General features: G+C 32.7%; 2 protein-coding genes and 1 non-coding gene across 3 annotated transcripts; all 3 read right to left on the reverse strand.

Moving 5' to 3' along the window:
• Nucleotides 1–838: 838 nt before the first annotated feature.
• Nucleotides 839–954, reverse strand: LOC148274984 (U5 spliceosomal RNA). Its single transcript, XR_015824138.1, has one exon. It is a non-coding gene; the product is annotated as a U5 spliceosomal RNA (small nuclear RNA).
• Nucleotides 955–66,636: 65,682 nt separating this feature from the next.
• Nucleotides 66,637–227,556, reverse strand: Lim1 (LIM homeobox 1). Its single transcript, XM_088236345.1, has 7 exons — nucleotides 227,033–227,556; nucleotides 201,137–201,335; nucleotides 199,464–199,678; nucleotides 135,050–135,210; nucleotides 132,887–133,105; nucleotides 73,490–73,775; nucleotides 66,637–66,863 (listed from the first exon to the last, which is right to left on the reverse strand). The coding sequence occupies exons 2-7, from the start codon at nucleotides 201,301–201,303 to the stop codon at nucleotides 66,637–66,639; spliced, it is 1,275 nt and encodes a 424-aa protein (XP_088092471.1). The 5' UTR covers nucleotides 201,304–201,335; nucleotides 227,033–227,556.
• Nucleotides 227,557–243,846: 16,290 nt separating this feature from the next.
• Kdm2 (Lysine demethylase 2) lies at nucleotides 243,847–271,071 on the reverse strand. Its single transcript, XM_088236340.1, has 19 exons — nucleotides 270,908–271,071; nucleotides 264,484–264,713; nucleotides 264,244–264,355; nucleotides 263,345–263,509; nucleotides 262,472–262,607; nucleotides 261,252–261,379; nucleotides 260,365–260,514; nucleotides 258,942–259,130; nucleotides 258,079–258,238; nucleotides 256,901–257,057; nucleotides 255,443–255,566; nucleotides 254,314–254,562; nucleotides 253,303–253,417; nucleotides 252,453–252,640; nucleotides 251,102–251,272; nucleotides 250,176–250,312; nucleotides 248,794–249,057; nucleotides 247,592–247,774; nucleotides 243,847–245,756 (listed from the first exon to the last, which is right to left on the reverse strand). The coding sequence occupies exons 1-19, from the start codon at nucleotides 270,953–270,955 to the stop codon at nucleotides 245,636–245,638; spliced, it is 3,027 nt and encodes a 1,008-aa protein (XP_088092466.1). The 5' UTR covers nucleotides 270,956–271,071; the 3' UTR covers nucleotides 243,847–245,635.
• Between the last annotated feature and the right edge of the window lie 17,287 nt (nucleotides 271,072–288,358).

The raw sequence follows: 288,358 nt of genomic DNA on the forward strand, positions 1-288,358 counted from the left end.
TTTGGATTGAGGTTAGCTAAAGATAAAGGTTTCTTTTTTGATTAGTGGCGCTTTCGATGTTCCTATATGCGAAACTAAAAAGACAACCCTCGTGTCGTTTACGAGTACATGTGGACAATTGTCCCAACTCCGTGAACATCCTGGACGCAAAACGAAAATTCGGCAGCAGTTCACACGCGAGCGTTGCAAAAATGAAGACGCCGCCAAATAGTTGAACGGTTAGGCTCTTCATTAAATGTCGGCATTTAACTGAATGGCTAGGCCGTTCGCTGAACGAATCAAAATAACTCGTTATTCATGTTGGCAGATTGAAAGCTAGGCCTTTGGAAACCGCCGAAAGTATTCCGTTCTTTTGTCGTAACTAATATTACGAAGTCCAATAAATGAGCAATGTTAATTCGGTATTTTCACAAGTCGGGAATAACGTTAAAATATAAGATATATTTATAGCGGATATTTATGATTCTAATGACATAACTATCAATGTATTCAAAACAATTTTTCGTTTATGATATTCAGGTTTAAAAATGAGCACATACAAAACGGCCCGCAGTTAACATCACGTCATTTTGACGTCACGCGTTATGACTGCCGACTGCGCTTCTAATAAACATTGCGTACAAGTTTTGCGCCTTACGTGCGTTTGTCCTTCAGGGCGCGAAACTTCTCGTTTTTAGGGTAATTATAAAAAATTCAAAATATGCATATTTTAAACCTTCCTAAAAAAAATATCCGACGTCGCGTCGCACGAAACAAATATTTATTCCGTCGTTGTCATCGAAATTTGCTTTGCTTATTAAAAAGTCATGAATTGACTTATTATTTGATTTTCCTTAGGCCCCGCATTCAAGCGGGGGACAAAAATTAGTTATAGACTCATTTGAGTGTTCCCCTCCACGGAAATCTTTAGTAAAAGGCGAAAGATTTATTCGTATTGAAAGGAAACCAGAGTACCGCCATCAGAGTTTCACGGTACTATATGCAAAATAAAATGCATTTCGCAAGCGCCGTGCGAACTATTGTGCTGTCATCTTTCGGTTGATTTTTAAACTACCCAAACAATACAAATAAGGTACTAATGGCATAGCGTGCCCTGCTTTTGCTTTGTATGGATTAAAATTAAATATGTATTTCAAAACTAATATTACGCAGTTGCTTATCTTTAGTAATATTATAAATGCGAAAGTGTGTTTGTTTGTTTGTGTTTCCTTTACGTCTCGACGGAGCGACCGCTTGACATATTTTTTTGTAACAGTCGGACAGGCGCGAAGTAAAATAGGATACGTATTTTTCAATCCAAATTTTAAAAAAACAATGAAAAAAACATACACTGTGTCAACAATGTGAAAAATTATTTGAAAATAAATAGACGGCAGGGGCGAACCGTGTATAGAAGCGATTATGCGCAGCTTACCATTATTTTTTACTATCCATAATAATGTTTTACGGTAACTTTATTTATCGAAAAACAAACAAACAATTACTGTTTTTTATAAATCATTGCCACCATTTGTATTTTTCTCCAAATAAAAATAGAATTATTATCAAAGCGCGCCCAGCGCCAGCAACGAACGAGCTAAGGAACTAGCCGATTACTTCAGCTTATTTTTTCATTCAAATAAGTGGACTATATTTTGAACATGTTAAACCCAGTGGCGGGATTTTTCTCCTAGAGTAAACTTTCAGATTGCACAAATTCTTTGAAGATTCTCGATTTGCAAAACAGTTGTTCAAACATTATTTCTTAGGGACTATTTTTCTTTGAAATGATACTTTTGATATATGACTCGCAACATATGTGACGCTCGACGAGGCCGTTTTTGGCATTATTCATATCTAGAACAAATCGGCTAGTTGACATTTCAATCGTAATAAGAATACCTAATACTAACTGAATTCATCGTGCTATTTTTTATAAACTTTTAAATTAGTTATATATTAATCAATCGATAATATAGCTACACAATATAATATATCACGAAGTTACGTTGTTCGAGTTGATTTTATAGATGAAAGTTGTTGTATCACACAGAACCACAGAAAAAATAGCAATTTATAGTAGGTACCTATAAATAACTTACTATGCTGGTACAAATAAATGATTTTTTTTATAGCTTACCTGTTAATAAAATCGCCGTTCGTCACAAGTAGACGGAAAGGGGGATGTCAAAAATTATAATTTTAAAATCAGTTCTAAAAAATTCTCTAATTTCTTCAATTCTTTCATCTTTAAAGATGGTGAACTGTAATTTACATATGTAAAGCTTTAGTTATGTACCCATACTATATTTTTAAAATTTGGAGTGCTTTCTCTTACTTTTTTTCTAGTTTGTGTATATTTTAGTGAACATATATTATATGTTTTTTGGATTCTTAATTTTAACTTTAAAAAAAAAAAACGTTTTTTCTCTTAAACTAAGATTTTGTAATTTTGTATTTTTTGTTCAATGTAATTATGATTAAAAATTAACTTACCTGTTCTTTTCTTTAAAAATAACTTCAAAAACATTTTTCGTACATTTTAATTTTATATTCCTTTTAATGATTTTTTTTAATTCCTAATATTTATATTTTTTTTTACACAATATCTTGGCGTGTTAATTGAATGAAACCATTGTGATGTAATATGTACATATAAACTTTTCATGCTTTTTTTTCATCTTTTATCTAATGTATTAAAGTGTTTATTTCTACACAATATATATTTTTGTAAAGTAAAAGGCATTACGTGCCGTGTATATTTAATAAATAAATAAATAATCTGTTGATTTTAGTGAAGTTTACCAAAGATGTTAAAAATATTATCATTAACAATAGAATATAGCAGTTATTTAGTTTGTCTATTTAGTTTTTCTACTTGGTTTTTCGTATTTTTTATTTTATCTCTATCTATCCTTGTCTCTGTTGTAAACACCATGATTTGGTCTGACACACGTTTTGTATATCCGAATTATGTTTCCAATAATCATGTGTTCATTGTGCTATACGACATTTCTTAGGCACCCAGATGTTTACTAACTGAGATGGATATGTTCTCATCATCACTATGACAGCATTATCTGCATGGCATGTGATGTTAATGACCTTATCTCCCTTAGTAGATTCACTCCTTTTTTTTATTCTTAAAAACGTTTTTTTATAAACATTTATTCTGCTTGTGTAAGAAAAGGTTTTAGGCGTATATATTGTTGTTGTATATAAGGTTACAAAGGTGCTAAACTTGCTTTGTTTCTTTGTTGTTCTCAATATGTGTTATTTTCTAAATGTTATATTATTTATGTCCCGAATTGAGTTGTTGTAACTCCTGGGAATGTAATTCAATGTATTATACATATATTGTTGTTGTATATTTAGTTATAAAGGTGCTAAACTTGCTTTGTTTCTTTGTTGTTCTCAATATGTGTTATTTTCTAAATGTTATATTATTTATGTCCCGAATTGAGTTGTTGTAACTCCTGAGAATGTAATTCAATGTATTATACTTGTAAAATACTTTGTGTTATATGATTTATAAATAATAAAAAAAATATTTCGTGAAATGAATGTAATCTGTTAGGATTTATAAATTAATTTCAAATAATAAAAAATATATTTATGGGTTTTTTACGTAACAGTACAATGCACTTATTCGTATACTAAGAAACCGCCATTCGTAGATAAAAAAATAAGAAAGTGGGATTGTTACAATGGCTTGTCATATTTCGTCTTCCAACACACGCACACATATGATTAGTGTATAATCCCCTGTTAATTAAGGTGGTCAGGTTCTAAGGAGAGGGGGATTAATAGTTCCCATGGCCACTACTTCTGGGCGGAGTTCTAAGGACAATAACTCATTCGGTCCTGGTAGTCGGCCGAGCGGCTCTGAGATGCGAGCAATGGCGTTCGCAACTGATATAAAGAGTATTAATAATTAATATTTTTAATAATCATTATTTGATAGATGTGAGTATCTACAGAGCAATCTGTCCGCCTCGTAGTTGGTAAATTATATTTTGATAAAGGATCCTAATGTGTCTGGGTACGAACTGAACAAATATTTTTTGCTGTCCTATCAAAGGAAAGTAGTGTTGCCATTAGCGTTGAAATTGTCATATTTAGTACTAACCTTTCACAATTATTTCACTGGAACTTTACTAAATTGAATTACCCATTTAAAATAAGCCGTGCAAATTGCTTTAACCTTTTAGTGACTTGTAAGAAGGGTTTCGGAATTAAGTAATTTAAAAAAAGATGATTATATTTTTAAAGTATAATACCTACAAATGTAAATTTTTATATTTGAACCACTAACTCTTTGTTTATTCACTATAACAAAATAAATAAAAAAAACAGCCATGTTTTTAACCACTATTTTTTTTCTTCTTTAGACCGGTTTCAAAGCTATACAAGCTTATAGTTTTATCAAGGTATAATTGACTAATGAATTCTATCCTATTTTATTTAATCAATGTTTACTAAATATTATGCTGCTATGGAGCTAATAAACCAAGTATTTTTGTCTTGTAAGGATGGGAAGCGTAATGTGAGATGGATGCGATCCTGAAAACTAGACAAGAGTGGACTGATAGAAAAATTGCTTTTTTTTCTTATGATGAATAGCTTTTGTTATTTCAAAAATTTCAAAGTTGTCTATTTTTAATATTTAATTTTCAACATTAAGAACTTTTAATCCAGTGTCTTTCTTCATTTCAGATTACGCTTCCCATCCTTACAAGACAAAAGTACTTGATTTATTAGCTCCATACGCAGCATAATATTTAGTAAACATTGAATTAATAAAATAGGATAGAATTTATTAGTTAATTATACCTTGATAAAGAATCGTGTCTAGCTTTGAAACTTGTCGGTAGAAAAAAAGTAGTAAAACAATTTTGCTTTCATTTATTTTATAATAAATACAAATTAATTACATTCCCAGGAGTTCTTATTCTTCTTTTTCAACCTTGAATGAGGAAGTTCAGTGGTTTTTTTTGAATTTTTTATTTGTTAAAAGACTGTTAAACTAAGTCAAAAATTTAAAAAAAAAAATTTAATATATCGTATTATCGGCGCTACGATTTTTCAAAGTTTTGTATTTCTGAAATAACTCCGCGTGTAACGTCAGAGGTTCATTTCCGCTTATTCTCATTCAGCTCTTCCCATTGGTCCAGAAGCGACAAGCAGACCGGAAATCTTCCATACCTCTTAGATCATAGGTTGATTCACATGAACCAGTGACGTCATTTAAAGTAGTGCGTTTTTATCAAAATATTTATTATTATTTTTTCTGTACATTTTCAAGAAACTTTGCCGTACAATTTAATGATCTAATTTTTACCCCGCGTAAGAAAACATTTTTTGTATCCAATTTCCCGTAGGGCTGAAGTTCCTCATTCTCCACTGCTTGATAAAGGCCTCTTCCAAACGTCTCCATTCCTTCCTATCACCCGCTTTCATTATCAATGTTTTACCGGCTATCGAGGAAATGTCATTGAGCCATCTTTTCTGTGGCCTTCCAACAATTCTTTTGTTTGCCCATGGTCTCCACTTTATTTTTCAGGTACATGCCATAATTTTGTACTGCCTTCATGATATCTACGACTTCATTTATTTCTTCATCTCTTATTCTCTCTTAGACATACACCGAACATATGTCTTTGCATAGATCGTTGCGTTCATTTTTGTTTCTGGCTACTTTTCTGTGTCGCAAACATGGTTTCTAGTCTGTATGGCGTATGTCGTCTTGTCTTTTTAAGCATCCCAGATGAAAACTTAAATATAAAAAAAACGTATATTCAGAACAACAAGAAAACAAAGCAAGTTTGACATCTTTATAACTAAATATACCACAGCAATACATAAACCAAAAAACTTTTGTTCCACAAACAAAATAAATGAATCAAAAAAAATCAAAAAATTGTTGTTTTTTTTACAATATACATACATAAAGCAGAGTATTAACACTTTGTATCCCGGAGCCGCGTAAACACGTTATTATAGAACCACGCGTTGAGTCCCGGTCCCGTGTTTTCACGTAATTTACCAGCTGTCCAAAAAAGTGTATTTTATTGACTTTTATTAGTACTTTTTCGATGTTGGTAAACTACCTTGAGGTGATTTTTACAAAAAATGGCGTTTTATATAAATTATCCAACCATAACAACACGTGCAAACACGGGCCTGGGACACAACGCGTGGTTATTAAAATCACATGTTTACACAGCTCCAGGATACAAAGCACAAAAAAGGAGTGGGACCCTGTATATGTGCTAACATTGCAATGTGGCTCTCCATAAAGGCCAATGTTGGCAAAACTATCGTACAAAAATGACTTATTGAATTGTTTTAAATAAATATGAGAAGTTTCAATTGATTAAATTCAGTATTTTCATAATTATGACACTTTTAAGAAACCCTTCTCAAAGCATGAAAATTCACAAAAATGGGCCGGGCACGGGGTAAATTCTATGTGTATTTGGCCGGTGCTCAAAGTGTTAAAAAAATAATGGATAATTACGTAGCATTGACATACATATTAACAGTAAAAATAGTAAACAAAAAATCCAACAAAGGCATGGCCTAAAAAAACGCTCTCAATAATGGGGAAAGTGGTAAATCTAAGACTAAGGGAGATAAAGTCGTTAACATCACATGTTAGGCAGATGATGAATCCATATTTGCAGAATCAGAAGATTATTTCCAACGCATGTTACACAATGTTCATCTGGCACCTAAATTAATGTTTTTAAATTTATATGAAATGACACAATGGAAATGGAAATTTTGTAACTGGATTATAAAACAAATAAATTAACACAATTTGCAATACCATTTGTTGAATTAGGAAATGGTCACGAGGAAAAATGACAATTTTCCACAGAGGGTCGAATACAAACTCTGTTGGCTTATGTATAAGTCACTGCACAACTCTGCTCCGGAATATCTAAGGGAACTATGCATTCCAGATGAATAGCCGACAGGCGTCTCACGCTTAGATCAGCTACGTCTACGGCGAGAGGAAAAGTTATTATACCTCTACGCAAACAGCGCACTAAATTTAGTGAACGCGCATTTGCGGTCGCAGGCCCTATGGCATGGAATGCTCTCCCAACAGAGGTGCGAGGCTGTGAAAGTGAAAGCTTAAAACCCACTTGTTCTCTAAATCATTTGAATAAATCCGTAGCATGTGTCAACAAAATAAATTGTTTTAATTAAATTACAAATTTAAAAGCTTCAATAATTTATCTTTTTAAACTATAGAATCACCATGTAAAGCGCCCTTGCGGTATTATATTACGAAAATGGCGCTATTTAAGTTATCCATAATAATAATAATTATAATCAAAAAATCAATGTTCGACCTCTGTCACTATTATTGCTCCGATGCGGTATGTCGTAATGCAAAGTTGAAATTTTACAATTCTTTAAATCTCTTTTTGGGATTAATATCTTGCGTCCATTGGGTTTTAATATTTTCTTGGATCTCAAGTTGAGGATACCTTCCAGCATATGGCTATCACATTATCCGGCGATCAGGTCCGGAACGCCCCCTCGAGGAATGCTTCCAACAGAACCCGACCCAGCCCAGTGAAGAGCCTCGGCAGCCGGGTACCGAATACCAGCCAGCAGTAGTCTATAATTATGAAGGAGGATCCGAACGTGATTTTTTCCAGAGTTTTTTCTGCGCGATCACAATAGAAAACTCGGACGTATGGTAATTTATCATTTTCGTCTCGATTTTTGGTGGGTTTTGTTTTGACTCGACAGGTTTTATCAACAACACACTGAGAGAAATATTGATATCGTTAATTAACTTTTTTAAAACACCGATCGTTCAGTTTGAAACATAATTATTTTTGATGAGATGCCTAAAATTATGAAAAATGAAAGAAAACTTATTGCACAGTGTTTAGACTATTTAAAAATGTTTGTAGACAGGCTGGATTTCCTCACTAAGGTAATTTAGATCTAAATGTGTTGTAACAGAGGGACAACATTTTGAGAGGGGATTCTAGAAAGGCTACGTAAATTTATTTATTTTATTCATACAAATACATACATATTACAAAAAAATACAATAATAACGTATCCCAAACTTTATTTTATTTTTATTTATTTTATTTTATTTATTTGGATAACCAACAGCTATAATTATCTTATATATATATAACAAAACAAATAACAAATAAGCCAATTACAGGTTTTCACAAGTAGCATCACAGTAAGTTAAAAAAGATTCTCGAACATAAAATGAATAGTAATTAAATGTAAATTCAAAAGAAAAGAAAAAATACTACAAATTATTTCGAAAGCAAACGCCGTACGTCATTAAGATTATTTGCAGATAAATCTATGTTAAATGATTTATTTATTACATTACAATTATTAAAAGTTCGCCATAAATATGAATTTTGCCTATAATTAGATGAAACAAGAGGAATGTGAAGAAGAGGGTTATTTCTTAAAACTTTGGAAGGAACATTGATAGAAAGTTTGCATAGTAGTTCAGGACAGTCAATTGAACCAGAGGCAATTTGAAGTTAATAAATTATAGCCGCTATTTCACGACGTTTTTGCAGAGGCAATAGGTGATGTTTAATATGAGGCCAAGGGCCCAGTGTTGAGTTGGAATACAACATAATGGAAAGTGGAAGCACGTACATAATTAAATAATAGCAAAAATAACAATTAAATATTATTACTCTAGCACTAACTATGCCCAACACTCTTTTCTCTATCGTTCTTGCACTAACTATAATGTATTTTTTTCGTCTATTGATATATTTTACATGCCCCTTAATTTATTTTAAAATAAATTAAGACATATTATTTCTGGCTGCGATACGATCCCACTTACTATTTAATGATGCACACTCCTGAACATTTACTCCCACACTAATACACATAAACACACATCTACACTTACTCTCATACAAATACACATAAACACATCCTTTTGTTGTTACACAATTTAATAATATGTATGATTTTTATTTAGAAACTTTGCTAGTCTGTCTTTAAACTGTATTTTAAAAAAGTGTTATCAATGTCGACTGTTTGTTTCTTTAAAATGAATAAGTTACATGAATATACATATATTTCAATAAGCATCTGGACTACACGCTTTATAGTATATAAATCTATGCAATATCTCGCCGCAGTCTCCTGCAATGGTCTCTTCCCTTAGACAAAATCCAGACTTGTACACTCCTTCTTCTATTATAAATCCATTTTCCTCTATTATAAATCCATTTTCCTAGGTATCGTATGCTATGCAGCTGGCTGTTGGGCACACCGATGTGAGTTGCAATATTTCAGGCGAATTATTTTAAGCGGACAAAGGCAACCTCTTCTGGCTCTTTCTAGAGCATATAGGACATGCTCAACGGATGCACTCCCGGTTCTAACGGGCTTGTTTCCTTTAGATCTGGAGGTTCAGCGACGATCTGCAAATTTCCACCTAAAAAGAAGGCGTTCCTCTGTTATTGGTGGCGTCCGTCTACTCCCAACTCCCAACTGAAGGAATGTCTCAATCAAATATTAAAAAAATGACTTTAAATGCTCTTCTTAATGCTTGGCAATCGCGATGGGAATCTTCCTCTTCAGGGAGGGTTACCTTTCTTTTTTTTCCTTCGATCCGTCAGCGCCTAGAATCGTCTTGGGTTATCCCCGATCACTGGACTACGCAGTTTTTATCAGGTCATGGTAAATTTAATCAAAAATTATTTGTTTTTAATATTGTTGACTCTCCTTCGTGCTGCTGCGGATATCCTAACCAATCTTCTGAACACATCCTGTGGTCTTGTCCCTTTCCCCTTCTCTATGATTACCGAATGGAGCTTCTCGCTACTATCCGTGGCCCTGTTATAGGTCCTGTCGGATATACAGATCTGGTGGCTTCTAAAAAGAATTTCAAGGCTTTTAAAAAGTTTTGTAATCATTTCGGCGAATTGATCATGTCCAATCAATTTAATCCCAGTCAGTGAAGAATTCACTTCCCTCTCTTCTCAATCCAATGAAGTACATATTATGTACTTCTGGATTACTTTCTTTCAGCACAAAGATGCTAAGGCTACCAGATTTCAGAGAGCTCCTTCGGGCAGCTTTTCTCGTTTGACAACGAGCAAATTTTCCGTGTATGTGGGCACCGCCAAGGAGACTTATGTCCTCAGATGCGGTGTGCGGTATGTGGTGGGTAAGCTGTACACTCCTTCTGAAAACGGCTTTCGTTTTGGAGAACTTAATATCTTCATCCAAGACATTGGTCCCTAGGAAGTAAATCCAGTCTGTCTACAATTTATTTATTTATACTTTTACATTGTTTGTATTCTTTTTATACAGAATAATGTTCCCTCACTAGGGTGTCCCGTGCCGAGGGAAACATTTTACAAAATGTGAAACATGCCCAAGATTAGCTATTTAACAAGGTTAACATAATAATAACAAAAAAAAAACGTAATTAATTTAATTAACCTAATTATCATTAACATAATAAACAATAAAAAACGAAAATAATCATAAAAAACATAACCAATTTATATAGACCAATAGAACAAATTTCATAAACAGTACACACATTTTACCTATTTGGCTTGATCCACTCATCGATCCGTGCGCAATTATTTCGACATATTAAAAATATCAAAATGAATTATCTAACTCGTATAAAGGACGCAAAATATAAATCAAATTTTTAAACAGAAATAAGTGCATATGTAAATAGTGTAGTGAGAGATTGAAAAATATATGTAGATTACGAAACGATTACTTTATGTATTATTATTTATTTTTTTAATGTATGTTGTTATTATACTCATCTTTTTATTTTTATACCAACTATACTTCTTAACACTGATCCGATCTTTAATTTTTTTGTATTGTATTTTTTCAAATTTATGTTGTTTATATACTCATCTTCTTTTTTATCCCAACTTTACTTCTAAACACTGTTCTATCTTTTATTGCTTTATATTATATTTAAAAAAAAATTATGTTGTTTATAAACCTCATGTTTCATATAACTTCTATGTATCTAAAGGCTTTAAGGGCGCGAAAAAAATAAATAAATATATATATAATTGGTGTACATATTATTTATATTATTATGTATAACATTGCTTTTTAATTGTTTTTTATTATATATTTTACTATTTTATTTATGTTTAAGTAACATTTAACATTTTAGCACATATGTATACTTGATATTTATATAATAATTATTATTAAGTTCTTACGTTTTATTAGCTATGCATTTATAATTAGGTAGTTTTAGTTTTTTTTCTTTCTGTTATTGTTACATTAGTATAGAAGTACTTGTACTTTAAAATATTTTTTTAAATCTCCATCTTAGAACACGCTGAGCCATGTTAGATGAAAACTATCCCAACCAGAGGACGCTCCGTATTCATTTTGTCATTCAGTACTTTTATATAAATTCCCTGGTATTAAATATTTACTTATTGTTATTATTATTACTTATGGAACTCGGTATTTCAGAAAGCAAACCGTGGTATAAACATTGTTAAACAATAGCTAGATGATAGTTTTCTTACACTTAATATCGATAAAACGAAATATCTGTCATTTTTTGTAAATAATAGTTCACTACCAAGCAATATGCTTAATCTAGGAATTTACAGTGATAAAGCATACAAATTTCTGCAACGGGTAGATTCCATAAAATACCTTGGTGCTATCATTGATAGGAATTTGCGATGGGAGGCTCAGGTCCTGTCACTAAACTCTAGGTTGAGAAAGCTGTGCCATCTATTCTGCTCTCTTAGACATTCTGGATATTGGCACTCTCAAAAGTGTGTACTTTGCTCTGTTTCAATCCACTGCAACCTATGGAATAGCTGGCTGGGGGGGTTGTGCCGCATCCATTTTAAAGCCTCTCATTTCACAGAAATTATTATTGAGAATAACATTCCGGCGCCCTCCAACATACCCGTCAGAACAGTTATTCCGATACGCGAAGACGCTGGATATGAGACAACTGTACCTAAAAGAAGCACTTACATACTTCTGGTTGAACAATAAGGTGAGGTCTCAGCAAAATGTCCGTTAGAGGTTTTCCCAGAGCACGAAATATGTCATACCCAAAACCCGTACGACTTATGCTCAAAGATATCTCTCATTTATCGCACTGAGAGTGTTTAATATTTTGGAAGAGCGTATTAAGCTCTCAAGGACAAAAACTATTTTCAAGAAAGGAGTTAAGGACTGGAGGGATTTGAGTAGGAAACTTCTTGATGATTTTCCGAATGTTTAAATTTACTTTTTATCATATTGATGTGCCATATAAATGTTTTTTTTTTAAAATTACTTTTTATGTTTCTGATCCTATATTTGTGATGATATACTCATGTGTCTGTGTCGCATAATTAATTGCTCATCCCATCTCAAACAGGACTTTTAGTCCCATGGAGTTGGGACTTATGTCTCAAATAATGTACAATAAACTTATGTATGTAAATAAATAAATAAAATTAATGCAATAAATTTATAAATAATAATAAAAAATAAAAACCTCGTCCAAAGACGAAAGAAAAAACAAAAGAATTGGGACACGGCAATGGTTAATATCTATTGTGCGCAAAAAAATCACAGCTCTAATGCCACAACCCATGGAGAAAATAAGCAAATACGCGTGTATGCATAAAAGTGACAACGCGTTTCCTCTTAAGATTGATAAATATTCTAACAAATAAGTCATTCAAAAATAATTATACTGATTAAACCGAATATTTTTATTGACCAATTATTTATCAATTCAATCCTTCCAATCGCAATAGTCTTCAATTAATAAACACCAATGTTAAAAACCAACAAACCCCCTTTTAATAACCCAGCTTAATTAAATACCACTCTACACAGCTATAATTTAGACTCGAATAACACTAATGACGTGTTATTTTGAAAAGATCGGTCAATTCGGTCTAAAATTACAGTATTCATGACAAAACACTTGGGGGCTTTTAAAATCACTAGTATTTAGCAGTGGGAGGATTTGGCTACCGGTCATCGCAGGGTTTGTATGGGAGTTACTAGCCCTTGGCGCGGGCGGAGACTTTACTGATAATTCCTTAACCTCAAACACGCCGAGGAAGTTATTTTTGACCATGCAAAAAATATTGAAAATAGCGAAATTTTAATGAATGGTAGATTGACCTTGAATCAAATTATTTTGATGGACTAATTACGACGGTTAATTTATTGCGTTGATGTTTATTTATTACATGGCGAATAAATAATGAATTATGTCGGGCGAGTGTTACGGCGCTAAGAAGTTGAAGTAATTGCACTTGAACAACATGCTGGAGCTGAGTGAACTGGACTGACTGCCATTAACTGGTCGACTGAACTTTTTGGGTTAACTAACTGACGTTGCCACGCCTTGTAGTCTCTTTATAGGCGACGTTCCTTTGTAGTTCATTTCATCATGGTAGGGACGATGTGAATGTACTGCAGAACGATGATCCCGATTTGCAACAACAAAAACTACATCACACCGTTTCCCCGTAAGGGTAGGCAGAGAGGATAGAACGCCATAGCACTCCATCTTTGCATACAGATCTCGCTTTCTCTACATTCATACATATTCTCATGCACGCGCGCCGATTATTCCGACTTTTGACATGTCCATCTTCAAGTATCTGTTGGATTTGGTCATGCCATGTCTTTTTCGGTCTTCCTATATTTCTGCATCCACCAACTTTCGCATTGTAAATATTCATAGCCGTTCTTTCGTTGTCCATTCGTTCTACATGTCCGAACCAGCGCAGAGCTCCTTTCTCGATTTTGTCGATAATGCTTGTATCAGCCTTACATAATGTACGAATCTCAAAATTTGTGCATCTTTCGTACATAGTTTTACCACACATTTGCCTGAGAGATCGCATTTCGACAGCATTCAGCCTATTTTCATCCCTGTTTTTCCAAGTCCATCTTCGCTTCCACACATCAGGGACGGGACCAGGACTCCGTTGTGAACTGACAATTTTGCCTCTTGTGACAAACATTTATTTGCCAAGGTCAATTTAAGTGCGCCGTTCACTCTGTTCCCGGCACTCACCCTCCTTTCAATAACTTTCTTAGTCATTCCATCCCTAGTAAACATACTTCCCAGATACACAAATTCCTCTTCTTGTTTTAGTATAACTCCATTCACAGTGATTTCACATTTAGTCATACTTTCATTTGTTGATCCCGATTTAAGATGCATTAAATGTGATATTGGATTCTTTAGAAAATGACGACATTGCTTTCTTCGGACATCACACTATTTCAGATGAAATGTTTGAGCTCGCGTGGGTCATCGATTATGGACTTTGAACCCCACATACAAATAAAAATGCTGGCAATATTCTTTCGAAAAGCATGAAAAATTGCGATAGAGACAAGAGCAAAATTTATAATTGTTATTTCAATTTATTGCAACAAAGAGGAAAAACCTTTTTGTGAAAGGAATATGGAAATCTAGGCATTTACAGGGCTCATGACCTGTCATTGGGTGGTTTATGGCGGCGTATGATTACGGATCAATTATTTATTTATAATTTGCTAAATAATCGGATTGATTGTGCCGATTTGCTGTCTGAAATAAACTTTAATACTCCTATTCGTCGCACTCGACTTACTGTATTACTGAGCTACAACAAATGCAACACCAGAGCAGCTCAAAATTCGCTCTTAGGAAGAGCAGTTAGTAACTTTTCTAAAATTGAAAAGATGTACGATTTAGACATCTTTAACGACTCAGCTCTCTGCTACAAACGGAAGCTGAGTCTAATAGATTTTAATGTTTAGTATTACTAATGTTATTATTGTTATTATTGGAGCACATAGGGGAATTTGCTTATGTGTGCCCTTTTTCAAAGTTTAAAGTTACTGTAATATTAGTATCATTTAGCCTCTTTGAAAATAAACAGAAACAATTAATACTAAACTAGGTACTACCAGAATACACACTACATAAACACCACATCTTATACACATCACTCCATACACCTCACTCCACGCACTACATTTCATACTCACAACAATAAAAACACAATCACTAGTAAATTCACACAAAGCACAAATTTTTCTAACATCTTGTTGTACTGTTAGATAGTTGTTTCATATATTGTGTTGTGTACGTAATTGGTGCTGTGTTAGGTTTATTTTTTGTTCGTAATATTGTCTAGATTTATATTAACATAGCACTGTGTGCACAACATTAAATTTAAACAAATTAAATGGCCACTTTACACACCGTGTAGACTTCCATATTCCCTTCTCAAAAAAACGGAGAAAATGCAGCCAATCTACAAGTATTTGGCCATACTCAAAGCGTTGTTGATAAACTAACTGATGTAAGAAGAAATATAAAAATTTAAAAATTGTTTTCAGGCGTTGCCTAGTAGATGAAATGGTTCAGCCAGATGAGTTTCATCTACATGATAAAGGCTTCAGTTCTTTTACTTCACAAAAGTTGGAAGAGTTGAAAAACAGATGGAAGAGTTGAGGAAATGTGGATGTTTAAACATAGGCAGAATGCTGAATGTTACACTTTGTGTAATGTGGCCACTGAAATCAGCCAATGACAGGTCATATGCGTTGTAAATGCCTAGACTTCCACATTCTCTTCTCAAAAATGTTATCTCTTTTCCAGCGGAATTCCAGCCTGTCTTAGACATACTCAAACATTCTTTACAATTATTAGTTTTCTGTTTTTTTGTTTCAATATTTTTAGTATTTTTTCTTCCTCGCATTACTTTTCTATTCTCTCTTCCTTCCATATTTTCTCATCCCATTTCCTTTTACTCCTGGTGAACTGGGTGTTGTGTTTTGTATTATTGTTCCTATTTGAAATTCGTAGCGAGATGGAGCGGGGTGTTTAGTGAATTGTTAAAATTATCGCTGACAAATGCCTACAGAAGAGCACAAGACCGTTCCGGATGGAGGGAAATTATCCACAGATGAGCTTTGTCTGGAGTCAGGCGTGATCACCATCCTCAGACATGAGGCACGGATTGAAGAAAGAGATGTTCGAATAGAGCAATACCTTAATCTGTCTTCGATGGACCTTATACGTATTCTCAAAATAATTGAAGCTTTAAATAATGTCTCATCTCTGCGTCATCGATTTTTTTTTAAATTCCCACCCGTGTGGCCAGAAGTAAAATTTGCTGATTTTCAAATCTTCTAACATAAATTTTTGTTTTTATGCCCCTATGTCCAGAATCTGTTGACAAGTAAATTTATTGTAGAACTTGTTTTTTTTTGGGATATATTATCTTCTCGTTTTTTGTACATTTCTTCGCCATCAACGTAGTATGGGATAAAAAAGAGTTGGCATGGCAATAGCTTGAATTCAGACACATATTATCTTGATTGTTTTTTTTTATACTGCGTACTTTTTACCCAGGTTTGTGGAGGTTAACGCGATCCCTCGCCCAGGGCTACGGGTGAAGACCTCAACGGCTGTGATGGCGGAGATGAAGTGCATTAGTACGGCGGAACAGGAGGAAGGGGAACAGATCTTCTCTCAGGCCACCCGGATAAACTTCGGGCTGTGGGCTGTTGGGAGACAGTGGCGTCGGGCAGGACGTCATGTTGAGGACGGCAGCGGAGGAACAATAGTCGACGGTGGCATCCTAAGCCCCAGTTTGCAAGAGGGGTTACTGCCTCGGCGTCAGGTGGCAACCGGCCGTAAAACAGAAACCAAACAACAAATCTCCTAATCCGACGTGTAGACTGAGGACTCGCAGGGCTGACCCCAAGTAAATACGACATTGCAGCCTGGAGGAAGACTGCATACTTTTTTATTTGTCCTTTTTTGTCTTTGCTACATGTTTTTATGTTTTGTTTATTTATCTCGTTGTATTTTTCTTAATTTTAATGTTGTAATTGAACGTAGTTATGCAGAAAACAGCCAGCCATAGAAAAGTGAAACTGAGACAATAGCACTTTTTTGAAAAGAGTAAATAATAAAATCTTCACAATAGCTGGAATGTTTTTTGATAAATATTTGTTATAATATAAATTTGGCGGCCTCTGTGGTGTATTGGTCAAGACGCTTGACTCGCGCACGGAAGGTTCCGGGTTCGATTCCCGGTGAGAACACAAAAATTAAAGTGTGATTTTTCTCAAGCCTGGGTGTTCTGTGATGTAATTCACCACTGTAATTGGGCCTCCTGGCCTGTTGTGGTGCAAAAAAATTTCGTTGGTATACAGAAGCCCTTAGGGCCGATTAAATGAGGCTCAAAGTGCCAATTTTTTTAGAATTTTGACGTTTCCTAGCGGCAGCCGACTGATACCTGATAATAATCTTGTATTTTCATAACTAGTTGAGAATAATATACTATTATTTTTTACAATTGATCGCTAGTCGCTAATACGAAAGAGCGCAAAATTTTATCGGTAGCCATAAATTTAACTTTCAAATAAATATGATGATACCAGACCTCAAAATCTACACAAAAAACAACGGACGCGAGCTTGCCCGCGTTTTTACAAACCAAAATGACCTACAAGGAAATAAATTACAGAACACGCGGCCAGATTATCAAATAGATTTATCAAATTTAGTGTTAGTTTCGTATTGTTTTCAACCTTTGAATTGGAAATTTTAATTTGTCAAAAAAATCAGAATGGGTTGCGGTATTTAGTGACTGAATCTATATAAAAATATGTATTAAAACTGTTTAAACGTTCATATTATTCACAAAAATATTTTGCAGTGGTTATTTACTGTATGTCGTAAATTACACTATGAGATAATAGAAATTGAGTTGTTGTAAAGTGAATTTCGAAAGTCAGACCTCCGGTCCATGAGTCTGCGTCCAAAACGCGTGTAATCATTAGAAAAAAAAAATACAAATCTCTTTGAGTGTCTCATTTGTCAATATTATTTTTCATTCAGGGGTCCGTCCGGCATTTCAGTTTCACACGAATAATGCAAAAGATAAATTTTTCGTATGTTTTCTTCCAGTATTATCTTTTATTTGATGACCGGGGCTAGGTGATTTGCCCCCCGTTATTGCAAACATGATTAAAGAATAGTGAAATAAAGGTTTAGGTCAAAATGTCAAAACGTGAATTGAAATATTCAAAAGGTACGTTGGCTTTTTTTACTTACTACACATTGTTTGCACGTGTCCACGATGCGACGTTCAGTGATAATAATGCATTGGGTTGTGGTCCCGTAGCTAGTGTTGCGGACTCATGGATCAGAGGTCCGGGGCTTGAACACCTACCCTAACTTGATTTCGATTTTTATTTCCAGTGAGTTATTTACAACTCGTTAAAAAAGGCCACCAAAATTGAAATATTATAAAAACCATATCTTTTTATTTTTATTCGCATTTTCTTAAAAATTTCGTAAATTTTTTAATTTTTATTAAAAATTTTTTAGCATCATTTAATGAAAAAACATATGCAACAAAAAAGGACGGGTCTAAAAACAGAAAATTCCTAGCCTGAAACAAAAAACCTCTATACTCTGTAACGAAGTACCCATGTATTTTTTTAAATTTTTAATTTTTACCTCGAATAATGTTTATATAATCTCTTAAAAAAAAAATCTATGGAGGAAAAATATTTTATTGACGTATAATTTGTTTTTAATATTATTTTACTTTTCTGTGGATCTAGTTTGAAAAACGTGGACCGAATATTCATTTCAAGTTAAGAATGAAACCTGAATAAATTATAAAAATATGAAATAATTATTAAAAGGGTTTTATGAGGATAACACTTTGATGGGCCGTTCTTAGAAAAATACATAGTTAATTTAGATCAACCTAGCCCCCTGAAGTTGCAGAGACTAGATAGATTGATTTGTGTAAAAATATTTTTTAAATAAATTACAAAAACATCTTATAAAATTTTATTATAAGATTTTATTTTACACGGTAATTTAACAAAGACGCATACCAAAAACAAATACATTAAATACTTTATACAACACTTTTGTACGCAGTAATTTGGAGTTTGCATCCGTTGTGTGGAGCCCACAATACATAACAAACGTGGAAAGGATTGAAAATGTTCAACGAAAATTTTTAAAATACCTAGAATATAAAAACAATAAAACGCTTTGTACTTACAGCCAATCTGCCAAACGAAATACATTTTATTTATTTTTTACACTTGAAAATAGACGCACTGTATCTGAATTATGCTATTTATATAAATTATTAAATAATAAAGTAGACTATTTTAACCTACTCTCCAAAATTAATCTAAATGTCCCCTTTCGCGTGACAAGAAATAAGTATTTATTCCATCTGCCAGTCTGTAGCACTAACTATGAACAACACTCTTTCCTCTTCGTTCTTGCTCTAACTATAATGTTTTTTTTTCATCTATTGATATATTTTACATACCCCTAAATTTATTTAAAAATAAAACATCGTATGTTAAAAATGCTTTATTTCGTAGGACTTTTTCAATGTACAATACAAAATTTAAAAATATAGATTATACAAACATCACTTTGTCAGATTTAAAATTTACACTAAAAATGTATTATGTAACTTAGTAGACATTATAATAATAAATATGTACATCTCCCCCCCCCCCCCCCCTCCTTATCCTCTCTTCAAGCATTTTTGTCCTTATCCCGCCCAATTTACAGTAACTTAATGTTCTTAAAATTAATATTTAAAAAATCTTTGATTATTGAGTACTTGAAAATAACATTTTTATATGTATAAATTGTATGTATTTATTTGATATGTAATATATATTTTCTTTACTAACTTTGTATACTATGTGGAAATCTGTTATTAGTTCTGAGTTTATACACTATATCTGTTTGTTTACTAAAAATATGTATGTAGAACTGTTGATTTCCTTAATAAAATAAAATAAATAAATAAATAAAAATAAATTAAGACATATTATTTCTGGCTGCGATACGATCCCACTTACTATTTAATGATGCACCCTCCTGATCACTTACTCCCACACTAATACACATAAACACACATCTACACTTATAAATACACATATAAACATTTTTTGTTGTAACACAATTTAATAGTATGTATGATTTTTATTTAGAGCATTTGCTGGTCTGTCTTTAAACTGTATTTTTTTTAATGTTATTATATCACTGTCGAGTGTTTGTTCCTTTAAAATAAATAAATAAATGATTTTTTTTTTTTAAATTAGTCTACAATATTTCAATTCCGATATAATTACACAAAATAGATGGAATTAGGATTCGAACTGCCAGTAGGGTCGCAGTGAGTCACATCTTGCTGGAGGGTGTGATTCTATAAAATGCTGCGAACGCCCAGTGGCATTCCATCAGCAACACTACTGACTAGTCCAACTCGTTATCGTCTACGTCCCGAACCCTGAGCAATGGGATCATACTCATAACGGTGTGATCACAGCAGATAACGAGAGGATGAAAGGCGAGTTTCTAGCGCCTCCAAACCAGAACCGACCAGTTAGGTGAAGGTAACCCCAACAGAAAATCCACCAGAGAAGGCAATGGGAAACCACTCTGGTCATCTTTCTGGCCACTGCATTGGTACACCAATCACAGCGTATTTTGATAATTTTTGTTACATGAAGGTAAGATGATCAGTCTTATGCTTCAGGTGCCAGACCAGGGACAATGAAATATTCTGGTGTAAAAACACCCTTTCAAATAAATATTTTATTTCCTTTTGAGAAGAACGAGGCTGATTTTTCTACCATAGCCTTTTAAAAAATATATGTTTCAAACTCTTTTTTTTTGCACCACAACACGCCATGAGGCCCAATTACACTGTTGAATTACAGCATAGCAGTGGCGAACGGTGATTATATTTACGGGTAAGCTATAAAAAAATATATAAATATTATTTTTACCTACAGAGTAGGTACATAATATGATGTAAGTGATGTATACTAAAAATTGCTATTTTTTCTCTATTTCTTTGAGTTACAAAAACTCTCATCTAAGAATTGAGCTCAAACGACGGAACTTCGTGATATATTTTATTGCGTAGCTATATTATCCATTAATTTAACACTTAACTTATACAAAAGTTTACAAAAAATAGCACAATGAATTCAGCCAGTATTAGGTTTTTTTTATTTCGATTGAAATGTCAACTGGCCGATTTGTTCTAGAAATGAATACTGCCAAAAACGGCCGCGTCGAGCGCCACGTGTGTTGCGAGTCATATGTCAAAAGTATCATCTCAATGAAAAATAGTCATTAAGACAAAATGTTTTAAATACTGTTTTCCAAATCATGTAAGAATTTATGTAATCAACTCTAGAAGAAAAATCTCGTCACTGGGGTTAAAGATATTCAAAATATAGTACACTTATTTGGATGACGAAATAAGCTGGAGTAATAGGTTAGTCTCTTGGCTCATTGCTGGCGCTGGGCGCGCTTTATTCATATTTTTATTTATATTTGAGAAAAATTCAAATGGTGGCAATGATTTATAAAAAAAGTAATTATTTGTTTGTTTTTCTGTAAATAAAGTTACCGTGAAACAGTATTGAGGATAGTCAAAAATAATGGTAAGCTGCACATAATCGCTTCTATACACGGTTCGCTCCTGCAGCACAGATCACCCAGACTCAAGAAAAATCACATTCAATTTTTGTGTTCTCACCGGCAATCAAACTCAGAACCTTCCGTGCGTGAGTCAAGCGTCTTCACCGCTACACCACGGAGGCCGCCAAGAGTTAAGAACTTTTTGAAAATAGATTCTATCGAATTTACTGACGCTGAATCAAAAAACAATATCAAAATGCTTTCAAATATAGAATCGTTTCTAGCTTCTTTCTTCCTTTGTCAAGAAATTCAAATTAAATAATGAATAAAAATAAAAAACACTATTTTGTATTTAGGTATGCAATTGGCTCGCGGACACGTTATGTGAGTATTTCTCCATTCGTCACACTTCGCCCGAGCCGATAGTAACCGAAGTCATTTATAACAAAACCGCCCGAGGCGGCTCGTCATGACGTTGCGTTGTTGTTGTTTAAAAAAAATGCAACAAACACGATGTATGCACGCGAAGTAAATATAATATGTAAATTCACGTTTAAAATAAATAAATAAATATGTGCATCAAAAGATTTGCAGGTTGCTACAAGTTTTAATTGATTATTTATTTTTTTGTTATCTCCTAAATTGGTGGTTATTCTCAAAGCACCTCTCTTGAGGGGATACGCAGAGCCAGACAATTTTGATAAATAAGTATTTGAACGTGTTATGCAGAAAGCAGCCAGTCCTTAATTTGGAAAAGAAAAATTGGTGTTATAAGGTGCAGTAAGGTCAATATTTTGAATTAAGAATAGTCCAGAAGGGGCGTAGAATCATATTGGAATACATCGGACTGTGCCCAAAAAACCCCCACTTTGCCCCACTTTCACCGCGAGCATGCGTGAAGTCACCGCACAATGTTGCCAGATCGCGAAAACTATAATCATAACACAAATGTGAAATAGTTATATTTTTAAAATAGCAATTTGTTAACTTCTCTAGAATTTTATTATACACGCGGAAACATTGATTGACACAACGGAGTAGATAAGTAAAGGGTCATGTAATAAGAGTAATTGAATTAATAAACTTTGAACTTCAAAAATAAAACAAATTTTATTTTACATAAAAGGAATATTTTTATGTCATTTTAAATAATATTTGATGTTTTAAAGACAATGTCGGTCAAATGGCCACCACGGCATTGTTTAATCAGAGATGTCTAATTTTCGTTGGTTCTCTCATTAGATTAGCAAAGTAGCGTAAAAAAAATACTACCCTGGCAACACTACCAAAATGTCCATTTACAGATGAAAAAAAAAAATTTTTTTATGTAATGCATTTGCTACTTACACGTGTATTTGCTACTTACACGTGAAATGTGATCTTATCCTGTTATTTTTTTATCCCAGCAGTATTTCTACACTTTAAAACGACACAACACGGCATAGTTGAATTTAAATCGGGAGTTGCGTACTGAGCGACGTCCACAAAGAAACTAATTTCTACGATATATAAACTACAAACTAAACATTCCAATACAAAATGTGAATTATGACTATTTATTAACACTGCTTAACCTAACAACACTTTCTGAAAGAAGAACTATTAATGATCTCATTGTGCTGTATAAAATTGTAAACTCTCTTTTTGACGCACCAAAAATACTTGAATTGATTAATTTTACAGTACCTGCTGTCAACACTAGGAGTACTTTATTGTTTCATTGCTCCAGTACTTCTTCCAACCAACAAAACAATTCATTGATACCGAGACTGCATAGGTTAGGTTACACTTATGGAACGGCTGCAGACATTCTGTCCAATTCTTTACCATCTTATCAGTTCACAACATCAAGTTTATTTGTAGCTGCTCGTCGTACTATTATTGACAATTCAATTTCATAAATTTAAAAAAAATACTTACTTGTTTATTTTTATTACCTTATACCTGTTTTTTTATTTTTTACTATTATATCAAATTGCATCGTAGTATTGGCAAATACGCATTTCATAGATACATATTTTTATTTCTTATTTTTTCGTGATAATATATGCTTGCTTGTTTATTAATTTAACTTAAAAATGTCTTTCTTGCTTACCGTAACACTTTATTTATTGTTTGCCCCACAGAATTTATTTCATAAGCTTATATCTTTGCATTTTTTGTTTATATGCTTACTGTTTTTTCTTGCATACCTTTGTTATTATTGTTTTTTTTTTTACTTAGTAAAACTTTTTATCATATCCTTTTTAACTAATTTCACAATTTTTTTCTGTATATTCTGTTTATTATTTAGTATGTTAGCATGTATTTCACTTTTATTTTTTTGTAAATGCCTTTTGGGCGGTTATGAACAAAATAAATAAATAAATAATGATCAAAACGTAAAACTACTCCTTAAGGAGTAGTTAGTCGCTTTCTGTTTGATGCGCGTATGCGGTTTCTGGACCATTCTAATTCTATGGGTCAATACTTTGTTCTGCTAAAAACATCCAAGCCGCAGGCTTCTGAAAATGGTGTTGATCGCAAAAAAATTCAAAAAACACCTATGGCTCTGTTATTCTTATGGTATAGATGCTGATAGGAAGATTAATGCCTCTAGAAATCTAGTTTTTTTTTAATACATTCAAGTGGATAAGAAAATACATATTTCAATTTTGTAAATTTGTTAATTTAAAAATATTTAATAAATACTTAAAGCACATTTTTTACTTCCTCGTTCCTTATTATAGGATAACCTGTTGCACCCCGGCTATCATTTATCATAGAAAGTCATTTTTCACGGTTGGCCTTTCTGCAAAGGATCTGTCTCGGTGGACGGGCCCAAAGGGTTTATTTAAATCTCCATCAACCGGCTTATAATTATTTTTCTCAAAACAAAAACTGTTGTTATTGTTTGATTGTTTTTGTTTTATTTTTATTTTGTTACATGAAATTATTTATTTATTTAATTATTATTTATACGGCCCAACCCAACTACAACCGTTATATAAAGACGCAAATGTAGTAGAAACTGAATAATATAACATAAAAGTATTCATCTGATCAGGGGCAATAAAATCATGGTATGTGATATTTTTATAAATACGATAAACATATAAGACTTCGGGTTAACCCATGACAATCCATCGTCATCCCACACTGATCAAGAGACTACGAAAGGCCGGAATTCCAAATAATTATAAGTTGTGTGACGAATTGAAAACGAGTATGACCGTAAAGGCATGGCATGACCAAATCCAACAAATACTTGATGGTGGATATGGCAAAAGTCGGAATAATCGACGCGCGTGCATGAGAAGATCTATGAATGTAGAGAAAGCGAGATCTGAATACAAAGATAGAGTGATGTGGCATTTTATCCTCTCTCCATACCTTTACGGGGAAATGGCGTACTAGTTTGTTATTGTTGTTATTTAAAAAAAAACATTCTCTAATGCCATAATTCAGAGAGAAAATACGTGAATCCGTTTGTATGAAGAAAAGTCGGACCGCGTTTCCTCATAAGGTTAAACATAATTAAGCATACTTTCAAAACTTTACTAAAAAATCTTGAGTAAAAACCGTTCGGATAACCGTAAAAAAGATTTGGTAACTTTTTATTGGTAAGTAGGTACCTACATAGGTACTTGCTTATGATTGAATTCCAAATAAAAAAATAATAGATTTTCAAATATTGCATTTAAGTAGGTACCTTAGTACTTGTTTATGTTTGAAATCCAAAACATAAAATAATGAATTATTTTCAAATAAAGAATTCTTTTAGCAAATGTCAAACTCTGCTCAGGTGCATTTTAGTCAGGAATGCGATTTTCAAAAACGTATCGAAGGTAAGTTGATATTATTTTAGTAAAACATAAAATCTAATAAAAAGAAATAAATATGTAGAAATTATAAGGAATTTAATGAAATAATCTGACTGGGATCCATAAAAAACGAATTTTGTTTGTAAACATTAAAAAACCAGCTCTTTTTATACACAAAAAAATAACCTCCGTCAATTTTTTTTGTACTTAAAAAATTGAAGATTTTATGAGCTATAAACCTTCTCGCGGTAAAGATGTACATTTATCTGAAAACCGCACGTAAATCGGTCTGGTAGTTATTCAGTCCACCGAGGAGAACCATTCGAACATTGCCTTTTATATAAAGGACTAAGGTGTCGAAACAGTGTGTCGAATACAATTATTCACCAAAAAATATGACATTTTTACTTTTTTTGTGAACATTATCAAACGAATTATTTTTTTAGTCGATTAAATTACATTGATCAATTTGTCCATCTCTAACGTTTTAGCAAAATGATGTAACCTTGTAAGAACGTCGTTAATAATTATGTGTCAAGCATTTTATTAAAAAAATAAACTAACACACCAGATACGAATGATTTTTCGTGTGTCAATATAAATCACTCCTTAGACGTTACTACAAAGTTATGTCGTCACTTTTTCTGACAACTGTTATTCTTATCATGCTATATTTTAAGGACTATAAATACAATGTCAAAAAAAGAAGAAAAAAGCGTACCTTAAAAAGCCACCCCGCATCATTCCACATGTAAAAAATAAATAAAATATTACAATAATAATGAAACAATAAAATAATAAATGAAAAAGTTTTTTGTTTACTTGGACTTAAAAACCCTTTCACCGGCGGATCCACACGGAGTAATCCCAGATCAGCCCTCCCCCATTCTTCTTTTAAACAAATTAATTAGTTACCATATATTAAAGAATACAAAAATAAAATATTACGTAGGTACAGTTAGATTAAATTATTATTATTTGAATGGACGACAATCAAATAACTCTAATTCTTCTTATTTTCCACCCGAGTACAGCCGAACGTAATCCGACACATCCCGACCAATTTTTTTACTAACTAGTTTTATTGGCCGAAGCCTAAAAATCGGTCGGTCACAAATACGTACCTAAAACCATTGTGTAATTTTTGTTTAAAAAATTCCTTCCATATTGATTTTAAACTAAGCCACGTGGAGCCGAAATGTTATTTTCTTTGTATCATTACGGAATAGCCACCGTTCTTACCCCAAGAGCTCGGCACGCGAATGTCAACACGTCAGAGATCGAACCCGCAGCACGCGAGTTTGCAAGCAATCACGCGCGCCACTAGACCACCGAGAAACACAGCTATTATCCTGTCAGGAAAGGGGAAGTCGATCGTATCGTGACTAGAGGGATGGATTCAGAAAAGAAGCCTAGACGTAAGGGTAGAAAAAAGGGAATGAAAGTTGTATTTTTAAAAAAATATTTTATTAATCAGAATTCATTAAGTCATTTAAAAAATAATAAAAAAATGTTTATTTGGTGCATAAAAATGTCAAGTTAAACTTATTAATAAACTACATTTGTAAATAGTAATTGCTAAATATTCACATTTAAGAGCTGGACGCTTACCCAAGTGGTAATTGTTGACAGATAAGCTGGTCACAGCCGCCAGATAACGACACCGCTTCTCTAATAAATGCAGATAGTGAACGCCAATCGGAAGCTCTTTCCTCGTTCGTAAAGCTGGCGCGTTCGCAAAACTCACTATTGTCCCAGCGTTCTGTCCGTCGCGGTCAAGGCTATTCACGTAGCAGGGACAAGACAATATTGTCATATCTGTTGTATTTTCCATATTTAAACGATACACAGCTTCATGTTTTTCCAAGTTATCCGGCAAACACGGCAACTTCATATCAATTGGTTAGTTTTTAGATAACTTCCCGTGCAAAGTAAAATGAGCAATACCTAAAGACCTATATTGTATGAGATATATCCCTAATCGTAGGCGACCAATTTTACCATTCGCGCATTAAAGGGATAAAAACATATTTAAATTTATTTTAACAGAGAGGAAAAACATTTTAGAGAAGGGAATATGGAAGTCTAGGCTTATGACTTGTCATTGGCTGGTTTAAGTGGCCACTTTACACACTGTGTAACATTCACCATTCTGCCCATGTTTGAACATCCATATTTCCTCAACTCTTCCATATGTTGACTTTTGTGAAGTAAAAGAGCTGAAACCTTATCACGTGGGTGAGATTCATCGGCTGATCCAAATTACCTACTAGGCAACGCGTGAAAACAATTTTCCAATTTTGATACTTCTTCTTTTACCAGGTAGTTAATTCAACAATGTTTGAGTATGTCCAAATGCTTGCGGACTGGCTGGATTTCCTCCCTAAGTGTTTTCCCTCTCTGTTGAAATATATTTAAATATGAAAAACTCCCTAGGGAGGAAATCCAGCCAGTCTGCAAGCATTTGAACATACTCAAACATTGTTGGATGTAGGCGCGATGCAGAGGCCTGGGTGAAGATCTATGCGACATCCCATCGGTGATGGGTAATAAAGAACTCACACGAGAGGTAGTATCATACATGATAAATATAGCGCAGGAGATTGGTAAAATAAACCAAAGTAGGGAACAAAATGCCGAACACTCCTCTAGTGGAACGGAAGGCCCGTTGACTGCTGCCAACAGGCCGGCTTCTCCTGAAGAGTTTTAAGTGGTTTCCTCTCCACGTGAGCAAAGCTGAGAAGTTCCTGATTAGCCCACATTAATATATCCCTCCTGATCCCAATAGTTTAGATAAATTTTAAGATATTTAATTGCAGAAAAATCCACTTTTTGAAATATAAACCTTGTATATTATAAGCAAGGTAAATAATAAAGCAACTCCCATATAAAAAAAAATATTAAAAAAACATTGTTGGATAAAAACATAATGATATTCCCAGTATCCAGTAACATGGTTCAGGTTTGTTGCCAGATGTTAAAAACTTAAATAAATAATAACAAATATACATATAAATCAAAAGCTGTTCCTCCCAATGCATGTTTTATTTTGATTGGAAGCAGGTCTTACCTTCCTGTTAAGAACACCTTTATCAACCGCTAGCTTACCTGTTATATTGTGATATGAGAGAAGATAGCATGCTTATAAAAGAACTAGTTAATAGATATTATGAATTTAATAAATTTTTTGGATCAATTAGGAAAAAAACTCGTAATTTTTTTGGATTTTACTTACCTGCACTTAAATAATACACACTGCACTTCCAAATATTTTGCCTAAAACGGTTACAAATTTAAAAAAACATGTTTTTGTATTGCCTACCTACTTTTATGTAATATTTCCTTCTTTCTTTGTGTAAATCTATAAAGCATAATGTAATTTTGTGTAAAGTGGCCACTTAAACCAGCCAATGACAGGTCATAAGCCCTGTGGATGCCTAGACTTCTATATTCCCTTCTCGAAAATGTTCTTCATCTCTTGTATCATTATTATAACATTATTATTATAATTATAGTATAGTTGGTTAGACGGCCGACTGTGAAACTGGCGTCGCGGGTTCGATTCCCGCCAGTTGCAAGAAAAAAATCCAAGAAAGATTTTTTTCCTCAATTGGTCTGGGTGTTGTGGTGTATTTTTCATTACTTCCTTCCAAATCCTCTATCCCACCTGCTGACAAGCCGCAAAATAGAGGCTTAGCGGGTTATTCCTTTAAAAAATTAAAAAAACAGTTCCCTAGGGGTTTGAATCCAGTCCGTGTCTACAAAAATTTGGACAAGCCTAAAACTTTGATGTTAGATTAATTAATTTACATGGAAAAGGTAAAGATGATATTTAAGACGAAAAATAGTAAAATAAAGACAAATATCAAATTAAAATTGAACTTCAAAGCACATTGCTTTATACTGTTTTTTATTATATATTATACTATATTATTTATGTTTAAGTGACATGTATTCTTGGCACATATATATGCTTTATATTTGTATAATAACGATTTTTAATTTCTAACATTTGATTAGCTAGGCATTTATAATTAAGCAGTTTTAGTTTTTCTTTTTTATGTGATTGTTTTATTCGTATAGGACTACTTATGCTCTAAAGATAAAATATCTCCATCTTAGAACAGGCTGAGCCATGTTAGATGGAGACTATCATAAACAGAGAATACTCCGTTTTCATTTTACATGAATTAGTTTTATAAAGATTCCCTGTTATTAAGCATGTATACTAATTTTTTTGCAATAAATTTATAAAATAAAATAAAAAATAAACAAAAAATTAAAGAAATACAAGAAAATCAAAAAATTTAACTTACAAACAACCTAGGACTAACAGAAAAAGAAACAGGTTGTTGTATACAGCAATAAAGTTCTACAATTCCCTTTTTTTATGATTCAAAAGATATTCAAAACATCTACGCAATTAAAAAACATATTTAAAAAACTGTTCTTTCAGCCCATACGACGAGTAAAATGTGATATTATTTTACCAAATTTTATTATTGTCATTAAATTATATTAAATCCCCTCACACCAGTACTTTTGCTGGTTAGGAATATTTTGTACAAATAAAATATGTGATGCAATGTAATAATATGTAATTTGATATGTAAAGTAAAGTAAAATACATTTTTCATTTGTCTAATAAAGTTATCAGCGATTGAAAGAAACTGGTCCCGAAATGGAAATATTTGAGGTAATCAGTCCAGAGACTATGCTGTTCACTGCATTTCTTATATCAATCAAAATAAATATTGTACGTCAACCTTGTTTACAATCGAACTGAGGACCCAGGCACAGTAGGCAAAAACTCTTACCACCCCCGAGGCGGATTATACTCAACTCGATTTGAATTTTTAAAATTTGTAACTGAGATTAAATATCTTGGAAAAGGAATAGCAGTCGAAGGTTTCGGTTCTATTTCACACCCAAAACTGTATTTTTTATTCCACCTGGACGCGGGATCATTAAAATGAATTAGTTTAAAGTATTTAATAACTGCATTTTTGTTATTTCAAGTTATCATACTTTGTATTTCAATAAACACGATAGGATGATAATTTTGACTGACATGATCGGTAACAGGGAATGAAAAATGGCCAATTAACATCGCGTGTTTGCGTTTTATAAAACTATACACCCTTACAATTAAAATAAAAATAACATCCCTAGTATTGGTGATAGTTACGTAAGTTTGTTTTTTCTCATATCCGCGTTTCAATTTGTTTAAGTACTTTATAATTCAATCAAATTGTCATTAAAATGGTCGAAAAGATGCGTTAATTAGCCTTGATTACATTTTTTGTATTTTCATGGTTTAAAACTTGAAGTTTTATATGTTTATCGTGTTTATGAATACAGGAGTTGTATACCATTATTTTATTGCCTTTGTTTGTCTTTATTAATAATAACAATAATAATGATTATCATAGTTTATTAACAAATATCACAATTACTTTATCTACTTCATACTCACTTAGGTAATAGATTTCTCTGGATCATGTCTAGTTTGCCTAACTAGGTACAACCTGTTTTAAGGTAGACATTTTTATGAAAAAAATAACAGTTACATTACTACCTACAAGTTAATTTACTATACAGTTATACAATATTAATTTATACAATTTATTATTGAAAAATGTATTTTGAGTAATTTTTTTAATTTTTTTCGACCTAAACCCACTAACCAATTTTTACAAATTGATTAAATTTAATCCGGGTCAGGGTTTTGCAATGTTTGGATAACATGTGAAATATTTTAGGGCCCAGAAACCTGAAATTTCTTTGGCCAAATTCAGAGTTTGTGGTGGACCCCATGACCCATCCTCTAGTTTGACTTCTGGTAGTGTGGGAGTGTTCCTTTTGGTATTTGGTAGAATAATTTGCTTTCACAAACACTATTATTCTAAAAATATATAATTGCCTTATATCTAAGATCTCAAATTCCTATGCTACATAGTTTTATGTTATTTTTGTTCAGTTTCTTGTACATATTATGTTTCTCCATATAACTGTTGTAATTGGCATAGGGCGTATATACAGCGGTCGGCACTCGAAGTGTCACCAATTAAAAATTATGTAATTTTGTCAATTTTTAATTTAAAAACTTCAGTACAGCGTAAAAACGATTCAATTTAAAAAAAAATATTGTTCTATGTAGCCACCTTTACAGCAAATAGAGGATCTGTACGCACAAGCCGATATGATAACGCACATCAGTATCAGTACATTCATAACCGTCATAACTCCAGAAACCGATCACGTCAGGGTCACCATTTGTATAGATGGGTGCGCGTGAATTGATTTGAGGTTAAATGAAAAAGATTAAAAATGAAATTATTTATTGAGTAGATACACACGAGTTACATCCTTACAATTTTGTACAGAAGGAATTTACAATAGCGAACACTGGCGAGAAGCTGGTGGACGAGCGATACGAAATGCCAGGATAAAATGTGCATAATCTTTCGCTGCACGGCGTTTAATTACTTGTCCGAGATGACGTTGCGTCGGGTTACGCGTTGCGGGCCAGAACGTTGTGCGGCCCTGCCAACTTTACGGCTTGATGGTGATGACCTCCACAATGCGGATAAAAGCATCGAGTCTGTCCAAGAAGGCTTCACACGCAGCACGAATGTGGGCTGATTGTATTTCGTCCCATTCTCGGCGAAGATCAATCTTTAAGACGCCGACCGCCTCATATTTTTTAGCTGATACTTTGGCTTCTAGAATGGACCAAGTCCATTGGGTGTACGTACGGAAAATATGGAGGCCACTGTTGTGATGAAATGAGACTGGGAACTTTTTCTTGTAAAAAACATTGGGTTTCACGGGCTTTATGGGAGTCTTGTTGAAACGTCCAATGGTTTCTCCTTTTCACAGTAGATTTGCTGATTTACCTCTACGCCCTGTTGAATGAAAACGAGTGGTGAGCGTCCAGTGGCAGTTACCGCAGCCCAAACCATCACTGATGCAGGCGCTTGCTTTCGCAGAGCGATTCGCTGGTCTAAATTGGCTTTTAATTTGCACTGTAACCTCACACGATCGTTTTGTTTGTTTAGTGTGTAAAGTGGCCACTTAAACCAGCCAAAGACAGATCATAAGCCCTGTAAATGCCTAGTCTTCCACATTCCCCTCTCTAAAACGTTTTCAATCCATGCTGTATTTTGTTTATTATTTATATTGTTGATATAGTAAGCGGTAAGGTACTATAATTGACCGGCTTTATCTATGGTTAGTTTTATTTGCTATTTGTTTTGTTTTTTTAGTAAAATTTTCGATTTGTAAACAAAACAACGATGCTCCGTATGCTAACGGATCTTTGTATTTTTTCATTGCGATAATTAAAGGATCGGTATTCGACACAGGATACTTTCTGTCCGGAAAAAAATATATTACACCATCAAGAAAATTGTTGTTGCCAAACGACAAAACTAATTTCTCGCTAATACCACGTGAACGAAGCCGCAGGTAAATACTAGTACAAAAGAAATAAAAAAAGAATCATATAAAATAAATGTGAATATTATAATGCGATGTTGGAATGTAATAAATAATTACAAAAGGTCGTCGAAGCTTATCTATGATCTTCGACCCTCCCTAGAGTGGTTTCTATAATTGGTAGACACAACACCCCAAATTAAATTAAAGAAAATGGGGTTGTCAAAGAATAATGTGCGGTTCTGTGGTCATTGTACTTACCCAGCGGTGGGAATTATAACACATTTCGGATCATTTCAATGGAATAAATGACGCTTCTGGACCAGAATTATTTTTTTTTTCTTTTATTTATTAAATTAAATGTTACATAAAATCGTTTCTCTATAATGTATGAGTGTAATTTGTAATCCTGGAGAGCGAATCGGCGATGAACGCAAGTAAGTCAAAAGTGATATTATTTTAAAGAGGAAGTGAGGTGACTGACTGCATAATAAATGTAAACAACAAATGTCTTTAATGTCGAGAAGAGTTTGTGTGGAAGAATCGAGGAAGCAAGTTTTCAAGAGATAGAAGAGTAGAAAAATATGTTGAAAAGACGTAGGTACTAAGCCCAGTAATTGCTAATAAAAATATGCCAATCGAAGCTAAACTGGCAGTACACAACGGAGTTTTAGTCCCAATACTTATTTGTGGAAGTAAAACATGGAACTGACAGAGGGAGGATGAAAGCCGAGTGAACGCGGTTGAAATGTAATCTCTTAGACGAATGTGTGGGAAATCAATGTATGACAGGGTTACAAATGATGAAATCAGGCGAGTGTGAATTTAAAATAAAATAGTCAAGTATTACCGACAAGATTAAGAAAGGGTTTTTTAGATGGTTTGGTCATGTAGAGCGAATAGACTACGAAATAATGGTAAAACAAGTATATATAGTGAAAATGAGCGGTAACGTGAGACGAGGACGACCAAGGAAGACGTGGCATGATCAGATAAATCAAAATCTTAAGTCTGGTCATGTCAAAAGCAGACAGAATCGAAGGTCATGTATGACAAGATGTATTAATGTGGAAAAAGCTAGGAATGTGTGCCGGGATAGACGTGTGTGGCGGTCCATTCTCTCTGCCTACCCCTACGGGGAAATGGCGTGATGGTAGTAGAAGTAGTAGTAGTGGTAAAATCAAAAACATTTTGAGTAGTTTTAATGCTTGTAGACTGGCTGGATGTGACTCTCCAGGGAGTCAATTTATTGCAACGGAGAGTACAAACATTGAAGTGTTTTCAGGCGAATAAATAATTCAGCCATATGAATCTTACCCACATCGAAAAAGGTTTCAGCAAGTTTCAGGTTTAACATCACAAAAGTCAACGATTAGAAGAGTTGAGGAAACGTGGACGTTTAAACATAGGCAGAATGGTGAATGTTACACACTTTTGACCAGAGACGTTTCTCCTTTATCGCTCAGAGTGTGTTTCACAGTTTCTTTTTTCAGATTTAGAAGTAGTGCAGTGAATTTTACTTCAGTTAGCGCATGAATCCGTAGGCGAAAGATTGTGTGTGCCTTGTTGCAACTTTTAAGAAGTTATTTATCAATAAACATTGAACCCATCTCTGCATAGGTGTTTATTTACTAATAGGCTGTTTGACACAGACACATGAGTATATCATCACAAATATTTTATTGGATCAGAAACACAACAATAATAATAACGATAAAACAAATACATGGCACATCAATATGATAAATAGTTAACTAAAACATTTGGAAAATCATCAAGGAGTTTCCTACTTAAATCCCTCCCACTAAGGAAAATCCAGTCCTTAACTCCTCTCTTGAAAATTGTTTTGTCCTTGAGAGCTTAATGCGCTCTTCTAAAATATTGATCACTCTCGGTGCGATAGAGGAGAGATTTCGAGAAATATTGACGTATGGTTCGAATAAAAAATTCGACAAAAAACCAACATCTCATTCTTTGAAAAATAAAGCAATCGACTCCGGGTCCGACCAATCAGCGAATCAATAAAATATGTTGCGCAAATTAATTATAACGAATTACATTTTAATTATATTTTTCTGTTTGGCAACGAAAAATAGAAATGAGAGATGTCAAAGGAAACAATGCTTGTGGTGGCTTCAAGTAGAAGGCAGGATCAAACTTTGTAAAAAAGGGCCCATTTCACAAGCAATTCAGTGGTTTTATTTTTGTCAATAGACTATAAAACTGAGCCAAAAAAATTAATATTTTTATGTATCGTATTATCATCGCTATGATCTTTTTATGGTTTTGTTTTTTTTTTTTTAATACTCCGCTTGTGACGTCACAAGTTCCCTTCGGTGAGTTCTGCCAATTGGTGATTTAGTTTTCCGTAAACCGGAAATCTATCACAACACTCTAGCATTGGTTGATTCGTAAGAACTAGTGAAGTCATTCGTTTCCATTAAAATCATTTTTAACATTTTTTTCATGCATTTTCAAGAAACTTCGTCTGACAATTTGATTCTCCAATTTTTACCGCGCGTAAGAAAACATTTTTTCAATCCAATTTCCAGTAGCACTGAACTTCCTCATAAAAACCAATGATGCAGAAAAAATAGACAAAATATTCATATACTGATCCATATAGCATATATTACGATGTCCAGCAAAAATAAATTTTGCATTTGAGTATGTCCAAATGTTTGTTGACAGGCTGGATTTCACACAATCTAAATGTTTGAACGTAGGCAGAATGGTGAATATTACACAGTGTGAATAGTCACCACTTAAGTCAACCAATGACGGGTCATAAGCCCTGTAAATGCCTTGTCTTCCATATTCCTTTCTCAAAAATGTTTTCCCTCTTTGTAATAAATTTTAGATCTTAATAAATCCATAGAGAGTGAAATTCAGCCTGTCTACAAATATTTGCAAAAACTCGCTTTCCGCAATTCAAAAAATACCTACAAATAAACCTGTATGAACTAAAAAAAATACGTATTTTAGAATGTTTAAGGTTCACTGCCGCAAGCCGTGTGTCAAAACTCGAATATTAATTTCTATGGAAACGGCGACCGTAGCGTTTTGAAATTCGAAAGTTTAAATTGCAGAGAAAATTTAATTACTTTGGAAGTGGTTTGAATGCATTTCAAGTATTATTAAAAGCAACAATATTTGGAGTATTTCCAAATGCTTGCAGACTGGCTGCATTTCCTCCCAAGGGAGTTATTCACATGGTCAATGACAGGTCATAAGCCCTGTAAATGCCTAGACTTTCATATTGAAAAAAATAATAATTTTCTAAAAGGTAAAACATAAATTCAAACATACATATTTTATGAAATTCAAAGAAACGATGAGAAGAATCTTTAAATGAAATATAAGACAATAAATTTAAGTCAATTTAAAAAACATTTTCGAAATTAATGACACATTATATTAAGATCAGCAATATATTGATTTAATGCAACAACAAACCATCACGCCGTTTCCCCGTAGGGACAGGCAGAGAGGATAGAACGCCATAACACTCTATCTTGGCATACAGACCTCGCTTCCTCTACATTCATACATCTTCTTATGCACGCACGCCGATTATTCCTACTTTTGGCATGTCCATCTTCAAGTGTTTGATGGACTTGATCGTGCCATGTCTTTCTCGGTCTTCCTCGTTTTCTGCATCCATCAACATTTGCATCGTAGATCCTTTTAGCCGTTCTTTCGCTGTCCATTCGCTCTACATGTCCAAACCAACGCAGCACCCCTTTCTTAATTCTGTCAATAATGCATGTCTCAGCCTTACACACTTCACGGATCTCGACATTTGTGCACCTATCATACATCGTTTTACCACACATTCGCCTGAGGGATCGCATTTCGACAGCATTCAACCTACTTGCATCATTATTTTTCCAATTCCATACTTCGCTCCCATACATTAGAGTTGGAACTAGAACTCCGTTGTGAACTGCTAGATTTAATATACATACATAATATAAGTAATTATGTTTTGATTGTATTTTTAAAAAGTATAGTTAGTGTCAAAACCTTATCCTGAATAAAGCGTTTTAATTAAAAATTTAATTGATGCATATTGAATGAATAACGAGTCTTATATAACACGGCAGGTAATCACAAGATGCAGTGCAGAAATTGGCTCTGTTGGAATAATGTGATGTAACTTTTCTAATATCTGACCCTTAAAAACATGATAACAGTCTTTAATACTTTAAGTCCCCAGATTGGCACCTGAAGCAATGTATTGATCTTACCTTTATTTGCAACATTCTAAATAGCCTTAATCCTGCCCTGTCTCTGTTTATATAAGGGTTGGTCAGAAGCGGGAGTGCTCAGAACACCTGCGCTTTCCCAAGATCTGTCAACGTGACAGCTCCTACCACGTGGGACTTGACACGTGCACGCCCTTGTCCCCAGGAAGCCTAATAAAAACTCATTCCTTGAGAAACAAAAACGAAGATTGAATTTAAGGCGTTTTTACAGTATTCTAGAACTCACTTCGTTCTTATGACAATTTTGATTTATTGAATATTGGGACACATTTTATTAGTATATAATTAACACAGATCATCACCATTACTGATGTCAACAATTATGTCTTAGGTCTATAAGGGACAATGTTGGATTTAACTTTTTTCACGCAAACATTTTTGGGGGTTGATGCCGATATATTTTTTTTTAATCCATTTTATGAATCTAAAGAAAACAAAAGCCATTATGAACAAAAAAATAAAATTCAATTAATCATTCATTCAAAATTAAACTTGTTTAAATATTAATGAACTTATTTAGGCTTTTTAGGCTTTGCCCGTGTCAAGCCATATTAATTTACAATAAAAATAAATAGTTAAATTAATTCAATGAAATTATAATGACATGTGATGCAATAGAATAATAATCCATAAAAAATGATATAAACAATAAATAATTCAATTCCAAAGAAGAATAGTGAAATAAAATAATCACATATAAATATTACAAAATAAATTGTACAATTTGAGATTCATACATAATCAAATTTACAAAATAATATAAAGTATCATTGAAATCGATAGAAAACAAATACAAAAACATGATTGAAATGTTAATTATTTATTTGTACATTTTATCATAAATACAATTTTATTCTCACTTTGCCCAGCTAACAAGGGTTCAAACCCCGTTCCAAGCTGGGCAATTACATTTTAATACATAATAATAGTTTACAAGGTAATTGAAAGCACAGACTAATAAAATATAAACTTACTCGTGTACACATTTCGATACATACACACATACACATACGTATATATAAATATATATAAACATATATACATACATATATTCATGTACACACACATGTACATACACCCATACATACTTACTAAAAATATAGACAATTTATTTCATATAATGCGAAACTTCATGATTGCCCTTTACGTATTTAAAAAAAAATGTTCTTTATAAGATATGGTTTCTAAAAAACTCACTCTATAGTAAGAAATGAGAGTAATAAATAATGTGTCAAATAACATTAAGTACTAAATTAAATAAACCAAAATTAATAAAAAGGCAATAATTATAGTTTTCTATGTATATTATAACTATATACAATACTAAACGATAAGAAAAAAAGCGTACCCGTTTAGAGCCGTTTTAAGCGTTTTAGGCCACTTTAAGCCACAAAAAAAAATAATATTACAATAATGATGAAGAAAAACAGTTTACTGGTTCTTAAAAAAATTTCACCAGCTGATCCACTCGGAGGAACCCCAGATCAGCCTTTTGTCGTTTCTTCTTTCAAACAAGAGAAAATAACCATAATATGAAATACTGTCGAGAAAAAAAAATCCCACCTATTAGTAGCATAAAAAAAAAAAAAATAATTCCCGCAAAAACGGTCATTGCATAGGCCACGCCACTAATACGTCACGATTCATGTCAATTTTTAACTTTGTTCCCAACCGTTATTTTTTTTATAGAACGTCGTCACGAATCTTGACAACACAATTATCAATGCCAAACATGTCGCGTTTTTATAAAGACATATTTTTTAACAATTTCGTTTTAAAATTTATGTATGAATCCAAAATATCCATATTGATTTTGAAAATGCAATGAATTATTCTGAATTCATTTTATACATTTTTATCAGTTTTCGTAATACCTAGATACGTGATATTTCCCTATTATTATCGTGCGTAAGAATACATTTTTCATATCCAATATCCCGAAGGGCTGCACATTTTTATTACAGCGCAGAACACACACGCTCGGCAAAAATTAACATCATATTTTCATTTTTGTGTTTCGCCGGAAATCAAACCCGGCACCATCCGCGTGTGAGTCAAACGTCTTAGCCAGGGAGAATATTTTAGTTTTACAACAGGCCCTTACCTCATCGCGTCCATACTGCACGCTGCACACTGCACACCCCTCCGAAGTAGAACTACTGGACACTGGACACCCGTGGAGAATAGTGATTGATCGGTATTCGTCAGCTTCGCCGACGGCCTACAAACACGCCCGTTGACGTATAGACTTTAGGCACGTTACTTCCTTACTGAAAGCATGTCAGTTTTAGCAAATATTGATAAAAATAGCAACATACATACATGCAAATACATGGATTGGGTTGTGGTCCCGTAGCTAGTGTTATGCACTCACAGATCAGAGGTCCGAGGTTCAAACCCTACTCTACCTACCCCAAATTAATATTGAGCAGCTTGAAGCTGATATGCTTAAATCTATTTTAACGAAAGTTTGTTGTTGGCGCACTTTGACTTTTCCGAAACAAATCTAGTCCATTTTTGAACCCATTGAAACTATACATTGAGATCAGCTCTTGTTGCAGCTTATTCCTACTTCCACCCACAATTACCATCGCGATTTTATCCACAATTTTCCCCTCTCTGTAGGGATTTTTTTATCCTGCTTACCGTCTTTTGCAAAACGTGTGTCTCCTTGGATATTTCCTGTTGAGTTTATGCACTTTTATTAACTTTCAACTTTCTTTGAAGAAATGTCACTTTTCCGACTAATATGCAAAATATCACTAAATAATATCTTTAAAATGATTCAAGCAACTTAGGCCTATAATATCTAACAAAAATTGGCCGTCTATAACATAAAGTGCTCACAATATAAACGCGTATATTTATTGCTACTTATAAATGACCCGCAAATGACATTTTGAGCTGTCAGTCTAAAAATAAATCACATCAGAGTGTTGCCACTACATAAAATGTGTTTTAACCATATAAGTATGAAAACTACATTTTTTGACATCAAAATACAAAAGCCATTTAAAGAAACATCAGCCAGCAGTAGAGAAAGAGAAAAAGATCTTCAGTTTATTTATTTATTATTATTTCACGTTTTACATAATACTTTTTTTTAAATATGAATACTCACTGGGCAACCCGTGTCGAGGCATTCATTTACATGATTTAATATGTTAAACTTATAGTGTCTAAAAAATACATTTTAAATGCATATAAAATATTACATATTCACATTTAAATCCACACAGATATATATACATATATAATAGTAAGAGAGAAAAAAAAAATAAAAAAGAAAGAAAAAGAAAACAACATTATATTATTAGTACAGCTCACACATTTAACTACTGTGCAGACATTAGGTCAAGTAACAAGCTATTGTCAGCTCCCGGTGGCCCAACATCCGCACAAATGCCAAATATACGATTATATGACAAATATTCATAGATACACTGTATGGATACAAATACAAAACACGTTAGTCTAATAATTTGAAATAATTCTTTTCACTTCACGGGAGGGGACATTTACCGAACGAAAGAAACCAAGCATAGTTATTAGAGTTAAATAATCATTTGCTCGGGGATACATATGATGCATATCACGTCGGGGTCACCACTGTAGGATTTGGGTTGTTGAGTGTTTGGTTGGAGTTCCTACCCCAGTTAGAGATTGACAGAGAAGACACGAGGTTGATGTTTAATGCATATTTATTACATGGCGAATAAGATACAGCACTTGGTTGTGTAGCACGAGCGTAGCGGCGATGATGGGTTGAAGTAACTGCACTTGAACTACATGCTGGAGCTGAGCAAACTGCACTGATATTGTTGGGCTGACTGAACGAGCCGACTGACGTTGGCTGCGTCCTCTGGTCTCTTTATGGACGACGTTCCTTTGTAGCTCATTTATTCATGGTAGGGACGATGTGAATGTACTGTAGAACGATGCCCTCCGATTTCATGTGAAATACTCAGAGTTGCATTTTACGAATGTATTGGATTCGATTGAAAATGATGACATTGCATCGTCGGTCATTAGTCTACTTCAGGTGAACTAATTTAACACCTGTGTGTCATCGACTATGGACTATAGACCCTACACATGCTACTAATTATATTTATATTGATTTCTTCCATTACAGTTACATTTTAAGCGATTTTGTCGGTAATGAGAATATTATTTAACGCTTCTATTAAATACCTTACATAGGTTGCGCTTGGCGATCTACATATATATAGAAAATATTTTAGTCGAGTTGTACAAGTCGATTTTCAGGCAGTTTGATCTAACGATACAACTTTCATTCATGGAACAAATTATATATTTTTTTATGAATATTACAATTCCATCATTTTGTGAGTTGTTCTTTTGCGTGTGGTATTGGGTATATTTATTTCCTTGTTTCAGTACTTAGTAATCTTTAATCCAAAACTCATACATAATTATGACATCAAAATCAAAATCTAACACTGAAAGCAAGTACCATTTGTTCGTCGAAATTCTTATTAATACTTTTTATGTTTTCAAGGAAACTTCCTGCTCTAATTAAGCTTTGATTTCATCATTCGTTTTTATTGAGAAAAGAAAATTATCTAATACACCAATTAAACCATTCATAAAATGCTTTTTTTTTTCAGAATACGGTTTTGAAATTTAACATACTTTTAAAAAAAAAAAAATACAATTTATATCATTTCGTCATTTGAATTTTCACAAAAAGGTTTCTAACTTTTTACTAAGCTCTTTATTGTACAATTTTTAATACAATTCACAAGTTTTAAACAATAAATTTTTTCATACTTACGCACCCACACACACGCACCCTCTCCCTCATTCATTCCCACACGCACATGTATCCTCTCCCTCATTCATTCACGCATACACACATTCACATACACATGAATACAAACGTTACACAAATACAATTACTAAACTTCTTTTCTTATATATTATGTGTCATTATATTTACAGTGGATTTTTTTAATTGGCTTTAGTATTGTTAAGATTTTTCTAATCATTTTCTTTATGTAATAGCTGTAAAATTCCCAAATAAAATGAAATAAAATAACGAAATGATAAAATCAAAGTCGTGGTAGTAGTCTTTGGTAAAATGGATCAAATGAACGGATCACATCAAATAAAATAGAAAATAAAAAACTTGCCATGTTTTCACGAAAATGACATTTTAAAATAATTACGCGGTAGAATGGCCCAATAATAATAAAATAGTATAATATTGAAAAAACGATCAGGAATTCCAAATAAATAGCGTTATAAAAGAATATCGTAAAAACATGCGAGAATAATACGATAATAATACATTAAAAGACAAAGAATATGTTTTAGCCTAATAATAACATAGTAAAATGATTCAGCATAAATGTAGCTTATATATGGCGCAATAAAATGATTCAATGCAAAAACAAGAAATCAATAATAAAGTAGCATGAAAAAAAAATAGCTTAAAAGTATTTCACTAGTCTGAGGTTGAAACGTAGTATATTTACAAATATAAATATTTACAAATCAGCAGCATAGTAATATAATTTAATTCAGAGAAACATCGTTCGTTATCCATATTATAATTTTAATGTAATAAATTCGATTTATAAGGAGGTATATAAATAATAAGAAAACATTTTTAAAACATCGTAGGAAGATCGAATTACGTATACATACTTAATTAAAAATAATTATATTTTTTTTTCCGATTTTCTAGCGTAGAATTCAACAACGGAAATTAATTATACAGCACGAGAAAAAATAGAAAAAATGATATATTATTGAATAATGAATACAATAAATCTATGGTTGGAAATAATTTGTTTCTGAATTTCTATGAATTTACATTTAGTTCTATGGACATAATATTTGACAACAATACTATTTCTGTGTGCATTGCTTCGGTTGAATTTAAACTGATGCAATAATGTTATATTATTATTGAATAAAAACAATCTCTCAGACCTCTTTGAGGTTGTGGGTCTCGTGAATTTAAAATGCTGGACTGAAAATACTTTCAATACTAAATGGCACCAGTAAATTGCTCAATTTTATCAGAAATACTACAACGTCTCATGGAAATCACGTCAAGCTCAATAATTAACGGATGTATATGTTCCAAGATCAAAGGTATACTATTTTTAAATTTTGCATAACAATTGGATAGAATAGAAAATGTTTTTGATAATGTACAATGTTTTATAAGACGGAGAATAGTTAATCATATAAAAATTTGGTTAGGTTAGGTTAAATAAAATTGATATAAAATACTTTTATTGGATTTGATTCTACTTTTATTTTTTTATGATTGAATATATGACGCGTCTGGTCTTGTTAAGACATTATCAAACTAACTTAAATATTTATTTAATTTTACAATACGCCCAAGGGGCATTTACAAAAATATACAGGTAAGTACAATTATAGTAAGTAATAATTTTAAAAATTAACCAACGCTTTTTTGTATACATGTAGAAACAATAAAAAGCATACTGCCATGCAAAATAAAAAGTGAAACTTTGCATAGTAAAAAAGAAAAAAAAATGGATATAAAAAGCAAATTGTAAATAACTTGTAAAGAATTTAAACAAATATATATACATATACATATATTAATACGTTTAAAAAAATGGTATTAACAAATTATTGTTAAAAACAAATAATAAAAATTAGTTTACAGTAAGTATATAAAGAATAAAAACATAATATCTGGTACACAAAAATATTTGATACAATAATTTCAGAAAAAGATAATAATAAATAATAATACACGTCAAAAACAGAGAAAAAATTGTATGAAAAAGAAAGTTTCATTACGACATTAATAATTAGTTTTAAACAGTGTATTTAATAACGTTTTAAAATGGATAATTGTCGTGATAAAAATGTCTGTATCACAAGTAAATTTGTTGCTGAGGAGAGTGTCGTGCATAGTTAGTGCCTACGTATGTACTCGTAGTTGCAAACAACTCCGTACTTCTAGTGACTCGATTAGGTATTTTGAAGTTCGTGAGATTCAGGAGTTCACAACAATCGAGCTCCGAATTCAAAATGTTAAATGAAAAAGAAGGTCATTTATTTTTCTACGATCTTCTTATAAAATTAAATTTAAAGTGTCTAATATATACGTGTTATTTATGTTATCTAAGGGAATACCTAATTTAAAATTTACGAATCTCAAATACTTTTTTTGAATTCTCTCTATGTTCCTAATGTGTAATTTATACTGAGGAGACTAAACAATGGAATTTTATTCTAACTGACTACGAACTAGTGCTACATACAAAATATTTATTACTTTAAGTGAATTAAAGTCTTTGACAATGCGAATATTGACATAGTTTCCTTATAAACTGTACCTTAATATTATAGCAATATTTGTCATGTCACGCTCATAAGCGCGTCTGAGCGCGATACAGAGATTTTTTTTATAATGCGTATGCCGTGCGATGTCATACCACGGGCTTATTCATAGATACTATACAATGCAGTTGTGTAAGTATTGCGAACGCGCCAGCTTTAAAAAATCCACCATTAACAAATTTCACTATTTACAAAGGTACTAGATGTAGGTAGGGAGGCGGGAGGAGAGTACTTATCGAAACAGCAAAAGCCCGGGGTGCCCGTAGTCTATTAGACGAGTGATTAGTGATCTAGGGTTAAAAAAGTTTTTGTTAATAGACCATCAAACTAACAAAAAAAAATGTATCGTATTATCATCGCTAGTTTCCAATTTATTTTTTACTTCACGCGAGGCTTCGCTAGTTCTCTTCGGTGACTTTTCCTGATTGGTGGACTGGTTTCCCGGAAATCTAAAATCTATCACAACACTCATCATTAGTTGATATAAAAGAACTTGTTAGTTTCCTAAAATCATTTTTATTATTTTTCATACATTTTAGCGAAACTTCGCGGTACAATTAAATGACTTTATTTTTACCACACGGAAGAAAAATTTATTTTATCAAATTTCTCTTAGCACTATACTTCTTCATTGATGTTAGTTGGCTTTATTGAGGCAGTCAAGGGATCTTTATATTATTGTTATTATTTCACGTAAATCAAATTATATAATTATATTATTCCTAAATTTATTTTCATAATGTATTGACGAACACGTGAAAATTATTAAACTTAAATGTATTTTAAATTTAACTTTTATTGATGCAACTGGCTCTTAATGTCTTTCATGACAAATGGTTTTATGAAACCTTCTCAGACATTATTTACTCCTGGGAGCAACTTTCCAATAAATTTTGGAGCAGACCAATAAAATGGGTCATTATTGAAGGAAAAAACATAGATGACCATTCATAATGATGGTGTCATGGGGTCACAAATAAAAACACCATAAACTGTATTGAATTTCACACCCCATGGTTGCGACATTTACTACTATAAAAATACCGTTAATTTACGATACGATTTTTTTTTCATTCCCTTTCCGCAACTAATGGTGGCAGCGTATCTTATTATTTTTTTGTTACTTAATTTTTTTCCTTTCTTTCCAGAATTTAATCCACAAATTTGGAATATCCAGCGACCGGTTTCATCGCTTTCACGACATCTTTGAGACTGGTATCTTTATTAAGAAATTCAAGGTTTATATTCAAAATAGAGGTAAGGATAGAGAATTCAAAATTATACAAGAATAAATTAAATTAAATTAAATTATATATGTCTTAAGGATAATTAACAAAGCATTTAGAGTTAACTAATGAGTTGATACAATGCTATTTTAATGAGTTTAAGTTTATTATTTTTATTTTTAGTGTCCCATTCTTCGTGAGTTTGATTGATGTCAATTATTATTTCTGAAAAACATAGGGCAAAAAGTCATTTTTACAATGGGTATAGTAATGGGGAATATACGTGTGTTACCTGTTCATTACGTAATTCTACGCCGGGTTTATTTTTTAATTTCCTGTTTGTCAAGTTTATGGCCTTTAGGTGCAATATTATTTACAATCCTTAGCCAACAAATTTACTTGTGATATAGACATTTTTAATACGACAATTATCAATTTTAAAACGTTCTTAAATGCACTGTTTGAAACTAATTATTAATGTAATAAAACTTTCTTTTTCATACAATTTTATTCTCTGTTTTTGATGTGTATTATTATTTATTATTATCCTTTTCTGAAATTAATGTATCAAATATTTTTGTGTACCAGATATTATATTATTATCCTTTATATACTTACTGTAAACTAATTTTTATTATTTGTTTTTAACAATAATTTGTTAATACCATTTTTTTTATACGTATAAGTATATGTAAAAATATATATATTATTGTTTAAATTCTTTACAAGTTATTTACAATTTGCTTTTTAATTCAATTACTTTTCTTATATCCATATTTTTTTTTTCTTTTCTACTATGTAAAGTTACACATCTTATTTTGCATAGCAGTATGCTTTTTATTGTTTCTACATGTATGTATATAAAAAAGCATTGTTTTTCTTTTAAATTTTTTACTTACTATATTTTTTCTGACATGTATATTTTTTGTAAATGCCTCTTGGGTGTATTGTAAAATTAAATAAATAAATAAATATGTTTTTTTTAACATTATTTTTTTAAATCAAAGGAATGTTTATGGACTGGCAAAATTAGAATTATCTTTACTATTAGACTATGATTGTATTCGCTCTTTTATGCGTGTTTTAAATGCTCCACCCGTTTGGGGTCTGTTTAGTATAAATACATTGAATTTCTTAATCAAGATACCAGTCTCAAAGATGTCGCGATAGCGATGAAACCGGTCACTGGATATTCCAAATTTGTGGATAAAAGTGTCACTCGTATTTTATTTCTATACTAAATTACAATAAACTTCCATAAAGAATTACCACTTACAAACTTAAATGTTTAAGACAAAAAAAAAATGAAGCATTAAATAATTAAATTGCTTACATTAATTTATAGTCTATACTATGTTTCTATAAACATTTTTTCATGAGAAACACTTTTAACACTTCTACAAATTTTTTAATGCAATTTTCTGTTTTTCTTTTGCTTATTACAAAGTTTCACTGTCATACATATAGGCCCTCTTTGTATAAATGATTGTTTCGCCAATGGAATTTTAAATTTTTTTTATTCCTGGTGTTATGAAGTTTCCTTTTTTCTTATGTACTAGAATATTCAGGTCTTGATTTAAAAACTAAACAAAGTTCGATTATATAAATACCCGTCACTATTAATAGATTTAATCTAATAAAAATTTACCTGAATGGACCACTCCGTTGCAATAAATTCAGTTAACATATTATATTACTTTTACGAAGAGTACAAGTTTTTAAAATCAGTACCAAATGATCAGTAGCCGCTTGCGGTACCTTCTTACCTCAATAACAGCATCAATTATTTAAATATCAAGCAATTCCTTTTTATACGTTTTTCGCTTTCCCGCCCAAACCGCAAATGTCAGCATATTTCTGCGCCCCTTCGCCGCACTAACAATAATTCTACCCCTTGCATTCAAACTACCCTTACAAATTAGAAATACTACAATTAAGGGCCAGAGTCATCAATTTCCATAATTTATTAGTGGAAAGCATTATTGGCCGCGGTTGTTGGTACAAAAAATAGTGAGTAAGTGAGATTCACAATAGAGGGCCAATTTTACACTTGCAACAGTACATTTATTGAATGGCTATAACTATGTTCGAGCTATTTTTCCTGTAAGGGGTGTTATAATACGAAAGGGGAAAATAGGGTTTGAAAGGATAAAAAGATTGCACTTGTTTTGATGTTTTAGAGCGTAAATAATTTTTAATCTTCACATTATAAACATGAAAACCTCCAATAGGAATATTTTTTAATATGTTAAATTAGACACGCGATGCTTTGAAGTACACAATTTATTCGATGAAATAAAGTCGCTATGAACATCATCATATGATTTGATCAGTTTTATATGTACATTTTTGTATGAACATTTTTATATGTATATTTTCTTATCTTTTTATGAATATTTAATCGGGTTGTGGTCCTGCTGCTAATGTCTCGGACTGACGGACTAAAGATCTGTGGTTCGAATCCCGCTCTACCCCAACTTGATTCCATTTTCTAATAGTGAGTTATTTACAACTCGTTGAAAATTCCCCTCAAAATTAAATATTTGAGTAAATCATAAGAACGCAAATATTTATTTAAAAAAAAAAATTATTTAAAAAATATATAATAACAGCGGACCCGCCAAACCTTGTCCAGCCCGAACGTTGGCTTGCCTGCTATTAGCTGATTCCGCAAACGTTTTTTCGATATTCGAATTTTCCACCTACCGGGTCCAATTGTGAATAAACCATCCAAGGACCCACTCAAACACACAAAAAATTTCATCAAAATTGGTAAAAACATTTTTTTTACCTAGAACCAGATTAAGAAAGAAATAAGAACACAAGTTATTTATTTTTGCCTATTTGAGCTATTTATATATTCGTAATAGGGGCTAGTTTTTAGTTTTATCTCCCCGCGTGATTGGCTAAGAGCTTTCACCGTGCTCACATTAAAGCCGTACAAAAATTACTGCTCTAGTGCCATAATCAGTGGAGAAAATACGGGAATACGTGTAAATGAAGAAAAGAAGAAAAACCAGACCGCGTTTTACCCTGAGCCCTCAAAAATTATGACGCTCAACTCATGCCCAACGTGAATTTAGTCAGTCTTTAACCGCCAGCCGAGTTTTGCGTGAGCTTGACATTTAATTCGAAACTAAAAGAAATGAAAAGAAAAATTAATGATTGTGTCGTGAAAGCTATAACGTATAAAGCGTTAAATGGTGTTGATAACACCGTTTTCCTAGGAAACCACACTCAAGTTACCGTTACGACGGCTGTCCACTGCATCACCGTTCACTACGGCCGTTAAAATACGGGCACCGCTGTCCTAGGAAACCCTAGCTTTACAGATTACACACGCGTTGACTTATGACTGCGATAACTTAAGAGTGTTCATTATTGTTCATTGTGATCGCTGAAATGCTTAGCATGTTTTTCAGCAAGTCGATAGTTATTTGTGAAGGAGCCACAGTTAGTTTAATGAGCAATGTTTTTCAGCAAACACATTTGTCCCTACAGGAAGGCAAGAACTCAAGAAGTAAGCGGTGTTATCACTCATTGAAGATGACACACTTGCCATATCTTCGTAGATCATGCTATTACCCCATACTTCTTAAATTTTCCATAATTTTCGAGATTGTAAGTTCAGACAATATATATTGATATTTAAAGCCAATTCATAATCACCATGCATTGACTATTGGCGTGTCTATCGTATTGCTTTTTTAATCAATGTTTTTTTGTTTTTTGCACCACAATAGGCCAGGAGACCCAATTACAGTAGTAAATTACATCACAGAACACCCAGGCTTGAAAAACATCACATTTTAATTTTAGTGTTCTCACCGAGAATCGAACTCGGAACCTTTCGTGCGTGAGTCAAGCGTCTTGACCACTGCACCACGGGGGCTGCCGGAGAGAATAAGTTTTTAAAATTAATACGGGCAAGTCTTACTTGCCAAATAAAACATTGTGTTATTTTATTTATTTTTTAATTTTTTAAATTTTTTATACATACATAAATTTTTGTTGGCCTCGTGATGTAATGGTCAGCGCGTTAGCCTGCCATGCAAGAGATCTTGGGTTCGATTGCCGACATGGTTGGTTTGAAATATTTATTTAAAAGGGTGTTTTCACACTACAATATTTCATAGTCCCTGGACTGGTACCTGAAGCGTAAGACTGATCGTCTTACCCTTATGTAACATAAATGACTAAGATACGCTGCTATTGGTGTACCAATGCAGTGCCCTATGCTCCATTAGGTGCGGAAAGGGAACGATGACGATGATAAATTTTTGTTTTTTAGTAGGTACAAATTTTTGACCAACTCTTCTTTTGACCAGTTTGTTTTTTGGTTGGCTGGAAGATATTGCTTTCAGTAATTAGTCCATCGAAATATTTATTCTTTGCACTTGAAGTTTTAAAATAAAATAAATAAATAAATACAATCAACAGATTTATTCCAGTTGAAGAACACGGCGCTACATATCACGCTTATTATCATTAATAATCCTACCAAATGTGTTGAAAATCGGAAGTGTTATTAACAATAGCAAAGTGTACAAAATTTGTCACCTATCGGACGAGACAATGGCCCTGTAGGGGAGGGGGTGCGACCCTTTCCAAGGCAACTTTTACGCTCTGTAGAATTTCATATTTATGACGCTTTTCAGAAGCCATATTCGGCGGCCACCTGTCACTAGAAACACATGACTATTTCCGTAATTTCTCTGAATTATTGTGTAATAATTGCCTTAAATTAATTAGAATTAGTACAAATATATAGTTAATGGTGGCTTATTACAACAGATATGAAGGACATTTTAGATTTATTATTGGTTATTTAGAAGTCAAGGCATCTACAGGGCTTATGTCATTGGCTGGTTTAAGTGGCCACTTACACACTGTGTAACATTCACTATTCCACCCACATTTATACACCTATATTCCTTCATTTCTTTCATCTGTTGATGTGGTTTCGGGACACGGGGAGTTTAGAGACAAGCTTCATAAACTTGGACTTGCCCCTGTCTCGAGCTGTGCTTGCGGAGATAACCATCAATCGGCCGGACACATCCTGTGGCACTGTGTGCTATTAGATGACGCCAGAGATGAGATGCTGAATGGTCTGACAGGGGTCATGCGACCAGCGTGGAATGTGGATCTGATGGCCAACAGTACGAATTTTGCACTCTTCCGTCAGTTTGTCCGGACTTGGGTATCGCGTTGGGAGCTCCTCAGATGCGCGGACGCCTAGGTGGGTAAAATATGGTGGGACAGGCTACTGTTCCTGTGGGATGCTCATTCAGTTGGGTCTGTGCTTCCTTCCGAGCGGAACGTACACGTTCTTTTGTTTTGTCCTCCCCTTACGGGGGTGGTATTCGGATCCTCTGCCTCTGACCACCCAGGGAGTCCTTCTTTATCTAAAGTCGTTCTCATAATGTAAATATCCGTGTTTTTACTTATGTTTTGTGTAAGTTATGTTTGTTATGTTACTATAGTTTTAAGAAAATGTTTTTGTATATTTGGATACATTTATTTATGTAAATTGTTTGTTAACATATTTTTTTGAATAAAAAAAAAACAAAGCCATTGAGGGGATCCTGAGGGGTGGGGACGACGTGTTAGCCTCTGTCCATACGTCCTCCTCCCCCCTCCTTAATCTGCATAGAGTTTGTATTCCTTAGGAATATTTATAATAACTTTCCTATATGCGCAGCAGACAGAGAGTCCCTCGGGACTCTATAACAGCTGCGGGTGGATGGTGGGCTTAAGGGTCTCCCCTCAATGTTGATGTAGTAGACTAGACCTCTGTGTTGGAAACGCCCCTCTATTTTAATTTAAGTCAAAATTTACATGTTACTATCTAAATACTTAAGTTGTTCCTTTATCCATTTTCTTCCCATCCCCTCTCCTCTGCTTATAGTATGGTGATATTTTTTTATATTTTTTAGTTAAATTTTGCTTTTTAATTTGGAATAAAATTATAAGATTCAATATGTAGTGTAGTGTCTAGAGTCGATTATTGTAATGGTATCCACGCAGGTCTACCAATGAATAAAATGACTCGCTTACAGTCTATATTGAATACCGCAGCGATACTTATTTTTGTAATCTCTAAGTTCAGTCATATCACTCCACTACTTCGGGAATTACACTGGCGACGTTTCCCACAGAGGGTGGAATACAAACTCTGTTGGCTTAAGTATAAGTCACTGCGCCCAAACAGCGTACTAAATTTGGCGAACGCGCATTTGCAGTCGCAGGCCCTACGGCATGGAATGCTCTCCCAGCAGAGGTCCGAAACTGCGACAGAGGTCGAAAATTGATTTTTTGATTATTATTATTATTATTATTATGGAAAACTTAAATAGCGCCATTTTCGTAATATAATACCGCAAGGGCGCTTTACAGCTTTTAAATTTGTTATTTAATTTAAACAATTTATTTGGTTGACACATGCTACGTATTTATTCAAATGATTTAGAGGACAAGTGGGTTTTAAGTTTTTTCCGAAACATCACTTCACTTTCACAGTCTGTCTCGCACCTCTGCTGGGAGAGCATTCCATGTCATAAGGACTGCGACCGCAAATGCGCGTTCACTAAATTTAGTGCGCTGTTTGCGTAGAGGTATAATAACTTTTCCTCTCGCCGTAGACGTAGCTGATCTAAGCGTGAGACGCCTGTCAGCTAGTTCATCTGGAATGCATAGTTCCCTTAGATATTCCGGAGCAGATTTGTGCAGTGACTTATACATACGCCAACAGAGTTTGCATTCGACCCTCTGTGGAAAACGTAGCCAGTGTAGTTCCCGAAGTAGTGGAGTGATATGACTGAACTTAGAAATTCCGAAAATAAGTCTCGCTGCGGCATTCAATACAGATTATAGGTGAGTCATTTTGTTCATTAGTAGACCTGCATAGATACCATTACAATAATCGACTCTAGACACTACAAACGCATTTATTAATTGACGGGTGGCATCAACCGGCAAATTTTTGGGTATGCATTTAATTTGTATCAGCTGGTAGAAGCATGAACTTATTGTTCTACGAATTTGAGCATTAAGAGATAGGTCAGAATTGAGTAAAACTCCCAGTAGTTTAACGGTGGGTAAAGCGGTACTCCCTACATTGGGTAGAGCCGTATCGTGGATCAAATTCTGTCGTTTGGCTGAAGCCACCCACAGTTGTTCAGTTTTTGATGGGTTTAATGTTAGTCTGTTTTCAGCCATCCAGTTTCCTATTTTCTTGATGCATCCATCAATTAAGTTGACAAGCACACTTCTCTCGCCTGGTTTGCAATAAAAATAAATCTGCGTATCATCTGCATAGCAGTGAGACCACTAGTAAAAGACGGAATATTCTAAAGTTCCGACATTTGAAAAAAAAAAAACAAAATTTATGCGAACAAATATATAATTTAGCCCTATTATAGAAAAATAAATTAAAAATCAAAAATACGCCGCTCATGTTACGCGCGTGCGTCTCCCATCACTGTCATAAACCGACTGAAGACTGAATCTGTTTTAGACAACACCCGCCGCAGAACAGCGTATCTGTCTTCCTTGTTATGACTTTTATCTTCGTGCTCTCTCTTGTATAAGGTATGAATGTGTCGCTGAATTAGCGGACATTCATTCTTCGCGCAGCAAAGAAAAATATTTTTTGTATTAACATTTAGCAGAGTCATACAAATTTTACTTTCCAAATCGGATGTGAAAATGTCCTTTTGAAGATTATAAAAAATACGAATTCATCATTTAAAAAAACAAGAGAGATATATCAAGTCTTGTGTCCTAATTCAAATAGTGTGACATCACAGCCACACAAGAGTTAAAACGCCGTTCTTTCCAAACCAACCCAATGAACTACTTTTACCTTACCTTCACCCCTTCTAGAAACCTAACCTAACCTAACAGATTAGCATTATTGATTATAAATTATATAAAAACACTTAATCCAAACAATCTTAGTCTATTTAAATTTACATATCTAGGCAGACATGGCAAGTGTATTATCGCAAGTCAGGAGTGACAACACCGCTTGCTTCTTGAATGCTTTCCTTTGCTGTTGGAACACATCGACAGTACCGTTTTATGATATTTTTTTCACTGTTCGGAGGATTCTTGGCAGAGGAGAAAAGAATCCGATGTTGGTTTTATAATTTCCCACAACAAAGACAGCATTAGTACGCATGTTACGGCGAGGTACATTAAGGTTAATCTGAGCAACAATATCATGGGCATCTATCAGGGGCGAACCGTATATAGAAGCGATTATGCGCAGCTTACCATTATATTTGACTAACCATAATAATAATTTATTGTAACTTTATTTAAAGAAAAACAGATAAATAATTAACATTTATTTTTAATCGTTTCCACCGTTTGTATTTTTATCTTAATATAAAAATAAATTTTAATAAATCGCGCCCAGCGCCTGCAGTGAGTCAAGAAACTAGCCGATTATTCCAGCTTATTTTTCATACAAATAAGTATACTATATTTTGAATGTATTAACCCCAGTTCTAGTTTTATCTCCTAGATTAAACTTGCAGTTTACACAAATTGTTTGAAGATTCTTGATTTGGAAAACAGTATTTCAAATATTGTTGCTTAAGGACTGTTTTTCTTTGAGATGGTACTTTTGACATTAGACCATAATTACTTTCATGCGTCATATTGCAGGACATATAGCGCTCCACGCGGCCGTTTTTAACACTATTAATTACTAGAACAATGCGGCCAGTTGACATTTCAATTAAATACCTAATATCAACTGAATTCATAGTGGTATTTATTATTTAATGAATTTTATATTAAAATAATGGATAATATATCTATATAATATAATATATCCCGAAGTTACATCGTTTGAGTTGATTTCATGGATGAGAGTTGTTGTATCACACAGAACCACATAAAAATATCAATTTATAGTATATATTACTTACATTATATTATGAACGTCCTATGTAGGTACAAATATATGATATTTTTTTATAGCTTGCCTGTAAATAAAATCACCATTTGCCACTGGCATCTATCCAGTTAGATATTAAATTGTGCAAGAATATCAAACCAGCCAAAATCCTTCTGAATTACAAACTGAAGATATGAAAGTACTCTAGACGATCATAATAGTTCATTATGAAAGTATTTGATGCAATTCTAAATATGAACGATTTAAAAAATTCACGTTGCACCGATTCAATCCTTGTTATACGAATATTATCATTAGGAGACCATATTTTAGAATTTAACTCAAACAAGCTACTAACAAATAATGTATACAATGTTTCTGCAATTTTCGGGCTTTTGAATGGCTTAGATATTCGCAAAATAAATCCACAGATTTTGGACGCTTTCTTGGAAATGTGATCAATGTGATTATTGAATTTGAGTTTGTTATCAAAAAGTATCCCAAGATCTCGAATCGTCTCGACGTTCATTAAATTGTGTTGGCATATAACAGATGCTCGATATACGCAGTATTTTGTGTAACAATTCAGTGTCCTATGCACACAGCGTCCGAATAGGGACTGATTCTGACGAGGAAGGGGAAAAATGAATAAAAGGGCATTTAAAAAACATGATTAAAACAACGGTTTAATATATGGAAATATGTTTTTAATATTTCGTATCAATAAATGTACAGAAAAGTTTCATGTTGTATATATCATCTAATAAATACTTATCAATTTCCTTATCATAAATCTCAGAGATACCCAGGATTATTTCAATTAATATACTCAAACGTTAATATTTCTATGATTTTGAAACATATGTTACATTAATGGAATTGAAATTTGATTACTCGGTGTTTACAAAAATCTACGAACACAGAAGCTGATTGCACATGCTATTTGCATTGGATAAAAACTTTTAATTATTAATTGTTCATAAATTTAATAGGATATTTTATTTTTTCTATGCATTTTTAAATATGATAAACGGTACAGGATAAAGATGAACGTCATAAATTGAATTTTTAAAAACATTTTTAAGTTTTCAAAATCTCTTGGACATTTAAATAAACTTGTAAATATAAAAGAACTCGCTTAGTGTAAATAGCCGATACTCTTTTATATCATCGAAAATGGCAATCATTCATATTAAATTATCGCTTTATTTCCAGTATTTAATTGAGGCACATCCTTTATCCCCTGTTTGCATTTTTTTCTTGTTCGCGTATCTTGAAAAGTAGAGCCTCAATGTCAAATTTTATTCAACAAAAATTTAGATCATGTGAACTGCCGTCATATGCCAGTATTAATTTATAACACATAAAAATGGACAATTATCCATATCCTGTACCATTTATATGCTGTAGTGATTTCTTTTTTTATAATCTGGCTGTAATATTTAAAAAAAAAAAAATATTTGTGTACAATTCATGTAAAAAAAATATTTTTTAAAGAACTATTTGGATAATCTCCCAACGGATCACATCCTGACAGTTCTATCGTACCAACTCATTACATATAACTCATTTTGTATTTTTTTACGAAAACACAACGCCTATTATTTAACTTTAAACTTGTTAAAATATTTTTTTTTTCATTGAATAATTATAAACTTGGAGTCTTACAATTTGATATTAATTCAGTTACTCAAATTATTCACGGTAGCAAATATTTAACAAATAAACCTTTAGACAATGTTTGATTATGTCCAAATGCTTGCAGACTGGCTGGATTTCCTCCCTGGGGAGTTGTTCGTATTTAAATTTATTCCAACAGAGAGGGAAAAAGCTTTTGAGAAGGGAATATGGAACAAAAGTCAACAGATGGAAGAGTTGAGGAAATGTGGATGTTCAAACATGGGCAGAATGGTGAATGTTACACAGTGTGTAAAGTGGCCACTTAAACCAGCCGATGACAGGTCATAAGCCCTGTAAATGCCTACACTTCCATATTCCCTTCTCAAAAGTTTTTTCCCTCTCTGTTGAAATAAATTTAAATATACCTTTATTTGAAGCACTAACTTTGTGGTTATTAATTATAAAAACACAAATATAAAACAATTTTTTTTAACCACTTACTTTTTATTTTTTCTACCGACCGGTTTCAAAGCTACACAAGCTTCTTTATGAAGGTACAATTAACTAATGAATCTTATCCTATTTTGTTTCGATTACTAAATATTACATCGAATTTGAATTTGAGTTTGTTCAAGACCAACATGACAAAAAGACTTGACTTACTAGATCCATATGTGACCTTGACAAAGAAGCTTGTGTAGCTTTGAAACCTGTCGATAGAAAAGAACGTAAAAAATTAGTAAAGTTATTTTATTAAAAAAACCGTAACATGTAAAGATATTTTGTTGCATTTTTTTTACACTTATGACCGTGTTTATTTTAAGAAAATACTTATAGACGTTTTCGATAGATTGAAATAAAGAGAAGAAAGTAGTATCACCTTCCTAATCTTTGGAGTTATATTAATTGAGAACCCTAGTATCAAAGTCGGACAATCGCCATTTTCTCAAACTGGGTTTTTTATTGGATATGAGAGAGAAAAAGATTATCTTTTATTTAGAAACAATATTTTGAGTTTTGAAAGTTTTGTAGACAAGGACTGGATTCAACTCCCTGGGGAGCTGTTTATATTAATATATTACAACAGAGATGAAGAACATTTAAGAGAAGGTAATATAGAAGTCTAGGCATCTACAGGGCTTATGACCTGTCAATGGCATATTTAAGTGGCCACTTTACACACTGTGTAACATTCACCATTCTGCCTATATTTGAACATCTATATTTTTTAAATTCTTTTATCTGTTGATGTTTGTGAAGTTAAAGAGCTGAAACCTTCTCACCCGCATAAATAAAGATTTCACAATTAACATTCACCATTCTGCCTATATTTGAACATCTATATTTTTTCAATTCTTTCATCTGTTGATGTTTGTGAAGTTAAAGAGCTGAAACCTTCTCACCCGCATAAATAAAGGTTTCAGCTCTTTAACTTCACAAACATCGACCGATGAAAGAATTGAAGGAATATAGATGTTCAAATATAGGCAGAATGGTGAATGTTACACAGTGTGTAAAGTGGCCACTTAAACCAGCCATTGACAGGTCATAAGCCCTGTAGATGCCTAGACTTCTATTATACCTTTTCTTAAATGTTCTTCATCTCTGTTGTAATATATTTTTATTTAGAAATTTAATGTGTATGTACTAACGAAATATATAATTTATCCACTATATTTCCATCAAATGTGGACATTTCATATATTTTGGGCCCTCAAATGTAACGGCGGCCATTTTTTGCTATCTTTTGACATGTCAAAATCAACCACCTAAGTGGATGTCTTTGTGATTTTAGAGAGAGCATTACTAGTAAAAGTATAATGTAAAAATGTGTTTTTATACACTGAACATAAACTCTTCTTTTATCATTGTTTTTAAACATCCTTTCAAAAACGAACATTTGCAGTTCCTGGGTTTCAGAAACAGACAATAGTGCAATATCACGTAGGTACTACGGATACCGGTAAAAATATCTGAAATGGATCTAGAATCATTAATTGTATTTTCAAAATCAATATAAATATTGTGGAGAAACGTTACAAAAAGTTTTAAAAAGGCCACATGTTTGGCATTGATAGTTGTGACGTCAAGATTCATGACGATGTTCCATAAACATTTGAATGGTTTGGAACAAAGTTGAAAACGAACATGAATCGTGACGTATTAGGGGCGTGGCCAATGCAATGATCGTTTTCGCTCTATGAAAAATTACAAATTGAAATATATTTTTTATGCTAGTAATAAGTATCAGTATTTTTTTACCGGACAGTATTTCATAGACCCTTATTGCTTTTTAAATGTTTTAAAAAAGTGATATTTTCATATGTATTGGATTTAAAAATGGTCAAAGACATTTTCAAATTGCGTTTTTTTATTGAAATAATACTTATCTTAGATATTTAGTGCACAAAATGAATTTCTGCACATTTATTTTATGAAGGTGTAAAAATATTTTTAATATGAATTGGTTTCTTGTACCTATATACAAAACAGAAAATCATCTCTAATTTTTTAAAAAAACGGCTATTATCCCACTTTGATACTAAGGTCCTCAATCGTCAAATGTAGTACTTACAAACTGTTTACTGTGACTTTATTAGATTAAAAGCACTTATCAACTTTGAAAATATACTTAGACATTGAAAGGCGTCAAAATTAATGATGTTAAATAATATATATTACACACCACGGTTGTAATGGACTTTTGAAACAGGATAAAAAGGATTAAACACGAATTTTGCAATTTTTCTTATAGTCATGAGGAGAGAATGACAGTGTCCATCTTACCTTCCATAAAAATTGCCAAAATCACCGTGAAAGGCGCAATTAAATCAGTGGATAAAATAGAATTAACTTAAAATCACGGTTTATGAAATAGCCCTTTTAAAAGTAATGTAAAAAAATGTATTAAGCATGAGCAAAACCGATATGAAGAAGCTCGATCTTTAAAACGGCAATAGGTACGTGGAGGGAGTGCTTTTTTCACTGAAATCTCTTGAAATCATGTATAAATATACAAAATGTTACATTTATTATATTTTTTCCTGATGTATTTTCCCATGTAGGATATAATGCAATAATATAGAAAATTATTTGAATACGCACTTAAACACTTAAATTCATCAATTAAATATATATCTTTTATAATTTACATCTAATAGGACACATCTCAATATTAATTTGTTAAGAATTCACATTTTTAAATATATTACAAGTTCTTAATTATAAATAACGTCTTAAAACTAAACAATTTGAGACACTTATGCAAGTCAAATAAATACAATTACGACACACATATTTTTTACAGTTACTTTTTAAAAATTATTTATAAATGTTGGGTTTTGAGACAAATCTTAACAAAAACAGAAATCTCCATTTCTGTAAGAATATCAACATGTGAACATTCTTGATAATAAAACAAGATATTTATTTGTTTTCTTTTTACGATTATTTTATTTATATTACTTTAATAAATAACTTATAAACCGCATTTTTTATAATACAGTACCTCAAGGGCGCTTTACAAAGTTAATATAAAAATCGGCTTCCGTAGTGTAGTGGTTTTGACGCTTAACCTTAACGCGGAAGGTTCCGGGCTCGATTCCCGGTGAGAACACAAAAATTAAATGTGATTTTTCTCAAGCCTGGGGTTCCGTGCTGTAATTCACCACTGTAATTGGGCCTCTTGTGGAACAAAAAAAAAATGGTAATTAACATTTTTTTAAGTAGTTAATAACTGTGCTAGAAAATCGGAATCAAGAACCCCGGGAATATATTCTAAATACATAGTTTTAAGAAATGAAGATCCTGTTTTTGAAATTATAAGTTTCATTGATTTGAGTAGGCACAGCCTTAAATATCAGAAAACGTTTTCAATTTTAATATTTTTGATATTTTCACATGACAAATTTATGCATTTTTTACTTTCCTAAGAAAAACACATAAAATTACACATTAATGATAAAAACAATAATTAAAAGTATTTTAGTTATGTACAAAGTAATTAATTCCTATAATCAATATTAGTTCAATTTATTCACAGTTAATTTTATCATTTTTAATTTAACACCAGAAAAAACATATTTGCTTCTTTAAAACATTGCACCAGTAAAATTGATATTAAAAATCAAAGTCCAAAAAATAATCGAAGTAAAAATTCAATTAACACTTCCACAAAAAAAGTCCACGACGTAATAAAATAAACGTCAAACAATAACACAAAATGTCGATCGAATCATAATCAAACATAACCTAAAACAAATTGTCACTTTTTCAAATTAATATGGCGGGGATCCGATCAAAATTATCATGAAATCGAAAACATCGTTCTAATGATTATATAAACAATAAAAAAAATAAAACCAATTTCAATTGGATCACTATTAATAATTAAATATTTTTTACACTCTTAATCAAATATTTTTTTTAACTATAGATTGTTTTGAGATTATACTATATAACACATTTATATAACGCTGATATATTTTTATTTATTATTAAACGATTCACCTGGAATATTTGGCGTGCCTATATATATATATTTGCAGTTTTTTTTTAATTACATATGATATTTAGTTATTTACTACGTTTTTAAGATTGATTGAGGAAGTTCAGTGTTAGGGGAAATTGGATTAAAAAAATGTTATCTTATGCGCGGTAAAAATTAGAGCATTTAAGGGGACTAGAAAGCTTTGAAGTTTCGAAAAAATCGTTATATGTTTTTTTTACATAATATTAATACAATCTTTTGAAAAAAATTTGGCGCAAAAAAACTTTGAACGATATTAGCAAAATTGAGTTCAAGAGAGCCAAAAATGATAGGGCGTGCACGGCCGGCACAGTGCCCGTAATCCTGTTCCAAAACTCAAACTGTGTTTTTCTTAAACATCATTTTCCGCTCGTTTTGCTGCGATTTTTTTTGTAAATTTTAGATAAAGATGTATCGCATAAACTAAACTAATGTCTGCATATAAAAAAAATGTTAAGACTGTTTTAACCACAAAAAACTTGAATTTTTCGTCGTTTTTTATTTCTTGGCCGCCATTGCTCTAATTTTGAAGATTTTTTATAGAATTTAGGTTCATTCTTTAGCGGAATATCTCACCAACAAAATTACACTAAAAAAAACTCTAACTCGGAATCGTGGCATGAATAAAGGTTCGCGAGTTGCGCGTTCGTCTTTAGATATGAATATACCTCCCAATTATTAATGTTTTTGGAAGTTTCAAAGCTTGTTTTGTTTATTAAGAATGCATAAAAAACTTACGAAAAAAAACTATGTGTGTTCATTTGTTCGTCCACACCCGTCATTTGAATCTCACCTAGTTTTTGGCCGTTGAAACCTTTATGGTCCCTTTAATTGTATGACAAAGTTCATCGAAAATGAATGAAGATTTTTAGATAATTATTAATAAGTAACCGTTTTATGTTTTTAATGCAAGAAGTAGCTTTATAAAAAACCGCGATAAATAAAGTTTCATTCTACGGTAAATAATTCTTGTGTGGCTGTGGTGTAACGTGTAACACGAGAATACATGGTATACAAGACATGATATATCTCTCTTATTTGTTAAAATGATAAAGGTGCATTTTTCTAATCTTTTTGTGATGACATTTTCACACCAGATTTGGAAAGTAAAAATTTGTACAAAATATGCTGGATTTTAATTAAAAAATATTTACCCTTGCTATGCGATAAATAATTATACGAATGAAAGTGATGCTAATATCATAATTGTTCTGTTTTACTGCATAAAAAGGAGCGCGAGAATAGAACTTATGACAAAGATGACAGAGACGCTGTTATGTGGCCGGTGTATGTGTGAAAGAGACAAAAACGATAGAAGAAATTCGTTGAATCAGTCGGTTATTGGCAGTGAGTGGGAGTGCACGCTAGTCAAATGATTTTTTTATTTATTTTGCTTGTGCTTGTACTTCTGATTATTCTGTCTTTTGCCTAAGGTAACACGATGTTTTATCACCGTATGTAAAGGAATTCTTTAGCACAGCCTTTCACGAGTTAAAAAAAAAGGGGTATTCTGGACACAGATATCGTTTTAATTTGAATTTTACAAAAAAAGTATAACACTCTCACCTCATCAGACCTAATAGATATTTCATAATTATCTTTCCCTTTCCGCACCTAATGGTGCATAGGGCACTGGATTGGTCCACCAATCGCAGAGTATCTCGATCATTTTTTTGTGACATGAAGATAAGATGATCAGTCTTACGCTTTAGGTAACAGCCGAGGGACTATGAAATATTCTGGTGAGAAAACACCCTTAATAAATATTTCATATCAACCATGTAGGGAATCGAACCCGAGACCTCTTGCTTGGTAGGCAAACGCGCTGACGATGCTAATTACACCACGAGGCCGTGCGTTGGCTATTGGCGTATCTCTATCGTTTTGTTGTTATGTTAAATTGTTTATTATGGGAACTAGAACCATCTAAAAATCATTCAAAGCGCCCAGTTTTATCTGCCGTCTTCGAACGAACGGAACACGCCGGCATGCCAGTTTAGCTTTGATTACAATAATAAATAAATAAAATAAAATACTGTTTTATGCATATTCAGTGTTACTAAGTACAGCGTGGAACAAAATATGTATCGTAATACTTCACCGACGTGAGAAAGTATTAAAAGTTTATGATTTACCACAAAGTATTCAAAGCTGGTACCGATTGTTACACTCCCCATCCAATTTTTAATAACCACTGATTGGTTGGAAAAAACGCATCACGAATATCACCGCTGAAACAATATATTATTTCTGCTATTTTATTTACTAACTTATCCATAGGTTGTTTATTACACATTATTTGAGGCATAATACTCGTATGCAGAGACAAACCTTAAGGTGAGGAAAGTACATTCTATTGTCTTCACCTTCGGGTTATTCCCGGCATTTGAAATTAGAATGTACTTTCTTCACCTTAAGTTTTGTCTCTGTATACGGGTATAAGTCTTCAACTCCGTGGGACTAAAAGTCCTGTGTTGAGTTGTAACGAGCAGTTAGTTGACACAGACACATGAGTATTTCATTTCATCACGAATATTATCTAGGATCAGAAACAAAACAGTAATTTAAAAAAAATAAACATACAGCGCATCAATCGAATCATGTTGTGGTCCTGTGGCTAGTGTCTCGGACTCACGGACCGAAGGTCCGTGGTTCGAATCCTACTCTACCCCAACTTGATTCCCATTTTCTAATAGTTAGTTATTTACAACTCGTTGAAAATGGCCCTCAAAATTAAATATTTCGGGAAATCATAAAAACGCAAATATTTATTTTTAATTAAAAAATAACCAACAATAAAAATAAGTTGATAACCAACATTTTACTAGGTGTGAGATATTAAAAAATTAAATCTAAAGACTGAAAAAAAATAAAACTGCGGGTTTTTTCACTTTCTTTTTTGTATTTATAAAATACAAAACTCTTTCATTTACCTTTTAAGCAAAAATTATTTGATTCCGTTTATGAAGACATCTAATTTTTCGAAAACTTTTAGTTACTAATATGTGCCAGAAACTCAACAAAATTATGTATTAAAGTAACGCTTTGATTTTCATAAAAAAAAATCTAAGAAATTTTCAGAATTAAGAAAAAATCTTTTATGGTTATTGGCTCTTTTAAAAAAAATACCACGTGCTAAAAATATTGAATTACTGAAGTAAAAACAACTAAGTGTTTAAACGTGGGTTCTTAAGCACACAGTTCTCAAGTATTATAACAATCAGTTGATGAAATAAATCATGTCGTGGTCCCGCGGGTAGTGTTGCGGACTCACGGATCAGAGGTCCGAGGTTCGAATCCCACTCTACCCAAATTTGTTTCCCATTTTCTAATAGTGAGTTATTTACAACTCGTTGAAAATGACCCCAAAACTGAAATTTTTAGATAAATTTTTAAGACACAAATATTTTTTTGAAAAAAAAACCCAGCAGGGCATAGCAGCGACGCACAACTTTTTTTTGTCTCATTTGCCAGACCAAATTCGGCTCCCCAGAATTGACACGAATGAACGTTTCACGTATAAGTGTGACGGATTATTATACTCAAAACTCATTTTCTATTCATCAGAAAGTGTGTACGCACTGCCCATATACATTTTCCCCTCAAAAATCGTAAATGTGAAATTATTTTTTCAAGTGGTTACAATAATTTGGTTAGATACTGCCCGATAGTGAAGGTAAATTTGTACGTACGGTGAACTAAAATTACGAAACTCCATAAAATCCAAACAACTTGGCCCCATTATTTTGATTTCGAATTTTGCACACAAGTGTATTATGTATTTATAAACATAATTGCGTTGCAAATGAGTGTCTTATTACTCACACAATATGGTCGATTATGTAAAATGAGTTTACATCAAAATATGGTAGTGCTATTCAATGAAAAACTGTATTTTTAATAGAAATTCTTTAAACTTTACTTTATTGAATAAACCTGAGTTAAGGGTCTTTTCGCGAATTACGACGGGAGCGGTATTAACAAATTTTTTTTGTGTGATGTCGGATAAATTTTCTATAGGTTTAAAATATGCGTATTCTGGATTTCCCGAAAACGAGTCGTTTCGCGCCCTGTGGGACAATCGGATCTTTAGACGTTTTCGCGCCAAGCTCGTCTCAACGATCATTAGAAGTGCAGTCGGCGGGCATGACGTGTGACGTCGAAATGACGTGACGCCGACTGCGACCCGTTTTGAATGCGCTCATTATTAAACCCAAAAAATATAAATGAAAACTTGTTTTGAATACGTTGATAGTTATATCATTAGAATCGTCAAAATCCGCTATAAGTACATATTATATTTAAAACGGTATTTCCGACTTGTTAAAATACGCTTTTGTATAAAAAAAAACAATAAAACCTCTGAGAATTTATTTTTTTACACATTTGATGGTTAAAAGGGCTTCAGAATTCCAAACAATTTTTTTTTCTTTTAAGCAAAGTTTAAAAAAAATAATCAATGAATATACTCATATGTTTGTTTCCCTCATAAAATTAATTAGATCAAGTATGTAATTTATGATTTTTCTTTTAAACTCATTAATTTTAAAGTTGATTTATTTATTTACTTTTAAACATGACTTAAAATATAATATTCTATAGGAAACATGGGCCATAGCAAAAATGATGCTTTTTAATCGTTTTTTCTAATCAATTTTCGTTTTAATATCTAAAAAAATTAGGCAACACGCATTATTAACCGGATTTCAAAACTGTATCAATATTTAAATTAAATTTATTTAAGTTAATTAATTTTAAATGTTAACACTTTTAAAAATATAGGCACGCCAAATATGTTCCAATAATCGATATTTTTCGTTATTTTTATTTACACGTCTTCATAGAGTTTTCTTGGTAAAATCTTGTTGTAAATTTCATTTGATGGTCTAATGTTCTACCGTTTCATCATCTCATTTAAGTAGTTTGTTGTACTTAACCGCAGACCTTGATCAAGTCGTGGATATACGGGCAGGTAAATTGGTGAATCTCGAATTGGTGTTATTATCAACACGATTTGTGATTGATAAATCATGCAGTCGATTACATAAATACATCTCTCGATAGTGGATAAGACATTTGTTAGACGCTTTGAAGAGCCACAAAAACCATCTTAATTTCTGGTTAAGCGTCAAAGTAACAACTTCTGGGTAGATAAATGTTGGAGACAACAAAACCAGAAATGGTTTGACTGATTACAAAATCTTTCCAGAGTCTTATATGGGGAATTTCAAGTAATCTGATTTTTTATTCCGTCTGGAATTGTGTTTGATTTTTGTTACATATTTGCATTTAAAACCATTTTTTATTGTTTTTATTTAACAATTTCATGGTTTCACCTGATTATGCATTATACATGTTTATTTACTCTGCCAGTAATATATGAGTAGTTGAGGGTTGAAAATTCCTTGCATAGGCATGTCTTTGGTTTTAGAAGTGTTTTCAGCTTTTTCAGAATTAGATTTCTTTGTACTGACATGTTTTTGCAAATGGTCAGTTTCTATTCCAACGAAATCAGATGTTTTTAGGAAAAAAATTGCGGTGTCCATGTTTTTTAGGGCTTGTGATAAATTATTGCTTTAAGCTGATATCTTCAAAGATACTGGTAAAAATCTTCTCGAAACACTTGAACGCTTGAAGATATTATTTCAATTTCAACCCATTTTGAAAAGATTTATTAAGCACTTTAGATGTACGTAAACAAAAAAATATTGATGTTAGATTCTGTGTCAGAATTCGAATAGATTTATTATTGTCCAGCTCGACCTTTAGCAACAAAAAAAATACAGTTTTACTGTCGCTGTTTTTTGTCTGTTTGTTTGAGTTGGTTTTTTGGTGGTTTAGTTGCGATCAAGGTCTGTCGACGTAATGGGTCATAGCGGAGTGTTAAGTGATCCAAGCAGAGTTATTCTTGCGTGTGGGTTAGCGCGGGGGGCCGGTTAAGGCTTCGCCCCCCAGCCGAGGGCAGCATCATCACTCTATGCAGTCCCGCGGCTCGGCCTTCAGCTACCAGACCAGCCCCTCGCTGCCGTGCATGCCCGGGGGGCCCTCCGGGAAGCCGCCTTGCTGCTGCTGCTGCGGCAGGAAGTCGGGGGACGGGCCTCCGCGGCCCAGGGGCCCGCCCAGGAGGTGGTGGTGGTCCTGCTGCGGGCCCTGGCCGAGGAACCCGCCCTCCAGGGGACCCGGCTCGAAGGGGCCCATGGGGCCCATGCCTCCTCCGTGGCCGTCCATTCCTGGAACAAACAAAACTGTCCAAGAACGTGGTACAATTCGGGAGTAAGATTTCACCAGATTTAATACGTTCACAGTGGTATTTCGACACAGCTCTTAAGTAAAAGCGACCAATTTTAGAATGAGTCATACTAAAAATCTTTAATTTACCTACTCTAGGTTTTGCACAAGGTTTATTATCTAATTTTGTATGAATATTAGTAATAAATCTAAATATTATGCTATCCCATTGAATCATATATAAATTTATTGTATTTTCGCATGTGCATATATATTGTGTATGAATGTGTGTATATATATGTATATGTATGTATATGTGTGTATATATGTATGTATGTGTATATGTATGTACGAAGTATGTATGCTTTATATTTATGTATTTAATTGTATTTTTACATTTAATGTAAACTTTTTTTTTTCTTTTCTTCTCTTTTGGGCTATAACTGTTTTTTTTTATTTCTTCAATATTGTTTTTTATTTATAGGAAAAATATTCGTAAACCATATTTGCCGCAACAAATCGGTTTCTTAGAACAGGCATTTGCCCATATAGGAACCGATTGCAACATTAGGCGTATTAATATTTCTGGCTTGCCGACCCTTCATATACTGAGCCTACTCCTAGTACTAGCAGAATTTGCCAGAGTGTTTTTTGTGCCATTTTGTAACATTGTATGTATAAACTAATAAATGAATAAATGAAAATGAATGAAAAAAATGAAAATATTTCTGTAACAAAAATGAATATTTAGAAGATGCAATTAAATAAATTAAAATTAAAATATTGTAAGCAATAGACACCGTAAGTTATATACACTGTTTGTGTTTTTCTTAACTTTTTATTAATTATTTTTTATTAAAAAAAATAAAAAATTATTGTTATGTTTTTTATTTGTTTCTGTAAGACTGAAAATCTAGTGACAATAAATCCGTCACTTAACCGTGTACACCTTTTTAAAATTTTGTTTGTGAACTACTGAGCACAATAAAATTAAATATCCCAAATAGAAACATCAGACAAAGCTTAGTCTTTCATGCCGCTAACCATAAGACATAGAACTAACTATGGTTTTCATTCTCCTATGTCCAGAATTCTTAGGTCTGCTAACAAACATGCCAGTCTTGATTTCTTTAATAACAAGTCTTCTTATTTCACACGTTCACTGAATCAAATTCAATTATAAACACGTCTCTTCCGCTTCCACTCCCACCAAGTCTACTATAAACCATTGTGTCTTTCTACTTTCTTTTATAATAACTTTCTATGTATAAATATGTCCTTGAAAATGGCCATTGGGCGTATTTATAAATAAATAAATATCACCATTGACACCTTTGCTCTGAACGAAACAAACTCATCAAACCAACGCCGATGAACAATAAGCACCATGGCTGAAACATTTGTTTATAATATACATAAATTCTTAAATATCTACATTTACAGTACTGGTATTATGTAAGTATGGCAAGATCAGCCCACTTCAAATATTACATGTTGAAATGTTTAACTCGGAGAATATTCTGTTTCTGTTCTGTCAAGCCTTCAAAGTCAAGTTGTAAATGAGAAAGACGCCCTGTAAAAGGGCAGTGGAGGAAACAGGCGGAATGTAATGGAATAATGTTCGTTCAGCGAGCATACATTGCAAAATAAGACTTGTTGGTTTAACAGAAATCAGGAGCGTGCGGTGATTTTTCGAAAAGGTGGGCTGTGGAACATGCGGTCAGTCCATATATTTGTACCCTACGATGGCGTAAGAGAACTGCCCGCCAGGAAGTTTAAACTCGACAACTTTCGCTCAGTATTTCAGGCTGAAATATACGCTACTAAAGAATCTATAGTTAACGTTTTAAAAAACCGCCTGGTAGATGGAAACATTTAACGATTTGACAGACTGTAAATCATGTATTTGCGCGATTGCGGATCGTAATTAGGTGAACCTAATTGACATGAGTATACGAACTGATATCCAGATATTAAAAAATCGATCACAAAATGTGTACATTGGCTGGATACGAGGACACTTTTAGTCTACAGGAAATGCAACTGGAGGCGCGATGCAGAAGTCTAAATGAGGATTTACACGATGTGCATGTAGTAATTTGTCATAAGGACTTGTCAAGAGAGGTAACATTATACATGATAGATATGGTAAAGGCAATAAAAGGTATCAATAAAAGCAGTTTTAAAGATAACGTCGGTCAAATGTCCACCACGGCATTGTTTAATCCGAGAGGTCCAATTTTCATTAGTTCTCTTATTAGATGAGCAAAGTAGCGTAAAAAAATTTACTGCCCTGACATCACTAAGAAAATCTTAATTTTGTTTTCTTTGACAATCTTACAGATGGAAAAATAATTAAATTTTTAAGTAGTGCATTTGCTATTCACACATGCATTTCCTACTTACACATGAAATGTGATCCCATTCTGTTTCTATTTGATCCCAGCAGTATTTTTACACTTTAAAACGACACAACTCGCCATAGTTGAATTCACATCGGGAGTTGCTTACTGAGCGACGTCTACAAAGAAACTAATGGTCAAAACGTAAAACTACTCCTTTGAAAGTAGTTTAGTCGCCTTCTGTTCGATGCGCGTATGCGGTTTCTGGACGATCCTTAATTTTATGAATGACACACAGTAAGCTATAGATGCGTTGCATTTGTTGTTTTTAATAATGATTGTGTTTTATTTGAATTAAGGCTTTATTGGTTTTTATTTCTGAAGATGGATATTATTTCCGAAAAACGCACTAAAATTGTGACTTTAAATGAACACACATCAATGACTCGAAGAGATATTGCCAATGAGTGTGGTGTGAGTTAAGATGCTGTCAACAAGATTTTACAGCGAACAGGATTGAAGTTAACAGAAAAGGTAAAAGAGGAAGGAAAAAAAGCCAACTGCAAGGGACGAAGTATTTTTTACTTATGGAAAGTTAATTAAACCCTAGGAAAAGCAGCCAGACGTAGCACACGCTGGAGTTATTGTTCATGACTCCACCGTATGAAAACGACTTATTGAAGGGGGAAGAAAAACAAGCAGACCTAAAAAACACTTATTGACTGCTGCCATGATAAAAAAACGATTGGGCAAAAAAATATGCGAGCTGGACTTGCTTTTTTCAAATTATCATTTGTGTTCACATTAATTCGAACAATACTGTATATACAGTTTTATATATTTTTATAAATATATGTTTGGATAATTTATACAGCGCCATTTTTTGTGAAAATCACCTCAAGGGCGATGTACAATAAATAAATATGTACGCACGTCTTGCAGCTACAGAGCGCATGGACGGTTGGGATTGTAGTTCCTTGTCTCCAATTATAATATATAGGAGCTAGATTACAGCACGTCTTGCAGCTACAGAGCGCATAAATAGTAAGAAATCTAGCCCCTGTATACATTTTTTTAATTTTTTTATTTGACAATGAAGTTTAGAGCTTAAATGATTTTTAAAAAACGAAATAAAAAATAAATTTGTAGGTAATTGTTCCATAATACAATAAAATGAAATGAATAAATATTAAATAAATAAATATTGAATCCATAAACTGTAAAATGTTTAATAAAAATGGGTAAACGAGTTGATTCGGTTTTTCAAATTTTTGTACAAATTCCTAAAAGGTATAAAAAGACAAACATCAGTAATTACCCAAATAAATAATGCTTACTAAAACCACTGAAGCGTATTAAATCTGATGATTTGTAGTTCTCTAATAACTAAAAAAACTTAGGTAAACAATGCAAAAAACTACATAAAGAAATTGTTAGGTAAACATTTTTTGAAGCCAGATCTAGTAACCGATTATTCAAGTATGAACCGTATTGATTCGGCTTTGGTATCCATGCAAAAACGTAAGCATGGTTTTTTTAACAGTTATTCACATAATCATCATTAATAATTTGTCTTAAATATTGCCGGGAATCGAAACCCAAATCTCTTGTGTAGTAGGTAAATGAAAACCGCACAAAAGACTGAATGAATTTCTATTCGATTTTGTTTTTTGGTAATTTAACCTGAATGTAGCCATGTAGCCAAACTCTGAATTCGGGCAAAGAAATTTCAGGTTTCTGGGCCCCAAAATATTCAATATGTTACCCGAACATTACAAACCATGACCCGGATTCAATTTAATGAATTTTTGAAAAATTGGTTACTGGGTTTAGGTCGAGTAAAATCGGAAAATTTACTCAAAAACATCTTACATAATAAATGGTATAAATTAATATTTTATAACTGAATAGTTAATTAACTAGTAGGTAGTTATATTATTGATTATTTTGCATTAAGATGTCTGGGTTAAAACAGGTTGTACCTAGTTAGGCAGACTAGACATGATCCAGAGAAATCTATTACCTAAGTGTGTATGTAGTAGATAAAGTAATTGTTATTTTTGTTAAAAAACCATGATTATTTATGTATCCAGGCGGATCAAAAATACAGTTCTGTGTGTGAAATAAAACTAGAATACAAGTGCTTTTAGCTCGACGACTGCTCTCAGAAAAAATCCTGTTTACTTCAATATATTATTTACATAGAGTTCATTGAATTACTCAAAAACGTCAACAAGTTACAACTGTATTATACAATTCAACAATTAGTAAATTAAACTCAATAAACGAATAAATTCAAATCAACAACATAATTTAAATCAACAAACAAAAATCTATAAACGCGAATCTAATGCCAAGCTGTTTTGTCCAGCAAATATTCTTCGACTCTATAGTATATCTTTGCAAACAGGCTGTGCTTGACAAAATCTAAAAAAAGGTTTGTTGGCAAAACCTGAATTTCAAGAGGTACATTGTTGTAGAATCGTATGCAGTTTGAGGCAAAATAATTTTTAATTTGTATTAATTCCTGAGTAAGGAAATCGAGTGGAGATAACTCCGCCTCGTTTTGAAATAGTTGACGCGTTCGTCTACCATTTTTGAGGTCCGTGATTCGATTGCTTGATCCAGATGGACGTGAAATATTGATTCAAAATGTTTTTTAAACTGTAGTTGAAGCGTATAATTGATCGTTTTACCTTCACTGTTACGTAACAAATGATCAAACAACGCTGCATTCGGTTTATCAATGCAGTGATTTCCATACACCACGGTGCGGAATGAGGTATAATGAGCCACCCAGTCGGAAACATTCGCTCAGGATTCTGGTTCTATTTCACACACATAATTCGCACCCCTAGAAGTAGATTGTGGTATATCTTAATCGGTCATTTTGCAAGAGAGCAAAAACTAACTTCAAAAAAAAAATGCTAGTGCTAATGTATTAAAGGCTCCACAGCAATAATGATGAATCTCTTCAATGCATTTTTCAGATAATTGCTTTTGAAGGTTGGATTAAACGGCTCAAGCAAAACTTTGGTTTATCTTTAAATAAAGAGCTAAACTGACAGAAATTAACAATGTGGTGGTCGTTTTTGTCTATCGACATTCATAATCATTGTCAATTATTGCTGTGAATGTTAGCGACGCTAAGCATTCTAGTCGTGCAGCCGTCTTTAAAATAAAAAAAATATCACGAAACTGACTACACTTTTACCAAGTTTTTAAATGCTTAAAGTTACTAGGGGGGTACTATAGTAATTGGACACTAAAAATTTAATGGTCAAATGAAGTTAACGTAAGAATTTATCTCCTCAATAAATTGGCACTTGTTTGTGTGTTTTTAAAATAAACGCGTTATACACGTTTTTTCAGGGCAGACTGCAAAACTCCAGTGCAACATTCCTCAAAGTAAGCTTAAAAAAAAAAACAAAAAATCATTTAAAAAAATATATATTTAATCTCAAAATGGAGTAAATCTTTAATTTCTCGGACAAGCATCCCTCCCGCAAGCCTCTACCCCTCCCATACAAAAAAATGAGATAAAAACATATTTGACCAACGAAGCGATACGCACCAGACGCGGAGAAGGGGAGCGGCTGGGTGGGAGATAGGTAGGGGTTTGTGGAGAGACTGCTTGTCCGAGAAATTAAGGATTTACCACATTTTGAGATTATATATATATATATATATATATATTTTTTAGTGACTTTTTGGAAAAATTTCATGAGGATTTTTTTTAGAGCTTACTGTGAGATATGTTCCTCTGAAGTTTCGCGGTCTGGCTCTAAAAAATCGTGTATTTATTTATTTTTGACCATCAGATTCAGAATGTACAATTACTGTAGCACGTCCATTTACTATAGCGCCCATATTGGTTGAATAAAGCAATTAAATTGCGTGGTTAGCTTAAATTTGGAATCTTTTGGATATTTATCATAATTGCAATGCACCCTTCGTATATTGTCATTATAATGCCTAGAATTTTTTTATGGCATTTGCTCAGATGACTGTAAAAATATGAGAAGAAAAGTGTCACATCATAATTGCTGCATTGTTCCTCCCGACATTTCAATCAATTGATTTCTAAGAATAATGAAGTTTGTGGTAAAGCGCGCTCAAAGAAATCGTAGAGATACGTCAGTGTTCTCCTTGAAAGAGAATTAACTGCATTGAAAACTAAAAATAGCAAAATTTAGACTTCTAGGGATGCGAATCGTACTCCGCGTGTTGCCCAGACACGAAAATATAATTATAATAAACATTTATGGTTAAAATTAACTAATTACCTTGTTGTCCAAAAGGCATGGGTCCTGGCCCGTGGTGCGGGAAGAAGGGGCCGTCGTGAGCGTGGAAAGGCGGTCCTCCATATCCGAACTCGAACTTCCCATCAGCCGTGGCGAAGTATGGGAACCCTGCGGCGGCGGCCGCTGCCGCAGCCTCGTCCAGCCCCCCGGGAGACAGGTTCATGGGAAACCCTCGCATCTTGCGCGAGGAGCCGAAGAATGGACCTCGGCCCATCGAAGTCAACTGCTTCAATCGGCGCTCTTTGGAGCGCTTATTTTGAAACCAGACCTGCAGGCAAAGAAAACGGATATATGGATTTTTGTTCAGGTAATTTTATTCAATTAATATTGAGACACATTAGAAAATCAAATAATAAACAGAGAATGCTAACACGGGTTTAAGACGACCCTGAAAGACTTAGATGGGATTAACTTAACCCTTAAAAGAATATGCTAAAACATCCCCCTGTAAGCGGTGCTCAAACATTGTGTTACATTAAGCTAAATGCGAGATAATATTATACAGGTATTTTTTTTATTTTTTTATTTGAAAATTTATTTATAAACCCTTACGGATTATTACATTCATATTACATAAAATAATATATACATTTTTCATTTATACTCTGTTGTTCAAGATAATATTTTTTACGTCTTTTGAAAAGTTTGTCTGAGTCTTTTGTTTAGTTTTGTCTGGTAGTTTATTATATAATTTCAGTCCCTGGTTCATTAGTCTTGATTGTCCTTGTTTTGTTTTAGAAAGTTGTATATGGTATTTGTCTGATATTCTCGTATTATGTCCATGTTGACTACATTTTTTTACTAGTTTTAGTTCTTCGTCTACAATTGCATTAGTGGCTAATTTATGGATAAATTTTAATGATTCTAGTTGAAAGAGTTCAGTTATATTTAATTGCTTAGTTTGATTAAAAAGTTCTCTAGTTGCAGTTAAATAGGGAAGGTCATACACTAACTTTAATATTTTATTTTGTTGTCTTTGTAGTCTGTTTATGTCATTTTGATATCCTGCTCCCCATAATAGTTGCGTATAACATATTTTAGTTTTTACATAGGCTTCATACATTAGAATTTTTTCCGTTTTTGGAATAAAATTTTTGATTTTTAAAAAAAGACTCGATAATGTCGCCACTTTGCTAATTAAATTGTTGATATGAATTGTCCATGTTAGTTGTCTGTCTATTGTTAGTCCTAAGTATTTAACATGTTCAATTTCAGTAAGTCGTTCATTATTTATGTAAGCATCTACTTTATGACATTTTTTTCTAGTTTCAAAATGGATAATATTGCCTTTTTTTTCATTAAGTGTAAGTAAGTTTGTGTTTGTCCATTTAGTCAACATAGTTAGGTCTTTGTTTATGTCATTGTTTGTTAATACGTCTGTTTGATTTTTATAGAATAGTCCAATGTCGTCGGCATACATAATAATTTTTCCCTTGAAATTGTACAGTGACAAATCATTAATGTATAAAATATATAATATTGGACCCAAAATGGATCCTTTAAAAACAAAATATTTACATTTATTATATTTTTTTTTGTTTTTGAATTTTTAAATAGGGCACACACAAACATATTCTTTTGTGTGCTCTAATAATAACTAGGTACATATATTTAATTTGTAAGTTATTATAAACATATTTTTTAACCTTCTGCTTGATTTTGATAAAAAATTTTCTTCATAAATGTTTTTTCCCGTTTCATAAAAAAAAATACAGCCTTGTATAAAATGGAATTTTGTGAATTCGCCTTTTTTCTAAATGGGAGTCTGATTTTTACCTTTTCTCTGGTATTGTGATCATGTTCATGTTATCTTGGATCATTTTTTTTCCAAAATTCTGTGTTATGTATAAAAATAAAATAATACTATACCTACACAAACAACAGTACTTTTAATTAATTTAAGATCAAATTTACACTTGTGTATCGGGTTTTTTTCTAAATGATTATTAAAAGTTTTTTGTAGTATGGTTAGGTTGTTTAAATTTTCTTGGTTTGATAAAAATAATATGCTGCTACAGTAATTAATGTGTGGTTTAATAATTAAGCATGAATATGTTTCCCATAATTTATAAAAATTAATATATAATAGGGAAATATCAGGTTTTTTTAAAATATTTTTAAAGTAATAAAGGTCTATGAAGTATTGTCCAGAAAAAAATAAAATTTGCTAATTATAATGAGTATAAAAAATAATTTAAATTTGCAATTTTGGATTCCCGCATAAAACGGTAATTCCATTGCCCACGCCCCTAATACGTCACGATTAATGTTTATTTGTTCCTGACCATCCGAATTTGTTTAGAACATAGTCACGAATCTTGACGTCACAACTATCAAGACCAAACATGTCGCGTTTTCCTAGCGACGTATTAAAAAAAAAAATATATATATATACGAAAACATTTCACCTTTTTAAAGTAATAAAGGTCTATAAAGTATTGTCCAGAAAAAAATAAAATTTGCTAATTATAATGAGTATAAAAAATAATTTAAATTTGTAATTTTGGATTCCCGCACAAAACGGTAATTCCATTGGCCACGCCCCTAATACGTCACGATTAATGTTTATTTGTTCCTGACAATTCGAATTTGTTTAGAACATAGTCATGAATCTTGGCGTCACAACTATCAAGGCCAAACATGTCGCGTTTTCCTAGCGACGTAATTAAAAAAAAAAAATATATATACGAAAACATTTCACCACAAAATCCATATTGATTTCGCAAATACAATCAATTATTCTAAATCCATTTATTATATTTTTATCGGAATTCGAAGTATGTGATATTTACATATTCCGACTCCTTACATGTCCGGCATCAAGAACTTGTTACACTACTTGATTGTACCATACCGTTTTTGGTCATTTTTGTCTTCTGCATTCATCCTTATATTATTTTCAGTGGGTATATTATCAATTACAAACTTAATATACCCACTGAAAATATTGATTATGATAATTTATTATCTACACTAAATATGTCAGCTCTATGTAAAAGAAGAATTATAAATGATTTATTAAATTTATATAAAATAGCAAATGGCGTATTGGACGTCCCGGAATTAACTAGTGTTATCAGCTTGAAAGTACCTCTTCGAAATACTCAGCAGCTAACGTTATTTTTTTAATCCCCCGGCAGTCACAATTATTATTACAATTCACCAATACCTAGACTACACCGGCTAGGTAACGATTATGGTGAAGTTGATATATTTTGTCTGTCTTTATATAAATATAGGTTAAGTATTCAAAAGGTTATAAATTAATTTGTGTAAAATTTCTTCATATTTTTCTTTATTTACTATTTTTTTTTCTCATGTATCTCTATAATAATGTATAAACTTATATGTATGTATATGTATGCGTGTATGTTTTCATATGTAAATTTTATCAATATTTTTCTATGTACCATATGTCTATGTTGGTACATTTCCTGATTTTTACTTATTATTGTATCTTTTAGCTTTTCTTATGTTATCTTTAATTTTAAGTAAATTTACATACTCATGTTTCACTGCTGCACCTTAATGTAATTTCTAAAATATGTAAAAGCCCACTGAGCGTGTAAATCAATAAATAAATAAATAAATATTTTGCCCTCAACAATTCTCAGCTTCTAAATAATGTTTTTTTTTTTTTTTTTGTAGTTGCAAATTATTTGTACCTTGCTTTTGTTATGTGCAAGGTTTTATCGAATACATTTATCTTTAAATTATATTCCGTTGACTTCAACATTTTTCACCGTAGACTTACAATAATAAAAATAAAGCAGAATCAGAATAAACAAAATAATTCTAGAAATATTACATTAACAAATAATAAAAAATAAAAAATCGTAAAAGTTGGACACAAAAAAAACAAAAGGAGCTAGATACCACCATTGAATAACTTAGCCTGCTTGATCGTCCCTGTAATGAATCGAACGGTCTCTCTTCGTGTATCATTACAGTTCAGGAGCTCAGCTAGGTTATTAGTCGCAGCAATCCGAGTGTTTATTTTGCATTCAAGCTCCCACCTCGGCCTATCAAACATTGGACAGTATACAAGAAGATGTTCCACAGTCTGCTCAGTGATGCCATCACATGGACAGCAACTATCGTCTCGCAGCCCAAAGCGATGCAGATATTCCCTCATGCATCCATGTCCCGAGAGAGCCTGAGTTAATTCATATGTAGGCGTTTCATGCTTCCAAAATGTTTTGGCCTCGTCTGTGCTTCTCAAAAGTTGCTTGATCCACTTATAAATAATGGTTACCTATTCATTTAAATAGCACCTTAGCTTCCATAGACGTAAAATACAAAACAAATTAACCAAAACAAATTCCACTAGAAGTACAGTTATTAAATTGAGGTCCATTACTTCTGACTTCTAAGAACTACTTGGAAAACCATATAAAACAAGCAAAAACTGACAAAAACATTAGAAAAAATAAAACTATGAGACTTTAATGACTACCATGAAGACGATTAGTTTTAGAGGCCCAGAAACCTTCCGACCGGAGATTAATTATAAAAGAAAAATATTTGAAATTTAAAATCATTTGTAGACGAGCATGGCGCAGATTTAAACAAATGGGCCAAATTAATCTAAAGATTGCGTGAAGGCAAAACAAAGTCGACCGAACAAGATGGAGTTATTACCACATCTCAGAATTCTACCTGATATTTGACGAAACAAAGCGTTGGGCCGAATGAATAATTAGCCAGATCCATGTTAAACGTCGGACGAATTTCGCAACCAAACACTGGGCTCTAATTCTGTGTATGCAAATTCATAACTTGTTAATTAAATTCCTTCATTCTAAGTTGTGACACACGTCTGAGTTGCATCAGTTCATCTGCACAAGAGCGCACAAAAGTAATGCTTTTACCCAGAGGCGGTTCCTTAGTATGTGCATAAATGCAGTGCACTGCCAAGTTAAAATTTGTGTAAATAAATTAGTAATTTTATTGGTAGTAAAAATATGTTATAAGTAGGTAGAAAGAAATAGGGATTCGTTGCAATATTATACACGTAAACATTATAATATTCAATACTAGCGCCAAAAGATCTAGCGAAATCGACTCGAGCGGACGATTTTCTTATCTTGTCAACGCATGCGCAATCGTCCCCGTGCATATTCTGTTTTGCACAATCTTTTACTCTGAATTTGTAAGAAATATGTCATATCTCCTAAAATCGTCATTTGAGCGAGACAGACAACGCTTCATACCTATAAATTGTGCGTTAAAGGGAGAAGATAACATACTTATTCCGGGCATTGCCAACGCACGCGCAGTTTTGAATTTTGAAGTTCGTTTGTAATGTCACTTTGAACATGCGTAATGACATGATATTAGTACGAATTTAGTTATCTATAACGTGCGTATTATGTTGGGCGCTTTTTGCGTTTCTGGTTCCGATGCGCGGGCTATCATACTATTGCTCGTTTATCGCGTCAGACCTTTCATGGTATTATAATATTATAAAACTTAATATATATATGTTGAAAAAATGTTAAGAAATGCACTCCCAATGTTTTCAGGTCATAAGGTCATAAGCCCTGTAGATGCCTAGACTTCTATATTACCTTCTCTTAAATGTTCTTCATCTCTGTTGTTATATGTTAATATAAACAGCTCCCCAGGGAGTCGAATCCAGTCCTTGTCTACAAAAATTTGGACAAACTCAAAATATTGTCGATAAATCCACCTGGTCCATGAAGAAGTATATAAATTGAAAAAATAACATTATCAGGCGTTGCCTAGTATGTAGGTGAAATAATTCAATTAGCTGAATCTCACCCGCATAAATAAAGATTTCAGCTCTTTAACTTCACAAACATCAACAGATGAAAGAATTGAAGGGCTATAGATGTTCAAATATAGGCAGAATGGTGAATGTTACACAGTGTGCACACACTATAATAGGCTTGTGTAAACACATTATAATAGGCTTGTTTTTGCATTTTTTATATCAATTTTCGGAAACAGAGTTTCATGATTGCATGAAATAACTGATAAAATCGATTTGATCAGTGATCAGTAATTTCCCATCACTAATAAAATTAGTTTGACAGCTGTCATTCTAATCAAGCTATATTATAAGGATTATAGTAGCACAATTTGATACTAGTCATTCATCAATCAGTCAGCCAAAAACTAGTAAGTCGACTTCTGGCGTTCCACCGACGAGGCCTATTTTGATTTTTCTGTGACTAAAAATTATATTAGCAAGAAAATAACCCAACACATAACTATATTATGTATTTAAAGAAATATTTCACTTCCAATTGGATTGCAGTTGATCGTTTGAAGTAAATCTTATTTGGATATTCAGTCTTGCCGCTACAGAGCGCATGGAGGTTTGAGAATTCTAGTTCCTCGTCTCCAATTATGATATATTTATTTATTTGACACTTTATTTATTTATTTTGTTCATTAACGCCCAAAAGGCATTTACAAAAAATAAAAATGAAATACATGCTAGCATACTAAATAATAAACAGAATATACAGAAAAAAATTGTGAAATTAGTTAAAAAGGATATGATAAAAAGATTTACAAAGTAAAAAAAAATACAATAATAACAAAGGTATGGAAGAAAAAATAGTAAGCATATAAACAAAAAATGCAAAGATATAGGCTTATGAAATAAATTATGTAAAGCAAACAATAAATAAAGTGTTCCGGTAAGCAAGAAAGACATTTTTAAGTTAAATTAATAAACAAGCAAGCATATATTATCACGAAAAAATAAGAAATAAAAATATGTATCTATGAAATGCGTATTTGCCAATACTACAGTGCAATTTGATATAATAGTAAAAAATAAAAAAACAAGTATAAGGTAATAAAAATAAACAAGTAAGTATTTTTTTTTTAAGTTATGAAATTGAATTGTCAATAATAGTTCGACGAGCAGCTACAAATAAACTTGATATTGTGGATTTATAAGATGGTAAAGAATTGGACAGAATGTCTGCAGCCGTTCCATAAGTGTTACCTAACCTATGCAGTCTCGGTATCAATGAATTGTTTTGTTGGTTGGAAGAAGTACTGGAGCAATGAAACAATAAAGTACTCCTAGTGTTGACAGCGGGTACTCTAAAATTAATCAATTCAAGTATTTTTAGTGCGTCAAAAAGAGAGTTTACAATTTTATACTGTACAATGAGATCATTAATAGTTCTTCTTTCTGAAAGTGTTGTTATATACAAATACATTCTATATACATATAAGGGCGGGCAAATTGCTCAAGGCAATATCTTCCTACCTACCCAAACCATTCAGTTTGATAAAATTACAAGTACATGGACATATTGAATCTTACAATTTTATACAAAAATTTAAAAAAAGATTAACAAAATGTTTTTTTTTTTTTAATTAACACTATACTATGAATATAAAAAAATAACACTATACTATGAAGAGTGGAGAGAGGATGGGAGGGAAAGAAGAAGGAAAAAGGAACAATTAAAAATTTTAGATAGTGACATTTCAATCTTGACTTAAATGCATTAGTGGTCAGATTATTCTACAATCGAGCAGCTACTACTATGAAAGAGGAGGCAAGAAAATCAGAGCGATGAAAGGATATTCAAAGGGTTCTTTCGTTACTAGAACGAAGAGATAGTAAAATTATGGCATATAGGAGCCAGATTACAGCCCGTCTTGCAGCTACATAGCGCATGGACAATAAGAAATCTAGCCCTTATTTACATTTTTTTAATTTTTTTTTATTTGACAATGAAGTTTAAAGTTTAATTGACATTTAGATAGATCTAAATTTGTTGCAACAGAGAGGGAAAATATTTTTGAGTAGGGAATATGGAAGTCTAGGCATTTACAGAGCTTATGATTTGTCATTGGCTGGTTTAAGTGGCCAATTTACACACTGAGTAATTTTTATAATTCTGCCGCCCGTTATAATCATTCCAATGGAACAATCAGGTAACAATTCCGCGGAGATATTCTGTCCGTCTATCTCGGTGACAATGTCTTAGAACAATTGAACGTAGTTATGCAGAAAGCAGCCAGTCCACAATTTAAAAAAAAAAGAGATATTGGTGTTATCGGGTGCGATGAGGTCAATTCTATGTTGTGCTAAAAACAGTCATACCGCTTTCATACAAAAATCTGTAAAAATCACCTTCTGAAAATATTGCCAATCACAAAAACGGAATTTCTTAATTCACAGAAAACACCCACAGGACTAGAAAAGTCTTACGGTACTTTAAAATTCGTTTACACTGTTTAAATACATAATAAGATTTGTGTTTATAATACCAAAAAACTAATGTATTCATTGTTTATCATTTGTCAGAGTCAAAAACATTCGAACTGTTGTGCAGATTTGATAATTCACTCTTCTCACAAAGGTGCTATTATCTCAGTTTCACTTTTCTATGGCTGGCTGCTTTCTGCATAGCTACGTTCAATTGTTTGTCCTTTAAATTGCCGTTTACACGTGGACAATGGTCAACTCCTGGCACAGAACAATATTGTATTGTCCATGTGTAAACGGCCTTTAAATCTGATACCCTTCGGGGGAGAAAGTGTTAAATTATGCCGTCACTTCTTATGTAGCTACGCTTCAAAAAAACTTATATCATTACGATCTACTTAGAAACCCGTGAACCGCCTGCAATCTGTCGACTAAGTTGCCATTTTAAACCGCTCATCATCGTAAAGATGTTTGTTTATTAAATTTTTTGCTCCATTGTTCCGACGTCTGCCATTTGCGGGACTTTTTTCCCCGCTGATGTTTCAATTAGTCGAAGATGCTTTTTGTAATCTACGTGAGTCGAAATCACCCAGAATTGAAATATTGAGTTTTTGTGCTAAGTTTCAAACGAATCGAGTGTAAAATGCCAGACTCGGTATTTATTCTCGTCAGTTATGCAATCCGCGAACCGTCAAATATGACGACGAGCGAAAGGCATCGTACTGGAGCAAATGACAAAATGTGTCAAGGCTGTAGCCATTAACATTAGCGAATAAAACGGCGTTTCTCGGGATCTTTTCCACCTTTGTCTTTCCCGACACACCTTTGTTCTGGCATTTCTAGGCAGCGGGAGACCGCAAAAAATACAAAACCCCTGCAATTTTTTTTAAGTTGCCGCTATTTTCTGTGCAAGATTCGATATGGTGCCGGGCACATGTAAAACATCCTTCTCGGGCGGTGTCCAGAAGTATTTAACACTTATTTTTGAATTATGTTATTCAATTTTTTATACAAAATTACACGTCATTCTCTTACATATCATTCAAGAAAAGTCGCTTTGGAGATCTTCCATGTTCCCTTCCGCAAAGAGTTTTCACCAACCGACTCAGTCTTTAACAAAGCACTCTCAGATTCTCCAGGCAAAATAATAAATGAAAGATTTCCAAATGGTTATTACAGAGTTTATTACAAGATAAAATATACGTATCAATACAACACTAGCGGACACGACAGACGTTGTCCTGCCCGAACGTTGGCAAAAGACTATTCATTGATAAGTAGGTACCCAGGTTCTTGTTTGTGATTAAATTCCAAAACTAAAAATTGTAAATATTTAAATATTGAATTTCAGTAGGTACCTAGGTACTTGTTTATGGTTGTATTCCAAAACATAAAGTAAATATTTTTTCAAATATGGCATTCTTTTTGCAAACGTCAAACTCCGGTCCTTCAACCAACAGAGGGGTGTACTTGTTTAGGAATACGATTTTTTTAAATGTATTGAATTTATTATTATTTTAGTGTTACCAAAAATCCAATAAAAGAAATGAATGGGTAGAAATTATAAGGAATTTAAGGAAAGAATCTGATTGAGATCCACAAAAACAAATGCTGTTTGTAAACATTCAAAAACAAACTTTTTTATTCACAAAAAACTAACTTATTTCCATTTTTTTGTAAATGCATTCTCCTCGAATGCAACCTTGGTAGATCGATGAATAAAACATGTATGCTCCGTACTTCTTTATTACATATTCGATTGTTGATTTTAATATCTACGAACACGCACAGCGCAAAGATATATATTTCTCTGAAAACCGCACGTAAATCGGTTAAGCCGTTTGGGAAGAGTACGGTGACACCACACGTACAGAGGAATTATGTATGTAAAGATAAGGCTCTAATTTAAATATACTATAAACGATGTGCTATAATTTCTCTTCTTCTTTACGTATCATGTCGGGTCCCCCCGACGTTGACGATCACTTGGGAGAAAGCTTCCCTATCCTGAGCTGGGCGAAACAGCTCCTCCACAGTTCTAATCCTGGTCCATGCTCGGATGTTTCGAAGCCAGGAAAGCTGTTTTCTTTCGACGCCTCTACGTTCCTCGATCTTCCCCTTCGTGACAAGCTGAAGTATGGCATATTTATCACCTCTCAACACATGGCCAAAATATGAAATCTTACGGAGCTTAACAGTGGTGAATAGTTCTCTATTAGTATTGGCTCTACGTAATACTACATTGTTGGTTATCATATCGGTCCAAGATATTCTTAACATTCTACGGTGGATCCACATTTTATGCTTCAAGGCGGTTTATAATATTACCTTTTAAAGTCCACGCCTCTACACCGTACAGTCAGACAGACCATTTATAACATTTGACCATTCGTTGTCTCAGCTTAAGGTTTATACGAGTATTATAGTCACAATGAAGATTTTTCATTTTTTCTAGAGAGTACTCGCTGAATTTGTATAATGTTACTTAATTTTTTAAATTTTAATTAATTAACCGGGCGTTTTTATCTATATTTTTACCAAAATCATTATTTAAATTCAGCCACTATCGAGTTTTTTTTTAAAAAAGGAAAAACTTAAATATTATAAAATTTAAAGAGGCACAAACGAATCTTATAAATGTCAATTCGCCCTAATTTTACCGTGCCGTTTAGATAAAGATGATATACAGGATGTTCTTTAAACCCTGTCACATCCAAAACCACGATGATCAGTATGGGCAAGAAGACATATAAGCATATTTAAAAAAATATATAGAAAAAAGAAAATTTTTTAAAAATAAATATTTAAAAAACAAATAACTGCTTACTTCTGCAGGGGAGAAGTGAGGGGAGCGTGGCGCAGTGTCAGACTCTCCCCTTCCTTCTCCTCGTTTCACCTCTGCAGAAGTAAGCAACCATTTGCTTTTTTTGATATTTTATTTTTTTAAATTTTATTCGTTCCTAAAAAATATTTTAATGTGCCAATATGTCTTCTTGCTTATACTGATCATCGTGGTTTCGGATGTGACAGGGTTTAAAGAACACCCTGTTTGTAAAATAGACTATTTTCCGTCCGATATTAGGCAACTGGATTGTTTGTTTGGAAATTCTTTTAATAATGAATAGACTGCGGAACTTTTCAAAGCCGACGATTTTAATTTTTAATTCTAGATGTGAAAAAGACTTGTCGATTGATAACGCCTGCCGTTGGTAGTGGCGATTCAGGTAAGGTACACAGAAAAGGTATACAGTTAGTTACCCAAGGAGTCGGTGGCAGACAGACTAACAGATATGGAACCATGCTGAGCCGACTGCGGTGCGTTAGCACTCAGCTCCCCAGACACGAATATTAGTAGGCAATTGTACTGGGAACAGCATCTCTGATAAACCGTAATCGAAATTGCATTAAGAGGCTGTGCGGTCGGCGAATAGTCATTTGAATATAGTTGTAGAATTTATGGTGGTGATGCGGGGGTTGGAGCTCCTACCCCAGTTGAAGATAGGCAGCATAAATATTATAAGAGTCTTTATTCAATAAAATACAAATACTAAATACATGTAATTACAATATTTATACATTACATTATGTTTTTATATATACATTCTTTTTCTGTTGATTTCAATGATACTATTTTTATTTATTTTTTAATACTACTATACTATTTAAATGTTATTTTGTTGATTTTATTGATACCATTTTTTTGTATATTTGATTATGTGTGATTCTTAATTTGAATAATTAATATTTTAAAAATTATTTCTGATTATTTTTTTACATTGTATTCTTTGGAATTTTATTATTTTTAACATTTACCTTTTTTTCTAGATTGTTATTCTATGTCATTATAAGTTGATCTAACTAATTTTACTATATATATTTTTATTGTTATTTATTGTGACTTGACACGGGCATAGCCTAAAAAGCCTTAATAAGTTCATAATTAATTAATATTTAAACTAGTGTAGTTTTGAATGAATAAATAAATAAATAAACATTGTCGGAATAAAAACATAAACTGTTAAAACATCTTTGTCCCGATAAACTATTAAATAATATTAACAAATTAAAACAGGGATGGGGGACATTTAAGGGAAGGGAATATGTAAGTCTAGGCATTTACAGGGCTTATGACCTGTCATTGGCTAGTTTAAGTGGCCACTTTACACACTGTGTAACATTCATAATTTTTTCCTATGTTTGAACATCCGTGTTTCTTAAATTCTTCCATTTCCTCTTCCAACTCTTCCGTCTGTTGACTTTTATCGAGAAAAAAAAGTGGCCTTTTAAAACCAGCTGATGCCAGGTCATAAGCCATGTACATGCCTAGACTTCCATATTCCTTGTCAAAAATTATTTTTCTCTCTGTTGTAACATTTTTTTTTTAATGTAAAAAATATTAGCGTTCTTATAATTTATCTAAATATTTCAATTTGTTGGCCATTTTCAACGAGTTGTAAATAACTCGGTATTAGAAAATGGAAATCAAGTTAGGGTAGAGTGGGGTTCGAACCTCGGACCTCTGATCCGTGAGTCCGCAACACTAGCCACGGGACAACTCGATTCAATTCATATAATGTAACATACTAGAAATTTGTCTTGTCTTTTCTTAAACAAGTAGAAGAATTTGTGTATCTGGGAAGCATGTTTTCAAGAGATAGAAGAGTAGAAAAAGATGTTGAAAGAAGAGTGAATGCGGGCAACAAAATGAACGGCGCACTAAGCACAGTAATTGCTAATAAAAATATGTCAATCTATATATAAAGCTAAACTGGCAGTGCACAACAGAGTTTTAGTCTTATGCATAGAAGTGAAACATGGAACTGGCAGAGGAAGGATGAAAGCCGAGTGAACGCGGTTGAAATGCGATCTCTTAGACGAATGTGTGGGAATGCAATGTATGACAGGGTTACGAATGATGAAATCAGGCGAGAGTGTAAATCTAAGTCAAGTATAATTGATAAGATTAAGAAAGGGTCTCTGAAATGGTTTGGTCACGTAGAACGAATGGACGACGAAAGAATGGTAAAACAAGTATATATGGCGAAAATGAACGGTAACGTGAGACGAAGACGAACAAGGAAGACGTGGTGGATCAGATACATCAAAATCTTAAGTCTGTTCATGTCAAAAGCAGGCAGAACCAAAGGGCATGTATGACAAGATTTATGAATGTAGAAGAAGCTAGAAATATATGTCAGGATAGACGTGGTGGCGGTCCATTCTCTCTGCCTACCCCTACGGGGAAAGGGCGTGATGGTAGTAGTACATGAAATGTTTCTATTATCTAAATCGTCTATGGATCTTTGATGAACTAATCGTTAGCTCAGAAGCACTTTGGATTAGATTCAAGTTAATTCGAGATGGCTCTTACATTGTGTTTTTTTCTTGATCTATGCATACGTTTTTTAATGTGTTTGTCTACAATTTCTCAGCCCTAACGCCCCGAAACCGGTGCCCATAGAAAGACAGAACGTTGACTTGTTATTTACTGCCGTTCCTAGCGCGGCACAAAGACCCAAAACAATGATGAATTGTACGAAGCACACTGGGGTATCTCGTATAAAAAATCCGGCGATGAGAATTAATAATTGGAGGATTCAGAGTTGTAGCGGCAAAGGAATATTGAACTGTGCATTTATTACAGTCATTTCGAGTAACATTGGACTACTTCAACAAGTTTTTTCTAATATTTTTTTATTGGATTGAGCCAGCTGCAAATTTATGAATTATTTGGTGTTCTGAATGCTCCATATAACTAAATTTCACCACAAAATTTATAAAATTACATTAAAACATAACGTTAGTGATGTTTTTATGGTTGGTCCAATGTTGTGTTGATATTTGGGTAACTTTAGACTTAAGTATTTTCGTTGAACGAATTTCTTGATTTTTTACTAAAAAAATCTCTCCGAGTAACATTGAACTATATTTTTTTGATATAAAATACTCTTCTGATTCAAAGCATTTTTTAAAAAACATGAATTTGTGTCCATTACCCCAAACATACTTATTCTTGGGCTCGAGCGGTGGTACCACACAAATAAAAAAATACATTTTGATAAAGCTTTTTTTATTATTTTAGAAAGTAATCAGTCATATACAAGTCAGGTTTTTGTCCAAATATCGTGTTAATTTGTGTTAATATCGGCCTCGTAGTGTAATGGTCAGCGCGTTTGCCTATCGTGCAAGAGGTCTCGGGTTCGATAGTGTTAATTTTGTAAAAATATATTTATTTATTTTTGTTAATCTTTGCTTTTAATTTTTGTATAAAATTGTAAGATTCAATATGTCCATGTATTTATAATTCTCTCAAACTGAACGGTTTGGGTAGGTAGGAAGTAATTGCCTTAAGGCAATATGCCCGCACTCGGCACGGGACACCCCAGTGAGGGAACATTATTCTTTATAAAAAAAAGAATACAAACAATGTAAAAGTATAAATAATAAATATATATTGCATATGTATATAAAGTGTCAAATAAATATGGAAAATAATATATATATATAGATTATTATTTTTTTGGTGTTTTTTTTTGTTCTTGTGACTTGCATCACTGGCGGCCTGGGCTGCCCATACACGGAAACCTCATGCGTTCAGCCGTTTTTAAAAAAATGGTCTAATGTTGATCAATTGCATACGGACAGACTGACGGTACAGATATTTCATATTTTAGGACAAGGCGTTCATAAATCAAATGCTCTCGACTTGGACCACTTGCGATACACTTTTCGAAATTTATGGAGAATATTATATGTTTGCGAAATTTGACAGCGTTCGTACTAATGCCTAGTCTTCCATATTTCCTTCTCTCAAACGTTCTCCGTCTATGTTGTAATATGTTAATTTTAAAAACTCCCTAGCGGGTCGAATCCAATGTTTTGTCCACAAACATTTGGACAAACTCAAAATATTGTAACTAAATGAACTGGTCTAAAAAGAAGTATAAAAATTGGAAAATTGTTTTCAGGCGTTGTCTAGCAGGGGCGATCCGTGTGTAGAAGCGATTATGCGTAGCTTACCATTATATTTGACCAACCATAATAATGTTTTATTGTAACTTTATTTACAGAAAAACAAATAAATAATTCATATTTATTTTAAATCATTTTCACCGTTTGTATTTTTATCCTAGTATAAATATAAATTTTAATAAAGCGCGCCCAGCGCCTGCAGTGATCCAAGAAAATAGCCAATTATTCCAGCTTATTTTTTCAAACAAATAAGTATACTTTATTTTGAATGCATTAACCCCAGTGCGGGTTTTTCTTCTAGATTAAACTTGCAGATTACACAAATTATTTGAAGATTCTTGATTTAGAAAACAGTATTTCAAACATTTTTTCTTGAGGACTATTTTTCGTTGAGATGGTACTTTTGACATAAGACCATAATTACTTTCATGCGTCATATTGCAGGACATACAGCGTTAAACGTGGCCGTTTTTAGCAATATTAATTACTAAAACTATTAGGCCAGTTGACATTTCAATTGAATACCTAATATCGACTGAAATCATAGTGGTATTTTTTATTTATTTTTTAATGAATTATGTATTAAAGTAATGGATAATATATTTATATAATATGAACATCGTTTGAGTTGATTTCATGGATTAGAGTTGTTGTATCACACAGAACCACAGAAAAATATCAAATTATAGTATATATTACTTACATTATATTATGTACCTTCTACTCGTATCTAGGTACAAATATATGATATTTTTTTATAGCTTACCCATAAATAAATTCGCCACTGTTGTCTAGTATGTGAAATAATTTAATCGGATGAATCTCTTCACCAATGTCAAAATGTCTTCACAGATGTCTTTAACGTGAGTCTTGTAAATTTTAAAAATCAATGTGTATGTTCCATATCAAATAAAATTCTGTTTATATTGTTTTGTAATATTATGTACCTACCTAGCTGCTTTAAACCTTTTAACTGTATTTGTACTTTGTTTGTTTTTCATTTGTTTATCTGTTTTTTTATATTTAATATCTATCATCCATAGCATCTTTTTTATGAAAAAAAATTAACTATTCTTCTAAACAATGTTCCTTCTTTGTATTGTATTTTTTAAATGTATGTTATTATATGGTCATCTTTATTTTTTATACCACAATATTTCAATATCATTGATGTATAAATCTGTTAATGAATTATCCGTTAGGGCTCTACTTTGGTACAAATTAATTTGTCAGCATGCGTCGCACTCCGAGTCTAAACACAAGTTAAAATATGGCAAAAGGACACTGCAATACAGTATACCTAAAATATTTAACATGTTACCAAACAATATAAAAAATACTGAGTTAAACACAGGAGCGGGACGTTTGCTCAAATTATGGTTAATAGAAAAAAGTTTTTTGTATTAGTGATTTTTGATAATATATGTTTTTCAAGTAAAATTATTATTAATGTAGGTTAAGTGTTCATCGATGCAATTTATAAGTACCTGCTGACGAGTTGTATGTGTGCAACTCCTCAAGACTTTAATTTCGTACTATTTTGTAAATTACAATATTTGAGTTTGTCCAAATGTTCGTAGACAAAAGACTGGATTTCATCCCCTCGGGGGACATTAAGATTAACAAATTACAACAGGGATGGAGAATACCTTAAATAAGGGAATATGGAAGTCAAGGCATTTACAGGGCTTATGACCTGTCATTGGGTGGTTTAAGTGGCCACTTTACACACTGTGTAACATTCACCATTTTGCCTATGTTTGACCATCCATATTTCTTCAATTCTTCTATTTGTTGATTTTAGTAAAGTTGAAGAGCTGTTTGAAATTATACGTTGCGAAACGAAAATATTTTGATATTTAATATTAGGTGTTCACGGATGTTGCATTGTGATCGCGAATACGATAAACAACCATTGTGAGAAATTATTATCACGTCGCTTATTAGCATGTAGATAGTTATTTGTGATTGAGCTACAGGACACTGCTGTGAGACATTGCATTGATTTATATTGTATAATCGGTTGGGGTGGTGCGAGTGACACAGTTTTAAATAGTGTATTTGTTGCACAAAAATCCATCATTAAAATAATACTCAGAGTCCCGATACAGACATCTACTGAAGAAATATTCCATAAATCACAACTTATGACACCAAAACAATTATACGCTAAAACAATACTCACTTATAGATTCAAAATCTACTCTTACTCAAATGAAAGACATAACCCCCACAATCCATTACATACAAATAATATAATCACTAGATCCTCAACACATAGACAACTTAAACAAATACAAACTAATACCACTTTCGGACAAAGGGATTTTGAGTATTATTCAATTAAAATCTATAACCTACTTCCACTATCTATTAAAGCAATTAGTAGTGAGAAAATGTTTAGAAAGACTATTTAAAAAATGGATAGTGGAGCTAGGTAGAAGTAAAATGGATTGTCTCATTCGCCCATACCAATACTGAATCTACTGCTCCACAAGTGTATAGCTTTTGTAAGGTTTTTGTTATTTTCATTGTGTGTTTTGTAATATATAAATAATATAGATGTACATAAATACCTGGTTTTTAAAACTGTCTGAATATTTGTTAATTATGTTTGTTTTTTAAGCTAGTCTTCTTTGTTTATTCTCAAATGTAATTTCAAAAAACTAAATTGTTATGTGTCCTCGACACGGGAAACCCCAGTGAGGTCACATTATTTTTATTATTAATTATAGTTTGTAAGCGAAAAATATGAATAAATAAATAAATAGTACTATTAGGCGTGTTGTCCTGATGTTTTGTGAAATTTAGGTTTATGTATTGTAGTATTCTTTAATAATATACAAGCTTCCACTTTCTATTTTGCTTTAAGTCATTATTGTTTTTGTAATATGTATCTTTATTTAAAAAAATATTTTAAAAACCACGTCTAAATTCGCTTGATAAGATTTGATAAATTTATATTGAATATGCGAAACAGAAAAAAGACACAAGGCTTTATAAACAGTTTCTGGACAGAGGTGGACGCTTTCATTGTATTCCTAATTTCACAGACAGTATTTACAAGTTCCCATAATATTCTAAATGATTTTATTACGCTAGGAGTCGATTTTTGACCCTGGTTTCGCAAATCGCTACCATGCTCGTCATTTACTGCATTTCAAAATGGCAGTAAACTTTTGTCAATTTTACGACAACCTTTGCCGAACACCGATCCGCGCCCAAAAAACGCCACACCAAACATAAAACCACCTGAGCGAAAGACGCAAGCCGCAACAACCTTGCTGAAATATAAATTAAAATGATGCTCGGCCTTTTTGAACAAATGCTTATATTATTTAGAGCAATTTAAGCGATAGAGACCAGGTGAATTTGACAGGGTTTCTTAAAACTACCACAGAAAGAACCGTACCAAATTTGAAAAAGGAGGCGTTCAAAAAGGTTTTTGTTCATCGCGAAAAAAAAGGACCTAATTTAAAACGGTGTGTGAACTTTTTGAACATGTTTTTATAAATTCTAAAATAATTCATGTTTTTTTTTTTTATCGTCATTATAATCATTTTCTCCGCATAACAGTGCAAAGGGCACTTCATTAGTCGAAAATTAGCAGCGCATACTGATCATTTCCCTTGGTTCATATTTATTTATGTGTGTTGTTCACCTCGCGGTCTAATGGTCAGGGCGTTTGCCTACCATGCAAGAGGTCCGGGGTCCGACTCCCGACACGTTCAACATGAAAATTTTATTTTCAAAGGTATTTTTACATTGGAATATTTCATTGTTTCTGCACTGGCACCTGAAGCGTACGACTGATCATCTTACCTCTACCTAATAAAAAATATTAAGATTAAGATAAGAACAAAGATAATGAACGTGTTATGCCACTCGCCGGCAGCCATTTATGTACTTAAAATTATGATAAATGCACTTGAAAAATAACTAATTATCTACGTATTTCATAAATTTGTTAGTATTTTCGAATAAAACAATATATCTATGCTATTTTTAACATTTAACAGTGTATCTAATTAAGGCGTTTTTTATAGCATGACTGAGACACGCACTACCGACAAAATCAAGAAAGGGGTGCTGCGTTCGTTTGGACATGTAGAGCAAATGGACAGCGAGAGAACGGCTAAAAGAATTTGCGATGCGAATGCTGGTGGATGCAGAAAACGAGGAAGAACGAAAAAAGAACAGCATGACAAAATTCTTAAAGGTGGACATGAAAAACTCAGAATAATCGGCGTACGAGTATGAGAAGCTGTAAGAATTATTTATATTATTATTATTTATTAAAGGCAGGTAGACTTAGCTGATGCGCCTATATCTCGTGTACTGCTTTTTGTTAAGTTCCTTTTCCTTCAAAAAAGCGTCCATCCAAATGGTTTTTGAACTGGATGGCCGAAATGGAAACTAGGCTTTGCAATGTTTTCCAGTTTGAAACCACCCTCCTGAAAAGGAAGTTTTTCTTGGGGTTGAGGTGGAGTTGGGGGCGATAGAGCTTCCAGTTATGACACCGTAAATTTGTGTTGAGGTTTAATTGATACATCTCGTGCAGGGAGCAGTCATAATAATCATTTGGTATCTTCTAAGTTCCTATCAAGTCCCCTCTCTTCCGTCGTTCTTCCAATGATGTAAGTCCTAGTCCTTTGAATCTACCGTGGCTGAGCATGGGAACAGGGAATAAGGAGAAAAGCAGAAAGGAGAAGAGATTCAGGAAGAGAAAGCAGATGTTTCTTCAGATGTGATTTAAACAGAGATACTGTAGTAAAATCTCTGATAGTGGATAGGAGATGATTCCACAGTGGAGCCGCGTGGACACTTTACGAGTTAGAGAAGAAAGAGGAATTGTGGATGGGTATTAAGACAGTGCTTTTAGAATTAGAACGAAGAGGTAAATCATGAAGCGATTAGTTAAATTTTTCACGAAGGTATATAGGAGCGTTAGAACTATGAAGTAAAGTAAACAGAAGTGAGAGGGAGTGATAGTCTCTCCGCTGTCTAATTTTGAGCCATTTCAGTTGCCTACGATAATCAGAAATGTGGTCATATTTCCCAAGATCAAAAATATACCTTATGCATGTATTCTGAAGTCGTTTAAGTTTATCGAGTTGCTCGCAGCTTAAATCAGTTATGGAAACAGCGTAATCTAGAATGGGTAGTAGTAATGCGTGTACCAGTGAGCATTAGTATTAATGGGTAAGATATTTTGCAACCTTCTAAGTGAGTGTAGACTGAAAAATATTTTTTAATTCATTAGTATGAGCTCGCCAGCACAGATGTTCAGTACTCCTAGATTTTTTTATAGATTTCCCGTATTGGATATTGGTACCATTGATATTAAGAGAAGATACGTCTAACTTACTTAGCAATGTTTGACTACCCGCAAACATAATTTGTTTTTTGAAAGCAAGATGACACCTTTCGAACGCCGCGTTCTTTTGAAAAATTTAAATGCATGGGGTCTTTTTATTGGCTGTGATGTCATATCTCGTGTCACCGCAACAAGTCATTATTGGTCAATTTATTGGTACAAGATACGACACGTACAATGATACTCTACTGTCGGCACTTTGGGCCTCGATTGACCGTCCCGTGTTCGATTAAGCGTTGCTCGAACCCAACTTTTGTTGAAATCGATCTTATTACAACAGAGATGAAGAACACTTTTGAGAAGGGAATGTGAAAGTCGAGACATTTACACCACCTAAGACTAAGAAATAAAGACATTTTTTTTTAAATCTGATTATCTATCATTTTATCAGCGCCATGATTTTTCAAGATTTTGGAATTTTTTAAACTACTCCGCCTAAGACGTATCGTGACATGTCTAGAAAAAACTAGAAAAACGCGACATATTTGCCCATGATGATTGCGACGCCAAGAATCGTAACGATGTTCTATAAAGATTTAAATGGTTAAGAACAAAGTTGAAAACTAACATAAATTGTGACGTTTTAGGAACGCGGCCAATGCAATGACCATTTCCGCGGGAATCAATTTTTTATATTTGATTTTTTTTCTTTATAAACCCTTACGGATTCATCATCATTTTTCCGCGTCTAATGGTACATAGGGCACTGCATTGGTACACCAATTGCAGCGTATCTTGATCATTTTTGTTACATGAAGGTAAGATGATCAGTCTTACGCTTCAGGTACCAGTCCAGGGACTCTGAAATATTCTAGTGTGAAAACACATTTTCAAAAAATATTTCATGTCAACCGTGCCGGGAATCGAACCCGGGTTCATGCAAATATACTCATACACAAATATCTGTTTATATTTACAAACAGTCTAAGATAATTCTGTTAACTTCTCATTGTATTCGGGGCCCTGGGCCATCTTTTGTAAAGGTTGTCTCAATTTTTTTTTTTTAGTTTTGTCAGGTAGTTTATTGTTTAATTTCTGTGTCTGGTTTATCAGTCTCGACTATCAATTAAAATTTTTTTTTTATGGTACTATTAAGTACTGGAAAATATTTTTTTTTACGCGACAGTATTTCATAGACCCTTATAGTTTTAAAATTGGAAAAAAGTTATGTTTACCTCATAGAATTAAGAATTATAATAATAATAGTCCAGAAACCGCATTCGCGCATAAAACAGAAGGCGACTAAACTACACATAAATGAATAGTTTTACGTTTTGACCCATTAGATTCTTTTTAGACATCGCTCAGTACGCAACTCCCGATTTGAATTCAACTATGTCGTGTTGTGTGGTTTTAAAGTGTAAAAATACTGCTGAGATCTCAAATAAACAGGTTGAGATCACACTTTATGTGTAATTAGCAAATGCATGTGTGAGTAGTAAATGCATGTGTGAGTAGTAAATGCATTACTTAAAAATTGAATTATTTTTCCATCTGTCAGATTGTCAAAGAAAACAAAATGGACATTTAGTTAGTGTTGCCAGGGTAGCATATTTGTTTACGCAACTTTCCTCATCTTATGAGAGAACTAATGAAAATTGGACCTCGGATTAAACAACGCCGTGGTGGACATTTGACCGACATTATCTTTAAAACATAAAATATTATTCAACATCATCCGTTTTATGTAAAATAAAATTTGTTTTATATTTTAAGTTCTAAGTTAATCAATTCAATTACTCTTATTAAATGACCCTTTACTTATCTACTCTCTTGTGTCAATCAATGTTTCCGCGTGCACAATAAAATTTTAGAGATATTAGCAAATTGCTTTTTTTTTTACCTTACATTTGTGTTATGATTATATTTTTTCCCACCGTGCAGCATTACGCGGTGACTGCGAGAATGCGCGCGGTGAAAGTGGGGCATAGTAGGGGGATTTTTTAACACAATTCGATTTATTAAAATATGATTCTATGCTCCTTCTGGACTATTCTTAATTCTATGGTTTACCTATTAAGATGTCTTGGTAAAAAAAAAAACAGAACTTAAAATAAGTATAGCGTTTATTATTATTAATATTTATGGATAACTTATATAGCGCCATTTTCGTAATAAAATACATAGTGATTCTATTGTTAAATTAATTTAATTGAAGCTTTTAAATTTGTAATTTAATTAAAACAATTTATTTTGTTGTCACATGCTATGGATTTATTCAAATGATTTAGAGAACAAGTGGGTTTTAAGTTTTTTCCGAAACATCACTTCACTTTCAGAGAGCATTCCATGCCGATAATACTATACATAAAAGGCTTATTTAATAGTATGTATATTATTAACGATTTGAAACATTAAAAAAACCCACTGATCTTCCTCATTAGTCCCTTTCTACCAATTCTCGGTATGTCGGCAAAACTAGGCAGGAATCCCTCAGGGAATCGAAAGGTGGCCCTTAACTCCGGGGGTCCCAGGGCCCCTTTTTGCCACTCACCCACTGTGTAGAACAAAAAATACCCTAGTTTAGCATTATTACCTATTGTCGGAAAAAACATTTGAGGGCGAAATTTCATTTGATAACAAAAACTATTTATATGCTGACAACATCGTAAAAATATCGATAAAAGGTGTCAGTGAGATTGACTACTTTTCAATTCAATAGTATTTTGAATAAGATGTGTATGTATATGCCAGAAAAGGTGTATACATACACATAATACAAGGCTAGCACAACGTGAAGGCTTGTCAGTACCGAGGTTTGTTAACGAGTATGGCCAAAGAACACTTCATTATACAATTACTAAAATTTTCAGAGCCACTTTACACTTTACACACTGTGTAACATTCACCAAAGGCAGAATGGTGAATGTTACACAGTGTGTAAAGTGGCCACTTAAACCAGCCATTGACAGGTCATAAGCCCTGTAGATGCCTAGACTTCTAAATTACCCTCTCTTAAATGTTGTAATATCATCTCTGTTGTAATATGTATTATTTTATTGGTTAGTTGGAATAAATTGCCATTTGGCAATAAGCCCGCCAATTTATAAATAACATTATGTACAAAAAGTTAAAAAAAAAAAATTTTTATAAAATATGTACCATTCTGTCACTTTATTAATTAGTAAAAACTATACATACATTTTTATGCAGCGCCGCATTTTATAAGACGCGATTTTACATTTTTGTTGCTTTCATCTCTTTTTTTATTCCCCGCAATTATTACAACATAAAACAGCGGTGGCCCCAACACAAAAAGGCCGACCTTTATCGTGCGTAGTCCGAAATGCGTTAATTTACAGATAGAAGAATAGGCAACAAAACAAAAAATACGTAATGTAACAATAATACCAATTTATTAGGGCCTGTCTATAATTCGGCTGCTTTGAACTCGCGGGGTGCATTATTTTTGTTTTAATGTTGGGAACTTGACACAAAGTTAAATTTATGGCCTTTTACGATTTTATATGGTATTTTTATAGTTGTCTAAAACGGCAAAATTATTGTAAAAAGAAGCGTCTTATGATACGATGCTTATACTTTGTAAATTTTGAAGCCTTTATGATATTTTTATTTTAACTTTGACACGTTAGCGACAGTAAATTATTTTCGATTATTGTAGTGTCAATCTTCAAGAATTAAATTAGCATAAAACGTTAAAGAATTTATTAACTTTGGACATCGAGTCTATACCAATGCCATAATAAATATACTTCTCAGGTCAATAAAACGGTAAGTGCTGGTTTCTTCCATCTCCACAGATCAAATCCGTGCGGAGAAATATTCCTATGGATGCAACTAAAGCTCTTGTAAATGCTCGTCGTTTCGCGTCTAGATTACTGTAATGGAATATACGCAAATATCCCAAAATATCAAAAAAATAAACTTCAATCTCTTTTCAATGCAGCAGCGAGGCTTATTACGGGAGCAAAAAAATATTCTCACATCTCACAACATCTTCGAGATTTGCACTGGTTAGCCCAGAGATAATAAAATACAAGCTTTGCTGGACAGTATTCAAATCCCTTCATGAAATGGCTTCAAAATAACTATCGGACCTTTGTATTAGGGAAAATACATGTCACAAAGAAAATCTACTCTTAGGTCAGCATTTGATTCAGGAAGCTCGGCGCTCCTCAAACACTAGATTTAGAGATCGTGCTGTTGCCGCCGCCGGCCCCTCTGCCTCGAACCAATTGCCTTCAAATTTACGAATCATCGACAGTCCCAGGCAGTTCAGTTTCCAACTAAAATCCCACTTCTTTAGACTATCATACCCTCAATTTTAAATCTGGAAATGTAATACTCGTATATCACTTTAGTTTAGTTAGAATATAAGTATAGGTATACAATTGTAAAGCGCCCTTGAGGTGATTTTTTACAAAAATGGCGCTACATAAATCAGCCAAATATTATTATTAAAATACTATTATTATGAAAAATAACTAAAAAATTAAATATTATAATCACTTACTTTCCATAAATTGGATTGTATTTACAAAAACAATATATAAGCTTAAATCAGTTTCAGTGCTAATTAAAGCATTTCCTAATTTTAATAATTATTTATTTATTCATTTTTTTCATTGTAAACAATGATTAATATTAAAAATTATGTGACCTCTCTGGGGTGCAGAGGACACTCAACAATATCCCTTTTGTATATATTTTTACATGTGAGAATATACAAATACGTTAATATAAAAATATAAAAATCAGACACTGATTCGAGTCTAATGAACGCTTTATTTTATTTTTAATAATTATATTTTATTTATACTTAAGTTGTAATAATTGTCAAATATTTTTTTTGTTTTTTATATTGTAAAAATAAGATGAAGCGTTCAGTAGACTCAAATCAAACCGCAACAATTTAGTCCGCGTTCCTTACGTCATCAACATTTAAAATAGTTCTCATTTATATTTTAAATAGGCTTCTGATATAAAAAGTGTTCACTTCAAAGCGATTATAAACTTTAATGAGTCGTACAAGCAAAAAATGCTCGCTTAAACATGATTTTTACAAAACTTTTGACAATTATCAAGACAGTATGCTTAACGATCGTCTGTCTTTATCTACCGAGCGATTACAAAGCCGGATCCTTTAACTTATTGATACGTACACTCCGGAAGATAGTAAAACGGGCGGAAAAAATATAATAACTAATTATTTTTTTATAGTGGCAACTTTCTTATGCTTATATACTCTTATATGTTAAAGGGGCACAATCTAGCGACATTATTTTTTGCATCTAGCCACTCGTTTTGGAAACTGACAGTAATGTGGAAATTCAATTCGACTTCAAAATTTACTTATTTTTCTCTAAAGTGCCAACCTCAAAACGATTAAAAATTTAAGTAAATCGTAATTAAAGGAAATATTGCTCGGTGGAACAATTTTTTTGTTCTAGATCCGTCGATACAAACCGATGTACTTACATCAAAACTTGATGGTGGGGGATCGGTAGCGTATCTTAGTAATCGGTCGGGAGAGATTTATCTTCAACTATGACGTCATACTGAAGTCATGTCATTTTAGTGCGTAGATATGTGTACTGTGACGTACGTTTCCCCTTGTTTTATATCGATGTGCCTACCTACGCAAAACTTGAAGGTTAGGGGTCGGTGGTGTATGTTTGTAATCGCTAGAGAGAATTTATCTTTTATTTCAATTCATTTATTTAAAAAATAACATATACATTAAAAACATATATTCAATACGTACATATTATTCAACAGTTTAGAGACTAGAAGGAATGTGTATTTGACCACACATTTTTATCGATTGTTGCGCGGTATGATCGATAATTCTGAAATTATGATGAGCATTGGTTTGTATGTTCCTGATAATTACCTAAGACAGCGTCAGCATAGATTGTTTCATATTCCGATATTCAGGACCAACCTGCCTATGGTTATGCCTGTTGGAAGAGCTACCGCTATGTTGAACAACATCGCTCTGGATATTGATCTGTTCCATGTATCCGAAGGGGTTTTCCGGAGCAGGATTCTTCGACTCCTTTGACATGAGTCTCTTTCGTGTATTTTTTTTCCTTTTTTATAATATGTACGTATTGAATATATTTTTGTAATGTATATGTTATATTTAAAATAAATAAATTGAATTGAATTGAATTATAAAAAAGAAAAAAAATACATGAAAGAGACTTATGTCAAAGTAGTAGGAGAATCCTGCTCCGGAAAACCCCTTCGGATACATGGAACAGATCAATATCCAGAGCGATGTTGTTCAGCATAGCGGTAGCCCTTCCAACAGGCATAGCCATCAATTGGTTGGTCCTTTACATCGGAATATGAAACAATCTATGCTGACGCTGTCTTAGGTAATTATCAGGAACATACAAACCAATGCCCATCATAATCTCAGAATCATGTAGATATATCTATACCTATACCGTCAAGGTGAAGGTATGACGTCTTTATCTTCCCATCATAATCGAGGCCCTGACGTGGAAAAATAAGAAGAAGATACATTTCGACTATTTAAAGCATGTAAGAAATCCACCACATCATTTAACTTATGTACCTTTACGCTTCGGAGTCGGTACGATAATCCAACGTTTATTGTTCATGAACTCGGCGCACGGAGATAAAAGAACTCTCAGCCGATATTTGCGGGATCGAACCCGTAACCGCAGGTCGGCGAAGGTGCAAACACCGCGCAATGATGTCTGCGGTCTGCGAGAGAAAGAGACGAGGCTTTCATTACCCATCCATGTCCTCGTCTTCGATAATAAACAGCCTTGTACTACCAAAGTGAGGGCGGTGTTCTTTGTAATGAAAAACATTGCGTTGCGGTGCGAATAACCCGTTATCCGATAATCGAATCATTTGTAATCTGTTGCGATAACATAGTTTCACTATGAGGCGAGTTCATCTTCACTCGATTTCATTTTCTGGATTTTTATCTGACGGTAGTCGAAAATGCTAGTGGAAGATGGTTGTTTTTTTTTTTTTTAAAAACTTTTACCCAAATTATCAAAACGCTCCGATTTTAAACTATTTTTTTTATTTGAATTTTTTGTTTTTTTTACAATACACATAAGAGGTAAATCAGAGAATTTAAAAAAAAGGATAATTATATAGCAATGGAATACATATTAAAAGTAAAATAGCAAACCAAAAATCCCTAAAGGAATGACCTGTTCGTGGGTATACAAAAAATATTTATGAATTTTTGCTCCTATAATAAATAGAAAGTTATAATATTTTTGTGTAACTAAGAAAGATAAAAGAAAATATTACAATGAAAAGTTACATAGTTATCTACGATAGGGATATATCACATTTTTTTTACATGTTTAAAGTAATATAGGTCTATGAAATACTATTTATTAAAAAAATGTTATTTATTAGAACACACAAAAAAAAAAAATTCTTTAGTATTTCCGCTAAAACCGTCATTTCATTGGCCACCCCCCTAATACGTAACGATTCATGTTTTTTTGTTCCTGGCCATTCAAATTTGTTTCGAACATTGTTAAGAATCTTGATGCCACAACTATCAAGGCCAAACATGTCGCGTTTTTTTATTGACGTCTTTAAAAAAAAAAAAAAAAATATGAAAATATTTCTCCACATTGATTTTGAAAATACAATTTATTATTCTTAATCCATTTCATATATTTTTATCGGTATTCGTAGTATGTGACATTTTCCTATTTGAAGACAAGAGTGGATGAAAGTGATATGTGACAAAAACAAATAGCAGAGATATCTGGGTTCAAAGTTTTCAACATCAGTAGAATTATTGATAAAATACCATCTTTACTCGCTCTCAAAATCGTTTTTCTGCTACTTTTTATGGTGGAGTTAGGTTTATGTGAAAGGCCAGTACATGAAATCTTCTTTTTTGTGAACTGGCAATAGAATATAACATTCGAATATCAGAAAAGATTCTCATCTTTTCTCCACACAAGATCGCGGCATAGTATTTTTGAATGCGGTTTCTTGAGAAGAAATTGCCATGGGTTATCTGTCCAGAGTGAATTTTTACATCAGATCTGTCTGCTCTTCCTCCAGTGAAGTATTTTTAACTTTTCCATCACCGATTTTAATGGCATTTTTGTGGTCACAAAGTAACTTAACCAAAATGCCGGCAGTCAAAATTACTGGTAGCAGATTTTGATTTTTGATTTTACTTTTTGTATAATAATAATTGCACATTGGCAGGCGTATTGCATTTAAATTTCTTCCAACGAACGAATAGAAAATAGCGTTATTTATGTCTATAAAGTAGAACTAGTAATACGTATGCGTTTATGTAAATCAATTGATATCGATACTAGTCTTTCTTACTTCATAGATTTAAGAAATTATTACACTAAATGTTATTAGATATTTGTAAATAACCACTTACCGACTTTTCTACGTCTACCGGTTTCGAGACGTACCCGTCTCTTCGTCAGGACACCAATTAAACCAACACGCAAACCACCATGCAAAACCTACAATACACCTCCACCATAGTTGTAGCACAAAAATATAAAACCAACACGCCATACATTTTAATAACTTTTTCGCGCATTTCAAGCATTTATTCACATTAGGAAAGCTTTAAAAAATAATGTTCCTTTGATCAATAATCAAAAAACCTTTCAATATAGTCCTTTATACTATGTTCCACTGTAATGTTCACCTAAGCCTATTAAGCTCACCCCCTCCCTCCATCCCCTCTAACTTCTTTCAACTATTTCTCAAACAAAAACTATTTTTTTCATAATTTAATCAGTGCATGTTTGTCCTAAAAAGAGCATGTGCTTATTAAAATGCATGCCGTGTTGGTTTTATATTTTTATGCAACAACGATGGTATAGTGGGTTTTGCATGTTGGTTTGCATGTTGGTTGAATTGGTGTCCTGACGAAAAGACGGGTACGTCTCAAAACCGGTAGACATAGAAAAGTCGGTGAGTGGTTTTATACAAATATTTAATAACATTAAGTAAAATGATTGACCACAAAGTTAATGCTTAAGATATTAATAATAAATTATCGTACCTTACATATGAAATATTTTTGACCACGTCGGGGAGATGAAAAATACAGTTCTATGTGTGAAATAAAACCAAATCGTGGACGAGCATTTTTGACTTGATGATAGATACTCTCAGGTAAAAATCCTATGAAGAGAAATCGAGTAGACACAAGTCAGCATCGTGATCTAGTTATTAGCGGGTTTGATTATTATGCTAAAAGTCCCAGGTTTGATTCTTAGCAAAACCGATGAGAAGCATTAGTTTAAAATGTGGTTTTACAATACAATATTTCAATATCCACGTACTAGCACCTGCGCGCTGCGCCGCGATTATGAACGCTATCTTCATCTGTACATATCGAGACGGTATAATCTTACATCGACATGAGTGAAAATGAGTATATTTGCAAGAAAATTCTATGTATCTTCGTCGGTAATCGGTAATTAAACATGTTTAGAAAAAAAGTCTTAAACATAATATGTTCTTCATACTGAAAACTTAATTTTACTTTGTAGATAAAATTGAAGATACATTTTAACTTCCCATAGAATACAGACCCTGGGCCCCGATTACAATGGGAAGTTAACATTTATCTACAAATTCAAATTAAGTTTTCTGTTTGAAAAGCAGAATATGCATACATTTTTTTCTTTTAAACATGTTCAATTATAGGTTACCGATGAAGATACTTTAAATGTGCATGCAAGTATACTCATTTTCGTACACAAAAGTCGATTTTTCTTTTTAGACAGTCGAAGATAACTTTGTTATCAAGTTATCTTCGACTGTCTGTAAAGAAAAATCGATATTCGTAAACGAAAATGATAATAAAGTTTATATTTGAATCAATAAATTTGTAGTTTTTCATTATAACAAAATAAATCAAAGAACTTTGAATTAATAACCAAATAAACAATATTTTTTTTAGTCCTCTCCTGTCTAGTTTAGAAAATATTGATATCAAATTACCACCCTTGTTAGGAAAAAAAGACTTGATTTATTGAGTCCACGTGTAGTATTTAGTTAACATGATAAAAATAAAATAGGATTTTTTTTTTTAAATAAAAACCTTTATTAGCATAAATAAACAATACTTTCATTTAAAAAATGGAACACTTAAGGTTGAACTTGCCAAAAAAGAGTCGGGCTCTTGTGTTTGGCAAGTTTACAAAATAACATAAAAAAGAAACAAAAAATTAAAAACAAAATAATAAAATAAATATAAAAAAACATTTTTAAAAATAAAGAAAATATTACACTAAAAAATATTAAATAAAAACACAAAATTTATAAATTTATAAACACAGGCACATATTAAACATATTTACATCTCTATTTTCAAAATACAGTTAATGTTAATTATGTCAAGAAGCTTTTCTTTAATTTATCCTTAAATTAATGCACTAGTTACGTAAACCTTGACGAAGAAGCTTGTTTGCTTTAAAACCGGTCGGTGGAAAAAAAATAGTGGTTAAAAACAAAGTTGTATTATTTATTTTATTAAAATGAGTATATTTGCATGAACATTTAAAGTATCTTCACCGGTAACCTATAATTGAACACCTATTTATCAAAATTCCTTAATTTTTTACTTTAGTTATTAAAGTTGGAAGGTAAGTACTAAAAAATAATGTAACCCCCCTTAAGCTGAATTTAAAAAGCTTTATATAACCGATTAATATTATTACAGATATTATTATAAATTTTGACCCTTTGATTTGGTGGCCATCATCAAGGACCGTGAAGGTGTTAATAACAGGCCTGCATAGAGGTTATTATAGCTACCATAAAACGTGGATTACATACACAATAAACCGAACCGATACCATAGGGACGTTTTCGGTTTCATATTCTGCGAGAAAATAGTTTTAAAAAACGTCATAATTTATTTCATCATTTCCTCCATATTCACAAGTGGTGTACAGGGCACCACTTCGGCACTTCAATTGCAACGTTACTACCGTACATTCACGGAGACTGGACCGCTGCGCACGCGCAAACCACGAGCCCACTGCTCGGTATTGCATGATTGGCCAATTTCACACCACGGCTAAAATCTACACGGCATGATAAAACACAATACTGATATTCATTGTTTTACAATTATTTACTTATTTAATGTCTGGCAAACGCAATAACCAGTACAACATGAGACAGACTAATCTCCAGTCGATTTCCTTTTGCAGGATTTTTACCCGAGTACTCGCTAAATTTAAATTATGATTTTGACAAAATTATCATTGAAATCTCTTTTAAGTTTTACTATATTATTTGAATCGGTTGTGGTCCCGTGGCTAATGTTGCGGACTCACGGATCAGAGGTCCGAAGTTCGAACCCCACTCTGACCCAACTTGACTTCCATTTTCTAATAGTGAGTTATTTACAACTCGTTGAAAATGATTACCAAAATGTTAATATTTAGGTGAATTATTAGAACGCTTTTTTTTTTAAAATTAACCGAGGCGTTTTTATTGGATCATTCACTGTGAAGTTTTATTTAAAAAAATTAAAAATACAAATATTATCAAATTTAAATAGGAACTAACGAATTAAATAAATGTTAATCCACCGTAATTTTACGGTGCCGTTTAGATTAATATGGTATGTGTGAAATAGGTTATTCTCCGTCGGGTATCACGCGGCTGGTTTGCTTATTTGGAAATTCTTGTAATAATGAACAGACTTTAGATTATTTTTGTTCCATGGAATGTAAAGTCACAACAATTTACAAATTTTTATGCTTCTTATTTTACCAGTGAGTTAATTCAACAATGTTTTGCATTATAATGTATCTCAAAACATTTTAATGTGGCAATTTTTATACATTAAATAATGAGGAGATAAATTTAAAAAAATATATAATCAAATTTAACCAAAAATGTCGTACATATGAAACTAGGGATAAAAAAAATGATAAGATTACCAATAAGGAGAAAAACAGAGTCTCAAAACTCATTGTATAACTCATTGCGTAAAAGAAAGCATTGAAATGTTTTAAATTAATTTGAAAAAATGTGTTTTTGAGAAATTTTGAGATGAAATCGTAATGTTATTAACCATTTATATTAATTTTTAAGATGTTATGTTCTACACTACATCATTCTTTTATGTCAACCTCCAACGGGGTAGGAAAGCTCCCAATGCATCCGGAAGCATTTAAATCCTACAATTTTAATGGGGGTGAAATCCAGTCAATCAAATCAAAATTTGGACAAACTCAAATTGTTGTAAATTCAAATAACGTTTATTTTATACTTTTCTCTGTGGGTTGATAAGTACGAGCTAACATAGGTATCGAAAGTAAAAAAAACATTATGAACCGGGGCGAAGCCGTTTAGTGTCTGTAGAAATATTAATCCTACGATTAATATTATAATAAAGCCATCAATAAAAAGCGAATGCACTTTGTTGTCAGTATCCACAATAAGAAAGGACAAATAACGACCACCAGCCCCATAAAAATACCGTAAAGTATGCTCAAAAACGTGTTAATAAATATTTACATATACGCATAAAATAGCTTCTCATGTTAATGTGTGCTTTTATTTCCAAAGCTTTCGCGATTATCACCTGGAGAAAGTATTGAGAGTTAAAATAGGAGACTAAAATATTAAATAAACATTTTGTTTAAATGTTGCGACAGAGACGGTAAACATTTTTGAGATGGAAGTCTAGACATTATAGCGCGTATGACCTGTCATTGGCTGGTTTTAGTGGCCACTTTACACAATGCCATGTTTAAACATCCACATTTCCTCAACTATTTCATCTGTTGACTTTCGTGAACAGATGGAAGATCTAATCATTCTCATATTTTTTTCTGACCCTATATTTGTGATGATATACTCATGTGTCTGTGTTAACTAATTGCTCGTCCCATATCAACACAGGACTTTTAGTCCCATGGAGTTGGGACTTATGTCTCAAATTATGTGCAATAAACAAATAAAATAGTTAAGTAAATAAAATAGCTGAAACCTTTATCATGCGGGTGAGATTCATCCAGCTAAACCAACGAGGAACTTCAGCCCTACGGGAAATTGGATGTAAAAAATGTTTTTACGCGCGGTAAAAATTAAGGCATTAAATTGTACGGCAAAGTTTCTTGAAAATGTACAAAAAAAATATTTGAAAATATTTTAATAAAAAATGAACTACTTTGAACAACGTCACTAGTTTATGAATCAACCAAAAAAAGTTGTGGAAGATATCCGGTTTACTTACCGTCAACGGACCAATCGGCAGAACTGACCGAGAAAAAGCGGAAGAGAACTTGATACGTCACAAGCGGAATAATTTCAGCTACACAAAACTTTTTAAAATCCTAGCGCTGATAATACGATACATATTTTTTTTAAATTTGGCTTAGTTTAATAGTCTATTTACAAATAAATAAAATATTTAAAAATCACTGAACTTGTACTAGGCGAGTGAAAATAATTTTTTGATTTTCATACTTTTTATACCAGTTAGTTTAATCAACAATATATTGAATATGTCCACATGCTTATAGACAGCCTGGATTTTTTCCCAAGGGAGTTATTTAGATCTAAATTTGTTGCAACAGAAAGAGAAAACATTTTTGAGAACGGAATATGGAAGTTTAGACATTTACAGGGCTTATGACCTGTCACTGGCTGAGCCTTATAAATGTCTAGACTTCCGGCCGGTCTACAAAAAATCGCGCCACTCGTACTAACACTTTATTTGCTGTGAGAAATTACAGAATCAACACTGGCATCAGCTCGGTCGATGTATTCCTACAGCAAAGAGAAGATGAAACTTACCGACCGGGCAATAGAGTCTCGTCTCTTGTCTCTCTGAGATGATTAATATAACCTGGTATATTTTTCTTATATTACGCTGTTTGCAACATAAAACTAATGTTGTTTTGATCATACTTTATATATCTTTATTCAATGAACTCATATATGTTATAAACTGTCTGTAAGGGTTTATTTAGTATCTAAATCATAAAGGAGTCAAGCAGGGATGTGTGATGTCACAATGGCTGTTCAATGTGTATATCGATAACTGCATGAAAAAACTGAAGCGCTTAAGAATGGGAGCAAAAGCGGGTGATTCAAATGTCAATTGTCTTTTGTATGCTGATGATGCCGTGTTTCTTACTAACACCAAAGAGAAACTGCAATTCTTGGTAACAAAAGTCTACAATGCATGCGAGGGAAGCGATTTGCTGATGAATGTCGATAAATCGAATGTGAAGGTTTTTGAAAGAAATGAAAGTATAACTAAATGTAAAATCTTTGTGAATGGAGTTATACTAAAACAAGTCGAGGAATTTGTGTATCTGAGAAGTATGTTTACTAGGGATGGGACGACTGAGAAAGATATTGAAAGGAGGGTGAGTGCCAGGAACAAAGTGAACGGTGCACTTAAATCAACCTTGACAAATAAATGTTTGTCGGAGGCAAAATTAGCAGTCGGAGGCAAAATTAGCCGTTCACAATGGAGCCCTGGTCCCGACCCTGATGTATGGGAGCAAAGTATGGACTTGGAAAAACAAGGATGAAAGTAGGCTGAATGCTGTTGAAATGCGATCTCTCAGGCGAATCTGTGATAAAACTATGTACGATAGATGCACGAATGTTGAGATCCTAACATTTTGTTAGGCTGAGATAAGCATTATCGACAAAATCAAGAAAGGAGCTCTGCGCTGGTTTGGACATGTAGAGCGAATGGACAGCAAAAAAACGGCTAAGAATATTTACAGTAAGAATGTTGATGGATGCAGAAATAGAGGAAGACCGAGAAAGACATGACATGACCGAATCCAACAAATGCTTGAAGGTGGACATGTCAAAAGTCGGAATAATCGGCGCGCGTGCATGAGAAGATGGAGTGAAATGGCGTTCTATCCTTTCTGCCTTCCCTTATGGGGCAGCGGCATGATGATTTGTTATTCTTGTTGTTGTCTAAATACGCGCTATAGGACACATTAGTATACCTGTACGCAACCAACGCACTGAATTCGTAATTGATACTTTTCGACTTCACTCTTTGGGTACTTTAAAAATAATTTTTATGGTTTTCAGTTATTTATTGTCTTTACGAACCCTTAGAAATTTTCATAGTTGTTCACGGTACGTACAGAAAAGTCGCGTAACTTCGACTTGACGACAGTTTTTATTTTGTCGCCCGCCTACCTGAAAGTGGCGACAAAGGACGCCGCGTCGTCGGACATAAGTCGACAATAATCGGCGACAATAATTATTATTTACAGACACTTAGAAGGTCGAAGGCAGCAAAGAGAGGGCGCGACGGACTGGTGAACCATTAAACATATATTTTTTTAAACATTTAGGTACCGGGGGGAGCTATGAGAAAACGTTTTAAAAAATACGCATACCAAAGAAAAAATATATATATTACATTACAAATTATACATGATTATATATAATTATACATATTTCAAGGCATACATAATGTGAGAAAAATTAACAATGGAATTTGAATGTAAAAAATGTTAAAATAAACATAGCCATCTATTTTTTTATTTATTTTTTTTTATTTGTTTTTGTAAAATATACATAAGAGGTAAAATAGAGTATTCAAAAAAAATATAGTAAAATTACATAGCAATGAAATACATATTAATAGTAAAAATAGTAAACAAAAAATCCCACAAAGGCCTGTTCGTGGGTATACAAGAAATATTTATTAATTTTTGCTCTTATTTATTTATCTATTTATATATACGCCCAATGGGCATTTTTATGGACACATTTATACATAGAAAATTATTATAACAAAATTAGAAAGACTCAATGGCTTATAGTAGACTTTGTGGGAGTGGAAGCGGGAGAGAGGTGTTTATAATTGAATTTGATTCAGTGATCGTTTGAAAGAAGACAACTTGTTATCAAGGAAATCAAGACTGGTATGTTTGTTGGCAGACCTAAGAATTCTGGCCATAGGGGAATGAAAACCATAGTTAGTTCTATGGTTATCGGTATGAAAGAGTAAGTTTTGTCTGAGGTTTCTAGTTGGGATATTTAATTTTACAAAGCTCAGTAGTTCAGGCGCATCTAAGAGTGAGTTGAGAATTTTAAATAGGACTATGAGGTCGGATTTATTTCGACGGTCTTGAAGAGAAGATATATTCAAAGTTGTTTCTAACTCATTATACGTATATAGGTCTCTGGATAAGCCGAACCTCCAGCCTATCTTTCTTAAAAATCGATGTTGAACTGATTCAATATTCTTGACGTGAACATCATAATATGGAGACCAGATAACGGAGGAATACTCTAGGTGCGGGCGAACTAGAGAACAGAAGAGAGTTTTAAGGGTTTTGATATTTTTGAAGTCAGCTGTGCTTCTTTTAATAAACCCAAGAAGTTTTAAGGATTTATTGATAACACTCTTATAATAAATGAACAAGTGTAATTTAAGAAAGAGAAAAGAAAATATTTTGTAAAATATTCTAAGGTACTTTTTTATTTGGTAGTAATTAAAAAAGGAAATAAAAAATATAAAAAAACATGAAAACATTTCTTATTATTAAAGGCCTACAATATATATTATAGAAAAAAAGAGTTCATATCTTTAGTTTGAATCCAGGATAGTGCTTGTTTTTTAAAAGCCGGTAAATTTTGAAAGTTCGGGATCAACGAAATATTATTAGTAAAAATAGAATTGAAAATTTTTTGGCCTATAAAATATGCATGTCTTCTTTTACACACGATTCCTTCTTTGACTTGATCTATTTGAATTACTCGTAAATACATTTTGGTTCTTAAATATATATTTAAACTCTTTATTTGCATGTTCAGATTACGTACATTTGCATAAGGGAGGGCATATTTCTTCCTACCTACCCAAACCGTTCAATTTGAGAAAATCAGTGGTAACTCGAGAGTAATTGAGTCGCACATACAGAGGAAAACAATTATATGATTATTGATCACGAACTTAGCTACAGATTACAGCAATGCCAGGAATTGAAGCCGAGACCTCTTGCGTGGTAAGCAAACGCGCTACCACGGGGCTGATTAAATTAAACTAAACTAAATTGTCGATTTCAGTAGGGCATGATCAGTCCGACGTGCAGTTGTCTTTTTTCCACAGTATCGTCGAGACATTAGCGAGAAAGTGACAGAAAAACAATGTTCAGATACCTATTCATCCAAATTCTTACCCACCGCGTTTTCTATTAAGCCGCCGGTGTCTAAGTTAGTAATTTAATTTCTTGAACATGTAATAAATTTGTACACTGGCGAGCTTATTGCCAAAAAGCGATTTCTTCTAACCAGCTAAAATGTTGTGATATTTTAAATTTAAAAAATTAACAAACGTAATATAACATTAGTCTTGAGAAGTCAGAGAGGTTAATGGGTCCCTACAAATAATTAATAATCAAATAAACTTTAAAAATTGCCTATGCTACATTATCAGCGGCCTCCGTGATATAGTGGTCAAGACGCTTGACTCACGCACGGAAGGTTCCGGGTTCGAGAAGGTTCCCGGTGAGAACACAAAAATTAAAAATGTGATTTTTCTCAAGCCTGGTTGTTCTGTAATGTAATGTTTCACCACTGTAATTGGGCCTCCTGGCCTGTTGTGGTGCCAAAAAAAAATTTAAATGAAAAAAAATAAAAATATTTTGAATCCTTTACATATGAAGCAAAGTGTAAACGCATGCAAAAAATCGTAATTAATAACTTTTTGGGGGTAGAGAAGATTCAGAATACTCCAAGGTTCTGGTTCTATTTCACATACAGAATGGTATTCTTCATCCGCTTGGACAAAAGAGATCAACCTGGTGCGATGTATAAATAAATAAATTTATGATAAAAAAACACATGTTGTTTATTGGAGGAAAACAGCAGAAGTTTATTTTTAAAAGGAAATATAAAAGTTAAAGCACAGACAGGGCGTATGACCTCTTATTGTTTAAAATTGATACTTTTGATTATTTTGTATCGCGATGTTCATAATTTTAAAATGCAAAATTTACGAAGTACGCTGTAAATCTAAATACCTCATTAACTAAGACTCGGCGCCGTAAAATGCGGTAAAATAATATCATTTCTTCGAGAATTTTCCAATAATTACTTCTAAGAAATACACTTTAATGAGTTGAGTTGTAAAATAGATTTGAAACTAAGCATTGGGTGTGCCATAAGTCAACGACTGAAAGGCATGATGGACCTACCCCTGACTAGCTAGAACTATAAAAATCGATCTCAGTAAAAGTCTTCTTTACTTCAGTCTATTAACAAATAAAATAAATGAAATAAAATATCAAAGCCAACATGAACATGATCATAATACCAGAGAAAATACAAAAATCAGACTCCCATTTAAAAAAAAGTGGAAGCCAAAAAATTCAAGGCAGTAAAAAATATTATAAAAAGGGGAAAAAATATTTATGAAGAAAAAAATCTAAATTCAAACAGAAGGTTAAGAAATATGGGTTAAGCAACTTACAAATTAATACCTATAGGGGAGGGTGGGGCATGATGGGGTAGTGGGGCAAGATGGGGCCCTGCGATAAAAGCCGAAATCTGCCGAGTAGCTCCGAGCACATTACGCCATTTGATGCTCTTCTTAGACCCCCCACCAATGATGCATTTGCAACGGACATGTGTGCACGCTCCGATACGCAACGATACTAAACGTGTTTTTCGCAAATTTTATGTTATTTTATCGAGTTTTGCTGCTTGTGACATAAAAGGAAGCATATCGTGATTTTAATTGGCTGATGGTCGCTTTACAAGCTCAAAGTATTGTCATTTACAGCAAGTTCATCGATTATTTCCAGAGAAATTGTATTTCGTAAACAATAAGCGTTGTTAACAAGCATAATAAAAGGGGCAAGACAGGGTATCGGTACCCCATCTTACCTCATTGCTTGAACACAATGTAGTAACAGTTTTTACTGGGCACACTGTTCATGCGCTGGAGTAGACGAAAAAAAACAAGACACCAACCTTGTCTGTCCTAGTTGCGAACCGCAGTAGGCGGTACCCCATCTTTCCCCACTAGTGGGGCAAGACGGAATAATTACGACTGTTTTGAATTGATTTATTTCACTAGTTTTTTAATCATATTTTTATTTTTTTTAACACGTTTGTTAGATTAAAGATCAAAGTTTATAGAAATATATTTTTTTAAAGGATTTATAAAAAAAAACGCGTTTTATCGACGTATTACCTTAAAGGCCCCATCATGCCCCACCCTCCCCTACCTCAAAGGCAGACGGAAACAAATCCAGAATTTGGTGAAATGACATTTCGATTTTCGTATCCAGTTTATGATCATATCCCTTGATTTTGAAAAAATGTAAGTCTCATAACGAAAGAACCAATGTATTAAGATACTGAAAATAAAAATTAATGCCATTAATTATTTAGAAATCACTTAGAGAAAGTAGATTCTTTAGACTCTTGTTTAACGTCTGCCTCTGAGGTACAAATATGTACATTCGTACATTGTTATTATTCGAGCACACGTAAGTTTATGTTTATGTCTGCCCTATTTCAAGATTCAAAATAAATTAAATAAATAAATAAAAAAACACTGAACCTCATTGGTTATCTTATTTCTAGATTAGTTATTTATTTGGCTTTTAGTAAAACGCATGTAAAAAGATGAAATAAAATTAAATATAACTATTGCGATTTTCTTATTAGTCTACAATAAGAAAGAGAAAATAAAAGGGAAGAATAAATGGTAAATGTATTTTCAGACGTGATTTAAACAGATAATTTAACTAACAGCATTTTGTTTAATAAACCGGATTCCATCCCCTATCACAACAAATATGGCTAAAGTTTTTGAGAATTAAAAATTTTGTATCGTTGACTTACAAGACACCCTTTATTTTAGGGTTTTTCCTTTGAATATGTGTAAACATTTAACGTTTTTAACAATATCTGTAATAAATTAATACTCTCGCAGATTTTGTACAAACCACAGACAACAAACTCGTGTAATAAACTTCTATTTATGCGCATTCAGAATGTTTTAAAACAGATAAATTAAAATGCGGCATCGCTCAGGGAAAATACTCAGTACACAATATTTAAAAATAGAACAAAGATACCATAAAACATAGTAATTTTATTTTATATTATTATTTATTTATTTTGTTTTTATTCCATTTTTGTTTATTCGATATAATACGAATTGGATAGAAAAAAAGTTTTCTTACACGCCGTAATTCAATTGTAATGACAAAATTGTAATTTAATTGTACCGCTAAGTTTCTCGAAAATTTATGATAAAATTGATATAAATGAACTACAACACGTGTTTAGAATAATCAATAAATCAAATATGATTGATTTCCGGCTTCCGGGTAGCCATGTTTAGCGAGCTTTGAAAGGGTACGGGGTTCACTTTTTAAAGGTCAGGAAATCTCACCGACTTGAACTCGTGACGTCACGGGGCGGTGTAATTTCAAAACTACAAAAATTTAAAAAATCATAGCCATGATTATTGATTATACTATGCATAAAATGTGTTGATAAAAATCTTTATTTAGTGGTCATTTGCGATTTTCCACTTGTAACGTCACTGCGTTTGTCCGTTTACGCGGTAATATTTTTTTCATTCGAATTGCGATGGCGTCTTGTTAGCAAATGGCTTTATACGTTACAGGACTATTTTTTGTTTTCTGTCGGCGCGGCGTAAGAATAAAATGCAAAGTATATTGCATTTCGAGCCAATATCGCCAAAACATTGTTACCGACGCGACAGAAGAAATATTTTACGGGAGAATATATTTTCTTTTTAATTATTAAGGAATATGTAATACCTTGAGGACCAAGTTTTGCTTCGAATAATTATTTTATTGATGCCAATAAAGTGTTTTCCTTGTGAATTGAGAGGAAAAAATCCTTTCCAGTAAAATACTGTTTTTGTAGGTTACGATGTTTTGGTGATCACGCTTAGATTTAATGGTCGGCAGATAGTAAAAAAATAAATAAATTAGCATGCATGGAATAATTTTACGCTTTTGACTGTGAGAAAGGCGGCAAATCAAATGACTAATATTTCGCGTTCCATTGATTTTGAAATTCCATAGATATAAAATTGATTTACATATCTATTCCATCATCTTTCTCCTTTCCAGTCTCAGTAGTGCATAGGGCTGTAGTGGAAGTATTTTTGTGTAAATAATGATTATATGGAAAACCCAAAAGTTTTGTCGTATGAGAATAAGCGTGTATAAATTAAAGATTTTACAAGGGTACATACTCGGATTTATGTGGATATTATTAAAACTAAATTGGCTTTGACAAAAGAAAAATACAATAAAATGGATGCTGACTAAACTGTTTGAACCTAACCGTGATATATGAATTTAATTTACGTAAAATATCGAAAGTCGTTTACAAAGTCGTGTCAAAACAACCGAAATCAGCGCCGCGCGAAGAGAGTCTGAATTTTGATTTTTAGTTGTTGGTGCCGTGTTGCGTTGCTGCGTTGACAGGCCTGCCACCTGGTGTTGCAAATGTCAAGTGTTGCAAACGCCCATATTTGTTAAATTGAGGTACGATGATCCGTCTTACGCTTCGGGTGTCAGTCAAAGAACAATGAAATACTGCAGTTTAAAAAATATTTTAAATCAATACTTCACATCCACCCTACCAAGAATCAGAACCCAGGACTTTAAGAATGGTAGGCGAACACGTCAACCCTTAAACCAGGTAGACTTATCTCCACTCAATTTGCCTTTGCCGGGATTTTTAGTTGAGAGCAGCCATTGAGTCGAAAGCACTCGTTCAGGGGACTGGTTCTATTATACACACATGACTGTGGGTATTCTTTATTCACCTGGATACAGAGTACATACATATACCTATACGTATTTTTATTAATTTACATGCTTTTTTTATTAAAATATGTATTTCCGTTTTGATCTGTGAGTCCACAACACCAGCTACAAAACCATAACCCGGTCGCAATATTTTTTTATAACTTGATAATATCATGTTTCATGACTATTTTTATACAAATATCTCATCTAACAATAAAATATTATGCACCCAAATAACATTTAGTGCATTTAATTTTGAAATCATTTTTATACATATTAGTTTATTATTATAAGTGTTTCTAAAACAAATTGAATTTTTTGCGTTATATGAATGTACCAACATATTTTATAAATATGTAGGTGGCACGTTTATTTATTCAACATGTGTACAATTTTCAACTGTAAAAACTTAAACATAATAAAAATGTGCTTGATTGATTTGCAATAGCCGCAAATGACCGAAATAAATCGAAACGAAATATAAGACAAAATAATCGACCCATAAAACAACGCAATGTTTGAAATAGACAAATAAACCTATGATGGACGATGAAGCTATAGTAGAGACTGATGAAATTGGAATTTTTCGGCACATTAAATTGTTTTCGGTTACCGAATCAGTACGTGAGAGACGTAGCGACAAATTACCAACCTTAACTCCAGCATCACGTTGAAGATTTTGATTCAAATAACATGAAAGTTGCTAACGCAGAGAAAACGAAGCAATTAGAGACGTTTTTGTAATTTGGGCGGACGCTAAGCAAATAAAATAAAATATGCACAATAAATCATAATTTAGATGCAACCATCTGTAAGTTAAAAGAAATTAACTAATGATTTTTAAAAATGCAAAATAATTATAAAACGGTTAATAATGTATATTTTTTAGAAAATTATTTAAGAAGGGTGTTGGACTTAGTCCTTGGGGAACACCGTATATTCTTAAGGTTTTTACATAATTTTTGATATTAAACATGTTATATTAAACGCTTTAACAAGGTGATCTAAAGAACAAACACATAATACCTAAATATCAACTGTTGGTTTATAAAATTATAAAAAAATTCGTTCGTCTGGCATGAGCGAATGTTTATGAATATATTACTAAGAACGACAAACCCAACAAATATTTGACGACGCACATGTCGAAAAGCGGAAAGCTGCCATTTTCCATAACATTTTCGGGTATTTGAAACTCTCGACCCTTTCGATGACTTGGTTTGACAGAGTCAGGGGATTTTAGGCATCAAAATCAATCTCCATAATATCCATGTCGATTTTGAAATTACAATTAATTATTCTAAATCCTTTTCATACATTTTTATCTGTATTCGTAGTATGTGATATTTCTTATTATAAGCTTTAGAAAAGTAAATGCAGTTTTCCTTGGAGTTGCTGTGTTCCTTCCAAATAAATAAGTCACAAATTAAAATCTAGGTATCGTTTTCATTTTGTTGAATCTCGCATAAGTGTCTATAAGCTATGCCTTTTTACCCTAAGCAGCTGAGACGACAGATTACGAAAATACCGAGATAAAAACACGTCTGCTTATATCCGTAACTTCAATATGAAGTCGTGCGTACAATTTTACAGTCCAGTAATGAAATATCCGCTTCGCGCGATTGTCTCCTTGTCATCTCTAGTTTTTCATTGTTTTTCAAACTCTTTTTACAGCGCACGCGCCGGTCCGGAAGAGCAGAAAAAACAATAGAAAATGCCGTGTGATGCCACGCTGCGATTAAAATGCCTTTATTTTATTACGTAACTCAATAAAAATCATTCTGAATTGGGTTAGAAAGAGAGAGTATAAAAATCACATCAGCGAAGACTGAAGTTGTTCATAATTCATAGTTGTTTTTTTTTTAATACCTAGATTTTTAAAACAATAAAACGCTTTGCACTTACAGCCAATCTGCTAAACCAAATGGATTTTTTACCCTTGAAAATATACGCGCTAGATCTGAACTACACTATTTATATAAATTATTAAATAATAAAGTAGACTCTTTTAACCTACTAATGTCCCCTTTCGCGAGACAAGAAATAAGTATTTATTCCATCTGCCAGTCTGTAGCACTAAATATGCACAACACTCTTTCCTCTATCGTTCTTGCTCTAACTATAATGCTTTTTTTTCTATTATTGATATATTTTACATGCTCCTTAATTTATTTAAAAATAAATTAAGAGTCCTTATTTCCGGCTGCGATACGATCCCACTTACTATTTAATGATGCTCACACTTACACACACCTGAACACTTACTCCTACACTAATACACATAAACACACATCTACACTTACTTTCATGCAAATACACATAAACCCACCCTTTTGTTGTAACACAATTTAATAATATGTATGATTCTTATTTAGAAACTTTGCTGGTCTGTTTTAAACTGTATTTTTTTATGTTACTATTTCATTGTCGACTTTTTGTTTCTTTAAAATAAATAAATAAATAAAAAAGGCTCGAGGATATTCCTAACATACCCGGCTGTGACAGAGTAAGGTTGAAATAATAAAAAATATACTACCTACAAATCTTTGAATGTAGATAAAATTGTCAATTTACACCGTATGCAAAGTGAAAGCGTTCACTAGCCAATCTCTATTTATATGTATATTTAAATAATTAAAAATAGGTCACACATCCACCAACCGCAAGAAAATTTACGTTTAAAATAAACAGGTAATTTTATTTATTGTTCGAGTTTTTCTCCATCTGTCAACTGTCGAAATAAAAATTCAAGGCATAACTTCTTATAATTACTGTGTTAATTGAGTGCATTTATCTTAATCAGATACAAACATAACAGATGATACTTGATTTTAGACTGTTGTGACGTTTCTGGCGATCTTTTCCTTCCAGCAGAAGAAAAAAACAAAAGAACGGAGCCGTGACAAATGGCGGCCACCGAAGCGGGAGCCGCGCCATTTGCACGTAACGGTCAAGTTGGCGCTGATTGCCATCACGGCCGGGAATGTCTTACATCGGTAGGTACTATAATTATTATTTTGTTTTGTTCCAATCTCAACTTTGGCGGGAGCGCCGCCGTTTTCGCGCCTTATCGCACCATAGAAAATTCGATAGATAGTATCAGAGACAAAACAGCGCCGTCATACATTTTTTTTAAATTGGTTTGTAATTTTCAAACAAAAATATGCGTTCACTTTTTTTATTGGTAAATTAATATTTTATTTTATGATTTTGATACAATAGATAAGCACAATCCGGCTCTAAACTAACTTTTTAAGGTACCTAGGTATACATACTCTCAAAAACTATATCGTTGTTATACAAGTAAAAGTGACCATTTGCAAAAATGACGAAATTGAGATTATTTACTTTTTGACATCGTATTAGCATGATGCTTGACTGATAAAAATGTCAAGTCGATCCGACACTCCAGAAAGAATTTAGTTTTTAAAATATGTGACCATTTGTTAGAAGTTAACTGATTTTTGACAAGTAAAACTGACCAACACACATAGTCACTTTTATTAGTAAATTTAAGATCCAAGAATTGACCAAGTAGTAAGTCAATTTTATTTGTAGGTGATGTCACCAGTGAAGAGTTAGTTAGAGTTAATGGTCAGTAGTTAGTAAGTTATAATACGTTTTGTATTTGACAGATACGGTTTTTTTTAATCAAAAGATAATTAATAAAATTTATTTTGTAAATTATTATGTAAAACTTCATAATTATTTGTTCTCTTCAATTTATTTTGTATTTCTGTCTCTTAAATCTATAAAAATATTTATAAAATGAATTAATGAAATAAACTATTCCAAAAACTTCATTTATAGTTATCAATGAACGAAACAAACTGATATCTGCAAAATTTCATTTCATATCGACAAATTTTACAGGTAAAATTGACTAAGTTCTTAATTTTTTAAATTTTTATAAAAGTGATAATGTTTTTTAAAAACATTTATACTTTACAATAAAGTTGAAAGTACCGTACATAAAATGTAAAATTACCAACCACCTACTTGAAAAAATCTGATCTTTGAGAAGCAATTGAACTCTAGAAAAACACTAAAATGGCTCCCCTGAACATTATTGATTTTGTCTCTGGGTCAATTTCTCTTGTCTGCCTACGATATAAGCAATGCAATTCAGCAACTTTGAAATTAGCATCAACAAAAAAAATCACATCAGAACATCATCATTATTTAACCCTTATCCACGCCGCTGGTGCATATGCTGTGTATCGCGATCTTCTGTCACCGAAGGTAAGGTGATCAGTCTTAAGCTTCAGGTGTGAATCCATGGACAGTAAAATATTTCAGTAAAAAACCACCGCTCAAACGAATATTTAATGTCGACCTCCTACGAATCGAACCCAGGACCTCAAGCACACGCTCCAAACAATACCCTACGAGGTGGACTTTTCTCCACTCGATTCCTTAAATCAAAGTTTTACTTGAGAGCAGCCATCGTGTCAAAAACACTTGTCTTGGGTTCTGATTCTACTTCACAGGCAGAATTGTATTCTTTATTGAAAACAGACACTACCCACACAGTAAATTATTAAAAATAAATCAAGCATATCTGTGCTCTCTTTTTTATTTTATTGACTTGATTATAAAAACAAATAAAGGAACGTATTTTTTTTTACTCCGGACCGGTCGCAATTATGTAGTTTAGCCAATCCAAAAAACTTATTAAATAATGTATATTATAGGATCTACGTACACGTTTTATAACCTTTATTAGGTTATTATGATGATAAGCTCAGCAGCAAAAATACGATTTAAAAAAATGATAAGTAATATACTGGGAACCTACCCCGTAATATATTATTTATATGGCTACATAAAAACGTATTCGATTCACTGTCTGCCATCTAAAAAGAGCGGCAAATTTGACACTTGAGATTGCTTTCCGCGGCGGAGCTGTCAAACGAGAGCGCCTTGCCGCCAAAACATAATTTCCAAACTTCATTTCTCCTCGCATACCTCGGGACACAAAGTCCTACGCCGTGATGTCTTCATTTCGTTATTGTGAGTTTGTGACTTGTGACAGAGATCCCGCCATATTGCTACGCGGCGTAAATCAATGCGAGGAATGCGAGAAATATTCTGAAATGCAAACTCGAATGACGGCTGAGAACCAAGATGGCTTCGCCCGGCGGAATCCGGTTTAACATACTTGTCACTTGAAAAGCGCAACAATTCACAACATATCGAGATATTTTTTTTATGGTTTTTCCCTTGGTAACTTTAGTCATCTTTTGGAGATTTATTTTAATTGTTTAGTTTTATTTCCTATTACCACCGCCAACCGCAATACCACGAAGGGGAGAAAGTGTAAAAAAAAATATAAATAAAAAAAATAAAGAATCAGGAGTACCCGTGCTGAGTTGGTTTTATCAAAACAGTATGTACGTTTAATTTTCACTTGGTAATCATCACCTTCTTCACCTTCTTTTCCACATCCGCTCCTAAGTGGAGCATGTGGACATCACCGGTTGCCTCCAGAAGACCCTATCGTCAGCCAGCACTCTCGCCTCCTCCCACGTCAATCCAGCGCCCCTTAGTTCCGCCGAATTAAGTCGAAAGATCGTCATCGACGGCCTTTCAGGACGGCGCGAGCCCGCTGGTTTAAAGAAGAGGCAACTTGGGTTTTGGCTCTCCTGAGACATGCACAGCACGTGACTAAGCCAGATCCATCGCCGCATCTTCAAAACGCTCGTTATAGAAGCCTGCTGCGTCCGTTCTCGGACTTCAATGTTAGTTATAAAATCAAATCACCTTATACCTAATATTCTCCTCAAGCACTTACTCTCAAATATACAAGGGTTTAATAATCGGCATTTTGTTTTGACCGAATATATACTAGAGTTCCAAACAACAAGCATCATGTTAAAAGTTGCTCCAGCAATTCCTATCCGGGTTGCGAGTTCTTTGTGCATGCTTCCATCCTCAGTTATGTGAACTCCCAAGTATTAAAACTGTCAGCTTTCTAGATATTTGTAATTGTGCCTACTGCTTAATTGCCTACCTACACTTTATCTATGAAAGAGATGCATCTATTTAAAATAAATTTTGATCATGTGAGTCTGACAGAACGTTTTCAAATAAAATGCACCAACACGTTTACAAAGGCTTATTAAACGTTCGAACGCACTGTACGTTACTGTCAAAGTCACCTTTCAAAATGTGTGCACGAATATAATTATATCATTAGTACGAAAGTGCCTACCGAGGAAATAAAAAAAAATCTTGCCAGAGGAAACAAAAACACAGATATATGGCAGCCCTAAAATGACATTTGTACCAATTTGAATTTGGAGCGTGGAATGTCTATTTGTCGCGAGCATAGATGCCGCTCAAATACCTAATTGAAGAAATATTTGAAATTCTAAAAATGATGTGTTGGGATAATAAGACGCGACATATAATCAAAAGACAAGTTATTCCCTTACTTGCCGTATCTCATATTAAGCATTTATTTTATTGCATTGCCATCAACAATTTAAAATGAAACATGACGTATAGTCGTGTTTTTTTACAAAGTAAACTTGTGAAACACAAATAAAAGTAACAAAAAAAATATTTTATGATTATTTAGATTCTATTTATTTGGGTCACAACCGATAAAAAATTATATTAAAAACATTAATATTATAGGTATGTAAAAACTAATGATACAAACTTTTTTATTGAAAAAACAACAATCAATAAATAAAATAATCAGTTAAAATTGTTATAAATCTTATATATGCTTCACTCGTCTGTTATTACAATTTTAATTGATATCAAGGAACTAAAATCACAACCATCCATGTGCTTTGTGGCTGCAAGACGCGTTGAAATATTTACTGCACAGCCCCCTTAAAGTGATTTTTACAAAAAAACGGCTTAAGATAAATGATTTCAAATGATAATATTAATGATAGGGTAAATTGTGACAATACACATTTATCAACGGTCAAAATGACCGTTTAAAAAATTGTGTTACAAAAACTATAATCACAGTTGTGGATTACAATGTAGGACGATGACATAATATGAAATGTGATATTTTAAAGAATAATTAATGTAAAAAAGGTCTACTTGAACTTTAAAATTCAAGTTTCGAACTTTTCGACTTGAACCTTTATTTTAGTATCCTTCCTAACATTGTAAATTTACAACTGGCAAATCACTATGTAAGTAAGAGGCCCAAATCACGAAAAGCTAATATTGGAAGGTAGGTACTAAAATAAATCATGGATACAAAAAAAAAATATTTTACATTATTTGTGTGAAACAGAAAAACCAGACGGGCCGGGCCTTTGATTTGAAAAATAATTATACTTGTAATTAAATAAAAAAGAGTGTATTTGAATGCAACAGTAAAAATATGCGCTTTTGAAATCAGTCTTGCGCTTTAAAAATATCTATGATTTCGCCGAGTGAAACCCGCCTTAATTTTGTCAAATATACTTTAAATGTTGAAAATACATGCAGAAGTGTAATTATCAATTCCTGGCAACACAGACCACGTGTTAATAGGTAATTCCTTTCCCGCCAAATGTCCCGTAACGTCGCGTCGTTGTGGTGATGAGCCGAACTAACTAATATTCGTTTTGTGATTTAAGTGTGGGGACCCATTTATATTTTCCGAGGTAATTTATTTAATTCCTGTTCAGACAGCGACAACCTAAGTATGGGGGACTAGTTAATTAGATTAAAGCAGTGGCGTGCCAGTTGCCTTATCCTGTAACTAATTAGTTTCGTTAATTCATTCGTATCGCATGGGAGGGAACGAGAGTCAAATATAGTTTTGATTGCGTTAGAATGAGATGAATATATGGCGAACGAACGAACTTACGAAACGAAATTGAGACAAAATAAGCCTGCAGGAAAAACGATATGCCACTATTCTTATTTTTTCTTTGTGTAACTTATGCAGCACCATTTTCATAATATTATACCCCAAGGGCGCTTATATTATACCCCAAAGTGATTGCATAAATATTGATTTAAATTTAACTGAATATTTATAATTTAAGCAAAACAAGTTGTTTTGTCATCACATGCTATGGATTTATTCAAATAATTTAGGGAACATGTGGGTTTTAAGTTTTTTCCAAAATATCGCTTTACTTCCGCAACTTCGCACCACGGAGAGCATTTCATGCCTGAGGGCCTGCGACCGCAAATGTGCATTCACCGAATTTAGTGCGCTGGTTGCGTACAAGTATAACCTTTGCTACCACTGTATATGTAGCTGATCAAAACGTAAGATTTACTTTTTTATGATTTTTACCTGAGAGTAACCATCCAGTCGAAAACACTTGTCCAGCGTCTCGGGGACACAGAGAAGATATAGCATTTAAATAAATCAAGGACAAGTCATTATTATTGTTATAACTATGGATATCGTCATTTTCGTAATACAGTGTTTCGGGAGCGCTTTGTAAAGTGATTTTTAATATAATAGGTATATTAATTTTAATTTAACTTGAAATTAAAGTTAAACTTTTCGTACTTCATTTCCGATCTATTTCACACACAGAATTGTACTCTGCATCCGCTCCGACACGTAGAAAATATGTACAAAGTTTCGGCTTAATTAAATAGTGAGTAATCAATAAATTTAAAAATATGCTTCCAGTATCAAACTTCGTTAAAACTATTTTTAAAATACAAAGTATATTTTCTTTGCGTGCCACCACTGACGCGGGTTCCAAATTTGACTTCCGCGCTACCATAGACTATAGATGACAACGCTCGACACACGGCTACATCCACAAAGAGTTTTGACAGTAAATATGTATGTTGAAATATTTGTCAACACTTTGGACGCGAGAAGATTAATGTGTCCCGAGTCGGTAGGCGACAAACGACGGATGAATCCAATTTCCCATAGACACGAATACCACAGACAATATTTAATAACATTGTCATGCTTGGGTGCCTGTTTTTAGAGACATTTTAATATTCATTTATGTCAACTTTCCAGCAGCTAATATTACAGCTATGCAATTTCGTTGTAGACTTTTTATAAAAATAAATATTTGCTTTCTTATTATTTAACATAATATTTTAATTTTGAAGCAATTTTCAATTATTCGTTCATAACTGTGGTACAAACAGGACCCAAGTGGTGGTGGAGTCAGGTTGCAACTTTCGATCTCAGGCCATGTTTTGACATTACCTTTTTCTCAAATATATTCAGAAGAAACAAATAATACGTCGCAGATCTTCAAACAAACAAACAAACGATCACGCCGTTTCCCCATAAGGGTAAGCAGAGAGGATAGAACGCCACATCACTCTATCTTTGCATACAGATCTCGCTTCCTCTACATTCAATCATCATGCACGCGCGCCAATTATTCCGACTTTTGACATGTCCATATTCAAGTATTTGCTGGATTTGGTCATGCCATGTCTTTCTCGGTCTTCCCCTAATTCTGCATCCATCAACATTCGCACTGTAAATATTCTTAGCCGTTCTTTCGCTGTCCATTCGTTCTATTGTATTGTTCCTATAGAACAAACCTTTTGAACTTTTTCAAAGATGGTGAATGGTAATTATATTTATTTATTCATGCATTACATATACAATTTTTTGTTCACTTTGCCTAGCTGTGTGAAACAGTACTAATGATTTACTTGTTGTTTTACTGTAGAACGTTTTATTACTTAAACTTTCTACTGAAGATGCTGTGTAATTTTTTAAAACATAAATCTTGTATAATTTTTATGTTATTTTTTTAAATATAAATCTTGTATAATTTTTGGTGTGATTTTTTTTTTGAATCTTGTTTTTAATATTCAAGTTTTTGAAAAAAAAAATATACTAAGCCAAATATGTTAATATTATAAATATTTGTAAAAGGCAGATTTGCCGTTTTGTTAATAAAATAAAATAAATAAAAATATAGTATACTTATTTGTATGCAAAAATAAGCTGGAATAATCGGCTAGTTTCTTGGCTCACCGCGGGCGCTGGGCGCGCTTTATTAAAATTTATATTTATATTAGGATAAAAATACAAACGGTGGAAATGATTTATAATAAATGCTAATTATTTATTTGTTTTTCTGTAAATAAAGTTAAAATAAAACATTAAAGTGGATAGTCAAATATAATGGTAAGCTGCGCATAATCGCTTCTATACACGGTTCGCCTCTGGTAACCACACATCACCGGGAAGGGAGAGTTAATACAGTCTCCTAATATTTTTATAGTCCTGACGACGTGGCGCCATGTGCATCAAGTATTCATTACCCGCTGTTCCTCGTAACGAGAAACGCCAAAAACCACCAAACGGGGATTCACAAATAATATTATAATTAGACGAATGTGCCACGGTTTGGTGGTTACCAGGCTCGGTCTTCCATCATGGCTCTCTTCTTCCGACATCTTGGCTAATTTGTTTCTGCTCACGACGGGGATTTGTCATGTTTATGGGGCGTGGTGACGGCCATGTGAAACGAGAAACCGCACAACCGTAAACAGTTACAGGTGTTCAAACAGATATTTTTTTTTTTTAAATATGTATTACAATCTTGGAGTAATAGCGTGCGCCCGCTCATAGAAATGCCATTTATCCCTTAAATAAACGAAGTGGCCAAGGGTTCACTATTTATTTATTGTGTATGCAGACAATTGGTAGAATTCCATATTAAATTTGGTAATGTATCAAAATAAAACACGTTTATTGAATTTTAATTCTACTTAACACTTTGAGCACCGGCCGAATACACATAGAATTTACCCTGTGCCCGGTCCATTTTTGTGAAATTTTATGCTTTGTGAAGGGTTTGTTAAACGTGTCATAATTATGAAAATACTACATTAAATCAATTCTCACTTCTCATATTTATTTTAAACTATTTAATAAGTCATTTTTGTATGACTGTTTTGCCAACATTGGCCTTTATGGAGAGCCACATTGCAATGTTCGCACATATACCTCCAGCGTCTCTCTCTTTTTTTGTGCTTTGTATCCCGGAGCCGTGAAAACACGTGATTATAATAACCTCGCGTTGTGTCCCGGTCCCGTGTTTTCACGTAGTTTACCAGCAGCGAAAAAGTACTAATAAAAGTCACTAGATGTTTTTTGAACAGCTGGTAAATCACGTGAAAAATTATATAATCGGTTATATAATCACGTGTTTACACGGCTCCGAGATACAAAGTGTTATTTTTTAAATATACGAGGGGTATATTGTGTCGCGTTTCGTCTTATTAGGACATTTTCGAACTAATCTAAATATTTACAAAGTTTTCTCATTTACTAAAATTAATTGCTGTTTAATAATTTAATAATAATAGAGGATTTCTATACACGCCAATATAAGTAAAGTAATTTAAAATCATCGTCATCATTCCCTTTCCACACCTAATGGTGCATAGGGCACTGCATTGGTACACCAATTGCGGCGTATCTTGATCATTTTTGTTACATGAATGTAAGGGGATCAGTCTTACGCTTCAGGTACCAGTTCAGGGACCATGAAATATTATTTTGTGAAAACACCCTTTTAAATAAATATTTCACATCAACCATGTCGGGAATCGAACCCGAGACCTCTGGCATGGTAGGCAAATGCGCTGACCATTACATCACGAGGCCGGCAAAAAAAAAATAATTAGGGTATATTGAGCATATTTTATAGTTTTCATTATGGGTATATTGGGGAAAGCCTTCAGGGTAGGTTCATTTTTTCTTTAAAAGACGGTATTGAAATACATTTTAATGTTTCATTTTAACAATTCGTAATTTGCATAATTTGTACTAAAAACTGAAAATATGCATAATTTTCAAGTTCTGTACAGTTCTCTGAAGAAACGTCCACAATAAAGGAATTTACGGTTAAAAAAATCAGGTGTTAAAACAGATATTTTATTTATTTGTTTATTTAAAAAACATATATTACAATCTCGGAATAAAAACGTGCTGTCCGCTTATAGAGATGCCATTTGTACCTTATATTACGAATTGACAAAGGGTTCACCTTTCATTTAAAAATCGTCTATGAAATACATTTAAATGTTTTACTTTATTAATTCGTAATAAAATTTGCATAGTTTGTACTAAAAACAGAAAATATGTATAAATTTTAGAGTTCTAAATAGTTCTCCGAAGAAACGTCTACAATACAGGGTGTTCTTTAAACCCTGTCACATCCGAAGCCACGATGATCAGTATAAGCAAGAAGACATATTGGCACATTAAAATATTTTTTTAGAACGACTAAAATCATAATAAATAAAATATAGAAAAAAAAACAAATGATTGCTCACTTCTGCACCGGAGAAACGTTTAGGAGGGGGGGGAGGGGGGAGTCTGAACTACACGGCCGCGCCCCCCTCGCTTCTCCCCTGCAGAAGTATTCAACCATTTGTTTTTTTCCTATATTTTATTTTTTAAGATTTTAGTCGTTCTAAAAAAATATTTTAATGTGCCAATATGTATTTTTTCTCATACTGATCATCGTGGTTTCGGATGTGACAGGGTTTAAAGAACATCCTGTATAAGTATTTGATAAAATTTTATAAAATATAATTCTATAATTGACCGGTTTTGAGATAACTACTTCATTATCAAGATGATGAGGTTGTTAATTTTTGTTTGCACAATAAATGATAATTTTAGTAATTATTGTAGGAATAACCCAAAACCGTAATAAATTCCTCGTTCATTAACAGGAAGTTGGTTTGCATTTTTTGTGCATCCCATATCCCGGGTGCATTGCATTTTTTGCATGCCGCAATCATCAAATGCCCCGCAGACGCCGCGTCACGCTTAATCTACCAGCAGAGTCATAAATCAGACTGGGTATTACAAATTAGCTCCTATAAAGAAAAGGTCCTAATGCAGATCCCTGTGGCACTCCTTTATCCATTACACCAAAAGTACGGGGTTAAAGAGATACCAAGCCATAAACCGTGACCGAACTCAATGATTGCTCATTATAAAAGTATGCTTGTATTGTTCGTTCAGAAGACAGAAGTCTTCAGCTAAGAAGAGTGCAAAGGCTTGTAAGTTTTTGATAAAAAGTTATAAAGAATTGCACTGTCCGAATAAAGAATTTTTACTTTACAGGCGCATGCAAAAATATTATTAATATTATTATTAGATATTTTTTTATGATGCATTTTTGCATATGTTAATTTTCATTATTATTTTATTGTTGTAAGTCAATGCTCATTTATTACTGCTACCATCACGCCATTTATCCATAGGGGTAGGCAGAGAGGGTCAACCGTCACACACGTCTATCCTGACGTGCATCCCTATTTTTTCTTTTAAATCTTCTGATACATGCCCTTCAGATGTGTCTGCTTTTGGCATGACTAGACTTAAGATTTTGGTTTATCTAATCATGCCATATATATCTATTTTACCATTACTTCGTCATCCATTTGTTCTGCATGACCAAACCATCGCAGTGACCCTTTCTTAACCTTATCAATTATATCATTCTTAGATTTGCACTCTCCTCTGATTTCATCATTCGTAACCCTGTCATACATTGATTATTCAGTACATTATGGATTGGGTTAGAGCAAAGTAAATTTATTTTAATTTTTTGACGGTTAATATTATATTTCTTTATCCCATAAATACAATGTGTGAATAGTGGTTATCATCTCGAAATCTTAATCACCGATCAGTTATTTTATTAGTCGTATTTTAAATTAAACTTTGCAGCCACACAGTATTCCACTGTCCATTGCTTGTTTAGTCGCGATATAATAAATGGAGACCAATTTCACGATAAATCGTAAATTACAACGCTATTTGTACTGCTAATCCACCATCAAAGTTCCGTTCCACAAATGACAGTTTTTTGGCAGATGGTCGGAGAGAAATATGTTGAACTCACGTGGTCCTCGACACTGCTTCGCGCATGCGTGGCGAATCGCCGAAGTTCTAAGATCTCTGAGGCGGTGAATTGAAGAAATTTGTTAGAAATCCAAAACCGTGACAGCTAAAATCAATGCAGCTGTATAATCCAGCAGGATTAGAACATTCCAGCCAGCGGTCTATCTCAAACCTCCTACCGAAGGGGTAAGTTTGGAATCCGAATCAGATGGAGTACTATTATAGTATAAATGTTGATTTGTTGCGGTCTAACCAAAAAAGCTTGTACCGTTCTGAAAAAACACTTGCTGTAAATAGATTGACAATAATTGCAAGAACACTTAATAAATCTTCGCTTCAGCTGTGACAATCTTAAATTTACAAGGTGATTGGAAAATTGTATTGTAATTTCTATTGTATAGGAAGTTTAGTGTTTTTTTTTTTTTTTTTTAATTTCGTGTATCGTATTATCAGCGCTGATTTTTTAAAGTTTTTTGTTTCTGAAATTACTCCGCGTGTGAAGTATATCTGATAAAAAATAAAATGCCCTTCATTTTACTGTAGGTATTAAGTATTAACTTTATTATTTTAACCTCTAGGTATGTACACAATGTCACATAAAATATATCCTTTTTAAAACATAATGAAGTCATATTTTACTATAACAGGTCTAAATTATATGATAATTTTTACAAAATATATTATTAAACAGCATATTTCAATTATATTAAATATATATATATATATATGTTAAGTTTTTGTTTTTAAATACCTCTATTTCAAAATATATCTTGGTTGCCGACTTCTAAGGGGATTTTTAAAGTATTTTAAGAGCTAAGCAAATTATGCCATTTGCATAGACTAGTATTTTTTTTGTAAAAACACTTTCTTAAAGCTTTGGTAATGCGTAATATTTATTGATTTTTAAAAAAATGTTTGACCATGCTAAGAAATCAATTGATTTAAAAAGTCTGTATGATGCATACGTCTTTTGAAACATACAATTTTGTATACCATAACTTCTGGATATTTGAAATAGCTTTTTACTAGATTAATCGTGTTCAAAAGTTTTTTTTATACATAATTTGATGGTGTGTCACCTTGAAAGTGTTTTGCCGGTGTTAAAAAGTTACGAATTTAGAAAAACGTATGTAATAACGACAAAAACTTTACAGTTTAAATTCTATATATCGAAATCTGTATAAATAATTATTTATGAGTAATTAATTGCACTGTTGTTACAATGAGCCAATTTCCCACAATAGTTTCATTAACAATCCAGTTAGCGACCATCGTGTTTGCTTTTACAAGGACATATCTGATTATTGATAACAATTATTGTTGACACCCTTCTGTGATTATAATTAAGAAAATCTATTATATTTTATATCGTACGTAGAAGGCTAAATAAAGCCCCTTCCCGGGAGACTTAATTACGAAACCCGTTGTGCGAATTGCACGCTAGGTTAGCTCAGTAGTCAAATAACACATTATATACTTGTCAATATTTACGAGATTGCGTGTAATGATTATAATAGTGTTGTTAATGTAAATATCTAATAATAAAGCAGTCCAATTATATCGCAGACTTCATCAAAAACGCGTTGTAACTGCGAGATTCAAACGACTTCATTTGTGACTGAACGAAAGCCTGTTTTACTAAGAAAATTGGTTGGAAAATAATGTAACAATATGCTGTAGTCTATTTTAAATTAGCATTTAATAAGAGATTCAGCAAGTGTTTCCGTCATATTCACAATTATTTCAATATCTTCATGACTAGCTTTCCATAGTAATCACTTTGCAGATAATTTTTCAAATGTCTGGAAACTATTATGTTTTAAAACAAAATTTGACTTCACCTTTTGATTTCAAAGAGATACCAATACTTTCAATAGGTAATGTATATATTTTTTAAAGGCGTGTTAATTTATTTACTTAAAAAAACCATTTTGTTGAAATGCGTTTCAGTTTAGGATAATTGCAGCCTCATTAGTACTAATTGTATATTACCGAGAACTTTTTCAAAAAATATTTAAATTTTGACTTTTCCTACAACTTGTAAAATAGTTAAGTATTTGCAAATATTTCGAGGGTTCTAAAAATATTTATCATTGTTACAAAAGAAGTCAGGGTACGTTATAAAAAAACTCATGTGACGTAAAAATTTCTTTGGAAACGAAGGGGTATCCAGCAGTGGCGAATAGTGATTTTATTTACAGTTAAACTATAAATAAAAAAAACATTTTTGTACCTACATAGGAGGTACTTAATATAATGAAAGTAATATATACTAAAAATTGATATTTTTCTGCTGGGGTTCTGTGTGATACAACAGCTCTCATCCATGAAATCAACTCAAACGATGTAACTTCGTGATATATCATATTATATAGATATATTATCCATTGCTTTAATATATAATTCATTAAAAAATAAATAAAAAATTCCACTATGAATTCAGTCGATATTAGGTATTCAATTTAAATGTCAACTGGCCGCATTGTTCTAGTAATTAATAGTGCTAAAAACGGCCGCGTGGAGCGCTTTACGTCCTGCAATATTACGCATGAAAGTAATTATGGTCTTATGTCATAAGTACCATCTCAAAGAAAAATAGTCTTTAAGTAACAATGTTCGAAATACTGTTTTCCAAATCAAGAATCTTCGAATAATTTGAGTAATCTGCATGTTTAATCTAGGAAAAAAACCCGCACTGGGGTTAATACATTCAAAATATAGTACACTTATTTGTATGAAAAAATAATCTGGAATAATCGGCTAGTTTCTTGGCTCACCGCAGGCGCTGGGCGCGCTTTATTAAAATTTATATTTATATTAGGATAAAAATACAAACTGTGAAAATGATTTAAAATAAATGGTAATTATTTATTTGTTTTTCTGTATTCTATTATGGTAAGTCAAATATAATGGTAAGCTGCGCATAATCGCTTCTATACACGGTTCGCCCCTGGTATCCAGATATTTGAACATCGTTGTTCAATAAAAGCGTCCGCTCCTTTGCCGAAACATTAAAAAAAACTGGTGTCTTTCTTTAGTATTTAAAAACTCCAATTTGAATCGTTCATAATATTATATGTATTTATTGGTACAACTTTTTATTGTAGGGCCCCTTAAACAGGAATTTATTTGCTCATTTGGAACTTTACCATTATTTAAATGTAAAAATAATATCAATCAAATGTAATCCTACCTGAATGACTCTCATTGGAAGTCCAGTTTCTTTCGCCAGTTGCTCCCTGATATGTCGTGTCGGTTTGGGAGTTTGCGAGAAAGCCGTCTTCAGGATTTCAAGTTGCTTGGCCTTGATGGTGGTGCGAGGTCCTCGTCTTTTGGAGCCTCCGTTTCCATCATCGGGGGACTTGTTTTCGGCTTGCGAGTCGCGGGTCTCAGGGTCCCCGTCCAGCGAGCCCTAAAAATAATACAAAGAAATTTTGTATTTTTCCGTTACAGTTTAAATTATTCTAGACGTCGTTTATTCCATTGTGGCACACTCATACTGAAGAAAATATATTTTGTGGCCGAAATATAATAAACGCATCTATATTGACTTAAAAACAGGAATGAGAATAGTGAATGAGAACTATCAGGGTTGGTAAAATACACGGTTTTTTAGGGCCAGACCGCAAAACTTCAGAGCAACATTCCTCATGGTAAGCTTTAAAAAATCCTTGTAATTTTTTTCCAAAAAGTCTCCCACTCAGCCGCTTCCCTTGTCGTTGGTAAAGTACGTTTTTATCGCATTTTTTTGTCCGGGAAGAGTTGGGGTTTGTTGGGTTTAGTTTGCTAGTCCGAGAAATTAAAGATTTACTCCATTTTGAGATCATATTTTTTTTTTTAAATGACATTTTGGAAAAAAAATATTAGGATTTTTTTTAAAGCTTACCACGACGAATATTTCGCGATCTGGCTCTGAAAAACCGTGTACAAGAACTCCCCCACCCCGAACACCCGTTCTCGAAAACCGCTATGAAAGTTTTGTTATTAAAACTATTATTGACAATTCAATCCCATAAATTAAAAAAACACTTACTTGCTTATTTTTATTACCTTATACTTGTTTTTTATTTTTTACTATTTTATCAAATTACATTGTAGTATTGGCAAATACGCATTTCATATATACATATTTTTATTTCTTCCTTTTGCGTGATAATATATGCTTGCTTAAATTTGTCTTTCTTGCTAACCGTAACACTTTATTTACTGTGTTTGCTTTACAGAATTTATTTCATAAGCTTTGCATTTTTTGTTTATATGCTTACTGTTTTTTTTTGCATACCTTTGTTATTATTGTTTTTTTTTTACTTTGTAAAACTTTTTATTATATCCTTTCTAACTAATTTCACATCTTTTTTCTGTATATTCTGTGTTTATTATTTAGTATGTTGGCATGTATTTTATTTTTGTTTTTTGTTAATGCCTTTTGGTCGTTAATGAACAAAATAAATAAATTAATTATAATACGTTTACTTTAAGTATAAGTGTTAACAAAGGTTATGTTTGGTTTTGTTTCCAAATACAGATAACAAGAGTCAACAAATTAGTCAATAATATGTTCTTCTTATTTGTTTTCTCCTTTATTCCCTCGATTGAACGCGAATAAAAGGAGGTGTCGAAAATGTTTACTTTTGCCTACTTGATATTCCATTTTTAAGGCTTGCAGTCGAATAAAAATAATATATGTAACGTGAAAGCTAAAAAAAAATATTATTTCGAGTGATGGTTGAGCCGATAATTTGTTTCAATGCATCGCATGTAAGTAGATACTGGCTCATTTTGATTTGTGAGGTTGCCACGCCTGACTGGACATTTTGTCGGTTGGCAACACTGCTCGTCTTCCGCGCCACTCTTCGCTTTTTCAACGAGTTATGTTCGCACGCTTTTCTAATTATTGAAAAGTATTTTTTGCTTTTTTCGCCGTAAAAGTTAATATGACGCCGCAAACGTTTTATCATCCATCGCCATTGATCATCATCCGCCGCGCCGCCTCCAGACTCCAGGCAGTTTTCCTGATCACCAGTTTCCCCGTTAGCGCGTGAGCTGATCGCCGACAAGGAAGAAGACTCAACACCAGGTTAGTCAGTGTTTTTACATATTGATATTCTCTGGTTCGGGTATATTTTAATAGATTGTTGGCTGCATAATCCACTAGGCCACATTGGCAGTTTTGGAGAAAATAATTTGACTGTCCGCTATAAAAATATATTTAAATCGCAAAAGGAGAATTCTATTTACACGTATTCTTCAAATGACATACCTATAACCTTTACCATTTTCTTTATGTGTAATTATAAATTTGGAAAAAAACTAACTCAACTTATGTCAACTCCTAATACATTATTTTCCGACTAACCTGATCTTCTGAGTCATCTTGCCCCGTTTTGGAGTCGCTGTTGAGGGACAAGTCTGCCGCGTGATGAGGGAGAGCGCCAGGGCTGTGCCCCGCGCCAGGCCCCTTGGGGGCTCCGCTGTCGTCGTCGTCTTCGTCCTCGTCATCGGTCCCCAAAACTGAATCTGCTGAGAAAATGGAAAAAAACGGTTAAAATTCGTGCCATTTAAACATGAGGTTGGGAAATTCAGCTTACATGTTTATCAATACCAATTATAATACCCCTTTTTTTCATACTTATTTTTATTTTTATTTTATTTTTGCACCACAACAGGCCAGCGGGCCCAGTTACAGGGCTGAATTACATCACAGAACACCCAGGCTTGAGAAAAAACACATTTTAATGTTTGTGTTCTCACCGGGAATCGAACCCGGAACATTCCGTGCGTGAGTCAAGCGTTTTGACCACTACACCACGGAGGCCGCCAATGCAAAACAAATTATGCCAAGAATTCGCTAATTAACCGAACAATTAATTATTTCACTGAAAATGAGCAAAGCTTAGATTTTGATACATATATTTATAAGAGAATGCAGTACAAAAAAAAATAGGTTTTTTTGTAATGGTTGGCTAGAAGCTATTGCTTTTAGCAATAAACCCGCCAAGTTCACTTATTTTTGTACTTAAAGTTTTAAATAATTAAACATTAAAAAATGTAAACAGTGTACGTTGGTGTTACTCAAAGCGTGTGTCCTATCAGCACGCTGATTACTTATTTTTGTGCAAGTAGGTAGATACTATGGCTAGTTTTATTAATGTCCTGACGAAGAGACGGGTACGTCTCAAAACCGGTAGACATAGAAAAGTAGGTTAGTGGTTACATTAGTGGGTACACCAATCGCAGCGTATCTTGATCATTTTTGTTACACGAAGGTAAGATAATTAGTCTTACGCTCAAAGTACCAGGACTATGAAATATTCAAGCGTAAAATCACCCTTTTAAATAAATATTTCAAATCAACCATGTCAGGAATCGAACCCGATACCTCTTACATGGTAGGCAAACGCGAGCTCGACGCAGAAGCATTTTGTGAAAATCACATCAAGGGCGCCGTACAATAAATAAATATCAGAGCACGTCTTGCTGGTTATACGCAATTATTTACTATCTAACATTTTATAAAATATTTTACCACAAAGTTAATGTTTTAAACATTTGTAATCTTACAAAGTCTCGTCACAAATATAAAATGGGTCATCATTTTAATAATAACTAATTTGTCGTAGATAGTAAATATCGTAGAGTTTGTCCATTTTTTTCATTAAGGATAATATTATATATTATGGTATTACTCGGTAGTTTTATTGCGCTCCCCTTTTGCGGCATATTTCTCCTCAACAGGCTTCTGAAAAAACGCTGGCAACACTCCTTCGCTACCCGCTGACGGCAGAACCAATCAGCGACGCGCACGACCCGCGGCCTATCTGCGCACGCACCGAGAGATCACCTGTCACAATCCATTGTCTATGGCTGACGGTCCGAATTCGAAAATCCAAACATCGAACACTCGGAAATTAAAGATGGCGGCAGCGGGCTGTCATGTCGGTTCGTATTTCGTATTGTTACAGTTTTTTGTGATCTTAGCATTGAATATAAATTTTTAAAACATTTGTGGGTATATTTTCTAAATCCGTAATCAACAAACGACTATCTGAAATTGAATATATAAAATACTCAGGACTGACAAAAGACAAACAATGAAATTCAGTGGCGGTTTTTAATTTTTATTATTTGATATTACATATTAAATATTATTCATAGAATTAAAAATTGTCCCGAAGGAAAGTAGAATCACATTTGAAAACAACGGATTGTGTCCAAAAATCCATCTACCTTGCCCTTACTTTCACCGCGTGCATGCGTGAAGTTGCCGCGTAATATTGCCAGACCGCGAAAAATAAAATCATAACACAAATGTAAGATATACCAAGAAAAGGCGATTTGCTAATTTCTCTAAAATTTTATTGTATACGCTTAAACATTGATTAACACAACGGAGTAGATAAGTAAAGGTCATTTAATAAGAGTAATTTAATAAATGAACTTTGAACTTAAAAAATAAAACACATTTTATTTTTTGTAAAATGGATATTTTAATGTCATGTTGAATAATATTTGATGTTTTAAAGATAATGTCGGTCAAATGTCCACCACGGCATTGTTTAATCCAAGAGGTCCGATTTTCATTAGTTCTCTCATTAGATGAGCAAAGTAGCGTAAAAACATTGGCAGAAAAAATGACCCTTTGCTTATCCATTCTGCTGTGTCAATCGATGTTCCCGCGGGTACAATAAAATTTTAGGGAAATTAACAAATTGCTTTTATTTAAAAATATGATTATCTTACATTTCTTATGATTATATTTTTCGCGATCTGGTAACATTACGCGGCGACTTCACGCATGAAGGTCGGGTAAGGTGGGGGTTTTTTCGGACACAGTCCGATGTATTCAAATGTGATTCTACGCTCCTTCTGGACTTTTTATAATTCTATGGGCGCAACGTATATATTTAAATTCAACGTAAAGGGCATTAAAAGTGAGTTCTTTTTACTCTACTACGCGTTTTGCACGGCAATGCTGTTCATTAATTTTTAGAACACGATTTCAAATTCACGTTATATGTAGCGTCATCATCGTACTCTCGTGCAAATCATTTGAAAAGAGAGGGTCTAAAAAGGAATTCTGTTTAGTTCTGGAGCGAATAATCACTAGTGCTGGGGTTGAATCTATTATTTTATGTTTTACATTACACGCCAATCAACGCGCACAATGCGAATGTCAAAAACACTGCCTCATTGTGCATTGTGTCAAATTATACAGCAAAATAAAAGCATTTTCCTTACCATAAGGGTTCTACAGTAATTGTTCAGTTCTACCTATAGTGAGGTGATTCAATTATTGTTTATCGACGATTCGACGTAAAGTTTATTATGCTACGAAACAATATTTTTATGGGCGATATGGATTTATTATTGCGCGGTTACCAAGGCGACATTTAAAGTATGTATTGGGTAGAGCTACCTACCTGACTATAAATATTATCGACTCTTTTATTACTTTTAAGAACCCACATATTCATGTGCATATTTCATTTTTATTTATTTGGTTTACAAACAATAAAAAACAATGTTAACAAACAGAATGATGAACTTCAGCTCTACGGGAAATCGGATAGAATAAATCTGTGCGCAATCGATGAAATCAGGGAAAAAATGAGTCATAGAGAGGGTGTTAAAATACATGGAGAAAAGATGACATCGCCCTGATTTCTAAATGTGAAGAAGAACTCACTGAGGCTCTGACCTCCATGGAGAATGTATTAAATAACAAATATAACATGAAAATAAACAGGAGCAAAACCAAAGTAATGGCTGTGGCCCGTAATGAGCAACGAATGAATATAGTAATGTCAGGAGAAACTCTGAAAAACGCGAAATAGTTTGTGTACCTTAGAGGCAGGATCACCTGGGATGGGAGAACAAAAAGAAAAGTCGACTGCCGCATACACCAAGCGAGGCTTGCGTTCAACAAAAAATCAAAGATTTTTGAATCAAATAATATCAATCTTAAACTCCGCAAGCAACCGCCAAGACATATGTATGGAGCATATTGATGTACGGTTGTGAGACATGGCGCCTTACCGAAAGAGATAAAAAGACTAGAGGCCTTCGAGATGTGGTGCTACAGAAAAATATCGGGAATTTGCTGGAGAGACCACATAACTAATGACGAGGTTCTCAACAGAATCGAAGAAGGTAGGCACCTAATCAAAACCATCTCAGAGAGGCGAGCCCGATGGATCGGCCACATTATGCGCCATACGGGTCTCCTGCATGACATCATAGAGGGAATGGCTGAGGGGACAAATTATAGAGGGCGCCCCCGACGGGAATATTTGGAGCAAGTGTGCGAAAACTGCGCCTCATATGTCGAGCTGAAGAGGGCTGCAGAAAATAGAGACCAATGGAGGACGAGATGCAGGACTTTGTCGCCAACCAATCCCCAGGATTGAGACTGCAAAGAAGAAATTTGTACCTCAGAGACACTTGGATGCAAATCCAGAATTCGATGAAATGACCTATCCAGTTTATTTTATTTTTATTTTATTAGGTAAACAAACAGTATGTACAAAAATATTGCCAATTTCTTTGTATATTTATGTAAGACACTCATGCACACACAAAAAAATAGTGTACACTTAATACAATCATTTAAATTATGTTCAATATAGTAAATGTAAAAGAAACGAAATGAAAACATATGTATTTAATAATAATAATAAAGTTAAATATCTGCTTCTCTAAAATTTTCTATAATTTTTGACCTAAATTCACAAAAAATATCAGCCTCGGTAAATATATTGTTATATTGGTCGCATATTCTGGGTATTGTAGATTGTTTAAAATAGTTTGTTGACGCGTTTTCTGTGTTATACAGAATATTAAGTAAGTAATGATGTAAGTCTTATAATGAAAGCGATGCATTAAGATACTGAAAATACAAATGAATGCTATTAATGATTAGAAATCACTGAGGGAAAGTAGATTCTTTAGGGTTTTGTTGAACATTTGACGTTTGGATTTGCATCCGTCTGCCTCTGCGGTACAAAAATATTTCTTGAGCGCGGTAAAAATCGGAGCATTAAATTGTTAATCTAAGTTTCCCGAAAACGTACAAAAAACATAATAAAAAATATTTTGATAAAAACGAACTACTTTGAACGACGTCACTGGTATGAATCAACCAATGATAAGAGATTTATGGAAGATTTCCGGTTTGCTTCCCGTTGAACGAATAGTCGAACTGATCAAGAATAAGCGGAAGAGAACCTCTTACGTCACACGCGGAGTTATTTCAGAAACAAATTTTTTTTTTAAATCATCGCTCTGATAATACGATGTATAAAAAGTGTAATAAAAAAAAATGGTTTAGTTTAATAGTTTATTAACGAACGTTTTTCTAAACTTAAATAAACAGTTTGACATGTGTCGAATAAACAAACTAATAATATAAGTGATTAAAATAAAATTATTGTTAACATTACTATATTTGATTCTTGACTTATATTTCTTAAACCTTAACATCGAAAAAATTGTGGTCTCAATACATTATTATTGAAAGAATCTATGTAAAATGTTTATGTATTCCTAAACAATATAATATATGCATAAAATCCCATAAGTGTCCCAACTCAAAACTGGACTTAGGTTCCATGGAGTTGGGATTTGTGTCTCGATAAATGTTTCATAAATATATGAGTGTTGTAAATCAAATAAATATCAAAATACAAAAATACCAAGTAACGAAAATGTTTTTCAAAATACGCAATTCCGTTATTCAAAAATGTTTTAAGTATGTCCAAATGCTTGAAGACATGCTGGATTTCCTCCCCAGGGAGTCATTAAAATCTAAATTTGTTGCAACAGAGAGGGAAGACATTTTTGAGAAGGGAATATGGAAGTCTAGGCATTTACAGGTCTTATCACCTGCCTTTGGCCGGTTTAAGTGGCTTAAATGATAATTCAACTAGATAAATCTCGTCTACATCAATAATGGTTTCAGCTCTAAGTCAACAGTACATTCCTCCACATACCCGAAAGCTTTTTAAAGTCCGTGGGTTTTCTAATGGGATTCACTCGTACAAAAAAGCTGTTTTTTTTTCGTCAATAAACGAGTTTTTGTTTTAAAATGTTTAATTTTATATATGGCGATTTTAATTTAATTTAAATGCTTTTTTTACTCCCTCTTTCACAGACGTCAACAGATGGAAGGTTGAGATAATGTGGATCAGAATGGTGGAAGTTACACAAAGTGTAAAGTGGCTACCAAAACCAGCCAATGACAGATCATAAGCCCTGTAAATGCCTAGACTTCCATACTCCCTTCTCAAAAATGTTTTACCTCTCAGTTGCAACAATGTTCATACCATAATTGTTTTAAATGAATAAATGTTCCGCCAACAAATACTCATGTCACAAGATAAATAGACGATTTTCAAACGCCCTTTCAGTCATCATAGACCTCAGCGGGGTGTAAAATAAAAAGCCCATTACATTGCTCGAGAAACCAACCCCCAACCCCTCACGAACATGATAATAGTTTAATCCTGCCGACAAACACTCGCCGAGTGTATTTGACAAACACTTCAAAACCAGAAGCGTTTCGCTTGTACCCCAGGCGAAACGTCCATCTCGCGAGGGTTCAACGTACATACTCGTATACCTATACAAGTCTCGTACATACTGTGGATGAGGCGCATCCCTTAAAAAAAGAGAAATGTAAAATATTATTCAAATTAAACAAACGAATCATCACATTGTTTCTCACTGGGCGTAAGCAGAAAGGACAAAACGCCACATCGCTCTTTCTTTAGACACGACAATGACTTAGAAAAATAGACACGTTATTCCGTATACAATCTACATCTCAGATATAGCAAAAAAATGCGTTTTCCTCATCAATTTGAAAGAAAGGGGGATAGCTAATCACAATACATGTAATCATTCAAGAAAAAAGCATATTTATTTAGTTGATATATTTCTTTAATGGGCGGACATAAAGAAAAACTGCAAAAGAGTAACTTTTCAGAAGGGCGAAAAAATGTTATTAAGAACCTTATTATTACCACAACGTAATACAAATGAATAGTAATCAGTTGACTATCGTGTATTATAGAGATGTGCGAACCGCAATATTTGAATTATTCACAATCGATTTTTGATGCAATCAAAATTTAATGTAGTTATGCAGAACGCAGCAAGGCATAGAAAAGTGAAACTGAAATAATAGCACTTTTCTGAAAGGAGTTAAAATCAAATCTACACAACAGTTTGTATGTTTTTTTACTTTGAAAAATGATAAATAATGCATACATTCGTTTTTCCTGTAATACAACAAAGAATTTAATTACGTATTTCACCAGTTTTTGTGATTTTTACAGACTGGCTTACCACCCAACCAAAAATATGCATTTTTCAGAAAACCGCCAGCGCTGCTTTTCCAAACGCTCTCGCGCCCGTAGACCCTTTTATCTCGCGTATTTTGTATGCAAACACGAGAGCTAAAAGCTTTTTCTACGGCCGCTAGACCGTTTGGAGTAGCAGCCCTGATCTGTAGCTCAATCACAAATAACTATCGACCTGCGTAAAGATGCTAAGCATTTGAGCGATCACAATGAACAATAATGAACATTCTTAAGTTATCGCAGTCATAAGTCAACGCGTGTGTATTCTAAAAGTCAATGCTCGTGTCGGTTTGTTTTTTAAATAAATACAGTTCATTGGAGAAAAATTGGCGTTTACTATAAAAAGAAATACAATATATTGCATTTGCAAAATAGTCAGGAGTATCTAATCCAAAAAGGCCAAATTAAATTACAATTACTATGGCGACTGCTTTTCTTGACACTTGGCTTGCCAACCGCCACCACCGGCTAAATGCAACGAATAGCATGATTAATTATTAATTAATTAAAATAGCAGTTTTGGAATATTTTCCATATTTACACCGGTGAAATTCAAATGTGTGATTGCGCAGCAGGATTATACGTCACGAAACGTAAATATGTTGACATTTTATATTAGGTGTTTTAATATACGATAAACAACCATGATGAGAAATTATTACTGATATTGAAAGATACCTCATTCAATCTTTGAATGTAGGTGACATTCTGTATTAAAACAAATACAGAGTGCTGGTAATTTGTGACAGGTATTTTCAAATGAATGACTCCATCCATTTTAAATACTCATGTAGGTTCTATCCACTTTATTATATTTATCTATATAGGTTTAAATTAAGGAATGATGACTATTGTCCACGCGATGATAATTCTTCACAGAACGAACGAACATCCGTTATTTCAGTGCCCATTTTTCAGTTTGAAACGCCATAATCTTGAAGCAGATGCAGGAAAGATGGAATATCCTTAACAGATATCCACTCTGTAGTTAAAAGTAGTTATCACTCGCCATTGTTCTCGAACTTTGCAACAATAGTGATGGACTCATAAAGGTAGTAAACCAAAATCAGTGATCGAACAACCCATTTCCAAGACAAACAAAAACGATTTTTTCCGAGTACCTTAGTCTTGTACATGACACGTAAGGCTACTAAATACAGGGGTCCAAATATATATTTAAAACATATATATATATATATTTATGAGAACTAGATTTCTGGAGGCATTTCTGTTCCAATCAGCATCTATACCGTAAAAAAATTCTAGTGGTGTGGGTGTTTTCTGCAAATTGAGAAATGTCGTTTTTGTGATCAACACTATTTTCAGAAGGTGATTATTTCAATTTTTGGACGAAAGGTTTAGGCTGTTTTTAACAGAACATAAAATTGACCTAAATGCACCCATTAACACCAATACCTCATTTTTTCAAAATTGTCTGCTGCCTGCTTTCTGCGTTAAATTCATTTAATTTATTTCTGCGTTCAATTCATCGCAATTATTTGTCCCAAATATTTTGCTATCAACGTTTCATATGAATATTTTTATTTTTATTGCGTGCAGTAAAAATCTCAAATTTATGTGTTTTTTATTATGTTAACACGTTATAGCATAATCATGAAAGTAATTAAAAGCGCTACAAAATTATTTTTTATATAAATGCACAGTTTTTAACAATAGAAAAACATTTAAATTAATTATGTATCAACAATTTTTTGAGTTTGTCCAAATTTTGTAGACAAGGACTGGATTCAACTCCCTGGGGAGCTGTTAATAATAATAAATAATATTTTCAGGCGTTGCCTAGTATGTAGGTGAAATAATTCAATTGGATGAATCTCACCCGCATAAATAAAGGTTTCAGCTCTTTAACTTCACAAACATCAACAGATGAAAGAATTAAAGGAATATAGGTGTTCAAATTAAGGCAGAATGGTAAATGTTACACAGTGTGTAAAGTGGCCACATAAACCAGCCATTGACAGGTCATAAGCCCTGTAGATGCATAGACTTCTATATTACCTTCTCTTAAATGTTCTTCATCTCTGTTATAATATGTTAATTATGTGTGTTATTAGTTAATTTTATTTACGTATTTTTTTTTATTTTATTCAGAAAACACACAGCCATACATAATAAGTATTAAAAATAACAATTTTTTAACATTAAAATATCAATTAAATTTTCATAAATTATGCGAAAGATATAAACATTGAATGTGACAAAAAAATCTAAATAAATAAGAAATTCAAGTGAGAAAATAATAATAGTTAACATTTGCGTTTTCAATGGAGGTTATCGTTGGTAATAAATTATAATAATTAAAAATACCGAATGCACACTCCGAGCCATCCACGCACACACACATGCACACACACATATAAAACATACACAAACATATACAGTACATGCGGCACATATACATAGCATACACCACACAAGATGCACATTCAACTACTATCCCAAATAATCTACCCCATATGGCACATAGGGCACTGAATTGGCGCACTGCCCGCATTGTATCTTGATCAATTTTATTACATAAAGGTAAGATGATCAGTCGTACACTTCACGTGCCAGTCCTGGAACTATAAAATATTTTCGTTTGAAACCATCATTTTAGTATGATATTTCAAGTCTACCGTATCGGAAATTGAACCTGAGACCTCTTTCATAAATCCTTTAAATTTTAAGTGCTAGTTTCATCGAAGAATATTTTTTTATTTGATACTAACCAGATAATTATATGGGATAACACCATAATATGGAAAAAATAAGTCTCTTGATTAATTTTAAAAACAAATAAATATGGGTATTGAGTTTTCCTACTGACATTTCTTGGTGGAACTGCATTTTAATTATAATAACAAAAATACTTTATAGTTTTATTCCACTTTTCCACACGTCAGACTGGTCTGACATCGTCAGACCAGTCTGACGATGTCGGTCACGACGAAACCCGGTCACTGGTAAAAAAACAAAAAAATAATTATAAATAAAAGAGGAATAAAACTATATGGTATTTTTATTATCATAACTATAGGTATCTCTAAAGATCTAATAAATTATGATTAAATGCTTAACACTCTAAAATTACCTAAATTTCTAGGACGTAGAACATCAACCGATATAATGACTGTGTAAAAGTTTGCAGTCTACCTTTGTTGTGTTTTGTAAATTCTCCAATCGTCAGACTACACCGATTAGGAAACAAGTTTGGAAAAAATACGTTTTCGAATATCAGTTTTAAGAGCGAAAATTCTTACGGCGATTTAATCAAAATAATGTTCATTATTTAAAAGCTGTATGAATTTCTCAGATTTTTAACGTTTTGCTTATCTACGCTTAAATAATACAGATTGTAAACTTTTTTTCTTCTTATTAATGTGTTATATAGTATTTTTCAACAATAAACGCCGTATTTCGGCTCTGAATCTAAACATTTAATTATATGAAGACACTTTATAAAAATGTATTTCAAATTAAAAAATTCTGGTCAGGCGACTACGGAAGGAGGTCCCTACAGAATGCCCACACGAGGTTTTCGCGTAACCTAAGCTACTTAATACCGAGAACACGTACGATGTTTGCTCGGAGACACTTTTCATATAGCTCTAAGAATGTTCAACGTCTTGGATGAACATATTAAGTTCTACAAAACAACGTCTATATTTAAGATGAAGATCCATAATTGGATTTTATCGAAGAGTAGAGACTACTGTATAAGATTGCTTTGGAAATAAATATATAATATCGATGCTGTTTTTATTATTATTCATATACGTATATATTTTATTTTATTTTATTTGGGAAATGAACAGTTCTACATACATATTTATAGTAAACAAACAGATATAGTGTATAAACTCAGAACTAATAACAGATTTCCACAAAGTATACAAAGTTAGTAAAGAAAATATATTACATATTAAATAAATACATGTAAGTTTATACATATAAAAATGCTATTTTCATGTAATCGTAAATATTTTTCAATAATTAAAGTTTTTTTTTTAAGAACAGTAAGTTATTGTAAATTGGGCGGGATTAGGACAAGGATGCTTGAAGAGAGGATAAGGAGGGGAAGGGAGATGTACATATTTATTATCATAATGTCTACTAAGCTACATAATGCATTTTAAGTGTAAATTTTAAATCTGACAGAGTGATGTTTGTGTAATCTATATCTTTAAATTTTGTATTGTACACTGAAAAAGTCCTACGAAAAAAAGCATTTTTAACTTACGATGTTTTACTTATTGGTACATGAAACAGGTGGTACCGTCTACAAATCCTGGCTGGCACATGTATTGTTATTAAACTAAGTAGTTCTGTACAGTCAACTATTCCTGTCATAGTTTTGTAAAGCAGTAGTTGGTTCGCACACACTGTGCGGTATTGTAGAGAAGTGATTCCATGGTAAGTGGAGGCAGTGAGAGTTATTTCATAAGAAATAGCGATTTTGTATTTTAGGTACTTTATAAATTTGTTTTGAATATTTTCTATTCTTGTTATAAATATGGCATACTGGGGATGTATGTATGTATGCATATGTATATCATCTCTGAATAAACTTAAAAGTGATGCTTAATAATTTGTGTATATATATTAACTGTTGCTAATCAAATCATAACATTATTTATTATTTTGTTTATTAAATTACATATTCTACCATATAAATGTGTTATTATTATTACTTTATTGAATTATTTTTTATATATTTTAATTATCAATTAATTACAGAATTGAATTATAAAATTACTATAAATTATTAATTAAATATTGCCATGTATTATGAAATAACTTTTCTGCATTCCATTTCTTGACATGTATAAATTTTTATTATTATTTTGTATATTGTTTTGATTATTTTGTATATTGTTTAATATGTTTTTGATTTATATATAGAAGAGACTCGACTTAACACGGATTTTTTTAACAAGTTGGGACATAAAAAAATATGATTGTGCTATGATAAAATTGTGTATTGTGTGCATTAAATAAATAAATATTTATATTCATAATAAATGTAATACATTTATTTTTCATATCGATAAAATACTCAATCTTATCACATTGCGAAACGTGAAGGAATTAGTGCATAAATTATGGAAATATATTTGCGTGAAGAAACGCACGAAAATAAAACACGATTCGGAAGTTTATGAATTTTTTATATCGGCATTTTATTTATAGCATAGAACCGTTAAAACGATAATTTAATGAAAATCACATTCCTATGTACATTAAAGCAAACAAAACAATATAAATATTATTTCCTGCAAAAAATATTCACACCGACTAGAGTTTAATGAGGAAGTTACGTGGTTTTTAAAATTTGTTATTTTATTAATTTTACAGAAACAAACAGTCAACAATGATAATAAAATAACGTCAAAAAGATACGGTTTAAAGGCAGACCAGCAAAGTTTTTAAATAAAAATCATACATATTATTAAATTGTGTTACAACAAAAGGGCTGTTAGTGTGTATTTGTATGAGAGTAAGTATAGAGGTGTGTTTGTGTGTATTTGTGTGGGAGTAGGTGTTCAGGTGTGTAAGCGAGAGCATCATTAAATATCATGTGAGAGCGTATCGCAGCCAGGAATAATGAGTCTTAATGTATTTTTAAATAGATGAAGGGGCAAGTTAAATGCATCAATAAATGAAAAAAATTGCATTATAGTTTGAGCAAGAACCATAGAGGAAAGAGTGTTGTGCATAGTTAGTGGTACACACTGGCAGATGGAAAAAATATTTATTTCTTGTCACGCGAAAGGGGACATTCAGATTAATTTTGGAGAGTAGGTTCAAAGAGTCTACCTTATTATTTAATAATTTATATAAATGGCATAATGAGGAATTTCATTGTTTTTTTTTTCTTTTTTTATTTGTTAATAGAATATTAAACTAAACCAGTATTTATTTTTTAAATTTTATATATCGTATTGTCAGCGCTATAATTTATTAAAGTTTTGTATTTCTGAAATAACTCCGCGTGTGACGTCAGAGGTTATTCTATGACAGTTCTTCCGATTGGTTCGTTTACTGTAACCAAATCGGATATCCTTCAAAGCTCTCATATCATTGGATGGTTCTTATGAACCAGTGACTTTATTCAATATTGTGCGTTTTTATTTATTTTTTAATATTTTTTTCGTACATATTTAAGAAATTTTACCGTACAATTTAATGCTCTAATTTTTAGCACACAAGAAAACATTTTTTGAATCCAATTTCCTGTAGGGCTGAAGTTCCTCATTCAGATATAGTGCGTATATTTTCAAGGGAAAAAAATAAATTTTGTTTGGCAGATTGGCTGTAAGTGCAAACCGTTTTATTGTTTGTTAATGGACTATAAAACCAAGCCAAGAACTTTTCTTTTAAAGTTTGATGTATCGCATTATGAGCGCTATTATTTTTTTATTTTTGAAATAACTACGTGTGACGTTTCAAGTTATCTTCCACTTCTTATCGGTCAGTTCTGCCGATTGGTCCGTAGATTTACCGCACACCGGTTCAAACCTTTCACAACTCTCTTATTGTCATTTCATTCATATGAACTAGTGACGACGTTCAAAGTATTTCGATTTGATTAAAATCGGTTTTTTTCGTACATTTCAAGAAACTTTGCCGTACAATTTAATGCTTTAATTTTTACCGCGATTAGAAAAACATTTTTTATATACAATTTCCCGTGGGGCTGAACTTCATTATTGTAATAAAATTATGCAAAATATTAAGTTGCTGCCATAACCAATATTGACTCGATGGGGAACTTGCTTTAGATTGTAATAGGAATCGCAATTTATCGGGCTTTTCGCCACTGGGTATGTATAGGCAAATCGAGATGATCACGAAAGGGATTGTAACTTTGAAAGGATATTTAAAATTTAGTATACAACTTAATACTAAATAATAATAAAACATTGCTTTCTAATTACTGGCGGCTCCTGTCCAAAAACCTTGGCAGTGGATTTCATTACATGTTTTCAACTTGTGTATTTTATTTTTATTTTTTTATTAATAAATTTCATAAAAGGTAAAATGTTATCACTGTAACTCTCCAAAAAAAGAGACTAACTCTTGTGCTTGGAGAGTGACTTACACTATTGTAGTTGTTTATTTATAAGAGTTAATATAATTTTAAATACGAGCACATGAGGAGAAAAAAACACAGGATATATAAAGAAAAAACATAAAACAATAATACATTCATACTAATTAAAATTCAATGTAGTTTTTACACGTGCTCAAAAATTTTCTTTATATTTAGCAACAGTATTTCTACAATTTGAAACGACACAACACGGTATAGTTGAATTCAAATCGGGAGTTGCGTACTGAGCGACGTCTACAAAGAAACTAATGGGTCAAAACGTAAAACTACTCGTTTACGAGTAATTAATTCGTCTTATGTTTGATGCGCGTATGCGGATTCTGGACTTTTCTTAATTCTATGTATTCAATATATAATGTTGTACCAGTATCTTTATTATATATATATACATAATTCCTCTGTACGTGTGATGTCACCGTACTCCTCCTAAACGGCTTAACTGATTTACGTGCGGTTTTCAGAGAAATATAGATCTTTGCGCTGTGCGTGTACGTAGATATTAAAATCTTCAATCGAATATGTAAAAAAGAAGTAAGGAGCATAAATGTTTTATTCGTCAATTTACCAGGGTTACATTCGAGGAGAATGCATTTGCAAAAAAATTGAGAAAAGTTGTTTTTTGTGTATAAAAAAGTTTGTTTTTGAATGTTTACACGCAGCATTTTTTTTTGTGGATCTCAATCAGATTCTTTCCTTAAATTCCTTATAATTTCTACCCATTTATTTCTTTTTATTGGATTTTTGTCAACACTAAAATAATATTAAATTCAATACATTTTTAAAAATCGTATTCCTACATAAGTACACCACTTTGTTGGTGAGACGACCGGAGTTTGACGTTTTCAAAAAGAATTTGAAAAAATATTTATTTTATGTTTTGAAATTCAACCATAAACAAGTACCTACTTATATGCAATATTTTTTGAATATCAACAATTTTTAGTTTTGGAATTTAATCACAAACAAGTACCTAGATGAAAAGTATTTTTACAAGATGATAGCAGGCAAGCCAACGTTCGGGCAGGACAACGTCTGTCGGGTCCGCTAGTTGAATATATAATGTTGCAATCAATTACTAATTTATTTGCACATATGGTTACTTGGCAGTGCACTGCATTTATGCGCATATTGGAACCGCCTCCGATTCGAATACTTGATTCTTAGTGTCGTGAACTATTGATACAAGAACAGTGCGGAAACATTTCAAATAAAGTTAACCGATTAATTTAACAGCTAAGCGCATCAAAGTCTTCCATCTTGCGCAAAAGACGCTTGTTTCTTCTTTTGGTTACCGTCTATTCGTTACTTTCTAGGATTTCGCAACCGTGGCTATAAAATGCAAGAGGTTTATATTCCAATAAGCATAAATCCTTTACGATCGCCTTCGCGGATGGAGTTCGGCCATTTTATGGGGGAATTAAACGCCACGACTGCTGGTAAATGGAAGACCAAAACTGGAAATGAAGCATAGTTTCCGTAGAGTTTTTTATATTGTGCTTAGCAAAATAACAAATGCTTTCTGTGAAGAAAATGTGAAGACGCGTGCTGTGTGCCAGTGAAATCAGTTGTGAAGAAGATACTGTAATTAATTCATACGAAATAGATATTTTTTTACTGCAAGCTATTTTGGAAGAAACGGTTCAGGATACGAACCGCAGAAGACTCTCCACATAACAAATTCAAATAAAGCTAATTCGACCACATAACCGAATTTCGCACGCAACTACACTGGCTCAGTATCAGGCATAGAAGAAACATTCACATTCCATCACTTCTTCACAATATTTTAAATAATATCACTTCGCTTGTTTATCTGAGAGAGTTCTTCCAACCTCTATCACAACACGGACTATCTCTTCGTTCTAGTAATGAGAGAACCTTAAAAGAGTATGTGACTACAAATTGATTGTAGATCACTTTGTTAATCCGGAATATAAAAAAAGAGTTCCCTACACTCACAATTCTAGATTAAAAACTAAGGGCTCCCTGTTTACTCCCCGAATTACAAATTACTTCGGAGAGCGAACATTAAATTGCGTTGTTCCAAGATTGTTCAATGATCTCCCACAAACCATCATTAACATGAAAAATCTTCAAATGAAAAAAAAAGAACTGAATAAATATCTTCTAGATACTTTATAGTGCCTGTTTATAAATAAATCTGTAAAATATAAATAAAATAAATGTAATATAAAGCTGTCATAAAAAAAAATGTGTCCCACCGAAAAGTCTTTAGACTTAGTGGGTAACAAATTCTTTTATGTATTTTTTAATTATAAAATAAACGCTGCTCTGCAGCACTGAAACTGAATACCCTTTCATCGCTCTAATTTTCTCGCCTCTTCTTTCACAGTAGTAGCTGCTCAATTGTGGAATAATCTACCCACTAATGTTTACATTTAAGTCAAGATTGAAATGTCACTATCTAAATATTTAAGTTGTTTCTTTATCCTTCTTCTTTTCTTCCCATCCCCTTTCCTCTATTCATAGTATAGTGTAAATTTTTTGAGTATTTTTATTTTCCTCACCTTAGTTTTTATTTTTTGTATAAAACTGTAAGATTCAATATGTCCATGTACTTGTAATTTTCTCAAACATGAACGGTTTGGGTAGGTAGTAAGAAATTGCCTTAAGGCAATATGCCCGCCGTTATATGTATATAAACTGTATATGTGTAAAAAGTGTTAAATAACGATAATAAATAATAATAAGACTATATTGCCGTGATTAAATTAAAAAATTGAATGAGGTACTTTAGCCTTACTAAAAATTGGATATAAAAATTGGAAAAAAAAAAGGATATTTTTTTCTTACGCGCGGTAAAAATTAGAGCATTTTAGCATACGGCAAACTTGCTTGGAAATGTAGGGAAAAATATTAACGAAGTCACTTTGAACGACGTCACTAATTCATATGAATCAACCAACGATAAGAGAGTTGTGGAAGATTTCCGATTTGCTTACCATCAACGGACCAATTGGCAAAACTGACCGAGAAGCGGAAGAGAAATTAAGAAGTCACACGCGCAGTAGTTTCAGAAATCCGAAACTTTAAAAAATCATAGCCCTGATTATACGATCCATAAAAATAAAATTAAAATAATTTTGGCTTAGTTTAATGTCTATTAACAAAAAAAACTATTTTATTCATCAAATAACTAGTTTAAAAGTGCCACTGAGAATCGAAATAAATTCGTCACCCATCTTGCAAAACGCGCATTTCGTTTTTTGTCGAAATTAAGTTATGAATATTCTAATAAAAATTAATTTATTTTTATGGAATAAATGGGCATCATACATCTTAAAATATTTTTAAAAAACGACAGCAAAATTCCGTAAAATCATTATTTTATTATTTTTAAAGGCTAAAATTTTCCAAACAAATTCGAGATGCGCCTTTTTGAAAGATGGACGACGAATTATGAAAAAGATGCAAATATAAGCAGCAAACTTAGATTGCCAGGGGTGATATTCCAAACGCTCTCGCGGCCGTAGAAAACACTTTTATCTTTACATACTTTTTATTTACATGCAAAATGGGTGAAATCCAGTCTTTTGTCTACAAACATTTGGACAAAGTCAAATATTGTGATGAAACCAACTGGTTCAAGAAGAAGTTTAAAAATTGTTTTCATGCGTTGCCTAGTATGTGAAATAATTCAGTCTGATGAATCTCTTCACAGCAACAAAGGTTTCAGCTCTTTAACTTCACTAAAATCAACAGATGGAAGAATTGAAGAAATATGGATGTTTAAACATAGGCAAAATGGTGAATGTTACACAGTGTGTTCAATGGTCACTTAAACCAGTCAATGACAGGTCATAAGCCCTGTAAATGCCTAGACTTCCATATTCCCTTCCATATTCCTTTATTCTCCATCCTTGTTGTGATTTGTTAATGCAAAATAAGTGTTTTCTACGGCAACGTTCAGAATAGCACCGCAGATGTGTTATGATGAATCTTCTCTCGGATGTAGAGAAGGAATAAACTTTGATTTCGATTTTCTGGATAAATCGAACAAGAAGCGTACTTTCCCATCCCTAATCCACCTGTCAAACGACAAATAGACGTGGGACATTTTATCTAAAATCGCATTATTTGAATGTCCAGGTACCCATTTACTTTAATGATAAAATCAATTTCTTTCGGCACGATCATAACTCATCTCTCTAGTTTACCAAATCTTTGATTAATGGACGCTTTTTTATGTGGGAGACAAAATTGATCGATTTTTTCAAAACAAACATGCATAATTAATTTTCTTGGCAAACCGTCTCGTGTGGTTAGTCCGCAGTACCGAAAATGTTAGTGACATTGCTGTCAAATTGACGGATGATTGGCAGTTGGGTAATTGAAAAGTCCACATACTTCGTGAATAGACTGTACACTGTAGTACATTATATTATCTACATACACCTACATACATATATACCTATTTTAAATTAATTCAGTGGACAACATAGAAAATAATCACAGGTTATCCATAGTACCAGCTTCGTGGTTTTCCATTTTGAATCATTTATGTTTGATCAACAATTTTCCTTTCAATAGGCCAATAGCCTGATACAATGATAATTAAAAAAATACAAATAAGAGGGAACACATTCTGACTTTTCTTTATACGAACGATAAACGTGTTCCTGTATTTTCTCCTGGATTACAGTGCTAGAGGAGTTATTTTTTTTACGACATACAGATATTTACAACAACAAAAAACACTAAAATGTATTTGGATGTACCTACCTATAAAATTTATGATTTACTTAAAGAAGAAACTTTTTGATGCTTGTATTCTCCCTGTACTGACATATGGCTGTGAAACTTTTGTGTTCACGAAAAAAATTTTACACAAATTATCAGTGACACAGAGAGCCATGGAAAGGAGAATGCTGGGTATTTCGTTGAGAGACAGAAAAACCAATACATGGATTAGAGCGAGAACAAAGATCACTGATGTGGTCCATAGGGCTGCCAACCAGAAATGGAGCTGGGCTGGTCATATAGCCAGAATCACAGACTCTAGATGGACCAAAAAAGTCCTGGAATGGCGACCCAGAACGGGTAGAAGAAGTGTTGGCAGGCCTCAGACAAGGTGGTCTGATGACATAAGACGAGTTGCAGGAAGTGGTTGGATGCGGTTGGCTCAGGATAGGGAAATATGGAGACTAAAGGGGGAGGCCTATGTTCAACATTGGACAAGAGACGGCTGATGATGATGATGATGATGACCTATTAAATAATTACTAACACAAACAATATAGGTACTTATTTTATTCAAGAATGTTTTAGTATGTCCAAATGTTTGCAGACAGGCTGGATTTACTCCCTAAGGAGTTATTCCGATCTAAATTTGTTGCTACAGAGAGAGAAAAAAATTGAGAATGGAATATGAAGATCCAGGCATTAACAAGACTCATGACCTGTCGTTGGCTGGTTTAAGTGCCCACTTTACAAACTGTGTAACATTCACAATTTGCCCATGTTTATACATCCACAGTTCCTCAACTCTTCCATCTGTTGACTTTTGTGAAGGAAAGGAGCTGAAACTTTGAATCGAGTTGTGGTCCCGTGGCTAGTGTTGCGGACTCACGGATCAGAGGTCCGAGGTTCAAACTTTGAACCCCACTCTACCCCAACTTGATTTCCATTTTCTAATTGTGAGTTATTTACAACTCGTTGAAAATGGTCTCCAAAATTAAAATATTTGGGTGAATTAAAAGAACGCTAATATTTCTTTTAATTTTAATTTTTTTTAAATCCTTTATCACGTGGGTGAGATTCGTCCAGCTGAACCAAATCGCCTACTAGGCAACGCCTGAAAACGATTTTCCAATTATATACTTCTTCTTTTACCAGTTAGTAGATTCAACAGTCTTTTGAGTTTGTCCAAATGTGTGCAGACAAGCTGGATTTCTTCCCTAGGAAGTTACTCCGATCTAAATTTATTTCCTACTTTAGACCCCCATGTTTCCTTCTCAAAAATGTTTTCCCTCTCTTTTGCAACAAATTTCAAACAAAAAAAACAAAACAAACCATCACGCCGTTTCCCCGTAAGGGTAGGCAGAGAGGATAGAACGCCACAACACTCTATCTTTGCATACAGATCTCGCTTCCTCTACATTCATACATCTTCTCATGCACGCGCGCCGATTATTCCGACTTTTGACATGTCCATCTTTAAGTATTTGTTGGATTTGGTCATGCCATGTCTTTCTCGGTCTTCCTCTATTTCTGCATCCATCAACATTCGCATTGTAAATATTCTTAGCCGTTCTCTCGCTGTCCATTCGTTCTACATGTCCAACAAATTTCCTTATTTTATTATTGCACTATAATCTCGGGAGGCAATCTCCGTGAACCGCTCAGTGACAAAAGATAGTTATTTATTTTTTTATTCAAACCACCGATCCAAAAAAACACGTGAGTGTCGAAATATCCAGCGCTCCCATTGGCCCAAAAACGGCGAATCATGGTCTTTGGTTACGACATACCGCCACCGGGTACCCACACAAAAAATATAATAGATAATAGTATCTACCTTCATATAAATATATCCATGTATCTTATATACACACAAAAGGGTTTTAAATTATATACTTCGCAACGGTAATAAGCATTGTTGAAAATGAAAACAACATTTTCGACGGTACATGACTATTTTCAAAATAATATTAATCGGTTTTTACGATTAAATTTCAAGCCATGATTTTAACTCGTGTGTGGCTATATGTCTTAGGAAATCCATATTGAATACAAGACTTGATATTTCATTCTAATTAGGGGAACCAGGGTTATCCGAACTTCAATCAGCCAGATTGCCAAACAGCCATACCTTCACGTTGACGGTATAGTTGAAGATAAATTCCCTCTAGCGATTGTCAAGATACACTACCGACCCCCCCCCCCCCCCCCCCTTCAAGTTTTGGGTAGGTACATCGATATGAAACAAGGGGAAGCGTACGTCACGGTACACATATCTACGCTCTAAAATGACATAGCTTCAGTATGACGTCATAGTTGAAGATTAAAGTCTACCGACCGACTATAAAGGTACGCTACCGATACCCCAATATATCAAGTTTTGATGTAAGCACATCGGTTTATACCGACGTGTCTAGAACCCCTCGATACGTTTATCTACGCATTAAAAGTGCCAAAAATTTTGTTCCACCGAGCAATTTTTCCTTTAATTATGATTTATCAAAATTTTTAATCGTTTTGAGGTTGGCACTTTTTTTCATAAAAGCCTATTAAAAATATGAGAGAAATAGGTAAGTTTTGAAGTCGAATTAAATTCCGACATAACTGTCAATTTGATAAAACGAACACTTTGATGTGAAAATAATGTCGCTAGATTCTGTCCTATTAACAAATAAGAGTACCTAGGCGTTTGAAAGTTACCACTCTAAAAAAAATATTTGGTTATTTTATTTTTTCCATCTGTTTAGTAAAACTAGTAGATAGTAATCTTTCCAAGTGTATGTATCGAGACGTTAAAGGAGCTGGCTTCGTAGTCGATCGGTAGATACGTACGTATACTTTTTGATGTGCGTCTTATTTTTTTAAATTTAATTTATTTCAAATACACAGATGTACCGGTTAAATAATTACAAATAAAAACTATAAAAATTGTATCCATATTAGGGCCGGCCATCAAATAATTATACTACAGTAAAGCGACGACGGTTTAAACCAGTGATTCCCAAAGTGGTCTATATCGACCCCCAGGGGTCTATGACAACCTGCAAGGGGTCTACGTCAACGGAACGGAAAAAAAAATGGGGGTCGATGAAATGATAATGGGGGTCCACGATAGTGGATCTCAACATACACTGATAGTACTTCTGTACTTCTGGCTGCAAAAAAACATACCCGTTACTTATCCTGTATTATGGAATATAGCGAGGCAATTTTTAATTTCTTTTCCATCGTCATACCTAGTGGGGAGGGGGTTCAGCGCTGTTACCAATCTCCTAACGAAAAAAAGAAACAGACTGGACATCATTGGCTGAGGAGATTTAAGATTAAACCTGACAAAATTGACGCCAAATGTTCATAATTTATTATTAAAGTATCAGGTTCATCCTTCCCACTAAAAACATTTATTTATTGCTTAGTTTATTTTATGTAACGTTTATTGTATTTAACAGATACAAAATTTTATTTTGAGTAGTTTTAATTTAAATGTGTAAAACTTAACATTTGTTTTAACTTTAAGTTTTTAACACTAAATGTCACTACAGCTAGAAATTTATGAAAAATCAATATTAGGTAAGTAGGGGGTCTACCAAAAACCGAAAAACATGGCAAGGGGTCTACGACACAAAAAAGTTTGGGAACCTCTGGTTTAAACTATATAAAGAATAAATATACTATCTATTAAAATAAAATATGGACAAAACGAGGAGATAATATTAAGGAAAAAAAGGAAATTGATAAGGAGTGGTGAAGGATGAATGAAGGAAAGTGGGAGTGGAAAATTGGATTTGATTTAATGATTAAGAGAAAGAAAAGAGACAAAACATTTAATCTCTGTCCAATCCAGCCAGTCTGCAAGCATTTGGACATACTTAAAAATTGTTGAATTAACTACCTGTTAAAAGAAGAAGTATAATAATTGGAAAATTGATATCAGGCGTTGCCTAGTAGGTGATTTGGTTCAGCCGGATGAATCTCACCCACGTGATAATGGTTTTAGCTCCTTTACTTCACAAAAGTCAACAGATGGAAGAGTTGAGGAAATGTGGATGTTCAAACATGGGCAGAATGGTGAATACCAGCCAATTACAGGTCATAAGCCCTGTAAATGCCTAGACTTCCATATTCCCTTCTCGAAAATGTTTTCCCTCTCTGTTGAAATAAATTGAAATGTGAACAACTCCCTAGGAAGTAAATCCAGCCAGTCTGCAAGCATTTGGACATACTCAAACATTGTTGACTTAAAAAATGAATAAAATCAAAGAAAATTGTGAGTGGAAAAAATCAGTTGAAAGAATAAAAAAGCTTTAAATGCGATTATCTCGAAACTTTTTTAGTGACTTAATGCGTTTTAAAGAAAAGTCAGTAAAGCCTCGAAATACAATGGTAAACGACACTAAAAAAATCGGTCAGTTTGTTACCTCTAACCTACAGGGAATTTAACCCGCGACTTTTTGCATTGTATACAACATTTTTAGCGCTCCTCTAAACTACTATCAAAGCTTCCTATATTTCTTATGTGGGTATCATTGAAATTGGGAGCAGTTTTATTTTCAAATCTCCAACGAACAAAAAATAGGCATTTTAAATGGATAGCTTTGGTAGGATCTACTACCATATAATTACATCTTATGGTTATACCTTTATATATTTCTTGTGAATTTATATAGTGTAGGTACGCCCGTGTACATCCATGAATACAAGCCTCGATATTGCTTCTTTTCATCTATTATAATTATTACATACACAAAGCAGAGGAGCCCACATCTGAAAACAAAATACAGTGGCGGATTGAGTCTTTCGTAATGACGAGAACAATCGGTTGCAATGCTTTTTTGTAATTTATAATATTCGAGTTCTACACAGAGAACTGGTTATTCTAAATTTGAGGATTGAATTGTCACTGTCGGGCTCGATTCCCGACGTGGTTGACGTCAAATATATATTTATTATCAGAGGCACTCCTTGCATGTTGGTCCAAGATCCTTCAATCTTCTAACTTAGGAATTACAACACATTAAATCACTGGCACAGTTTAGAGTAGGTTTGAGGTCTATGATTAGCATGGAAGGAACAGATAGACATCTTCTTTAAAAAAAATTAATTAAAATTAAAAATAAAATGCATAGTGCAAATAATTTATGTTTTCGTAGTATCAGTATATGTTAATTTTCTTTTCTTTTTCTTTTCTTTTTCTTTTCTTTTTCTTTTCTTTTTCTTTTCTTTTTCTTTTCTTTTTCTTTTCTTTTTCTTTTCTTTTTCTTTTCTTTTTCTTTTCTTTTTCTTTTCTTTTTCTTTTCTTTTTCTTTTCTTTTTCTTTTCTTTTTCTTTTCTTTTTCTTTTCTTTTTCTTTTCTTTTTCTTTTCTTTTTCTTTTCTTTTTCTTTTTCTTTTCTTTTCCTTTCATGGTCATGTCATACCATATTTGTATGCTATAAACTTATTAATAATTTAAAAAGTAATGGCTTACGCTCAGACGATGAAGTTTTTGTGGGCATTACTTCCAATTTATGTTAAAGCTTAATTTTAAGATGTATTTTTCTGAAGTGTATTTTTGTAATTATATTTCTATGTAAATATATGTATGGAAAAAAAACAAATATTTAAAAAGATGTTTTTACAGTAGAGTATTTCATAGTGCCTGGACTGGGACCCAAAGCGAAAGACTGATCACCTTACCTTCGTGTATCAGATTATCGAGATATACAGCAGTTTTTTATTTTTTGAAAAAAAAATCTTAACAAAATAAGTACAAAATTACATGATGTTTTGTACATATTTAATTAATAATAACGTTTCTATCTCTAATAGAGTGAGAACTCGTGTTTAGAGAGGGAGTTCATTTTACATTTATTTTTGTAAATAAATATATTTATTTATAATTTATTTATTTTTTCTCTTACAAACTATAATTAATAATAAAAATCATATGACCTCACTGTGGTTACCCGTGCCGAGGACACTTAACAATATATATTTTTTAAAATATTTTTACATTTGAGAATAAACAAAGAAGACTAACTTAATAAACAGAGATAATTAATAAAATGTTCAGACAGTTTTAAACACCGCGTATTTATATTTATATTTATAATTAATTTATGTACGTCTATATTATTTATATTACAAAACACACAATTAAAGAACAAAAACCTAACATAAGCTATACACTTGTGGAGCAGTTGATAGCAGTTGATGTCAATATTGGTTTGGGCGAATGAGGCAATCCATTTTACTTCTACCCAGCTACACTCTCCATTTTTTAAAGCCTTTTTGAACATTTTCTCTTTAGTAATTGTTTTAATAGATAGTGGAAGTAGGTTTTAGATTTTAATTAGAAAATACACCAAATCCCTTTGTACAAAGCGGTATTCGTTTGTATTTGTTTAAGTTGTCTTTGTGTTGAGGATCTAGTGATTGTATTATTTGTATGTGATGTATTGTAGGGGTTATGTTTTTCATTTGAGTAAGAGTAGTTTTTGAATCTTTAAGTGAGTATTGTTTTAGCGTATAATTGTTTAAATTGTGATTTGTGGAATATTTCTTCGTCTGTATCGGGACTCTGAGTATTATTTTGATTATGGATTTTTGTGCAACAAATACACTATTTAAAACTCTGTTACTCGCACTACCTCATCCGATTATAGTAAACGTATATGTATTATATTTTATTTACATTTCATTTTTACTATCTAGAACAGATTCCTTAAAATTAGATATTATATCCAATCCACTTATATTAAATTTTGCTTTAACAATGCAATGCCCTAATCACCGTGAGATTTGAAGATTGATTCAAAATCGAAGATAAATAAATAAATGTTTTAACCAATTCCGGACGAAAAAATAATATTCAAATAAATAAAATAATTAAGAATACTAAATTCAGTACTGGCGACGTGGGTAGCTGCGCCCAAGACCGACGTAAAAAAATAAAAACAAGACAAGAGAACCTTTCATCAGATCAACCATTTGGTAGGCCGCCGCGCCGCTCAGGCGTCTACTTCCACAAAGTGTCGAGTCATGGATTCAACATTAGTGATAGATAATTAGCATTAGCATTGTGAATTCATAAGTTTAAAAGGCGTTAAAAAATGCTAAATATATTCATATATTTTACAAATACAAGAAATATAAAATAAAATAACCACCGACACTCATTTCATATGCTAATCAAATAAATTTCGCATGCTAATGAAATTAATTAATAATAGCTTAGATTTCCACCGCTATTCACCATGATGCTGATGGACCGTACACTGTAGCTATCTATTATATGGCGCGGACTGCCACTCGGCTGACAATAGGCGATGATGCTACTCTACGTTTTCGTCGTGTTTTTTTTGTCACCGCTTTCCCGCGTAAACACGGGCCAGACTTTTTCGAAAAACGAACAAAATAACAACAACAACAATAAACCATCACGCCGTCTCCGCTCAGAGGATAGAACGCTATATCACTCTATCTCTACATACTGACCTCGCTTCCACTACGTTCATATATATTAAATTCACCAATTATTCGCATGCAGCTACTTTCAAATAAATACAGTAATAATTTAGATTTATTTTATATCACGCCGCTGATGATAAAGTCCTGTGTTTTAAAAATTATTTAATATTTGACAATTCAAATAATGATAATTTATTTACTCTTGTATTTTTAATTATTTTTTTCGTTCCGTTGTAATGGTCGCCTTATACCCATTAAACTCACGCCCCTCTCTTCATCCTTTTCTTATTTTTTCAACTATTTCTCCCATAACATAAAATATTATCATGACCGAATAAATGCATGTTTGTCCTAATCAGTGCATGTGCTTATTAAAATGCATGTCGTGTTGGTTTTATATTTTTGTGCAACTATGGTGAGGGTTAGGCATGTTAGTTTAATCGGTGTCCTGACGAAGAGACAGGTACGTATCGAAACCGGTAGACATATAAAAGTCGGTAAGTGGTTATATACAAATATTTAATAACATTTAGTAAAATGTTATAAATATTATTAATATAAAGTTTTTTGTTGGTTTTGAGTATGTCCAAATGCTTGCAGACTGGCTGGATTTCCTCCCTGGGGAGTTATACATATTTAAATTAGTTGCAATAGAAGGAGAAAACTTTTTGAGAAGGGATATGCAAGTCTAGGCATTTACAGGGCTGTCATTGACTGGTTTAAGTGGTTAACTACCTGGTAAAAGAAAAAGTATAAAAATTGTTAAATTGTTTTCGATGAATCTCTTCACAGCAATAGGGGTTTCAACTCTTTAACTTCAATAAAATCAACAGATTGAAGAATTGAAAAAATATGGATGTTCAAACATAGGAAAATGGTGACTGTCGCAGTGTGTAAAGTGGCCACTTAAACCAGCCAATGACAGGTCATAAGCTCTGTAAATGCCTAGACGTCCATACTCCTTCTCTAAAATGTTCTCTATCTCTGTTGAAACTAATTTAAACATTTTGTTTGTTTTTTGTCATGTACACTTATTAATGGGAGTTAGTCAAGTCAATTAGTCCTATTGAATCTAAATAGTAGCCATTAATAATTAATCGGTTTTTTATTTTTATAAATAAAGTGATATATTATGTAATAAAAAATGTAACAAATGTAAACAAAAAAATTGTAGGCAGTAAATAAATTTAGAAAATGCGTTTTTTAATTTTATTTTTTGTTCGTTTCAAATGTCAACCAAAGTGGAACTATCGAGAAGAAAGACTTTGATTTGGCCATCAAGGTATACTATTTTCAATATGATTTGTTTTAAAAGTACTTTTCTTGCAACTGGATCTAAGTTGCACCAAGGCAGAGAGGATAGAAAGCCATATCACTCGCTCCTTGCATACATACCACGCTTCTTTTACACTCATCCCACATATTTTAAAGCACGCGCGGCGATTATTCCGACTTTTGAGATGTCCATCATCAAGTATTCATCGGATAATCATGCCATGTATTCCTCGTTTCGTGCATCGATCAACATTCGCATAGTTAATATTTTTAGTCGCTCTTCCACCGTCCATTCACTCTACATGTCCAAACCATCCATTTTTTATTATCATACTGTTTTAATTTTTACGTCAAGACGAATGTCGTTGATAACATTGACTCCGTATTTATGTTTGATTTACTAAATGGATTAATGTATGTACCATCGTTACTGAAACAAGTGGCAAGCAATGTTCCGATCCGCCGGTTGCGAAATAATAATGTGCTGTTCCTTGATCAGCACAGCTCAAACTATGGCTTGCATGCACCAATGTCCCGATTGTGTCGCATTGTAAACTCGAGAAGTCTTTATAGATTTTAAAAATCACTAAGACAGACCGGATCTTGTCTTGAAGTAGTAATTTTATTTTTTTCTGTCCTAGATTTTTTATCTAGTTGTATTTTATTTTATTAGCACCTTTATTTATTATAAGTCATTGTATTTACCATCGTTAGAATGGACTGCATAAGTCGGTCAAATTAATAAATAAATATCCGCCACTTTTCAACCGGACTTTTTTGGTGTTAGACTTTCTAGATTAAAACCGTCACTAAGATAGACCAGATCTTGTCTTGGGGTAGTAATTACCTATTTTTTTTTCCTAGCTTTAATTTTCTTCAGTTGTATTTTATTTGAATTTTACCTGTATGTGTTATAAGGAAATCTTTTTGCCATTGTTGAATGGACTGAATAAGTCCGTAGGTAAATAAATTAATAAATTAGTACGAAATGTATTTTTTTGGTCTAATTACAAATAAGTATGTATGCATAAATTGTGTGCGTATTAAATTCCTCAATTATCACATTAGGAGACGTAAATCAAAAGTAAACTCGTATTTTATTAATTACAACTTGTAACGGATAATCACCTAATTTAAATACTTAATTATATAATTGTCTGTATAAATTCCACAGTAAGGTACGTACGCAATGCGTCAAAAATAACAAACAAATATATTACGAACGTAACCACAGAAGGCCGTCTTTTATTTATGTTATTATTTTTAAATAAGCCAAAAATTACGATATTAGGTGTTATAATTTTTTTATTACAAGAATTGGCGGTGGCTGAGGATTTCGATTGCACGTCAGACTAATTATGCCTATCAGACATTAAATCTTTTAACCGATGGTGTAAAGTCAATAAATTAGAACTAAATATTAAAAAATGCAAAATAATGTCATTTCATAGAACGAAACAACCAATTTCCTTCGAGTACCTATTAGAAAACTCCAAAATTTATGTAGTTAAGTCTATCAGAGATTTTGGAGTTGTTTTGGACTATAAACTGACATACAACGAGCATATAGATAATACAGTAAATAAATCACTGAAATTACTTGGCTTGATTAACAGAATATCCTCTGATTTTACTAATGTCCGTACAATCAAAACTCTTTATTGCTCAACTGTTCGCACTCTTCTAGAATATGCCTCCGTGGTCTGGTCTCCATTCTATGTCAATTGCATAAATCTCATTGAATCAGTCCAACATCGCTGCTTCGAAAAATAGCGTGGATGCTTGGACTAGAGAGAGATAATTATTCTTATGCTGAAATAGAGTTAATGTTAAATATTTCTAGTCTACAAAAACGTAGAACTAATATTGACTCCATATATATGTTCGGCATACTAAATGGTATAATCGATGTTCCATCATTACTGGGACAAGTAAAATTTAATATTCCGACTCGTAGATTAAGAAACAATTAAGTACTGTTCATCGATCAGCATAGAACAAACTATGGCCCTTATTCTCCAATGACCCGTCTTTGTCGTATTGTTAACTCAAGACAAGATCTGGACTTTTTTGGTTTAAGTTTACAACGATTTAAACGAGCACTAAATAAATAGTCCAGATCTTGTCTCGATATCCCTTATGTTTGTCAATGCTTCTTTACTTATTTTTAATGTTTTAAACTATTCTTTTATTGTAATATTTAAACCCTATAAATTGTATACATGGACAATGTCCGTTAATAAATAAATAAGTAACTGAAATTGACTAAATCGACATTTTTCTGACCTGTTTTCCGCAACACAAAACTGAACAGATTTGGTTGATTTTTTAACAAAGTATTCAGAAATTTTCTGTGTTATTCAGGAATAGTTTTATATATCTATTGTACGTCCGTAGAAAAAACTGGACGCTTTAAAGAGTTTTTGAATGGTCCTAGTTTCCATAATAAACCATTTATCAATAAACAAAACAACAGAGACAAGCCATTGGTAAATATCTAGTTTGTGTAAAAAAAAACACTGCTTTGGTGCCATAATCTTGGGAGATAATACGGTACTACGTTTGTATGAAGAAAGGCAAGACCCCGTTTCATATAAAGGGTGAAGGATATTTTTAATACCGGGAACAGAGTGAACAGGGCACTTATTTTGACCTTGAGAAAAAAATGTTTGTCACAAGAGACAAAATTAGCAGTTCACAATGGAGTCCTGTAGCCAACACCCATGTAGGTATGAGAGCGAAGTATGGAATTGGAAAAATAAGAATGAAAATAAGCTGAATGCTGTCGAAATGCGATCTCTTAAGCGAATGTTTGGTAAAACTATATACGATAGGTGCACAAGTGTAAGTAAAGGTGCACATCTTTACATTATGTAAGGTTGAGATAAGCATTATTGTCAAAATCAAGAGAGGAGTTCCGCGTTGGTTTGGACTGTAGAGCGAATGGATAGTAAAAGAAGTTGGTGGATGCAGAAATAGACGAAGACCGAGGATGACATGGCATGACCAAATCCAACAAATACCTGAAGTTGGACATGTCATTAGTCGAAGCGCTTCCAAAGATCTGAATTTGCGCATGCGCGGACATTGAATTCAGTACTAAGCGCCCGCCTCAAAGGAATCAACAGACTTATGCAGTTCCATATTCCAGAATTAGACGGAGCGCAGCGATTTTTACTTCAGTCTCCAGTTCACGCGCAGGCAAAAGCTTTCTCGTGGGGTTTGTTACAATTTTTCAGAAGTAATTCCATGAATGAACATTGAACCCACCTTAGATCGCTATGATTAACAACAAACTTATTAAAAAATATTTGTTGTAGTTGCTGAAAAGATTAATTATTTTATGGCTGATTTTATTAATGTACGAATATCGTAGTCAAATTTTAAGGAAAGCATTGGTTCTATCTAATCTAGAACGAACTGCGCATCGTAAAATGATATTAAATAAAAAAATAAGCTCTTGCATCAAACGACAAATGAAAAGTAGTTTTTTATTGTTTCGGCGAAGCGCCGCACCGTATCTTATGCCGAATCCTAAACAATTGAAGGTCGAGCAACGTTCGTTCGTCCAACCTCTGAGGAACATACAATATGGTAGTAAAAAACAATACGCTATTTCTGTCGTATCATGGCTGTCATGCCGCCTATCAGTTTTAATATCCCGCAGGATCTGATGATCATTAAATCAAAACTGTGATGGCGTTGTTTTGCGTTCGTCGTATAACGCCTTCAGACATAGGAGGTTCTAGATGATTCGACAGTTTAAAAGCGAACAGTGGTCTGGTATGTCCTCAAACTGTGGCCCTTTATAATATTTTAATATTAACATATTGCTGCGGAGATGGTATATTTAAGAGAAGGGAATATAGAAGTCTAACTATTAACAGGCCTGTTATTGGCTGGTTAAGTTTATTTATAATGATAATTAGTTTGGCGCCATAGAGATTTTGTTTACTTTGTACATCAATTTCATGAATATCAATTCATCATAATATAAAATAGCTCACAATTTTCGCACTTATTTTTAGACCAGTTCCAAGGACTAGATTTCATCCTCGCTTATTAGATAACATAACATATTTAACGTCAGTGACGAAATTCTCGCATTGATGTTTTCTGATAAACTAAATCTTAAGATGAACAAACCTGACCTTCTATCATAAAATGTTCTCTGAAATTTAGCACCCATATTTAAAAGAATATTATATAGAGAGAATTAGAATCACATTTTTACAATATAACGCAACTCGTCACAATAAACGGATTTCATGCTCAACCTGTAAATGTAACACTAGGTGTACCACAAGGATCCATTCTCGGCCCTCCACTGTTTTTTATTTTCATAAATGACCTTGGAAACTATTCAAAAGCATTTTTTAATGTATGCTGACAATTTCAAAATCTTTGAGGAAGTTACAAGTAGATATTGAGGATTACTTGTCGCTAAAGTCGGATCTTGATCGTCTAAAAACTTGGTGTGAAAACAAAAAGATGCAGCCAAATGTGAAAAAATGTATTTATGTAGTATCAAGAGAAATATTCTGTTTAATTAGCAAATTTCTAATAATATTTATCGAAGGTTGGCAATAGAAAAGGGGTGAGTACTCTCACATCCTCAGGTTTGACCAATGGTCCACCGATGACGCGAGTTCTTTTGTGATATGAAGAATCACATTCACATAACATGTGCAAAGTTGTTTCATCATATGCACTGCAGAAACTACATCTAGAAGTTTCAGATGTATTTTAGCTACGTGTTTATTCAATCTGCAGTACCCTGTAAGGGCTTTAGTGATAACCCGAATTACCACATACACATATTTAAATTTTACAGGATACATATTACTGCTTTAATTTTTTTTTAAATGCCAATTTTTAAATGTCGGGCGCGATGAAATTAATTATTGATCTATTAAACATTAAAGTTTTTATTTTATAAATCAGAAAGGTTATCTATTGTAAAATATTTTATTTCGGAAAATATTAGAAACAGTTTGAGGAACACCACGCAACTTATTTATAGAACAAGTGATCTTTATTTTTCACATTTGTAAAGTAAGGTTATGTTAGGCGGAGTATTGTAATGTTAGGTTATGTACAAACCCTCTCTACGGGGTATTTTAGTCGGTAAAGAAAATCACCTGTACCCAGTATGGGGGTTGATAGCGTTTTTATAGGTATCTCATAAGGCTTTATTATTTTACGTATCAACAGGTGTTAGGAACATACATTTTATAATAGTGCCGACAAATCGGCGTTTATTTGTTTGTATTAATATAACAATTTTGCAAAAACCATATTGTAGAAATGAACATGTTATTTAAAAAAAAAATAAGCAGCCTTAAAAATATTTTTAAAAAGCTGTGTTTTGGAGTACAGTATAATTAAAATTTGAAATCACTGTGCTTAACTTTCATAACTAAAACGCTATTTATAACCGCATACAAACGCATAATGGCACTCTTACATGATATTATTTTTATTAATAGTCAAGACACGTTTGAGGAGCAAACATTTAAAATTTTGAACAAAATTTTATAGTTTGTATCTTAACCTATAGAAAAAACACACTATCAATTAAAAACACGTTTATAAAATATTTAAAACATTGAGGTATAAGATAAGCATGGGCGCTCGAAATATGGTCTGTCAACCTGCTGCCAATCCTATTTCCATGTATTTAGTTTTTCCAACATTAAGTTTCAGATTGTTAATTTTAAGCTATTTCAATAATGCAATTTTGTAATTTTTTTTATTGCATTTATGGCTTTATTGATGTAAATATGTGGATCCATTTTAGAGAAGTTGGGTACTTCTGACTCTTTCTTCTTGCCAACTTTCTACTTTTGAGTAATTTCTATGGAATGGCCGAGCGTCACCAGTCTGTTTAGACGTCAATATCTATGACTAACACTGCTGTCAAAAGTTTGTAAAATCGCGTTTTTCGCACTTCTATTGTTGATTAATAGTTAAACTTATTATTTTATCACGTCAATCACATTTTTCATGGCAAATTTGTATGTGAACACACCGTATTAACTTAATTGTAAATTTTCACTTTTGCTGTCGTGTTTATTATTCGGTAGTTATTTGTGATGTCATTACTATTTGAAATGTGCTCCTCAGTTGTTAAGTGTCGAAATTAACAATTAATAATATTTTTCAATAAACAATTGTAGTCATTGAATAAAAATTACAGTATATTGAGTACATTGTTATCTACTGATCTGCGGTCAAAACTTGCGAATGTCAAAATCTACAAAGTAGTTTTTCTCCGTTCGACCTATTTAGAATATATATTGTGGCACTCACAGGATGGTGCGAAAATTCGAGTTGCATGCGTTCTGTAAGGCTACGAGTTACGACAAACATTATTGACAAAATCAGAAAAGGTGTACTGCGTTGGTTTGGACACGTAGAGCGAATGGACAACTAAAGATTCACGATGCGAAAGTTGCTGGATGCAGAAAACGAGTCCAAGATGGACATCTCAAAAGTATAAATAATCGGCGCGCGGGCTCTTATTTAAATATTGAGGTGCGTCTGAGGCACAACTATTTTCCAAAGTGCTAAAGAAGCTGTAACCTTAAATAAATCAAAATAGCATAAATAAGAATACTTTACGACTCGGGCTCGTGACCTCTGGAGCTTTGGGCCATTACTTAACCTCAAGTATCACGAGACGAAGCTGATCTCTAAGCAGAAGAAAACTGAGGTGAATCGATTACTCCGTTGGCTAATCTTGCTTCGGATTAACCAGGTAGGTGCAGGTACCTTTTTATACCGAGAGAGGTCAAGGGCTTATTTTAAATTGGTTTAGCGTTTACGATTAGCCAAACTCGTGGTTTAAAAATTAAAGCGTTTGGCTACCATGCCTAAGGTTTCGGATCGATTTCTAACAAGAACATAAAATACAGTTTTTTTAGAAGAATAAATAAAATCACTTTGTTTTTTGAACCGCTTATTTATTATCACAACTGACTAGTTTCGACAACTCACGTTGCCATCTTCAGGGTTATATAATGACTAAATATACATACACACTTAAAAGAAACAGTGAACAGTGGGTTTCTTTTAAGTATGTATATTTAGTCATTATATAACCCTGAAGAGGGCAAAGTGAGGTGCCGAAACTAGTCGGTTGTGATAATAAATAAGTGGTTCAAAAAACAAAGTGCTTTTATTTATTATTTTGAAATATAACAATGAACCACAAAGTTAGTGCACAAACATTCAAAATATAAAATAAAGATTTTATAAGTATGTTTTCATGTCGTTATATATTAGGTGTTAACATAAATTATGTCCTTTTTTTCCAAATAAGGAAGAGAGGACACAACATTTTTTTCACAACAAATGTATACACCCTACACTTCCAAATCGCGAGCAGTTTTATTCCCCCGATCGAACGCGAACAGAAGGTGTCAAAAATTCTCACTTTCGTGTACTTGACATTCCATTTTGAAGGCTTGTAATCAAATAAAATAATACATTTAACGTGAAAACAAACAGAATATCTTATAGAGCAAAACAATTTCTTTCGAATGACGTATATAACGCTTACCACTTTTTAAATATTTTTAGTGTTAATTTTTAATTTGGAAAACAACGGGCACAATGAGGAAGTTCTGTGGTTTTTAATTTTTTAAATTTGTATTTTAATAGACCCACTATTTAACTAAGCCAAAAATTATTATATCGATTTTTTATATCTCGTATTATCAGCACTCGCGTGTGGCGTCTAAAGATCTCATCCGCTTCTTTTCGGTCAGTTCTGCCGATTGATCCGTTGACTTACCGTAAACCGGAAATCTTTCGGAAACTCTCTTATCATTGGTTAATTCTTATGAACTAGTGACGTCGTTCAAAGTAGTAGTTTTTATAAAAATATATTTATTTCTTATACATTTTCAAAAAACTTTGACGTACAATTTAATGCTCTAATTGTTACTGCGCGTTGGCAAACGATTTTTATATCCAACGAGCTGAACCCGGCAATGCTTTGCTATCGCTAGATTTGAGTACATACTCTTAAATAGATTAATTTTACTCTTATATAGATTAATCTATTATTGTATTTAGCGTACTTGTTGTACCTAAGAATTCCAGAACTTAAAATAATTTATTTTTTAATATTGATAGGTACCTAGGTACTTTTTTACGTTTCATTTCCAAAACATAAAATAATGAATTTTCAAATATAGAATTCTTTTTATAAATGTCGAACTCCGATCTTCCAACCAACAGGGGAGCACTGTATGTGGGAATGCGATTTTCAAAAATGTATTTAATGTCAGTCAATATTATTTTATCTTTACTGAAAATCCAGTAAAAATAAATAAATAGGTAGAAGTCATAAGGAAATTAAGGATATAATCTTACTGTGATCAATAAAAAACGAATGTTCTTTGTAAACATTCAAAAACGTTTGTTTTTATACACAAAAAAATAACATCTTTTTTTTTAATGCATTCTCGGCGAATGCAGCCTTAGTGAACGATGAAAAAAACATTAACGCTCCTAACTTTATTTCTACTTAATGAATTGAAGATTTTAAGAGTCATAAATATGCTAGTTGCAAAGATCTACCTTTCGCTGAAAACCGCACGGAAATCGGTCTAGTAGTTATTCAGTCTATCGAGGACACACATTTCCCTTAGGACTAAATTCTTTATAGTGTTAACACTCAATACTTTGTGGTTAAAGATCAAATCAATGAAAAGCTAGAAAACAGGTGTTCTCAGTGGAGCACGATACCAAATTTCTACGCCACAAAATTTGAAACGATTTCACGTAGCGGGTTTTTTTGTATCGATCCAAAATGAATTGAGCCATTTCAAACAGCATGTGAAAAAGCTTCCAAATTTTATGTAATGTTAATTAGGATGCAATATAAGAACGAATCGTTTTACATGGCTGATTGGAGTTGTTGCGCCTTTGTTTCCTGGTTTTTTCTGCGATTTTCAGGGGTTTTTTGTTCAAACATCTGTTCCGGATATGGTCGTAAAAGTGTCACCTTCCAACTGAACTAACGCTACAATTGCACGGATTGAAAAGTCTCGATAGACAGATCGTTTAATCGCTCGTTTAGGAGAGAGGTGTTACGAAATACACGTTAGTAGATGTACTTAATATTATAAATGCGAAAGGGTGTTTATTTGTTTGTTTGTGTTTCTACCTACTACTAGATACCTCAGAAATTTCTTCTGAACCATCTCCAGCATAAGAGAGTACTTCAATTCGTAGGGCGCCCAGACCAGAGATCCACACTCAAGTCTGCTTCGCCCCAATGAGTTATAAAGAAGCCTTTTGAGTATTCAAGAACACCTTAGCTGTTCGGAGAACAAATCCCAACATTTTGCGCGCATTGTCACAGACAGTGCCTATGTGAGATGATGTGATGATGATGATGATGATGACGATTATGAAGATGATGATGTTGATGTTGATGTTGATGTTGATGTTGATGTTGATGCTGATGCTGATGCTGATGCTGATGTTGATGTTGATGTTGATGTTGATGTTGATGTTGATGTTGATGTTGATGTTGATGTTGATGTTGATGTTGATGTTGATGTTGATGTTGATGTTGATGTTGATGTTGATGTTGATGTTGATGTTGATGTTGATGTTGATGTTGATGTTGATGTTGATGTTGATGTTGATGTTGATGTTGATGTTGATGTTGATGTTGATGTTGATGTTGATGTTGATGCTGATGCTGATGCTGATGTTGATATAAATGTCGATGTTGATGTTTTTTTTTTTTTTTTAGGAAAAAATGAATATTTGCGTTCTTATGATTTTCCCAAATATTTAATTTTGAGGGCCATTTTCAACGAGTTGTAAATAACTTACTATTAAAAAATGGGAATCAAGTTGGGGTAGAGTAGGATCCGAACCACGGACCTTTGGTCCGTGAGTCCGAGACACTAGCCACAGGACCACAACCCGATTAAATGTTGATGATGATGATAATGTACTTAGCAGTGCACTGCACTTAGTATGCACATAGGTACTGAGATACCGCCTTTAGTTGGGAGCAAACTTTTTATCGAATATCTCAGTTCCTGGTAGCGTCAGACGGCCGAACGTCGAGTCTAATATCGTAACCTTAGAAGCCTTTGGCGCGGGTGACAGTGCACGGTCCGATGGTTACCGGTTCGATTTCGGTCACGGTCTGCGCGCCTCGCCGGCTGTACTGGCGAAGAAAATCTCGCCACTGTGCCACTCGGCCTTTTGAGCGGTCATGATTTCATGCAGACAATACGTTACACCATTTAAAGGAGCGCGAGCTTGCGGCGAGGTTTTCGATATTTTCGATTGTATTAATATAGCATTATTTGGTAGACGTAAAAAAATTATATAAGTCTACGATTCAGAATTTTAAAATAACTATCAAGCGGTTTTATGCCATAATTTTAGCACAAGAGTTTAATTTTAATTCTTTATTTCAAAATACCTAATATTGTGCCAATCGACTTTAGTACTTAATTTGCCGAAAAACAGTCTAAAATAAACATGGATTGGTTTGATCGAACTGCTTCCTAAGAGCTTCCAAAGATCTAAATTTATAGCTATTCCTTATAAAGCATCTATAACTATTCCTTCCGTCTGTTGATATTTATGACTTTTATTGAATTATTTACTTTTACTTTGTCGTATTGTTAACTCAAGACAGGATCTGGACTTTTTTGGTTTAAGTTTACAACGATTTAAACGAGCACTAAATAAATAGTCCAGATCTTGTCTCGATGTCCCTTATGTTTGTCAATGCTTCTTTCTTTTTTCTTTAAATGTTTTAAACTACTCTTTTATTGTAATATTTAAACCTTATAAATTGTAAACATGGACAATGTCCGTTAATAAATAAATAAATAAATAAATAAACTTTAAGATCTGCTTTCCGAAAAGTGCTTAAAATATGCTACATTAACTCTTATATCCGCATATGATTTTATTTTATATTTTACTAGCTTTACGGCAGGAAAGAGCCTTCGATACGTTTATACCCTCTGTGAGTCGTATTTTTTTTTTTAATTTTAAGCAACAAAAGCCTTCAATGATGTATGATATAGCTTATTAATAATATAACTTAACCTAAATAATAATAATAATCTTAGACACTATTTAAAAGTACAGAAGGTATGGTCATGGCATGATCCAGGTCTCCGGAAGTCAACGGAGTTATCTTCGACCGTCTATAAAGAAAAACCGATATTTGTGTACGAAAATGAGTATATTTGCAAGAAAATTTAAAGTATTTTCGTCGGTAACCTATAATTGAACATGTTAAGAAGAAACTATTTTATGCATATTCTGCTTTTCATACTGAAAACTTAATTTGATTTTGTAGATAAAATTGAACATAAATGTTAACTTCCCATTGTAATCGGAGCCCGGGCAGATATAGAAATATGTTAGATTTAAGCCAGGAGTGATAACACCGCTTGCTTATTAAATAATTAGAAAAAACGTAAAAAATCTCACCAAAAAGCTTATGACATGTCATCTCAATGCCTTAATGTACATTTCAATATTAAAAAAAAAAACACAGAACAGGCCAAGAAAGCGACTTTTTAAACTGGGTCTGTAAGTTCCACATCGTCACTTGTGTTGTTTTTTGGCCATCGGGCTTTACGTGTTAAATTATTAACTTTGCTGTAGAAACAAATTGACATTACTATTTAGTGAGATTTTGTTAACTGTTCTGAGGATCTTTATAGAGGATAAAAGAGTCCAATTTTACTTTCCTAGACGCACCAAATCCGTACAAGCCCTGATAGTTTTTCGGTCGTTATTGAAATCTCTATCTAAAGTTAGTCGTTTTATTGACGCGCGCCATCTACATCCATCAGTGCGCAATTAACACACATTTGAAGCAGATAACAAACGACCCGCGGTTCCGGCCGCGAGTCGAACCCGGACACCTCCGCCGCCAACACGTCGTGTCACCAGTAGACCACCGGGGGTCCGATCCCGCCAACCTTTTACTGCCTATTATTGTGTCCGAACAAAATATCCCCGCCGCGGCCCTTCTCGGCCGCTGGGAACCGAAAAGGAAAAGCCTGAGCGAGGAGTCATGTGGCGCAGTTTTGCTCCGCGGCCTAAGAACAAATTCATACCCGGAGTTGTTTTACAACTGTCGGAGGCAGCAACTCTCAAACGGTTCGCTCGTTGGTGCCACCCGCAAAAAAAACGTGATTATCAGATGTCGAGACACATTTTTGCTACGTTTTTTTTTACTACATTTTTTACTATGTTTTTACTACATTTTTACTATGTTTTTACTACAATTTTACTATGTTTTTACTACAATTTTACTAGGTTTTTACTACAATTTTACTATGTTTTTACTACATTTTTTACCATGTTTTTACTCCATTTTTTACTTTGTTTTTCATTTTGTCCTGTATCTTTATAATTGTTTCTATAAATTGATTACTGCTTTTTTATATTTTTTTGACTGTTTTAGAACGGGGTAAATAGCCCTAGTTAGACAGTCAAAGCAACTTTACATAAATTATAATTTTGTGTATGTAATATAATGATAATAAATAAATAAATTTGTATGGCAATAAACGTGACGAAAGTTTCAAAAAGGCAAGATGCGGTATTTATTTATTTATTTTATTTTATGTGTTGTCTGCCTCGCGGTGGTCAGCGCGTTTGCATGCCATGCAAGAGGTCTCGGGTTCGATTCCCGACATGGTTGAATTGTAATATTAATTTTAAAGGGTGTCTTTACGCTAGAATATTTCATAGTCCCTAACCCGGTACCTGAAGCGTAAGACTGATCACCTTTTTTTTTTAGTATGTATTTGGACCCCTGTATTTAGTAGCCTTACGTATGATGTACAAGGCTAAGGTATTCGGAAAAATTCGTTTTTGTTTGTCTTGGAAATGGGATGTTCGATCACTGATTTTGGTTTATTGCCCTTATGAGCCCAACCACCATTGTTGCAAAGTCCAAGAACAATGGCGCGTGATAACTACTTTTAACGACAGTGTGGATATCTGTTAAGAATATTCCATCTTTCCTGAATTCTCCTTCAAGATTAAGGCGTTGTAAACTAAAAAATGGGCACTGAAATAACAGACGTTCGATACTCTGAAGAAATATCATCGCATGGACAATAGTCATCGTTCCTTCATTTAAACCTATACAGGTAATATCTCATAGCTTTGTGTCCGGTAAAAATTTGGGTCATTTCGAAAGTACTTTGGTGATGACGACGGAAGTTTGCTGCATCGGCCAGCATTGGGTTTAGTGATTTTACCTGTAGAAGAAGCGCGGTAATGATCCTCCCAACGCTGCTGCGTATTTTGTTTTATACAGTATTTAGCAAAGCTAAGGGGAAATTCTGAGAAGAAAGGTGCCGTTCTTTTACAAGTTGCGGCTCTTGCTCGTTCACCCGCTCTCTCATATCCTACGATACCTGCATGTCCTCTTATCCAGCATATTCGAATAATCACCATTCGAGAATGAGCATAATAGGTATATCACCTTTTTTACATTTCTGGGTAATACTGTCGAGTTAAAAAAAAAAAATTGCTCACTATTAGTAGCATAAAAAATATTTTCGAATTTGTAATTTTGAATTCCCGCAAAAACGGTCATTCCATTGGCCACGCCCCTAATACGTTTCGATTCATGTTTATTTGCTCCCGGTCATTTGAATTTGTTGAGAACATTATCGCGAATCTTGACGTCACAACAACCAAGGCCAAACACGTCGCGTTTTTCTGGCAACGAATTTTTATGAAAATTATTATTTTCATTTATGTATGAAAACATTTCTCCACAAATCCATATTAATTTTGAAAATACAATTGATTATTCTTAATCCATTTTATTTTTTTTTTTATCAGTATTCATCGTATGTGATATTTTCCTATTCAGAAACTGAAAATGATTTGATCAATCATGGGTACGAATGCGATAGAAGATTAAAGAACCAAACATGTAAAAAAATATATTTATTTATTTATAGTCAAAATACTCTTAATATGTTTAACCCAATAGAAAAGTCCAGGCCTTCGGGAAATTTGATATAAAAATGTTTTCTTACGCACGGTACAAATTACAGTATTAAATTGTACGGCGAAGTTTATTGAAAATGTGTGAAAAAATATTCTAACTAAAACGAACTACTTTGATCGACGTCACTAGTTCTTCCAAATCAATCAATGACAATAGGATTGTGATAGATTTCCGGTTTACGATAAGTCAACTGATTAATCAGCAAAACTCACCGAGAAGGGGAAGAGAGCTTGAGACGTCACAGCGGAGCAATTTCAAAAATACAAAACATTAAAAAATCGTCGCGCTCATAATTCAATACATAAAAATGTTGGCTTAGTTCTATAGACTATTTACATACAAAAAAATCATTAAAATTTCTAATCGAATTTACACTGTAATTATATTAAAGTTTACGCTGACTCCATACAAAGTTATATTGTAAGATTGTAAGGACATAAAATAGCTAGCGTTTTGTGCCTGCTAATTTGCGTACTGAGTCTAACCATTACTTTTAAAAACTATCTTGTTTATTGTATTTTCCCGATGTTTTTAGTCGTTATCGTATCAAATTAATTTCACGGTCGGATAAAAATTGTAAAATTAACGAGCTCCATTTGACAAGCGCGTCTCGCTAGAACCGGAATGGACTGCTCGGATGACTTATGGTTTGAGTGGTCGCGAGTTCGGTCCTTACGGCGGGGGTCTAGCAAATGATGAATACATTAAAGTTTAAAATATCGGAGTGAGTGTGGATGGTGAAAAATGACCAAAGATCAGCGGGTTAACGAGACTACCCGATGCGTCTGCATTGTCTATGGCGAGGTAGAGTTAGTTCTGGCACTTGCATGTTCTTTGTGTTAAATCTAGTCTATGGACATACATACTAAACCTTGCGTAAATCTAGTAGGTATATTGCGCGCTTTTGACGTGTCTGCGTCAAATGAAGAATACAGTGTCTATGTCAAAGAAAAAAATTGTTCCTGGGTCCCGGATTACAATGGAAAGTTACAAAGATGAAGTTTTCTGTATGAAAAGCAGAATATGCGTACATTTTTTTTCTTCTAAACATGTTAAATTATAGGTTACTGAAGAAGATACTTTAAATGTTCATGCAAATATACTCATTTTCGTACACAAATATCATATAGACAGTCGAAGATAACTCTGTTAATTTCACATTGTGATCGGGGCCCTGTTTAGACTGCCCTTTATTCACAAGTTCTTTAGAATATCTTGAACCCAACAGAACAAGACTCCATACTACATTTAATTTGCCAGTACCTAGGACTAACTTAAGGAAAAACGACTTTTTCTTTAGAGCATGTCATTATTATAATACTGTTCTCTCCGGTCACGCATACATTTTTCATCTCTCCAATATAAAATGTCGGCCTCGTGGTGTAATGGTCAGCGCGTTAGCCTGCCATGCAAGAGGTCTCGGGTTCGATTCCCTACATGGTTGATATTAAATATTTATTAAGGGTGTCTTCTCACCAGAATATTTCATAGTCCCTCGGCTGTTACCTAAAGCGTAAGACTGATCATCTTACCTCCATGAAACAAAAATGATCAAGATACGCTACGATTGGTGTACCAATGCAGTGCCTTATGCACCATTTGGTGTGGAAAGGGAATGATGATGATGATATAAAATATAGAAGATTCCTTATAGACAGTACGCTTGTTTAGTTATACAATGTCAGTAATTATGTACTAGGTATCTTTATTATTATTACATTTTTTACCCTTTTCATTATTTTTATGTAACTGTATTTTTTTCTAATTCTTTTAATTTAATTTTTTAATTTTTATTTATTTTATTTCTATTTACTTTATTTTTATAACTATACTTATACGTACATATATGTATTATTTTTTTTGCAACTTTTAAGTGAAAAAATATATTCTAATTGTTAATTTTTAAAAATAACAACGGTAAATATTATTACAAATATTGAGATAAAATTATTATTTCGTTCGAATATTACATTTTAACGGGCAAAATTGACCCTGATTTAGCGTTGATACTTCTATAATAAGGCTCAAATTCCCGTGCGCAAGTTTTAGGGACAGACGCAATCAATCAATTCCAGAGTATTTATATTATAGATTAAAATATCATTTTCCGGCATAAAAAATAAATAAAAAAATCTAATTAACAAAAGTTGAATTGTCAAAAATAAAAAATGACCATCAAGTTCGATTGGGACCACTAAATTTTGACTCATACTTCTGACGTGTGCCTAAGATGATTAAGTAAGCATCAAACTGTCATTATTGCCGCAACATAAAAGTCGATGATTAATGACATCAAAGATGTACAGTAGAAATCTTTCAATGCATGTTTTTAGATGATAAAGAAATACTGTTCAATCAACAATATTTTAAGGATGTCAAAACGTTCGTAGACAAGATTAAATTTATTGCGACAGATAGGGAAAACATTTATGAGAAGGGAACATGGAAGTCCAGGCATTAACAAGGCTTATGACTTGTCATTGGTTAGTATAACTGGTCGCTTTACAAACGGCGTACCGATCACTATTCAGTAAATCTTAAGCAGAGTAAAAGTCGCGACGTACAGCTTTGAATTCACAGTAAACTGGCATAGTCAGTACGCGTTTTGCACGGAAATATTAACGCGACAACGCATTTTTCAAAACATTATTTCAAACTGTCATTCTATGAAGCATCATCTTTATTTAATTGTACCTCAGTGATTGAAACCCACAATTTTTGCTTACTAGACAAAATAACAAAACAGAATCAAAACGTTAATGAACTTTTTCAACAATAATCTTTTAAATTTATTCATAAGTTAGCCACTCATTTCATTGTAGACAAAGAATTAAAACTTGTAAAAAAGTTGTAATAAACATGGACATAATACAAGAATATCAGAACAATACCACATAGAACATTCCAAAACGAGACAAGGACAATCGAGACAAATAACTCAGGGTCTGAAATTATACAATTAACTACCAGACAAAACTAAACAAAAGACTCAGACAAACTTTTCAAAATGATTTAAAAATATTATCATCAACAACAGAGCATAAATAAAACAAACAAACCATCACGCTGTTTCTCCGTAGGGGTAGGCAGAGAGGATATAAAGCCATATCACTCTGTCTTTGCATACAAACCTCGCTTCCTCAACATTCATACATCTTCTCATGCACGAACGCCGATTATTCCTACTCTTGACATGTCCATCTTCAAGTATTTGATGGACTTGATCGTACCATATCTTTCTCGGTCTTACTCGTTTTCTGCATCCATCAACGTCCGCATCGTAGATCCTTTTACCCGTTCTTTCGCTGTCTATTCGCTCTACATGTCCAAACCAACGCAGCACCATTTCTTGATTCTGTCGATAATGCATGTCTCAGCCTTACACCGTTCACTGATCTCGACATTTGTGCACCTATACATCGTTTTACCATACATTTGCCTGAGGGATCGCATGTCGACAGCATTTAACCTACTTTCTTTATCATTTTTCCAATTCCATTCTTCACTCCCATACATCAGAGTTGGCATTAGAACTCCATTGTGAACTGCTAGTTTAGCCTCCTGCGATAAACATTTGTTTGCCAAAGTAGATATCAGGCACCGTTTACCCTGTTCCCGGCACTCACCCTCCTTTCATTATCTTTCTCCGTCTTTCCATCCCTAGTATACATATATCCCAGATACACAAATTCTTTTACCTGATTCAAAATATCTTCGTTCACACTGATCTCACATTTAGTTATATTTTCATCCCTTTCAAAAACCATCACGTTCGATTTATCAATATTCATAAGCAAATCGCTTTTCTTTCATACATCGTAGACTTTTGTTACCGAGAATTGCAGGTCTTCTTTGCTGCTAGCAAGAAGCACGGCATCATCAGCATACAAAATACAGTTAACAGTTATACCACTTATTTTTGCTCCCATTATTAAATATTTCAGTTCTTTCATACAGCTATCGATGTATATGTTGAACAACCATGGTACACATCCCTGTTTGACTCCTTTGGGAATGTTAAACCACGATATGAATGACCCATTCACCTTCACACATGCTGTGCTGTCCTTGTACAGTGATGCAATAGCCCTTGTCAGGTTACCATTCACTCCATACTCTCTGTCAATCCGTAAGGGTTAATAAATAAATTTTCAAACAAAAAAATGCGATATTTTATAATGTATTTTTACGAGATTATCAGCGCATAGTTAATAATTGCAGTTTGGAAAAAAAATTCTGTAAATGTATTGCATTTAATTTTAATGAAATAAATCTTAATGTCTGTTTGCCAACATGTGGAGCCGTGGAAAAGCTGTGTACTTGGCGTAGTTTAAGCTGCGCGAATCGACAGAGAAGGCAACAGTTTGTCTCGTTCCACGCTGTCTCACATGCAGTGACCTATGCACCGCAAAACGCGGGTGAAGCGGAAAGAATAATCTAAATCCGCCCAGTTGGTAGCCCGCGCGGTCACACGAGAGCGCTGCGGGGAACCCAACTAATTGGCGCGATATGTATTCCGGAGCGCATTAATAAACCAGAACTTAACCCGCGCAGTAGAGTCGTGATGCGCGCGCACGCTATCTCTCCTCACCGAGTCTCGAACCAGGGTCCATGGGAAACAGGTATGCTGAAGAAATAATGAGAGATGTGAACACAACGGAAGCAGGTACGAGGAGGTGCCGATTGTCTTTGTATCTTCATAATATCGCGTCTACAATCTATCCCGAAGATTGATTCTGTAGCTCAATCACAAATAACTATCGGCGTGCTTAAAAACATGCTAAGCATTCAGCGACCACGGTGAACAATAATGAACACAGGTGCGAAGGTTTTTACGGTCACTGTTTTCAATTTTTTTGGGTGGTACCGTGTTTGTTGGATTTGTTCCGACGTTTCGGCTACCATTGCAGGAGCCATCTTCAGGGTAAACTGAGTGTTTTGTAAAAAAAGTATGTGTTTAAGTACTAGTAATTTGTACCGTGTCACAGTCGGCAGTAGGCCCATTTTTATTCGTTTTTGTAGTATGTAGTGCTGGCAACCATGTTGAGTTTATTCCTCCACATACCCGAAACAGTTTTAAAGACCGTGGGTCTTCTATCGGTTTCGCCCATACAAAAAAGGAATGATTGTTATCTATTGTTACTCTTTTAAAATTTTCGATTTCAAATATCGTGATTTTTATTAAATTTAATTTTCCTCTTTCGCTCTGGGATATTGTCATTCACCCTTATGACCATACTGCTTACACGAATAGTAGCAAAACTGTATTCACTTGTATCACAATACCCTATGTACATTATAATATTTTTATAAATTGAATAACATATTTAGCATTACTTTTAAATTTCTTAACTCCAACCTCTTTTGTATTAGTCGCCAAAAGATATATTCCATAATCATGTTAAGTCTAGGGACTATGAAATATTCTAGTATGAAAACACCCTTTTAAATAAATATATCGTATCAACTATGTCGGAAATCGAACCCAAGACCTCTTGCATGGTAGACAGACGAATTTCCAATAACATATGCCCTTTGTCATATTTTTTTTACTTTAAGTGCTCATTTTTCCATTTTTGAAAAACGTACACTAGGTACTTATGTTTTTTTTTTTTAATTATTAATTAATGCCCAAAGGGCTTTTACATATACAGAGGTAACAAACAATTTACAAATATAAACATACAGTTAAAAATTAAATAAATATATGGGTATATAAAAAACAAATAATAATACTAGAAACTCAATTTAAGCATAATTGGCTCTTGAAGTTTGATAAAGTGGCAAATGCATCTATTTTTTTATCATCAGTGTATTTGTTCCCAAAAGAGTGATTTCTCGGGAACACAGAATTAATGTGCGAATTTGACTCAGATTTATTAATATATTTAAAATAAATATAATGCCTCATTATTAGGCATATTAAAATAGATACATTTGACTAGATCAGGAACATCACAAAGATTATTTACAACTTTATAGAAAAAAATCAAATCAGGACCCCGATTACAATGGAAAGTAAACATTTATCTACAAAGTAAAATTAAGTTTTCTGTATGAAAAGCAGAATATGCATTTTCTTCTAAACATGTTCAATTATAGGTTACCGACGAAAATACTTTACAAATATACTCATTTTCGTACACAAATATCGGTTTTTCTTTATAGACAGTCGCAGATAACTCTGGTAACATTCCATTGTAATCGGGGCCCAGATATTATTCTTCTACTGCCAATTTTAAGTAAATTTAATGTATATAAGAGAAGATTATAGTCTATATTTTCTCGCGGTGAATGCAATTTCAAATTTATGAACCGGAGAAATTAATGCTGAATTTTTTAATTTTATTGCAATGGGTAGCATAGAGAGGTGACCGAATTGAAGAATTGCATTATAATGGACTCCTAACCAATGAACATTATAATTTTTTGGTTGATTATATTAATTTAAAAAATTTCGCTGGTCTCAATACAAATCCAAGCATTTGCATACCCTTCTTTGATTTGATATATAATCAATATGACTACTAAAAAAAAGTGTCTATTGAAATGTGTTCATTTGATGTTTACACCCAATATAATAAATAAGGGTATTATTAGAAGCAAACTTGGAAATCTCCACCAAAACGGAAAATTAGTTATCGATGCCAAAAAAAACTTCACATAAAAACCTACCTACCTAAATAATAGCGTAATTTTATTTTATTTTATTTTATTAGGTAAACAAACAGTATGTACACAAATATTGCCAATTTCTTTGTATATTAGTTTAAGAAACTCATACACACACCAGAAAAATTGTTTACACTTAATACAATAATTTAAATTATGTTCAATATAATAAATGTGAAAGAAACGAAATGAAAAATTATGTATGTAATAATAAAGTTAAATATCTGCTTCTCTCAAAATGTCTATAATTTTGACCTAAATTTACATGCATTGTCATAAAAAATATCAGCCTCGGTAAAATATATTGCCATATTGGTCGCATATTCCAGGTATTGTAGATTGTTTCAAATAGTTTGTTGACGCGTTTTCTGTGTAAAACAGAAGATTTCGTCTTGCCGGTCTAGATGGCACACGGAATGGAAGTCTTTTAAGTAGGTTAGGAGAATCAATTTTATTATTTATTAATTTGAATAAAAATAACTGGTCTAACATTATTTTTTTTATTTTTAAGAGAGTTTATTCCATGGTACTGTATACTTTTAGCATGATTACAGAAGTTAATGTTTAACCGGTAGTCAGCCTGCTTAAAAAAAAATTGTTGGACCCTTTCAATAATACTTACATTATAGGAAGGTGACCAAATAGGAGTACAGTATTCTAGCTGGGGACGAACAAATGTTTTGTAAAGTTTTTCATATGTCTCTGCATGTTTAAATGGTTTAGATACTTGCATTATAAGTCCGAACATTGTATATGTTTTTTTCAGGACTGATTCAATATGAATATTAAACATTAGTTTCGTATCGATAATAACACTTAAGTCGCGAATTTGACTATCTGTTATAGAGATCGGGGTATTATTGAAATAGTAAGGAAAGCTGATCGTCGTTTGTTTGCGCGAAATTCAAAATGAATGACATTTACTAATATTCAATTCCAGTAAATTGTGATTACAATACTGAAAAAGTCTGTCCAGATCTTTTTGCATTTTTGCACAGTCAGTGTGAGATTTAAAAGTGCGTAATTTAAAACCGTCTCTAAATCTCAATTTCAAAAACAGATTTCAATTTTACTACTTCACACCGCAAACTGAGCATTCTCCATTGAGTTAGTGAAGCATAATTAGAAAACTCACAATTCTCTTTTCAAAGTTTTTCGCAAATATCTCGGTAACCCCTTTAATGAAGATTATTAAATATCGACTCACTCTGATTTTATCGTATCGTGTGAATTTCTGCTTTAGTGAAATTGATCATAGATTTATATTCGATGAATGCACGTCTCGATATAGTCGCTAAATCACTATTGAAATCTTCGGAAGTCTATACAGATACACCGATGCGCAATTTTGTATTTGTTTGTTTGCCTCAACAGATGTTGCATTAGCTACAAAACTTTGTTTTTAATTATTGATTTAAATTGGTGAAAACTCATTGAATCTAAAACGACTCTCGCTTTGAAATACTGTCGAAAACCTATTATATTATATATGGAACGTATAAAACCACGTTTTGGGGGGTTGTCGGCGAACGAAATACACCCCTGCCGTTTACGGGGGGGAGTAATAGGACAGGGGTGGGGATAGAGGGAAAGGGGGAGGAGAAAGCGAAATTAGTTTTTATCAGCAATTCCTCCATTCCCCGGGAATTCGTACAGGGGTGGATCAGGATCACAGAAACGCACATAATATATATTTTGTACGGGAGGTAAATATTTATTTTAATTTGCTCGAAAGCTTAATAGATGGAATAGTCTTGGGTGCTATTAAAGATCGCGTCTTAATTATTCTGCAGAGAAATGAGAATAAAAATAAACCCTCTTTGAAAGTAATTTGTTATAAGCATGGCCAAAAGCTGTACAATAAATACATCATTTTTATCAACAGTATTTTGAGTTAATCCAAATTTTTGTTGACAAGAACTGGATTCAAGGAGTGGGAGTTATTGATATTAATATATCTACAATATTACAACATAGATTATGAACGATGTGAACGCGGTCAAAATGCGATCTCTTCGACGAATGTGTGGGAAATCGATGTATGACGATCACGAATGATGGAATCAGGTGAAAGTGTAAATCTGAGTCAGGTATAATAATTAATACGTTTAAGAAAGGGTCTCCGAGGTGTCTTTTTTTTGTAATGTGGAAGAAGCTAGGAATGCATGCTAGGATAGACGAGTGTGGCAGTCCATCCTCTCTGCATGATGAAAATCATTTTATTAAACAGAATATAAAAGTCTAGGCTACCGGGGTTTTGTGAAAGGGTCAAGGGTTTTCGAGAGTTAGAGTAAAACTGTTGAAAAAAATATTCACATTAATTTATTCATTACCGTGGGCATAAAAAATAAATTGACTAAGTTACAAAATCAATAATGTTCAGGGTAGGCATTTTAGTGTTTTTCTTTTGAGTTCAATTGCTTCTCAAAGATCAGATTTTTCAAGTAGGTGGTTGGTAATTATACATTATATGTACGGTACTTTCAACTTTAAGTATAAACGTATTTCAAAAACATTATCGCTTTTAAATAAATACAAAAATTGAAAAACTTAGTCAATTTTACCTGTAAAATTTGTCATGAAATTTTGCTGATAATCATTTTTGTTTCGTTCGTTGAGCGAGGTAGTATTTTATTTTATTTTATAACTATAAATTATGTTTTTGTGATTTTTTAAATATATATAAATGTAAAATAAACACAGAAATGCAAAATAAATGAAAAAGACCAAATAATTAAGAAGTGTTACGTAAAAATCTAAAGAATAAACTTTATTAATTAACTTGACTCGAGTTGTGGTTCTGTGGCCAGTGTCTCGGACTCACGGACCAAAGGTCTGTGGTTCGAATCCCACTCTACCCCAACTTGATTCCCATTTTCTAATAGTGAGTTATTTACAACTCGTTAAAAATGGCCCTCAAAATTAAATATTTGGGTAAATCATAAGAACGCAAATATTTATTTAAAAAAAAAAAAAAAACTTTTTATAAAAAAAAAACATATATGTCAAATAAACGTATACTAACTTACTATCTACTAACTACTAACTCTATCTTACTCTTCACTGGTGACATCTACCTACAAGTAAAATTGACTAACTGTTACTTGGTCAATTTTTTGTATCTTAAATTTACTAATAAAAGTGACTATGTGTGTTGGTCAGTTTTACTTGTCAAAAATCTGTGAGCTCCTATCAAATGGTCACATATTTTAAAAACGAATTTTTTTTTGGAGAGTCAGATCGACTTTGCACTTTTGGCAGTCAAGCATTATGCTAATACGACATCAAAAAGTCAATAATCTCAATTTCGCCATTTGTGCAAATGTTCACTTTTACTTGTATAACCACGATACATTAAAACATAGTCTTTATTTTCATGTCGATCATTACAACATCCAAACGGCAAGGTACGATCCCAAATGAGTTTCTAATAACTCCTAGGGGTATAATATGTAATTTTTGTATTTTATGTTTTATAAATTATCAAAAAAAAAAAAAAGGTGTCACGAGTCTTAAAAACATCATTTTTGTTCATTTCCTTTTTTCTGTCGAGATGGGTTCCGTCAAAAAAAGCTAGATCAATAAGGGTTTTGGTTCATTGTGGTATGCGTTTAACGTGCCCAGGCGGATGAAGAATATTTATATCTATGTGAAATATAACCAGAAGCCTAGACGAGTGTTTTTGACTTGATGGTTTCTCTCATATTATAAAATTCAAGAAAAGAAAATAAATAGATCTTTTAGTAAAGCGTTCGCGTTCGCTGACAACCGCCGGTTGTTGATTTCTGTTTTGAATTTTGGTAACTTAAGCGAAATTAAGGGAAAAAACAGTAAAAATTGAATATCTTAAAAACTGTAAACACTGAACATGACTAAAATTTATGTTATAGTTTTAGGAGTGTTCTATCACTACTTTTGTTTTGACCTCGAGTGTTTATACACCTTTTAAAAAAAAAAAAGGTTTTTTTTTTCATAGGTACATATATTTACATAAATTTAAAATTTAGAAAAATACATCTTAAAAATAAGGCAATAACATAAATGGGAAAAATACCCACAAAGACTACAGCGTCTGAGCGTGGGCCATTCCTTTTTAATTATTAAAAAGTTTATAGCATGTAAATATGGTATGACATGACCATGAAAAGAAAAGAAAAGAAAAAGAAAAACTAAATGAACATATGCTGATATTACGAAAACATTATTTATTTGCAGTATGCATTTTTTTTTTAAGAAGGTGTCTATTTGTTCCCTCCATGCTAATCCAAACCTCAAACCTACTTTTAACCGTAATAATGATTTAATGTTTTGTATTTTCTTAGTTGGAAGATTGAAGGATCTTAGACCAACATGTAAGGAGTGCCTCGTGCGAACTTAGTTCTCCATCCTGGAACTGACAGTACACTAACGGATCTATTGCTAATACGATTTAAATTATTACTAAACAATTCCCTATTCAAGGAAACATATTTCAGGCACTGAAATAAATATAATTTGTACATAAGTTGGGCGTGTGGTTACGTTTTTAATTAGGGAATCGGTAACTTAGTACTAGGTACATTGTAAAACATGAATTTAGTGTTTCGAAATAAACAAAAAATCATTTTCATGCTATTATATCAGCATAAAAAGGTTAAATTTCACAGTTTAATAATATAATACCGTCGTGTAAACCGATGTAAGTGCTAAATTTGTTATAAAACAGTCAAATTACATGAAAAAAAACATGGATTGCTTCCAAAGATCTTCGGAAGATCTCAATTTGCGCATGCGCGGACTTGTGAATTCAGTACTGAACGACCGCCATATAGGAATCAACAGATTTAAGCAGTTCCAAATGCCAAAATTAGACAGGGCGAAGTGAATTTTACTTCAGTTCGCGGATAAGTCGAAAGGTTGTGTGGGTTTATCGTAATTTTGTTGTAATTATTAATGAATGAACATCGACCCCATCTCAGGTCGCAACGATTTACAACTAGTTAAAAAATATTTGTTGTAGTTACTAAAAAGATTCGGTAACTATTAGCTAATTTTATTATACAATAAAATTAGGTACCTACTGGTTGTTTAGAAGTCAAATTTTAGGGAAGCATTAGTTCCATCCAATCTATGGACATGTTTATAAATCGAAGTAAATATTTTATTATGTAGGTACATAATATAATATTATATTTACGTCAATTCTGTTTTATTCGGTAAAACGGTAAGTATCGTCAAATTTAACTTGGGCATAAAGACATTTGATATAGTTTTTGAATCGTTACATTCTGGAGTGGAATATTCTCATATTTCTTATGGGAAAGAAAAACGATTTGAAAATCTCGTAAATCTGACGCGCCATTACCTGTCACAAAATCGACTGCGCATGCGCTGCCCGCCATATTCCCACTCCAGTGTTGCCGCTCCAAAATAAAAGTATTATTTATGCATTCATTTTTTCGGGGTAGGTAGTTCAGATTTCACAGTATAAAACGTGAATTTGCATTCGTGATTGATTTAGTACCTACTGTTTTTATACGCGTAAAAGAACTGAATCCATTTTAAAATGGCATTGTAAAAAAATAAGCCAATCTTTGTGAACAGAATAGGCAGGTATTTCTAATTCTTTCATAAAATAATGTGTTTTAATGAGAAAAAACGTGTTTTATCTTTTTTTATCAATCATCTACAAATATTCCATTATTATTTATTCCGCGTTAGTTGCGTTTTATATACAGGGTGTTCACTAAACCCTGTCACATCCGAAACCACGATGATCAGTATGAGCAAGAAGACATATTAGCACATTAAAAAATTTTTTTAGAAGGAATAAAATTTTGAAAAATAAAATATCAAAAAATGCAAATGGTTGCTTACTTCTGCATGGGAGAAACGAGGAGGAGGGAGGGGAGAGTCTGATACTGCGCCGCGCTCCCCTCACTCTCCCCTGCAGAAGTAAGCAACCATTAGTATTTTTTAAATATTTTTTAAAAAACTTTTCTTTGTTCTAAATATTTTTTAAATATGCCTTCTTGCCCATACTGATCATCGTGGTTTCGGATGTGATAGAGTTTAAAGAACACCCTGTATATATATATATATATAAAAATACAAATATACATGTACATACACACATGAACATATACGCATACTCGTTTTTTTTGCACAAAATCGTTTGTGAGTAGTTTAGTCGGATTCAGTTTGATGCGCGTATGCGGTTTCTGGACTATTCTAAGTAAACGCATATCAGCCTCCTGTTCCCGTTTTGGACACAAAATGAACGCAAACTCGCACCTGATTTCTGATACGGCATTTACATACGTACTATTAGAAAATATTTTTGTATACCTTGGGAGGTCTTTACAGAACCGTAATGCGGTTTTCACATTCTCTTCGGACCAAACCACAACTCCGTGCTTTTTGTGCCTCTTAAATTTGATTTGATACACTGGTTTGCAGTTTCACAATACTCCGCAAATTACTGCACTTGCAAATAATTGCTTTTCTCTTGAATGCAGGAACACCGCCTCTTTCTATCGTTTCATTTTTAATCGTATTTATAAACCGCGGACAATTAAAACGCGAGTGGTTCTTTTCAACCGCGCTTATGAATTTAATCACTCGTCAGTATCTATGATAGGAATTGCTGTGAATATTTTTACATGAAGGCGAATTCGTATAATTCAGCGTTTAAAAAAAACATGGATACTTTTGAGCATTTCGGTGCGATAGTTTTAATTGTCTTATATATAACATGGCCATTCTTCCGTGTCATGAATGCGGATTTTTAGTAACAGAAAATATAATAATTTTAAATTGTAGGGAGCGTGTTCTCACAGTAGGATTTTAACTCTTAAAAGACTATGCTAAAAAGTATTCCTGCAATTAGTGCTAAATGTCGTGTACATTTAACAAAAGACGAGATATTTTAAAATACATCTTTTTACATGCATCGATCCATACTACATATAATTTCGAAACCCACAAATTGTCGATTTTGAGTATTTGACGTATTACATCCATATATTATTGTATCTTTAGTTCCAACAAAGAAAAAAATATACTTCGCAATAAGTTACGTTTATTTTGTGATGCGTATTGTAATATCTTATATTTTTTTAAATTATTTTTTTTATTAATAAATTTCATAAAAGGTACATGTTTTTAAAAACCACTCCCCCCCCCATTATATGAACCCTTCCAATAATTTTCACGAGACGAAAGAAATGGCCAAAAGCGGTGCATGTTTGAGTTACAATTGTATTCTCCGGACAGGACGAACGTCTGCCGAGTGTATTTTTTATATTTAAAAAAAAAAAATTATAAGTATTTTTTCAAAATATATTCTGCTTTTGCGAAAAATAAAATAATTACTCTAACTACAGCAGCACAAAAATGTGATTTAGCCTTAGAAACTTCACCTACACTATGTACAATTGAAACTCCAACACACTCATCGCATAATAATTAAAGCTTATACGAATATTTGCATGAAAGACAGCAAAATACTTTATAAAAAAAAAAACAGTTAATTATATTATATTTGTTTGATTTTAATACTATAATTTTAAATTCGTTATAATATGCAGAATAACAACGTACTATCGTAAGTACTTCTTACGGTTATACACATCGTTTGTGAGAATCAAATAATTATCGTATGTAAACATATTGTATGTCATTTATACAATAGTTTACTTCACATCTTTTTTGAAGTATGATATCGTATGTATTGTTCACATCAAGAATATTGAATCAGTTCAATATCGAGTTTTGAGAAAGATAGGCTGGAGGTTGGGCTTATCCAGAGACCAATATACGTATAATGAGTTGGAAAATAGCTTAAATATATCTTATCTTCAAGACTATCGAAATAAATCCGATCTTCCAGTCCTATTTAAAATTCTCAACTTACTCTTTGATGCGCCTGAACGGCTGAGCTCAATATAATTAAATATCCCAACTAGAAACCTTAGACAAAACTAACTTTCATACCGATAACCATATAACTAACTATGGTTTACATTCCCCTATGCCCAGAATTCTTAGGTCTGCCAATAAACATACCAGTCTTGATTTCTTTGATAACAAGTTATCTTCTTTCAAACGATCACTGAATCAAATTCAATTATAAACACATCTTTCCCGCTTCCACTCCCACCAAGTTCACTATATAAGTATACCATTGTGTCTTTCCACTTTCCTTTATAATAATTTTCTGTGCATAAATATGTCCTGAAAAATTCCCATTAGGCGTATACAAAAATAAATTTAAAATTAGAAAGAGTACAACGTAAATTCCTTATATTCATCAATTACAAACTTAATATACCCACTGAAAATATTGATTACGATAATTTATTATGTACACTAAATATGTCAACTCTTTGTAAAAGAAGAATTACAAATGATTTATCAAATTTATATAAAATAGCAAATGGCGTATTGGACGTCCCGGAATTAACTAGTGTTATCGGCTTAAAAGTACCTGTTCGAAATACTCGGCAGCTAACGTTATTTTTTTAATCTCCTGGCAGTCATAATTATTATTACAAATCACCAATATGTAGACTACACCAGCTAGGTAACGAGTATGGTGAAGTTTATATATTTCGTCTGTCTTTATATAAATAGAGGTTAAGTATTCAAAAGGTTATAAATTAATTTGTATAAAATTTCTTAATATTGTTCTTTATTTACTATTTTTTTTCTCATGTATCTCTATAATAATGTATAAACGTATGTGGATGTATATGTATGTGCATGTATGTGTGGATGTATATGTATGTGCATGTATGTGTATGTGTATGTATATATATATATATGTACATGCATGTATGTATATGTGTGTGTGTATGTTTTCTAATGTAAATTTATTAAATATTTTTGTACCCATGTACCCATGTTGGTACATTTCCTTATTTTTACTTATTATTGTATCTTTTAGTTTTTCTTATGTTATCTTTAATTTGAACTAAATTTACCTACTTATGTTTCACTGCTGCACTTGAACGTAATTTCCAAAATATGTAAAAGCCCGTAGGGCGTTTAAATTAATAATAAATAAATTATTTAATAAATAAATTAATACGATATTTTACATAGCTTTTCCGAAGCATAATTTCATATTTGTATTTTTACAAAAACCGCTAATCATTTTAATTTTGTAAGCTTATATGAAAATGCATTTGAAAATGAATATGCCTACCAATTTTTTCAAAAATTAGTCTTTATTTAGATTTGTTCTGGACAAACATACATTTAAATTCTTCTTCTCTAAATTAGCGTTCTGTGGGTTACAATATTACACGCAGGTGTCGATGTATTGGTACTATTTAATAATCGGTTTTCCATAATTTATAAAAACAAATATATAATTTATTTCGTACCTATATAGCAAAATACAACTCCATTATTAAAAAAAACAAGAGATATCATGTCAAGTCAGTCTTGTATTATATGTAGACTCATGTGACATCATAGCCACACGAGTTAAACAGAGTATTCAGAATCATAAATACAAGAAACGTAAATTGTCTGGTCCAGGCGGTTGAAGAGTACAGTACCTACATTCGATTCCTAATAAGGTGGACATGAAATATTGATTTAAAGGGTGAAACTAAAATGCAATGTTTTATGTTCCAGAACTGAATCTGAAGCGTAAAGCTGCTTACTTTTTTGTAACGGATGATCGATATACACTACATTTAGTCTATCAATACAGTGCCCTATGCACTATCATGTGCTGACAAGGGTTTAATAATGATAATGATAAAATTATACATTACTGAGTTTTTAACTCGTTTAAACGATATCTACAAAGTTTTCATTGTAATAAATTGGCTATAAGGTAGATTAATATGTGTACATTGTTTGTTTTGTGGGTCGGTTATAGATTTGTTTATTTTTTAATAATGTATATTTAATTCCGCCCCATAAAATTCTGCTCACGTTCCCTTCATTCCTCCTCTATCACTTTTCTTGTTTCACTTCCCCGCCAAAATAGCTGCGGGCCCAGTGCTCGCCCTTGGGGTACACCTCTCTCAACATAAACAGCCGTCATAAATGGATCCGGAGTATCCGTGTTATGATAGCGGGGCACGCACTAGAAGGAAAACATAAAGGGGATGCAACGATTGTTGAAGACTGTTATACCGATATGTTTGTTGAACAAACAACGGACCCTTTTGGTACAATAAAGATGAACAGGAATGAATTGGATGAGGAAACAATGAAAAGGCATTGTTGAAAAATTGTGACGCAAATAATCGATTCGGAAATTATAAACCTAGTAATTTATAACCGGTTATAATCACTGTTAACTATAATAATATAAGTTGATCGTCTTTCAAGTACCTCTATTTAAAGTGTGTGTATAGTATACATATATATATAATTGGATAATTTATATAGCGCCATTTTGTGAAAATCACCTCAAGGGCGCTGTACAATTAATAAATATCCCAGTACGTCTTGCAGCTACAGAGCGCATGGACTGTTGGGATTCTAGTTCCTCGTTTTCAATTAAGATCATTCAAAAATTATAACAGATAGGAGCTAGATTACAGGACGTCTTGACAAATAAATTTAGTGTACTAATAATATTTTAAAAAAAATAATTATATGAATAATAAAAAGGAGTAAGATTACAACACGTCTTGCAGCTACTAAGCGCATAGACGATTGGAATTCTCGACCCCATTTACAAAATGAAGGTATTTTAAAGTTGATATATGAAAGCTAGATTACCAATCATCGTGCAGCTACAAAGCGCATGGACGAGTGGAATTCTAGCAGAGTTAAAATGATATCAATAAATTTATAAAAGAAGAGCATAGTAGTAAATTGGTCAAGTGTTCATGCCAAGAAGTAAGCAATAAAAAACTAAATAAATAAAACACTGTTTCAACTCCATGGTTAACAAAGGGAGATAGATGTTCGAAGATAAGCTTTTTTTTTTTTTTTTACATTTTTTTTTTTTTTTTTTGCACCACAACAGGCCAGGAGGCCTAATTACAGTGGTGAATTACATCACTGAGCACCCAGGCTTGAGAAAAATCACATTTTTAATTTTTGTGTTCTCACCGGGAATCGAACCCGGAACCTTCCGTGCGTGAGTCAAGCGTCTTGACCACTACACCATGGAGGCCGCCTTTTGTAGACAGTAGGTAGAGATCGTCGCCATGTGGCCGACTGGCTGCTTGATAATTTCTGGAAACGCACGTGTGTAGTTACTGGGGGATTATGCTTATTGTTTCAACGACTCGGTGTCCATTTGTGTTTGATTAGTATGTTATTTTAGATTATTTGAATATTACGCTGGAGTACTTATACTAGTTTATTATAAATAAATACTAATTAATAAATAAATACTAACTAGTAAGTTGGGTTCTAAGCTTAGGACTGTTAAGTAGAAGAGACAAATCTAGAATGAGCTGGCCAGGATATGTGGGTATGTAGATGACTGTATATATGTTGTTGTTACCAACAACATAAACATGCCCACACTCCTTACAGTATGTAACTGTTTAGACTTCTAAATTTCCATTTTATAAAAAATATTCATCTCTTCAAATATCTCAATCCAACGATTTTTTTTCTATCGTTTATGTTTTCTTTTTCATGTTCATGTGTTATTTATTATAAAGCATAGTTCTACATGGCACTTCATTAATCCACCGGATGAAGTTTATCATGATTATCTGTTACTTGAAGGGAATGAGACTAATTGTACGCTTCAAGTGCCAGTCCAGGGTCCAGGGGCAATGAAATATTTTAGTGCAACACTACTTTTAAAACAGTTTTTCATATCTACCTTACTGGGAATCAAACGATATGGTACGCAAACCATCATATACAAGGCCGATTTATCTCCACTAGTAACCATCGAACTGTTAAAATTTAGCCGGGATGATAGTCCTTATTCTCAAAAAGACACGGAAAACGGACAATATATTACTTCTAAATTCCAAACAGATTTTTTTAAGGTGCAGATATTTCAAAAAATATGAAAATATAATCAGCCAATACGAAAAAATAATGTATGGTTTGGATCGCTTTTAAGTTTTAAGTAATAATTTTATTTCTATTTATAAAAATAACCAATGCAATTCTGTACAACTGAACATAAAAGAATATAATGTAAGGGGCATTTTCTACGGTCGGTGCCTACCCACCTAAGAAACAAGCTCAAACATATTGTCAAAAGATATGAGGTTTATAATAATAACATTATACAAAATGGTCGCCAGGTGTCAATGTGTGAATAGCAACCCGCTTTACACAAACCTGTGTTTATTTAACATTATTTGAGTTTCTGTTGGTTCGCTGGGTACCCTCAAAGGGCGGGAACGCAGACAAGAACGGAATCGAATTTCAAATATAAACAACCAATGAATGACAAGGAGGTTTACCGCAGAAAAAGCCAAAGACGGCGATGACAAAAGATTTTTGATCAGATTAAGCATAGATAAACAGATTTCAGGCATAGAGACTGGCGGAAAATACCGCTTCAAAAGACATTGTCGGAGCAAGTAAACACGGCATATTTTTTTAAAGGTGGAAAGTGCCACATTTAATAGTTTTGTATTACCGACAGAACTGAGAAAAGACAGCCGCAACGATAAGGCATTGGAGCAATTGGACGACGAACTAACGGCTAAAAGATTTACAGTCGTGTGTAGATGGATGCGGGAATCGAGAAAGACTATGAAAACATGGCACGATCAAGTAAGATACAATATTGAAAGTCGACATTTAAAAGCCCATATATTCGGCGTGCATGCGTAATAAGATGCACGATCGTAGAGAAAACGAAGCATATAGTATCCATGTATGTATATGCAAGTTGTGTCTCGTGTTATTGTTGCGGATCGGTGATCCTGGGTTTTAAACCCACAGGATCCCATTTTCTAGTGTTTCTTGCACCATCATAATTTCTTTATCCGATAGATAAGCACCCTTCGGTACAAAGTCAAACGCGTGTTAACAGCATGTGCTTGGCAGTCTGAGCCTTGTAGGAGCTAGGTTTACCAGAGGCTTAAATAGGAAAGTTGGTCGCAGGTGATTAAAAGTCCTGATTTACATAAAAACGTCCAGTCTTAGAGTTTAAAATAATTTTGATTTGTTTTTCCGGAAATTTATGTGTGAAATTGTTTAGTATCAATAATTTTGCTCTAATTGACTCAACTGACATTTTTTTTCTTTTCATTGTCTACTGAGATGTCACAAGGGAAAAACACCTTTCCACGTTTGCGTTGTGTGGCATAAAACAAGAAAGTACTTATAAATATTCAGTTATTCCGAAAATCGATTGATGTCATTGCACGCAATTAAAAATATGAAAATAAGCCGTGCTTAAGCTAGGTAGATCTTAGTAAAAGTCAGTTTTCGTTCTGTTGAGAAAAAAAACAGCCGGCACGGCATGACAAAGATCAGGTCTCGAATGCGATCCGTGCGGAGTCTAATCTGAGCTCTTAAGAACGGTCAGATGGTAACGCATAGCATGGATCTGGATAAATCTAAAAAAAATGCTTAAAATAATCATTTCCCTACCCGCACCCAATGGTGCATGGGCTCTGCATTGGTACACCGATTACACGCTACATGGATCATTCTTGTTGTATGGAAGATAAGGTCTTCTGCTTCAGGAACCCATTACAATGGGAAGGTAACATCTTCAATTGTCTATAAGCTAAAAATCGAATTTGTCATACTAATTTGTTATCGGGTTGTGGTCCTGTGGCTAGTGTCTCGGACTCACGGACCAAAGGTTTGTGATTCGAATCCTACTCTGCCCCAACTTGATTCAACATTTTCTAATAGTGAGTTAATTACAATTTGTTGAAGATGGCCCTCAAAATTAAATATTTGGGTTAATCATAAGAACGCAAATATTTTTTTTTTTTAATTAAAAAAAAGAAAAAAAAAGTAAATTTGTAAGGATGTATTTTTGAAACTTGTTCAAATAAAGATATTTCCGCACAGAAAATTCGATTTTACTTCATAGACGATTGAATGTTATTCTGTTAACGTGTTCACTTTCCAATGTATCGGGCCCAGGAACAATGGAATACGTCAGTGTAGAATCACCTTTTCAACCAGTTCACGTCCACCTTGCCAGAAATCGAACCGAAAACATGGTTGGCGAACAGGCCAACAACTGAACTTGTCTCCACTTAATTTCCTTTTTCAAGTTTTTTTCCTGAGAATACCCATCGAGTCGAAAACACTCTTCCTTCTTCTGGTTCTATTTGACACACATAAATTTATTCGATATACGATTACCTTTCTTTCCCATCGTTCTCTTGAACCAACCTTATGGTACACCAACCTTACATCAAGATAGAAGAAATAAAAAAAAATTACATTTTTGGATTCGGAACAATATAAAAAAAATTATGACATTGCATCAAAATATTGCATGATAATTCTTGGAATCGTTGCGCGTTTTTGTAAAAGTTATCATAAATCGTTACCATATATATATTTTTTTTAAATAATATAATTATGATTTTTTTTAAATTTCAAACGTTATATTTTTACTAAAACTAAAACCCCACAAAGCCACTTTCTGTAGCTTGTTGGTTCATAGTAAACTTTCACCTTTCAGTGCCTAGAATTGAAGAACATCCTTATCGCATCAAAGGTAAGTCCATTTCCGTGCTCCTTTCCTTTCTTCAAATATTTTTTATATTTTACAAAACTGAATGAAATTAGGTTTTACGCTACAGTCCGCCTTTTCCGTACCAAATTATCCTTCCAGCACATTGATTTTATATTTTTTGCAACTACTATGGTAAGATGTATAGTGGGATTTGCATTTTAGTGTAATTAGTATCCGAACGAAGAGACGGGTGCGTCTAGAAACCGGTTGATATAGAAAAGTCGGTAAATGGTGAAATACAAATATGTACTAACAATTATTGACATAATGTTGTTAATGCCTATTTTTAAGCCACGTTTGTCATGTCACAAGCTGCCATTTATCGTTTAGCAATGTTTGATTAATTTTATGGATTAAGTAAGCTTCCGTCGTTAACATTGACTTGTATTTCAATTTTATTATTTAAAAGCAATTAAAATAGTGCAACACTGTTATATTCTCTTGTCATAATAATGTCAGTTTGTACATTAAAGTGTTATGAATTTATACACCATTAAAAGAACCATATAAAACAAGTATATGTCTACATACATACATGCATAGTTTGTCATGAATTTTATACTCATTTATATTGCAGGGGGGCGATTACAAACGCTATCTTCATCGGAATATATCGAGACGGTATGCTTAACTTTTCTACTATCTCTATCAAATGTTTTCAAATATGTTTAAATAAATTAGTAATTTTATTGATAGTAAAAATATGTTAAATGTACAAAGAAACCGGGATTTGTGTCAATATCATTCTCGTAAACATCATAATATTCAATACTAGCGCCAAAAGATCTAGCGAGATCGACTCTAGCGGACGATTTTCTCATCATGTCTGCGCATGCGCAATCGTCCCCGAGAATATTCTGTTTTGCACAATTCTTTACCCTGAATTTGTATGAAACATACCATATCTCGTAAAGTCGTCATTTGAGCGAGATAGACAACGCTTCGTACCGGTGAATCGTGCGTTTGAGGAGAAGATAATATACATACTCTGGGCATTGCCAACGCATGCGAAGATTTGAAGTTTGAAGTTCATTAGTAATGTCACTTTGAACATGCGTAATGACATGATATTAGTACAAATTTAGTTACCTATACCGTGCGTATAATGTTAGGCGAATTTAGCGTTCCTGGTTCCGATGCGCGGGCTGCCATACTATTGCTCGTTTATCACGTTGGACCTGTCATATTGTTATAATATAATTTAACTTTGACAAAACGTTGACAAAATGTAAAGAAATGCATTGCCAATGTTTTTGGTCAAGAGCCGCCAGTGATTGTAATACATATTTATTTATCATAGTAGCAACATTTCTTACGAGTTCTTGCCATTGCACCTTACGGGATCATTTAAAACGTCAAATAACATAAGGTATGCAATTTTTCTAATTACCTCGAATATTTTTTCATAACAGCTGGGTGTAGGGCCGCTGCTGTCTCAACTGTCAAGCTTTACTCCGAGGTCAATCTCAAAGAAAAATTAAACGCTTCCGACAAAAAATCAAAAACTCACCGTGATGAAGAGGCGGCGCTTTTCCCTCGAGGAAATCTTTTTTACATATGAACTTATTGTCTGCCAACACATAAAGTTCTTCTCCGGTGCTGAGTTGTTTGCGGCAGACGAGGCAGGTGAAGCAGTTGAGATGGAAGACGATTTCTCTGGCCTTGCGGACCAGCTCTGATGGAGATATGCCGTCCCCACAGCCGCCGCATTTGGTGCCATATCGCCTGGAGATGGAGAAGTCAATGTCAAAAGACAGTAGCATATGCTTTAAATCATTGGAATCCAGAATCAAGAATACACATTTTAAAAGTTTAACCCAGGCATGGAGAATTTTTATTGCTAGGCTAAACTTTGAAAACGAGCAACAGACAAGAACATCTAGCTTTAGATTTTAGACTGTTTGGAACTTATCACACAGCAGAGAAAATTATATGAAACACGCTGTAGGCTTGAAACCCTACTGGACAGTGGACTATTTCCTGCAGAACAACTAACTCTTACGTGGAAGATGAGATGTTGCTCTAGACTTGATTACCTGTTATACTATGGATATTGAAAGCATCCACCACATGCCCGAATCCGTTTTAAAAACTAAATATCTTTTTTAGGATTCACGCATGCACGCAAGCATTGTTTTTTTCATAACAAATTGATTATATTTATTCCTCTACCAACCAAAATCAGTAAGAAAAACCGCGTAAACATATTTACATTAACAACTTTAAATGTAGTCCTAAACTTCCTCATCGTATCGCCTACATGGTAGGGACAAAGGGAAGTATAAATAAATAAATCCATCATCTAGTTTAAACCCTTTTATGTCGACAGTGAAAGGAAATATTTTTTGTATCTGCTGTATGGAGCATCAGGGCCTTGATTACAATGGGAACATTTATCTTTAATTTTATCTATAAAGTAGAAATAAGTTTTCTGAATAAAAATCAGACTATACATACATTTTACTATGGTGAAGATACTTTAAATGTACATGCAAACATACTCATTTTAGTACACAAATATCGTTTTGTCTTTATAGATAGTCGAAGATAACTCTCTTAACTTCCCATTGTAATCGGGGCCAAGAACCGCCTCCGGGTGACCCTCAAGGCCGGTCACCAGCGGCGCACCCAAAAGCAGCAGACTTACCCAAAGACTGCCGGTTGCAAACCAACTTTTGCCACCGGCGTACGATAGACAGTTAAATTGGTCATTCCTCAAAACACGGTTACCTGTTGCAGGGCAGTTACCTGAAGAAATTTTTACAGCAGCAGAGCTTAGCCTCCCAGGAGAGGCACTTATCGGTGAGAAGCTCGCGGCAGTGCACACAGCGGGGAATACTAGAAGTTGCTGCAGACCCTAGACACGGTTCCACGGAGGATGAAGGACAGTTACCTGAAGATGTCGTACCTGCAGAATAGCTTGGCCTCTCTAGAGAAGCACTTGTCAGTGAGAGGCTCGCGGCAGTGCACACAACTGAGAATACTAGATGTTGCTGCAAACCCTAGACACGGTTCCACGAAGGGTAACGGACAGTTTCTTGAAGAAGTCGTTCCTGCAGAAGAGCTTGGCTTCTCGAAAGTGGTACTTATCGGTGAGAGGCTCGCAGCAGTGCACACAGCTGAGAATACTAGATGTTGCTGCAGACCCTAGACACGGTTCCACGGAGGATGAAGGACAGTTACCTGAAGAAGTCGTTCCTGCAGAAGAGCTTGGCCTCTCTGGAGAAGCACTTGTCGGTGAGAGGCTCGCGGCAGTCCACACAGCGCACGCAGGCCGCGTGCCACGCGCGCTCTAGCACCTTCAGCAGGAACTTGTCAAGGATGGGCTTGTCGCAGCCCGCGCACGCCATCACCGTGCCGCCCGCCACCGCCTCGCCTCGCCCTGAAATCAAAACAATTATATAATGAAAACGTCGCTTATACTTATAATTTATTCATCAAAGAATCAACCAGATACCCACTGTTAAATATACTTTTTCCGAGAAGCATTTTGTATAAATATTATTAATGTTGACCAAGAGAAACTGAATCAATGAGGAAGTTCAATGGTTTTTTAAATTTTATTATTTGTTAATAGACCATTAAACTTAGTCAATTTTTTATTTTTATTTTATATATCGTATTGTCAGCGCTACGATTTTTTAAGGTTTCGTATTTCTGAAATAACTCCGCGTGTAACGTTAGAGGTTCATTTCCGCTTATTCTCATTCAGTTCTTTCCATTGGTCCAGAAACAACAGGCAGACCGGAAATCTTCCATAGCTCGCAGATCATAGGTTGATTCACACGAACCAGTGACGTCATTCAAAGTAGTGCGTTTTTGTCAACAAAAAAAAATCGGGTTACGGTCCTGTGGCTAGTGTCTCGGACTCATGGACCAAAGGTCTGTGGTTCGAATCCCACTCTACCCGAACTTGATTCCATTTTCTAATAGTGAATTATTTACAACTCGTTGAAAATGGCCCTCAAAATGAAATATTTGGGTAAATCATAAGAAAGCAAATATTTATTTTTTCTAAAAAAAAAATACATATTTTATTATTTTTTCCATACATTTTCAAGAAACTTTGCACTACAATTGAATGCTATAATTTTTACCCCGCGCAATAAAACATTTTTGTATCCAATTTCCCGTAGGGCTGAAGTTCCTTATTACGTAGGTACATGTGATGTATTTATACTTTTTTAGCTATAATTTAAAATAATCATAATAATTAATAACTACTTGTTATTTTTATTAATTTAAAAAAAAAAAAATGTTAAAAGTAAAAGTAAAGATACGCACGCCTGTTCGTAAACGAGTTTTTGCCCAATTTTTCTGGTTGAAATATTACTATATGTAATAACATTTTTTTTTTCTGTTTTTTTTTTTAAATAGAGAAATACTTTCTATTATTTACTCAAATATTTAATTTTTCAGACCATTTCCTAAAAGTCGTTAATAACTTGTGCTGAAAAATGGATATCGAGTTGTGGTAGAGTGGGATTCGAACCTAGGACCTTTGGCCCGTGAGTCCACAATACTACCAGGGGACCATAACCCAATATAGACAATTGTTAATAGTATTTGTGTAAAGGCGCCTTTAAATAAATGTCGTAATATTATGGCTGTTCGTAAATGAGTTTTTTTTAGAATTACAATTATTAAATAGTTATAATTATTAAATTAAATAAACATTTACACAATACGTAATACGCGTTATAAACCACTTGCATTCCAGTAGCTAAATCACAAATAACTATCGACGTGCTAATAAGCTACGTGATAACAATTTCGCACCATAGTTGTTTATCGTATTCGTTTCGCGACGCATAATCCTGCTGCGCAATCACATATTTGAATTTCACTGGTTTAAATATGGAAAATATTCCAAACTGCTATTTTTAGTTATTTATTTATTATTCACCATGATAATTATTGCATTTAGCCGGCGGTTGGCAAGCCAAATGTCAAGAAAAGCAGTCGCCATAGTAATTGTAATTTAATTTCCACTTTTTTGTATTAGATACTCCTTAATATTTTGCAAATGCAATATATTGTATTATTTTTTATAGTAAACGCCGATTTTTTGCCAATGAACTGTATTTATTTACGGGGAAAACAAAAAACAAGCCGGCACGAGCGTTGACTTAGAGATTACACACGCGTTGACTTATTTTAATTTTCACTTTTTTGTATTGGATACTATTTTGCGAATGCAATATATTGTATTCGCAAAATTCAATTACAATAATTCAAAATTCAATTACAATCTATAACCTACTTCCACTATCTATTAAAACAATAAGTAACGAGAAAATGTTCAAAAAGGCTATAAAAAAATGGATCGTGGAGCTAGGTAGAAGTCAAAAAAATATTGAATCAACTGCTCCACAAGTGTATAGCTTATGTTAGGTTTTTGTTATTTTCATTGTGCTTTTTGTAATATAAATAATATAGATGTACATATATACCTTGTTTTTAAAGCAGTGAATATTTTGTTAATTATCTCTGTTTATTAAGTTAGTATTCTTTGTTTATTCTCTAATGTAAAAACATTTCAAAAAAGTATATTGTTAAGTGTCCTCGGCACATTATTTTTATTATTAATTATGGTTTGTAGAAGAAAAATATAAAATATAAAAACACTGTAAATCACACTCTAAGCACAAGAGTTAGTCTCTTTTTTTGGAGAGTTACAGTGATAAAATTTACTAGATGCATAAAGTAGATCTGTATATATTTTTTTAAAAACATGTACCTTTTATGAAGTTCATTAATAAAAAAATAATAGAAAATAAATGAAATATACCAATGTCGTATGTATTGTTTATTGTTTGTGAACCATAATAAGTATAATAAAAGTAAATAAAATGGTGGCACTAGAGCAATGATTTTTTAACACGCTATAGAAATTTACCATTAGCGTATCTCCATTGTTTTGCTTTTTTGATAAATGGTCTTTTATGTGAGCTAGGACCGTCCAAAAACCCATAAATACGCCCAGTTTTATCTGCCGTCTTCGGACGCAGTATTCAAATATGATAACTATTTTTGAAAATGCCCCTTAATTTATTTAAAAATAAATTAAGACTCATTCTTTCTGGCGGCGATACGATCCCACTTGCTGTTTAATGATGCTCACACTTACCCACACCTAGCACTTACTCCCACACAAATACATATAAACACACCCTTTAAACAAATTTCAACAGGGATGGAGAATACCTTAAAAAGGGAATATGGAAGTCTAGGCATTTACAGGGCTTATGACCTGTCATTGGCTAGTTTAAGTGGCCACTTTACACACTGTGTAACATTCACCATTCTGCCAATGTTTGAACATCCATATTTCTTCAATTCTTCCATTTGTTGATGTTAGTGAAGTTAAAGAGCTGAAACCTTTATTGTTACGAAGGGATTTATCTGACTGAACTATTTCACATACTAGGCAACGCCTGAAAACAATTTTCCATTTTTTTATCTTCTTCTTGGACCTGTTAGTTTTATTACAATATTTGAGTTTGTCCAAATGTTTGTAGACAAAAGACTGGATTTCACCCCCCGGGAGTCATTAAGATTAACAAATTACAACAATTTTTTACAGCAATTTTTTTTGTAATTTGTTACTCTCAATGACTCCCAATGGGGTGAAATCCAGTATTTTGTCTACAAACATTTGGACAAACTCAAATATTGTAACTCATCCTTTTGTTGTACCATAATTTAATATGTATGATTCTTATTTAGAAACTTCGCTGGTCTGTCTTTAAACCGTATTTTTTTATGATATTATATCGCTGTCGACTGTTTGTTTCTTTAAAATAAATAAAAACTCAAAACGTACCGACACAAAAAAAATAATTTTGATACTCTTTTTAAAAAAAAACAACAAAATCCGGTTACGGGCGGTCACTAGTAAGTATAAAACAACCAACCCAGCAACCACTATGGAAACAATGAAAAACAGGAAATCCAAATTCTAAGTTAAAGTTAAAGTTAAAAACTTAAGATTATATTTTTCAAGACTAACGTTAACACTATCTATTCATCTTTTGACTTTGACTGTAATCTCTAAGTACGTTCGTTTTAATTTCTTTTGTTAATTGTGAAATAACAACCCGGCTAAGGACATCAATCCTTTACACTGTGTCCTCACACCTACTCATTTGCATTTGTCACAATATCCTACTGAGAAGGGCAGATTAAGGATTAAGGGTACAAGTTACAACACGGCAGAGACAGGATTACTTTGACAAGCCTAATGTCTTTCCTTTTCCTTTTATTACGGGCCAACTGATATAAAAATTGAATACATAATTCCAATCGATAACCAGATTTATTTTAATAAAGATAACAGATTCCTAATATATAAATTGAAAATGAATGCTGCAAGGGACGAAGTGTATTTATTTTTTTAATAGTTTGTTTAAAATTTGAGTACTTTATTTTATTTTATTTATATTTTATTAACATAAACGGCAAATCTGCCTTTTACAAACATTTATAATATTAACATATTTGGCTTAATATATATTTTTTTTTAAACATGAATTTCCTTATACCCAAGATTTATATTAAAGAAATTAACCTAAAAATTATACAGCATATTCAGTAGAAAGTTTAAATAATAAAACATTCTACAGTAAAACAACAAGTAAATCATAAGTACTGTTTCACACAGCTAGACAAAGTGAACAAAAAAACAATGTTGATGTTCAATGTTGAATAATACATTTTTCAACGTACTCCATTGCGTAAAATAAAATTAAAATATTTATTGTGTACCTATATTCATGGCGAGTGGGGGTTTTACATAAATGTTTTTCGTTTTATTCGTTTTGATTAAATTTAATATTCTGAAAGTTGTAAAGAAAAATGTGTTTAATTAAAATGTCTTTTATGAATATGGAAGTCGAGGCATTTACAGGGCTTATGGCCTGTCATTGGCGCAAATAAATATTGGACATATAAATGGACACCCTCAAAACAGTGTCATTTATAATTTTTACTTTTTATGTTTTGTAATTTATATTTGTTATAATTTTTTTGTTATTATTAGCATTTACATTTATTCTTTTAATTCTAAATGGTATATTTTCTAATTTATATTTGTTCTTCAATTTATATTATAATCGGTTTATTTTCTAATTCATATTTATGTTTATTTTTTTAAATTATTAATGGTATATTTTCTAATATATATTTATGTTTCAATTTTTAGAATTATCGGTTTGTTTTAAAATTACCATTTTCTAATTAATGATGGTATATTTTCTTATTTGTATTTATTATTGAATTTTTATTATAACCTGTAAGTTTTCGAATATAAATTTATGTTTGATTTTTTAAATTATTAATGGTATATTTTCTATTTTATATGTATGTATTTTGAATTTTTTAAATTATTATTATAATTAGAATTTTTTTAAGCATCATTTAATGAAATGAAAAATAAAATACATGTAAAAAAGGGTCCTTCCTAAATACAGGAATTTCCTAGCTAGTCGGGACCTTAGACAGAGAACTTCTGTACATTTTAAAACTGTGAAATAAATTTAATCAAGTAACTGCTAAAAGAAGAATTATAAAAATTTGAAAATGGTTTCAGGCGTTGGCTAGTAGGTGGATTGGTTCAGCCGAATGAATCTCACCCACATGATAAAGGTTTCAGCTCTTTTACTTCTCAAAACTCAATAGATGGAAGAGTTGGGGAAATTTGGATGTTAAACATGGGCAGAATGGGGAATGTTACACAGCGTGTAAAGTGGCCACCTAAACCAGCCAATGACAGGTCATTAGACTTGTCATTGATTTGCCTAGACTTCCATATTCCCTTCTCAAAAATATTTTCCCTCTGTGTTGCAACAAAGTTACATTAATTTTGTTTTTGGAAATTCAAAACAAGTTTTTGAAATTTTCGTTTATATCTCGAAGCTTTCTATAAAGGTACTAAAATCTTCCTAAACGGTGTCAAAATAATCATTACTTTGCTTTTTTTCTACTGGTATTTCAGTAAAGAAGGGCACTAAAAATTTCTAAGGGTATTTTCCTCTAAGCACTGTGACAGAAAGGTTTGTGTGTCCATTCGCATTTTTGTGGTTAGGTTAGGTTAGGTTACGAATGGAATTAGTTCTGGTAAGTTCCACTTCCTTAAATTAGGGGGATAAGCGTGTCCACAGACCAGGTATAAAGTTATACGGGAAATTGTAAGTTGTCTGTCAAAAAGAGTAGAAAACCACTAATAACCGACTTAAAGTAAATATACACGTTGCTCTCTTACTAGCTGCACCTCATATTTACTATACAGGGTGTTCTTTAAACCCTGTCACATCCGAAACCACGATGATCAGTATGGGCAAGAAGACATATTAGCATATTTTTTTTAATATTTAGAACAAAGAAAATTTAAAAAAATAAAATATTAAAAAACATAAATGGTTGCTTACTTCTGCAGGGGAGAAGTGAGGGGAGCGTGACGCAGTATCAGACTCCCCCCTTCCTCCTTCTCGTTTCACCCCTGCAGAAGTAAGCAACCTTTTGCTTTTTTCGATATTTTATTTTTTTAAATTTCACTCGTTCTAAAAAAATTTTTTTATATGCTAATATGTCTTCTTGCTCATACTGATCATCGTGGTTTCATATGTGACGGGGTTTAAAGAACACCCTATATATTGCGTTGCAGGCAACAATTCAAAAAAGTTATAGAATATCACGATTTATAAATTTTCAATTCAATTCATTTATTTAAATATTACACATACATTACAAACATCCATTCGATTCGCACATATTATAAAAAAAAGAAAAAATACACGAAAGAGACTCGTGTCAAAGTAGTAGGAGAATCCTGCTCCGGAAAACCCCTTTGGATACATGGAACAGATCAATATCCAGAGCGATGTTGTTCAGCTAAGCGGTAGCCCTTCCAACAGACATAACCATAGGCAAGTTGGTCCTGTACATCGGAATATGAAACAATCAATTCAATCAATTGTCCCGTAAAGTCAACACGACAAGTTCATTTTGTTTATAATTTATTGCCCAAAAAAATGTATGTTCAAAACTCGTTTATTTATCGTAGCTGCTCCAAATTTAATTTACTTTGTTGTACCCCATTTAGATATTTTTAATACAAAATTTTGTGACTTCAAAAAAAACCTTTTTATAACACTGTAAAATAAAACATTTGTCAGTGTGTTATAAGTTTATGTTCCTTTAATTATGTTTATTTTATTATAATATCAAAATGTTGAATTAGTCAACTATATTATGAAAATCCCTCTCCTCCACTCCTCCACTCTATTTCCTCATCCCTTAACCTTCTTAAGAGCTCTTTTTTTTCTCATGTCTTATATAATATATTATTTTTCTCATTACTGTGTAGCATGTTCTCTCATTATATTTGTGAAAAACTTTTACTGGATGTATGTACTATTTTTTATAATTTGTATTCTTATATAACAACTGTTGTTTTTCCCTCATAAAAAATAATAAAAAAATGAAAAAATCTATGCTGACGCTATCTTAGGTTATTATAAGGAACAAACAAACCAATGCTCATCATAATCTCAGGATTATCGACCATGCCGCGCAACAAACGATAAAAATGTGTAGTCAAATACACATTCCTTCTGTTCTGTATAAGATATATGTATTTATTTCACTTTTTGTACATAACGTTAATTGTACATTGGCGGGCTTATTGCCAAATGGCAATATCTTCCAACCAACAAATTAAATAAAAGTTTTATTTTTATAATTCAAGTTGCAAAACATCCTCAATAGAAAATTTAAAAAAAAAGCTCTTTATCATCATCATTCCCTTTCCTCACCTAACGGTGCATAGGGCACTGCATTGTAGACCAATCGCAGCGTTTTTTCATCATTTCTGTTACATGAAAGTATGATGATCAGTCTTAGGCTTCAGCCAGTCCAGGGACTATGAAAAATTCTAGTGTGAAATCACCCTGTTGAATAAATGTTTCTTGTCACGGTAGGCAAACGCGCTGACCACTACACCACGAGGCCGATATAAATAAAAAAGCTAAAGATATACAAGAATTAACATATTACAACAGAGATGAAGAACATTTAAGGAAGTCTACGCATCTACAGGGCTGATGAACTATCATTGGCTGGTTTAAGTGGCCACTTTACACACTGTGTAACATTTACCATTTTGCCTATATTTGAACATCTATATTACTTCAATTCTTTTATATATGTTGATGTTTGTGAAGATAAAGAGCTGAAACCTTTATTTATGCGGGTTAGATTTATCTTATTGAATTTTTCATCAACATACTAGGCGACGCCTGAAAATTTTTCAATTTCTATACTTCTTCATGGACCAGGTGGATTTATCAACAATATTTTGACTTTGTCCAAATGTTGTCACAATGACAGAATCCAAATGTTTGCAGACAAGAATTGGATTCAACTCCCTGGAGAGCTGTTAATATTAACACGTTACAACAAAGATGAAGAATATTTTTAGAAGCCTATACGGCAACAGCTACATGAAGAAACATAAATACAAGAAACTGAACAAAAATAACATAAAACTATTTAGCATAGACAAACAAGGGCAAAACAATAATGGTATACAAAATATTCATAAAACGAAAGACATAAGACGTCGAGCTAAACCATGCCAATCCAACTTCATCCCACACTGTTTAGTCGCGAAGAGATCTACGAAAAGCCGGAAGATCTATCCCAAAGACTTCGAAGTCATGTGATGAATTGACTAATCTACACATTCTGGACATTGGGGCATAAAAACAAAAGTTGCTCTTGTTATGTGTGCTAGCTTCGTGCTCTCTCTAATACAGATGTATTGCTGTATTTGCGGACATCATTCTTCTGGTAGCAAGGTAAAAAAAAAATGTTTTAAAATTCTGCATAGTTTTACGGATTTCACTTTCCAAATCCGGTGTGAAAATGTCCAATTGAAGATCACAAAAAAATATAACTTCATCACTTGAAAAAAAAGAGAGATAATCAAGTCTTGTATCGTATGCCGACTGGTGTGACATCACAGCCACACAAGAGTCAACCGCATTCCCTTTGCTAGTTCCATGTTTTACTTTCCTACTCGAGTGTCAGAACTTGGGTCTTAAACTCCATATTCGATATTTTTTACATAAAGTTGGTTTATAGATTTGACCTTAAGATTTTCAAATATACCGAGGGAGCTATTTCTTATTGGGACTCTAAAGATATTTTTTACTAAAGCTTTTGTGCAATTATTATTTGCTTGATCAGTGTGTCATTTGCACATCCCCATCCAATTATCCCATATTCCAAAAATGATTGAGTTGTTGCGTAATATATTTTTACAAGTTCTTTTAGGCTCATTATATTTTTTATAGTTTTAAAAAAGTAAATGTGCTTTTTCAATTTATTTTAAATATGATCAATTTGATTAGTTCATCTTAAATTCCCATCTATATAAATTCCCAAATATTTAATTGAATCAACACTGTCCAACAATTTACAAATACATTTAATAATCGAAATTTGGTTATTATAATTACAGCTGTGAATAGTTAAGGAAAGATTTGGATTACAAATAATTTTATTATTAATTTTAAATGTTATGTATTTTATTTTTGAGTGATTTAGTGTTAGATAATTTGAGTTTAACCATTTTTTTACTAAGTTTAAGTCATTTTCAGGCTTTTCAAATTCAATATCCCATGAGCTTCCTTGAGATAGTAGCACAGTATCATCAACAAAGCTAATTATAGAGCCTTTTATAAATAAATTACAAAGATCATTTATATGTACTAATGAGAAAGCACGAAATTAAAGATCTTGGGATTGTTTTAGACTCAAAACTACTTTTTGAATCGCATATCAATAAAATTACCTCCAAAGCATTGAGCATGTTAGGTTTCATAATTCGAATGAGTAAACACTTTGATAATCCAAAGGCCCTTACATTTGTCAGAAGCCATTTGGAATACGACTCTCAGATATGGAATCCCCAGTATGCCATATATATAAGTAGAATAGAAAATATTCAAAACAAATTTATAAAGTACCTTAAATACAAAACCGGTATTTCTTATGTATCTACTCTCACTGCCTCCACCTTCCATGGAATCATTTCTCTACAATACCGCAGAGTGTGTGCGGACCAACTACTGCTTTACAAAATTATGACAGGAATGGTTGACTGTACAGAGCTGCTTGGTTTAATAACAATACATGTGCCAGCCAGGATTTGTAGACGGTACCACCTGTTTCATGTACCAATAAGTAAAACATCGTATGTTAAAAATGATTTTTTTCGTAGGACTTTTACAATGTACAATACAAAATTTAAAAAAATAGATTACACAAACATCACTCTGTCAGATTTAAAATTTACACTCAAAATGTATTATGTAACTTAGTAGACATTATAATAATAAATATGTACATCTCCCCTCCCCTCCTTATCCTCTCTTCAAGCATTTTTGTCCTTGTCCCGCCCAATTTACAGTAACTTAATGTTCTTAAAATAAATATTTTTAAATCTTTGATTATTGAGTACACGAAAATAACATTTATATATATATAAATTGTATGTACTTATTTGATATGTAATATATTTTCTTTACTAACTTTGTATACTATGTGGAAATCTGTTATTAGTTCTGAGTTTATACACTATATCTGTTTGTTTACTAAAAATATGTATGTAGAACTGTTGATTTCCCTAATAAAATAAAATAAAATAAAATGTAGATAAGAAACAAAATTGGTCTCCTATGTCGACTAGTGTGACATCACAGCCACACAAGAGTTAACCGCATTTCCTCTGCTAGTTCCATGTTTCACTTTCCCACTAAAAAGTCGGAACTCGGTTCTGAAACTCCATATTCGATATTATGCGCTAAGTCCCTATTCAACATAACTACTCTAAATATTATAAATTAAAACCCGTACACAATATATTATCTCAGCATATTAATTTATGATTTCTTTAGCTGGAATTCCAGTCGTATGACACGTTGGCAGATATAAAAATATTAAATGCTACCTACTTACAAGAAAGTAGGTGCCCACATAAATATTTTGCTTCGGGCAATACACGCAACTTCATCAGACTACTGTTAACTCGTTTGAATCATGTAAAATCGATAAATTATTTTTAGATTAATAGTATTATAAGTTAATTGCATGTTTAGTGTTGCATTGTAACACCTTCAGTAATACTTTCAACCTATTGAAGTGTGTAAATTTATTTCCGTGTGAATTAAATGTAGGGTGAACAGTGTAGGGTAATGGGCGTTTATTCTGTATTTGACCTAATTGTGAACGATGGCCTAAAATCGATAATTAAAATTTTAACGTTTTTTTCTAACTCTACGAGATTTAGCCTCTTAGGAAGTTATCAAGATTGACCTCAGAGTGATAACCTAATAGACGCGCATATACGGAGAAAACCTTTCTGTGATTATTGACCACGAAGTTTACTACAGATTTTTTGTTTTACATATTTATTACAGCAATTTACATTCAATTTTTTATACAAAAGATTATTTGAGTAGTAAAAGTATACAAACATATTTTTTGTTTTTGCTGGTGAGTCATTTAAACTGCCTAACTAGGAATAGCTTTTTTTTATTTAGGATAATTTATAAAGCGCTATTTTTGTGGAAATCACCTCAAGGGCGCTGTATAATAAGCATTCCAACACGCTTTGCAGCTATAGAGCGCATAGGCGATTGGGATTCTAGTTTCCCATTAATGTAATTTTAATAATTATATAAGAGCTAGATTACAATACGTCTTGCAGCTACATAGCGCATGGACGTTTAGAAATCTAACTCCCATTTACACTGCACAAAAAACAGTGGGAAGTGTTTTTAATTTTATAAATAACCATTTACAAATAGAATCTAGATTACATATCCTGCAGCTACAGAGCGCATGGGTGGTTAAAAATCTAGACCCCATTTACAGTTGAAGTTAATTTTGATATAATATGAAAGCTAACATCACAAAAAGTCTTGCAGCTACAAGGCGCATCGACGAGTGGAATTTCAGCAATATAAGAATGATTTTTAAAAATTTACAACAACAAAAAACACAATAATGATACATCGAGCAAAGAACTAGTAAGTATGGCAATTTAGTGAGCATGTAACAGCACAAAAAGTAAATGATAAAAAGTAAACTTCCTCGTTCTAAGGCAGTAAATAATGTATTTTATAATATAATATAAAAAAGGATATCAATTTTATTAATATTATTAGAGTACACATAATAATATGCCCATGTGTGCTCTACTTCCAGATTAAAAAGTAAATAATAAATATACTATGAACACCTAAATAATACCTAAATCCTAAGTCATTACCAGTAAAACTGTAAATCAGCTTACGTTCTTCTACATCGGACAACAATTTTTCTGACTCCCCCCGACCAATACCGATTAAAAATGCAGTCAACACCTTTCTCAGCCTGGCAATCCCACTAATTCCATGCACAGATTACGGCAGTACAACAGGTCGTAAGTACATGGGTTGAAAATTGCGAGCGCTTACCGAAACTGTCCGTTGCACGTTTGTTGTTAAACTAAAAACCAAACTAAAACCGAACCAAAAATAACAAATGTTTTTGGTCTATGCAAAAGAGCTTAAGGGCTTCTCTAGAAAATTATTACTCTGAGAAATTGACTTTTATTGTAATTGAGATAAAAAATACACCTCTTCAGGAAGGGTAAACGGAAGTCTAGGCATTTACAGATCATTAAATTACCATCGGCTGGTTTAATTAATCACTTTACAAAATATATTCAAACAAAGGCTGAATAATACGTAAAGTGAATTTTTTTCCTATGACTGGTCATAAGCCCTGTAAATAATATATAATTTCTTATTCCCTTCTCAAAAGGGTTTTCTTAATCGTATAATATCAATCAACTTTACTTCGCTCTAAAAATATATGTCAAGAATAGATGAAGACATTGCATTTTGATTACATGCAACAAATGTTCTGCCTCATAATCGTTTGTTTTAATTGTTTATATAATTTGATTTGTTTATGATGTGTAAACTACTAAATGAACATTGAAAAGTGGATAATTCTCACGCCTTGGTGATATTTTTAATTCATCATTAAATATGAAATTACAATATATACAAAGACTGAATTTCAAAATATTTTTATATACATATTTATATATTTTAATGGTTTTTACTATGTTTTCAATACATTTATTACTTTGTTTTATTATGTTTTTGCTACGTTTTTTTACTACATTTTTACTGTGTTTTTACTACATTTTTACTATGTTTATACTACAATTTTACTATGTTTTATTACATTTTTACTATGTTTTTAATACATTTTTTACCATGTTTTTACTCTATTTTTTACTTTGTTTTTCATTTTGTCCTGTATCTTTATAACTGTTTCTATATATTGATTACTGTTTTTTATATTTTTTTGACTGTCTTAGAACGGGGTAAATAACCCTAGCTAAGCAGTCAAAGCAACTTTGCTTTTATGCTTGGAAACAATTGACATACTATGGCAACTTAGCCTTTTTTTATTTAATTCAGTAGGTACCCACGTTTATTTGGCACACATATAATTTATTACTTTAATTTTTTACTTTATAAACCATATCTCAGTTATCAATTATGTTTTTGTCTTATTTTCTATTGATTTCAATAATGATATATTTAGTATTTCATATATTTGATAATGTATGTAAATCAATTTGTATACTTTATATTTGAATATGTTCAATGCCCTTATTAATATAATACGATTTATTGCAACTTCATGTTTTTAATTTTTTTGTAATATTATTACAAGACAGTTAAAAAATATATTAATATTTGCGTCAAATTTTATTCAACTATATAAATTACATAAGTTTTGAATTAAATTTCATTTAAATGAATCTATTTTTTTTAAATCCATCAATTACACTATTATAAATAAAATTTTGGTCTATTTAACATTTTTAATTTTTGTTTTGTGATTATTGGTATACAAATATAATTAGTGAAAGATGCTAAGTGTTATTATTTTTGTTTTCTATGATTTGTATTTATATTGTGATATTTTATGCTGAATATAAATATTTATTTGTGATTATTTTTTACGTTATCTTCTTTGAAATATTATTACTTATTGCTTTATTCTTTATTAGTTATACTTTATTTTTCTGGATTGTTATTCTATCGCATCACATGTTATTGTAATTTAATTTATTTTACTACGTATTTTTAATTCTTGTAAAAAAACCGTAATAAGTTCATGAATCTATTAACGAGTGTAATTTTGAATTAATCAATAAATCAACTGATTTAATGATTAACAGTTTTTAAACATTTTCATAATGTTGATAATTATTCAAAAGTGTCATAACTCAAAATACGACTTTTGCAAATAGCTACCTTTATGTTTATGAGGACGGTAAATGTGGATAACTTTTATCAATATTATTATTTTTGTTATTGTAATTTTGAATTTATTTATTTATGCACGGCATTTCTGACATTTGTGATATGTAATGAACCATCTCAATATATTTTTTATTTATTACTCAATGTAGGTTTTTACTTAAAGAATTCAAATGCACTCAAACTAATAAAAAAATATTTTTAAACTCTTTAAAAATCCAACGCTTTCAAATTACTCTTAGCTTTTTTTCTATTAATTTCACAAAAAAATATTATTATGATCATCTATAGCTAAAAAACATCAAGTTTTTTGTCAAAGTAAAAAAAATAATTAAAAAATCTAGGTGTAATACAAGTTTATAAAACAAGATTTAAATTTTATAAAAGCCTGCGTAAATGCAACTGATATCCTGTACAAAATAATTATCTTTTGAAATAAAAAGTACTAAAAATATAAGAGTATTCACGGCCAAACTCAAAATCACATTGACTTCTATACTGCATTTTTCGATTCTTGTAATGGTAACATATATTATATATGTATATACATATGTATATAATACTCAGTTCACTAGTGTAGATGGACTAGCTCTCCCCAAATTCAATAATAAATACGAGAAAAGAACACTAGAGTACAATATACCAAAAATGTATAATATGCTCCCATTAAATATTAAAAAAAAAAACTCATCTGGCTTAAGAGAAAGACGTCTGCTGAGAATCTGGCTTTTAGAACATGGTTTTTTTACAGTAAAGTTTTTTTGTATTTTTCTTTTTTATTTGGATAATTTTTTACTCTCGATGCACATATTTTTCTTTTTTTCCATAGTAATAAGAGGTTTTATATGTTCATAAAATTGAAGAGATAAGATTATGTGACACCTGCTGTAAAACTGCATTTTATGCAGTTCAGTAGGACATGATAATTCATATGTTAATTTGCGTATGCTTTTGATAAAAAATATTTTTTTTTTTAATATTTCAATTTTAAAATATACATATTAAAATTATGCATATTTTAAAATTGTTAATATTACAAAAAATCTGGTATCGAATATCTAAAACGAACTCTCTCCCTAAACACGATCATTTCGCTCCATTAGAGGAAGAAACTAACAAACAATGACCTTAAAAAAGACCAAACTATGTTGACTAAATGGACAAACACAAACTTACTTACACTTAATGAAAAAAAATGCAATATTATCCATTTTGAAACTAGAAAAAAATGTCATCAAGTAGATGCTTACATAAATAATGAACGACTTACTAAAATTGAACATGTTAAATACTTAGGACTAACAATAGACAGACAATTAACATGGACAATTCATATCAACAATTTAATTAGCAAAGTGATGACATTATCGAGTCTTTTTTTAAAAATCAAAAATTTTATTCCAAAAACGGAAAAAAGTCTAATTTATGAAGCCTATGTAAAAACTAAAATATGTTATACGCAAATACTATGGGGAGCAGGATATCAAAATGACATAAACAGACTACAAAGACAACAAAATAAAATATTTAAGTTAGTATATGACCTTCCCTATTTAACTGCAACTAGAGAACTTTTTAATCAAACTAAGCAATTAAATATAACTGAACTCTTTCAACTAGAATCATTAAAATATATCTATAAATTAGCCACTAATGTTATTGTAGACGAAGAACTAAAACTTGTAAAAAATTGCAGTCAACATGGACATAATACGAGAATATCAGACAAATACCATACACAACTTTCTAAAACAAGACAAGGACAATCAAGACTAATGAACCAGGGACTGAAATCATACAATAAACTACCAGACAAAACTAAACAAAAGACTCAGACAAACTTTTCAAAAGATGTAAAAAATATTATTTTGAACAACAGAGTATAAATGAAAAATGTACATATTTATTTATGTAAAATGAATGTTATGATCCGTAAGGGTTTATAAATAAATTAAAAAAAAAAAAAAAAACGTTAAAAATAATATAATATTGAAATATTATGGTAAATATACGAAAGCACGAGTACATATATTAAAAAAATGTTCACCTTTTTTGATAAAAAAAAAAGAAAACATCCTGTATCAATTTGTATTTCTGATAGGTATACGTTGTAAATCATTAATAATAGACAGCATACGTTTTTTTTACGACGAATGAGTAATAATGATCACAGAAAACGGCGTTGTTTTATATTCCAGCAATACATTTATGTATTTTTTTTCTTGTTTTAAACTCGTTTCGTTTTGGACTGAATGTTCCCAGGACGCCTTGTACTACACCTAATCATATTAGCATATATTATTATTATATTATCATTCTGGCATAACCCTTTCAAACCTGGATTAATTCTTTTGGATATTAAAAATATTTATTTTCTGTAAGGAATTATTAGAATATTTTGGTACGTTTTATTTTACTGGCTCTTAAACTGATAGCAAATCTGAAAAAGTAAATTAAATATGGAATTTTCTCTGGTTAGGTTAGTCTCCATTTAACATGGCTCAGCCCGTTCTAAGATGGAGAACATTTAAGTTTGAAATTATAAGTAGTTTTATTATTATTACCTTTATATTGAAATACTAGTTAACTTCTTTAATTTAAATAAATAACTAACTAAATTTAATAATTAAAACGATCATTAGTAAATCATCATCATTAATTATATTTATTTATTCGTGCATTTCATATACAGTTTTTTGTTCACTTTGCCTAGCTGTGTGAAACAGTACTTATGATTTTCTTGTTGTTTTACTGTAGAATGTTTTATTATTTAAACTTTCTACTGAATATGCTGTATAATTTTTAGGTTATTTTTTTAAATATAAATCTTGGATAATTTTTGGTTTGATTTTTTTTATTTTTTATAAATCTTGTTTTTAAAATTCATGTTTTTGAAAAAAAAGAAAAAAAATATTAAGCCAAATATGTTGATATTATAAATGTTTGTAAAAGGCAGATTTGCCGTTTATGTTAATAAAATAAAATAAATAAAATTAGATAAATATAGAGTACAGATAATCAATATACACGGTTTTTCCGGGCCAGACTGCGAAACTTCAGAGGAACATTCACAAAAGTCAACAGATGGAAGGGTTGAGGAAATGTGGATGCTCAAACATAGGCAGAATGGTGAATGTTGCACAGCGTGTGAAGTGACCACTTAAACCAGCCAATGACAGGTCATAAGCCCTGTAAATGTCTAGACTTCCTTATTCCCTTTTCAAAAGTGTTTTCCCTATATCTTGCAACAAATTAAAAATAACTTTATCTCATTATTTTATAAATGAACACTACTATGTGGCAGGAGCGAATCGTCCATATAAGCGATTATTCTCAGCTTACCATGATATTTAACTATAGATAATAAAATTTTAAAGTAGTTATATTTAAGGGAAAATAAATTAAATATATGTTATTTACTATAAACGACCGTCACCTTTTATATATTCCTTCAAAAATAAATATAAATATCGGCACTCAGCCAGTTCCAAGTGAACGAAAAAACTAACAGATTATATCAGCTTATTTTTGCATAAATTCCTAAAATCCAGTTGCTGTTTTTTCCTTCTTAAATAAGCTTGCAGATTACGGATATTATTTGTAGATTGTCTGTTTGAAAAATAGTATTTCGAGCGTGATTCCCTAAGGCCTATTTTTCTTTCACAGTTGACGTATGACATAGGGCATGTGGCGCTCGACGTGTCCCTTTTTGGCATTATTCATTAGTAGAAGGAATCGGCACTGTGCTTCGTGTTTACTTCGTAGTACTTATATATGTAAATCTATTATCATTTTTTGCTGATTACGGTTAAGTTCATGTTCTACTTATTTTTACTAAATCGCACTGTCGCCTTCATTGGCCATCTTCGTAATTGTGGAAAAAAATGTAGCGAATTTATTCAGTACGATTTCAAAGATTTGATCCACGTTCAGTATTAGGCTACGAGCGGCCTAATATTGAACGCGGTCAGGATACTTGTAGTGAGATGTATGTTGTAGCCACATCTCCAGCCAAATGCACAAAATTAATACTCCCCTTGTAAACGTTTGAAATAATGGCCCATCTTTATAATAATTACAACCTGTTCTTAATATATTCCCATAAGAATTAGGGTACCTGTGTGAAGTATCTATAATGTGATTATGCATAGGATACTAGATTTTAATGTAAGCTTTTAGATTTTATTTGGAAAACAGGAAGTCGTTAAATTTATTAAATAAAATCTTACAAATTATTGCGCATTATACAGCCTAATTATGCTGAATTATTTTTGTCTCGAAAAGCGTTTTATTTAAGTCTTCTTGAGTGTTGATGTTTTTATACCCATTAAATTTAATATTGGAATACTACTACAACAAAGACGGATAACATGTTTTAGAAAAAAATATGCGAAGCTTTAACAGGACTCATAACTAATGGCTAACCGAAACGAAATTTTCCGCCGAAAATGGAAGCGAATTTCGGCTTCTGTTTTAGTTCCGGCCGAAATCGAAACCAAAACATATTTAAATAAGTTAAAAGTCGCGCCAAAGCCCTCAGGCGTTTTTATTGTTAAATCCTATAAATTCATTAAAATAAGTATTTTTTTGAAAAATTAATAAATATTTTACTAGGTACTACTATCGCGCCATTTCTCCGTAGGTATGGGTAGGCAGAGAGGATGGACAACATAACACGTCTATCTTGGCATACATTCCTAGCTTCTTCTACATTCATACATCTCGTCATACATGCCCTTCGGTTCAGCCTACTTTTGACATGGCCAGACTTCAGATTCTGGTTCATCTGCTCATGCCACGTCTTCCTTGGTCGTTCTCGTCCCATGTTACCGTTCATTCTCGCCATATATACCTACCTGTTGTCATGTTGTCCTGTTCTACCATTCTTTCGTTATCCATTCGTTCTATATGACCACTATCTATTAAAAAAATTAGTAACGAGAAAATGTTTAAAAAGGCTATAAAAAAATGGATAGTGGAGCTAGGTATATATAAAATGGATTGTCTCATTCGCCCAAACCAATATTGAATCAACTGCTCCACAAGTGTATAGCTTATGTTGGGTTTTTGTTTTTTTTATTGTGCGTTTTGTAATATATAAATAATATAGATGTACATATACATCTAGTTTTTAAAATAGTCTGAATATTTTGTTTATTATCTCTGTTTATTAAGTTAGTCTTTTTTGTTTATTCTCAAATGTAAAAAAATTTCAAAAAAGTATATTGTTAAGTGTCCTCGGCACGGGTAACCCCAGTGAGGTCACATTATTTTTATTATTGTTTATAGTTTGTAAGAGTAAAATATGAATAAATAAACAACAAAAAATAAAAAAACATATCTGTGACCCTTTCTTAATCGTAAAAATTATACTTGTCTCAAATTAACACTCTTGCCTGATTTCATAATTCGTAACCCTGGCACATATTCTTGTTTTCAAAAAATGTTTAATTGATTTCGGCACCTTCTCTTTCATTTGTAAACCATTATGCGGGAATTGAACCTGGGACCTCAAGCATTGTTTTATGTGAAGGTTGTTATTTTTGACAAAATAAAAATTGAAAGCGCAGAAAATTTCATTTTTAAAACTTATGATCGCGAATCCGTTCCGACGGGATTCCCCCATGTTAAATATTTGTGAACGAGTGAGTAGTTCAGTAGACTTTGTCTTATCATTTGTCAATAGACGTTCAAATGAAGCCCAAAAAAAAGATTTTCATTTTTATTTCAACAGAGAGGGAAAACATTATTGAGAAGGGAATATGGAAGTCTAGGCAAGTCAATGACAAGTCTAATGACCTGTCATTATCTGGTTTAGGTGGCCACTTTACACACTGTGTAACATTCATTATTCTGCCCATGTTTAAACATCCACATTTCTTCAACTCTTCCATCTGTTGACTTTTGTGAAGTAAAGGAGCTGAAACCTTTATAATGTGAGTGAGATTCATCCGGTTGAACCAAATCACCTACTAGGCAACGCCTGAAAACAATTTTCCAATTTTTATACTTCTTCTTTTCTTCTTTTACCGGGTAGTTAATTCAACAATGTTTGAGTATGTTAAATTAAAATATGAATAACTCCATAGGGAGGAAATCCAGCCAGTCTGCAAGCATTTGGACATACTCAAACATTGTTGAAAGGATTTTTATGTAGGTATCGTTATTTTATAAGCGCTATGCTTTTTTAAGTTTTGTAATTTTGAAATCAATTTGCAAATTAAAAATACTGTAAATAATCATAAGTATGTCAATTGATTCTAAAGCGCAAAAGCTGTGGGTGTCATATCTACATTGAGTTTTTGCATTTGTATCTCTAGATATTGTATTATCGCTTAAAAAACTTTAAAAACATAAATTGCTTTTCGTTTTGAAATATTTTTTTAGTGCTCAAATTTCTATTTACCGCATATCCTCTCAAGAAGTTAGCTTAAAAATATATGTATTTAAAAAAAAAACGTATCGTACCTTTTTATAAACGCGAACGAAAAGCAGGTGACCACTTTTACCGATACTTATTTGAGAAAAAGTAAAATTGACAATCAAAAACCAAAAATGAATTAAGGAATGTGTATTTTTTTGGTTTAATTAGGATGCGGTATTCCTGACAATCATTTCACGAAACGTAAAATGAATTGTTGTGACATCATTAGATTTATAATGTTAATTTGACACGCCTTTCTAATTGGTTAAAGTCTAGACGTACCTAAACATAATTCATTTAGATTTAGATTCTCATATACGCAGAGGTATTATCAGAACTTACATTTAAAAAAAAACGTATTACAACAGCGATGGAGAACATTTTAGAGAAATAAATATTTTCTTTTCTTTTACGTAGAAGCCTAGAATATAAAGGGGAGACCCAGGCAAAGTGGACGGACCGGGCATAGCGAATGAGTTCAATATTTCCAAAATTTACAACAAATCTCTCAAAGTCTCACGATCAGCGCATCACATCGCAACTGACGCCATGATACTTTGTATATGAAAATACTTGAATTGATTAATTCTAGAGTACCAGCTGTCAACACTGGGAATACTTTATTGTTTCATTGCTCCAGTACTTCTTCCAACCAACAAAACAATTCATTGATACCGAGACTGCATAGTGCGTAGGTTAGGTAACACTTATGGAACGGCTGCAGACATTCTGTCCGATTCTTTACCATCTTATAAGTCCACAATATCAAGATTATTTGTAGCTGCTCGTCAAACTATTATTGATAATTCAATTTCATAAATTAAAAAAAAATACTTGTTTATTTTTATTACTTTATACTTATTTTTTTTATTTTTTACTATTATATCAAATTGCATTGTAGTATTGGCAAATACGCATTTCATAGATACATATTTTTATTTCTTATTTTTTCGTGATAATATATTCTTGCTTGTTTATTAATTTAACTCAAAAATGTCTTTCTTGCTTACCGTAACACTTTATTTATTGTTTGCTTTACACAATTTATTTCATAAGCTTATATCTAGCATTTTTTGTTTATATGCTTACTGTTTTTTCTTGCATACCTTTGTTATTATTGTTTTTTTTACTTTGTAAAACTTTTTATCATATCCATTTTAACTAATTTCACTTTTTTTCTGTATATTCTGTTTATTATTTAGTATGTTAGCATGTATTTCATTTTTATTTTTTGTAAATGCCTTTTGGGCGTTAATGAACAAAATAAATAAATAAATATGTCATTGAACGGAAGTGTGCGCGACTTTTCGTCGCTTTAGTTCGTTTTGGTCCAACATACCATTTTTAACGAAATTGAGTGAACTGTGCAGGAGTTATGAGATTTTTTTTTAAATTGCTTGGGGGGTTTTTAACAATTTTTTTCTTGAGTTTTGATCATTATTTATGCCTATTTCATAACAAAAACTTTAAAGATCTATTTCTGCCGATTTGTGTTTTGGTCTGTTGGACAAAACGAACTGTAGCGACCTTTTGTTAAGATATTGATTGATTTGGTGTTTATTTTGTAGAACTCCATATTTAAACTTATAATATTATAAATCAGTGTTTGATTTCTAAAATTATAAGTTTTGTTAAGATTTTGATTTTCGGGGATTTTCTTGCGAAATACGATATGGTACGTTTGAATACCATATATTTACTATGTTTTATTGTAAATATTTTACAGCACATTTCATCAAATGTTCTATTTTTTTATATCTAGAAAGCTACGTTTAGTTTCAAATTCTTAAAATACGTGCTATTTTCTTGGCGAAATGTACACTAATATTGTCTCCGACAAAGTGACAAAGTAAATGCACAGAAACATAAAATATTCCAAATTAGAGAGATTTCCTTCTCAAATGGATGGTTTTATAATTTTTTGTGAGAACAAGTTGACACAACAAAAACAATATAAATAAAACAGGCATTGAAACCATAAATAGCAAGCCCAAAGGGTAAGAAGCAAGTGGGAGTTATAGTACTCTTACAGAATGATAGCAAATAACAGCATTTATTTGCTACTGCAATGCAGCGGAATCTTTTATCCTATAATAAAATCTAAATCAAGAAGAATGTGAAATATTGCTTATTTACCAGCGCAGCTGCCTAAAATTTTTTAAAAAAGACAAATGACAATGTATGCTTTAGATGCCTGATTTGTGATGAAATTCTTGTTGAACTAATACATAAAGAGGATTAAAAAATTTACAGTGGACACGGTTCTTGCTTCTGAAAAATATCAAGACTCATGAAAACACTTTTATTTTATTAAATTATTAAAGACCCGGCAAAATCCAAAATCTAAAAAAAGTGAGATGTTAATTAAAACTTATTTAGAATATATTTTTTTGCAATGATTATAACATTGCCAGTTAAAAATACGGCTTTATTTGTAATAGCTTGACTTTTAAATTGTCTGGTTTGTTGCAAACATGGCAACCTCTACTTGAGTATTGTAAAGTTGAAATGCATAATTTAAATATATTATTTCACTACTGTTTCTTGACATAATCATGCTTATGTCATCACTGCTTACGTGTAAAATATTTACTGATTTTAATAAAAAATTGAAGTTTAAAAAAAAGTTGAAGTTAAGTATTGTATCAGTTTATTGCGATTTGCTCAAAATAAAGAAAGATTGATTTTGCCAGGTTTGCAAATAGTATCTACCCGCAATTGTGTTTAAGATTACATAATAAACCGTTTTTGAAATATTTGAAGCACTAACTTTGTGGTTATTCATTATTTTAAAATAAATAAAAACAATTTATTCAGGTATACTTAACTAAAGAAGCTTGCATAGCTTCGAAACCGGTCGGTAGGAAAAAAAAGTGGTTAAAAGCAAAGTTGTTTTTATTTATCATATATGTGTGTCTAATTTAATATTTCCCTGAATTTATCTGCTTAGTCTGGGCCTCCCCTATGTAGGTATGTATGTGTTATAGATATCACATAAATATAGGCGAACTTCCATACACTTTTAAAAATATTTGCACATAATCATAGTATTAACAAAATCGTAGAATTTATTTAACCGTTAACTATATAACTATATCGACGCGGAAAAATATTTAAAATCAAAATATCAATTAATCGATTCATCCTTTTCTTTGGCTTTTGAGCAGTTTTACAATCTTAAAGCTAAAATTTAACGGTATAACCACGAACAGGCCAAGCCTCTGTGGCAAAATATTAATGTTTCGCTGGCCTGTATTTTATATAAGACAAGTTTCATAGTGTACCTACAGTATTTTTGTCATTTAAGTTTTTTACTTTAAAATGCTACTTTAGTTTCACCTGTTTAATTTGTAATTAAACGAAAATTCAATAAAAAGGGAAGCGAATAAATTTACCCACGTGGGATTTTATAAAGATAAAAAAATATAGAATTGAATGTTCAAACATAGGCAAAACATAATGTTCCAAATCACAGTTCTAGAATAAGCTTTTGCACCGTTGAATTTTAAACAAAAATGTTTACCGAAAATATTTTGAGTATGTCCAAATGTTTGAAGATAAGGCTGGATTTCACTTCCTAGAGAGTTATTAAGATTAAAATTTCGTTCATGATTCAACTCGTTTACTTCGCAAAGTCAACAGATGGCCACTTAAACCAGCCAATATATAATAAACTCATAAGCTCATATGTCATAAGCTCTGTAAGTGCCTAATCTTCCGTTTTCTCTCGTCTGCCTTCTTAAAAATTGTTTTTTTCTCTGTTGCAATAAAACTTATAATTGTTTATTTTTGCGAGTTTTTTATTATTTATGACTTGAAGAATCATTCGAAAGCATTCAAATATGCAGGTTATTATTTTGAAATGATTGTATATTTTATATGAACCATGTTGTGGTCCCATGGTAGTGATGTGGATTCACGGATCAAAGGTCCGAAGTTCAGATCACGCTCTACAACAACTTCATTCCTATTTTTATAGAAAAAATAATTTACAACTTTTAAAAAATGGCGTCAGAATTGACATATAGATATGTGTAAATAATAAAAACTTAATGATTTCTTTCTTTAAAAAAAAAAGTCCACTGGAAAAAATCATACTAAATTGTGACTTATCTACTGAAAAAAAAATCACATTAAAGTTTGACGTATGTAGTAAAAAAAATACATTAAATAGTGACACATCTTACTATAATGATGTTGTATAAAATGATCTATGGTCCGTTACAAAAAGTGAGATAGTTAAACCCTTTCGAAGTTTTAGATCAATTTCCATAAAGTGGATCCTTTTACTACGGTACCTACAGTTTGATTGATTTTTATGACTACTTTTATAAGTAAAAACAATTATTTATAGTTTTTTAAATTAGCATAATTTTTGAATAGGTAATTTATCGATATACCTAGATATATTATTTTTTAACACCCAAAAGAGAGAAAACCATGTTTCTGGATAAATCTGTAACTTGGATATAAAACGGCCAATGTCGTCAAGCATAATATTATAGAATAATAATTATTTTTCCATTTTGTGGCGTTATAATGAACTGTTTGACATCTTTGATAACAAAAATAAATAAATAAAACATTCCAACGCGTGTAACTATTGTATAAAATATTTAAATATGCAATTTTTTTTGTTGACATTGATCCTCTACTAAGGTGTCAAGAAATAGATGCAATCTGATATTGGCCCTTCTAGATCCAAACCAAAAAAATAGTACTATGTAAAAAAAAACTTAACTCTTTCTAAAAATCCCAGCAAGTACCTACTTTCCTACCTATCAAATCAAATTTCTGATTACCTAAATCTATGTAGATGATTATATTATCTATGAAGTCGACAAAATTTAAGATTGAGTTTGAAGTTTGTTGACTAAAAAAATATTTTCATACTGTTATATATATTTTTTTTATTTTTGATGTGTCTAGAAAATAATTTGTGGATTGTGGAGATTGAATGTTTGATTAGGGGATTAATTGAGCGCATTGCATGTGAACTAACTGACATTTTTAAGGTAAGTAAACTCATTGCTTTTATTACATCGGTTTAATCCCAAAAAAAACATTTCTGGTTCTTTATGTAGGTGCTAAACATCCGTGTAAGTAAAAAAAATATCAATATAGTTTCGTAAAAAAAAACAGGCAAAAAGCTCACAGGGTTAGAACTTTGAGTACAAAATTTTGACCTGTCAGTTGGTTCACTTCACCTGCATTGGGGTCGATTGATAAGTATCTAATTAATAAATGATTTTTTCTAACCGATGTGGTATGGATGGAAGGGGGCATGGGCCCCCAGCGCCAGAAAGCCCGCCACGGCGCTTTGCAAAATAATTCTGACGTCTTTCTTGAAACTTGGGGGGAAAAATATATCACTCGATCCTCCAAATACTTGTTGCACTGCGCGCCCTATCACATCTCAGGCACCAAACTAGGAGACATCCAGTTTGGAATCATTCCACAGAAAAAACACACGAAATAACGTTATTCGACACAAAAACTCCACTTTCACAACACTATTTTTTAAAACGAGCGTGTTCGCAAATGTGCAAATTCTGTGTTTATGTTCCGAACGTCGCAATCGAAATTTGACAGTTCAAACGTCAAATTCAAAAATTCGAACCGAACGAAAACCCCGAAAAAGACTTTGAATGACTCTTTTTTGCTCCTTTTACCGACGATTTTTGTTTGTTTTGCGGTAAGTTTTTACGTTTATTTTGAAGGACTGATTATTTCACGGACGCGAACGACGCGACAACCGTCACTAGCATGCGCGGGACCAAACTGAAATCTCTCCTTCTCCGGTATCGCCGCACCGCTCACTCCCACGGGGGCGTATACGCGGAGGGGTGGGGGCATTTTATTGCCGCTTGCACTTCGGCAATAGGGCGACAGCGCGAACACAATAAACCCGAACGAGCGAGACGGAGGACGGCCCAGACGGCGCGTGGAGGGGAGAGGGAAAATGATTGTGTTATTTTTTTGAATGATAGGAGAGCGTTCGATAGGCGGGGTTATGTTGCGGTGTTCGCATGCGCGCGGGTCACGTGGGTGTTTCTTAGCCAATCAAAGCGGTTGGGAAGCACTGAAAAAACTTCCCAGTATCTTCTTATTTTCGAAACATTCACCGGTAGTTTTTATCTATCTCTGGTTGTTTTATTAATTTTATTTTGTTTTTTTCTCCGCCGCTGTCGGAGCGGGCGCTGGGTGCTGATGGTCCATTGTTTTGTTTTGTTGTTGTGTTTTCGTTTTATTGTTTACTTGTTGGTAGATAGACGTTCGGTTAACTTCGTCAGTTGTTCCCGCTTCTTGGAACAGCCGCTTCCATTATTCCGTTCGCCATAAAGATGACTAGACGTAATGATTATCTACACTGTAAAGCAATATAAAATATCTATACTAAACTGAATTTATGTACCTGAGTAGGTACTTATTCAAAAGCATACCTTCCTTCAAAACTTGTGCTAGAAAAATAGGAATAAAGTTCTGCTACCTCCCTACCTAGAGACGAATAAAAAATAATTCGCGTGCGTAGATAATTTTCTAACTAATTTTATTGGATATTTTTATCCCTTATGTTATTCATAGTGTTGAAATGCTTTATCTCTTTAATTTTTAATTGTTTACTTTTTAGCACGAACACTTTACAAATTTACTATTATGCTCAATGTTTGTTTTTGTAAATTGATTGATAATTTTAAGTTGCCAGAATTTCACTCGTCCATGCACTTTGTAGCTGCAAGACGATTAGTAATCTAGCTTCAACAGGTAAATGTTATCAACTATCAAATATCCAAATTTAGTAAATGAGGTCTAGAATTCCAACCGTCCATGCGCTCAGTAGCTGCAAGACTTGTTGTTATCTAACTTCTATTTTTATAAATTTGTTTTTTATTTTATTTTTTTAAATATCACTAAATCTCTAAATTTTATTGTCAAATAAAAAATGTAAATAGGGGCTAGATTTCTTATTGTCTATGTGCCCTGTAGCTGCAAGACGTGCTGTAATCTAGCTCGTGTATATCATAATTGGAGACGAGGAACAAGAATCTTAACCGTCCATGCGCTCTGTAGCTGCAAGACGTGGTGGGATATTTATTTATTGTTCAACGCCCTTGAGGTAATTTTAACAAAAATGGCGCTGTATAAATTATCCCTACATAGGCAAACGCACTGGCCTTTTACGCCACGAATTATTAGTAACAAAAAAAATGTAATCCATTGGCCACACCCCTAATACGTCACGAATTATTTTTTTATTTATTTTCAGTTCACAAACAGTAAAAGATATAACAATATATTTACAATTTATAAAATAAAAAATAATAACACTAAACATCTTTCACCAATTATATGTGAACACCAATGGTCACAAAACAAAAATTAAAAATAGCATATAGACTAAAATTTAGTTTTCATTACCTATATGATATTAAAGCAATTTATTAGAATTTTTATAAGATTAGTTTTAATAAAATTCAATTCAAAATAGATGCAATTTACGCAATCGAATAGAATATTAATATAGTCTAGTAAAAATAATAATTTTTTAAATGTATATTAATAATTATAGTAATAATTAAATAAAAAAATAAAAAAATAAGAATATGAATTTAAATAAACTTAACAATAGTAAAATTGAAATTAAATTATTGTAAAAATTATGTTTATTTGTTCCTGGCTATTGAAATTTGTTTGGAAAATTATCATGAATCCTGACGTCACAACCAAGGCCAAACATGTCGCGTTTTTCTGGCAACGTATTTTATTAAATTTATTTTTTACATTTATGTATGAAAACATTTCTCCGCAATATCCATATTGATTTTGAAAATACAATTGATTATTCTAAAGCTATGTCATATATTACTATCGGTATTCGTAGTATGTGATATTTTCTTGTCTGTTGTAATTAGCTCTCCTCAAGACCTCTACATTGCTGACCTAATCAGTCCACATCTCGACTGCCTTCAACCGGCTCATATTGTTTGCTTTTAACGTCCATGTTTCTGCGCCATACAACACAACAGACCAAACATAACACTTCACCATTCTCGGCCTAAATTTAAAATCCGATTTACCCTTGCAGAATAGTGTTATTGTGGCAACATTTGATTAACTCAGCAGTGACGCGTTTCTAATTCGACGTTAAGTTTTAAAATGTCTATGTCTATGACTGGTGACTTGGTACGCTATTTCGAATCATTATTTTAGATTGATTTTTGGTGTAGTGGTGCGAAAATATCGAGCTGTTTTGGAAGGGAGGGAAATGTTGCTAGTACCTACCTAAGTACATACTGATATATCAACTCTTATGTAAATATATATTTAGATAATTTATATAGTTTTTCTGAAAATCACCTCAAGGGCGCTGTACAATAAATAAATATCCCACCACGTCTTGCAGCTACAGAGCGCATGGACGGTTAAGATTCTTGTTCCTCGTCTCCAATTATGATATACAGGAGCTAGATTACAGCACGTCTTGCAGCTACAGAGCGCATAGACAATAAGAAATCTAGCCCCCATTTACATTTTTTTTATTTGACAATAAAGTTTAGAGATTTAGTGATATTATAAATAAAAAAAAACAAATGTATAAAAATAGAAGTTAGATTACAACAAGTCTTGCAGCTACTGAGCGCATGGACGGTTGGAATTCTAGACCTCATTTACTAAATTTGGATATTTGATAGTTGATAACATTTACCTATTGAAGCTAGATTACTAATCGTCTTGCAGCTACAAAGTGCATGGACGAGTGAGATTCTGGCAACTTAAAATTATCAATAAACTCACAAAAACAAACAAAAAGTAAAAAATTAAAAACTTAACAGATGGCTGTGATGTCACACTAGTCGACATACGATACAAATCTATCTTATTTTTTTAAATGATGAAGTTGTTTTTTTTTGTAATCTTCAAATGGACATTTTCAATAGCTCAATCACAAATAACTATCGACGTGCTAATAAGCGACGCGATAACAATTTCTCACCGTGGTTGTTTATCGTATTCGCGATCACAATGTAACATCCGTGAACGCCTAGAATTAAATGTCAAAATATTTACGTTTCGCGGCGTATAATCCTGCTGCGCAATCACATATTTGAATTTCACCGGTGTAAATATGGAAAATATTCCAAAACTGCTATTTATATTTATTTATAGATTATTTATCATGCTATTTATTGCATTTAGCTAGCGGTTGGCGAGCCAAATGTCAAGAAAAGCAGTCGCCATAGTAATTGTAATTTAATTTTCACTTTTTTTATTAGAAACTCTTTACTATTTTGCAAATGCAATATATTGTATAATTTTTTATAGTAAACGCCGATTTTTCGCCAATGAACTGAATTTTTTTACGAGTAAAACAAAAAACAAACCGACACGAGCGTTGACTTAGAGATTACACACGCGTTGACTTATGACCGCGATAACTTAAGCATGTTCATTATTGTTCATTGTGATCGCTCAAATGCTTAGCATGTTTTTAAGCACGTCGATAGTTATTTGTGATTGAGTTACAGACCGTATTTGGAAAGTTAATTTTGTATAACTATGCTGGATTTTTATACAAAAAATATATTTCCTTGCTACGCGAAGAATGAATGTGACGCCAATTACTGCAATAAATAAGCATAAGAAAGAGCACGAAGATAGAACTCATAACAAGAAAGACAGAGATGCTGTTCTGTGGCCGGTGTTTGTGAGAAAAGAGATTCAGTCGGTTGTTGACAGTGAGGGGGGATGCACGCACGCACGTAGGATAACTGGCTTAATATTGATTTTTAATTTATTTTGCTATAACAGGACTAAATTATTATATGTTTGTTTTTTTAAATAATGGAAAAGGAATTATTTGACAATATGTCTCCGTGTTTTCTTTTAATGTCCGAACTTTGGGGTATTCCATTTTTTGCTTGTGGTAACACGATGCTGCATCACCGCGCGCAAAGGAATTATTTACCACAGTCTTTTAAGAGTTAAGGTAGGCACTTAGAGTAGGCACCTACCCTCAAAGACAATTATTATACTTAGGGGTGGTTTACAATTTCATGTTGAATAGATTCTGAGTAGGCAGTATTTTTAAAAATAAATGTTATTAAATATTTGTGTACCATCACTTATCGACTTTTCTATGTCTACTGGTTTCATCGGGACACTAATTTACACTAACATGCAAATTCTACTATTCACCACTATATTATTAAACCAACGTGCTGATAGGATACATGTTGTTAGACACTGACACCGTTTTTTCTTTTCTTTTTTGACGCCCTTAAACTGATTTTAAAAAATGGTATCGGCCAAAATATAACTTTATAGGCTACATAATTTACAACATCACATAAAACTATCATTATTTTTTAATTTAAAAAATGCGCCCATGTGCTTTGTAGCTGCAAGGATATAGCTCATATCTGTTATAAAATTCTATCATAATAAGGAAGTTCAGCGCTACAGGCAATTAGATATAATTTTTTTCTTCTAATACGCGGTAAAAATTAGAGAATTTATTAATATACACGGCACGCAGTGCCTTTTAACTTAGAAAGATACATATTAAAAATAATATGAACATTTTAATATAATGTGAAAAACTTAAAATTAAATACAAAAGTATTATTTTACATAAATACTATACATATAACACAGCAATTTTGTATAAAGAACATATTTAGATTTAAAAAAATTGTTAAACAATGTGTGCAGATAAAATTTTAAAAGGAAAATAATTTATATATATATTTTTCTTTAAAAGGTACAAAATATATGTATATTAAATACAATAAAATTCTTTTGTCTCAAAAAAAAAATAATTAAAAAAGTAGTTATTAATAATGACAATTAAAGTCATTTAAAAAATAAGTATACACGTAAATATGGTACACTATAGTACCCATACAAAAGTAAACATAGAAAGCACTATAATCTAAAAAATGTATATTATCGTTCATCATCTTTGAAATGATTAAATAGAGTTGATTTATATAAGCTATACTTTAAGTGAAAAATATCAGCAACGTCGGAATAGTAGAATTAAATAAATTAAAAATTATTAAAATTATTTAAAAAAAATATTACTTGTATGACAAAGTTTCTCGACGTCACTAGTTCCTCCGAACCAACTAATGATAATGTGTTTAATGGATTTATAAATTGATGATTACTTTATCAGTTGCGATGTAGTTTTTGAAAATAAATTTCTTAACCAATTAAAAATGGTTTCGATGATATGTAGCATCTTCTTCTTCTTCTCTCGCCGTGGGCAGCTAATCTCGGTGTTATCTATCCAGGTTCGAATCATGATATATAGCCTAGTTTACATGACGCCGTAGGCTAAGCTTGATTCGTATTTGAGGTACGATTCCTTTCAGCGAAACGTGTTATAAACTACATAGGTACAAAATACTTTAAATAAATGAACTCATCAACATCATTATTACCTTTCTGCACCTAATGGTGCATAGGGCACTGCATTGGTAAACTGATCTCAGCATATCTTAATCATAAAATAAAAGCTTTTTCTACGGCCGCGAGAGCGGTTCATAATAGCACCGCTAAAGCGTAAGCATGATTAAGATAATATTGTTAATTGAATCGGCATTCACTTCGATACACTTCATTATAAATTATTATTATGAAAATAAAACTTTGTTATTAGTGTAACACAATTTTTATTATTTTACATGAACACTACAACAGTTTCGGGAGAGCACTCCTCCCATCGCGCGACGGGTGATATAAAACTCGTTGATAAAACAAAGTTTTATATCACCCGTCGATGCTATTCTGAACCACTCTCGCGGCCGTAAAAAAAGCTTTTATCCCGCGTGTTTACGTACAAAATACGCGAGAGCGTTCCGAATAGCAGTGAAAATGTTAGCTGGATTATCCAGAGGTGTTATTCTAAATCTTCTCTACCCCCTCAGCATTCCCTTTACGCACCTAATGCTGCATAGGGCACTGGATTTGTACACCGATCGTAGAGTAGGTATCTTGATCAATTTTATTGCATGAAGGTAAGGTGATCGGTCTGATGCTTCAGGTACCAATCCAGGGACTATGAAATATTCTAGTGTGAAATCACCCTTTAAATATTTTTTTCCTGTCAACCATGTCGAGAATTGAACTCGAGACCTCTTGCATTGTAGGCAAACGCGCTGACCGTTACACCACGAGGCCGACAGTACCCCCTAGAGAGTGGTTAATGTTCGTTCCCTTTCCTCATCTAATGGTGCATAGGGCACTACATTGGTACACCAATTGCAGAGTATCTTGATCATTTTTGTTTCACGAAGGTAAGATGATTAGTCTTACTCTTCAGGTACCAGTCCAAGGACTGTGAAATATTCCAGTGTAAAACACCCTTTTAAATAAATATTTCATATCAACCATGTCGGGAATCGAACCCAATACCTCTTGCGTGGTAGGCAAACGCGCTGACCATTACACCACGAGACATGATACATAAAATATAAAAATATTTTTTTTTTTTAGCTTAGTTTGAAAAAACCTCTGAACTTCTTTATATATTAATCTAAAAACATGTTCATTTATGTGGCGAAATGCGATCCCTCAGGCGAATGTGTGGTAAAATGATGTATGATAGGTGCACAAATGTCGAGATCCGTGAACTGTGTAAGGCTGAAACATGCATTATCGACAGATTCAAGAAAGGGGTGTTGCGTTGGTTTGGACATGTAGAACGAATGGACATTGAAAGAACGGCCACAAGGATCTACGATGCGAATGTTGATGGATGCAGAAAACGAAGAAGACCGAGAAAGACATGGCACGACCGAGTCCATCAAATACTTGAGGATGGACATGTTAAGAGTAGGAATAATCGGGGTGCGTGCATGAGAAGATGTATGAATGTAGATGGCGTTCTATACTCACTGTTTGTTTTATTAATTTTTATTTTATTTTATTTATAAATCATATAACACAAAGTATTTTACAAATATAATATGTTGAATTACATTTCCAGGAGTTACAACAACTCAATTCGGGACATAAATAATATTAACATTTAGAAAATAACACATATTGAGAACAACAAAGAAACAAAGCAAGTTTAGCACCTCTATAACTAAGTATAGCACAACAAGATATACGCTTAAACCTTTTCTTACACAGGCAGAATAAATATACATAAAAAAGCGCTTTTAAGAATAAAAAAAAGTAGTGAATAGTTTGTTTATGTGGCGATGTTGGGTACCATGCCCACGTGAGTATTGACGGTACGTTGGTGAGCACACCTACATATTTATGCGTAGATATATTTTATGATGCACAGAAGCCAAATTGGATGAAAAAACATCGAATAATCTTCATTAAGTTTTAAAATCGTTGTGCCACGGGGTGACTTCACCGGATCACTTCCTACTGACCTCAGCAATGTGGATTAACTGTACCTAATCTATCTATTACATCATATTATTACTGTCGTTTGATTTGTTAGCAGGGCCGCGATTGCGATCGAAAGGTAAGGACATCACACCTTCACCGTGACGTCACAGTTGAAGATAAATTCTCCCGAGGGATTAAGCAGATATACTACCGACACTCTATCTTCAAGTTTTGACGTAGGATCATTAGTATGTACCGACGGGTCTAGTACCCCACGGTACACATAATATCTGCTCTTAACATATTACAAGAGAGATAAAGAACATTTGAGAGAAGGAAATATCGAAGTCGAGGCATCGACAGGGCTTAAGCTAGGGTTTCCTAGGACAGCGGTGCCCGTATTTTAACGGCCGTAGTGAACGGTGATGCAGTGGACAGCCGTCGTAAAGGTGATTAGAGAGTGGTTTCCTAGGAAAACGGTGTTAAATGGTGTTGATAACACCGTTTTCCTAGAAAACCACACTCTAGTCACCTTTACGACGGCTGTCCATTGCATCACCATTCACTACGGCCGTTAAAATACGGGCACCGCTGTCCTAGGAAACCCTAGCTTTATGACCTGTCATTGGCTGGTTTAAGAAGCCACTTTACACACTATGTAACATTCACCATTCTGACCATATTTGAACATCTATATTCCTTCAATTCTTTCATCTGTTGATGTTTGTGAAGTTAAAGAGTTGAAACCTTTATTTCATCATCTTTATCTACATTCATACACAGCGTCGTAGCAGGGTCATGAACGCCCCAGTAGCTCAATCACAAATAACTATCGACGTGCTTAAAAACATGCTAAGCATTTGAGCAATCACAATGAACAATAATGAACATGCTTAAGTTATCGCAGTCATAAGTCAACGCGTGTGTAATCTCTAAGTAAACGCTCGTGTCGGTTTGTTTTCCCCGTAAATAAATACAGTTTATTTGCGAAAAATCGCTGTTTACTATAAAAAATAATACAACATCTTGCATTTGCAAAAAAGTAAGGAGTATCTAATACAAAAAAGTTAAAATTAAATAACAATTACTATGGCGACTGCTTTTCGTGACATTTGGCTTGCCAACCGCCGGCTATATGCAATTAATAGCATGATATTTAAAAAATATATTTTAAATATATATACGCTCACTGGGAATTTTTATGGACATATTTATAAATAGAACATTATTATTAAGGAAAGCAGAAAGACACAATGGTATATGGTAGACTCGGTGGGAGTGGAAGCGGGAGAGAGGTGTTTATAATTGAATTTGATTCAGTAATCGTTTGAAAGAAGACAACTTGTTATCAAAGAAATCAAGACTGGTATGTTTGTTGGCAGACTTAAGAATTCTGGGCATAGGGAAATGAAAACCATAGTTAGTTCTGTGGTTGTCGGTATGAAAGAGTAAGTTTTATCTGAGGTTTCTAGTTGGGATATTTAATTTTACTGAGCTCAGTAGTTCAAGCGCATCAAAGAGTGAGTTGAGAATTTCAAATTGGACTAGAAGGTCGGATTTATTTCGACGGTCTTAAAGAGAATATATATTTAAGCTAGTTTCTAACTCTATAAATAATAAATAAAAATAGCAGTTTTGCCAATTTGGCATATTTACACCGATGAAATTCAAAAATGTGATCGCGAAACGAATGTATTTTGACATTTAATATTAGGTGTTCACGGATATTGCATTGTGATGAAAAGTAAAGAGTTTCTAATAAAAAAAGTGAAAATCAAATTACAATTACTATGGCGACTGCTTTTCTTGACATTTGGCTCGCCAACCGCTGGCTAAATGCAATAAATAGCATGATAAATAATCAATAAATAAAAAAAAATAGCAGTTTTGGAATATTTTCCATATTTACACCGATGAAATTTAAATAAGTGATTGCGCAGCAGGATTATGCGTCGCGAAACGTAAATATTTTGACATTTAATATTAGGTGTTCACGGATATTGCATTGTGGTCACGAATACGATAAACAGCCATGGTGAGAAATTGTTATCACGCCGCTTATTAGCACATCGATAGTTATTTGTGATTGAACTACTGGGCTGGAACACGAACTTCCTCATTTGTTATTCATAACACGTGTTTATCTGAACCTGTGACTTTTCAAAGTAGTTCAATTTTTTTTTTCAAATATTATTTTTCATTCATTTTAGAGAGACTTCGCAGTACAATTTTTAAATTAGCATTTATGCTCTAATTTTTGGCACAAAAACAATTTTGATATGGATATAATATGTTTAAATATATATATATATATATATATGATGTAGCCCATCAAAGAAAAATAGTACTTCGGAAATAATGTTTGAAATACTAGTTTCCAAATAGAGAATCTTCTAATAATATTTGTAATCTGCAAGTTTGTTTTAGTACTAAAAAAAGCCGATGACATTTTATGTATCACATAGGACAGGTGGCGTTCGCAGTGGCCGTTTTAGGCATTATTTATATAAAAAGAAATCGGCCAGTGCTCAAGTCTTGACAGTACTGTCAATGACAGATCATAATAGAAATATCTGCGGAATGTCATTGTGGTATTTGTTAATAAACTTTTGAACAAGTGTTGTATTAAAATAGTGTAGAATAAAGCCACGTTTATCGCGTGGTTAATAATAATTGTTGTTTGAGTTGATTTCCACAGAACCACAAAAAAAATGTCATTTATAATTACATTACTTACATGTTATGTAAGTACTTATATGTAGTACAAATTAATGAATATTTTTAATAGATTACCTATAAAATAAAACACGGCTCGCCACTGATATATACATAGTTTATATATATACATATTAAACTGGAGTTTCCTCTCTCACTGAAATTTCTCATTGTTTCTGCAGATAGAACATAGCTTTCTGATTTATGACGTTTTGGATATTTCTTCCCTCTGGTTTTAATAGAAGTATCTAATGTTTAGATTCGTCACAGATATCTTTATTAAACCGTCCCCTTCTGTAGCGCGGAATGTCGATTTAAGTACAAGCCATTTTACTCCCGGGGTGTTCCAGTAGATTTGGTATCCGAGATTTCCCTATTTCGCCAGTACTGTATTACTGTAGTACCTAATCATTATACGCACATACCTTGATGCGTATTGGATGCCAGTGACAGCCCAAATCAATAAAATTCCTTGTTTAATGTTTCCGAAATAATTAGATGAATATCTACATCGGACGCCCCTGGTCTGTTGACGCGTGAAAAAACTAAGCGATAAATTGTAAATTTTACGCATTTAGTGATGCTAAAAGATTATTATGTTTGATATAGGTATGCAAAAGAATTTTCAATAATGTTTGTGTAGGCACGTACTTACTTGTTTCGATTATTATTTATAACGTTATAAAAATAATGCGCGATAAGAAAATTATAGGCGTTTTTTGCATTGAATGCGAATGTTTTGATTATTTATATAATAATAATAATACAATATCTTTATTGCTTTTAAATGATCGTATTATATATATATTTTTTAATAGGAATTCCTGATAAAAATATTAACTGCTTCATAAATTGTAAATTTTGAGCACGAAAAAAATACACTCATTTATTTTTTATTAAAAAAGATCGGCACGAGAATTTATTAGGTAGAACATAAATGTTTGTAGTCGGCTTAGTGGTGTAATGGCCAGCGCGTTTGCGTGCCATGCAAGAGGTCTCGGCTTTTATTTAAAAGCGGGTGTTTTTACACTAAGAATATTTCATAGTCCCTGGACTGATACTTGAAGCGTGAGACTAATCATGTCACCTTCATGTAACAAAAATGATCCAGATAGGCTGCAATGGGTGTACTAATGCAGTGCCCTATGCACCATGGGGTGCGGAAAAGGAATGGATGATGACGAGTGTTTATTGAAGAAAATGTTATTTATTTTAGTTTCTCTACTGAAATATAGATGGCTAAATTTCTTTATTAATAGCGAATACTTAATCCATTCTGCTTTGTCATCAGAGTCCATTGTAGTTTTTCTACCCAACCATAGATGTCTAAAATTTAATATTATATTCGCTAGGATTCAGACCACTTTTGAATGGCAGCGAAAAACGATTATTTCTATGAATATATTTTAAAATATTGAAATGTTTTGCTTTGGTAATATCATAGAGATTTCAAGCTAATATTTTATATAACCATAGATGAGATTAGGTGTATTTTAGTAAAAAAAAATCTGATTGAAATGTGGAATGAAAAACAAAAAAAAAACACATCAATTCTAAATATACTTACTGTAAAATATTTTATAATAGCTTTGTTGTGGGACCCAGGTCCATCTCTACTTAAAGAAGATTTCAAACCTTTTTATAAAAAAATCATATTAATTATTTTAATACATCTATAATACATAAATGTTCTAAATTTTAACTTACTTTCCTTTTACACTTTCACGCTAGTGACGCTAGTAAGCCTGAAGAGAAATTTGCTCTCACATTAGTTTTACACTCACGGTGCGATATGTATAATATTTGCAACACATCTTTGGCAGACTGGCGGACATCTTAGACAGGCGCCGTGGCGCAGTTGGTTAGATGGCCAACTGCGAAACTGGCATCGCGCGTTCAATTCCCGCCGGTTGCGAGAAAAAATCCAAGGTTTATTTGTCAATTAGTTCGTAATAAAACAATAAATTCACTTCTAAATATTTATTCGTCACCTATTTACATTGACTTACAAATTATGAATAATAACATAAACATACAAACTTCTATAAATAGTGTATCTATTACAAAGAGTGATTTATAAGACTTTGTTTATTGTAGCTTATTCTAGTGGTTATGTTAATTATATTACAATTATTCCTAGCCTAAATATTATTCAAGATTGAGTTCAAATAAAATTGTGTAATGTTAAAGCTAATTTTGGATACCACTAAAGGGGTGGGATAGTATGTCATTATTATAGGTAAAGAAATACTGAACGAAATAGGGCACACCAAAATATATTTCTTAAAATATAAACTTTTAAAATATTACCAACGAATTATAAATATCTGTTCTTTTTAAGATGTACGGTGGTGCAGTAAATAAACATTGGAATCAAATAAAATAGGGGACCAACAATCGCATTCTTATCGGAACTTCTCATTTCTTTAAATATAATATACTTGTATTGCATTAGTAAACACTCTGGAGTAATCATTGTCTAGAGAAGCCTTTAGGCTGTATTCGCATTAAACAAAATCGTTCCAAATTCTTGGTTTGATTTTAGTTTGGTTTTGGCGAGCGCTTGCAGTTCTCAACCCAAGTACCTACGGCCCTTCGTACTGCCGTAATCTGTGGCTAACTTCTTGGTCAATAATCAAAGAATGGTTTTTCTCCGTGTGGGCGACTCTATTAGGTTATTACTCTAAGAGTAAACATGTATGGTTGGAAATGGAGCATGTTTATATTTAAAAATATGTTTTTAACTGTTACTGTTTTTTTCTTCTTCATAATTCTATTAATTTTAATGATAAAAACAGCTATTTGCATTTCTGAATGAATTTATACATGTATTGTTTACACTTTTGTGTTGGTTTCTTGACCATATAATAAGGTTTTGCACTTATTAAAACACTGCACATTTATGAAAGTAACCTAATACCAAATAATATATAATGCAACTGTGCGAGTCAAAATGATAAAATTCACTGGATAGTTTTTAAATGACACGATTTCAACATTAATGCAGTAAAATAGCCGTTTTCCAGTAATTTTAAAACATTAAAAAAATGTTATTTATTTTAGTTTAAATAATTTTGAATTTCCAAACATTTTTTCCGAGTAAAAAGTTGATTTTAATCTTTTAGATTTTTCCACATCAAATGTTTCCAATAATATACCGATGCAATGTACACTAAAAATCAAAGCAAACAAATTTTTAGTGAGTAAAAACAAAATAACATTGACATAATATAGATGTGACCGCAGGTACAAATGAACAGAAAATCAGTGAGAAAATGCAAGTCGACTGGGAAAAATATAATTTCCAATGGAATTCCTCTTAAATTTATGATATAATAATTAAAAATACTTAGTGGTAATTTGACTATTTGAATGTTTAAATGCAGTTTACTGATAAAAACACAACCTATACCTGCGAGACGTGCGCTGATTGCAAATTATACTGAAAAATATGTTTTTATCGTAAGATTTGCATAGAATTTGCATGATGTAGTTTATGCGTACTTTGCATGATGTAGTTTTTCATCACAAAAACAGTATGGCCAAGAATAAAATATTAGAAAAAAAATATTTAAAAATAAAACAAAATACTTTTCCCCAGAATCACGACAAACCATAAAAAATCAGCGGGGTTATTAAAAATTATTTGACTACCTAATTTTGGCCAGCTATAAAACAAATGCCCTCAGAAAGTATAGTTAGATTGGAATGTGCGCTACGTGTGAGATTTTTTATTGATATTATTTTTGCCATTTCTATAATTTATTTTTAATTTATTACCTTCTTACAATTTGTTTTACGCCAATATTTATCACAGTCTTGTTTTATAAATATATTTATTTAAATCTAATACTTCCCTACAATACTAATATATTTAGAAAACAAGCTATCACAAGCGATTTATCTTAAATTACAAAATTTACATGAAGGCATAGTGCTTTTTAATTGACCATCAAAAGCTTATTTTGTAAATTACAACAGCTACGAAATTAAACTATGCTCCAAATAGACTTAATGATAATGATTGATATAGGAATTCCCGGTGAAAACACAATGTAATTTTTCAATCCCTGTTTTTTTTTTGGGCTGTAATCGGGTGCCTCTTGAGGACAATATACAGCTATACTACATACGATACGTTCGTCGATAAATGACAAAAAAGACTCACTGATGTTAGATAATGAGTTTCCGAGGATTCTGAATTATTCAACTCGCGTTTTGGATTGAGTTCGTCAGCATAGTTCAATTCGAAGCGGAAGATTTAACAATACGCTTACAATAACCTTAGATTATTACACTTGATTTGCGCCTATTTTATATTGTAAACTTTGGTTTATGTGCGAGACTCACTTATTTACTGTCAAAACATTTTTTTATCAAAATAAAATATAATAAACAATTATTTACATAGATTGTCTCTTCAATTTTGAAAATTTCTCAATTTTAAATCAATGGTGAATTTCGCTGTGTTTCAAGAGCACTTTTGAGCGACGTTTAACATTATTATTTTTAAAATAAGTAAATAACGAGAAAAATAAAATATAGCCTAAAAGGCAAGCCTCAGTTCTGTGGCAAAAAAATACTGTATGTGTTATACCCACACTTGAAAATTACTTTATAAATAAAAATAAGAGTTTTTAACACTTTTAATGAAGTATTCAAGGTATTTCAATATTATAGTTTTGTTAAGAATTACACTTTCACAAATATTAAAGAATTTAATAGTAATACAATTTTTTTTTCAAATTTAAGTACATAATTATTTGAGAAAACTATTTTTAATTATTTTTAACTGATTTTATAAATTGAATCAATATGTTTCGACAGCGAATAGAGTCAACACGACTGAATGCATCCTTAAATAACAAATTATATTCTTAAAAGTGGAAAAACAAAATTCCGTTACGTTATGAAGCATCAACGCAAGAATTCACATTTCTAATTTAATTAAAAATATAAAACGAACAATATTTTATTTTACATTCTAAAGGCACTTTATTAGTTTTTTAATGAAACTACGTTAAAAAAATTAATGGCAAATAAGACACATGGAAATATTTTTAGTGTCTTTGAAATTGAACATAGGAGAATAGCGGGTAAGTCCGGGTAGGGGAGTTCATTTGGTAGGCATAATTTTTCACTCATATACAAAAATCAAACTGAAATATTTATAATGAGCTGAAGAAACATATTTTAAAAATTTAATTAAATTTAATGAAAACATCCCTTTTGTAGTTACATGGTTAGCGCATCGGGCTGCTACGTCTAGTGTCTTAGGGTCGATTCTTGTTTGGTTTGAAATAAAATCTCCCGTATTTTATTGCTACCCTTGAGCTGGTACCTGATTTTATTGAGATTTTTTTTCTTCTAGCAACACTTTAACTAATATCGGATCCATAGAGAATGTATTTATTTTGGCACTCATTCTTAAGTTGATGCTTCATAACATATTGAATAGTTCAATGAGGTACATTATGGGTACATATTTGCTTTTAAATGCTTGTTTTCTTAAAGATAACATCCTACGTCACACCAAACACTAAATCAAGAATATGACACGATCACATTTAAACCAAATTCACACACAATTAACATAAGAATTATATTTAGTTTTAGGTAAATAATAGCTAGTAAAAACATAAGGCCTTAATGGAATTTTCGAGTATGTCAGCTGGATAAAAACAATATTTTTAATTGATTATAAGTCATAAGAGAATTTGAAGACTGCGATTTTAAAACAACTACTCAAAATGTTATATTTTGATTCTCGGCCGAGTCCATACAAGAGTTCTTACTAAAAAAAAAAAAACATCCTTTAAAATAACAAAGTTGTGAAGGTTTACTTTGATTCGAGGTATTGTATTCACATTTTATACAACAAACATTTCTAATATATATTTGAATGTTTTATTTGAATAATTAGTGGTCAATTCTGGATAAATTGTACTTTAAACAACTTTATTTTTAAATACAACAAATATTTGATTTCAAGTAGCCTTTAATTTTTCACCATTTAAAATTTGAATGTTTGGTCCGAGGAGTTATTGGTTAAAAACTCGCTGCTAGTAGTCAAATTTATAGAAGCGTCTCCATCCACCGAGGAACTATCAATAACTGAATGACTCCACAACGTGTAGAAAATGGATTTTATCTCATTTTGGACATATCGCACGAAATAATGAGGAGTCTAAAAAAACTGGTAGTAACAGGGATAGTTGAAGACGGTCTCCTACAAGATGGAACAACAAAATAAATGAACTGACGGAACGAGGTCCTCGTTAGACGCTGGCCCGGACCCGGAGGAATGAAAGCGTATTACACACCTGGTGCCTGACATCCCAAAAGACCATGACGCTCGACATCAAGCAAGACGGAAAAAGAAGAACATAAAATTTAATTCTTGAAATTTACCCATATATTAACATTTTAGACGAGTTCGAAACGCACTGTTAGAAAGTGGAAATCAAATCGTAGTACAGCGGGGTTAGAACCTCGAGCCTCGGATCTGTTAGTTTAAGGCTCTATCACATACCACAACTCGGTTATAAGATGACCTGTCATTGGCTGATTCGTATGATCACCTCACAAATTGTGTAACATTAATTATTCTGTCTATTAAACAACACAATTCATCTATCAGTTGAAATTTAAGTGACTTGTTTTGGAACATTTTTCAATTCAACCGTCTGAGCCCTAAATCCACTAACATACTCTATTGTTCGAGTTGCTTATAGGTTTTCCACACATTTATATTTATTGGTGTTTTAACTACATAAAACTAACATTGCCATATTTGATCTGATGAATTTATCAATTCAAGTACGTTAACCACACTTTGCGGCAAACTGCGGCCAATTTCACCCCCGACCTGACTGTCAGTAGTAAATTATTTGTGTATTTGGATATTTCCATAAGCCTCCGTTGTTTAAAATAAGACCTTATGTTTAATACTCGTTTAAAATTTAAATAAATTCACACAGAAAAAAAAAACTGAAGATTGCATTGCCAAAATTGTGTTCAACCTTTTTAAATCCAGCCTATTATGCGCAGAATGCGTGAGAAAACAGTGGATTATACTTTATTTGCTAGCCGTTGAATTTGCACAAAAAAAAGGAAAAAATATCACCATGTGTTGAAATTCTAAAATTTCTTTATCACCGTCTTTCCCTTAGTCACATCTAATGGTGCATAGGGCTCTGCATTCTACCAATGCAGTGTTTCTAGATAATCCTTTATTGCATGAAGGCAAGATCGACAATCTTTCACTTCAGGTACCGTGAAATATTGCGGTGTAAAAACACCAATTTAAATAAATATTTTATTTTGCCGGGAATCGAACCGAGACAACTTGCACTGTATGCAAATGCGCCGACCACTGACCGAGAGGCCGACAAAGGATTTACATGAAAAAATAGCGTGAAATCTTTGAGACCGACAATTGGCCCCGTGAGATTAAAAAGGTCAAAAATAAAAGCCTCAAACACACAGAAATTGCAAAGCAACCGAAAATAAGAACCTAATAAATACGTATTGTAATTAAAATTTAAGTTAATAATTAAATACATATTTTTAATTTAGCCGGTATTCGGTGCGATACGAATTAGGAGTCGAACGATGTAATAAAAATTAAATACGCATACATCATGCGATCACAGTGAAAAAATACTAGCAAATATAATTTCACCGACGTGTGATTGGAAAATACAGTTCCGGCTTTGCGTATGTACAAATAATATGTATCGAGCCTTACGGGCCTGCGGTAACGTGGAGCGGTGCGGCTTCAAACTGAGTTCATTTGGTTTTTCTTCTGTCCACCAGTTTCACGTCCTTCACGTGAAGGTTGTGTTTGGATTTGGCCGCGAACTTGATGACCGCCTGGGTGGACACGAGGGGCACGTGCCTCAGGTCGAGACTGGAAATGGTAAAAAAACAAATTGAGTGGAGGGAGCATACGTAGTTGAAGGGATTGAAGGATTGACCAAACAATGGAGGTATTTATTTGTCTTTTTGCCAATTTCATACACATACACATACATTACATGCGATACATATCGAGGCTGTACTGACGGAATGCATTAAGTAAACAGTCTTAAAACATTTCTATAAATTTTATGATATGCATAGATTACTCATTTTAAAAAAAGAAAATTGTGGGAGATAAGGCGTTGAAAGAATAAAAAAGCTTTGAATGCAATTATCTCGGAACTTGTTTTAATGACTTAATGCATTCTGTCAGTAAACCCTTGATATCATCATCATTCCATTTCCGCTCCCTAGTTGGAGCATATGGTATCCACAAAGAGCCTCCGTGCATCTCTATTGGCTGCCAACACCTTTACGTTCTCCCAAGTCAGGTTTTCATACCTAAGTTCTGACATAAACTGCCGACGAACAGTCAGCAGTGGACGTCCAGGACGTTGAGAACCTGATGTCTTGTAAAGTAAGCAAGTGTGGTTAAGGCTCTCCTCAGGAGGCAAGTCTAGATATGCCTATTATAAATCACTCAAGATGTACATTCAGCGACTATCCCAAATAATCAACTCCATGAAGAAAATTTCTACATTAATACTGAGTCCATTATGATTTTTACAGGTATGTCTAATAAATGAATTTATAGGTATAATTGTTTTAACAAGTTGATGTATAAAAAACTGAATTTAATATGATAAAGCGAAGAGGACAACGGAATATGTTTATTATCGTAAAAAGAACATATTTTATTCGGTTTTCAAGACATTAAATCAGTCAACGCAAAATATCGTAGGGATACAAGAGAAATTGACCAAGTGACAAAATCAATAATGTTCAGGGGAGCCATTTTAGTGTTTTTCTAGAGTTCAATTGCTTCTCAAAGATCAGATTTTTCAAGTAGGTGGTTGGTAATTTTACATTATATGTATGGTACTTTCAACTTTAATGTAAAGTATAAACTTATTTCAATTATTACTTTTATATTTAAAAAAAATTGAAAAACTTAATCAAATTTACCTGTAAAATTTGACATGAAATCTTGCAGATAATCATTTTTGTTTCGTTCATTGAAGGAGGTAGTGTTTTATTTTATAACTATAAATTATGTTTTTGGGATTTTTTATTTCAAAATATTCATTTTTTTTATATTTATGAAGGTTAATCCAGAAATACAAAATAAATGAAAAAGAACAAATAACTAAGAAGTGTTCTGTAATAATCTAAAGAATAAATAATATTATTGATTTTTTTATTAAAAAAACACCGTATCTGTCAAATACAAAACATATACTAACTTACTAACTACTGACCACTAACTCTAACTAACTCTTCACTGGTGACATCACCTACAAGTAAAATTGACTAACTGTTACTTTCTCAATTCTCTGGATCTTAAATTTGCTAATAAAAGTTACTGTGTGTGTTAAGTTTTACTTGTCAAAAATCTGTGAGCTTCTATCAAATGGTCACATATTTTACAAATTAAATTTTTTTTGGAGTGTCAGATAGACTTGGCATTTTTACCAGTCAAGCATTATGCTAATACGATGTCAAAAAGTCAATAATGTCAATTTGGTCATTTTTGCAAATAGTCACTTTTACTTGTATAACCACGATATGTTCTATTAAAAGTTAAGGAAGAGATGGGACATGTTTCTTCAGACATCATTTAAAAAAAGATCTAAAGAGAAACATATTTTATTCCACTGATTGGTAATATGGGAAAAGATTTTCCTTATCAGGTACAGAAGGTTATGTTTCTTTCAGAAGACTCACCGGATAATCTTCTCGCAGGACGAGAGGTGGTCGAGGGCCGCTTCGGTGAGGAGTCGGCAGCCGGCGAGGCTCAGGCGTTCCAGATCCCTCGCGGCACTCAGCTGGGCCACGCCGGCGTCCGTCACGCGCGCGCACGACGACAGGTCCAGCTCCGCCAGCGCGGGCAGTGCCTGCGTCACGTACCTGCGCAGAGTAATACACGGAAACTTAGTCCAATAACGTAGGAGAGGAGACATCACCAGCTGATCAATTATCTACCACTGGTCATCGTGGTGCGGACACAACTTCTATAGATCGATAGCGCAGGGCAACAGCTCGATTTACTGCATCTTCAGCACTCATGATACGAGCCAAAATCGGCGTCGACAAATTCAAAAAAAGGTTTAGTCATCTCATCTGGATAGCAGTACTTCGCACATCATAGATACTCTACATCAAAGAAACAATCTACGTATGTACAACGTCTACAGATCAATGCCATACACATCGAATGATTTTACCAGAAATCTAGAGCGACGACCGAAGAAGAAACTTAAATTTGCATTAAAGAACACATGAGATGTTTAAATAATAATAATTTTTCAAAATTTTTGCCAATCATCTCATAAATAAAATCACAATTTTAATAAGGATACGGGAGTTGAGATTTTACATTCAAGTAATGAAGTGCAACGGAGGTGTTTCACATTTAAAAGGCTTTGAAAAATAATATTCCCCTAATAAATAATCCGATTCCCAACATGGTTGATATGAAATATTTATTTAAAAGGGTGTTTTCATACTGGTACCTGAAGCGTAAGACTGATCATCCTTTCTTCATGTAACAAAAAATGATCAAGATACGCTGCGATTGGTGTACCAATGCAGTGCCCTATGCACCATTAGGTGCGGAAAGGGAACGATGATGAATAAATAACCAAACATCTTTACAATACAGCTCACTTTTTGATTTAAAAATTAACCAATCGTGTAACTTTCAACCTCCTATACGCTCCCCTTCCTAACCCCCACCGCCACACATCCTGCAACATATCGCTTAATATTATTAACCTAATTTTAGTGCATGTTCGGACATGGTGGTGTTTGCATCCCCTTTAACTCTGGATGTAATTCATGTATTTTTTTGTAAATACCCCTACCGGGTATTGGAATTTGAACTAATTGAAGCAAAGCAGGGCAAAGATTACGATAAAATTTATCACCTCATGGCCACGTCGGTGACCTCGGTGCCGGCGAGGCGCAGCAGCGTGAGGTGGCGCAGGCGGCTCTGCGCGGGCGCCAGCCCCGGGCGCGAGTCTTGCGGCGGCGCCAGCAGCTCGCGCAGCGCCGCGTCGCCCAGCGCGGGGCAGAAGGACAGGTCCAGCACGCGCAGCGGCGGGCACAGGCACGTGCGCAGCCCCACGGCCGCCGCGCCCGGGCTGCCCGCCAGCGACAGCGAGCGCAGCGCCGGCAGCCGTCCGATCAACCTAAAATCGCGATGATTTTAATAATTTTAATCTTAAACTAGGTGTTGTGGTGTATCATTTGTAAGTTCCTTCCACATCCTTTTTTTCCCGCCTGCCGACAATCCTCTAGAATACAGAATAGAAAAAATAAAATAACATTAGCAACAGAGATGAAGAACATTTAAGAAAAGGTAATATAGAAAGTATAGGCATCTATAGGGCTTTTAACCTGTCAATGGCTGGTTTAAGTGGCCACTTTACACACTGTGTAACATTCACCATTCTGCCCATATTATGTTAATTTACATTTATATTCCTTCCTAGTATGTAGGTGAAATAATTCAATTAGATGAATCTCACCCGTATAAATAAAGGTTTCAGCTCTTTAACTTCGCAAACATCAGCAGATGAAAGAATTGAAGAAATATAGATGTTCAAATATGAGCAGAATGGTGAATGTTACACAGTGTGTAAAGTGGCCACTTAAACCAGCCATTGACAGGTCGTAAGGCCTGTAGATGCCTAGACTTCTATATTACCTTCTCTTAAATGTTCTTCATCTCGGTTGTAATATGTTAATATAAACAGCTCCCCAGGGAGTTGAATCCAGTCCTTGTCTACAAAAATTTGGACAAACTCAAAATATTGTTAATAACCTTGGCATTTCATGGAATATGGAAACTTCACTGGTCCATTAGAAGTAAGTCTAATTTTATATCGTCCAAAACTATGTAATTGTACTGTATGTTTCTTGAATAAAAGAAAATAAAAAATAGCCTACTTGAAACTGAAGTAAGTATATATAGTATGGGTAGATATTGTGTCACTATAAAAATACTACTACTACTTCTATCACGCCATTTCTCCGTAGAGGTAGGCAGAGAGCATACAATCCTAGCCTCTTCCACATTCATACATCTTGTCATACATGCCCTTCGGTTCTGTCTGCTTTTGACATGACCAGACTTAAGATTTTGGTTTATGTCTTCCTCGTCTCACGTTGCCGTTCATTTTCGCCATTTATACTTGTTTTACCATTCTTTCGTCGTCCATTCGTTCTACGTGACCAAACCATCTCAGAGACCCTAAAAATATATTAGTCATATTGGACTATTATTAGATACGGCGTGATTTCTTACCAGGTGAGTTGTCTTCTGGACAGACTACTCCACTCCAAGTCCAGGGACTGGGGTTGCCTCCGCGCTATACCGGCCAGGTGGGCTGCCGTGAGGCGGCACTGGACAAAGTACATGTTGCGCCAGAGGACCGGCTCCACCTGTAAAACAATATTACTTAATGGTGCTTGTAATATCTATCTTGAATAGGGTATGTTTTTTACTGATCAATACTGAACTGAGCCCCCCGTTATTTCGTAAAAAATTAGTCGGCAAGTTTTGTTTTTTTTTTTTTAAATAGTTAGGTAATCATATTTGTATGGCAGATAAAACTAGGCGCTTTTAAGGGTTTTTGGATGGTCCTGACTTCAATAAAAGACAATACTGTTCAATACTGAAAAAGAAGAAAAACCATAGGAACAAAAGAGGATAACAATGGTGGATATCTATCAGTAGCCAGTGGTGATTTCTACAAAAAAATGCTCATTAATTTGTAGCTGCATATAAGTACACAATATACAGGGTGTTCTTTAAACCCTGTCACATCCGAAACCGCGAGAATCAATACGGGCAAGAAGACATATTTGCATGTTTAAAAAAATATTTAGAGGGAGAAGTGTTTCAGATCTATAATCAGACTATTTTTCTACAGACTAGCGAAGTATTTTTTTGCAGGAAAACATGAACAGTGGTAGTGATTTTATTAAATAACAATTATTTTGTTTATTTTCTTATAATCATAGTTACTATAAAACATTATTATCGAAAGTCAAATATAATGGTAAGCTATGCATAATCGCTTATTTGGACAATTCGCCCTGATATCTAGTGTGTAAAAAAAAAATCATCACTCTAGTGCTATACTATAATCCAAGGAGAAAATACGGGAATACATTTGTACGAAGAAAAGTCAGACCGCACATTCTCTTAAGAAATTTAAATATACTCACAGAATACTGTGACCAAGTCTTACAGACTAGTGCGCAGGTGGCCAGCTCTGAGGGGGTCAGGAAGCGGAACACGGATATTATGCAGGTCCGTTCCAGACACAGGGCCCCCGAGCCCCCGGTGGCCAGGGGGGGCTGAGCCGGCCGCACGGGGTACATCGGTTTCTTCAGAACCTGAAAAACAATAAATAATTAGAATTATGCCAAAAAATTAATTATATGAGCACGTGTCTTGCGTAAAATGCGAGTCTTTGAGAATTAACACTTTGACCGGCCAGTGATATTTATTTATTGTACACTTATAAACATACTAGCTTTTACCCGAAAGAATTATATATTTTATCTGGATTGAAAGTACTTTGGTCTTCCAACTATCGCTATAAAAGAAATAAGAAGTGCATACAAGTCCACTTTAAAATAGATCAGGGGGGGAGCATATCAACCAACGCTCGTACAAGGCACAGATTTACCAATGTTGAAACCATTTATTGAAAAAAATTGATCTTCAATTCTTTCTTCCAATTTTAGCTTCTCTCCCAAATATTCTTTCTTTGTGTTACGACCTGCGGCAGGTCCTCTTGTGCGACCTGCTCTACTATTCTGTGACATGAAAATTCTCCTCATTTAAGACTGATCAAGGTTACAGAAATAACAACACCCCTAAAATTAACTTGTTGGTTGGAAAAAATTACAATCCCCATTGAAAACTGACAGCTCAAGGTCTGAAGTTAGTCTCAATCATTATACTAACTTTTTATAGGAGAAATTTGTAATTTTAAGAACAGTTTATTGTATTTTGCGGACATTTATTGCCGCTATTTTCGTGTTTTTGGCAACTAAAGATGTCAGAAGTTAGTCTCTAGTTATTATACCAACTTGTTGTTTGGAAAAAATTACAATCTCCACTGAAAACTGACAGCTCAAGAGTCTAAAGTTATCCTTTTATCATTATACTAACTTGTTGATAAGTTAAATCAATGGACAAAATCTAGAAAATCATCAGTTTATTTTTATTGTATTTTACAAACTGCTGACATTTTCTTGTTTTAGTTATAATTTTAAAGATGGTTTATTGTGTATTACAGACATTTATTATTTATGAATATGATAATCAAATTTTTTGCCATAAAAAATAAAAAATAATTTGCATAATAAATTTTATCACAATTCCTTGTTCCCGGTTCCCTGAAACATTTAATTTAGGGTTTTTTTGTACCAACTTCGACATTGGACCTGTAAATTCATGAAATTCAACACAACTACTGACAAAGTCACAGGTTTATCTCTATCACACAGTTTTACTAGCTCTGTTGAAGTGTCTATAAATCCGAATAAGGAATGGTTAGGGTCTCACCTTGGTGGAGTTGGAGCACAGTTGGTGGGCCAACTGCGTCCTGTGTGCGAGCTTCCTGGGAGGGTCCCCGTCTGCCCCTGGCCCGGGGGGTGAGGCGGCACCCCCCTCCTCACTGCGATGGCGCTTAGACTCCGATGGCGAGCCCCCGTTTTCCGTCTTAATACTGTCCTCTACCTCTTGTTTTATATCTAACAAAACGAGAATATTAATAGTAAAATATACTTCTGTGTGTGAATTAAAACTTAACTAACCTTAACATATCACAACAGCGATGAAGAACATTTAAGAGAAGGTAATATGTAAGTCTAGGCATCTACAGGGCTTATGACCTGTCAATGGCTGGTTTAAGTGGCCACTTTACACACTGAGTATCATTCACCATTCTGCCCATATTTGAACATCTATATTCCTTCAATTCTTTTATTTGTTGATGTTTGTGAAGTTAAAGAGATGGCTCCTGCAATGGTAGCTGAACGTCGGAACAAATCCAACAGACACGGTATCACCCAGAAAAGAAACATATTAATTAATTCTTATTAATTTTTTCATACATTTTTGAGAAACTTCGCCATACAATAAATGCTCTAATTTTTACGGCACGTAAGAAAACAATTTTATATCCAATTTCCTGTAGCACTAAACTTCCTCATTTAGGGCATTAGAATGTATAAAATACAGATGGAACTCACTTTAAGGTTACATCTCGTACATTTGTATACAAGATATGTACTCAATCATTATTAATATTATTAGAGATTAATACAAATTAAAGTTCGAGGAAAAGATTGGACGGTATAAGGATTGAGGATTTCACATATGCAAAAGGAGCTCGGAACTAAGTGTCACTAACCTCTGAGGGATACATCGATGCTGTGAGTTCTCTGCGGCTGTATGGAGCTGGCGTCTGAGGATACCGACATTCGCCGGAGGTCGGAAGACTTTTGGCGAGCTCGGAAGTGGCGGGGCTAAGCAGAAACAATACAAGTCACTAAAACATTTCAGGATAGGGAAGGAAGAGGATGGCAAGTTGAAAATAACTTTTTAAAAATATATGTCACCGACAAATGTCAAATCAGCCACTCAATTGAGCAGCCAGGCTGTCCATTTATTGCCAACATTCAATTGAATGGCTAGTAATTCGTTGAATGAGTAAAAACTAGCTCAACTAGCTTTGGAAACGGCCGAACCAAAGACCGCTGGGTTAAGTTTAAAAAAAAAAAAAAACAGATTTTTTAACTTAACTTATTAATAGAAGTTAAGGATTAAGTTAGGTAATTTTTTTTATTTTTTAAAATATTATTAAACTTAACCCAACCTTTCCTTACGTAACCTAACTTCATATAATAAAATTACTTTAAAAATAAAAGAAATATTAATGTTGTATTAAAATTAAAGAGACCTTCAGCCCTTTCGTTAAACGATGCTTTCAACATTTTGGCTAAGCATCCGTTAGCCATTAGATTGAATGCCGGCATTTCATGAACAGCCAGGCCGCCTGATTGTGTGGTTGATTTAACTATTTGGCGACGACACACACATGTTGTTAAATAATTCATACGTGGTTACACTTCAACTTGTTAGACCATTTAGTGCTGCCACTTTTTTTTACTTCACATTAGCCTCGTAAAAAAAGTAAAAACCTAATGTAGGAAAATTATTCTCCTAGTTAATATTTGAAGCACTAACTTTGTAATTTTAAACTTCTTTGTAAACCCAAACATGTATGTATAATTTGTTTGTAAACAATTAGCACTTTCACATTCTAACTTCAGAAATGATTTTGAGAACAGTAGCTTAAAAAGTTCTACTTAGAGATATGTTTTCAACAGATTAATATTTAAGGAAAATCTGGTGTAGTAACCTTGTAGTCGTGGTTGAGTCCCAGGTTGGTACACTGCGGGCACTCCCAGGAGTTGGGCAGGTCCTCGCTGGGCGCACTGCCCCCGGGCCCCACGCAGGCGGGGTGCGCGATGCTGTAGCACACGGCGCACTCCATGAGGGCCGATGGAGTGCCGCGGCCCCCGGAGCCCTTGGCCTGCGGGGCCACGGGCGCCTGCAGCCAGCCGTCCAAATGGCAAACGACGCATGACGCCGTCACGGGCAGCATCGGCTATAATTTTTACAAGATTATAAATGTATCGATTCTTGGGAATGTGAATTATTCTTCGTTGGGTGAACATATTAAATATAGGTACGGTGCATTAGAATATTTAATAACCATAATTAATGTGTTAGTGACAGAATGTTTTCAAATGAAATATTCTAGTGTGCCTACTAACACAAATGAAATTTGTATGTTGACTTAGATCACAGACAGGCACTAATACATTAACATAGGTTTATTTAACATTCTAACGCGCTGTATATACTGTTTTTTTTTTCTATCTTCAATTTATAGTCCTTAAAATATAGCATGATTAAAATGACAGTTGTCAGAAAAACTGACGACATAACTTTGTAGTAACTTCTAAGGAGTGATTTATATTGACACATGAAAAATCATTCGCATATGGTATGTTATTTTTTATTTTTTTAATACAATGCTTGGCATGTAAATCAACATAAATATATAAAATCAGCTTTAAAACTAAAAGAAAACTAAAATAAACCTAATTATTAACGACCTTCTTACAAGGTTACATCATTTTGCTAAAACGTTAGAGATGGGACAAATTGATCAATGTAATTTGATCGAATAAAAAAATTATTTGTTCGATAATGTTCACGAAAAAAGTATAAATGTCATATTTTTTGGTGAATTCAACACACTATAATAGGCTTCTTTTTGCATTTTTAAATCAATTTTTGGTAACAGAGTTTCATGTTTGCCTGAAAAAACTGATGAAATCGATTTGATCGGTACATGATCAGTGATCAGTAATTTACCATCACTATTGAAATGAGTTTGGCAGCTGTCATTTTAACCAAGCTAAATTTTAAGGACTATAGTTAATTAAGCTACAGTAATTTATATGAGAATATGATCCTACCTGCAAGCACTGTCGCATGTTGCAGGTCTGCTTGGCTCGCCCGGGACCACCGAACTTGACCATATCCTGGCAGAACACACACTCCCCGCAGTCGGTGCGCTGGCAAGCCTCACATTTCTTGCATCTGCGGAAAAATATTACCACAAAATATACGACCTTGAATTAACCCCCAATTAAGACGACATTCGTATAAATTGAACACTACCTCATTCACATCCAACCCCAGAAAGAACTAGTTTGGAGATATTGTGAAGCGATAGAATAGACTTTCCGGGAAATCAATTGGTGCATGATTGGTCAATGAGTTCAAAAATCAACTAGATAAAAATTCATAATGTTTCCTATAATATTTTTTAAATATGTGTATTGTTTTTACTTTTATTATTTTTAGTGTACTTAATAATATCAATAATAAAAAGACAAATTAATGACCTAATTTATTTATTTATTTGACAATTGTAGTCTGCATTACTTTGCAGTTTAACCTATTACGTAATGCGGACTGTAAATATAAGTTAGAAGTTAATGAACAGAAAGCAGATAGCCGCTAAACTCACGATATGTACAGAAAAATAGATACATATTATCTGCAGAAGCCGTATTCAGCAAGCGAATTACCCTATATATGGGTGAATTCTGACTTGCATTTGTACGGCTTTCGGGTGCGTAAAACAGTGCATGAGATCTCGCTCTAGTATAATTATTAGAAGCATATAAACAAATCTCTTTCAGTAGATTTGAATTATATCTATACCTCAAAGGCAGACGGACGCAAATCCTAACGTCAAATGTTCAAAAAAAAGCCTAAAGAATCTATTTTCTGTGATTTCTAATAATTTATAGCATTATTTTGTATTTTCAATATCTTAATACATTGATACATTCATTATAAGACTTAGATTTCTTCAAAATCGATAGACATGATCATAAACTGGATACGAAAATCGAAATGTCATTTCATCAAATTCTGGATTTGCATCCGTCTGCCTTTGAGGTACAGATATATACTTCCAGAAATCAGCTTATGGAAATGTTTCCCAAAAAAAATTTGACGACGTGATTCGAGGGTTTATTTTATATTACAGTGGTGACTAATAATGCAAATCATATTCATTTACTACTCCTGACTGTGGAACTCCTGACATCATACTTTTCATGTGCTGCTCGTTTCAGCCCACAGATATTCCCTTAGTTTTGTCTTCTAGCTACAAATTGGAAAAAGGCCACCATGACACTTTTGCAATTCATTCATTTTCTGGTTCCGAATTTACGGATGTGAATTGTGTGCGTAATGCGTATTTATTGCTTATTGCACATCCCCACTAACTAATTGCAAAACACAAATTGTACCGTGTTATAGCAAGCAAACATTACCAGAATACAAGATTTTTGTTGCTAAGAATTCTTTTTTGATTTGTAACAAATTTCTTGGAAAGGTTTTTTTTTTTTTTTAATTACCTGGTCCTCCTACGTCTCGGGGGCCCCGTCTTCTCCGTCCTCTCGGTGGTGGTGTTGGGCGACGTGTTGTGCTTCTTGTATGAGCCCCGCGGGCCCCGAGGCCCGGAGCCCTTCCCTAAAGAGGCGCGCTTGCGCTCGTTCAGGATGTCTTCTGGGCCTAAAATAAAATTTTTTAAAATCCAGTAACAAAAAAGAATACACGGGTAATGGAATACATTTTTTTTATAAATATTTTTACTATCATAAACACTCAGGGTGTCAATTTTTTTTGTTTGTATCTTACATCAATAAAAATGCTATTTAAATAGATTGAGTTTTTCTACCAGTCTAAAAGGAACAGGTCACTGGTGAAAATTGTAATAAATACAGTATTTATTAAATAATTTAAAACGGAATTTTCATGTAGCTAGGTACATTATGACGTATGGGCCATATTTCTCAGCTTCTTTTCTAATCATGTCCATTTCTAAACTAGAATTTAAAAGTAAAATACAGTTTCATTTTCCAGTAATATACATATCATCATTGAAGTCCCATTGAATTTTTAATTTTTAGTACGTTTAAAACACAGTTTTGTGTTTATTTTTCTCGCAATCAACGTTGAAAAAATTTCGATCCGCATTGAAAACTGACTTCATAATTCTACCTGTAATTTTAAAGACAGTGAGTATATTACGGATATTTATTGCCGCTATTTTTGTGATTTTGTCAGCACAAGAGTCTGAAGTTAGTCTCTATCATTATACCAACTTGTTGGTAAGTTGAATCAATAGACAATTTATTGTGTGAGGGATATTTATTGTCGTCATTTTAGTATTTTTCTAATTGTAATTTCAAAGACAATTTGTATGTTCCTGCTTTATAAATATTTATTCTCGCCATTTTTTTCTTTATAATGTAATTTTAAAGGTGGTTTATTGTGTTTTACGGACAATTATTATTTATTAAAATGATATTAAAAAAAGCCGCATTACTGAATTCATTTTATTTTACTACCCTCCACATACATTTTTTTTATCAGTCTAATGAAAACCGTAATTTAGGGGTTTTACTGTAGATGAAAATTTAATTTGGCTTAATTCGAATGAAGGATATACGAAAGTTCAAATATAGGCAGAACGGTGAAAGTTACAGTGATCACTAAACCACCAATGACTAGAGTACGGTATTGTTCTTACACTGCAACACGGGTTTGCCCGTAATGGCCGCCTCCCGAGAGTCGTGGCGATGCTTCTCCACCAGGGTGCGCACGTCGCGGATAAGGGCGATAGGATCTCCCAGGAGTTCCGGAACGTTCTTCCTGTTGGCCGGCAGCTGGTGGAGGTACATCACTATGGCCTGAGGAAAATATCACAATAAAGAATTTCAATTGGGTAATTTTATATTTAATTTAAATTAATTGTACGGCGAAACATTTCTAAAACGCAACAATAAAGTTCTTTTTTAAACAAAAAGCCTTTTTTTGAGTACTTTTTTTCCATATTTTTTTCAGAAGAGTTTTTAAAAAAGCTTGCCAGTTTTATTCTGGGGCAAAAATGACAAACAAATAAAAAAGAGATGACCAATGATTATCTTTGTTAACATATTACAACAGAGATGGAGAACATTTTAGAGAAGGGTCTAGGCATCTTTAGACCTGTGTTTAAGTGACCACTTTACACACAGTGTAACATTAACCATTGAACCTAAATTTAAACATATATATTTCTTCAATTCTTCCAGCTGTTGAGTTATAATAACATGGAAAAAAAAACAGCAAGTTAGGAGAAATAATAACTTAAAATAAAAAAAATTATACAGATTTAAAAAAAAAAAAGGAATAGGTATTATACAAAGTTACAAACATAATTGAAAAAAATGAAAAGCAGAGAAAAAAATTAAGAAAATAGTGATAATTTAATAAAACATTGTTACAGCAAATTTATTAGCGTAGAAAAAGATTTGTTATTAATTAATTTATAAAAACTTTTATGAACTGTTCTTGGCAGTTTTATCCCTTTTGTAGCATGGCCGTTAACTAATTCACTATCTTCATAATGACCTTGAGGCCGTGAAGTTCCTGCTGCGTGAGGTGCACGTGTTGGGCCTTGTCCTGAGGCGAGGGGGAGGGCGGTGGTGGGGGCTCACCCTCGGGCAGCAGGTGGCTGCGCCCCAGCAGAGTGCACACGTAGCGCTCCAGCACGTACCACAGCATCTCCGTGAAGAATGGGTAGCGGAACTTCTGGGGGACCTGACAAATGGAGAAAAAAGAGGATAATAATTTCTTATATTTTTGACAGATAACAAGTCAATAGACAATCTTACTACTTTACTCAATGTATCATTTTTAGGTTCAATCATTTTTTCAGTAAATGCTGTTTTTCTCAAGCCTGGGTTGTTCAGTGCTGTAATTGGGCCTCCTGGCCAGTTGTGGTGCAAAAAAAATGTTGGTTTAAAAACTCGGTCTGTATGGCCACCACGGAAGAACGGTTTGATGAATATAGTTTTTCTGTCACTGACGCAGATTCCTCCTCGAATGCTGTACGAAAAAGACGACTGCACATTAGGCTGATTATGTCTAACTAAATTTAACAAAATCAAGGTCTCAAGGAGAAAATATGAGAATATGATTGTATGAAGAAAAGTCTGACTGTGCATCGTCTTAAATTTAATAAATAGGTTATTGTAATCAAAAACATTTTTCACTTATATGTTTATAAATTTGTATAAACCACTTTAATTTAGAGTTACACTTCGACCGGTTTGAAGGTTACTACCTCATCGTCAGGAATTAAACTAACTTTTAATTACTCGCATTGCTATTTTTATTGTAAAACATTGTATGAAAGAGACAAAAAAATGAAAGAAAGAGAGAGAAAGAAGATAAAATGAATCATAACGGGAATATTTTTAAAAGAGGACTCGAAGTCAAATTTAATTGATTATTTATTATTTGAAGTTTTTGATTAATGGCTTTACTGATTTCTAATAATTCTAAATTGTCTAAATGGAAACCATTTTTATTGACATGCAAAACTTCTACACCCGTTTCTTAATTAAAATCATGGTTTTCGGATATAAGATGACTTGCAAATTCGGAGAAATTATTATTACTGAGACATCTTACATGTTTTTTGATTCTAACTTTAAATTTATGTGAAGTTTTTCCAATATAGAAATTTGGGCAATTTAATAAATAGGGTCCACAATTCCAACTATCAATTCTGTAGCTGCAGGATGTGTATAATCTAGCTCTTATTTGTAACTTATAAATACAGAGGAACATTTTAACATAAAACAGCAAATTTTGCATTCATGCAAATTACAATTATTAATTTCATCCATGACTCCGAAAGACTCAATATTGTTTTGATAAACTGAACAAATAGGGTAGGCGTGGAATATGCGCCTCTGATTACACCGCGGCGCTGCCCAAAAACATGATAGCATAATAATAGTGTGATATCGAGATTCAGATCACTGACCTTGGTACCATCTTCAACTTGTGCAATCTTCAGCTGCTTCTCGATACCAAACTGATGAAGGAAGTTTCCTCCGAAGACCAGAGAATCACTGGGAGTGTACACGGCGTGAATCCAACCGGTGGGGATAAAGAATGTGTTGCCGGCATACAGCTGGAATAAAATTATAGCATTTTTAACATACATACATAATGTAATGTAGAATCCCAATCGTCCATGCGCTCTGTAGCTGCAAGACGTGCAGGGATATTTATATAATGTATAGCGCCCTTGAGGTGATTTTCACAAAAATGGCTGTATATAAATTATCCAAATATATAATATGTACTAATCATAATCGATAAAATAAAAAAATTTATGATTGATTGGTTGACACATTAATCCACTTAGTTTGCTAGGCTAATAACCAGTTTTATCACTCTCACAACATCGTCAGAATTTTTTCCACACCTGCTTCTAAGTGAAGCCTAAAAATCACCTCAAATAATTTTCGAACAAACCAAAATGAATATAAATATTTACAAACATAAACATAACATTTCAAAAATAAAAATAACATGATATAAAGAAAAATTATATTATGAAGAAAGGAATTGCTTACAAGCAGAAGCCATGGATCTCTCGAGTGCTGTCTGTTTTATTTATTATTATAAAATTATCATAAATTGCTGCCTTAATACAGGTGCTCCTAATGAGACAGCTATGAGAACAATATTAAAATTAACAATGAAATAATCCGAATTTTAGCAGAGATACTTTTTAGACACTTTTTAAATCCCATTTCATGAAACCATTTTTTCCAAAAGAAAAATAAAAAAATTCATAATTTACAAATTCTAATTACTTTGAAGTTTTAATCTATAAAGATATAAGTGTTAATATGCACTTACATTGACTCGAATGCATTTCTCGACAGTGTCCCCGAAGAAGACATCAGACTGCTTCCCGGAGAGGACCCACTTCTCATACAATTGCAGGTTACGCTCGGTGGGCGGAATTAACCAAAACACTTTTGCACCTAAAGTAAACAAATAAAATAATGTCAACTATAGTCCTTAAAATATAGCTTGATTAGAATGACATTTGTCAGCAAAAGGGACGACATAACTTTGTAGTAACGTCTAAGAAGTTATTTATATTGACAAGAAAAATCATTCGTATCTGACGTGTTAATTAATTTTTTTCATACAATGCTTGACACATAAATCAACATAAATATATAAAATCAGCAATGTTTGAGTACGTCCAAATGCTTGCAGACTGGCTGGATTTCCTCCCTAGGGAGTTATTCAACAGAGAGGGAAAACATTTTTGATAAGGGAATATGGAAGTCTCTTTTACTTCACAAAAGTCAACAGATGGAAGAGTTGAGGAAATGTAGATGGTCAAACATGGGCAAAATGGTAAATGTTACAGTGTGTAAAGCGGCCACTTAAACCAGCCAATGACAGGTCATAAGCCCTGTAAATGCCTAGACCTCCATATTCCCTTCTCAAAAATGTTTTCCCTCTGTGTTGAAATAAATTTAAAATCAGCTTTAAAACAAAAAAAAAAACTAAAATAAACCTAATTATTAACGACGTTCTTACAAGGTTACATCATTTTGCAAAAACGTTAGAGATGGGACGAATTGATCAATGTAAATTGATTGAATAAAAAATAATTCTTTTGATGTTGTTCATGAAAAAAGTATAAATATCTTATTTTTTGGTGAATAATTGTCTTAAACACACTATAAGAGGCGCGTTTTTAAATCAATTTTCGGAAACAGAGTTTCATGTTTGCATGAAAAAACTGATTAAAATCGATTTGATCGGTACATGATCAGTGATCATTAATATCGCATCACTATTGACATTGTTTGGCAGCTGTCATTTTAATTAAGCTAAATTTTAAGGACTATAATAGTGTATTTTTAAATTATTTTTTAAAATTACGATGGCAATGTTATTATTATTTATGTTTAAAATACACATTTTTTTACTATCTGAAAACCGGATGTTTCGTTAGACAGACAGCAGGTATGAATAAAAATGTGGAAGAGATTTTTTTAAAGTCAAGGGAATTAATTAAAAATAAATACTTAAAGACACAACGGTTAAACAGTTACCTTTTAGTATGTGATACCACACGGATGTACCGCCAAAGTCGACATGGAAGTCTGTATAGCAGCCCTTAACAGACATAAGGCAATATTTCTGTACCTTAGGATACATCATCTCCTCGATCAGGTTTGTGGACTCTACCTAAAAATTAATAATACAAATCATCAGCTTCATTTACTCCAATCGCAGCGTATCTAAATCACTTTTACTACATGGAAGGTGAGATAATCAGTCGCTTCCGATACAAGTCCACAAAAATTTCAGTATTAAAAGAACGAAGAAGCCTATTTTACTGTCAAACTTTTACTACAAACCGAAATGAAATATATTCATAAATGTTTAGACGCATATATTTTCAACGATGTTTTGAGTTTATCCAAATTTTTGTAGACGAGGACTGGATTTAACCCCATAGGGAGCTGTTAATATCAACATTTTACAACAGAAATGAAGAACATTTTACGGAAGGGAATATAGAAGTCTAGGCATCCATAGGGCTTTTTTTCAAATAAAGGCAGAATGGTGAATGTTGTAGTGTGTAAAGTGGCCACTTAATCCAGCCAATGACAGGTCATAAGCCCTGTGGATGCCTAGACTTCTATATTCCCTTCCGTAAAATGTTCTTCATGTCTGTAGTAATATGCTAATATTTTACTGTGTTTTTCTTTCGTAGTAATTACCCCACAGTATGAAAAGGCCTATTTTATTGTTTTTCTTTTAAATTTTTCAATATTGACCTTCAAAAAGTGCCTGAATTATTTTTATTTTATTTATATCTTACTTTTTCACAATATTTTATCAGTGAGATCACACAAGTTTAGCATATGTCGACTGCTGGTGATTGGTTAAAAAACGGGTTCCATTTTATAATATTGTACCTGTTGCTCTTTGAGGTGCCTCGGCCACACTGAGTCCACCCAGTCAACCTGACGCACGATGTTAGGAGACTGAATGTAATTGTCCAGCCTGGTGTGGGAGAACTCCAACGATATGACATTCAACAGGCGTTCTTTATTGGGATCCTCGTAGTAGCGTTGCCACTCCTGAAAAATTATTTGTACATCGTTATCATCTTTAATATTCACATTATAAAAAAATATGTACAGTCGGAGATGACAGAAGAAAAATGATGCTGATACTTTAAGTGGTATTTGTCACATGTTGAATAATGCAGAGTCAGTAATGAAGCACGAGAGTTACTGACCGACCTAAATGTTTTACTGAGTAGCTGCTGGTACCTAAGGGTGCTACTGCTTATAAATATAGTAATTGCCCACAGTGTTCACTTTACTTCCTAGTGGGGAATTGAGGCCACTTTTTATTTCCCCGACTGTCAGCAATTTGATATCAGTAATTTGGATGTTTTGATTATTTATTGAGTGGTGATTATGTATTTCAGGGTGAGTCTCACATTACATATTTTTTTAACTGGGTGAACATTTTGAACATCATATTATAAGACCACAATTTTTTTCATTACCAGGGTTGGGTATTTATACAAACAAAAAATGTTACATCAAAAGAAAAAATAACACAACTAAGAAAAGATACATCAAAATAAAAACACCTCGAAAAAAGTGATTCTAAGCAGCACATAAGTTAATTTGACTTAAAAAATTAATTTTAAAAAAATAAATGTATTTTGTCATATCACACAAAGATTTATTTAACTATGCGTATTTTATTTTTATTTTTCAATATTTCTATGAAGAGGGCCATAAAGACACAAAATAATAATGACTAATCTAAAGCTAGTAGGTAAGGCAAAAATATTTACCTTCATGGTCATCTCTACGTTTTTTTGTGTGTTGACATCCATAACATCAAGAATACGGCGAGACCCCACGCACATCCTCACATCGTTGATGGTAAAATTTGGTGTTGGAACCCTAAAACAAATTTCACAATTATCATTATCCAAAGGGAATTATAGTTGCACGAGTTTATTTTTTTAGTCTTTTTATGTAACAGGGCCTTTTATTCATGCGTGAAAGTAACTTCAAATAGCCAATGTTACCTTATACCGAGGCCTGCTTTGTCTCTGAAGATGAGCGGCGTGCTGAAGCCGTGCCTCTGCAGGTACTCCACCGTCAGGTCCGGCCCGTGCATCTCCCTCACGGCCCCCGGGTGCTCGAACCTGACGCAGTCCAGCTTGTCCGCGAGGGAGAAGCCTCGCCCGCCCTCCGCCGCCTCGTCGTCCCCCAGAGCCCACTCATCGGAATAGAGTGTACGCTGCTTTCTCTCGCGCTAAGGAAAGCAAAAAAAATGTCTGTTAATTAAATTATTAATAAATTTATTAGTAACACTTATAAGGCTGAATTTGGCATAGAAAGAGGTATACATGGAGCGAATTCAGGAGAAAGGCTTCAAACCAAGATGTACACAAGAATTGTTTTTCTTTTACGTAATGGGAAACTTTAATGTAAATTTATGTATTAAATTTATATAAAAAATTGTATTTAGTTGTAATATTGTATACATCTGAATAAACTACTAAATAACATTTTTTTTTCTTTTAATACAATAATGGAAAAAACTGTTTCAATTATTTTAAATAACTTTTAAATCAATTGCTCGGATCTTATGCACATTTTGGCAAAAGGATTTAAGTCAACAGACATTTTCAGTTTATGTTTTTGTTGCTAGAATGTGTATAAGACCTTTACAATAAGGAAGTTCAATGTTTTTTTTTGTATTTTGATTTGGTAATAGACTATTAAACTAAGCCGATTTTTTTTAAAGTTTTATATTTCGTAATATCAGCGCTATGACTTTTTAAAGTTTTGTATTTCTGAAATTACTCCGCATGTGACATCAGAGGTTCTCTTCTGCTTATTCTCATTCAGTTCTGCCAATTGGTCCGTTCACGGTAAGTAAACCGGATACCTTTTACAGCTCTCTTATCAAAGTTTAATTCATATGAACTAGTGACGTCGTTCAAAATAGTTCGTTTTGGTAAAAATATTTTTTCATACATTTTCAAGAAATTTTGCCGTACAATTTCATGCTCTAATTTTTACCGCGCGCAAGAAAACATTTTTGTATTCAATTTCCCATAGAGCTGAAGTTCCTCATTGATTGAAAACACATTTGAAATAATGAAACCACTTTTTCCAGAATTGTGATTTGGATCCTGAACATGGTCTTGATGAGAAAGAGACCGGTGATATCATACCACAAGAAAATAAACATTTTAAAACGTATATATATTTTCTAGCAAGTATAAAATAAAAAAAATTCAGAACGATTCTCACAAAACCATTGAAAAAACATTCATATTTTTAAATAATTATGCCTCGCAATTATTTTTTTCGAAACTAATGAAGGAAACTTTCGTGGCTATCCAGTGTTTGTTTTTATAAAATATATATTTTTTAAATTTAATAATAGAGAAAACTCTTGTGTCTTCAGTTAATATCTACTAATGATTGTTTTTCGAAGGTAATGAAGAAAACTCGGTATCTTCAAACAATTATTTTCCAGCAAGTATAAAAAAACATTTTTTTAAAACGAAAAAACATTAATATTATTAAATAATTATACCAGCCAATTATTTTTTCTAAACTAAAGAAGGAAACGATCGTGGTTTTCCAGTGTTTGTTTTTCAAAAATATTTAAAAAAAAAACTTTTGTATCATCCAGTACTTATACTGCCCTGCGAAGCCTAAAAGTCGTATCTGAAAAAAATCTATTAGCGTTTTTTTTCGTAGATATTTGATAGCCTCACATATTAACGAATCATTTCTGCTTCTCAAATATGAGATACAAAGAAAAAAATCGTATCATCCAATAATAACACCTCATTTTTTTTTCAAGCAACTAATGAAGAAAAAAATCGTATTATACAAACCAATGATTTTTTCGAAACTAATAAAGAAAACTCCAGTATCTTCCAACATAATTATTTGTTTTTATTCTGTATGTATTGTTTATATACGACTGTGTTGGTTTCAAAAATATAAAAAAATGTCGCCGGTTCATCTTTAAAATTAATATTCTAGAATTGATTGATTGCGTCTGTCCCTTATAATCGCGCACAGGAATTTGAGCCTTATTATCGCGGTATCAACGCTACATTATAGTCATTTTCATCAGTATGCGACCATCGGCCACAGCTGACGGTTATCTTTTTAAATTACTTATTATTTTCTTTTTCATTTAAATCGCTTACCGACCAATATTTTTACTTTAGATATTAAATGAGGCATTATTTTGAGTAAAAGATTATTATTTTTTACTTATTACACGGACGATACTTTTAGCTGATCGAGATCCTAATCGACCGAAACGCGAAGAGCCGAAAACCGAGGCCCGTAAGGCGGAATACATGAGGCCCGAAGGGCCCAATTCCTTAGCATGTAACACTGCTGCCAGCTAGTATTTTTTTAAACTGCATTTACCGCGAGAAAATATAAAGTATAATCTTATTATATATACAATTAATTTACTTAAAATTATTGATAGAAAAATAATACCTGATCTGTTTTTTTTTTGTATAAAGTTGGAAATAATCTTTCTGGTGTTCCTGATTTGGTCAAATGTAAATATTTCAATGGGCCTATGGGCCAAATGAGGCATCATATTTATTTAAGAAATATTAATATATTTGAGTCTATATCTGAGTATATAGGTGATGTTAAAACAAATATTTTACCAGTCGAAAAAATACAAAATTCACTATCAAAGTTATATTTAAAAAACCGTATAATTTTCCCACTGTTAAATTATTTAATAAATTTAGGGTTTTAGATATAAAATCATTGTTTAAAAAGAAATGTTTACTTCAAATCCATAAGGACAAGATAAATAGTAGTGTTTCTGGGTCACAAAACGTAAATACGCGACCTAGAACAACTGGTAATATCTTAGTTCCAAAATTGGAAACAACTACAGAACATCATTATACTTACAGAGGAGTATTTTTCTTTAATGAAATGAACAAAGGAGATGAGAAGTGCAGTCATGAATACATGTTTAAAAAAGAAGTGAAAAGTTATATTTATAGTTCTTTTTTGTGTACCACTGATTGAAAACAACACCTATTTTTTCTTTTGTAATTTGTGTATTATACTGAAATTATTAAAAATCAAAAATAAAATTAACAAATTATTGTAAGCGTCAGTCCCCATTATGTACACAAGAATTGTTTTTTCTTTTACGTAGTGGGAAACATTTATGTAAATATATGTTTTAAATTTATAAAAAAAATTGTATTTAGTAAGAATATAGTTTAATGATATTTTTTTTATCTGAATTTATATGAATATTTCAAATTAGATTGTAATCGAAAAAAAACATGTATAATTTTTTTTTTTAATATCAATATATCGCACATTAATTCTCTGTTCCCAAGAATTCAGTCTGTCGGGAACAAACACAATCATCATCATTCCCTCTCCGCACCTAATGGTGCATAGGGCACTGCATCTGTACACCAATTGCAGCGTATCTAGATTATTTTTTGTTACATGAAGGTAATACGATCAGTCTTAGGCTTCAGATGCAGTTCAGTCCAGGGACTATGAAATATTCTAGTGTAAAAACAAACACACAGATGACCAAAAATGAGATATATTTGCTATAACATTATCAAACCCAACAACCAATAATTTTTTTTTTTTGAAAATTAATGAGTTTCTAGTGCTTTAATTTGTTTTTTTTTTCATTTTAAATTGTATTTTTATATTTGTAATTTTTTATAACCCCTGAATATGCAAAAGCCCTTTGGGCGTCAATAAATAAATAATTATACCTACCAACATATTTTTTTCGAAACTAATAAAGAAAACCCTCATGCCATCCAATAATTATAAATACAAAACCAACGCAGGTGTAATGGTAGAATTGAGGAAACGTGGATGTTTAAACATAGGCAGAATGGTGAATGTTAGTGTGTACGGCTAATGACAGGTCATAAACCCAGTAAATGCCTGGACTTCATTTACCATCACAAAAATGTATTCCCTCTCTGTTGCAATAAATTCTACCAATAATTGTTTTTCGAAACTAATTAAAATACTTATTATTAGGTAAACCTAACAATTAAATACTTCTAAAGCGCCATTGAAGTATTATATTATATTACGAAATTGGCGATACATAATAATAAAAATAAAAGAAAAACGTGTAATGCAACTCACAATGTAATAATGAATCATAAATACTTATAATTAGCGGACTCGATAGACGTTATCCTGCCCGAACGGTGGCTTGCCTGCTATTAGCTGGTTGAACAAATGTTTTTTCGTAAATAAGGACGCACGTCATTTCTTTTGGACTTTTTTGATCTATTAATATATTCGCAATAATGGTCAGTCTTTCGTTTTATCTCCTTATGTAATTAGTAAAAGTCCTCTTCGTGCTCAAATCAAAATTGTGCAAAAATCACTACTCAAATACCATAATCCATGGAGAAAATACGGGAATACGTATTAATGAAGAAACGTCAGACCGTGTTTTACCCTGAGCCTTCTAAAATTATGACACTTAACTCATGCCCAACGCGAATTTAATATTTATTTAACCGCCAGCCGTGTTTTGACGTGAGCTTGACATTTTATTCGAAACCAAAATAAATTAAAAGAAAAATGCCTGATTGTGTGGTGAAAGCGTGCAAAAACTGTTCGGATAAAAGGAAGAAGTATTTTCATTGATAAGTAGGTACCTAGGTACTTGTTTATGATTGAATTCTAAAATAAAAAAATATTAGTATTCAAATATTGAATTTAATTAGGTACTCATTTATGGTTGAATTCCAAAACATAAAATAATTCATTTTCAAATATATAATTCTTTTTGCAAATGTCAAACTCTGCGCGACAAACAGTGGTGCATTTTGTGTAAGAATCCGTTTTCAAAAATGTGTCAAATGTCAGATAAAATTATTTAAGCATTACTAAAAATCCATTGAAAAATAAGTTAATATGTAGAAATTAAGAAATTGTAAGGAAATTAATGAATTCAGTATCCATTAAAAATTATTTATGTTTAACGTTAAAATACAAACTTTTTTATACACAAAAAATAACTTTCGTCGATTTTTTTGGAATATGCATATTAGTCTAATGCAATCCTGGAAGTTCGATAAAAAACACATGTTCGCTCCAAACTTTTTTTTTTGATAAACATATTGAAGATATTATTATTTACAAACCTAAGTCACGTAAATTAGATTATTTTGAAAAAAACCGCATGTAAATTGGTAAAGTAGTTATTGAGTCTATAAAGGACAAACATACATACAATGTTTTATTTTTTTTATAGGTAGATAGAAGATAGATTATTCACCAGCAAAATGTTCAGCTACATAATTGACAACCGGGAAATAAAATTATATTAATGAAACAACTTTTTTAAATAGAAATAGAAAATAGTGGAAAGTGCAGTAAAAAGCGCGCAACGCACATTTTATGAAATTGGCCATTTTAAACTTAAGTATTTTCTTTACTTTTCCCTGGTGAGAATCGCACCCAAGTCAACAATCAACTACACTTACAAGGCATAAAAAGTTTTCAAGTTGTTGCGTAATATTAATAAATTAATGAGTCTCTGTGTTATTTTGTTTTACGTTAACGTAATAAAAACAATGGTGTATTAAGTGCATTTGAATTACGTTTTATAATTAACACCAAAAAATGTAACAATATATTATCATTTTATATTACAAAATGTTGTATTAATGTTAAACCCCAAAGAAAAGCCACTGCAAAATTAGTTATTTAACAATGAAAAAAGTCAGTGTTTGCTTGTTAGTTATACAAATTACTAATCTGAATTGCATTGTAGTTTTAAATTTATAAATCACGATTTAATAAAAAACACAACTTCAATGATTTCATCACAGAAAACAAAGCAACCCGCGGCTTACGACTCAATTTGACCGGGTTAAAATACCTATCACACCGGCAAAAGCGTACGCATAGTACACAATGAAAATATTTACATCGATGTAGGTACAAAATGTACTATCTCACTACGGTACTTGTCGAATTCGCGTCAAAACATACGTGTACAGATTGCAACAAGATCGATAATTGAAAAATCTGCATTGATCCCGCGAGATGACTCTCGAATCGATAGCGGCCGATCTTTCTTGATAAGGTGCCGGCCTAGCCGAGGGAAAGGATTACGCTTTTCCGAATCACACATATGGCACTTTCGTGCAATTTGACGTTTCTTGGCATGCGCTGATCGGTAGGGGCGGCCGCATTTAAAATGAAGATTATGAAACTCTAACGAAGACAGGTCGCATTAACGGCACCAACGAGATAATGCCAAATGAAAATATCAACGAGCGGAAAAGATTCGCACTAGCAATCTCATCGAAAACTGCAATCTCGCACACAATAAAACACTCGGCCGCCAATGTTTACGTGATCCAGAATAAAGCCACCATGGCGTCACTCCTATTTTATGCTAAAAAGTATAGAAATAACACTTACCAGCTGCCTTGTGAGGTGTCTCTTCGTCGGAGGCAAGCTGTCCGACATTTTGCAGTCTTTAAGATCGCCTTCCGCACAAAATTGCACCGATTTACGTAAATAATTCACTGACCATAAAACGGCGTGAAGCACCACCCACCATTTGCAATTCACAATGCTGATGCCAACCTGACGATGCGGCACATCGTGGAGAAGCCAATTTTTTAATGAAAAAATGCGCGTTGTGTTGGTAGCTTTGAGAGTATACAAGCATGTGATTGGTCAACATTGTGCACATGCGCATATTACAACGCGCAAATTTTGATATGCCAAGTTTGTTTATCCGGGTTGAGTGACGAAGTTGAAATCAAATTTAGTTTCAATCTTGATACAAAACGTTACGCTACGTTGCGTTATGACTTATGACTAACGTTGGTTATTATCATTTAAAAAATATAATCGCGTGCGTTATTAAATCAATTTTTAGTTAAAACATGTGACATTAATCTTTATGTGATTATTTTTCGCAGAACAAAATAAAATAATATAATGTGTGTACATTATTTCAGCAATTTTAGTGCCCTATCATTATTATGGTGAAATAAAAAAGTGTATATTATTGTGATCGTTTTGTTCATTTCTGTGAAGTGGCAGGAAGATTTTTAGAATAAATAGAAGGTGAGACATTACGTATTATATTAATTGGTTTTTTATGTAGACTGCATAATTTTATGTAAATTTACTTTTTACTTATTGCTTAATTATTACATAGGTACGTAATACACATAAATTTTAGCTAAAATTGGTATCCAGGTCAAATGATTAAAAATCAATTTCACACTACATCGATATTATGATTAAGAGGAAAGGCGGTGTGGCTTTTCTTCATACAAACGTATTCACGTATTTTCTCCCTGGATTATGGTACTAGAGCAGTGATTTTTATGCGCAGTATAGATATTTACCATTGGTGTGTCTCTATTATTTGGTTTTTTGATAAATTGTTTCTTATGGGAGCTAGGTCTACCCAAAACCCCAAAAAGCGACCAGTTTTATTTGTCGTCTTCGGACGTACGGTGCAAATGATAAATAATTTTGATAATTGGAAAAGGCACTGACACAGAAACTTTCATTCTAACAACATCGGTTCATTTTTGGGGTGCGGAAAACGGGACAGCGAAACGTCGATTTTGTAGGTTTTTATTAGGCAAAATCAGTCCGATGTGCTTTTGTCTCTTAGACACAGCGTCGGGGAGGCATTTGCGAGAGAGTGATAGAAAAACATCGTTCAAATACTTATTCTTCAAAATTCCCAGAAACCGCCTGTTCTCGTAATATTATTTAAAAATATATTATCGCTGTAAAAAACATTTCTCATTACCATAAATGTTATCGTTTTATATATATATTTGGATAATTTATATAGCGTCATTTTTGTAAAAAAAACACCTCAAGGACGCCGTACAATAAGTAAAAATCCCAGCACGTCTTGCAGCTACAGAGCGCATAGACAGTAAGAAATCTAGCACCTACTTACATTTAAAAAAAAAAATTATTTGACGATGAAGTTTAGAGTTTAAGTGATATTTCAAAAAACTAATTAAAAAAATAAATTTATAAAAATAGAAGTTAGATTACAAGTCTTGCAGCTACTGAGCGGATAGACGGTTAGAATTCTAGACCCCAATCACTAAATTAAGATATTTGATAGTTGATTTACATATATATGTTATTTTGTTATGGATGGGTATACGATATTGTCAACCGAAATATAAAACACTAGAGGAGAAATATCAAGTGTCCGAAAATGAAATTTAATTGTTATACGTATTATTGTCTCGTTTTATTCGTATTGCGAACCATTTGATGTACCTACCAATGCAATGTCCTACGCATGCGGACAGCGAGGTTGTTATTAGAGATGCCACGAATTTTTGGCTACTTTTCGGTATACGGCCTATTCCGCTATTTTATTTTTAAATATTCGGTATTGGGTAGAATACCACATTACGAAAAAAAATGTACGTGTTACTCAAAAATTAATTTATTTTATCATAAATTATTAGTAGAAATACTTCAAATCTATCAGTGGTAAGTTGTGATGATTAAAAAAAAATTTTTTCAGCATTTGTTGGTAGCAAACGATTGCGCTTTTCCTAAAAAAATAAACCTCGCGAGATCTTCTTGTTACACAGCAAACACACAGCTAGTTTTTTTTTATGGAAGAATCCTGCTTAAAAATCATTTATAATAATTTCTAATATTTAAAAAATAATTTACTTGAAACTTTTAATGGAAGTACCTAAATATATTTGGAACAAAAAAAACGTCAAAAATTTTCAATAATATATATGTATTTTGTGAGCACTACATATTAATGTATAGAAGTATCTTTATTTAAAAAAAATAAATTATTTCTATTCTTTTAATAACTATTTTTGCGAGTTTTATTTTTTTTGTAAAAATCATCAATAATTTCCAATACGTTTTAAACCATTTTGTTAAAACTATTTACCTATAAGTATACAAAAAAAAAACATCAATAGTTTCTAAAAAATATGTATTTACGAGTAAAGTAAAATTCCAAATATCCTGATTAATGAGTGCCCGATTTGATTGCTTTTGAAATAATACATCGAATTGAAATCACATTAAAAACTTACTTAAACATGTCCAGCAAGGTTAATAAGGAACTTCAGCACTACGGGAAATTGGAAACAAAAAATGTTTTCTTTTACGCGGTAAAAATTAGAGCATTGAATGGTAGGGTTAAGTTTCCTGAAAATATACGAAAAAAATAATAAAAACGCACTACTTTGAAGTAACCAATGATATGAGAGCTGTGAAGGATATCCGGTTTGCTTACCGTAAACGGACCTATCTATAGAAGTATATTTTTTGTAAAAAAAATAATAATTTACAATATTTTGTTTTTAAACCTAATTTTGTTATAACTACATAAAGTATATTTTTAATAAAAAAAGAAGTATCTTTTTCCGTATTTTTTCTGTAATAAATTTGAGACCTTTACACCATTTTAATTTTCCGACGACGTTTTTTATATCTAGTACATATTAAAAAAGATTGGCCAAGTACCACAAACATATAAACATATATATATTTCCGATGTGTTTGAATTTGTGACGTCATGCATCATTGGAAAACCCAAAAAAAACAATTGGTGAAGATTCACAATACGGGTTCATCAAAATATAATCATGAACAATATTTTTAGAACTCATAATATAGTATGTATGCATTTGTCCTAATTTTACTCAGATGTACGTAACTTGTTGTTGGGTTATGGTCCTGTGGGTAATGTAGCGGACTATAGATTAGAGGAGGTCCGGGGTTGGACCCCGCTCTAACACAACTTGTTTCTTATTTTTTAACACTGTTATTTACGATGATAATTAATAAAAAAATAGAAAACTGAACAAATTGATGTAAATCATAAAAACGCAAAAATTGCTCATAATTAGTGAGCTTAATACGACCTCCAAGTTGATATAAAAAGATTTTCATTGACGTAACTAACATAAAATAAAAAAATCTTAACATAATGGAAATACCACGTTTTTTACAATTTTAAAGTAATATAAAAAAAAAATACTACGTATAAGTAGCCATTTTTTTTTAAAATTTATAATTTCGAATTCCCGCGAAAACGGTCGTTTTATTGGCCACGCCCTTAGTACGTAACGATTCATGTTAATTTTGAACTTTGCTTGTAACCATTAATTTTTATAGAACATCGTCGCGAATCTTGCCAGTGCCAAACATGTCGCGTAGGGACATATTTTTTTATAATTAGGTGAGAAGTAAAATAGGATGCTTATTTTTAATTAAAAACGGTTATACGGTTGTTTTAGTTGAGGGAGTTAACTGGAACTCAGTAAATTTAGAAGCTAATGACGTTATAAATAAATTGAAATTATGGTTTGACAAAAATGTATTATCTTTAAATACGGAAAAGACAAAAATCATCACATTTTTTTATTAACAAAACAAATTTAGATTCATTAGTAAAAATAATTATTCACCAAAGCAATTGCAACAAAACTAATTGCGATCTTACATGTTCAGTACTTGATACAACAGATAAAATTAAGTATACCAGAACTTGAAATGGAAAGACCATATTAGTGAACTAGATAAACGAATTAGAAAATGTAAATACATATTTAATGAATAAGGAATATTTTACAAATCAATCATTTAAAAATAGCTTATCGTACAATCTTACAATCTTTGTTACAATATGGTATTGTAGGGTGGGGTGGTTCATACGCCAATATATTAAACCCTCTTAAAATAGTACAAAGATTAATTATAAGTAATTCTAAAGAAACTCTCAACATTTAATACGGAAAATCTATATAAAATATTTAAGGTTCATACAGTAGACACTCTTTATAAAATAAATTATATTATACAAATTTATATAAAAGAAAAAATAAAATAACTTGAGATGAATAAGTCACTCCGATACCAACAATATATTGAAATTCTTAAATTCCACACAAGTCGTGGTCAAAATAGCTTTGTCTTCAGAGGTGTAAAAAATTATAATAATCTTCCCAATGAACTAAAAACTATTAAAAATAATATATCAATAAATAAATTTAAAGTTAATCTAAAGAAATTTTTTGAACACGTGTAAAAACTACATTAAATTTTTATTAGTATGAATGTATTATCGTTTACAGTTTTTTCTTTATATATCCCATGTTTTTTTTTTCTTATGTACTCGTATTTAAAATTATATAAACTCATAAATAAACAACTACAATAGTGTAAGTCACTCTCCAAGCACAAGAGTTAGTCTCTTTTTTCGGAGAGTTACAGTGATAACATTTACTAGATGTGTAAAAGTAGATATGAATGTATAGAATTTTTAAAAAAACATGTACCTTTTATGAAATTTATTAATAAAAAATAAAATAAATAAATAAATAATATGTATGTAATTTGTCAACAATGAGCAATATTATTTGAAAATAAGTAAGGCGGTAAGGTGGATGTGTGAAATTTGAAAAATAAACTTGATTCTATAGTTAGTTTGATTTACTTTTCGTTTTGTTTTAGTAAAAGAATTTTGGGTATGTGAAAATAATAAAAATGCTACGTCGCCATAGACTAACGGACTGTCATATTTTTTTCATAGTGATAGTTGGATGACCAGCAATCTACACAAGATACCTTCTATCTCGAAAAACAATTATTTAACTCATTTCTGTCTAACACGCAGCGAAGCCGCGGATAAAAATCTAGTACCAAATAATATTATAAATGCAAAAATGTGTTTGTGTTTCATTCACGTCGCAACGGAGCGACTGATCGACTTTATTTTTTACATAGGGATAGCCGGAGTGATAAAAAATGTCATAGGCTACTTTTCATCCCGAAAAAAAGCATTTCACTCCCTCGGGAAATTTTTAAGTGAAAAAATAAATTCATATAAAAACAGAATAACGATGCTACGTCTCCATAGACTAACGCATCGTCGTACTTTTTGCAAGGCGATAATTGGAGGATCGGCAATCGATACAGGCTACTTTTTATCCCGATTGTTTTAAATCTAATTTTTCAGAAGCCGTGGGTGAAAGCTAATATCCTTTATAGGTATAAAACAAGAAATATAACAAAATATCATTGAATTAAATAAAATAAAAATTATGAAACCATATTTTTTAATGTAACAAATCATAACAGAGAGTTGTTTGAATTAAAAAATATATAAACAGAAAAAGCAGTTTGTACTGAAATTAAATATTTCAACTTAAACATATATTATGTAATTTCGAATGCATGTTTTAAAACGTCATTATTTTGGCTTATTAGTTAACCAATCTCATACCTGGCTAACACGTATAAATAACTGTCGTGACGTCATAATTAATCCCGTCGCCATGCGTGTAACGTCATAATTCTTCGCATCAAACCCAGCGCGGATAAAAAAACGCGAAGTCTTTAAAATAACTATAAAAAAAACCTTTTGCGTAGACAAATAGAATTTACTTGCTTACTCCATGTCCGCTCCCTAGGTGGAGCATATGGTGTCCACGAAATCTCTCCAGGCTTGTCTGTCTGCGGCCAACTCCCGTGTGTTCTTCTAACTAAGTTACGCGTCCTGTAGTTCAGAAGTGAACTGCCGATGAACTGTCAGTCAGCGATGTCCAGGACCGTGAGAACCTGGGCCTCAATTATGAACGCTGTCTTCATATGTATATATCGAGACGGTATACTTAACTTCTGTACTATCTGTATCTACCTCGGTATGTTCTACCTACTTGCCATATCGACATCATTTGATCGAAACTAACCAATTTACTAAGACAGTATGCTTAACGATCGTCTGATCGATCGACCGAGCGATTATAAAGCCGGGTCCTTTAACGTCTCGATACGTACATTCTGGAAGATAGTAAAACAGACGGAAAAAATATAATAACTAATATTTTTTTATAGTGGCAACTTTCTTACGCCTAGTACTCTTAAACTATGTTAATAGGGTAGAATCTAGCGACATTATTTTTGCATCTAACCACTCGTTTCGGAAACTGACAGTTCTGTCAGAATTTCACTCGACTTCGAAATTTACTTATTTTTCTCTTATATTTTTAATAGGCTTTTAAGATCTTCTCTAGTTCGTCAGGCCAATCGTTCTAATGTCGCTTTCCACATTATCCAGCCATCTTAATTTTGGTCTGCCTCCACTCCTGGTATAAATAATCTTTTTTGGGGTACGGTTATCATTCATTCTGTGCACATGGCCCAACCACTGTAATCTTCTTATTTTGATGAATTGTGCAATGTTAGGTTCGCCATACAGTGCCTCTAATTCGTGATTAAACCATCTCCTCCACACCGATTTGGTTGACAGCACCAAATATATTCCTTAATATTTTTCTTTCGAATACTAATACCATATTTTCATCTCTTTTGGTCATAACCCAGCATTCGGCACCATATGTAATGACCGATCTGAGAAGAGTTTTGTAAATAATGGTCTTAGTTTTTCTAGTGAGCAATTTGGATCCCAGATGTTTAAACAAGCCATAATAACATCTGTTTGCTGCCGATAGCCGTGCTCTAATCTCGGTACTATAATTGTTATCATTAGTCATTTCAGTACCCTAAATATTTAAAGGAATTGACATTGTCTATGTGGTGTGACCCAACGTCCATTGCCTGTTGTACATAGTTTATTTGTGACTTTCTTGCAAACATATATTTAGTCTTAGATGTATTTATTTTAAGACCCATGTCATTTGCAGCCATTTCAAGCTTTAAGAAATCATCTTTTAATCCCGGGACAGTTCAGGAGATTAAGTCTAGGTCATCTGCATAGGCTAATATCTGGGTGGTCTTTCTAAAAATAGTTCCTGTTGTTTCTACACCTGAAGAAGTTTGAGAGACTTGATTACAATATTATCAATGTGTTCATGATAGGAGAGTTTACTGTCTAAAGTAATGCCAAGATCCTTTATTGACGAAACCATTGAAAGGGAAGTATTTTTTAGTTTGTAGTTAAATTGTATAGGTTTTTTTTCGTCGCGAGAAAGATGTTATACTGAATAACCACAAAGTTAGTGCTTCAAATATAAACTTTATATGTTTATAATTGTTCTTTGTGATCGCTTAGCATGTTTTTAAGCACGTCGATAGCTATTTGTGATTGAGCTACAGAGCCGTCGAGCCTATGATGATGATGATGAGGTACAGCGATTTTCGCCAAATAAACGTTTGATTACAAACAGCTTTCATACTGATGAATGCAAATATTAGTTACAGTTGTTTTTTTTTTTTCATGTATTCATTAATATTTTTTTAATTTAATTCGTTATGAAGTTTATGCATAAATATAATAAAGTATAATATGATTATATCAATAGAACTACAGAATACATATATAGTGTTATGATCGACATTTTATGTTAATAGGTAAGTACTCGTTACACTATTATTTATTCACGTTAGTAAATCGGAATTGTAACCTCGAAAAAAAACTAATGTGATGTACGGTAATTTATATGGGACAGGTATAATTTTATTGCGGACCGTACTGTATTTGTCACTTGAACCGGAAACGTGAACAGATTGTTTATTTTCCTATAATAATGTACAAATAAAAGTATTACACGACATAAAGTTGATTTGATTGCCTAACTTGGGTAAGTAACCCTGTTCTAAGATACATGTTCTTACTACTACTACCATCATCAAAAACATTTTCTTTGTTAAAACTTAACGATAGAAGAAAAATTATAGACCTTTTAAATTTATTCAAAATTGTAAATTCAATATGGGATTTCCCTGAACTATTATCTCTCATCAACTTCAGGGTGCCTGGAAGAATGACTAGACAGGTGCCACCGTTTTGCAGCAACAATTCACGGACAGTGTATACTTGTAATGCCGTATTAAATAGACTTCATGAACTCGGCAATAGTTATTCCCACGTATCTGATATATTTAGTGTAGGGTATTGTTCCTATAGAACAAATCTTTTGAACTTTTTCAAAGATGGTGAATAGTCATTATAATGTATTTATTCAAGCATTTCATAATATATATACAAAGTTTTTTGTTCACTTTGCCAAGCTGTGTGAAACAGTACTTATGATTTTCTTGTTGTTTTACTGTAGAATGTTTTATTATTTAAACTTTCTACTGAATATGCTGTATATTTTTTAGGTTAATTTTTAAATGTAAATCTTGTATAATTATTAGTTTTTTTTTTTTTTATAAATCTTGGGTATAAGGAAATTCATGTTTTAAAAATATAAAAAAATATTAAGCCAAATATGTTAATATTATAAATATTTGTAAAAGGCAGATTTGCCATTTATGTTTATAAAAATAAAAAATAAAAAATCACGCTATTTCCCCGTAGGGGTAGGCAGAGAGAATGGACCGCCAAACACGTCTATCTTGGCATACATTCCTAGCTTCTTCCACATTGATACATCTTGTCATACATGCCCTTTAGTTCTGTCTGCTTTTGACATGACCAGACTTAAGATTTTGGCTTATATGATCATGCAACGTCTTCTTGGTCGTCCTCGTTTCACGTTGCCGTTCATTTTTGCCATACATACTTGTTTTACCATTCATTCGTCGTCCATTCGTTCTACATGATCAAACTATCTAAGAGACCCTTTCTCAATCTTATCAATTACATTAACAGAATTCAACAGAGATGAAGAACTTTTTAGAGAAGGCAATATAGAAGTCCAGGCATCTACAGGGATTATGACCTGTCATTGGCTGGTTTAAGTGGCCACTTTACACACTGTGTAACATTCACCATTCTGCCCATATTTGAACATCTATATTCCTTCAATTATTTCATCAGTTGATGTTTGTGAAGTTAAAGAGTAAAAGAGCACCCTGTAGATGCCTGGACTTCTATATTGCCTTATCTAAATAGTTCTTCATCTCTGTTGTAATCTGTTAATATAAACAGCTCCCCAGGGAGTTGAATCCAGTCCTTGTCTACTAAATTTTGGACAAACTCAAAGTACTCAAAGTAAACATATTTAAAAAATTATGTTTCAAAAAAAAAAAAAGAAAAAAAAAAATAGTTTAAAATATAAAAACGTCTTTAAATAAATTTGTTATCTGTATGTCCCTAAATGAGTTTTTTATAAAAACTCCTTGGGAATATTGTATATAATTATGTATAATATGTTTTCAATTTAATAAAAAAAAAATTAAAAAAATATCAATTACACTTGACTCAGATTTACATTCTCGCCTAATTTCATTATTCGTAACCCTGTCATACATTGATTTCCCACACATTCGTCTAAGAGATCGCTTTTCAACCGCGTTCACTCGGCTTTCATCCTTCCTCTGCCTATATAAGAATATGTCCATGTAGGTACTTTTAATTTTGTCAAACTGAACGGTTTGGGTAGGTAGGAAGAAATTGCCTTAAGGCAATATGCCCGCCCTTATATGTATATAACAGTGGCGAATGGTGATTTTATTTACAGGTAAGCTATAAAAATATCATATATTTGTACCTACATAGAAAATACACAATATAATGTAAGTAATATATACTATAAATTGATATTTTTCTGTGGTTCTGTGTGATTCAGCTACTTTCATTCATGAAATCAACTTAAGCGACGTATATTATCCATTCCTTTAATACAAAACTCATTTAAATAAATATATAAAAAATAGCACTATGAATTCATTTGAATTAGGTATTCAATTGAAATGTCAACTGGTCGAATTGTTCTAAAAATTATTAGTGCTTAAAACGGCCGCGTCGAGCGCATATGTCCTGCAAAATGAAGCATGAAAGTAATTATTGTCTTATGTCAAAAGTACCATCTCAAAGAAAAATATCCCTTAAGAAATAATGTTTGAAATACTGTTTTCCAAATCAAGAATTTTTTAATAATTTGTGTAATCTGCAAGTTTAATCTAGCAGAAAAAACCCGCATTGGGGTTAAGACATTCAAAATACAATATCCTTATTTATATGAAAAAATAAGCTGGAATAATCGGCTAGTTCTTTGGCTCACCGCAGGCGCTGGGCGCGCTTTATTTATATTAGGATGAAAATAAAAACGGTGGAAATGATTTAAAATAAATGTTAATTATTTATTTGTTTTTCTGCAAATAAAGTTACAATAAAATATTATTATGGTTAGTCAAATATAATGGTAAGCTGCGCATAATTGCTTCTATACACGGTTCGCCCCTGGTATATAAAGTGTTAAATGAATAAATAAATAAATGAATTGTAACTAATACATGCGATAGGCGGCTTCACGTTCGCCTCCACGCAACACAGTCGTTTGTTCTAATATAACAGTTTACGGCACGTGTCAGCAAAACATAAATTTTTTTACGTGAAAAAAATCTTTGTTTTCTGAGATATTACAATTTCAAGTAAAGGGAATTTAAGTTATTGTAATTGTCTGCATGTTATTGTTAACAAACGAAATTCGACTTTTTGTGGGATACGATAGTAAATGTAACTGTCATCAATTTATGTATTGAAAATATGTCATTCGGACTATGGTTGACATTGTACCAAAATATTAAAAAAAACCTTGTTATTTACTTTAAAAAATAAATAACAGCAAGTCAAATATAACCTAACCTTACCCAACCCGGCATATTACAATATTATTTTCGCGGTCAGATCAGACCAGGTAAGGCCAATCGAACCTATTTGATATCATCTAATCACACATACATATAGCTGTATAATGTATACCTTTTTATATTATTTATTACCAGGTGTCGACAACTGTCGGTATAACTTCCCCGGAATCGTACGTGGACGCTTTAAAGGGAAACGCGGTCGACTTTTCTGCCCACAAACGTAATTCCATATTTTTTCCCTGGATTATGGCATTAGAGAAGTGATTTTTTTACACACTATATATATTTCCCTATCGTTATGTTTTATTTATTGATAAATTGTTTCTTAAAAAGGCTTCCAGTTTTATCTACCGTCTTCGGATGTGCGGTATACAAATATGATAAACATTTTTGAAAAACGCATAAGGTACCGACACAAAAAAAAAACTATTTTTTAGAAACAAAAAAATCAGTTTAGTTTCGGGGTGCGGAAATCGGGAATACGAGACCTCGATTTTTGCTAAGCACAAAAGGTCCGAAGTGCAGTTGTTTTTAGCGCACAGTATTGGGGAGAAATTCCCGAGAGAGGCAGAAAAATAATGTTTAAATATCTATTCATCAACGTTCTCTGCTACCGTATATCCTCTTAATCTTCGATTTTCACCCACATTCGCAACTAAGATGCTTATGCAGTCTGATCATATCACGACAGCGGTTACTAGTCTATCAAAATTATAAGTGTCAGCCTGTTGTTTATAACAAATTTTGTCTTATTAATTTTATTGTTTTTAGTTTTTTTTTGCATTATAAAGAATATTGTTTTAAAAGTACAGACAAAAACACGAAATATAAACATGTACCTATATTAAATATTTGATGGGCAGACATAAGAATAAAACGGAAAGGCAGGGGCGAATCATCCAAATAAGCGATTATGCATAGCTTACTATTATATTTGACTTTCTATGTTTTGCCCGTCAAAGAAATATTAAAGTTCATCTCAGCATGTTACTGTTTGTAGTCGGCCTTCTAATTGTTTTTTTTCTTTTGAGTCATCGGCCATTAAGTAAAGTTATTGTTAGATAATAAGTGTTGTTACCATATATTATTTATGCAGTGGGAGATCATTAAACATTTTTGGCGCATCAAAGATAAAATGAGGTTGTGCAAAATATTTTTTTAAAATACACCTTCGCCCAGGGTACGTATTCTGATGGAAATTGAAAATTTATCTTCAATTTTATCTACAAGGAAAATTAAGTTTTCTGTATGAAAAATATAATATGTTTACATTTTTCTTCTAAACATGTTCAATTATCGGTTACCGAGGAAGATGCTTTGAATTTTCATACAAATATACACACTTTCGTACATAAATATCGATGATAGTTTATACCATCTCAATATATACCAATGAAGATAGTCGTTCATAATCGAGGCCCTGAACGAGTTTGTGAATTATAGGTTTTTTCGTTCGGTGAGCGAAGTGATAACATGTGCTCTGAAAAGAAAAAAAAATCGGCAGACATTTCGGTTAATAAAAAGGGAAAGATACCGAGAATTCATGCACTGTCCAAAAGGACGCCATTTTGATTCAGTACCTACGTAATTATTTTTTGGCGCTCAATATGAAAATTTTATTTATTTTATTTATTTCGAATACAAACAGATGTACAGGTTAAATGAATATTTAAAAATATATATATATATATATATATATATAATGTAAACATAGTAGGGCCTGCCATCCAATTATATGTATTCACTAAATAATACTGTAATAAAGCGACGACGGCTTGAAGTTTAAACTATATAAATAATAAATATACTATATATTAAAATATGATAAATATGGACAAAACAAGGAGATAGTGGAAAGGAAAAGAAGGAAATTGATAAGGAGTGGTAAAGGATGATTGAAGGAAAGTGAGAGTGGAAAATTGCATTTGATTTATTGATTAAACGAATTATGAATGAAGAGCATGAATCAAGCCTATTAATTCTCTTCTGTACATATTGTATGGAGTGTTAAATATATCAAGACTATTAAATTTTTTGTTAAATGTTTCACATATACGAGGGATTGTAGAATGTTTCCGATGATTAGTTTTAAATTTACGAATATAGAAAATATCAGAGAGTCTAGTTGGCCTGGAGGGGACACGGTAAGCAAGTAGATTAATGAGTTCCGGGGAATCGAATTTATTATTGACAATTTTATAAAGCAGGATCTGATCAAACATACCTCTTCTGTGTGCTAATGAAACAAGGTTATAAAATTTTAATGAAGCTAAATAATTTGGAAAATGCAAGTGAAATTTGTATTCTAGTTTTTTCAGGAATTTTTTTTGAACATTCTCGATTCTATTAATATTTAATTTATAAACAGGAGACCAGATAGCAGTGCAATATTCAAGATGGGGGCGTACGTATGTTATGTAAAGCAATATAAATGAACCTAAATTTTTAAAAGATTTACACAGCCAAAATGTTGTTGATCTCAGTTTGACGGCGCGTCTCGGTGCTTCGTATATGCGATCGGTGGCTTATAAAATACTACCTACCTCACTCCACTTGGTCGTTGAAGGCAACCATAACAATATCAAATATAAAAATAGTATCTGTGTTGCTGTAGGAAAAGAATATATACATGTTTATAAAAAGGAATGTTTGTTTGTTTGTTTGTTTGCCCGCGACAAACTAAAAAAAGGATCGATTTAATCGCGATTTTTCGCAAAATGATCAGCGTTGTCTTAGAAAGATTTATAGCAATTAAAATCTTCGATCTGACCGGTAGAAAAAAAGGTAAGGCGGCTAAATTAATATTTAAGGCCCGGTTGTTTGAATTGCTAAATTGTGCCCGGATAAAAAAAGAATATTTTGAAAACAAGATGAAGAAAACAACTTTTAATTTTTGATTTTTACTAATGATCAAACAACCTGGCCTGTTTTTATGAGAGTGAGAGTGCGAGTGGTTTGAATTAAATCCGATTGGCACTGCTCTCATTTGGATAATTATTGGTTTTATTATATTTTTAGTTTTTTACTGATTAAATTTTTTAAGATCTTCATGACCTTTTAAATTGTTTTTACTATTACAATATTTGAGTTTGTCCAAATGTTGTAAATAAAATACTGGCTACCCCCTTGGGAGTCGTTAAGATTAACAAATTACAACATGGATGGAGAATATCTTAAAGAAGGGATATGGAAGTCTAGGCATTTACTTATTTCATATTTCTTCAATTCTTCAATTTGTTGATTTTAAAAAAAAATGTTTTGTTTACTATATACTTATACATTTTTTTTTTACATCTTTAACTTTATTTTTTACTATGTTTTTTTTTCTCTTTCTACTCGGTATTTCGCTATGTTTTTTTAATATACTTTGTGCTATACACATACATTTATTTTTTTACTTTGACTTTAAATATGTTTCTTACTATTAATTCTGTTTTTACTTCGCATTTTACTGGGTATTTTGAAAAATATATTTTTTAAAATATATATATTTAAAAAAATGTTGTTTACTATGTTTTCACTACACTTTTTACTATGTTTTCACTACATTTATTACTTAGTTTTTACTATTTTTTTAACTTAATTTACTATTTTTTTTACTACATTTTTTACGATGTTTTTACTACATTTTTTACCTTGTTTTACTCCATTTTACTTTGTTTTTCACATGTCCACTATATTTATAACTGTTTCTATATATTGATTACTGTTTTAATATATTTTTTTACTGTCTTAGAACGGGGTAAATAACCCTAGTTAGGCAGTCAAAGCAACTTTGTATAAATTATAATTTTGTGTATGTAATATAAGATTATAATATGATATGATAATTTACATTGAATTTTGTGAAGTTCAGACGATATGAGCTTATAAGACTTTTTGACAACTCACAATAATGTTGCTCATTGTTGCTATATTTCTTTTGTTTACTTTTTGTATTTCGAAATGAAAAATAAGTAGCCTATTTTACTTCTCAGCTCTCCGGCTATTCCTATGCAATAAATCAAATGATTGGTCACACACACAAACACACTTTCGCATTTATAATATCAGTATGAAACAATGGATGTACATGATACTTTAATCTTGCATTAGCAAAGCATTGCCGGGTTCAGCTAGTGATCAATAAATTTATAATTTTAATATCTGTTAGTTTTTCGATCAATCACACGAATTATATAATTAGGAACACTTTGTGGAATGGTCATTCAGACAATTTAAAAAAAATTAATTACTATTATTTTTTTAAACAATAAAACAATTTTATTTTATAAATACGTAAATATTTATTTATTTTTTATTTATTTATTTATTTAATCCAATATAAAATACAATACAAATACATAGTTAACAAAAATGTCTATACAATAGGTAGGTACATTCAATATATATATATTTTTATGGATATAGCCACTCCACTGGCCCACAGGCACGTTCCGGAGTGTCAGTGTATTTTTTATTCATACATAATTGTACATAATTTCACATCAATTGTGTAAAAAATTAAAAGAAATAAAAAAAATAATAAAAATTAAAACATATCTACATCAATAAAACGAGAAAGGATTTTCAAGAAACTATAATTACATTCTTATATATGAAACATATTCCTCAGCTTCCTGTCTAGTCTTTTTAGTAATCCATTTATGTACTCTAGCTTTGAAAATATTGTTTTTCATTTTGTTCGCCAATATGTCCTTGCTTAAAAAGTTGTATAGCTTAGGGGCCAGAAACGTATAATGCCTTTGTCCGTAATTTGTTTTTTTCTTTGGGAGCAGAAGTATTGTCTTTTGTCTTTGCCTAGTGTCGTAAATTTGTTGTCCGTCATTATGTCTGTCAGGATTTTGATGGAAATGTCTTAAAATTGTCTTTATGTATATTTGTCTTATGTCTAGTACTGGAAATTCTGTAAAAAGTCTGTCTGTAGAGTATTGGTAAGGCTTTTTACTGGCTACTCTTAGTAAGGCTTTTTGGGCTTTTATTAATGGCTCTAATGTAGTTTTATTTGTTCCTCCCCATCCTATTATTCCGTAACTAATAGTTGATTGTGCTAGAGCATAGTATACATTAATTAGAGTTGCTTTGTTTAGGATGTTTCTAATGTTTTTAAATAAATATATCATTTTCCTTAGTTTGGTTGCTGTCTTATCTACGTGTATGTTCCACTTTAAATAACTATCAATGTGCATACCTAGATATTTTATATGATCGACCTTTTCTATAGTTTGGCAGTCACAGTCGCTGTTTCTTGCATTTGTACATTCATGAATTTTAAGGGTTCTTTCTATTGGCTGATTCCGTTTGTCTATACTAAAAGTCAAATATTTTGTTTTGTGCGCGTTAAGTGTAAGTAAGTTATAATCTAACCATGTTTTCGTCTTTTCCAAGCCTTTCTCACTTTTACTGTACACTTCTTTCCAGCTTTTAGCATGGAATAAAAGCACCGTATCATCTGCAAAAGTTACAATGCGTCCATCAACATTCAAGTTACATAGTCCATTTACATATATTAGAAATAATGTAGGCCCTAATGTACTTCCCTGAGGTACCCCGAAATTTCCGGTAAGATTTTCGCTAATTGTATGACCTATTTTTACAGTTTGTTTTCTTTTGAAAATAAAACTTTCAAACCACTTTAGATATACACCTTTTATTCCATATGCTTGTAATTTCTTAACCAAAAGTATTTGTGACACTGAGTCAAAGGCTTTAGCCAGGTCAAGGAATACTGCTAATGTTTTTTCATTTTGGTCTACGTTTTGATAAATGTATTCAGTTATGTCTAATATGGCATCCTGCGTTCCTATTCCTTTACGAAATCCATATTGATTTGTTGAAAGCAGATTATTTTCACTAAGGTATTTAGTAAGTTGAGTGTTAACAATTTTTTCCAGAACTTTACTGAGAATGTTTAGAAGAGATATTGGTCTATAATTATTTAGTTCTGTTTTGCAACCTTCTTTGAAAATTGGTATCACACAAGCTTCCTTCAGCTGGGTTGGGAATTCACCTGTTTTTATACTTTGATTGAATACGTGGCAGATTGGTATAGCTATCTCTTCATACAAAATCTTCAAAAGTTTAGCATCTATACCATCAGGTCCTTTTGAGCAGTCGGTTTTTAGGGTTTTTAGGTTTTTTTTAATTTCGTCTACTGTAATTTCTTTTATTGTAAACATTTCTTGAGAGTTAAATTCAATATTTTCAGTGTTTTCTAGTTCCCACTCTTTTTTATTCAATTTGTTAAGTATTTTACCAGCCAGTTTTTTTCCTATGGTAGAAAAATGTTTGTTGAGTGCATTTGCAATTTCTTGTTTATTTGTGAATGTCCTATCA

The sequence above is a fragment of the Micrasema longulum genome, unplaced genomic scaffold, assembly GCF_059751315.1.
Source record: "Micrasema longulum isolate JH-2025_06_02 unplaced genomic scaffold, ASM5975131v1 h1tg001537l, whole genome shotgun sequence".
NCBI lineage: Eukaryota > Metazoa > Arthropoda > Insecta > Trichoptera > Brachycentridae > Micrasema > Micrasema longulum.

Coding starts and splice junctions, on each gene's coding strand:
- Lim1 (XM_088236345.1), bottom strand. CDS start 201,303: ATGGCGTGCGCGGGCTGCGACAAGCCCATCCTTGACAAGTTCCTGCTG. Junction 133,106..135,049: donor AAGATGACTCAGAAGATCAG/GTTAGTCGGAAA, acceptor TATTATTTTTAG/GGCTCGCTGGACGGGGACCC. Junction 73,776..132,886: donor TTCCAATGAGAGTCATTCAG/GTAGGATTACAT, acceptor CTTTGCCTGCAG/GTCTGGTTTCAAAATAAGCG.
- Kdm2 (XM_088236340.1), bottom strand. CDS start 270,955: ATGTCGGACAGCTTGCCTCCGACGAAGAGACACCTCACAAGGCAGCTG. Junction 264,714..270,907: donor GACACCTCACAAGGCAGCTG/GTAAGTGTTATT, acceptor TGCTTTCCTTAG/CGCGAGAGAAAGCAGCGTAC. Junction 258,239..258,941: donor AGGAACTTCACGGCCTCAAG/GTCATTATGAAG, acceptor TATTTTCCTCAG/GCCATAGTGATGTACCTCCA.